The sequence below is a fragment of the Pinus tabuliformis genome, chromosome 4_2 (genome assembly GCF_031772625.1).
Source record: "Pinus tabuliformis cultivar Carrire ecotype Pingquan chromosome 4_2, CPIR1, whole genome shotgun sequence".
NCBI lineage: Eukaryota > Viridiplantae > Streptophyta > Pinopsida > Pinales > Pinaceae > Pinus > Pinus tabuliformis.
Genome location: NC_142304.1, coordinates 166,435,904 through 166,724,261, shown reverse-complemented (window position 1 = coordinate 166,724,261; position 288,358 = coordinate 166,435,904). Strand labels below are relative to the sequence as shown.

The 288,358-nt window shown below is 39.1% G+C and overlaps 3 protein-coding genes across 3 annotated transcripts; 1 reads left to right on the top strand and 2 right to left on the bottom strand.

The window, feature by feature from the left end:
• The first annotated feature begins 65,637 nt into the window (after positions 1-65,637).
• On the top strand, positions 65,638-179,644 carry LOC149168702 (Nucleoside diphosphate kinase family protein). Its single transcript, XM_089428382.1, has 5 exons — positions 65,638-66,017; positions 66,295-66,513; positions 66,965-67,072; positions 143,713-143,822; positions 179,093-179,644. The coding sequence occupies exons 1-5, from the start codon at positions 65,965-65,967 to the stop codon at positions 179,122-179,124; spliced, it is 522 nt and encodes a 173-aa protein (XP_089284508.1). The 5' UTR covers positions 65,638-65,964; the 3' UTR covers positions 179,125-179,644.
• Positions 103,826-105,484, bottom strand: LOC149168704 (uncharacterized). The gene is made up of 2 exons (XM_089426955.1): positions 104,300-105,484; positions 103,826-104,178 (listed from the first exon to the last, which is right to left on the bottom strand). Exons 1-2 carry the CDS (start codon positions 105,395-105,397, stop codon positions 103,975-103,977), a joined length of 1,302 nt encoding a protein of 433 aa, XP_089283081.1. The 5' UTR covers positions 105,398-105,484; the 3' UTR covers positions 103,826-103,974.
• On the bottom strand, positions 128,905-129,729 carry LOC149168703 (uncharacterized). The gene is made up of 2 exons (XM_089426954.1): positions 129,380-129,729; positions 128,905-129,257 (listed from the first exon to the last, which is right to left on the bottom strand). The coding sequence occupies exons 1-2, from the start codon at positions 129,686-129,688 to the stop codon at positions 129,054-129,056; spliced, it is 513 nt and encodes a 170-aa protein (XP_089283080.1). The 5' UTR covers positions 129,689-129,729; the 3' UTR covers positions 128,905-129,053.
• Positions 179,645-288,358: the final 108,714 nt, after the last annotated feature.

Genomic DNA, 288,358 nt, shown 5'->3' with positions numbered 1-288,358 from the left:
CTTAATGCTCCAATACCATTCTTCCTAATTTGGGTGATACATGACACAGGAAGAATATCGGTCCTATGCCAGACCATTCTCCCTAATTCAATTCAATGTACTTAACACATGGAGAAGCTCCCTAACTTAGATCGATGTACTTGACACAAGGTTATTGTGAGTCTATGATGTTATCTCAACAACACTCCCTCTCTATGAGAGACTCATTCTCAACAAGTCCAAGCTTGTCTTTGAAGTGTACAAACTTCACTCAAGGTAGAAGCTTTTTTAGAATATCAACACTCTGCTCATCGGTAGAGACATATAGGTGCTTCACCGCTCCCTTTTGCACCATGTCACGAATGAAGTGGTACTTGATCTCAATGTGCTTCAACTTGTCATGGAAAAATGGATTGTATATCAACTTCAAACAACTTTGAAAATCAAAATATATCACGGTCAGCTCAAGCACATGATTAAATAGTATCGCGAGTAAATTTTGAGCCACACTTCTTCACAACTCGCCGAGCTAGCTACAAAATAGAATGCCTCGATAGTGCTAAGTGCAACATATGTCTGTTTCTTGCTCATCCACATAATCGTAGTAGAACCCAAACTGAAGCAACCTCCAGATGTACTATTTATGTATTCAACACTCCCTACACAATCTGCATCTCTTAAACCATAGTCAATTGTATAGACATATCTCAAACCATAGTCAAGCGTACCATGAAAATATATCAATATGAACTTTGCTACAATCTAATGATCATGTCTTGGTTCCACTTGGAATTGGCTCAACATGTTCACTGCAAATAAAATGTCTGGCCTGGTATTAACCAAATACATCAACGAGTCAATCAAATTCCAGTACATGGATGGATCTAAAAAATCAGACTCAGAGTCTCTCATATTTCCTAGATTTGTAGCCATGGGAGTCCACATTGACTTACAGTCCATCATTCCAAACATCTGCAAGATCTTGATAATATATTTTCCTTAACCAAGAAAGATCTTGTGAGTATTCTACCATACTTCTAGCCTCAAATAGTAGTGCATCAAACCAAGATCCTTCATATAAAATTCAAAATCCAACTCCCTCTTACCCTAAATAATAAGATGATCAACTCTTGTAAAAAATAAGTCATCAACATACATAATAGAATCACGGGTCCTTTTTCTCAACCTTGAAGTACAAGTTTGGATCAACATTGCTTTTGTGGAAACCAAGTCTTGTGAGGTAGCTTTCAATTTGTGATTACCATGCTCTTAGTGGTTACTTAATTCCATATAAGGCTTTCTTCAATCCACAAACACGAGGATCTCTTCCATGAACCTCAAAATCTTGAGGTTGTTCAATATACACTTCTTCCTCAATTACGCCATTGAGAAAAGCAGTCTTTACATCCATTTATTGTAAATTCCAACCCATAGAAGAAGAAATATAAATAATAGATCTAGTGGTAGTGTACCTGGAAACCAGAGCAAACGTCTCATCATAATATTCTCCCTTTTTCTAGGAGAACCCACTAGCCACAAATATGGCCTTGTATTTATCAATATTGCCATCGACTACATGCTTGCTCTTATATACCCATTCAAAGGTCACCATTGGATTTATTTCTTGGCACAATCTTCTAACATCATTCTTCATAATCAATTGGTATTCTTCCAACATCACATCCTTATAAACTTGTTGGCTAGTTGCTTTTTTAAAAGTAGAAGGTTCAGAATCAATAATATTAGTCATTAATGTTGCATAACTATATTACCTCTTTGGTCTCTTACTTTCACTGAAGGTGCCACGTGGTGCTAGATGTCCTTATTCTTCCTACAAGGTGGATCTCAACCAAGCTGACCTTTTCTTGATTTCAAGAACAATAAGAAGGTCCACTAGATTGCTCAACTCTTTTTGGCTCTTCTTGATGATCAATGGGATGTTCTAGAGAATTTGATCGACTAGATCTTTCTTCCTTGGGAGCTTCATGTTCTTCATCATCATTGGAATCCATGGGGACTTCCTTAGATTTATGATAAGCCACATTACCATCAAAGGTCACATCCCTACTAACTTCAACCAGATTTTTTCCTAGAAATTATATTCTAATGCCTTTGATGACTCACTATATCCAATGAATATTCCTTTCTTCCCTGAAGTCTCTAACTTCCTTCTCTTATCATTAGGTACACAAATATAAACAAGATAACCAAATATTCTCAAATGATCAACCTAAAGTTTTTGTTCAGTGAATGCTTCTTCAGGAGTCTTTTCTTCTAAAATTCAATGAGGACTTGTAATTTTAACGTAGACAAGTATCACCGATGCTTCACTCCATAGGAACATAGGCAGGTCTTAATGGTGTATCATTGCCTTAACAAATTCTTCGATGGTTATGTTGTTTCTTTTAGCAACTCCATTCTATTATGGATTGTAAGGGACTATAAACTCCTTCTTACTCCTAGCTTCTTTAGAAAAGATAACAATATCCTTCTAGGTATATTCTCCTCCATTATCATATCTTAAAATCTTAATCTTCTTTCCCTTCAAGTTTTCTACTTCAGTCTTGAATTCCTGGAACTTGTCAAAGACTTCATCCTTCGTCTTCATGAATTAAATCCACGTCTTGCAAGATCAATAACCAATAAATATCACATAGTATAAAAATCCTCCAAGAGATTTTATTGGCTTAAAACCACATACATCAAAATGGACTAGATCTAGGATTTCCTTATATCCACTTTCGTTGCTTGGAAAAGGCTTCTTGACATTCTTTCCAAGTGCACATCCTTTGCATACTCCGTCATGTTCTTCTTACAAATCTAGAACACCTAAAACCATTTGTTTTAATGCAGGAAATACTCTATAATGGAGATGAGCATATATTACATGCTAAAGCTCACATGGAATAATGTGATTATGTACAAGTGCCTATGTAGGTTGTTTCAAATGTCTATACAACCTTCCTTCACGAACTCCAGTTACTCTAGTGGGATCTAAACTAGAGCCTTTGGGCCAAAGAAGAATTTTTCCATAAACAAATGCTACTCTATTTCCTTTATCTTCCAAGCATGAAAGAGAAACCAAATTCTTCTTCAAACCTAGAACATATAATATGTTGCTAAGATGAACGTTATCACTTGATTCTAGCTCATTTGATGTCTTCCCAATGCCTTCGACAACATAACTGTTGTTATCTCCAAGTTCCACTTTTTGTGATAATCTTCTTTCCAATAAATTTGTAAGGTTTTCCTAATCTCCCATCATGTGTCATGAGGCACCACTATCTACTAGAAACAAGTCTTCACTATCTACAACAAAACTAGTAAGAGCAGAAAAATTTGGGAATCATTTATTACCATTATTTTCATTCTTAGGTTTATTTGGAAGTTCATCCAAGTCTGTCATGGTAGCATGTTGCTTTCCCTTCCTTTTTCTGTCAATTGATCTTTTAGGAAAATAATTTATAAATGACCAAATTTGATACAATGATAGCATTGAACTTCCAACATATCTCTCTTCCCTTGAGGAGCATGTTTTCTTCCTTCATTTCTTCTTTAGAATCTAGACTCCCCTCTTCCTCTAGCCTTCCTTAAACATGTTGCATATTCTTGCGAATCACCTTCATGAGATATTTGAATCTTTCCTTTTGAGATGAGCCTTGATTCTTCTCGAGTACATGTTACAAACTTTGGGGCTTCCTTTCTAGAACATATGCCTGATGCAAATGAGTTCCATGAATTTGGTAAACCATTGAGTGTTGTAACCATTAGTTCCATTTTAGAAATGATCTCATCAATTGCTTGAAGTTGATCTCTCAATTGAAAAAGTATCATGAAATCTATAGTGTCATACATTTTCATTCTAACATAACGAATCTCATTCTTCAAACTCATCGATTGACTAATATTATATAATCCAATTATGGCATCATACATCTTCTTTGAAGAATTAAGATTTGCTACATATGTGATCAAGGGATCTCTAATGTAATATACAATGACACTTCTAGCTATAATATCATCTTTCTCAAATTTTAATTTCTCTTCATCTTTTTCAGGTTCAGTGACCTTGAAGTTCACAATACCCAAGAAATCATTCTTTGCAAGAAGAAGATAAGTTAATTTTTTCCACGCCCTAAAGTTTGTATCTCCTTCTAATTTGTTTTTTCCCTTCATATGGGAACCCATATTCATAGAAAGTAAATAGATTATAGATATAGGTCTTCCTCATGAGTGATATCTTACCAAAGTTTCTTCAATATTGATCTCAATGTCCTTTTTGTCACCAAACCTCTGATACCGTGTTGATTTTTCAAGTGCAATAGATACAATATATATATATATATATATATATATATATAGATATATGTATATATATATATATTTTCAAATTTTAATTTTTTTTCTTTAATTTTTAATTTTTAATTTTAATTTTAATTTTTTGTTTTATTTTTTTATTTTATTTTTTTCTTGAAATGGTGATAATTACTTCTAATGATATATATATTTATATATATATATATATATATATTTATATATATATATATATATATATATATATATATATATATACTTTTAACAATTCAAGTTTTATCATTAAGCAATTACACTTCAGAAATTCAACTGTAAAAGGATAAGGACTATATAGATCATAATGCACAAAGAGAATACAAGATTTATGCTGAGAAAATCCACTCAGTGGAAAAACCCAACAACCTTTTCCTTATATAAATTCTTCAACTCAACAAGAGATACATCTAATGTTGCCAATCAACTATGGCATCAAATTAATCAACAAACTATGGTCAAATCTAGACAAGCAACCCTCTAGTCAAATCAAGTCAATTCAAACTCTGCCTTACAAGCTTCGACCTTCTCTTGTCTGCCCTATGTCAAATTTCAGCCTCCAGAATATGCCCATAAACTTTGGCCTACACAAAATATGTTGCCCTGAAACACACCTGCGAGCTAGAAGAGAGAGAAATTCACTTGTGAGAATTAGAGAGATCATGTTTGTCCTTTTTTTCATCCTTCTTGTCCTTCGCTCAAATGCCTAGAAGATATATTTCTTGTGTGAGTCGAATGATGCCTTTGTGGAGGAGGTCAAATGCCTTTATATAGTGATCTGCCTGTCCAGAATGGGTGTGTCTCTTCACTAGGAGAACTTGACTTGAATGAGGGTTGACTTGACTAGTTTGGAGCCAAAAATTCAAAATTTGAATTTCAAATTTTAAATTTCGAAATTTTTTATTTTAAATTTGACATGAAGAACATGTCATATATAAATTCTTTTAAGGGCTAAATAATCAAAATGACATGAAGAACATGTCTTACAAATTCTTTAGACATTACAAGGGTTAAAATACAAATTATGAAGACCGGCCATAGCTACAAAATGCAACATAATTATCACTACATTTGGGACCATTAGAAGAAGGAAGTTCAAAGCAATGTTATGCTGCCAAATTGTCTCAAAATTGGCATAACTTTGTGTTCATAGAGTTTACCTTTAAAGCTCTCAAATAATTTCTTAAGCAGAGATAATTCTTGCAAAGAGAGGAAGAAATGGGACCTCCCTTTAGGAGGATTATAGAGTCCATTACCTTATCAATTCCCTTTAGTGTCTCTGGGATAATATTGTAACTCTTTTCATCAAGTAATAAAAGATATTTCTTGCTTCCCTACCTCCATTTTTGTTTTCTTTGTTCTAACATTGTAACTCGTGATCTTGCTTATATATAGTTGCTTTGTTTATTTGTTTGTGTGTTCTTCTTTCTAACCATTTGCTTGTTGTTTCTATGCAGCGAACAATGACCTTGAAATAGTGTGGATTTTCTATTGAAAAAGTTTGTTATTCACGTTAAATACTCCAGAAAACTTGGAATATAAATATCTCCATTGAGATATAAGAATATATATCTATATATATATATATATATATATATATATATATATATATATATATATTAAATGTATGCATAAGATGATGATACAATGAGAGTGAGGGGCCTGCTTATATATTAGGCAGGTGCTTCTTCATGGACAGTCATGTCCCATTTAGACACACCTCCTCAACCTAATTACTAATTAACTAATCATTATTACAATTATCCTCATTACTTATATTTATATATATTTATTCGTAATATTGCCTTCCTCCTCAAAAAAACTTTGTCCTCAAAGTTTGTTGATGCAAAAGGCTTGATCTCTTTTTTCAGTTTCAAATGTATTTTCGTCTCGACACTGTCATCTTCGTTGATACAAGTTGATATGATCTTCTAAGTGACAATCAAAATTGTCGCACTGACAAGGCATCAGACCATCCTATATTAATCTTCTGTAGAATATTCTGAAAACTCAAATTTCTTAATGAATTGTCATTATAGCACTGGATTGAGGTTACATCAATATTGTTTGGAACATCAGTTTGTTTTTTCTGTTCCAAATGGTCCTGATATGTAACTTGGTTGAGTTGTCTACTCTCATGATGTGGGTGTCAATAGGGAACTTTTTTGGTTTTGATTTCCCTTATTAGGTGTGTGGAAATATTTTCATTTCCTTCTAGTACTATGGTTGTTGAATTAGGTACACAATCTTTGTTGGGAATTTTCATCATCCAGATTGTAACATGTGAGCGTGTTTTTCCTTCAACTGATTGATCCTCTTCTTGAGTTCTGTTATTGACTGGTTCAATATTTGTTTCTTTATCTTCAACTAGGCATGTTATGGCTAGTGACTTCGAAACTTCCTCTTCAATACAATGTTCTAATTTGTCTTTTAATGACTTCTTGTCCTTCTTAAGCTTTTTAATTTGTGTTAGTAATTTTTCGCTATGATCCTCAAGTCGCGAAAACTTCTTCATCTCTATCAGCAATGATTTTGTCAATTTTATTTTTCATATTTTGTAGTACTTTTTTACCTTCTTGAAAAAATACTTTTGAAATATCTTGGATGTCTTATGGTGTTACTAAATTTGGCTTCACGGTGACATCTTGTAGTGTTATTTTTGTTCTTTTTGTAAGAAAATGTCAAAAACTTATTTTTCGTATTCAGGATGAAGGAACTAAGGGTTTCCATCCAAGGTGAACCCAAAATAATGTCACCTTGATCGCTCCATAGAACTGAGAAGCGCGATATAAATGTATAATCCTCAATGTTTGACTATAAATTGGTTAGGTCATATTTTTTGTTGCCAAAACATTCTAATTTTTCGATTATATTTGACTCCAGGATCACTAATTGGTTTGCAATTTTAGGCGTTATATAATTTTTATATTTGGCAGATGAGATAGCAATAGTGACATCTTTTCCCGCAATGGATCCTTTAATTCTAAATAGCACTGAAGCATAATTATGTGTAGTTTTCAGAAATCTTCCTTCCTTCAATTCCAAATTAGACTCCATTTTTCTCGACCTTAGGGTTTTAAAAATAACCCTTTTTCTTTTATAAAAATATGTGGTCACTTTTTTTATTAAATAATTTAATACACTCTTTTATATATTATTTTGTCAAGAATATACTTCTTAAAACCAATAATTTTTATAATTACCTCCTTCTTCATTTTTAAACTTTTGAAACTTCTTTATTGCTTCAAAATTTATTGACTTTTCATATCCCTAAATAAGCACTTTCACAACAATTAATTATGGATAATTTAAACAATAGGTGTACATTGAATCGATGCGACCAGGTAGATTGGGGTATGTTGATTCGACTGGTGACTTGAATGGTTGTTGATCAAATTCTACACTCACCGCAGATTTCTGTAAAATCACAAGAACATAACAATCCAAAATTTTGAGGATTGTGTGTTTTGTAATATGTATGAATTCCTTGCCATGTACGAATTTAAAAAATGCAGTGACAGGTGTAAGGCTGCGCAGGAAAAAACCCTGTGGATCGGTCGGATGGCTGCGTATGGGTTGTGGCTCGTGCGACTACGACTAATGTGGGAGAGGCAGTTGTAGGTGGTTTGACAACGTATGATAGCTTATTTTTATTTTTTTGAATGTCAGAATTTGTTTGTATTGTAGTGGATACGTGGGAGTGTATAAGGATGTTAGATGATGGGGAAAAAACAATTCCAGGCAATGGTTGTTAGTCGTGGTGTGGACGAGGGGCAGAGGTAGATGAAGAAAATCCAAGGATGGTTTGGCGGCAAGGTGTATTTCAAACTAGGTGGCGGAAAGGTAATGGGGACATATGTGGTGTGTGAAAGTTAGCGAGAGGCTACAGATTGTGATGCGTTGTTAGATGTCCACGACTTAGAATAGGCAGACCTCAATGTTACGATACAGTGGTGTGAATGGTGTCATTTATGGCTGCCTGTCCCTGTAGTAATGTTGATAGAGTGGATGTTCATGACAGCAGAAGGCTTGACGGCAATAGGGACGGAGGGATCATGGACAACAGATGGTGGATCTCGGTGTAACGACTGTAGCGATAGCGGACATGGTGCATTGGACAACGGTGGTGGCTTGGGCTGCTGAAAAATGGCGTAGAGGGGGGTTGCTCGGGCTGCTAAACAATGGTGTAGGCAGGGGTTGCTCAGGCTATTTGTAATATATGATTTATATACCTCCTCTTTTTCGATTTTTTATTAAATTTTTCTTTAATCCTTTTATTTATCTATTTATCTATTTTTTTAATACTATTAATTTTTTTCTTTAAATGGCCAAGGGCCTGATAGAGAAAATGGAGACCCTCCAAAATCTTGTAGAGAAACGCTCCAACGACAACAAGGTTGACGAATTTCAATGGCCAGGGACCGAATCAGACTGGCTCTGTGCAGTGGTTGAGCAGCCAGATGATCAAACAACTCTGATACCAAATGAAGCGAACAAAGTTCGTTCTTCAGGTTAAATACTCCATAAAATTTGGAATATAAAGATCTCCAGTGAGATACAAGAATATATATATTAAATGTATGAATAAGATAACGATACAATGAGAGTGAGGGGCGTGCTTATATATTAATTAGGTGCCTCTTCATGGAGAGTCATGTCCCATTTAGACATGCCTCTTCAACCTAATTACTAATTACCTAATCATTATTACAATTATGCTCATTACTTATATTTATATGATTTTATATATATTTTATTTGTAACAAACATCCTTGTTCCAAAAGCCACACAACATGATGTCTATATTAATAAATGCAATTGAATTTAAAGAAATCAAATTTTATCATTACCAAAATAATGTAATTAATCTTGAAATAAATCAAATGATATAGTAAATAACATTAAAATCTTTTGATTTTAATCATACTACAACATCACACACTCAACGAAGTTAACAATATTGCATTATTTAATACATATTATAATAATACTAGCATGTATATATGTGTAGTTGGCACATACATAGCTTGTGAATGTACTAAAGATAACAAGTATCACATATAATGTTTATTTTTCGTATGCTCAAAAGAACCCTGTAATAAATCAATTAATAATCTATACTAACATGCATGACGTGCATGGTGTAATGGTAGGGGCGGAGGCTGTCACTCCCCCCACCCAGGTTCGAGTCCTGCAGAGGCAGGTGATTGATGTAAAAGGTTGTAAAATGTTGTAAAAAAGTTGTAAAAATGAAAAGGGTCCCGCCGAAGCTTACAAAAAAAAAAAAAAAAAATCTATACTAACATAAAAATAAAAAATAAAAATAAAAAATAAAAAATTCATCAATCAATACAATTTAACTGAATTTGAACATTGCACTAAGATCGTTGTAATTGTATTAAGAAAGAATTGAATACACAATAAAAGCAAAGCTATAAGTTCACATTACTAATTCCCAACAACACTCTCAACTACATTGAAACACCCTTCCTCCTTTACCTACTTTCATTTTCCACATCCTATCATTTCCCATATTGGATGATTTTAAAGAATTGACTATATTGACCAAGCAAAAGTGTTAATTACCTTGACCAAGCTTCCAAGTAGGTCACTCGTAGTCACCATCACATTTCTATGGGAGCATGGATTAAAAAAACTCTTCAAAAAATATAGGTTTTAAAGGAATTAAGGTGGGAAATATTGTTGTATATATCCGAATGCGTTTTTTGTATGCATCTCAACAACAAAGGGGTTGGGGGAAAAACCCCTCCAAAAAAAGTCTTTTTTTGTGTGTCCATTTTTTTTTTTTTTCTCGGCAAGATTAACTACTTTTCTATTAATATATACAGATAACTTTACATTCAAAGAAACTGGCTGCCCAAGGCCATCTGCGGCTCATGGGCTGCATATTCAGACTTGTTCCATTGCCGCGCAGGGCTATAAGATCAGAGAGATCAAAATTTAAAATGCTAAGCGTTTCCAAAATGGCTCCATAACAACCCACGCAGGGGCAATTCCACAGAGACCTACAACCCAGACAGACTATGGAAACCGGATTCATAACTATGGACATACAAAAAACCAGGCAATCATCAAGGATTTGCGCCCAACAAGAGACATCGTCCCCACTGCAAAGGTGGAGACTGCATACAGTAACTAGCCACAAAAAACACAGACGACCAAGTAAAAACAGGAAATTGAAATTGTTCCTACCCCGAAACCCGAGATGAGAGAGGAAGGCAAAAAACACAGGACCACCTCCAGAGCTAATCCTCTGGCTCTTCTTCCATCGCCGTCGGAGTGTGCTCTGGTTCTGGATGCGCGGGAGCTTGATGTTGGTTGGGGAATTGAGAGCGGTCTGTCCCGGAATTGCTCTCCTCACTCGCCGGTTCCTCCACTGGGAGCTTCCCGCGACCACTTGCAGAGCCTTCTGCTTCAATTGACGTCTCCCCCATTGGGAGCTTACCCTTACCTCGTGCATTGTTGTCTTCCGCCAGGACCAGAGATGATTCTTCTGCGTTCTCCTCCTGAATTTGGGTGAAAAGCACAGAGATGTGTGCGTTGATGCCTGGATTATCCCCAGAGCCTCCCAGAGTGAATATAACAGAACCGAATGCAGGTAGCTTGGGCTCCCCTCCACTAGAGCTGCCCACTTCCATGACTTGACAGGCCGGGATAGGGGTGGCTCCCATCCTTCGGTAACAATAACAACAACAACAGTGATGATGAATATCTGCAGCTGGGGGGCGAGAGGATTCTCCACGCCCTGGTCCTCTGCGACAAGGCATCCTCTCACGCACCATAATAGCCACCAAACCTTTGTTTCGTTCCCCTGCAGATGAGGTTCGGCACTGTATCTGCGCCCTCCCCACAACGTGCAATCCCCAATTGGAGACAGAGCAAAGTATAAATAGACGAATAACCATTCCAGGGAACGCAGGTGTGTTATAAACCTCCGCCCTTCTCTCAACCTCCAGCTCACAGCAAAATCGCTCAACGCTCTGTGAATTCCCCTCGCCAGAATGAGCTCCCTTCCCCAAGCAAACCACATACTTAAACCGCATAGCATGTCCAATGAGATGACCAGCATTGAATGCCCCTCGCATGACAGCCATTCCTTCCCTCGGCTCCATTAAGGATGCTCAGAGGCCGCTTCCGTTGTGAAGTTTCGGCGGCTTGCAGCATTTAAGGTTGAAGCGCCATCACGTGGCAGCCCATGCCCAGCATGTGGCTTGCCATTAAATATCTCAATGCCACCCGCATCCGGGGTGTGTGTCCATTTTTGTTGATATTCAAGCATGGTTTTCATTTTTAGTGGTTTTATGGAACATGGTGGTTTAGCCCATGGTTTTTTAAATTTTGGTTAAGGAACGACAGCTGTATTCTAAATTAGGGTTAATGAATTGGGGATTTGTGGATGCCATTGGATATACATATTGAATTGTAACATTGTAAAGAGACAATGTACTGAAACTATTTATAGTTTTCTCCTTTTGAATTTCTAAGGTAAAATCTTTGTGTTAAATGTGTGTGCATGTGCCATTGCATCTTTTCTATTTTTATTAAGAATATGTTTGCAACAGTTAGTTGTACATGTTTAAAACCGACATTTGGTGTTAGAGTAGTTTGGGTTCCATGGTATATTAGGTTAAGGAATTATGATTGTATTCTAAATTAGGGTAATTGGAGTGGGGATTTGTGGATGCCATGAGATATAAATATTGAATTATAATATTATGAAGACATAATATACTAAAAATATTTCTAGTTTTCTCATTTTGTGTTTCAAAGTCAAAATCTTCGTGTTAAATGTATGTGTGTGTGTGCCATTGCATCTTTTATATTTTTATTAAGAATCAATTTGCAACAACTAATTTTACATGTTTAAAACCAACATTTGGTGTAAGAGTAGTTTGGGCTCCATGGGATGCCCTTGTGGATAAGGGTTTTGGCTCGAATTTGTGGAGAACCTTATTATAGTGGGAAAACTATGCTATCAATCCTTATGGTGGAAGGAAATGGTGAGTAGTTCAAAGATAGAGATAGAAAAATTCAAGGGGAAGGTAGTTCAAAATGGAATATCTTTTGATGGATAAAGATCAATCAATCATTGTGGATATGGTATTTGCACTAATGGGATGTCAAATGAAGACTAGACTAAGTTGGATTGGAAGGTAACTAACCTAGATCCGTATTAACTTCGGATCTACCGTAATGTCCCTTCCTAAATTATTTTGTCACATGTTTAATATCCCATAATTTTAGATAATTTTTGGTGACTTTGGAACCCATCCAGTTTCGACTTAGGGACTTAGGAGAAAAAGAGGCCAAATTATTTTGTTAGTGGAATGTGGGGACCACACACATGGGAAAAATGCACTTGGCCAAGTATGGAATTTGAATGGCCATGGAGGTGAAATCGAAAGGCTAGGAAGAGCGGCCAACATGGGGGAGGAAGGCCCATGAAATTATAAATAGGAGGAGCTCATCTACTCAAAGGCTCTTTTGTCTATCAAACTCATTTTGTTGCTTGCGCTGCTTAGCCAGGTTACTAGCTGTTTAGCACGGAGTTATCAAAGCAGGAAACTCAACCTTTCTTCTGGGGACTTCGAGTGCCAACCTAAGAAGGAAAATCGTACCACCTTGGAGGAGAGATGGAGGAATTTCAGAGCGCATAATTTAACCTTTGGTCAAGCTAGTGACTGTTTCTGGAGGATGCAGGGATTGTTTTAGGGATATTCCAGGCAGCTTTTTCTGGGAGAATTTTGGTATTGGCGCTTCAATGGAGGATCATCATTTTGGGAAAGTTTCAGAGTAGGAGATTGCTGCTATTGGGCAGTTCGATTTGCAACTTCCTAGGCCTCCACAAAGAGTTTTCATTGGGCACATGTGGGAGCTTGGGGGTGGAGTTAGAGAGTTGGAGATTGTCGGGAGAAGCAAGGTAAACCTTAGAGGGGAGCATCTCAACCTTTGGGAGTGATTTGGAGGGATTTTCTAGCAAGCTATAGGCAGGCAATATTTCCCAGCACTTGGAGGAGGACGTGGTTTTTGGAGGCCGAATTTTGAGGGTCAGAATTAGGCCAAACCCTTTCTGGGTTTTGGGTAAGGAGCTTGAGGCTAATTTTACATCATTTTCTAAGCACCGGAGGTGGGGTTTCCAACAGTTCCTTTCTAGCAGACAGTGTAAATTTCTGGGTAGTGCAGAGCATCTTTGGAGCAACAGTTGTGTAGCATTTGGGCTGTTGTTTGATCACCTGGGTTTTGTCATGCTTGTCATATAGGCAAGCCTAGATGCACTTCTCCAACACTATTTTACTTGCTCCAAGAAAATTAATAAAATGGCTCAACTAGTTCTTATTTATGGTGTTTATATGGGTGTTTGTTGATTGTTCCAATTTTCTAATGTTGAATTTGTTTATTGTTTTGCATATCACTATTTTTTCCTAGTTAGGAACATTATAGTGGTATCAGAGCCCAAATATCGGCTCAGTCATGGGGGATTTTCTTATGAGTGAGGAGGACCGACAAAATATTACTTACAGGAGGCAGAGGTACCAGAGTAGAGAGAGTGAGCTGGAGATCATTCTAGACACAAAGGACCATGGGAAGGCAGTGGTAACAGAAAACATGGGGGAGCCTAAGAGCAGAGAGGATATTTCCCTTTATAGCCTCTTGAAGGAAATGAGCAATTTGGAAAAGGGGCAGAAGGGTATTTTAGATGATCTCAAAATAAAAAACCAGGAGTGAAACAATCACCAGGAGTTTCTATTTGGAGAGACTTCAGGGGCCTCACAATAGTTCGACCATCTTTCACCCACTGCGTAAACTCCATCCTCTAGTGGACCAACTTGAGCCACACTACCTTCTTTCTTACCTTTAGCGCAAGGTGAACCAAGAGGAGTTGAGGATAATTCACCTATGGGAGAGCATTTCAGGGAGTGGTAGTCCATGGGAGTAGATTTTAGAGAGGAACTATCTTTCAGAGACTTTTTCCAACTCAAGAAAAATGAGAAGGGAAAAAATTATGGAGGCCAGGGCACACAAAACTATGAGTTGCAACGTACTATTGGGAGGATGTACTTCCCTACATATGATGGCACTACCAAGTGCACAAATCGAGCCTGGGTGGAGAAGTTAGACACTTATTTCCAACTCAACAGGATGATGGAGGTGGAAGCCATCAAAATGGCTACACTACACTTGGAGGGGGAGGCACACGATTGGTGGTTTCATGGCTTGTCTACTCTGGGGCATGCCAATGTGACTTCCTATGAGGATTTCACTAGGATAGTGGTGTACCATTTTGATCAGAGGGATCCCGAGGCTCACTTCAAGGAGCTGAACCAACTCAGATAATCGGGTAATCCAGAGCAGTACATATCAGAGTTTCTGAGAGTCTCATTCATGGTGCCAGATTTATCATATGCCAGGAGGGTGTAGACATTTATAGAGGGGTTTATCGAGCCACTACGTGGACTGGTGAAGTCATGCAAGCCCTCTACGCTACATGAGGTTATGACATGTGCTAGAAACCTGCAGGGGGCCATCCCAAACATAGGAGCACCTTTTCCTACCCGCACTCCCTACCATCAGAAGGGGAGTGATACTAGACCACCACCATAGAGAGAAACCCAGGGATGTGGGAAGGTGGATGATGAGACCAGGAGGAACCTCAGGATGAGAAAATTGTACTTTATTTTTTGGGAGCCCTAGGCACCAGGCCATTGGTGCACTATTGGTAAATCCCATTATATTGAGGTCTTTTTGAATAATGATCAGGAGGACGATGTGGAGTTGGAGTGTAGTGTGGGAGTCAGTAAGAGTCCAATAGAGAGGGGGCCACCACCACCACCACCACATGGGGGAGCATCTTTTTCACCATCCAGGGGAGTCATTGCTTCTTTATGTAGGGTCCCAAAATTTTTGACGATAAGGATTAGAGGCACAATACATGGGCATCGTATCTTACTCCTTGTTGACAGTGGGGCTACCCACAACTTCATTGATTCTTAGATGGTTCACAGGAAGGGTATCACTACGACACAGTTTGAGGGTTTTTTAGTTCTGGTGCTGAGAGACTGGACTATGTAGTGTTGGTATGTTCCAACCTTGACAATGACCATGGGGAACTACTTGATGACAAACAATTTCATTATCGTGGACGTACCAGACACCAATGTAGTGATGGGTGTCCAGTGGTTATACTCCCTTCGCCAAGTCACCACCGATTAGAGGAAGCTGGTGATGGAGTTCAACGGGTTGGATGACAAGCTGGTGGTCCTTAGAGGCATGCATTTGTACCCTTCACAGACAATTTTGGCACATCGGATGGAGGCAGATTTGAGGCATGGAGACATAGCATGGGTAATAGAGATGAGGATTTTAGAGGCTGGGGGACCCAATCACCACACCCAACATATAGGCACTATTAGAAAGATACACGGTGGTATATGGGGATATTCCACCAGGGCAGCCACTAGACAAGGGATTTGAGCACACCATTGAGTTGGAGTAGGTTGTGTAGGTAGTGATTACAACCCCTTATAGGCACCCCAAGGCCTATAAGGATGAGATTGAGCGGGCCATCAAGGAGTTGTTGGCACTGGGCCACATCAGGCCGAGTTCCAGTCCCTTTGCTTCTTCAGTGGTGCTAGTGAAGAAGAAGGATGGAACCTTACGCATGTGCATTGATTACAGAGTGCTCAACAAGAAGACGTTGAAGAACCGATACCCCATACCACACATCGATGAGTTGATGGATGAGCTTAGAGGAGCCAAGTACTTCTCTAAGATAGATTTGCGCTTGGGGTACCATCAGATTAGGGTGAGGGATCAGGACATCCCTAAGACGACCTTTAGATGTCATTATGGGAATTTCAAGTTTTTGGTCATGCCCTTTGGGTTGACCAACACACCTGCCACCTTTTAGTCATGTATGAACCATGTGTTCCAAGTGCAGTTGAAGATATTTGTATTGATGTTTTTTATGACATTTTGATCTCTAGCATGACTTGGGAGGAGCACCTATAACACCTAGAGGTGGTGTTGCGTATTTTGGAGGAACAATAGTTTTATGCCAAACTGTCCAAATGTGAGTTTGGCGTGAATGAGATGATCTACTTGGGGCACATCATTGGTGCAGATGGGGTGAAGGTGCATGAGGAGAAGATACGAGCTATCTGCAATTGGTCGATGCCTAGAGATGTGATAACCTTGACGGGGTTCTTGGGCATATGCAACTATTATCGAAGTTTGTCAAGGGATTTTCATAGTTGGTAGAACCCCTCAGGGAATTGAACAAGAAGGGGGATTTTTCATGGATTGATGGAGCACAGTCATCTTTTGATCGCCTCAAGGAGGTGATGAATAGTTTTCTAGTATTGACACTCCCAGATTTTCTGTAGCCATTCACTGTGCAGTGTGATGCATCAGGAGAGGGGATTGAGGCAATATTATCCCATGAAGGACATCCCATTTCTTTCGAGTGTCAGAAGCTCCTATCCCATGAGAAGTCATATTCAATATACGAAAAAGAGATGTTGGCCATCATGCATGAATTAGAAAAATTTCGATAGTACTTAGTGGGTAATCGATTCCGGGTGAAGATAGATCACAATAGTCTTCGTCACTTCATGGGGTAGTAAGGCCTCAATGATAGACAACATAGATGGGTCAACAAGGTGCAGGCCTATGATTTTAATATTGATTGTGTGCGAGGGAAAGCACAATGAGTGGCTGATGCATTATCCAAGAGGCCCGCGGGCCTCTCACTCATGAGCATTTTCCATGATTGGAAGGCCCAGTTGTTGGTAGAATATTCTAAAGACCAGCGAGCATGTGGGATGTTGGAGGGGACACACACAGATGAGCGCTATCGCATGATGGACGAGGTCATATACTACAAGGGCCACATATTTTTGGTACCAGGCTCGCAGTTGAGGGAGAGGGTACTCCATGTAGCACACGACTCGCCATTATTAAGGCATAATGGGTTCAGGAAGACGTACATGGAAGTTAGAGGGTGTTTCACCTGGAAGAGTCTCAAGGGGGATGTGTTGAGGTACGTACAAGAGTGTGATGTGTGCTAGAGGAATAAAGGGCAGTTGATCCATCCAGCGGGATTGTTGCAGCTACTTCCCATTCCTGAGGGGAAATGGGAGAGTATCTCCATGGATTTCATCACAAGGATTCCTACAGGGCAGGGAAAGGATTGCGTCTATGTGGTAGTTGATCAGCTAACCAAATATGCCCATTTCTTCACCATTCTGACCTGATATTTAGCCTCATAGGTTGGAAAGATGTTCTTCAGAGAGATTTTCCGTTTGCACGGACTCCCTAAGAACATAGTGAGCGATAAAGATAACAGGTTTATGGGAGGGTTCTGGTAGGAGCTCTTCATATTAGTGGGTATTGAGCTCACCCTGAGCATGAGCTACCACCCTCAGACAGATGGCCAGACCGAGCGGGTTAACCAGTGGTTGGAGGGGTATCTCAGGAACTACGTGACCAGGCAGCAGAGGGCATGGATTCGATGGCTGCACTTGGGCGAATATTGCTACAACACCACCCATCACATGTCCATTGGTATGTCACCTTTCCGTGCTTTATATGGTTATGATGCATTATCTTTCGTTGACATTGTTTTTGGAGACAGTTGGGCCCCAAAGGCCAAAGATTGGATCCTAGAGAGCCAAGACATTCTCAAGGCTCTCAAGGACAACTTAGTGACAACACAGAATCAACAAAAGATGTATGTTGATAGGCATCAGACTGAGAGGCATTTTGAGGAGGGGGACTTGGTGTATCTTTGATTACAACCATATAGACAGTCTACCTTGAAGCAGAAAGGTGTCGAGAAGCTACAACCACATTTCTATGGGTCGTACAGGGTGGTTAGGAGAGTTGGAGAGGTGGCGTACGAGTTGGAGCTTCCCCAAGGGAGAAAGATTCACAACATCTTCCATGTTTCATGCCTAAAGAAGGTGTTGGGACAACAAGTGGCAACAACTGTAGAGTTACCCCTGCTAGATGATGAGAGGCATGTAGTTTTGGAACTAGAGGCCATTTTGGAGGCTTGGGAGAGGAAGCTAAGGAGCAAGACAATCAGGGGGTTTTTGGTGCATTAGAATATCTTTCCAGATGAGGATGCCACTTGGGAAGGTGAGCACATTTTGGAGCATCCAGCATTGAAGTTGCTTGAGGGCAAGCAACATTTGGGAGGGGAGGAATGTAATGTCCCTTACTAAATTATTTTGTCACAAGGTTAATCTCCCACAATTTAGATAATTTTTGGTGACTTTGAAACCCATCCGATTTCGACTTAGGGACTTAGGAGAAAAAGAGGCTGAATTATTTTGTTAGTGGAATGTGGGGGCCACCCACATGGGAAAAACGCACTTGTTCAAGTGTGAAATTCAAATGGACTTGGAGGGGAAATCAAAAGGCCAGGAAGAGGGGCCCACATAGGGTAGGAAGGTCCACAAAATTATAAATAGGAGGAGCTCATCTACTCAAAGGCTCTTTTGTCTATCAAACTCATTTCGTTGCTCGAGCTGCTTAGCCAGGTTACTATTTGTTTAGCATAGAGGTTTCCAATCATGAAACTAAACCTTTCTTTGGGGGACTTCGAGTGCCACCCTAGGAAGGAAAATTGTACCACCTTGGAGGAGAGCTGGAGGAATTTCAGAGCACATCATTCAACCTTTGGCCCAGCTAGTGCGTGTTTTTGGAGGACGCATGAAGGGAGCACACGGGGATTGTTTTGGGGATATTCTAGGTAGCATTTTCTAGGAGAATTTTGTTATTGGAGCTTCAGTGGAGGATCAACCTTTTGGGATAGTTTCATAGCAAGAGATTGCTGCTATTGGGCAGTTCGATTTGCAGCTTTTTCGGTCTGCGCAAAGAGCTTTCTTTGGGCACACGTGGGAGCTTGGGGATGGAGTTAGAGAGTTGGAGATTACCGCGAGAAGCAAGGGAAACCTTAGAGGGGAGCATCTCAGCCTTTGGGAGTGATTTGGAGGGCTTTTCCAACAAGCTATAGGCAAGTCGTATTTCCCAACACTTGGAGGAGGACGTGGTATTTGGAGGCCGAATTTCGGGGGTCAGAATTAGGCCAAACCCTTTCTGGGTTTTGGTTGAGGAGATTGAGGTTAATTTTACAGCATTTTCTAAGCACTGAAGGTGGGGTTTCCAACATCTCCTTTCCAGTAGACAGTGCAGATTTCGGGGCAGCGTAGAGCATCTTTGGAGCAACAATTGTGTATCATTTGGGCTATTATTTGATCACCTGGGTTTTTTCATGCTTGCCATTTAGGCAAGCCCAGGTGCACTTCTCCAACACTATTGTACTTGCTCCAAGAAAATTAATAAAATGGCTCAGTTGGTTCTTATTTATGGTGTTTATATGGGTGTTTGCTGATTGTTCCAATTTTCTGGTGTTAAATTTGTTTATTGCTTTGCATATCATTGTTTTTACTAGTTAGGAACATTACATCTACCAAGCATTGAGGGGGATCAAATCTCTTTTCACTCTAAAAGAGGTTTACATCTCAAGAGATTTGATCCCTCTAGGCACTTGGTAGATCTAGAGTTAAGATGGATCTAGTTTGGTTTAATTTCTTCCTTTAAATAGGCCACATTCCACATGAATACCATGGGTTTTCATAAACTTGGAGCTAAAAAACAAGTAATAATCTATAATAATTCATAAAAATAATAATTTATATATTTTCACTTGTTTTGACCGAGTTAAAATATTTAAATGACATTGCATTATAACATCTCTACCATATTGGGATGGAGAGCCCCTCTCGACACAAATAACACAATACAATTGTGCCTCTCGAATTTAGTATTATTGAACTTCTGGGAAAATCTTCAGTGAAGGCGAAATACATTAGGGGCTTTGCAGTCAAAGTCCCTCGTGAACAAATTGTTCTTGCCTAAGAAGCTATATAACATGAGGATGAAGGATGAAGACTCAATGATAGAGCATCTGAACACCTTCAATACTATGGTAAGTTAGCTATTATAAAGTGATATTAAGGTTTTAGATGAAGATAAGTGTATCAATTTGTTGTGTTCATTATCGGACTTGTGGAATTATTTAGTTGTTGCCATAGGTAGTAATGCAACTACTTTACATATTAATGAAATAATCACATCCTTGTTATCGAAGAGACAAAAACACATGGAAAGTTAGAATGCGTATGACTTCTCTATAAGAGAATGCTCTCATGATAGAAATAAAAATAAGTCCTGGAGTGGGAAATCTAAATTTGGAGGAAGCCCAATGAAGAAAGGACAACCACACAGAAAAGTATTGAGTTGAAAATTTCATTTATTTAGATACAATTTACCTATGGAAATTTAGATCTCTTATGAAAAATATTTAATGATTGTATATGGAATTTGTCATAACACATATGATCTATTGGTTTTCTAATGTAGGTTAGAAGGAACGTTGTAAGTTTGGAAGCAACTAGGTTGTGTGTCTAGAACTCAGATTGAGATGAAATTTATATCTTTGGAAAGCTCTTGACAAGCATAAGACAATGATGATCTTATAAATAAGTTTTAGGGTGATTGAAGAAAATAAGAATTTTACAACCCCACTTCATTAAGGTGGTGTAGGAGGTCAAATCTAGATACTTTGTTTCCTTAACCAAGCATTACATGCTCCCAATTAAACTACAATATCAAAAATAAAAATGGACAGCATAGATGTGTTGGAATTTTTAGCAATATTGAAAGGGAGTTCAATCAATATTAACATTTTTTAACTTCAAAAACTTGTAAATGCATCCACATATATAAAGCAAAGCACATAAATATATATAGCAAATACATTTTTATGTGGAACACCAAAGAAGGAGAAAACCACATAATATTCTTCTTAATATATATAAAGAGTACATTCAAATTTATCATCACCAACTCCCTTGTTTATCAACACCAACTCCCTAGCTTATTAGCACCAACTAAAAGGAAGCACCAAATCCCTTATTTATCAACACCAAAGCTTGTACAAGATTCAATATTAGTCAAATAAAGTCTTCCTTCATGGTAGTTGTTCCTTTGTCCTCCATACAAACACTTGGTTTCCCACAAATGACCTTCTTAGCAACAAAACTTCACTAAAAAAATGGTCCTTGAACTCAACCCCTTTATCAGTAGAACTCGGCCTCAACACGCCCTAAACTAGGACTGAAACTTGGAATTTAATGCACCTTCAAACACAATAGGTTTTGGCCCTCAAAAGAGGCTTGTGTTTGGACTTATTTGTACCAAAACTTTGGTCCTGAAATTTGGCCTCAACAGGGATAGGTCACTACTCTCAGGACAAGCCTGAAACGCGACCTTCCCCACTAGAATTTGGCCCTCTACATAGATATGAAATTTGTCCTTCAAAGGGGACACAATTCAACCCTCAAGAATAGTTTTGAAATCAACCTTCTAACCAAGACCGTAAGGCTTCAAAATGTGTGCCAAAAATCCTTTAAAAATAAGGCAAAAATCCTTTTCAGAATAAGCCAAAAACCCTTAAAAATGTGCTAAAAATCCTTCCCTAGAAAGTCTCTCCAAATCAACTTTTCTTCACTTATGGTTCATGAGGTATGAACCTCATAATTGCTTATTTTCTTTTCATGTTTGAATAAATCCAAACTTTATTAAGAGAGTGACTTGAAATGCTCCTTCTCGCACCTATTTATAGTGCATTTAGGGTCTAGATTGGGCAAACTTTTCCACTGGTTGGACTAGTTTGTGCAACTAGTATAATTTATAGTGAATATTCACAAAATCATTTCTCCTCAACTGTAAGGAGTTATAGGGAGTTCCATATACCATTGGAAAGGTCCCGGAATAAGATTTCAAAACATATATGTTGTGATTCCGTTTGAGCTTGGTAAACAAAGGAAAAATGTATTAAAATATAGGGTATCCAAATGGGGCATCAAAAAACCAAAGGCAATATTTCGAAACATGCTATTTGAATATGTAATTTTCTCTTTCATTTGGACAACCTTTGAAATCAATGACAACTTCTTTCAAAAATATCCCCCATTTTCATTGATGGAAACAATCATACTCCCTTGTTATCAAGCTCCCCCTATGTACATGCTTCTTGATCTTTCTCCCCCCCTTTTGACTTAAATGACAAAGTATAACCCCCCTGACATTGTCTCTCTCCTTGTATTTCTTTGTTGGAGATTGTGCAAATCAATTTGGAGTATAAATTACTCCCAATTTCTATTTAAGTTACTCAAATGTTTCTCTTGAAAGTAGTTTGGTGAAGATGTCTACAATCTGTTACTTCGTCCCAACACACTCTAGCTTGATATTCTTTTATGTGAATTTTTCCCTTAGAAAGTGAAACTTGATAGGAATATTCCTGGTCTTGGAATGCATCATTCGATTCTTAGAGATGTTTATTGCACTGGTGTTGTCACATAGTATTAGAATAGGCTCATAATATTTTACTTGTATATCTTAGAAGGTTTGCTTCATCCAAAGGACTTCAGTCAAACGTGTTTTTGTTGTAATATATTATGCTTCTGTTGTATACAAGGATACCAAAGATTGCTTTTGCTGAACAAGGATACTAAATAATATCCCAAGTAGAAGTTTTTTCCACTTGTAATTCTTTTTTCATCTATACTTCTTGTCCAATTTGCATCTATGTAAACTACTAGTTTCAATTCCTTTCCTTCTAGGTACCAAAACCCAAAATCTATTGTTCCTTTGAGATATATGAAGATCCTTTTCACTGATTAACATGAGTTTCCTTTAGTGTTGCTTGAAATCTTGAAACTTGGCCAACTTCTTACATTACATCTAGTCTTGAATCTATCACATAAAGTAGACTACTAATCGTTGATCTATAGCTTATAGGTTTGTAGCCTTCCATTTTGAACTTCTTCAACATTTCTTTGATGTACTTGGTTTAAGAGATGAAAATGACTCCATCTAGCTGAGATATCTGGAGTCCCAAAAACAAAGTCAACTCCCCAAGCAAAGGCATTTCAAATTCATTCTGCATATCTTTTACAAAGTTCTAATTAAATATATCATTATCACTTCCAAAGATGATGCCATCAATGTATACTTAAATGATGATCATATTGTCTTGAAATACCTTTATGTAGAGTCTGTATTTGCCTTTATGAATCCTTGTTGCTGCAAATACCTGTCCAATATTGAGTACCAAGCTCTAGGGGTTTGCATAAGTCCATACAGGGATTTATTCAATCTAAAAACATAATCTTCATCTTTTGATAATAGGAATCCTTCTAGTTGTTATATGTAGACTTATTTTTCTAGTCCCCCATTAAGAAAGGTTGATTTTACATCCATATGATACACTTCAATACTTTTGGAGCATGCATAGGCTAGGAGCATTATGATTGCTTCCATTCTGGCTACTAGAACAAATTTTTCTTCAAAGTATATCCCTTCAACTTGGGCATATCCTTTGAGCACTACCCTTGCTTTGTTTCTTGTCACCTTTCCATTTTCATTTAGTTTGTTTTTGAAGACCCATTTTGTACCATTCACATTTTTGTTCTTGGGCCTTAGAACAAGTTCATATGTCTCATTCTTCTTAATTTCATTTAGTTCTTCTTCCATGGCCTTGATCCAATGTTCATCATTTCTAGCTTCCCCAATGTTGCTTGGTTCAATTGAGGACAATAGTGATAGATGCCCTTGCTCCAATGTTTGTGCTTGTTTTCTTCTTCTAGTTTCTACTCCTACATTCTTCTCCCCAGTGATTTGTTCTAGTGGATGATTCTTAAGATACCAACGTTTAGGTATCCTGGAAGGTGTCTGCAAATATTGCTAATTATCTACTTCTTCTTGTTCTGCCTCCAGTTGCTTCTCTTCTTGGTGTTCCTCTTCTCCTTTTTCTTCCTCTTGCTTTGATTCTTACTCTTCCTGTTCTTCAAAGATGTGTGGACTTTTGCTTTCCTTCTTAGTATTTAATAAGTTTATTTCATCAATTTTTACATTGATACTTTCTATTATCATATTGAGTCTAATATTATAGCACTTGTATGCTTTGCTTTTGCATGAGTACCCAACAAGTATGCCTTCATCTAGCCATCTCTCTTTATGTAACATTTGTTTCTAGATATTATGAAATGCATGGCACTATTTAGTCCCCCCTTCCACTTTTCAATGATGACTGTATATGTGATCTTCTCTCCCAATCCTCTCATAATATTCATGATCTCGTCAACTTGGAGAAAGTAAGTTGCAATGTCCTGGTCTTCCTTCATCTTTAGGCGTTCAGATTGTCCTCTATAAGTTTGAAGCTTGGCCCCTTTGACCTTTTCATCTCCTTCATACACATTCTTGAGATTGTCCCAAATTTCCTTTGTTGATTCACAATGCATAACCTTAACAAATTTTGATCCTTCCAAACCCTCCTAGAACAACATACATGGTATGTAAATTACTTTCATAGAGTCTTCTTCCAATCAAATATGTTGTAGTAGAGGTTGGTACCTTATATTAATTTAGAACAACTTTCCAAACATCAATTCCTTGTGCTTGTAAGAACAATCTCATCCTTATGCTCCAAAAGGCATAATTTTTTCCATCAAACAATGGCAGATCATATTTGGTGTAATATGCTTGATTTTCCATGAGTCTTACTAAGATATACTTTCCAATGGTCAAATTGTTTCTGAGGTAACCTACTCTGACACCAATTGATGGAATATTCAACAATACTGAGAGATGGGGTGAATCAATATTAACAATTTTTAACTTCAAAATCTTGCAAACACATCCACATATATAAACAAAGCACATAAATATACAGAGCACATAGATTTTAACGGGGAAGCCCAAAGTGATAGAAAACCACTGAATTCTTTTCTTAATATATATAAAGATTAAATTCAAATTTGTTAGCACCAATTGAAAGGAAGCACCAAATCCCTAGTTTATTATCACCAACTCAAAGGAAGCACCACCTCCATGATTTATCAGCATCAAGGTTTGTACGAGAGTCAATATTAGTCAAAGAAAGTGTTCCCTCCTAGGAACTTCTCCTCTATCCTTCACACAAGCACTCGGTTTCCCAAACATAACCTTCTTAGAAACATAACTTCCCTCAACAAATGGTCCTTGAACTCGGCCTAAACAGACCCCAAACCAAGATTGAAACTTGGACTTTAATGCACCTTCATACACATCATGATTTGTTCTTCAAAACAGACCTGAGTTCAACCTTCTTTGTACTATAACTTCAGTCCTAAAAGTTGGCTTCAACTGGGACAAGTCGCTGCTCTCAAGCAGGCCTAAAACTTGACCTTCCACAGTATAATTTGGTCCTCTACGCATACCTAAAATTTGACCTTCAAAGGGGACAAAATGCAGTCCTCAAGAATAGGTTTACAATAAGGCTTCTAACCAGGACCACGTTGATTTTCCAAGTGCAATATAGATTAACACAATATTTTTGAAATTTCGTTAATTGCTTTAGATGTATATCTTCTTTTAAATTATTCAAGTATATTATTAAGTAATTATGATTCATAAATTCAACCATAAATAATAGCTTAACATTAGAGATCACAATGCACAAAATAAGAAAAGATTTAGCTTGGGAAAACCTACCAAGGGGAAAAACCCAACAACCTTTTCAATAGAGAAATTATTCTTATTCAACGAGAGACACACATAGACCATGGTAAAACTAGGCCTTCTTCTCCAAGCAAGCCTCCCAATATGATCCAACAATTCTCTTTACCTGTGTTGACCCAAAGTTTCTGCCCTCCTACAAGTTCTAATCACCTAAGTAATTCCGGCCCTTACAGTTGCCCCAAATTCCCCCCTTATAAAAGATGCCCAGAAAAACTGTGAACCAGAAAGAGAAGAGTCTATCAACACGTGCAAGTTGCGTGAGAGAGAAGAGAGAGTCAATTTTTCCTTCTATTCATCCTATTCATCCTTCTTTTCCTTCGCTTGCTTGCCTAAAACTTGTCTTGTGTGAGAGAATGTGAATGCCCAAGTGGAGGAGGTTGAATTGAATTTATATAGTAGTCTTTCTTGGCCTAATGGGTGTGCCTTTAGTCAGGATTGACTTGACTTGGAGGGAGGCTGACATGACAAATTTTAGAGAAAAAAATTACATTTCAAAAATTCAATTTTTCTTCCTTAAAAAGTCACAATGGTACTTTGACTCAATTATTATTATTATTATTATTTATTTTAATTATATATATATATATATATATCTATATATATATATATATATATATATATATATATATATATATATATATATATATATATATATATATGTTAACTCTAACATTTAAAATATGCTTTGCAATGATAAATACAAATACATCAAGTGTCCAAATATACATTATGAAGGTCGACCATAGTTACAAATTCAACACTCCTTAACTTGGGAACTATTCATAATCACTGTCATCGATGTTCTAAAGTTGGCAAATTTCTCTAAACAAAGGGTTATATATCATCGCCAACATCATCATCAAACATAAACATCTACTAGTGGCCATATCTAGGGTGATACCGAACCCATGGAAATGTCATCAACATATCAGGACTCATTTCTCTAGAGTGACTGGTCCTCAAATCTCATGGTCTCTCCCTAGGACAAAATGATGAGACCCTCAAATAGAAAGCACTCATTCACCCTTTTTGGTGAGCACTCTAAGCCAATACCTCACTCAATCCATCTCTAGTTGGTGATTAGTTTCTAGATGTTGAAAGGACCTCACAACACCCTGCCTAGTGTGTGATCAAGGTCTAGGATCTCAATACACCATTCTGTGGTGCGTGATGAGATCAAGATGTTGAAGGACCTCACTCCACCCTTCCTGGTGTGTGATCAGGGTCCAAGACCTCACTCCACCCTTCCTGGTGTGTGATTAGGTTCCATTACCTCACTCCACCCTTCTTGGTGTTTGATCAAGGTCCAAATACCGACAAACCTAAATACATCCTTTCCTAGTGTGTGATTGGGTTTCCTCCAATAGGCACTCACTCAAACCTGCTTGATGAGAACTCTGGGCCTCTCGAACCAATTTTCCCTACTAGGATAATTTCCATCCATGTTGTAGACATATCAACACTACATCTCAATGAGAGGGGTAATCTATATGAGCCCCAACTTGTCTCTGAAGTACACGAACTTGTCCCTAAACAACGAATTCGTTAGAACATTAGCTGGCTGATGATCTGCGAAGATGTAATCAAGCCTAATTTCTCTCCTATGCAACATGTCATGGATGTAGTGGTACTTAATTTCAAAATGCTTCGACCTGTCATGGAACACAAGATTCTTTGAAAGCTTCACATAGCTTTGATAATCACAGTGTATCACTGTCAATTCCAATTATTAGTCGAACAATCCTGCAAACAACTTCCGAAGCCACACTGCTTTTGTCTATGCTTCATTTACTGCAATATAATTTTCTTCTGTTGTGTTGAGTGCAACTGATATCTGCTTCCTTCACATTCGAGATATCATAGCAGAGCCCAAGCTGGAGCATACTCTTGAAGTGCTCTTTCTGTCAACAAAACTTCTAGCCCAATCAACATTTGTATATACCTGAAGTTGCACATCCTTGTTTGTAGCATATCTTAGATCAAAGTTCACAAAACTATGCAAATATCTCAGAATATTCTTTGTTGCAATCCAATGCTTGTGTCTCGGTTCTACCAGGAACTGACTCAAATTGTACACAACAAAGCATATGCCTATCCTAGTTTTAACCAAATACATCAGCGAACCAATCAACTGTCGGTACATAGGTGGATCTAACAATATGGAGTCAGAGCCTCTTAACTTCTTCAAGTTAGTCACCATGGGTGTTGCCATGGATTTGCAGTCCATCATTGCCAATCTGAAGGATCTCAATCACATACTTTCCTTGAATAAGGAATACTTCACCAGGTTGTTTCCATACTTCTAATCCAAAGTAATAATGCATCATCCCAAGATCCTTCACATTGAACTTAGCAACCAACTACTTCTTGCATTGAATATTAAGTGTCTCAACACCTATAAAAACAAGTCATCAACATATAACAATAATATCATAGGTGCATTCTTTACAACCTTAAAACAAAGGTTTGGATCGATATTGCTCTTGGTAAATCCCAGTCTCGTCAAATAGTTGTCAATACAAGCATATGGAGCTCTAGGTGCTCGCTTAAGTCCATACAAGGCCTTCTTCAACCTGTAAACATGAGATTCCTTTCCATGTACCTCAAAGCCTCAAGGTTGCCCTATGTACACCTCTTCCTCAATCACACCATTGAGGAAAGCAATTTTCACATCCACCTGGTGCAATTTCCATCACAATAAAGCAGCAAGAGAACTAATGGATCTAATGGAGGTGTACCTAGCCACAAACCATGCTTTGTATTTTTCAATACTACCATCTGCAACATGCTTGATCCTATATATCCATTTGGAAGTCACCACTGAATTCCCTTCAAGCATTGTCACATTCTCCCACACATGATTCATCATAATAGATTAGTACTATTCATTCACTACTTCCTTCCACACTCGTTGGCTAGTTTCTTCTTCATAAGTGGAAGGTTTTGCATTAATAATATTTTTCATGAAAGTTGCATAGCTATAAAACGTCTTGAGTTTCTTGACTTGTTAGGCCCCTATAATACTAGTGATTCCCCCATTACTATTGTCATTGTATCCCTTATTGTTATTATTGTGCCCCTATTGTCCCCATATTGTTATTAGTATGCCTCATAGAATCCCACTATTGTTATTTTTGTGCCCTTATGTTATTACTGATATGTCAGCTTGATTATATTGTGACCCCTTAGACTCATATATATAGAAGGGAGGTTTAGCCATTTGTATCATGGAAGTATTGTTCATTTGTGTAATGTAAAGGAGATTTCCCCCTCGAAGAGGCTGAATTCTAAGGCATTGATCTATATTTTCTATCTTTTTGTGAGCTGGTTTCCTAACATTTGGTATCACAGCTTTGGATTCTAGGGTTTCGCTGCTCTAAACAGGTCATCGTGGAATTTTAGCTATAACTTCTTCTTTTTTCTACGACGTTTCAGAACCTACAAAAAACCCTATTTGAGCTGAAATCGTTCTAAACTTCAGGTCTGAATTTCAGAGCTTGTCTCGCTATATTTGCAAAGATATGATCTGAGGAAGTTAGGGTTTTTGCAGACTCCCGAATTACATTCCAAATAGGTGACCTAGGGAAAATCATCATAACTTTTGTTTTGAGCATCACATTCAAATTTGGTAAGATGTTTCAGAAAGAGGACGGCCTATAGTGTTTGTGTATCAGTTTCAGGTACTAAGGTCGAAACAGTGACATGTGGCACGTTGTACAAGTTTGCTCTACTAAACTAGTCTATAATCAGGTCACCGTGGGAGATTTGGCATAACTCTTCCTTGGAGAATCCAATCTTGATCAGACTTGTGGGGTTAGAAAGAGAACTCAAAGGGCTACCGCAGGACGAGATTTCAGATATTCAAGATCCGCAGTTACAGAGATACAACAGATTCAATATCGAGCTCTTACAAAGTGAAAAAAAGTGTGTAGTTTTTTTTTTTTTTTTTTTTTTTTTTTTTTTTTTTTTTTTTTTTTTTTTTTTTTTTTTTTTTTTTTTTTTTAAATTTGCATAAGATTGGTTTGAAAAATTAGTTTGAAGGAATTCAAAGGGAATAGTGAAGAATTATTAGCATTAATTAATGCCTCGAAGAAAGAAAATGGAAACACCTAGTAAGCAACCTGAAATCTCTAGCATGATTCGTGAAGAAGAGGAAGAAATGCAACATGATATATCAAAATTACAAGACCAAGTACAACAAATTTCACTCTCACTAAAAGTAAATGAATCCAAGATGAATGGCGTGGAAGCTAATATGAATGGCATGCAAGTTAATATGGATGGCCTGGAAGCTAAGATGGATGGCATGGAAGCTAAGATGAATGGCGTGGACGCTAAGGTAAATGGCATGGACGATAAGATGGAAGAATTGAAGATAAATTTGAATAATTTGCTACAATAAATGGTCACTAATGGTGAAAGGGTAGTAAAGGAAACTCATGATGAGAACAAAAGAAATGTTAATCATGATTTCATAGACTCTAATGTTGGATTGAAGCCCCACCATGTTCCGAAAATCGATATGAGGAAGTTTGATGGCAAGGATCCCGGAACATGGTTACTAAAGATGGAGCACTTTTTTGATATCCATAATGTGCAAAACACACAAAAGGTACGTATTGCAACTTTATATTTGGAACCAAATTAGTTTGTATGGTATCGATGGCTTTTCTCTCTTAAACAAATTGTCACTTGCACAATTTTTACGGAAGAAATGATAGCACATTATGAGGATACAAAAAGCAACACCTTTTTTAGCCAATTGATAAATCTCAAACAAAAGGCTTCAATGATGGAGCACATTGAGGACTTCCAAAAATTGAACATAAGGGTAAAAGATATTCCAGAGGAGCATAGGATTGATGTGTTCATAGGGACTTTAAAGGATAATATCCAACATGAGGTTCGCCTTTGGGAACCTGATTCATTGGAGAAGGCATTCAGGTTAGCAAGAAAAATGGAAAGAAAAATTATGGAAATCAGGAAGCCTACCACTCACCACTATAAATATGGAAGTGTTGTTTCCCCTAGCCTTCCACAACCTACAAGGTTGACACCACAACAATTGGAAGAAAAAAGAGCAAAAGGGCTTTGTTACAGTTGTGATAGCAAATACACTAAAGGTCATAAGTGTGCCGAGAAGTAATTATTCTACATAGATTGTGAAGAGGAGGAAGAAAAGTAACAAGAAATGTCAAAAGAAGAGGATATACTCCAGGAACAAACCCTAGATAAAGAAGAAATGAATCCGACCATATCTCATAATGCATTGGCTGGAATTACCACTCCTCAAACTATCAAGATGGAAGGATATATCAAGAAGAAAAAGGTAATAGTGTTGATTGATCCAGGAAGTACCCATAATTTTATTCATTGTAAGATAGCAAAGGAATTGAATTTCTTCCTATATCCAGCACCAGAGCGTCAAGTGATGGTTGCAAGTGGAGGAACCATAAATTACTCTAGAAAGTCCCATAATATCAAGCTATCCATGGGAGAATATGTATTGAATATCCCAATGCTTTCCATTTCAATGGATGGTGCTCATGTTGTACTAGGAGTCTAATAGCTACAATCCTTGGGTACAATAGCTTTTAATTTTCATGAAATTTTGTGTGGAAGGAAAGGAAGTTGACTTAAGGGTTATTGCAAGGAAATCGGGAAAGATAATCAGCTCTAACGGTATGACAATACTTCTAAAGAAGGAACAACGAGGTGTAATTGCACAATTATGTTCGCTAGAGGTTCCCACATCGAAATTATCTATTTCTCAAGATCTCCAAAAAGCCTTGGACAATCATTCCAAGGTATTTGAGACTCCCAAAGGTCTCCCACCTATTCGTGATCATGATCATGCTATTCATTTGATTCTAGGAAGTGTTCCTGCAAACATCAGGCCATACAAATATCCATATGCCCAAAAGAGTGAAATTGAATGTATGGTTGTAGAAATGCTAGAGGCTGGTATAATTCAACCTAGTCAAAGTTCTTTCTCTGCTCTAGTAGTACTGGTGCACAGGAAGGATGGATCATGGCGCATGTGTCCGGATTATAGGGAGCTCAACAAGCTCACTATTAGAGATAAATTTCCCATTCCTGTCATTGATGAATTATTGGATGAATTGCATGGATCAATTTACTTCACCAAGTTGGATCTTCGTTCAGGATATCATCAAATCAGAATGAAGACTGAAGGCATTCCGAAAACAACATTTAGAACTCATGAGGGTCATTATGAATTTTTGGTCATGCCTTTTGGCCTTACCAATGCACCTTCTACATTTCAAGGCTTGATGAATTCCATTTTCAAACCCTTCCTTAGAAAATTTGTGTTAGTATTTTTTGATGATATACTAATCTACAACAAGTCTTGGAAGGATCATGTTGAACATGTTGACAGGGTGCTCAAACTATTGGAGGAGAAACAATTATATGAAAAAAGATCCAAATTTTTCTTTGGAGTACAAGAGGTGGCATATCTGGGTCATATTGTATCTCATGAAGGTGTTAAGGTAAGCCCTAACAAAATTAAATCCATTACGGAATGGAAAATCCCCACATCCATAAAGCATATGCGAGATTTCTCGGGTTGACAGGGTATTATCGCAAGTTTGTTAAGAATTACGGGAGAATAGCAACACCTCTAACAACATTATTGAAGAAAGATGCGTTTTCATGGACTCCAAAAGCAACAAAGGCCTTCGAACATCTTAAAGATGCAATGTGCCAAGCACTGGTCTTAGCTACGCCGGACATCACAAAAACCTTTATTGTGGAATGTGATGCTTCAGGAAATGGAATTGGTGTTGTTTTAATGCAAGATGAAAGACCCATTGCTTTCAAAAGTAGTCCAATCAAGGGAAATTATTTACACAAAGCTATATATGAAAAGGAAATGTTAGCAATACGACATGCACTTAAGAAATGGCGACCCTACCTAATGGGAAGACACTTCAAGGTAAAAACGGATCATGATAGTCTTAAATACTTTTTAGAACAAAGATTATCCTCTGAAGAGCAACAAAAATAGGTCACAAAGATGTTGGGTTATGACTTTGAAATCATCTACAAAAAAGGGAAGCGAAATGTTGTGGCAAATGCACTCTCAAGAAAGGATGAGGATGTGGAAGCATTGTTGTGTGCCATTTCTATTATCTAACCAGATTTGATAAACGAAGCAAGGGAGGAATGGAAGAATAACGAAGAAGTGTGGGCACTCATTCGAAAATTACAACAAGATCCCAGTACATCTAATACATTTAGCTAGAAAAATGATTTGTTATGGTACAAAGATTGCTTATACCTATGTAAGAATTCCCAACTCAAACAAAAGATTCTTATGGAATTGCACACTTCTCCCTTAGGAGGGAACTCAGGATTTTTAGAAGCTTACTGCAGGGTTAAGAAGGAATTTTTTTGGGATGGCCTTATATCGGATATTCAAAAGTTTGTGGCGGAATGTTTGGTTTGCTAACAAAATAAAGTTGAAACAATTAATACCCCAGGTCTATTACAACCTTTATCCATTCCAAGCCAATGTTGGGAGAAGGTTACAATGGATTTTATCACAGGTTTACCCAAGTCCAAAGGAAAGAGTGTCATCATGGTGGTAGTTTACAAATTTACTAAGTATGCACACTTTTGTGCATTATCACATCCATTTAAAGCCAATACAATTTCTACTGCATTTATGGAAACAATTCAAAAGCTACATGGAAACCCAAAGATTATTGTAAGCGACAGAGATCCCATTTTCACTGGAAATTTTTGGACAGAATTATTTTCTTGTCTCGGTACTCAGTTAGCTCATAGCTCATCTTATCATCCTCAATCTGATGGGCAAATTGACATAGTAAACAAATGTTTGGAAGGATATCTTTGTTGCTTTGTATCTGATAAACAAACACAATGGGTCAAATGGTTGCCTCTAGCTGAATGGTGGTATAACACTTCCTTCCATACTGCAGCAAAAATGACCCCATTTATGGCACTTTATGGATATCATCCACCATCCATCACATCATATTTAAGAGAAACTTCTAAGGTTCAAGCAGTGGAACATCACATCTAGCATCATCAACAAGTTCTCCAACTCTTAAAGGATAACCTCACTTTGGCGCATGATAGAATAAAACAACAAGCAGATCAACATCGTAGCGAAAGAAGTTTTGATGTAGGTGACTGGGTATTCCTACGGCTACAACCATATAAACAAATGTCCCTCAAGCAAGCTAAGAAGGATAAGAAACTATCACCAAAGTATTATGGTCCGTACAAGGTGTTGCAAAAGATTGGTACTATGGCATACAAATTGGAGCTTCCTGCAGCTTCCCGAGTGCACCTAGTTTTCCATGTTTCATGTTTAAAGAAAGTTATAGGTGACAAGTTCCTAGTTCAAACAATATTGCCAGAACTTGACGAGGAAGGAAAAATCATATTGGAACCGGAAGCAGTCACAAAAACAAGAACTCGACAACTATGAAATCGATCAATTTCGGAGTATCTCATCAAGTGGAATAACTTATCCGCTGAAGATTCCACATGGGAGGATGAGAATTTTATACAGAAGCATCTAGAACTACTCAAGCGTTAAGGACAACGCTTTTCGGAAGGAGAGGAGCATGTTAGGCCCCTATAATACTAGTGATTCCCCCATTACTATTTTCATTATATCCCTTATTGTTATTATTGTGCCCATATTGTCCCCATATTGTTATTAGTATGCCCCATAGAAATCCACTATTGTTATTTTTGTGCCCTTAAGTTATTACTGTTATGTCGACTTGATTATATTGTGACCCCTTAGACTCCTATATATAGAAGGAAGGTTTAGTGATTTGTATCATCCAAGAATTGTTCATTTGTCTAATGTAAAGGAGGTTGCCCCCTCGAAGAGGCTGAATTCTAAGGCATTGATCTATCTTTTCTATCTTTTTGTACGCTGGTTTCATAACATAACTTCTCTGGATGTGCCATCAGGAGTTACATGTCCTTCTGCCTCTTCCAATGTAAATCTAAGCAATATTGGTCTATTCTCGATGTTTGGGATAACAACGGGTTCCACCGGATAACAAGGTCCTTCTAGCCTTTGGGGACATTTTGTAGAACCCAAATGCTCTTCCTTTCAAGCCTCCTTCTTAACCTCATCCACAAAATCCATGGACACTTCCTTAGACTTCCAATATGAAACTTTCTCATTGAAGGTGATGTCCCAACCAACTTCAATCTGGTTCTTCTCTGGAATGTATATTCTATAGGTATTTTATGGTTCCCTATAACCAACAAATATGCCTTTCTTCCCTGAAGGCTCAAGTGTATTCCTCTTATCCTTAGGAGAATGAATGTAGACTGGACAACCAAAGATTCTCATATGACCATCCTATGGCTCCCTTCTAAAGAATTCTTCTTTAGAAATCATACCTTCCAAAAATTTATGAGGGCTTCTATTTTGAATGGACACTACTGTTTGTGATGCCTCACCCCATAAGAACAAAGACAAGTCCAAATCATGCATAATGGCCTTGGAAGATTCTTCAATGCACCTGTTCTTTCATTTTTCTACACCATTCTATGTTGGATTATAGGGGACAATCAACTCCCTCTTAATCCTAGATTTCTTGCAAAAAGAAACAAGCTCCTTCGAGGTGTGTTCTCCTCCATTGTCAGATCTCAAGATCTTGATCTTCCTGCCTTTCAAGTTTTCCACTTCAGCTTTGAATTCTTGGAACATGTTAAAGAATTCATCCTTAGTCTTCAAGAGATAAATTTCACAAAGTACAATGAACCACCAACCGATTTCATAGGCATCATACCACATACATTAGAAAGTTTCCTTAGATCTATTATCATTGTTCAAAAATGGTTCCTTAATGTTCTTTCTAAGAGCATAGCCTTTACATACACCATCATTCTTAATCTGCAATTTAGGAACCCCTAAAACTGTTTGACTCAATTCAAGCAATGCTCTATAATGAATATGTCCATACCTTCTATTCCATAGCTCACTTAGATTGAGTTAATCATGTACTAGTGCTTGAATTAGTTGACTCGCAATTCTATACAATCTCCCATCATGAATCCCAATAACCCTAGCATCATTTATACTAAATCCCTTGGACCAAACAAGTACGTTGCCATCCACAACAACTACTTTATCTACTTTATCTTTCAAACAAGAAATAGACAAGATTCTTTTTCCAACATGGTACATAAAGAACATTTCTTATATGCACATTGTTGCCATATTCCAGCTCTATGGATCCTTTTCCAAATCCTTTGATTGCATAGCTATGATTGTCTCCAAGCTCAACCCTTTGGGACAACCTCTTTTCCATCATGCTATAAATATTTTCATGTTCTCTGGTCATGTGCCTTGATGCTCCACCATATACCAACCACATGTCATCATTGTTTGCAATGGAACCTGTTGGAGCATAAAAGTAAAAGAAATCTTTGTCACCTTTGGGCTTCTTTAGGTTCTCATCTCCAACATCTGCTGAGGAAGCATGTTATTTTCCCTTTCTCTTCTTGTTATTATCCATGTTAGGACAATATCTCTTGAATTTTCCAAATTATAGACAACAATAGCATTGAATCTTTGATAACTCTCTCTTCCTTTGAGAGGTGGAAGAGGATCCCTTTCGTGATTTCTTGTGTTGAGGATCAAACTTCTTCTTTCCCTTGTTCTTGAAACGAGTTGAGAAACCTTGAGCTTCACCTTCTTGATGATCTTTTGTCATCAACCTTTATTTTTCTTGAGAAAAAAATTCACATAGTTGTTCAAATGAAGGGGCTTCCTTCCAATTGCTTATACATGTTGCAAAAGCATCCCATGATCTAGGAAGACCATTGAGTGTTGAGGTCACAAGTTCTTTATCAGGAATGGATTTTCCAATTGCTTGAATTTGATATGTTATTTGCGAAATCCTCACGAAGTATGAAGCCATAGTGTCATCATTAGCCATTCTTGTATTTCAAAGCTCGTTCTTCAAATTCATGGATTGACCAACATTCTTAATAGTGTAGAGATTTGTTAGGAAATGGTACATCTTTTTTGAAGTATCATATTTTGCAATGTAGGGAATCGAAATATCTCTAATGGAGTCCACTATAAGACTCATAGTAGTGATGTCATCCTCTTTGAACTTTTCCTTCCTTGCCGCATCAACTGGTTCAACAAAATTTCCTTTCACAATGTCCAAAAATTGTTCTTGGTAAGAATAAGATCTATTCTAAGTTTCCACGCTTTGGAGTTTGATGCTCCTTCTAACTTGTTTTCGGATTTCATAGAAGAAGCCATAGATTCCAATCTACAAGAATGACTTCAATAAAATTGTCTCTAGGGTTTTTATAAGGGTGATCTCAATGTTCCTTCCTTCCTTCACCAAAGCTTTGATACCATGTTGATTTTCTAAGCGCAATGGAGATTAGCACAATATTTATGAAATTCTGATAATTACTTTTGATGTATTTCTTCTTTGAAATTATTCCAATATCATTTAAAATTATACTTCATAAATTCAACCATAAAGAACAATAATAAGAGATCACAATGCACAAAAGAAGACAAGATTTACCTTTGAGAAAACTCATAAAGGGGAAAAACCTGACAAGCTTTTCAATAGATAAATTCTTCTTGTTCAATGAGAGACACAACTAGACCTATGGTCAAACCTGGTCTTCCCCTCTAAGTCAAGCCTCCCAGTATGATCCAATAATTCGCTCTGCCTATCCTGACCCAGAATTTCAACCCTCCTACAATTTCCAACCACCCTAGAAATTTTGACCCTTGCAGTTGCCCAGAATTTCGGTCGCCTGCAATAAAATGCCTAGAAAAACTCTGAACCAAAGAGAGAAGAGTATATCCACACATGTGAATTGCAAGAGAGATAAGAGAGAGAGTCAATTTATTCTTTTATTCATCCTATTTTTCCTTCTTGTCCTTCACTTGCTTGCCTAGAATTTGTCTCGTGTGAAAGAATGTGAATTCCAGAGTGGAGGAGGTCAAACTGCCTTTATATAGTAGTATTTCTTGGGTGAGTGGGTGTATCTTTAGCCAGGGTCAGGTTGAGTTGGAGGGAGACCGACTTGACAACTTTTGCAACCAAAAATTACATTTCAAAAGTTTAAATTTTCTTCTTTAAAAAGTTGCAACGGGAGTTTGACACAAAATTAATTTACTTTTGACTCTAGCATTTAAAATATGCTTTATAATGATAAATACAAATACATCAAGTGACCACATATACATTATGAAAACCGACTATAGTGACAAATTCAACAGACCATAAAACTTTAAAGAGTGTGGCAAAAATTCTTCCAAATAAGCCAAGAAACCTTTCCAAGATAAGCCAAAAACCTTTAAAAAATGTGACCAAAATCCTTCCCTAGAGAGTCTCTCCAAATAATCTCATATTTACTTTTGATTCACGAGGCATGAACCTCAAAATTCTTATTTGAATAGATCCAAACTTGCTCAAGAGAATGACTTGAAATGCTCCTTCTTGCGCCTATCGATAGTGCATTCAGTGTCTAGACTATTTCCACTGGCATGAATGGTTTGTGCAATTGGTAGAATGTATAATGAATATTTGAAAAATCATTTCTCCAAAATCACGAAGAGTTAGAGAGAGTGTAATATGCTATTGGAAAGGTCTCAAAATAAGATTTCAAACCATAGATGTTATGTTTCTATTTGCACAAGGTAAATGGAATAAACAACCATTCAAAGATAGGGTATCCAAACGGGTCATAAAAAATTTAAAAACAATATTTCAAAATGAATTATTTGAATATGTAACTTCCTCTTTCATTTGGATAGTCTCTGACATTAATGATACAGTTTTTCAACAAGATGTGAAAACTAAGGATTTGGAACATTTCACCATCAAAACATGCATAAAAAAACTTCCAACTTAAATATGTGAAATTGAACCTTCAAAATTTTGGAGTTGCAAGTTTTACTTTATATTTCTAATTTCAAAATTCTAACTTTTTTTTAACAAAAATGAGTACTTATTCTATTAAGTCAATGCCCAGACGCAACAAAATACTCGGGAGATGATTAAAATTATTTTCCATACAACTATTTCTTCAAATAAATACTAGGAGCTAGATCCAAAATTTATGTCTTCAAACCTACTATGTAGATGAACTACATACTACATAAAATCGACAAGCATATAGATTGCAAAATTTGCCTAACAGAAGGATATATTTACAAGAGGAGTTCATGGACTAAAGGGAGAGAAATCAACATCTAGGGGCCTATTAATATCAATTTTGCCATGAGTCTGATTAGGAACATTAATTGTAGAACTGTGATTTTCCTTTATTGCCATCTTCATGTGCAGGTGATTGATTTGCCTATGTAAGGCATCCATTTCATCATCCTGTCATTGCACTTTGACATTTAGAGACTAAATTTCTTCTGCGAGGAAGACAATTCTATTTGATTGCTGGTGTATTTTCCATTTTAATTACATAATTTCAAGGTGTAAGTCTTCTAGACTCTACAGAATCTTACTTCGAATGTTTTTTCCACCTACAACAGTTGGTGATTCTTTTCTAAGTGCCATTGTACATTTACCAAAATGGGGGAACCAACTAGTAGTGAGTACCAGGTGATGAGTAGATGAGGGGTCAACAAATGGGTGATAGAGAGAGGCTGAAGGTCTAGTGACAGAGAGTGTTTCCAGGTGGCCTGATATGGGCAACTAAGAGGACCAGGGAGAGACGGGGGAGAACCAAAGAACCCCCTGCTCTGAATACATAAAGAGAATGTTTCCAAGTTGTCAGATAGAAACTCAAAATGCAGAAGGCTACAATGGGAAAAGAGGAAATCAACTTTGAAGATAGAGGGATACCTGGAAGCTGGAGACAACTCAAAGCGTCTATGAAGCGTTTCGTAACAGTGAGCTCTAATATTGGTTTCTTCTCCATGATCAGGAGAAATTGCTACCTTCCATAGTAGTAGCTTGACATTTGATGTCCTAAAGAAGGCAAATGTAGTTTTTTGAACCAAATTGGAGGGAGTAGCAGGGTAGAAGTAGAAATTCACCCCACTTAAAAAGGGAAGCTCACAACACCCCGTATTTAACAAAAATGCTCAAGCCTCCTAGCACAAACCACCTCCAACATTGCCATTTACTGAGAAATTATTCCAAGATTTTCCTATTCACCATAGAGAACACTGTAAGTTGCAGAAATAATCTTCCAACTCAAGAAAATTTTTCAACACCATAACAAACTCAAACTCTGTGGAGGCCATATACAGAGTAACCAAGTGTTGCCTATACATTTAATCCTAGGGTCGAGGAATTCACATGTAGAATATATCTTGTCATCATTAAATTTTATGATCAACCACCACTTTGATGCCATAAAGACGGCAAGTGGAAAATCCTAGTTTAGGTTACGACGTTGTCAAGCCTGAGCTCCTGGTGCATGCAAGGTCTTATGACAAAGAGACTCAGCATGATGTGCATGCTTTCCAACCACCACCTTACCCTTTAAGATACACTCAATGGGGAATTCACAAATGATATTAATGGAGTTAATATATGGGAGGGGGGTCTATAAGAGATATCAACATTATTCTTTGCATACTTTTCAATTAAGGCTAGAAGAGTTGCTATAGATTTTTTTAAGAAGACCATGTATGAAAAGAATTGATTCACGGGATGTTTCGCCATTCCAACATATTCTTGATGTAGAATTATGCTGATAGAATTGTGGTTGCTCAAGAACTTTGATCTACAATCATGAGACACAATTCTATTCTACTGCTCTACGAAAATTAATTGACAATTTAGAACAACATTCACAAACATGCAATAATAAAAAACCACACATGCACAATATTTTTATAGAGGAAAGCAACTGTTAAAAACCCCTTAAGCATGCTTGCATTAATCAGATGAATAAAGAATGCATTACAATTACTTGCTCGCTCTGAGCACAACCTGCAAGTGAATAACCAATCTCTTTGTTCAATGAGAAGCTATGACCCAGACTTAGTCAATTTTTGCCTCAAATTGAGCCCCTATTTCCTTGCGCAAATCCTAATGAATTAGGCCCCTATTATTTAGTAATTTTCCTCCAATTGATTGCACAATTCCCAAGGTTGATCATCTGGTTGCACGCAGCACATGTACACTTCAGAATAGTCTATAACTGATGTTACACTACCTTGGAATCTCCACGATAGCTAGGGAACTCAAAGTCTCTACATGCATTAGCTATTTTGAGTTGATTGATAAGTTAACTAGATTATCACTGAGTTATACTATTGTCCCACCGCACAATTGACCTTCCACTAGTTCTTTCAATAGTTAGAACTAGTTTAACTAAATACAACTGGAAAAAACTAACCTTGATTGCTACAACTTAGCAATCACACATGCTTAACTAAAATCCAAGCCCTCTAACTCAAATTTACTGAGTTAACTGAGTGACAAGATCCATGTCACACAAGTTAACTGCCTCCAAGTTGTCTGCTGATGTTGAAATTTGATTTTCCTCAATTTGACCAAGGCAAAGTCAAATTGAGACTTTCTTGCTACACTTCTCAACACTCCCTCTTAGCAAGAAAGGGATTTTCAACCACCCCTATCCTGCATTTGTGGAATTCAAACTTCCCTCTTGACAAATCCTTTGTCGAGATGTCAACATCTTGTTCCTCTATCGGATTTTTATTGTAGCAACATTATCCGCCTCTACACACAGTCCAGTAAATGATGATACTTGATATCTATATGCTTAGATCAATCGTGAAATACTATATTCTAAAAGACACTAATGAAACCCTGGTTATCACAATAGATCATGGTTGGATCCATCATCCGACCAAATAGTTCCACAAGTATCTTTCTCATCCAGATTGCATCACATGTTTCTTAACTTGCAACCATGTATTCAGCTTCTGCCGGTCTGCGTGCCACAAATCTCTGCTTCCTGCTATACCAAGAAACAGTTGTAGACCCAACATTGAAAATTCCACTTGAAGTAATCTTTCAGTCGAATGGACTCCTTGCCCAATCTGCATCTGGAAAGCCACACAACTATACTCCCTTTGTTTGTTTGTACCATAATCCATACTGGGTATTGCCTTTGAGATACCGTAAAACATGCTTCACTACCTTCCAATTCAATTTGGTTAACCTAACCATAGCTTGGCTCAACTCGTTGACTTTCATAGCACATATCTAGCTGTGTGTTCACAAGATACACCAGTCAACCCACTAGCTTCAGGTAAATGGTAGCATCGACCTCTTCACCTGAAGTGGCATCCTCCTTTTTCTAGTTGGTTGCTAGAGGTGTCTCCATGGGCTTACAACTCTCCATGCGAATATCTGCAGTATCTCAGTGGCATAATTGCCTTGAGACACAAACAATTCCCCATCACCTTTCTGTACTTCCAACTTGAGGAAGTAGTGCATGAGACCAATGTCTTTCATCTCAAATTCCCTTGCAAGGTCCTCCTTGCAAGAGCTGATCAGTTTCTCATCACCTGTTAATATTAAATCATCAACATATAAAACAATGATAAACAATTTACCTTCTACCAAAATATGATAGAGGTTCGCATCCGCTTCACTTTTTGTGAAGCCCAATCCAGTGAGATAACTATCGATCCTAGTGTACCAAGCTTGGGGTGTGTGTTTGAGACCATACAATGCTTGCCAAAGTCTGCACACATGAGACTCCTGATCAAATGTTTCACAACCTTTTGGTTTCTCAATGTACACTCCCTCCTCAATAACACCATTGAGAAATATTGTTTTTACATCCATCTGGTGGATCTTCCACCCCATCTATGCAGCCAATGCAATAATTGATCTAATGGATAATACCTTGCTATGGGAGAAAATGTTCCGTCATAATCAATTCCCTCAACTTGAGAGAATCTTTTGGCCACAAATATGGCCTTATACTTCTATATGCTTCTGTCTGCTGCATGCTTAACCTTGAAGATCCATATCAAACCCACAACTGATTTATCTTCCAGTCTTGGGACCACTTCCCAAACACCGTTCTTCATGATGGATTTGTTTTCTTGCACCATTGCATCAACCCAAATTGGTTGCTCAACTGCTTCCTCAAAAGAGGATGGCTCAGTCTCTACAAGCTTAGTCATTAGATCCATGTAGCTAGTGTACCTCTCAAGTGACCTCCTTTTCCTGCACAAATTTGAAGGAGCTCCCACATTCTCCCTCGCATCCTGCACCAATCTATCAACTTCCTTGGTTCTTTTTCTCCCTTCTTTGGATGGTTCTGCTTGAGTGGATGTCTCCACTCTGCCTCCTCTTTGATCCTCCATTTGTGGCTACTCCACAACTTCCCGAGGCTCCTCCTTTGGAGCTAAAAGATCCCATTCTAGTGGGCTATGAAGCTCCCTCTCAAGAGGGCATCTCATTGCTTTCTCTTCATCAAACTTTACACCCCTTCATGCAACTTTCATTCAGAGGGAAGGTAAGTACACCCAGTAATTGTGTGGAGTTTTGGTGTAAACCACCAAAACTCCCAACTATGTTGTTAGCTCAAGCTTCTTCCTCAGATCTTTGGAGACATGGAAATAAACATAGGCTCCAAAAATTCTAAAGTGAGACACATCCGAATTTATCCCCGAGAAAGCATCCTCTGGTGTAATCATATCAAGAATCTGATGAGGACTCCAGTACTGCGAGTAGACTGTTGTGTTACATGCCTCTTTCCACAAATGCAGTGGTATGCCTTTGTCATGTAGCATAGCTCTCACAACTCCCACAATGCTCTGGTTCTTCCTCTCAATGGGGTGTTGTGATCTCTCTTCGAATGCCTTCTTTCACACATAAATCCTTGAAGTCATTCGAAACTTATTCACCTCCATTGTCACTCCTGAGAGCCTTCACCTTCTTACCGGTCTCTTTCTCAACTAGTGACTTGAACTCTTAAAAATTTGAGAATGTCTCATCCTTCTTTCACATGAAGAAGATCTAACACTTTCTTGAGAAATCATAAAAAAAACTAACATAGTATTTGTGTATGGCAGTAGACGGCTATCGAGAAGGGTCCACAAACATCAAAGTGGACTCTCTCCAAGACTGCATGTGCTTTATTGTCTTGATCATGGAATGTGGATTTCACATACTTCCACAAGGTACAAACCTTGCAAACATCCTACTACTCAAGTGATCCTTTAGGAAGGCCAATGGTTATTTACTGCATAATTTTTAAGGTGACATGATGCAAATGGCCCAATATCCTGTGCCAGAGCTCACCGCCATTGTGACTCTCCACTTTCTCTGCCTTACTGCTTAATGCAACACAATCTTCCATATCCAACTTGTACATGTTCTTCACACGAACCCCGATCTGATTCACTTGTCTAGTGTCTATGTGTCTCAGAAAGGATTTACCTTTGCTGAAGATCACATCATAACCACGGTCTTCCAAAACTACTACAAAGATGAGATTCTTCTTCAGGACTGGAACATGTTGTAACATGCTTTATTTTTGATAAGTTAGTTTTTATTTACAAAAGAGGGTATAAAAAAATAAAGAATAAAAATGGAAATATGAAAAAATAGAAAATAAAAAGGAGATGAAATAAAACCCCATCAAAAGAAAAATCAAAATTTGTATAAGTGAGCCTGTCTAAGTGCCACTTCACAGAAATAAAATTCCATTGTAATAAATTAAGGCTTGGAGTGGAGCTTGTTTAAATGCCACAACCTTTGGTTGATTTGATTCATATTGTTTAATCATGATCAAATCATTTAATTTTTTTTTTTATTTTTATATTAGTGAATAAGTTCACCAAATTGTTTAATATTGGTCGAACACTAGAAGATAGGATAGAATAGAATAAATTAATGGCCTAATATGCTCAACGTTTGGCTAAAGTTGTATTAAATTAGGATTACAAGTGAATTAGGCAATTAATGGTTGCTAGTCTAAATGCGGTAAAGTTAGATTAAGTTTCAATTAGGACTTAATTACCTTTAAAAACGGTGATTAATTTTTGTGTAAATAAACATTCAAATGCTTTTTCGTCAAATCCATAAACGACAAAAGTGATTTTGTCATGAAGCGCTAAAGATCAAACACAAATGGACGGTGATCCGCTTCCCCGCCCAGATATATGGCGGGGAAGCCATTTCGCACCCCCTCACTATGATACACGATAACGACAAGGGGAGGGGGTGTGAAAAGCAGTTTTATCTGCGCGGGGCCCCCGCTACGTGTCACCTCCTCCACATTTCCCACCCCCCCTCACTCATTACCACTTACCCCCCCCCCCCCCCCCCCCCCTCCAAAATCTGCTTATTTTTTTTCCCGCCCCTCCTGATACCGCGTCAATGGTAATATCCTTCTTATGCCTTCTGCTTCCAGCCATTGCATGCCATGTGCCCCTATCTGTTGTCGTTGATTCGTTATCCACTATCCATTTCCTCCTATTATTGTTCTTCCCTCTGCATTAATGCCCATTTTCCTGATCAGTAATGACTTTCCCATAATGGTAAACATATCTCGATTATAAATAATTCCCTCGCCCCATTACGCCATTTTTCCTAATTGCTCTTTTCACTGTTTAATTTAGTTCATTGTTCCTGTTTTAAATTCTACACCATTGCCAAGCGTACAACTAGAGCACATCACATTAAGGTATTTGTGCTCCTATTTTCTGTTATCTTTCATTAGAATTTTGTAGTCATGGCTCCGAAGAGAAAAATCAGTCATCTGCCAGTTCTTCTTCATTACAGGAAAACCCAAAAACCTCTGATGCCTTAGACCTGGATCAAATTCCTTTGGCTGACCAGTTCTTCAAAATCACAAACACTGAGTGTGAATTTGACATGTTCAAATTACATAATTGGCTTAAACAAACCTATATTGACTCTGAAGACGAAATAAATATATGGGAATCCCTTTTACCCCTGTACATGTTTCCTCAAACCCGTTCTTTTCCTGATCTAGTCATGTGGTGCCAAGCTAAGTATAACCCTTTGCAGAGAACCGTGGTAGCTCAAAATGGAGACATTCTTATATTTATCACCCCAGAAATCATCAACAAGATGCTTCTGATCCCTGAAAATAATTCCCTTAGCTTTTTCTCCATAATTGTTTTAATGGACCTATATCGCAAGCTCACCTTCCCTCAAAGAGCTTAGATATTTGAGATCTTTCTCCCAGAAGATGCTGAACTTCCTAAAAAGAATCCTTGTTATCCAACATCCATGTTCCCTAAGAGAGCTAAACATATCATTTCCCTAGTGTCTTGATTATTAGGCTACCAATCAGATCAATGGGTAGATGAATCTATCTTAGGTTATCTATCCATTTTCTCTAAAGAAAACAAACCCTCCTTCATGTATAATTACAGTCAATTCTTGGCTGAAACTATGCATGAGCAATTGATGAATATTACTACTGAAGGAGTGTTTAAATACTCCTCTGTGCTAGTACATATGATTATTTTTTAGCAGGGAGACATGTTACCTATTGTTCTACACAAGCAGGATGATCAACAAGTGAATCAAGCAGTCACACAGTGGACCTCATTGATTAGGAAGAACTCAACTGAGTTCAAATTTTCAGACTTCATTAATTGTTTCATTCACCCAGTTGCACAACTTCTCAGCAACCAGAGTGAACCTAGGATCAATCCAGAAATCAAAAGGATCTCGAACCTCAGTGATCAAGTTAGAATAGGAGACTGGTATCTTTACCAGAATTATATAGAGATTAGAGTATATGGCTGCGAATTGGCTCCATATAAATTGCCCAAATATGTTCCAATGAGAATTTTCTCTCTGGAATATATTAGGAAAATGATTAATATGGATGAACTTCATTTTATTTCAGGGAAGAGGAAATCTCAGTTTAAGATAAAGTCACAGGTAGGATCATTCATTTGTAATACTAGATCAGCAGGTTTAGAAGCAGATGCAATCCTCAAACAGATGGGTTTCCAACCAAGCTTCACCTGGTCTTATGACCCATTCAATATTATTTCAAACTTAAGGGTGGAACTCAAAACCACACCTTACAATCATACACCAAGACCAGAGATTGAGAAGTATAGAAATCAAGAACAATGGGAGGAGAATACACTTCAAGAAGCAGAAGAACAGATTTTACCTCCTTCTACTCTTCAGACTCCTACTTCTCAAACCAAGCAGGACAAGAGGCCCAGAGAAGGATCTTCATCATCAACAATTGGAGAAAAGGAATTCATTCATTATCAGAAGAAATCAAGGATTGACTCCAAAGGCACTACTACTACTCAAGGTCAGAAGGAGCCTATAATCATCAATTTGGATGATTCACAGGTTTCTATAGGGACAGAAGAAGTTGTAATCACTACTCCATCTTCTTCTTCAGCTTCACAGAATTTGTTAGAAATCACCCAATTTGCAGGAGAAAGTGAAACAGAGGAGCCAAACATCTTCACTAATTTCCTTGAAATTAAGGAGAAGAATGAATTTTTAAAGACAAATGTTTATGCACATGTTTGGAAGCAGACTTCTACTTCACATCACAGGTTGTTGACAACTTTTGTCAGCAAAAAGGGTAGAATCCAAATGGCATTTCTAAAAGTTCAAGTGCCTTTTCCCAAGGCTTATTCTAATTACAAGAAGAATGTATTTTCTTTTGATGCTAATCAGATACACCCAATTGATCAAATGGACATGCATAGGAATTCTAGTGAGATGCTTTTCTCTACCATGACTAATACTACTATGGCATTGTCCAAATGCAGAACTGCTTTGTCAAATGTGCAGTCATAATTGAAGATTGAAAAGATATCAGCTTTAGCAAAGGATAATAGGGTAAAATCATTAGAAGACTTAGTGATTAAAATTGGATATGACCCTACTGATGTTAAATATGCAGAAGATATTATCAAAAAGAAAAATGCAAACATTACAACATTGAGGAAGCGACTCAAATTGCCTTCTATAGAGGACCCTCAGACCAAGGAGATAACAGAAAGTGAACATCATAAGGAAGAAATGCTTAAGATGATCATTGAGCAGAATGTACAGATAAAGAAAAATGCAGACATTACAACATTGAGGAAGCCGCTCAAATTTCCTTCTACAGAGGACCATCAGACCAAGGAGATAGGAGAAAGTGAACATCATAAGGAAGAAATGCTCAAGCTGATCATTGAGCAGAATGTATAGATAAAGACCATGGAAGAGCAAATTGAGGAATTGCTTAAGGAAAAAGAGCAATCTACTCAGTTATCTATAACTCCCATTACAACTATTCCTATTACAGTGTCCATAATAGCATGGAAATCGACATCAACAACGATAGAATCTACATCAACAACAGGAGATTTGAACAAAGTCTTACATGAGTTGACTCACTAGAAACAAGATAATAAAAGGCTTCACAAGAAATTTAAGAATATGAAGGTTCAGAAGATAAAAAATGACACTTTGTATGTTGAAGAAATGCATAAGACCCACAGGTTGACCAGAAGGATAGAAGAGTTTCAAAGTGAGTCATTAATGGCTCAAACCTTGGCCCAAGCCAAGGAAAACATTTGGGAAGATATTAGTCAGGCCATAACTGAAGTATGGCCCTCCATACATATCATTTTTTAGCAAGAGGAACTTATAAACAAATGTCAGACATGGAAAATTTTAGGGGCTAATATTCGTAGGTGGGCTAATTTTCCATGGTTTTTCTAAAAAAGATTCCCCAAATTTCCATTTTTTTCTAAAAATAATTCGCCCAAGTTTTATAATATAAAATTATTTTACCTTAAATATCGCGAAAATCATATAGATAGTATATATAAAAACATAATAAATTTTACAAATATATCACCAAATATTCTATAGTTTTCATATTAGAGACTAGCAAGATTCGCTAAGGTTTCTAAACTTTAAGATAAATTTCTATCCTTAAAATTTTCCCTGATGTCAGATATCTATTGAATAAATTAAACAACTTCTTAAAGACAAACCGAGTGAATTTACAGACATGACTAGAGTTCTTAATTCAAAAACCAGGGCCGAGTTGGAGCAGATTCAGATTCAGGACAAATTAGAAACCATTCTGGAGATTAAGAAGGTTTTGTAGAAAAGGAACCTCATGACTCGGTTGGAGACCAAGTGCCAAGCCTTGAAGACTGTTGTTCAAAGGTTTCATTTTAAATCAACTTACTTAATGAGAGAGGACTACCAAGATTAGTGGCACCAAATGACAGGTTGATCAGTTTGAAAGAATATTGTCAAGGCTTTATACAATAGCAACTGATAAAGCTAGTTTTTCAGGTGTAAAGGGTAATCTTACCGGGACACAAATGTTAGAGGCTTTAGATTTTGATTTGACAATTAAGCATGAGATTAAACACAGTTTTGTAAATAAGCCCACTTTTGAAAAGTACACCGAGGTTGATGAAGTTTATAGGAAATTGGTAAATCTTTCTATACCAAGTCAAGACAGATGGGATCACTTATGTGAAACTATCAAGTAACTTTCATTATCAACTGACAGACAGCTGGGCAACACTTTTTGGGGACCAAATCATCAACAAATTCCTGAAAGATAGTGCCAACACTTAGCAGTTTTAAAATTCCTATAGTTTTGTACTATTTTGTACTTTTGTTTTAGAAATATCTAGAAGAACTTTTTGTATAAATAAATCCTCCTTCGAGTTATTAAGGGTTGAACCCTTGGATGAGCTTTCAGAGCAGAATTGTAATCGAGCTAGAGATTTGCTTCAAGTTAATGAAAGGATTCTGAAATTTCCTTCTATAGTTTGTCTCCTAGTAAGTTTTTCTTATGTGCTTATTTCATTATGTCTTTCTTCATGTATTTAAGACTTTATGTAGAAATTTGGGTAAGATCATACTGAGTATTAGTCAATCTTAAATCCCCTGTGAAGTTATAAACAATAATTAGGGACTAGTTTATAAAACTATCTGTTATTATAAACTCCTCTATATCAATTAATTGTCACACCCATCAACATTAGATTAAATATATTTTGTTCTACAGGAAACATTGTTTGCCTGTATTATTTTCGTATAACCAATCAAATATTTTATCTGATATTTAGCAAGTTATATTTCATAAAGACTCTGCTATTCACCCATTTTAAATCAATGAACTATTTTATACAAATAGACAACCCTTTCATCCAACCTAGCAACTGTTAAGGCTTAAGCACCTGTTTTCAAATTGTTCATAACTTTGGTCATCCAAAAAAAAAAAAGCAAAACAAAACATTTTAGATGCTCTGGCATGATTAATTGACCTAGGGTCATCTCAGAGGACAACATCAAACTGGCGCCATTGCTGAGGAGCGAAAATTGAAGTATTTTCCATGTGATAACGATTAAGACTTTTTTCTTTAAGGTGAATAAATAAATTGTAGGTTAAAATATTTCACCTGGCGACTCCACAAGACCAGGCTAACTCCTTCAAAACATCCGATATCTCACTCTGATTCTCAAATTATTTCTCCTTTATCTGATCCAGAGAGACTGGTGAGAGAAGCCTCGTCTAGAAGGAGACTTGAAGCTTCTGCTTCTTCCTCTGTACCACTACATCCTAAAGATATCTCAACCTCTTATCCCTTTAGCACTGTTCCATCTCAATTAGATTTGGATGATCTAATACTTATGGTTTTATAACTATTATCTAAAGGAGTTGATCTCCAGTCAGCTCTCTTAGTCTAATCTTTGGAATCATATAAACTCCCTGAAACATTTTCAGATTCACCCAAGTCAGCGGAAGAACTAGATGTACATTTACCGGAGCTAAAACCTACTGATCTTATCTCCCCCATTCATTATAAATTTCCATCTACTTTTGCCCAACCTGAAGAAACTTTTTTTGTATATTCAAACCCTTTGTTTGAAAATATAGAACAAGTTGGAACAAATGTCCATAAGCTAGTTATTAAAACACCTTTTAAGACTTTTAGGGATCCTCCACTTTCCCGTCCTCCTCCTCCAACTATTACACCCACAACTTCACCATATTCCTCCTCATCCTCCACTACATCATCTCCTACCTCTTCTATTGAATCATCTTCATCTTTATCTTCAAATATGGCCTTTCAACCTATTATTCAAGCTAGGTATGTTGCCTTACATCTTCCCAAGCAGCTCAATAATTTCCCTGATGGGTATTTGAAACACCTACCAAGGTTTAATGGGGAAACTGTATTGTCTACAGAAGATCATATAGTTTCCTTTTGTTGTTGTTGTTGTTGTTATTGATAATATTAACATAGAACATGAGGATGTATATATGCGATTATTTGTTCAATATTTAGAGGGAAATGTTAGGATTTGGTTTAGACAACTAGGAGCTTATTTAATTCATTCTTGGAATGAATTAACTACCATATTCAAGAATCAATGGGGTGTTAAAAAGGATCTAGTTTACTATCTTACAGAATTTGAAGAGCTTAAAAGAAACCATGGTGAACCAGTGGCAGATTTCATTAAATGATTCAATAAACTCTACCATAAGATGCCTCCTGACTGTAAACCTCCAGTTACAACAACAAAAGTTAGGTTTTCCAAATCTGTTGATGATGACTTTGCAGTCATGCTTAGGGAAAGGACATCCCCTACCTTACAGGACATGCAAACTAACACTATAGAAGTTGAGGCTAATAGGTCAGCATCATCCAAACTCAAAGCCAAGGCTGAAAAAGTGGAAAGAAAAATGAAAGCTAAGGAAGAAGGGTCTTCCTCAAAAACTAAAAACGATGATCAAAAGATAGATGAGATAACATCATTACTTAGAAACCTTTCTAATAGGATTTCTAAGATAGAAACTTAGCCTAGAACGATACAACAAACTGTTGCTAGACCTCAAACTCAATTTAGAAGAGCCCCCCAAACTCAAATTTTGCAGAGACCGAATACTGATCAACAGATCCAACCCCCATTGATGATTGATGACCAACAACTAAATGACATTGGACCTTTAATTTATGAAGATATAAATAATATGGATCATTCATCTGTACATAATGCTATTGTTTCTCACTCTTTAAATCCATCTTCTCAAGATCAGGAAGACTCTCAAATTTCTAAATATCAGGCCTTTTCTAAATTTTTAATTGCAGAATTGAATAGGAGATATGATTTAAGACCTAGGTCAGGGCCTAGTAGACCTCCAAAAAGTCCCACTATAAATGAACCTCAAATCAAATATGCTGAAACCCAGACAACAATCATTCAACCATTGAATCAAACAGCTGAAACAAGCCTAATTGATAAAACTGTTTTGACAACTTTCAATGTTGAAAGAGAACTAGAAAGAGTTAAAATACCAATTCCCCTATCTGAACTGTCAAAAAACCCAGGGTATAAAAACCAAGTTTCTAAATGGATTCAATCATCCAGTGTTGATGCTGAAGGGGATGTGATAAGCCTGCAAGACGAAAAACCCTCAGTAGTCTTTACTCCTAGCTCAGACATGATTGATGAGAATGTACCACTTTTTTATGTGACTATGAAAATTCATGATTTCTTGTTATATATTTGTACGTTAGATTCCGGGGCTTCCCATAATCTGATGCCAAAGGTAATCATGGACCAACTGCAATTAGAAGTCACTAGAACTTATCATGATATTGACACTTTTGACTCCAAGAAAGTACCTTGTCTTGGCCTTATTAGAGATCTGGTAGTTACTTTAGCTTAGGTTCATGTCAAAATTGTGGTTTTAGACATTGTAGTCACTGACATCCCTCCCAAATTTAGCATGTTGTTATCAAGGTCTTGGTGTGCCAAATTAGGAGGAAGGCTACAAATGGACATGCCTTATGCCACTGTTTCGATATATGGGGGTGAGCATCTTAGATTATATAGAGAAGTTAGATTTATAAATACTGTTTGTAAATCTGATCAATATAGGAATCATCCTATTTATGTGGTTAACTAAGACTTTGGGTGTTTTGACTTATCAGCTAATAATTCACAAAATACTCAGCTGACTATTGAAAACATTTTTGATAAGCCTAAAACCGTTAAGATTGATATTTGGAAATTATACTTTGATGGTTCTTTCTCAAAGGAAGGAGCAAGAGCTGGAATTGTATAAATTTCAACAGATAAAGAAAATATTACCCAATCATTTAAGCTTGAATTCAATGTAACTAATAATGTAGCAAAGTATGAAGCTTTTCTGCTAGGATTAGAGTTAATAAGAAGTCTTAAGGTGCAAAATTTAAGTGTATACAATGATTATGAACTCATTGTCAAACAAGTTAGGAATCAGTGTCAAACTAAGAACTCGAGACTAAGATCTTATAGGAATTAGATTTGGGATTCAATTGAAAAATTCTTTTCATCTTTCAATATCACCGCTATTCCCAGAGATCAAAATATACATGCAGATTCCTTGGCTATTCTGCTAGTTCTTTTAAAGTTCTTGATCAAATGCTTGTCCAATATCAAATTCAAGTGAAGTATAGACCATCTATTCTTGACAATCTTAACCATTGGTAAGTATTTGATGATGACAAGCAGTTAAAATCTTTTTTGCAAGTCATTGATGAATTCTCAAACCTGCAAGTTGAGGAAGAACAACTTGATAATATTGAAGTTTACAATGAAAATCAAACACCACAATTTGACTCTAAAATTGTTGATCATAACATTATTCAATTATCTAACAATTTTATTCCAAAAGGGTTAATCCCTCTTGAGAAGCTCTTTGATCATAATGATGTTCCCAAAAATCCGCTATCAAATTCACATGAGGAAAATATTGAAATTTATAACATTGGAAGTTCTGAAGAAATCATAAATGTTAAAATTTCTGCATCCCTGTCAATGGAAGCCAAAGACAAATATTTAGCCCTCCTTAAAGCCTACAAATATGTTTTTGCCTGGTCTTATAATGAATTAAAAACATATGATACATCTCTTATTGAACATAAAATTCCATTAAAACCAGAGGCAAAACCTTTCAAGAAAAAATTGAGGAGAATTAATCATGTCCTTCTTCCTATTATTGAAAAAGAACTCAAGAAGCTACTTGATGCTAAAATAATAGTTCCATTAAGATATTCTGATTGGGTAGCCAATCTAGTTCCAGTGAGAAAAAATAATGGTGAAATTAGATTATGTGTGGATTTTAGGAATTTGAATAAATCTTCTTTGAAAGATAATTATCCATTACCTAAGATGGATCAATTACTTCAGAAAGTTTCAGGAGCTAATAGAATTTCCATGTTAGATGGTTTTTCTGGATATAATCAGATTATGGTTAGTCTAGAGGATAGAGAAAAGATTGCATTCACAACTCCTTGGGGCACATTCATGTATGCCCAGATGCCTTTTGGGTTAACTAACGTTGGAGCTACATTTCAATGAGCTATGGACTTAGCATTTGTGGGTAAGACCAACAAATTTGTTGTTATTTATTTAGATGATTTGACTGTTTTTTCCAATTCTGACCAAAAGCATTTAAAGCATTTGAGAAAGGTTTTTGACAGGTGTAGAAAATTTTGGATTTCCCTTAATCCCAAGAAGTCTTTGTTTGCACTCCAAGAAGGAAAACTGCTCAGCCACATCATTTCTAAATAAGGAGTATTCATTGATCTTAAAGAGTCTTAGCAATTCAGGTACTTATATTACTAAGGAATAAGAAGGAGATTCAAGCTTTCCTTGGGAAAATTATTTTTTAAGAAGGTTTATCCCTAGTTATGTTGAAATAGTTAACGATATAACTGTTATGATGAAAAAGAACCATGAAGTTAAATGGACTATTCCTGCAAGGTATGCATTTGATCATATTAAAAAGGCCATTGCAGAAGCCCCCATTTTAGTCAGTCCAGATTACTTTGAACCATTTAGTATCTTTTCTTTTGCCTCTGAAACTAACTTAGCTTCCTTTCTTTTGCAAAAGAATAAATATGGAGATGACGAACCCATAGATTTTTTAACAAAGTCATGAGAGATGCTGAGCTAAAGTATGACATCATTGAAAAACAGCCTATTCTTTAGTTCAAGCTCTGAAATCCTTTAGAGTCTATCTCCTCCACTCTTCTATTATTGCCTATGTACCCAATAGTGTTGTCAAAACTGTCTTAACTCAGCCTGATACTGATGGAAGGAGAGGGAGATGGATAACTAAGATTTTAGAGTATGATCTCATCATCAAGACTACCAAGTTGGTAAAAGGTCAAGGCCTGGCTCAGCTCCTTTCTAAGTCCAATTGTAAGATTTTAGGAATAAATTATGTTTTGAAATACCAACTAAGAAGAATCCACAAGAACCTTATGCAACCCCCACACAGGAGAATCCACAAGAACCTTCTGAAAGCCCAATTGAGAAGAATCCAAAAGAACCTTCTGAAATCCCAACACGGGAGAATCCACAAGAATCTTTTGCATCAGATCAACCAATTCTGATTCACATTGATGAAATTTTATTATTATTAGATTGGTACTATGATATTGTGAATTTTCTTAGATAATTTGAATATCCATCTGAATTTACCAAGAACCAATGTAAAACATTGAAGTTGAAGGCTATAAAATATTGTACTGTAAATGCAAATATGTATTGGAAGGATCCTCTTAACATCCTTTTACTTTTCTTAACAAAAACTGAGACAAAAGGGATCATTGATCAATTTCATGCAAGTATTTGTGGAGGGCACTATGCTTGGAGGGCTACAAAATACAAGATTTTAAGGGCAGGGTTTTATTGGCCTAATCTGTTTGTACAAGTGGGAGAAAAGGTTAGAAGCTGTACACAGTGTCAAATGCTTGCTGGAAATCAGAGATTAGCAACGCTTCCATTGGTTCCAGTACTAGTCCAAGCACCTTTCCTTCAATGGGGATTTGATTTCATTAGTGAAATTCATCCTCCATCAAGTAGTTAGCACAGATGGATATTGACTACTACAAATTACTTTACCAAATGGTGAGAGGCTATTCCAGTCAGAAATGCAACTGATACTGTTGTTATCAAATTTATTGAAGAAAACATGTTGTCTAGATTTTGATGCAAATAGTGACAGACAATGCAACAACATTCAACAATATCAAGATGATTGAGTTATGTCAGAAATATCAAATTTTGTTGCATCATTCTACTTTGTACTATCCACAAGGAAATGGAATGGCAGATTCCTTGAATAAAAGTTTGGTTAAAGTTATAAAGAAAACATTGGAGGATCATAAAAGGAGTTGGGACAGTCATATCATTTATGCACTTTGGGCAAACAAGATTTCACCAAAAATATCGACATGTAAATCCCCTTTTCAGCTTGTTTATGGTAAAGAAGCTATATTTCCCACACATTTAGCTTTTCCTGTCATGAAGTTTTTACAAGAGTCAAATGAAGAGCCTGATGATTTCTCTTGAAGAATAAATCAGATCATAGAACTAAATGAGGATAGAGATGAAGTTCATTACAAGCTTAAGAAATATCAAAATAAAATGAAAAGCTTGTTTGATAGGAAATCTAGGGAAAGAGATTTTAGGGAAGGTGATTTGGTACTGAGATAGGATGCTAGAAGAGAAGACAAAGGAAAACATAACAAGTCTGACAACCTCTGGTTGGGACCTTTTAGCATTGCTAAGGTTAAGGGTAATAACACTTTCATCCTACAGAATTTGGAGGGACAATATTCCTCATTGCCTATCAATGGGAAATACTTGAAGCACTACATTCAGTATTGAGAGGTTTCCATTCATTCATCATTGTATAATACCAAAGATTTTATTTTACATGCAATGTGTATTTGTTTCAACAAAGACCCAATTAGCCCAAGGAGAAGGCACATGGATCTGCAAATTCTCTGCAACCTGCAAGAGGAAGCAGTCCCCAGTTGGAGCCAATGTTGTAACATGCTTTATTTTTGATAAGTTAGTTTTTATTTATAAAAGAGGGTATAAAAAATAAAGAATAAAAATGGAAATATGAAAAAATAGAAAATAAAAAAGAGATGAAATAAAACCCCATCAAAAGAAAAATCAAAATTTGTATAAGTGAGCCTGTTTAAGTGCCACTTCACATAAATAAAATTCCATTGTAATAAATTAAGGCTTGGTGTGCATCTTGTTTAAATGCCACAACCTTTGGTTGATTTGATTCATATTGTTTAATCATGGTCAAATCATTTAAATTTTGTTTTAGATTAGTGAATAAGTTCACCAAATTGTTTAATCTTGGTCGAACACTAGAAGATAGGATAGAATAGAATAAATTAATGGCCTAATATGCTCAAAGTTTGGCCAAAGTTGTATTAGATTAGGATTACAAGTGAATTAGGCAAATAATGGCTGCTAGTCTAAATGCGCCAAAGTTAGATTAAGTTTTAATTAGGACTTAATTACCTTTAAAAACGGTGATTAATTTTTGTGTAAATAAACATTGAAATTCTTTTTAGTCAAAGTCATAAACGACAAAAGCGATTTTGTCGTGAAGCACTAAAGGTCAAACACAAATGGATGGTGATCTGCTTCCCCACCCAGATCAACGACGGGGAAGCCATTTCACACCCCCTCGCTATGATATGTGATAAAGGCAAGTTGGGGGCGGGGGTGCGAAGAACAATTTTATCTGCATGACACCCCCACTACATGTCACCTCCTCCACATTTCGCACCCCCCTCACTCATTACCACTTACCACCACCCCCCTCCAAAATCCACCTATTTGTTTTCCCACGCCTCCCGATACCACGTTAATGGTAATATCCTTCTTGCGCCTTCCGCTTCCAACCATTGCATGCCGCGTGTCCCTATCCATTTCCACCGATCTGTTATCTATTATCTGTTTCCTCCTGTTACTGTTCTTCTATTTAATGCCCATTTTCTCGATCAGTAACGACTTTTGTGTAACGGTAAACTTATCTCAATTATAAATAATACCCTCGCCCTGTTATTCCATTTTTCCTAATTTCTCTTTTCACTATTTGATTGAGTTCACTATTCCTACTTTAAATTCTACACCACTACCGAGCTTACAACTATAACACATCACCTTAAGGTATTTGTGCTCCTATTTTCTGTTATCTTCAATTACAATTATGTAATCATGGCTCTCAAGAGAAAAGATCATCCATCTGTTAGTTCTTCTTCATTACAGGAAAACCAAAAATCTCTGATGCCTTAGACCTGGATCACATTCCTTTGGCTGACCAGTTCTTCAAAATCACAAACATCGAGTGTGAATTCAACATGTTCAAATTACACAATTGGCTTAAACATACCTATATTGACTCTGAAGACGAAATACATCTATGGGAATCCCTTTTTCCCCTGTGCATGTTTCCTCAAACCCATTCTTTTCCTAATCTAGTCATGTGGTGCCAAGTTAAGTATAACCCTTTGAAGAGAACTGTGGTAGCTCAAAATGGATACATTCTGATATCTATCACCCCATAAATTATCAACAAGATGCTTTTGATCCCTGAAATAATTCCCTTAGCTTTTTCTCCAATGTTGTTTTAATGGACATATATCACAAGCTCACCTTCCCTCAAAGAGCTAAGATCTTTGAGATCTTTTTCCCAAAAGATGTTGAAATTCCTAAAAATAATCCTCCCTATCCAGCATTTATGTTCCCTGGGAGAGCTAAACATATCATTTCCCTAGTGTCTTGCTTATTAGGCTACCAATCAGATCAATGGGTAGATGAATCTATCTTAGGTTATCTATCCATTTTCTCTAAAGAAAACACACCTGCCTTCATGTATAATTACAATCAATTCTTGGCTAAAACTATTCATGAGCAATTGATGAATATTACTACTGAAGGAGTGTTTAAATACTCCTTTGTGCTAGTACACATGATTATTTTTAGTGGGCTTCCAGGTTACATATTGTTCTACACAAGCATGATGATCAATAAGTGAATCAAGCAATCATAGAGTGGACCTCATTGATTATGAAGAACTCAACTAAGTTCAAATTTTCAGATTTCATTAATTGTTTCATTCACCCAGTTGCACAGCTTCTCAGCGGATAGAGTGAACCTAGGATCAGTCCAGAAATCAAAAGGATCTTGCACCTCAGTGATTAAGTTAGAATAGGAGACTGGTATCTTTACCATAATTATATAGAGATTAGAGTATATGGCTGCGAATTGGATCCATATAAATTGCCCAAATATGTTCTAATGATAATTTTCTCTTTGGAATATATTAGGAAAATGATTAATATGAATTAAATTCATTTTATTTCAGGGAAGAAGAAATATCAATTTAAGATAAAGTCATAGGTAGGATCATTCATTTGTAATACTAGATCAACAGGTTTAGAAGCAGATGCAATCCTCAAACAGATGCCTTTCCAGTCAAGCTTCACCTGGTCTTATGACCCATTCATTATTATTTCAAACTTAAGGGTGGAACTCAAAACCACACCTTACAATCATACACCAAGACCAAAGATTTAGAAGTATAGAAATCAAGAATAGAGGGAGGAGAATACACTTCAAGAAGCAGAAGAACAAATTTTACCTCCTTCTACTCTTCAGACTCCTACTTCTCAAACCAAGCAGGATAAGAGACCCAAAGAAGGATCTTCATCATCAACAGTTGGAGAAAAGGAATTAATTCATTATCAGAACAAATCAAGGATTGACTCCAAAGGCACTACCACTACTCAAGGTCAAAAGGAGCCTATAATCATCAATTTGGATGATTCATAGGTTTCTCTGGGGACAGAAGAAGTTGTAATCACTACTCCATATTCTTCTCCAACTTCACAAAATTTGTTAGAAATCACCCAATCTGTAGGAGCAAGTGAATAAGAGGATCCAAACATCTTCACTAATTTCCTTGAAATTAAGCAGAATAATGAATCTTTAATGGAAAATGTTTATGCACAATTTTGGAAGCAGACTTCTACTTCACAACATAGGTTGTTGACAACTTTTGACACCGAAAAGGGTAGAATGCAAATGGAATTTCTATAGGCTTAAGTGCCTTTTACCAAGGCTTCTTCTAATTACAAGAAGAGTGTATTTTCTTTTGATGCTAATCAGATACACCCAATTGATCAAATGGACATGCATAGGCAGTCTAGTGAGATTCTTTTCTCTACCATGACCAATACTGCTATGGCATTCTCAAAACTTAGAACTTCTATGTCAAATGTGCAGTCACAATTGAAGATTGAAAAGATATCATCTTTAGCAAAGGATAACATGGTCAAGTCATTAGAAGACTTAGTTATTAAAATTGAATACGACCCTACTAATGTTAAAGCCACAAAAGATATTATCAAAAAGATAAATGCAAACATTACAGCATTGAGGAAGCAACTCAAATTGCCTTCTACAGAGGACCCTCAGACAAAGGAGATAGCATAAAGTGAACAACACAGGGAAGAAATGCTCAAGCTGATCATTGAGAAGAATGTAAAGATAAAGACCATGGAAGATCAAATTGAGAATTTGCTTAAGGAAAAAGAGCAATCTACTCAGTTAGCTATAGCTCCTATTACAACTATTCCTATTACAGTGTCTAGAACAGTAGGGGAATCAACATCAGCGACAACAGAATCTACATCAACAACAAGAGATTTGAACAAAGTCTTACAGGAGCTGACTCACCAGAAACAAGAAAATGAAAGGCTTCACAAGAAATTTAAGAATATGGAGGTTCATAAGATAAAAAATGACACTCTGTATGTTGAAGAAATGCAGAAGACCCACAGGTTGACCATAAGTATAGAAGAGTTGCAAAATGAGTCATTAACGGCTCAAACCTTGGCCCAAGCTAAGGAAAACATTTTGGCAGATATTGGTTAGGCCATAACCGAAGTATGGCCCTCCATATAGATCATTTTTTAGCAAGAGGAACTTATAAACAAATGCCAGATAGCTATTGAAGAAGTTAAATAACTTCTTAAAGACAAACCGAGTGAAGCTACAAACATGATCATAGTTCTTAATTCAAAAACTAGGGTCGAGTTGGAGCAGATTCAGATTTTGGACATAACATAAACCATTCTGGAGATTAAGAAGGTTTTGCAGAAAAAGAATCTCATGACTCAATTGGAGACCAAGTGCCAAGCCTTGAAGGCTATTGTTCAAAGGTTTCATTTTAAATTCAACTTACTTAATCAAAGAGAACTGCTAGGATTAGTGGCACCAAATGACAGGTTGATCAGTTTGGAAGAATATTGTCAGAAGCTTTATACAATAGCAACTGATAAAGCTAGTTCTGCAGGTGTAAAGGGTAATCTTACCAGGGAACAAATGTTAGAGGCTTTAGATTTTGATTTGACAATTAAGCATGAGATTAAACACAGTTTTGTAAATAAGCCCACTTTTGAAAAGTACACCGAGGTTGATGAAGTTTATAGGAAATTGCTAAATCTTTCTATACCAAGTCAAGACAGATGTGATCACTTATGTGAAACTATCGAGTAACTTTCATTATCAACCGACAGACAACTGGGTAACACTTTTTGGGGACCAAATCATCAACAAATTCCTGAAAGATAATGCCAACGCTTAACAATTTTAAATTTCCTATAATTTTGTACTATTTTGTATTTTTGTTTTAAAAATATCTAGAACAAATTTTTGTATAAATAACTCCTCCTTCGAGTTATTAAGGGTTGAACCCTTGGATGAGCTTTCAGAGAAGAATTGTAATCGCGCTGGAGATTTGCTTCAAGTTAATGAAAGGATTATGAATTTGCCTTCTATAGTTTGTCTCCTAGTAAGTTTTTCTTATGTTCTTATTTCATTATGTCTTTCTTCATGTATTTAAGCCTTTATGCAGAAATCTGGGTAAGATCATACTAAGTATTAGTCAGTCTTAAATCCCTGTGAAGTTATAAACAATAATTAGGGACTAGTTTATAAAACTATTTGTTATTATAAAATCCTCTGTCAATTAATTGTCACACCCATTTGCATTAGATTAAATATATTTTGTTCTATAGGAAACGTTGTTTGCCTGTATTCTTTTCTTATAACCAATCAAATATTCTGTCTGAATATTTAGCAAGTTATATTTCATCAAGACTCTGTTATTCACCCATTTTAAATCAATTAACTATTTTAGACAAATAGACAACCCTTTCATCCAACTTAGCAATTATTAAGGTTTAAGCACCTGTTTTCAAATTGTTCATAATATTGGTCATCCAAAAGCTTAAAAAAACAAACAAAACATTTAAGATGCTCTGGCATGATTAACTGACCTAGAGTCATCTCAGAGGACAACAGAACAAACATGACATCTTTGAGACAAAGAGGAGTTCTTGACTCCCTCTTAAATGTTATTGTAGCAATCCTGGTAGCATTGTACCTTCTGTCTTCCCTAAGCTCAATATGCATCTCAAGATATTTTTCCTCCAGGTCATTGAAATACTCTCTACACCCTGTCATGTGGAACGAGGCACCTGAATCCAAGTGTCACACACTCCCCATCACAGTGCTGGCAATGCATGCGATTAGGGTGAAGTCTAGCTTGAACTATGAAGCCAATGCTTCACCTGCTGCTCCTCCTGAGTTCTTCTTGCTATACATTTTCTCTAGAAATTTTGTAGCCTAGTGCCCAAATTGATGACAGTTGAAGCATTTTATTTCAGACAAATCTTTATTCTTACCCCCTTAGATGGATTTTGGTTTGACTTCTTCCCTTTGCCTTTCTTTCCCTTACCAACCAATGAAATTTTTTCTTCATCCTATAATTTGGATGAGGTTCCATCCCGGTTACTTCTCTTGAACTCTTCTTGAACCAAATCGAACCACATCCTTTCCCAATTTGGTAAATTTTCCCTTCCATTCACTGAGTCGCGGTAGGTGTGCCATTGTTTTGGAAGGCTTAGAAGAGCTAGGCTCACCAGATATTCGTTTGCAATGGTCACACTAACACCTCCAAGCTCATCCCGAACTTGTGTAAATATGGTGAGATAATGTGGAACAATGTCATTCTTCTCCATCTTAATTTTTTGAAGTTTGTCTTTGAGGGCCAGTTTCCTATGGCCACTGCTATTCTCGAATGTTGATTTGTGTAGCTTGGGAGGTACTCCAAGCCCCAAGGTTCAGGGTTTGGAGGAAAAAATGCAACAAGGGAAACTTGTGGGCTTGGAACACAAGTATGGGGTTGTGGCACCCATCGTGATTTGGGACAAAACATTGATGGATTTACGACATGTGATGGATGAGGATGATAGTGCCTGGAAAGACGATTCCAACGAAAATCGTTCAAATCCGTTAGAGAGATATGAATTTTTGAGGTTGACTAGTAATTATTGGTTGTCAAGAAGGCCGAATTGAGAGCCAATGGATGTGTCACTTCAAATGTGACGTTGAGTCCTTCTCTATGGTATATATAGAAGGTGATACGAGGGTGATAAAGGCATCCATTTGAGTGACAATACATCTCCAAGAGACCTTTCAAATCTGTGTGGAAAAGAAGGCTTGGAACAACATCTAGGAGTCTGCCCTAGATAGCATGGAAGGGCTATAAGGACAACATATTTCTGAGGAAGGTTTAGGGACTAGACAGATCCGTTTAGGGCTGTTTCAAGTACAAATGTGGTGAAGGATTGAAGGAGCCTTAGCCATAGCAAAAGGGAGCACAAGACAACACAGAGGAGCCTGAAATCGGTGTGGTATTTTTGTGATAAAGCCACATTGCTGTAGGTGATAGCGAGGGCCTATTTCAGGTCTATTTGGGCATGATAAGACTATTCTTGAGCTCGGTTTGTAGGGCAAGAGAATCCGCATAAAATAGGAGCAAGGAACTGTTGTTTAAGGGCTGATTAGGGAACTGAGTGAAGGGACCGAAGTTACAGTCCACTACTGGGCTAGGCCGCAGGCCATAGCCAGTAGTTGGAGAACTTTAGGAGTTAGGTTCAGGGACGATAACATCCCTACAAGGCAGCATATGTATGGAGGGTCTCTTCTAGGATGAACCGCAGTCTTTGGAGGTTGTCTTGTTGAGCTGTGTGGAGGTTGAGGGCAACGTGGTGTGCCCTAACCAGTGGTACAATATTACAGTAGTGCAACAAGGTGTAAACATCAGTGTTTTGGAGAAGTGTATTGGGTCAAAGGAGTTGACCAATTTGGATAAGAATTGGAGCAAAATGTGGGAGCCAATTGAGAGGCTTATCTTGGTGATTGAGAGCCTCTTCTTGGAGCAAATCTTATAGTGGCGAAATTGGGTTTCATAGAGCTGGTTGGAGGGAAGCGAGTTGGCTAACCAAAGTAGTCCTAGACGAGCTATCTTGAAGGAAGAACAAAAGCTGAAGGTTGGGTGAAGATCGGTGCCGAAGTGCAACACTTTGATGCACAAAAGTTGTTGTTAGCCTGACAAATTGGAGCTCGAGAATTAGGCCTACCTAGAGAGCAGGTGATGAGCCCATATTCATTGTAACAGACGTGACTTGCAATAGTGATAGGAGGCATCCCTCTTGGTGGCTCGATGTGTAGATGCCTTTATAAACTAAGGAACTACTAGTGAGCAATACGGAAGTGAAGGACCGACATGATGAGATAGGACATAGAAGCTGCCACGAAGTTTGCCATTGTATCTTGTATACCATAGATTGTTGTATTATTTAGAATTTGGTTTAATATAACGAAGACTGGATTGTACATAAAGTACAATTTTGTTGAAAAATTTGTATATTATGCATATATGATCTGCTCCTTTATATTTCCGATGTGCAAAGAAGTTTATGGTTGAGATTATTGGTTTGGTAGCGTCAGTGATTTTAAGACTCTAACCTAGACCCAAGGTCGTGGAAATTCAACATCGAATAGCTCTGTTAGTTCCTTCCACATTGTGAAAGGAGCTTCTTTCCCATGAATATTTGAGACAATGTGGTCTCGCACTCCCTCCAAGATAATTCTCCTCGCCTTGGCTACATCTTTCTTCCATTAACAAAGAAAAATTTGGATCGATGCGATATGTTGTAGCCGGAATCATTTTAGGTGCACTACACACACTTGTCTTTATGCACCTCCTTTAAAAAATGCTATGTACTTTATGTATTATATGAATCAACACTTTGGTGTGGTTCACTATGTTGTAGAGATAAAAAGTTTGAGGAGATGTGATATATTGCAAGGGAGATTTTATAGAAATTTTCCCTTTGTTGTAATAAATACAAGTTTGAGAAAGAAAATTGTGTTGCACTGAAAAATAATTTGATATGATGCAATATGTTGTGAGAAAGGAAAGTTTTGAGAGATTTGACATGTTATGATGTTGCGCGATATGAAACTTATACACAATGTGCTATGCCACACAAATAAAGCTTTTATACAGACAAAGTTTCTAGCCATGAACAATGTCAAGATGAAAGAAAATTTATTTTTATATGTGACATATTTTACCAAAACTTTAAATACATAAAGAGATAAACAAAATTTCATAATTTAAAATGACAAAATCTTATTGAATCAACATGTCTTAGACAATCACCATTTTAAATTACTCAATCAATTTTAAAAATAAATTTTTTCAAACTCTTACATTTTATAACCATGTAAATTTACACCTTCCCAAATAATAACTAATTACAATTTTAAAAATAAACATTCCCAAACTTTTACATCTTATAGCCATGTAAATTTACACCTTCCCAAATAATTACTAATTACTTTATCCACATCTGAAAAAAATAATTAATAACCCCTCCGACACATTAATAGAAACACGGTAATGAAAAGGGAGAAAAACAAAAAGAACATGACATTCCTGAAATCCAAATACACCTCCAACAAAAAAAGAAGCAGCACCACGCTCCTGAAATCCAAACTGAAGTCCAAATACGCCCAAAGAAAATAAAAGAGAGCACCACGCTCCTGAAATCCAAACTCTTGGCATAGCTTCAAATAAAAGTATATTTGAAATTTGATTTAGAGGCAAGGGAATTAGAGTAAATGAAGGCAGTAGTTCCGTAAGTGAAGTGCAGCTGATTACGAGGCACCCGCAGACAAGACTGAAATTTTGACTACCCCGTAGCATATTGTCTTCGTTCTGGGTTCTGTCAAGTTGCTTGTCGGAGGGTTCCATTCGATGGGGACGGCACTAATGGCGTTCTTAATTTATATACTCTCTCTCTTTCAAAGGTAACAAACATACTTATTATATGAGAATGTATGAAATTAATGCTGCTGCCTCTACTAGGCTGTTTTAATGTACGTGGGTTCTTATTTTCACAGTGTATTTCATGTTGGAAGGACACAAGGACACAGTATTTACATGTAGTTAACTATGATGATGAATTGCTTTTCCACATTCATGGCATAGCGATGTTGGGTTTGGCATCCAAGCTTTTATTTTGAATGAAATAGCAATGTACACAATGTATTATTATTGCATATGGGTTTCATGTGGCCTTTGCAGATCGCTTTGCCATGCACAAGTGGAGAGAACCATGGCAATGGTGAAGCCAGATGGGTTGATTGGCAACTACACCGAAGAGATTAAGAGGGTGATAGCAGCCACCGGATTTGTTATAGCCGCAGAGAAAGTCGTTCAGCTTGATGAGGCTGCTGTGAGAATTTTTTATGCAGAACATTCTCAAAGAGAATTCTTCCCCAGTCTTGTGAAATTTATGACCAGGTACAGTGTACGAATTCCATTTCTAATTTCCATCATGATCATGGGTGAAATACTTGGCATGTGCGATCGATGAATTGGTTGCTGGTCATCAAATCAATCCCCACATGCCCTGCCCTGTTTATACTTATTCTGCAGTTTCAACCAAGGTTTCATTCACCCAGGGAAACTTCCCTTCGGCGGTTCTCTTTTAATTTAAATTCCTTTCCAGCAATCAAGAATAAGTATATCGTTGATGTTTCATCCAGTCCACCTTACCTCGAAAGATAGGGACGCCTAGTTACAGAAGTTCCCTCAATATTTGAGGTGTAGGGATGATGGAGGGGCCCACATAGTGTTGATTCAGGGGGAATTCATGATGTGAGAATGGAATACTAACAAACAACTGAACCTCTAGATCAAACCCTCTTTGTCTGCAAATATTTTTCATTCCATTCAAATTATTGGATTGCAGTGGTCCCGTTCTTGCAATGGTACTTGAGAAAGAGGATGCCGTTGCTCAGTGGCGTGCATTGATTGGGCCAACTGATGCGAAAAAAGCGAAGATATCACACCCAAAAAGGTTTTTCTCTGAATCCCTTTTCTTTCCTTTTTCTATATTTAATCACTATGATATTGGCTCAGTACAGGCTTTTTCTATTTTACATAAATATTCTATCTTGCACACTGTGGTAACATGCAAAGATGGGTTGGTTTTAGTTCTTGTCAAGAGTACTGGATTTGTGGGGCATCTGTGAACTTCGGAGATTCAAATAGATTCAAGTTTTAGAGGTTTGAGTTTAGGATAGCGAAAAGGTTGAAGAGACTCTTTACACTTGAGCCAAGCATGAGAAGCATCAGTGGGTTCAAGATATAGAAGCTTCAGTTCATATCAGTTAAAATAAATGACTTAATTTTAGCAATGACACGTAGATGAAATTGCACAAGGTTCTAGCTTCACAATAATTTCTCTGGTAGAGCATGGCTTTTATGAATGAAAGTGCTGGAATGTTGAGAAGAGCATTCAAAGTTAACTAGAATATAATGCGATTGAACTTGTTCATTCATTGCTAGAGTCTGTATGTACCTAATGAAGGGAAATTATGATCGATAATGCTAATAATGGCAATGGCAATAATAATTAATAATGTATGATAATACACTTTAATTGGTATTGAATGGTTCTAACCCTTGAAGAAACACAAATAATAAATATTCTTCTCCTCGCCATTATAACAATAGCAAAGCTGTCATTTCAAACATTTTGCCTATCTATCCGCAAAAATTGTTTATACCTTTCCTTCTATTACAATTTTCACTACTAATAAAGAAAAAAAGCTGCATTTTGGATAAGTAATGGGTCCGATTGTTGCATTTGATGTACTAGACTAAGAGAATGGGATGCATGGGGGGAGAAAATGGCATGGGGATTTGAGGGTAGTTGCATAGGGGTTGAGGTTGGTTAAGAGCTCAGGCCCATGTACAACATATCTAGCTGCACCCAATCATCTTCAAGGGGTGGTCGAGCTCGATCTCTTCTTGGATCTGTTTCAGCAGTTGCAAGAGGTCGGTCTCTAGCTTCAGATGTGGATGAATGAGTTTAATTGAGGAATTATGGAGGATTCCAGCCAAGAATTCCCGGATGATTTATCCATCAGCTTTTCTCAATTAAGTTGCTGTAAAATTTCAGCAATGGTTTTTAGTGTGCAGATCTGCAATAATAATCAATTTTACGGCAAGGTATTTAATAGAGAGTAATTAGCCAGTAGTTTGGGTTACAAAAGTTAACCTGGTATCAAAGCTTCTTCTCTGAGGGAATCCAATCTAAAGTATTGCACATAGGCACAGAAGCTAGTCTATGTTGCAGTGGTATTGTGCAGAGGGAAGATGTAAAGATTGTACGAGTTCAAGCGTGGGAGGGAGCGACTATACACATCGAAGAGCAACATGACGTGAGTGCAGGCTAAGAGTGACTGTTGTAGCGAGGTATATAGATACTAAGCCGTACATGCAGGTATAGAAGTGATGCAGCCATTTAGGAAAAATTGGTGCCTGATTTGCAGGCCATATGTGGTCACATGGTGTTGTGTGTGGGAAGTGACCCAGGAACAAGGTTTGTATGAGCAACAGATGGCACAAAAAACTGGTGCAAGATATGGGCATAGAGAAGTCGGGTCGTACGACATAACAGTAGCCACCAAGGTAGCAGCTGTACATGTTACGAAGTATGCAACACAGATGCACATGTAGAAAAAAGGATACACGGTTGTGAAGGGTACAAAGCAGCCACCGTAGTCAACAACATGGCTGTACATGCATGAGAACACAAAAGTTACACAGAGTGTCGTACAAGTGCCGTAGTGGCCATACGAGTGGTGCAAGATAGCGGGTATGATTTGTGACAGGAGCATATAGCAGGGCACATGGGTACAATGGTCCGTAAAGTTGCAGATTTGCCAAATCAGTGAGCAGATTGGTTGAGATCATCCTTTAAAGGGAGAGAGGGATACTGTACCAGTCAAGGGTTTGGCAAAAAATAAATTTTGTGTGTGTTTTAAAGGACCAAAACATAGATTCACAAGGACGTCTTAGTGAATCTATATACCAGCAGCATTTTTATTCTTGTGGGTGCTAGAAGGAGTTCAGACAAGGAAGAAAAATTATCAGATCTAGTAATGGAAGCAACCAGTCTTAGGTTTAAAGATTGGTTGGATAGAGCATCAAGTTCCTGCCCTGGAAGGTAAGTGTTACCTTGTTGCTGAAAGAAAATGACCTTTGGGACATTGTTGATAAGGAAATTCAACCACCAACAGATGCAACACAGTTGGCGGCCCATTAAAACGACATTAAAGCTTAGCGGGTCATCATGGATGCCATGAAGGATCACTTGATCCCTCGCTTGGCAGAGAAGAAGACAGCCAGGGAGATGTTCAAGGCTCTAGTGGACTTGTTCCAAAATTACAACATGAACAGGAAGATGATTTTGAGAAACAAGCTCAAACCCATCCAAATTGTTGTTGAAAATTAACTAGGTTCGGTCTTCATAATTATCATTGTACTTGTATCAGTATATATTTCAAATTTTCATGTGAAAACAGAAGAAAAATAAATTATTGTCATGATAATTTTTACTTCAAGTCAAAAGCATGTTCTTCATGCTTATAAGTTTATTGAGTCAAAAGAAAAATTATTATGTGTCAAAGAAATATAGTTGAGTCAAAGTCCCATTTGGACTTTTTTATAAGAAAGAAAAAGAATTTTCAAAAGATGTAATTTGGGTCAAATTCACCTCAAGAAGCCAAGTCGGCCTTCCTATCAAGTTTGCTCTACTCAGGAAAAGACACCTATGCTAACCCCTCTAGACAAAGGTCAAGTTGAGCTCATTTGGAGAACAATTTGTAGCATCTCATCATCTATTCTTCTGCAGTAGAGTGAGAAAAGGAGCGAAGGAAAGAAAGAAGAGGCCGAAATATATAGAAATTCTTGAGCTCGCATGTGTGGAAATTCTGAAGTTTGATCTTGTTGCTGGTCTTGTTGATAGAAGGATATCTTGAAGGAGGGTTTGACTTGGCATCTTGAAGATTGGAGTCTTGTCTTGGTCTTGAGTCTTGGATATCTCACTTTGATATTGTTAAAATTGGCAACTAGGGCCAAACTCCATGTGGATCATCTTATTAATGGAAGCTGATATTTTTCTTGGATCCCTCTCATCGAGAGGTGTAGGATTGATTTAAAGATCATCCGATTCCGATAAGTATTCATGGAGATATGAATTTATTTGTGTTATGGGACAATTCGTCAAGGTCAGCCAACAACCAAATAAACCTCACTTGTGCTCAACGTTTTAGTATAAATAGAGGTGGCCTTCAAGTCATTTTCAACACGCTTGGGATCTCTTTCTCTCTACTTGTCTTTGGGTTTTAGTAGGAAGAGAGATCCTAAGGGATAACGCTGCCTTAATCTAGAGGGTAGAAGCCGGAACTGCCGGAATAGCCGGAATTGTTGTGAATAGCAGGAATTGCCGGAACTGTCGGGAATAGTAGGAATTGCTGGAATTGTCAGGAACCGGCGGAATTGCCGGGAATAGCCAGAATTGCCGGAATTGCCAGGAACCGGCGGAATTGCCGGGAATAGCCAGAATTGCCGGAACTGCCGGGAATAGTCGGAATTGCTGGGAATAGCTGGAACTGCCGGGAATAGTCGGAACTGCTGGGAATAACCGGAATTGTCGGAACTGCCAAGAACTGTCGGGAATTGTCGGGAACTGCCGGGAAAAGCCAAAACTGTCGGGAATAGCCGGAATTGCTGGAACTATCAGAACTACCGGGAATAGCCGGAACTGCTGGGAACAGCTGGAACTGCCGGAACAGTCAGGAAAGTTGACGCAGAGGGCAGAAGCCAGAACTGCTGGAATTGTCAGGAAAAGCCGGAATTGCCAAGAATAGCCAGAATTGCCGGAACTGCTAGAACTGCCAGGAATTGCTGAAATTGCCGAAACTGTCGGAACAGCTAGAGCATCTGTCTCCGAAGTAGAGCAGCATGCAAGGGACAACTAACTAACATTGGGACAATTGTATGGTACTTAGCAGCAAATACACCAAGCATGCAATGTTACAACCAGCATGCAAGGGACAACTAGCATGCAACAACAAGCATGCAAAGGACAACAAGCAAGCTAGGGACAACAAGCAAGCAAGATGCAACCAACACATAGGTCAGTATGGCAACATGGTGCAGCAATGGCACATAATTCAGTACAGTGATGGGTACAGTCATGATTAATGAAGCATGATGAGATGCAACATAGTGATGATGGGTGCAACATGGTGCAACACGGTGAGGTGCAACATGATGACGAAATGTAGCACAATGATAGGTGAAGGAGTCACCTTGGAGAATCGGTTGAAGTAGCTTGTTTTCAACTGATCTCATGTATCATCTTCTTAGAGATGATCTATGCTCTTATCTAGATAAGTCAAAGTGTTGACTTCTGTTGGAATGGTACTATCTCTCTCTCTCTGCTGAACTATTGAAGAACATATAAGAAGAATTGATCAAGGGTTTCCCCACATTGGGGTTTGTCCCTGGCTAGCGCCACATTTTGTGTCCTCTTTTCTTGGCTTGTCTTCTGCGATTTATGTTTATGTTCTATCCGCAGTTTACTTTAATGCTGATGTGATTGTTAATCTGGAAAAGATATTGAGCTAACTGTGAAAATTGAAATAAATTGCTCTAAGCATAGAACATACCTAAAATTAACATGGTATCAGAGTTGAGGTGAAGACAATACCCAAGCAAGAGTGAAAGAGCAATCACCGAAGACAGTTGGGAAAGGAAAAAAGGATCAATCGATTCCTCATCCCTCTTCAAATTCACCAAGGGTGAAGTCGAAGCAGAGAATATTATCAGAATGGCGCAACAGAAGTTTCTGATGGCCTACTTAAAGATCACTTCATTGCGAAGTCCGGATCTAAGGATGGAAGGAAAGGCAGATGCCTTGGTTGCAATAAGTTCGGCCATTATGCGAAGGAGTGTCCGAATGGCAGAGACACATCTCTTGATGAAGATAACAATCATTCCAGGGACATCTTCAATGATCAAAGGAATGACAGGTAATGCGGGTCATCAAGGAAATGGCCGACTCTTCAAAGAAAGCAAGGAACCCCAGGTATGAAGAATCAAATGTTGTTTTTGATAAGATAAAGAAGCGTTATCTTGTATTGGCCCTCTCCTTCAGATTCTTTGGGAATCTGGCTTATTGATTGTAGTGCTTCAAGGCACTTCATCGGATAGAAGGGTGCACTCTCTAATTTGGTAGAGATGGAAACAACCGTGGGATTATACTTGGAGTCGATGCCACCTATCCCAGAAAGGGTGTAGGGAATGTTACCCCTCAATTGAATGAGGGTAACTCGATTCATTTACAGAATCTCTTTTATGTACCTGATCGCAAGAACCTAGTGTCCATTTCAGCAATGGAAGTCAAAGGTTACGAGGTGGCACTTATCGATGGAAAGGTACGTGTTAAAAAATAGAATTTTCAAAGATGCTTTTTCTCATGGGTTCAGGGTTGGCAATTTGTATCAAGTTGCAGGATGGTCCATTGGGGATCGTTTCAATTGACATATTGCATCTATAACACCGGAGGTCTACCTATGGGGCCCTAGCCGATGCGAGTCAGATGGTGATAGGGATGCTTGAATTCAAGAAGAGCATGAAGGTACTTGTCTGAGATGTACCGAAGGAAAATCTTACAAGGGGACCATTCCCCTCATGTAGCAGGTCCACAGGTTTGGAACAACCCGAGGGGTGTGAGATTGATGATCAGGAATCTCACGTATGCAGGTGGAAGAAAGCCCTCTATGGCTTGAAGCAAAATTCCCCGGGTGTAGTATGAGAGGGTTGATAGCTGTCAGATGAAGCTGAGATTCACTAAGAGTGAAGCCGATCCAAACCATTGTTTGAAGGTTGTGGATGATAGACCTCTCATACCAGCACCTTATGAGGACGACCTATTTCAAACAGGTGCAAACCCTCTCACTTGCAGAAGTAAGAGGGAGTTGGATTCCGGATGTGGAATGATAAATTGCAAGCCCGTGACTATCTCGAGGATCTTAACTTTTAGAAGTTATGTGGTAGTGATGTCGGACCAGATTTGGAAAATGCCTCTGAGTTTCATAAACTCATTCACGTTGATGTTCTTGGTGAACTTCCGTCCGCATATATGTTTTGCAGTTAGCATGGTGAGCTCATATTTGGTTGAGCCTCACTGGATTGTTGCCAAGAATCTTATGAGATATCTTCGGGGCACAATCTCTCATGGATTGAGATACATTGCCAGAAATATGAAACTGCATGATTATTTGAATGTTGACTGGGCAGACAGTGTGTAGGATCACTAGAGCACTTCTTAGTGCTGGTTCTCTTTGGATTCTGCTTCGATATCATGGATGAGTAGGAAGCAGAAGTTGGTTGCTATAAGCACCGCCGAGACCGAATACATAGCTACGAGTATGATCTCATGTGAAGCTGCATGGTTGCAGAAGCTCTTAAGTGAGCTGTTTGTACACATGATGAATACCACTATGATTCTCTGTGACAACCAGAGGGGGGATTCGATTATTGAGGAATCCCGTATTCGATGATTGCTCCAGCAGATAGACATCAGATATTGCCTTATCCCCAGGATATGGTAAGTCGATGAGCGAGGAGGCTCCATTGCATTGAGACTGATGTACAGGTCATAGACATTTTGTCAAAGCCCTGGGGAAAGGTCAAATCTATGACTTTCCCGAATGACTTGGAGTCGTTGAGAGACCTTCTTATAAGGTCTTGTATGTTGCATGCATTGAGCTTTGGGAGTTTTGGGGGGCTTGGGGTACTTACTGGAGCAACATACGACCACAGGGCGACTCACCCTCCCCTGGTGGTGCGCTATGTACAAGATAACAGGTTCAACCTTCCCCTGTGATACCCCGTGGTGACTGTGGAACAAGATGATTAGTTCTCCTGTGGGCCAGGATGATTAGTTCTCTCGTGGCAACTATGGAACAGGATGATTAGTTCTCCTGTGGGCCAGGATGATTAGTTCTCTCGTGGCAACTGAGGAACAAGAGGATTAGTTCTCCTGTGGGCCGGGATGATTAGTTCTCCCGAGGCAACTGTGGAACATGATGATTAGTTCTCTTGTGGGCCAGGATGATTAGTTCTCCCGTGGCAACTGTGAAATAGGATGATTAGTTCTCTCGTGGCAACTGTGGGGCAGGATGATTAGTTCTGCTATCGAGGCATCCTACCCATGTAGTCTGGGACTCATGGGAAGTACCTCTCATTTGATCAATGAGCAGGGAAATGGGGTTAGGGACCATAGTAGTATTATCGATGGACACATGGTTGTATCTATCGTACTCCCTATGCTAGGATGACCTCCATTGATCTGGGATCAGTGAAACTGATCTAGGATCAGTATGAGTGGTTTGAGACACTCTCTTGTGATATTGATCTGGGATCAATAAAACTAACTTCGGGTCAGTAGAGAATGGTATGAGACATTCTCGATCAATTCTTCTTCTTCATGGTTTAGCAGAGGAGAGTAGTGCAGGGCATTGATGGCAGAGATAGTACAGTCAGACATATGGATCAACGGATGGAGTTCTCCCTAGTTGAGAGGGAGTGTTAAAATTGGCAACTAGGGCCAAACTCCATGTGGGTCATCTTATTAATGGAAGCTGATATTTTTCTTGGATCCCTCTCATCGAGAGGTGTAGGATTGATCTAAAGATTATCCGATTCCGATAAGTATTCATGGAGATATGAATTTATTTGTGTTATGGGACAATTCGTCAAGGTCGGCCAGCAACCAAATAAACCCCACTTGTGCTCAACGTTTTAGTATAAACAGAGGTGGCCTTCAAGTCATTTTCAACACACTTGGGATCTCTTCGTCTCTACTTGTCTTTGGGTTTTAGTAGGAGGAGATATCTTAAGGGATAACGCTGCCCTAATCCAAAGGGCAGAAGCCGGAACTGCCGAGAATAGCCGTAATTTCCAGGAACTGTCGGGAATAGCCAGAACTGCGTCGGAATTGCCGGGAATAGCTGGAATTGTCGGGACTGCCGAAACTGCTTGGAATAGCCAGAATTGCCGGAACTGCTTGGAATAGCCAAAATTGCCGGGAATAGTTGGAATTGCCGGAACTGCCGGGATAGCCGGAATTGTCGGGAACTGCCGGGAAAAGCCGGAACTGCCTGGAATAGCAGGAATTGTCGGAATTGCCGGGAATAGCCGGAACTGCCGGGAACAACCAGAACTACTGGGAAAACTGACACAGATGGCAGAAGCTGGAACTGTCGGGAAAAGCCGGAATTGCCGGGAATAGCCGGAACTGCCAGGAACAGTCGAAATTGCTGAAACTGCCGGAACAACCAGAGCATTTGTCTCCGAAGGAGAGCAACATGCAAGGGACAACTAACTAACATTGGGACAATTGTATGGTACTTAGTAGCAAATACACCAAGCACGCAATGTTATAGCTAGCATGCAAGGGACAGTGAGCATGCAAAGGACAACAAGCAAGCAAGATACAGCCAGCACATAGGTCAGTATGGCAACATGGTGCAACAATGGCACATAATGCAGTACAGTGATGGGTACAGTCATGATTAATGAAGCATGATGAGATGCAGCATAGTGATGATGGGTGCAACACGGTGAGGTGCAGCATGATGACGAAATGCAGCACAACAATAGGTGAAGGAGTAACCTTGGAGAATAAATTGAAGCAACATGTCTTCAACTGATCTCATGTATCATCTTCTTAGAGATGATCTATGCTCTTATCTAAATATGTCAAAGTGTTGACTTCTGTTGTAAACGTACTATTTCTCTCTCTCCGTTGAACTTTTGAAGAACATATAAGAAGAATTGATCAAGGGTTTTCCCACATTGGGGTTTGTCCCTGGCTAGTGCCACATCTTGTGTCCTCTTGTCTTGGCTTGTCTTTTGCGATTTATATTTATGTTCTATCTGCAATTTACTTTAATGCTGATGTGATTGCTAATCTGGAAAATATATTGAGCTAATTGTGAAAATTGAAATAAATTGCTCTAAGCATAGAACATACCTAAAATTAACAAATATGATTCTATAAGAAGAGGATTTTTGGGTTTTCCCCCTTGTGAGGTTTTTGCCCTGGCTTGCAGCCTATATATTTGTGTTCTTTGTTTCTTTGTGATCTTGATGTTTTATATATTTTGGTAATTGCTTGATGAAGAAAAAATAATAAAAAAATAAGAGGACAACAAACATTAGTAATTATCAAGAGAAATCACCCTTATCTACAATTATCCTGATTGCACAACAATTGTAAGGTTTGATAACATTACTAGCTACTTCATGAGGATGACACATTTATGGGATCAACTTGCAGCCAGTGGGTAGAAAGTGGATGAGACAAAACTCATCAACGAGGTACTAAATGGGTTCACCAAGCCATGGGAACCGTTTGTCAAGGGAGTCTGCACTCGAGAGAAACTTTCCAAATGGGAGAGGCTTTGGGATGATTGCATCCAGGAAGGGGCTCGAGAGGAGTTTTAGGGCCAGTAAGCAGTGGGATGGAGAGGAGAACCTGGCCCTGGCCAGTATGTGGACAAGAAGGGGCATAGGGAATGCTTCCAAGGGTAATGAAGAAGGATCACAATCAAGGAAGAAGGACCCGAGTAAGCTCAAACACTTCATTTGCCACAAGAATGGGCACTATGCATCATAGTGTTCGGAGAAGAAGAAGGGGAAGGGGAAGTTGCAACAAATAGTAGCATCAACGAAGGGTACAACTTGATGAGTTTGCAGCAAAGTTCGAGAAGGACTGTTAAAGTTAGCTAGGATAAGTGTCTTCCACATTGGCTTGGGGCTATCATGTGGGAGAATATCCTAAAGTGACTTGGGAAATAAATTAACTTTATGAGATATAAAGTTATGAGATAAAGTGCACTTTAAGTGAAGTCAATGAAAGATTAAAACACAGTTGTTGGATCATGAGGGGCTAAGATAAAATCTCAACCATTGATCTTGGAGGCTAGCTAGAAGGTCAAGAGATACACCCATTTGGCTTCTTAAGTGGCACAAATCCCAAGGAGAGCTCATTCTTCAATTGTGTGAGAGACACAAGAGACCAAGAGGAGAGGTTGAGCTGAGGAGAAGGTGAAGATAGCAAGAGGTAGACATTCCAAGGCAACTGAGCACTAATTTCCAAGCAGAAGAGGTGGCATGCAAATCAAGGAGGAGGTACCATCCTGAGAGAAAAGTACAACAACATTAAATCAGAGTGTACAATGCATTCATTGCAGCTTGTACAATCAATTTTGTCTGCTGTTCATGCACATAAATTGAGGCAAATTTCTAAGTTGGCTTGGCATGCATTGAGGCAAATTTGAGCTATTTTTCTGGGCACAAAATTTGAGGAGCTACTGCATTCAATGTTGTAGTAGGCTGTACATCTGTACGAATTTCTAGGCAGAGTTTAGAACAAAATTCAAGGAGAATTTGTGGCACGAATTTCAAGAAAAGGGGCTGTTAATTGGTTGAGACATGCTAAATTCTATTGAATTTCTCTGCTGTAAAGAATATTTTGAGAGCTAAAAGAATAATAAAATCTCTCTCGTCTTGGTTTTCTCTTTGGGGTTTTTCTAGGCGCAGTTTGTCCAAAATTTTTGAGTTTTGTTGATGAGTTTGTTGTTCATAATTTGCTAATTTCAAGTTCAGATTTGTCTTCTGTGTTGCTGTTAATTAAAAATCAGACCTTTGTTTGCTGAGTTGTATGCAAATTTTCTGAGTAAATCTTATTGGAACAATTACCTGTGTGTAGACAACATGTTTGACGAAATTCCTACGGGAGATTTCTGAATTGTAGGTTAATATGTGAGTGTATTTTCTCACGAGGACTTCTCATTGGTCTTTTGTCTATCTACTAGCACCAAAAATAGGGGTGCGTGGTACTTGGACAGTGGTGCATCATGCCATATGACAATAGCATGGTAGCTGTTTAATACTCTGATGGAGAAAGACTCAGGGATTCATGTGAAGGTTGGTGATGATGCCAAGTATGTAGTGAAGGAAGAGGTAACTATCTTGTTCTAACTCGAGTCAGGTGGATTGTTGGAAGCCAAGGATGTGTTATATATACCAGGGCTAAAGAAGAATTTGCTCTCAGTATCAGTCATGTTCAGGAATGGGTAGGTGCTCAGAGGATTCTAGCCCAGAAACAATGGTTAGAGAGGGCAACTTATATAGGTTAAGGGAAAACCTGTTCTGGCCTTGGTACATAGTAGTGACAACTTGTGCAAGCTGTGGCATAGGAGGATAGGACAATTGCACTATAGGGCATTGTTGAACATGAAGGAGATTGTCATTGGTCTCTTGGATTTCAGTGTTGAACATCAGGGCATGTGTAGAGGGTGTGCACTTGGAAAGAATGCCAAGGATGTTTTTCCAAGCAACGAGAGTAGGTTCAAGGGGATCTTGGATCTCATTCATTTATATGTGTGTGGATTGATGCCAGTGGCATCAATGCAGGGAGCACTGTATTATGTGACGTTCATTGATGACTATTCTAGGTAAACTTGGATCTTCCTTATGAGGACCAAGGGTGAGGTCTTCAGTCGGTTCCCAGTGTTCAAGGCCTAGGTGGAGAATTAGATAGAGAAGAGGATCAAGGTCTTGAGGTCAGATAATGGGGGTGAGTACACCTCCAATGACTTCATGGATTTTTGCAATGAGGCAAGGATCAAGAGGGAGATGAAAGTGTCGTATAACCCTTAGCATAATGGGGTTGTAGAGAGATAGAATTGGTCCATTATCGGTTCTGTGAAGGCTATGCTACATGACCAAGAGATGCCTATGTTTATTTGGGCGGAGGTGTGTAACACAACAACATATATCCAGAACAAGAGTCCTCATAGGATATTGGTGGACAAGACCCCAAAGGAGGCATTCATTGGGGTGAAGCCAGAGATAGGATATTTGAAGATCTTTACTTGTCAAGTATATATCCATGTGCCTGTGAAGAAGAGGATGAAGCAAGAACCTTCATGATAGAAGGGGATATTTTTTGGATATAACGAGACCTCAAAAGCTTATAGGATCTTCATACTAGCATAGAGGAAGGCACTTGTGAGTAGAAATGTTAAGTTTAGGGAGAACTTGGTATCTGGGAAGTCTCATGAGTTGCCAGGATGAGGAGTAGGAGGTTTTGAAGGGAGAGCAACATGCAAAGACTTCTAGTTCAGGGAGTCAACCCCTAGGTTGGGAGGAGTTAGTAGCTTCTTCCAATTCTATCATGTTAAAATTGGAAACCAGGGCAAAACTTCATGTGGGTCTTCTTATTCATGGCTGATAATATTTTTATTAGATTCCTCTCGTCGAGAGGTGTAGGATTGATATAAAGATTATCCGATTCCGATAAGTATTCATGGAGATATGAATTTATTTTGATTATGGTATTATTATCAAGCCGACCTACAACTCGTGTAGGCTCAGAAGCCCAACAGTCGCATCTATTCAAACACCAACGTTGTGTATACATATAAGAGGACTTTTCCTCATTTGCACTCACTCTTCTCATCACATCTCTCTCTCTCTACTGCGCAGAAATGAGTCTCTTCTCTACTGCGCAGAAATGGGTCTCTCTCTCACACGTGAAGCCGGAAGCTGTTGAACCTGAAGCTGCAACTGCAGATCCAAATATTGACTTGCGTGGCCTAGAAGATCTCCTCTTTGGAACTGCGCTGTAGGTTCATCTGAACTTCCTCTGAAAGCCGCAACTTTTGGTGGTGGAATGAAGTCAATCCGACGAACGGTTTGCAAGATATCGACTGCCCTAGTTTGAAGCCAGAAACTGCTGAAACTGAAGCTGCAACTGCAGAAGTAAAGATTGACCTGCGTGGCCTAGAAGATCTCCTCATCTGAACTGCACTGTAGGTTGATCTAAACCTCCTTTGAAAGCCGCAACTTTTGGTGGTGGAATGAAGTCAATCCGACGAACGGTTTGCAAGATATTGACTGCTCTAGTTTGAAGCCGGAAACTGCTGAAACTGAAGCTGCAACTGCAGAAGTAAAGATTGACCTACGTGGCCTAGAATATCTCCTCATCTGAACTGCGCTGTAGGTTCATCTGAACCTCCTTTGGAAGCTGCAACTTTTGGTGGTGGAATGAAGTTAATCTGACGGTCGGTTTGTGAGATATCGTCTGCCCTAGTTTGATAATGAAGTCGCTAATGCTGATGCTTCTGATCTAGGGTTTGCTACTGCTGATATGAATCAGATTTATTGTACTATTTCTCTCTGCTGAATTATTGAAGATAAAAGAAGATTTGATCAAAGGGTTTCCCCACACACTGTGGGGTTTGTCCCTGGCTAGCCGCCACATCTTGTGTCTCTTGTCTTGGCTTGTTTTCTGTCGCTCGTTTAATGTTCTATCTGCACTTTACTTTATGTACATGTGATTGCTAATCTGTAGAATATAATAAGAAAAAGAAGTAAACTGTTATAAGCATAGAACATACCATAACTTAACATGGTATCAGAGCTAAGGTGAAGACAAAGCCCGAGCAAGAGCAAGAGCAATCACCGAAGAGAAGATTGGCAAGGCTATCCTAAAAGAACTATGGGGTCCTCAACACTCTTTCCTGCCGAAGACAAGCTCCGTGAGAAAGATGACTATCACGCATGGAAGATGTTTATCGATCTAACCCTAGAAGATCCAGGAGAGCTGGACCATGTAAGAGGCAATATTGTTGAGCCGCCATCAAATGCATCCGCTGCTGCATGGAACAAATGGAAAACCGAAGAAGTCAAATTAGAAGATCGTCCGGGACTCTATCGACAAGCACTTGGTGGCCTACATCTCTGAACTGGACACCTCCAAGGAAATCTATGATAGACTCGGAAATGGCACTCACGACTCTTGGAGGATTACCATTCGAATGGTACGTGTTCAAGACTACTCTTTTGAACTATAATGTAATTCTTGGTTTCGAGGAATTAATGGCTAGATGCATTCAAGAAGAAACAAGGGAAGAAGAGCAAGAAATGCCCATGCCTAAATCCTCCTGCTGCCTTTTTTCTCATGCTAAGAAAAGAAATAATTCCGGGACTAAATCAAAAGGAAAGGCTGGACCTAAGGGTGGAAGAAAAGGACGATGTTACATCTGCGATAAAGCAGGTCACTATGCAAGGGAGTGCCCTAATAGAAAGGACTCATAGCGGGATGATGATCAAAATCCCTCTAATGGCAAATCAAAGGAATGACAAATTGAACAGCAAAGGTAAGAGGAGAGCTGGGGATCGAGGAAGAGGACAACCATTCAAGAAGGCTAGAAAGTCCAGGATGTATTAAATGCACCTGACCTCAAAAAGAACCTAGTGTCCATCTCGACAATGGAAGACAAAGGCTACAAGGTAACCTTCAGCAATGTCAAGGTATGTATATGGAAAAATAATGTTAAAGATGCCTTTACTCTTGGGTTTAGTGTTGATTCATTATATTAGGTCAATGGAAGTCCGCTAGGTGTCATGTCTTGTGACACAACTCTTCAGTCTGAACGTTGGCATTGGAGGTTTGCCCACCTTCATTACAAAGCTCTACCCGATGTAAGACAGATGGTAACAGGGATGCCCGAATTCCAAGTAGAGAAAGAAGGTGTATGTTTGGGATGTGCTGAAGGAAAGCTCAAAAGGGGACCATTCCCCTCAAGCCAAAGCAAGACCTTCGATATATTACAGTTGGTTCACTCAGGCATATCTGAGGCTGGCATTAAGAGGGAGACTACTACACCACATACTCCTGAGCAAAATGGTGTGGCGGGAAGGAAGAACCGCACGATTGTGGAAGCTGTCTGGGCCATGCTACATGATCAAAGACTTCCAAAGTTTCTATGGGCTGAAACTACAAACACTGCCGTATATGTACAAAATCGATGCCCTCATCAAGCATTGGGTTCCAAGACTCCTGAAGAAAAGTTCACCGGTAAGAAACCTGATGTTTCTCATTTTAGAATTTTTGGAAGCCCTGTATATTTTCATGTGCCGAAAGAGAAAAGAAATAAATTGGGTGCATCTGGAAAGAAGGAAATTTTCGTGGGCTATGGTGAAAATACTAAAGGCTATAGAATCCATGTAGCCGATCAAAGGGAAGTCGTAATTAGTCATGATGTCACCTTTGATGAAGATATGGCTCTCAGCAAGGTGAACAATCTTTCGACTCTGAGGAGCTCTCAAGAAGCCAACACCAGGGAACTGAAAGAAAAGGATGATGAATCAATGCCTGATGTAGAAGAACCCATGGATCCAATTGATCCTCCTCCACATGAGCCTTCCTCTTCTAGGAAGAGGCCTCCATGGCTTAGGGGGCTACTTGATGATGCTGAAGGACATGCTGCACCCCGAGGAACCTTTCGTGAAAGTAAGAAACCTAATAGGTATCAGGGATACTTGACCATCATGAGCATGATCATACAAAATAAGCCTTCATCATTCTTAGACACCGTCAAGCATCAAGTATGGAAGGATGCTATGACCGAAGAATATGAGTCTATCATGAAGAATGATGTCTGGGAAGTAGTTCCTAGACACCAGGACAAGACAATAGCTACTTCCAAATGGCTTTACAAGATAAAGCATGCAGCAGATGGAAGTACGGAAAAGTATAAGGCTCGTTTTGTTGCTCGTGGTTTCTCCAAGAAGGAAGGTATAGACTATGATGTGATATTTGCACCTGTTGCCAGATATACGACTATCCGCTCGATCATAGCCCTTGCCGCTTCACAAGGATGGAACCTACATAAGATGGATGTCAAGACTGCGTTCTTACATGGCTCGATCAAAGAAGAGGTCTACGTGGAGCAACCCGAAGGATTTGAAATTTATGATCGAAAATCTCATGTATGCAGGTTGAAGAAGGCTCTCTATGGGCTGAAGCAAGCACCGCGAGCATGGTATGAGAGGATCGACAACTACTTGATGAAGTTGGGATTCACTAGGAGTGAAGCCGACCCTAACCTTTACTTTAAGGTTGAAGATGACAAGCCTCTCATACTGGTGTTGTATGTGGATGACCTCTTTTTAACAGGTGCAAACCCTCTCATTCACAAATGTAAGAGGGAGTTGGCTTCTAAATTTGAAATGAAGGACCAAGGATTTGAAGTATGGCAGAAGCCAAGGGAAATTTTCCTATATCAAGGAAAATATGTGGTAAATATATTGGAAAGATTTGGTATGATGGACTGCAAGCCTGTGACTACCTCGAGGATCTTAACTTTTAGAGGTTATATGGTAGTGATGTCGGACTAGATTTGGGAAATGCCTTTGAGTTTCAAAAACTCATTCGCGTTGATGTTCTTGGTGAACCTCCGTCCGAACATATGTTTTGCAGTTAGCACTGTGAGCTCATATTTGGTTGAGCCTCACTGCATTGATGCCAAGAATCTTCTAAGATATCTTCATGGCACAATTACTAATGGATTGAGATACACTACCGGAAATATGAAACTACATGATTATTCGAATGCTGATTAGGTAGGTAGTGTGGAGGATCACTGGAGCACTTTTTAGTGTTGTTTCTCTTTAGATTCTACTTCGATATAATGGATGAGCAGGAAGCGGAAGTCAGTTGCCATAAGCACCACCGAGACCGGATACATATCTACGAGTATGATCTCGTATGAAGCTGCCTGGTTGGGGAAGCTCTTCAGTGAGTTGTTTGAACACATACCATTGTGATTCTCTGTAATAACCAGAGGTGGGATAAGATTATTGAGGAATCCCGTATTTGTCGATTGCTTCAGCAGATAGACATCATCTGGGATATGGTAAGTCGATGAGCAAGGAGGCTCCATCGCATTAAGATGATGTACTGGTCGATACACCTTGTCAAAGCCCCGAGGAAAGATCTAATCTGTGATTTTCCCAAACGACTTGGAGTCGTCAAGAAACCCTTGTACAAGGGTCTTGCATGTTGCATACATTGAGCTCTGAGAGCTCTGAGGGCTTGCGGTTCTTACTGGAGCAACATACGACCATAGGGTGACTCACCCTCCCCTGGTGGTGCGCACTGGAACAAGATGACTCACTCTCTTGTGGGACAAGATGATTCGCTCTCTTGTGGAATAGGATGATTCGCTCTCCTGTGAGGCCTTGATTGATGTGTTCTCCTGTGAGGCCTGGATTGATGTGTTCTCCATGGCGATTGTAGCAGGATTGATGTGTTCTCCTGTGAAACCTGGATTGATGTGTTCTCCATGGCGGCCTGGATTGATGTGTTCTCCATGGCGATTGTAGCAGGATTGATGTGTTCTCCTGTGAGGGCAGGATTGATTAGTTCTCTTGTCGAGGCATCGTACCCATGCAGTCTGGGACTTATGGGAAGTACCTCTCATCTAATCAATGAGCAGGGAAATGAAGTTAGGGACCATAGTAGTACCGATGGACGCATCATTGTATCTACCGTACTCCCTACGCTAGGATGACCTCCATTGATCTGGGATCAATGATACTGGTCTGGGACTAGTGGTAGGAGTTGTACCATACTATGACGCTGACATCGGGTCGGTTGAGACTGGTCTGGGACCAGTGGTACATACTCCGAGACTGACTTTGTGTTAGTGCAGTACTGGTCTGGGACCAGTGAGAGTGGTACATACTATGACGCTGACTTCGGGTCGGTTGAGACTGGTCTGGGACCAGTGGTACACTCTCTGAGACTGCAATACTGCTCTGGGACCAACGGTAGGAGTTGTACCATACTATGACGCTGACTTCGGGTCGGTTGAGACTGGTCTGGGACCAGTGGTACATACTCCGACACTGACTTCGTGTCAATGCAGTGAGAGTTGTACATACTATGACGCTGACTTCGGGTCGGTTGGGACTGGTCTAGGACCAGTGGTACACTCTTTGATACTGCGATACTGGTCTGGGACCAGTGGTAGGAGTGGTACTTACTATGAAGCTGACTTCGAGTCGGCTGAGACTGGTCTGGGACCAGTGGTATGCACTCTGAGAAGTCAGTGGAGGATGATACTGGTCTAGGACCAGTAGAGTTGTACTCACTATGACGCTGACTTCGGGTTGGTTGAGACTAGTTTGGGACCAGTGGTACATACTCTGAGACTGACTTTGAGTTAGTATGATACATCCTCGATCATTTCTTATTCTTCATAATTCGGACAAAAGCAGAGCAGAACAAAGCAAAACAGTATCGATCAGTACAAGGCAGAACAAGACAAAGCAGAACAGGCAGAATAGAGCAGAGCAGGGCAAGGGTCAGGCTGTACAGGGCAGTGCATTTGATGGATGAATAGTAACGACTGATAGACAGATTGCAGATGAAGTTCTCCCTGGTTGAGAGGGAGTGTTAAAATTGGCAACCAGGGCAAAACTTCATGTGGGTCATCTTATTCATGGCTGATAATATTTTTATTAGATTCCTCTCGTCGAGAGGTGTAGGATTGATATAAAGATCATCCGATTCCGATAAGTATTCATGGAGATATGAATTTATTTTGATTATGGAATTATTATCAAGCCGACCTACAACTCATGTAGGCTCAGAAGCCCAATAGTCGCATCTATTCAAACACCAACGTTGTGTATAAATATAAGAGGACTTTTCCTCATTTGCACTCACTCTTCTCATCACATCTCTCTCTCTCTACTGCGCAGAAATGAGTCTCTTCTCTACTGCGCAGAAATGGGTCTCTCTCTCACACATGTGAAGCTGGAAGCTGTTGAACTTGAAGTTGCAACTGCAGATCCAAAGATTGACCTGCGTGGCCTAGAAGATCTCTTTGGAACTGCGCTGTAGGTTCATTTGAACCTCCTCTGAAAGCCGCAACTTTTGGTGGTGGAATGAAGTCAATTCGACGAACGGTTTGCAAGATATCAACTGCCCTAGTTTGAAGTCGGAAACTGCTGAAACTGAAGCTGCAATTGCAGAAGTAAAGATTGACCTGCGTGGCCTAGAAGATCTCCTCTTCTGAACTGTACTGTAGGTTCATCTGAACCTCCTCTGAAAGCCGCAAATTTTGGTGGTGGAATGAAGTCAATCCGATGAATGGTTTGCAAGATATCGACTGCCCTAGTTTGAAGCCGGAAACTGCTGAAACTGAAGCTGCAACTGCAGAAGTAAATATTGACCTGTGTGGCCTAGAAGATCTCCTCATCTGAACTGCGCTATAGGTTCATCTAAACCTCCTCTGGAAGCCGCAACTTTTGGTGGTGGAATGAAGTCAATCTGACGATCGGTTTGTGAGATATCGTTTGCCCTAGTTTGATAATGAAGCCGCTAATGCTGATGCTACTGATCTAGGGTTTGCTACTGCTGGTATGAATCAGATTTATTGTACTATTTCTCTCTGCTGAATTATTGAAGATAAAAGAAGATTTGATCAAAGGGTTTCCCCACACACTTTGGGGTTTGTCCCTGGCTAGCCGCCACATCTTGTGTCTCTTGTATTGGCTTGTTTTCTGTCGATCGTTTAATGTTCTATCTGCACTTTACTTTATGTACATGTGATTGCTAATCTCTGGAATATAATAAGAAAAAGAAGTAAACTGTTATAAGCATAGAACATACCATAACATATCAGGAGACCCACATGGCTTGAGCACACATTCAGGGATGCTGAGGAGCATGTGGAGGATCCTAGGAGCACATTTAGGCAAAGTAGGCCTCCGAAGAAGTTTATGAACTACATGGCATTGATGAATAGTGTCATTGAAGAGGCAACAAATTAGAAGGTTTGGAGGAAAGCCATGGTGAAGGATGATGCATGGGATATTGTGCCAAGACCATAGGGTAAGTTAGTTCTAGGTGGCTCTTCTACAAGTACCTTCCTTGCTAAGAGGGAGTGTTGATGATAGTAGCATTGGACAGGTACTTCCACACAAGTCTAAGTGTCTACAGGCGTGGAAGTCATTCAGTGGATCCTTAACCTTAACACTTACTTTAATTAATGGAATTATTAAGTAATTGAATTTTATACGAAATTTGCATTAGTGAATTAAATAAATCTCAATTGTTGATCTCAAGTGATGTTGAGATTTAATCTCAATCGTCAATTGCATTGGAGATCATGGTTTTGCATTAGAGAAGTAGATGAATCTCAATCGTTGATCTCAAGTGATGTTGAGATTTAATCTCAACCATCAATTACATTAGAGATCATGGTTGTGGACTCGGTCAATAACTCAAACTTATAAAAGGAAGGCTAAGCTAAGGGAGAAGACATGTCTAGTGAGCACAAGATAGTGAGATCTTAGTGATTAGGTGGAGGACATTTATCCATGTGTGTAGAGTATGAGGAAGAGTGCAAGGGGCAACAAGGGAGGAGGACTTGGATCAACCAGCAAGATCGAAGGACAAATGTGCAAAGGGTTTGATTAATTCGAATTTCTCCAGGTTTTGTTGTATTTGTATTCTTCTTCAGAGGGCCATTTTCTTAGTAAAGGAGTCCTTGTATGTTGAAGGTATTTATTAATGAAACAATAGATTTGAAGGGTAGAAATCGATGTGTGCATGTGTTTGACACTGGTATATTATTTTGCTTCCATTGTTATGTTTTATTTATGTGTTAAAATCTTAGTCATGCTTTGTATTCAGTACATCTGCAACAATAATTAATTTTACAACAATGCATTTACTAGAGAGTAATTAGCCAATAGCTAGGATTAGAAAAATTGACATCCCTTTCCAAGAATGTGCCAATCAAATGTGTATGCAAGACCCTCGTCAAGAAACCAAGCACTCCTCAAACTCAATATGTATTATGTAATCGAATAGATATGAAATGAAGGTGCCAAAAAGGTGGTAATCCATGGTCAACATGCATCAAAGATGCAAAATTATGTTCCTTAAGTCAAGATCCTCCAAACACAGCCTACTTGGGCAATGTCTTCAACCTGGGACAATCCTTATGCTATATAAGCAGTAAAAGGAAGATGGTGGAGAGGACAAAAATAGACTTTATTATTTTTGCAGCCTTAAATCTCAGACAAACCTTTACATTATGACTCATTATAGTACCCCAAATTGGTTATGGTGGTTGAACCTAAATACCAAAATGTTATATTGGTGAACATTGGTCACATGTTACGTATATAGTGACCATTATGCAAAGAATTCTTAATCCTAAATCGGGTGGAAGTTTTAATACTCCAACCTTACTAAGCCTAGTTGCAATTAGGATTGAGCAGTTCCTTTGTTCCAAGGAAGTTAAATGAGTAATGTTGAAACTTGATGTTCTATGCTGTAACAATTACTTAAAAAAATGAAACTCCTTCAAGTTGCAATATCAGTTAAGCAATTGTAGATAGAACATACACCATATAAACCATATGCAAAATAGAAGACAACCAAGAACACAATGAGACACAGAGAATTTAGGTCCAATGACCAGGGAAAAACCCACAAGGGGAAAACCCAACTAGATTCTTCTTCTATTAGAAATCAATTGTTCAACAAAGAAACAAAATACAATGAGAGAATGAAGAAGTTCACCCAAATCTGAAGAAGATCTCTGATAGCAGCAGTTGATGCAAACATTGAATCACTTTGGCTCACCAAGTTCTGCTCTTACTCTCCAAGTCTCTCTCTCACTCTCTCAATCCTTCTCTAGTCTCTCCAACTCTCTCTTTCACAAGTTCGAAGTCTCCTTTCACAATGCACAAGTGAGTAAGAGTGAAGATGAGAGACACACATATATAGGAGGAGCAAGGAGTTTGAGCCATGAAGGAGTAACTTGCATGCCTTGAGGGAGAGTTACATATGCCATTTAGGGAGGTATGCATGCCTTTGTAACTCATGCCATAAAGGAGGTACACTTGCCTTTGTAACTCATGCCATAAAGAGGAGTACACATGCCTTGAAGGAGACATTGTAACATATGCATTAAAGGGTGGTAAGAGGAACCTTTTATGACGAGTCTTTAATGTGTGTAAGAGGAGTGCTATGATGAGTCATTAATGTGCATAAGAGAGAGTAAGAGGAGGGGATTGAATCCATTAAGAGAGAGAGAGGGGTTATGAGTGCCATCAAGGAGAGAGAGAGATGTGAAGTGGCATGATTGAATGCTAAGAAGGAAAGGTGACATGTAATTCCCTTTTAATAATAATATCATAGTATCATAATGATAATACTAATAATAATAATAATAATATTGATGATTGAGTAAAAATTGAATAATTAAGATTGATTAATGATAAGTAAGTGAATTTCCATCATTATACTTGATTACCAATTGAAGCAAGGTGATTTACTATTTTTGGAAAGTCATGCTTGAAATGATAAACACAAATTTCTATTTTTAGAAAGTCACTCTAGAATAGTTAGAAATGAGATTTTATTCAAGGAAATTCATCCGTCAGCTGCCAATTTTCAACACTCCCTCTCAGCTAAGGAGGAATTTTTGAAACAATCATATCTGCTTTGGAACAATGATGTTACAACCTAATGAAGAAGAATCGTCACAAGGGAGACTCATTCATCACCCTATATTCACTTGGGGGGATTACCACTTGCCAACACATGACAAGGATCTCTCACAACCAAGTCTAATCTCTGCTTGGGGGGATTATCACTTGTCAAGAATCATGCACTACTTGGGGAGATTACCACTTGTCAAGAATCATGCACAACCAAGTATCCGCTTGGGGGGATTACCACTTGAAAAGGATCACACACAATCGAGTCTCATCTTTGCTTGCGGGGATTACCACTTGTCAAGGATCACGCACCACCAAGTCTCTGCTTGGGGGGATTACCACTTGACAAGGATCACACACAACCAATTCTCATCTCTACTTGGGGGTGACCACTTGTCAAGGATCACGCACAACCAACTCTCTACTTGTGGGGATTACCACTTGACAAGGATCACGCACAACCAAGTCTCATCTTTGTTATCCATGACTACTCCCTTCATGGAGGGTCACATTCGTCAGTCCAAGTTGCTCTCTGAAAGCCAAAAACTTCCCTTTCGGCAAAGGCTTGGTAAGCATGTCAACTATTTGATCATCAACCACAATATGATGGGGTCTCATTGCTCCGCTCAGCACCATATCCCAAATATAGTGATACTTGATCTCAATGTGCTTGGACTTGTCATGGAACACAAGATTTTCAGCAAGTTGAATCCCACTCTTATTGTCACAGTAAATTACTGTCGTATCCAATACATGCTCAAACAACTCTCCAAAGAGCTTCCTTAGCCATACTACCTCACAGCTAGCCATGCTAGCAACAATGTATTCAGCTTCAACTGTGCTAAGGGCTACAAACTTTTGTTTTCTGCTCATCCAAGATATCATGGCAAATCCTAGGCTGAAGCAACACCCAGATGTGCTCTTTCTATTAGTAGAGTTACCAGCCCAATCAACATCAAAGTACCCATGTAGTCTTACATCTTCGACAATATATTTCAATCCAAGATTGATGGTCCCATGTAGGTATCTCAACACATGCTTTGCAACAATCCAGTGTGCATGTGATGGCTTAATCATATATTGGCTTAGAGTATTGACCGCAAAACATATGTCCGGTCTAGTGTTCACTAAGAACATTGTGCCCCAATCAGTTGTCGATACTCGGAAGGATTAGCCAAATCAGGTCCTGCAACTTCACCACATAGCTTTTTGAAATTCATCTCCATTGGAGTATTCATGGACTTACATTTTGTCATGCCAAATCTTTCTAGTAGTTTGACAACATATTTTCCTTGAGAAAGGAAAATCTCACCAGGTCTTTGCCATACTTCTAGACCTAGAAAGTAGTGCATCAAATGAAGATATTTCATTTCAAAATAAGAAGCTAACTTTCGCTTACACTGGAGGATAAGAGGTTCACCACTGGTCAAAATTAAATCATCAACATATAATACCAAAATCAATGGCATACCTTGGATTGTTTGGTGTGAAAAGTTCATCTATTGTAGCAATCAGAAATTATTCTTCTAATTGTTAATTTAATTTAACAATTTATTTGCCCATACAAACAACGAATAATTCTCTATTGCAATTTTCACAAATAAACTGCGGAAAAAAGTAGCGCTGGAAACTGAGAAAATTCTAGCGCACACAATAAAAAGTGACAATTGTTTTTGGACAATTGTCCTCAGGAAAACCCAACTTGGGAAAACCGGTGCAGCAAATGAGGGTTTTATTATTATGCATTAGTGAATTCTGATTACAATATATGGATGCCCAACTGGCAATCCAAATAACAAGAAAATATGGCCAAAATTATATAAGGGAATTACCTTTCTTCCACAAGCAACCTTGACACAACTTTCCTTCAGAAACTTGTCCTCCTGGACCCTTTGCGTCAACCTCTGCACAGTGCTTGCGTAGGCCCTATGACGTCTAGCCTCTGAACTGCCTCTGATGAAGTCATTCTGCTTGTTCTGTTGAGGAAACTGACTCTCCGACCCTCTGGAAGACTTTTTGTGGCCTCTGGAAACTGAATCGATTTTTCCTCCAGCCAAATCGAATTGCTCTTTTGAAGCAATTGCGCAGTCTTCTGTTCCGCCACACTGGGAATAATTCAGCCTCCTTACTGCTCCCTCTCTGGATCTGGAAAACTTCCTTCGGATCATTGTCCCTTCCCCTCACTGTCTCTGCTTCAATCTCTAGCTCTCTGGCAACTACTGCTGCTCTTTGGAAATCGATCTGCCAAGGAAATTGAACTCCAGAAGTGTAATCTTTATCACCACATCGATCCCTTCTTATATCATCCTGTTGGGACTCCAACGACCAAGATTAAATTTTAATTGGTGGCTCAGATCATTTTTGGATTGATCCGTGTGAGTTTCTAGACTATTCTCCCCTTGAATTAATTAATTTTGATTAATTAACCAATTTTCCTAAGTTTAGACTTACGAAACATTAAAAAAATAGGTTAATAATCTAATTAAGTCATCTTTAGGTGGAATTTCTAGAAATGATTTCTGGGTTTTGGAGATTTCATGCATTCTAGCCTCTCCACCAAATTTCGTGGCTAGAACACATTCGATGCTACATAAACTAACATTTTGAAGTAAAGATTTTGATCAACATTGCTTCTAGTAAAATGAAGCTTCATCAAGAAGCTATCAATGCGAGCATACCAAACTCTCGGAGTTTTTTTCAAACCATAGAAGGCTTTCTTCAGTCTACATACATGAGTTTTCCTGTCATGTACTTCAAAACCTTGTGGTTGTTCCACAAATACTTCTTCTTTGAGGAAGCCATGCAAAAAAACAATCTTCACATCCATTTGGTGAAGAGTCCATCCTTGACTAGTAGTTAGAGCCACAATAGATCGGATGGTGGTGTATCAGGGAACAAGTGCAAAAATCTCATCATAGTCTATTCTCTCTTTCTGAGAGAAACCTTTGGCCACAAATCCAACTTTGTATTTTTCAATACAACCATCAACATCATGCTTAATGTTATACAACGATTTAGAAGACACAATTGACTTACCTTGGGGTCTTGGAACTACTTCCCATACATCATTATGAATGATGGACTCATATTCTTTAGCCATTGCATCTTTCCATACTTGATCTTTCACAACTTCTTCAAAAGTGCATGGTTCTGCTTGAATAATGTTGCTCATGGCTACAACATATCCCTGGAACCGACATGGTTTCTTGCTTTCTCTGAAGGTTCCTTTGGGGGCAACATGTTTATCAGCTTCTTGAAGAGTGTCACGAAGCCATAATGGTCTTTTTCTAGCAGGAGGATCACATGGAGGAGGATCCAAGGGGTCCATGGGCTCCTTGGGTTCATCAACAAGATCAAATTCAGCCTCAGGATCTTCTTGTATTTCAATTACATCATCTTGTCTATCAACATTAGTAGGAGGAAAAGGAGCGTCTCTGGCCTTTTGTTGATGTTGCTGGACTCGCCAACATTCAGGGGATCACCCCGGTATGAAGTCCCAACTAGACCTCACACCGTTTGGTGTGGGAGTCCCATCTGGTATGATGTCCCATTTGCCATTGTCTTAAGGATTTGCCTCAACTCTTGCTTGTCAACACAGGAGAGTGGTTTGCTTCGTCTTCGAGAAGTGAGGTTTGCGTGCCTGGTGATTGCTAGTGTTACTTGTGTCAATGGTTCTTTCACTGTATAGGGAGAGGGTGAGAATGAGTCCCAAGTCAGTTGGGAGGAAGCTCCAATTCTGTTAGGAACACACAACACAATAGGATGTGCACAGCTTCCGGAGGAGCAGTCCACACGGATGTGACAGTCACAACACATAAGGGAAGATAACACGTACAACACTCAGTGGATGAGTCCGCACGAGTGCAACAGTTGTTACAACAAGTTTTATGTGAAAGGTTTGTCTGATGTCTGGGGAGGTAGCCACCACGGGCGAGACAATGTTAACAACATATACAACACATTTTCATTAACAGATTATGTATTACAACAAGTGAAATAAGTTCAAGTGTTCAACACAAGTTAAAGCAACATGCATTACAAGTGTTCAAGATTAGTCTTACAATAGTTACAATACATGTGTGAAAATGTGCTGGCTTGTTAGTAGGCTTTTGAATTAAGCGAAAGTTCCAAGACACATCATTACACCATACATCACTAACCCTGTGCGCGGGGCGTTGGAGCCACTACTTACTCCTCAAAGAAAAGATTACAGACTCTCTTGGCTATGTGGGAGGAGTTGAGGTGAAAATTCGTTTCATGTACAAATGAGGGGGTATTTATAGTTAAGGATGAAATTGACCCTTGTGGCTGTTCGAATACCCTCATGACTGTTTGACTTCCGTGACTTTTTGACTTTACATGACTCTTTGTACAACAAGTGGGTCTCTTGGACTTCCACGCTACATTACATTCATTGACAACACAACCTACAGTAGAGATGTGGACGACATGACCCATGACACAATTCGACATGACAATGCTAGTACATTCGTGCTGCTGTTGGAGTGCATGTCGAGCTGTAGTGCTGCTGGGTGATGGATGTCTTCATGGTGTGTCACAGCGTCACCTCCACATGGCAAAGTGTGCGGAGTCTTCGATGGTCGTTGGTTTGCTTAATGTTGCTTTGGCATGTTGCTCCTTGCTTGTATGTTGAAAGGCTTGACATGCTCATTTGTTCGCGAAAGGTGCATGTTCGTTTGTTCGTCCGTCCGTGAGCACATCTTGCATGTTTGCTCGTCCGTTCGTCCGTCCGTGAGCACATCTTGCATGTTTGCTCGTCCGTTCGTCCGTCCGTGAGCACATCTTGCATGTTTGCTCATCCGTTCGTCCGTGAACACATCTTTGCATGATCATCCGTTCGCGAGCACATCTCTTCGCATGCATCGTTCGTTCGTCCGTTGGGAAACCTACCCTTTTACATGTGCTCCCTCCATTCAACCCATTCGTCGTTGCGTCATGTTTGTTGGTGTACCTATACCTGCAGTGACTTATGACGAGACGACATCAAATCCAAAAACCTCCTAGTCTACCATGACACATGATTATTTCGGATACAGGTGACCGGGAGAGGCAACAAGGTTGCGAGGCGGGATGATGGCTCCGGCAATTGCTGATGAAAACAAGGGTCACTAGGTGATGAAGATGGGCAATCCGAGACGACAGTGACTATCCGCGAGGTCCGACTCGACTGGAAGGCAAAATTTCGCAAATTTTGGGAGGGACAGTTCGGGCTGCGAGAAGGCATGGCAGACAAAATCTGTGCATTTTTCGGAACGACCGGGCAGCAGGGGCTTGACAACACATTTGCGCAATTTCTTGGAGGAATAGGCCAGGATGCAGGGAGGATTGGCAGATAGGATTTGTGCAGTTTTTTGGAGGAACTGGCCGGGGGCTTGGCCGCCAAATTTGCGCAATTTCTCGAGGGAATTGGCAACTCGCTGTTGGGTCACTGGCAGCAGAAACTACACAATTCCTTAGGGGAACTGCAGCGGCTAGGAGCTTGGCAGTAGAAACTGCGCAATTCCTGGAGGGAAGTGGCAGTCTGCTGTTGGCAAGAGAAATTACACTAATGTAGGGAAGCCGACCTGCTGATCATCTCTGCGCAATTTTTGAGCTGAGCGGGCTGCTGGGCAGTAGAGGACCTATTCATGAAAACTACGCAATTCTCTGGATGGGCAGCCGGTTGACTGTTGGGAGGGCTGGCTGGAAAAATTGCGTAATTTCCTGAGAGAGGCAGGGACGTACATTGGGTGTTTGTCTGCCTGTTTGCGCAATTTCCTCTGTCAGCAGAGCGGGCAAGGTCAGTAGCCTCTGCACAATTTTTGAGGGGAGTCAGTCTCGGGGTGGCTGCTGGGTCTAACTCTCCGGGTGGCAAGCATGAAGGTTGATTGAATTGCTTGCGGGCAACGCAACTTGAAATGACTTGCTTGGAGCTTTTGCGCTGTTCTGGGCGACAGTCGATCGAGTCGATGGTGGGGTGATGGTCTCGCTGTCAGAGGGGAGTCTGGTTGTCAGAACTTCAGCAAAATGATTGTGTGTGTGAACGAGTGAAAGATGCAATTGTGATCTTACAAACACACACCCACATGACTTGACGACGAGATGACCCAAACCATCCAGACACACATGTACAACATGACTTACCGACGGTGTAGGCGGCAAGCGCGACACTTGTGATTGATCGTTGATCGACCGTGACGACGCTTGCGCGACAGTGAATGTGACTCTGTGTGTGGGTGCAACAGATGTTTTCATAGCGAACATAACATGTACACACAAAACAAAGACCTTGAGCATGAACAAGGTCGCAAGCATGACATTGACATCAACATGCGAGAATTGATGAAATGAGCAAGCAAGGCGAATGCGAAGACTCACGGGGCTCACGGAGTGAACTCGAGTGTGTGCAATCATCAAGTGAAACGCTCAAGGGAGGCTCTGAAATTGGGTGCAGGCCAAAATTTTGGAAGGTGGTTGTAGCCGCTACAACACTTGGCGACACAATGGTAGAATTTCAGCTTCTCTGTTTTGGTTCATTGATAGCACAGGTCCTTGTGCTTTCGGGGAGTATTAAATCATTGTGTGGGTTACTTCGGCTTCCCCGCTTACCCCATGGATATACATGGTTCACCTTTTTCCAACTTAGTCAACCACAATCAAAAGTTCAGCTTGATCATAGTGTTTCGAATCTGGGAAGGGTAGTTTAGCTCGCGAGTTGAAGATTTTCAGAGTATAAGTTTTCATCTCTGGTGTTGCTCCGCTGCCAGCAAGCCTAGACAGTACCCCGACAAAGTCACACAGGAACACTCACATTGCTCCATTCTCAGCAAGCCTAGTCGGTACCCCGGTGGAGTTGCATGCTTTATCTCTCCGTGCATGAAGGCTTTCTCTTCTTTCACCTTTGTATTTTTCAAGAGGACTATGCATAGGCACTTATTTATTTTTGGGGCGGAAGAGGGATCCCGACTTATTGAGAGCAGAAGAGGTTGTTCCTTCAGAGAAGCATGTAAGACCTCTCACTTGTTTAGATTTTCCCCTTCTTCGTTTCTACTAGTTGGATGAGCTTGAACACACAGAGCAGAAGGCTGAGTATAGGCATGAGGCTTCCTAGTGTGGACACAGGTTCATGGTTGGACCAAAACTTCCCTTGCAGACAGTTCGTTTTTTCCGTCAGGACTTCATCAGTCGAAGGTCATAACCAAGCACAGAGAAGACGGACACAAGACTGGCCAAGTGCTGCAGTGTCACAGGTCTCTTCAAATTTCAACCACATACTCTATTCAAAAGCCAAAACGTAGCAGTTGGCAGCACTTATTTCCGGAAACAAAAATAGTAATATACCAAGCAAACAAAACAAACTAAGCAAAGCAAACAAGTTGAAAACAACAAGCAGCGAGCAGACAATGTACATGGCACGGGCGCGGCCCGACCTACTGAAAGTAATGCTTGAGATCTTGGCTGTTGACAGGAAGGTTGTCAATCCTCTCGTCAAGTGATTGTAGATGATACGTGTATCTGCCAAGCTTCTCGTGGACTCTATATGGACCAATCCACAAGGACTGGAACTTCGTATGTTTGCCTTTGTCTTCATGGGGCTTATCCCATTTCAGAATTAAGTCACCAACACTGAAGTTAGCATTCCCAGCAGGCTTCTTATAGAACCATATCTTGATACGGTTTTGGTGGAGTGTGAATTTTTCTTTTGCTTTCATCCTTTCTTCCTGAAGCTTATGGAGAGCATCCATCCTACGTTGTACTAGCTGGCAAGGCTTGCCTTGGGATTCTTGGGAAAGCTGAAGTGCAAGCAAGTAGATATTTGGCGAAAGGATGGCTTCTTTACCATAAACTAGGAAGTATGGTGAGGTATTCAGAGAGGGCTTGGGTGTTACACGGTCAACCCATAATGCATTCGTCAGGGCAGTATGCCAGTTACGCTGCTAAGAGAAAACAATCTTCTTGATTATGCGAATGAGGTTTTTATTTGTGGATTCTGCGAGACCGTTTCCTTGCGAGTAATAGTTAGATGAATGCTTTAGCACAATACCATTCTGTAATGCAAAATCATAGAGTTTCAAAGACGAGAAGTACGTTGCATTATCAAAAACAAGTGATACTGGAACGCTGAAGCGTGAGATGATGTTCTGCTGGAGGAAGCTGATGACCTCCTAGTCGTTCACTTGTTTGAGCGGAATTGCTTTTGTCCACCGCGTGAAGTAGTCAGTTGCTGTTAGGATGTAGCGGTGTTGCTTTGACGAATGTGGGAAGATTTCCCCAATGATGTCCAGGCCCCATTGTTGGAATGGTTTGGTCACTGCAATAGGGTGCAGTGGGGCTGCTGATCTTCGTGTTCTGCCGGCGCATCGCTTGATAGACTGGGCACTTGCGAGCATAAGCATGTGCATCCTTGAATAATGTGGGCCAGTAGAAACCAACCTGCATAACTTTGTGCGCAGTGGTGTTTCCCACAAAATGACCCTCGGCGGGTCCGTCATGCAGATCTCGAACTACCTTCCCTGATTCATGTGCCTCCAGGCACCTGAAAAAAACTCCATTACTGTGCTTTCTGTAAAGCACTCTGTGCACCGACTGATATGCTAAGGCTTTAATGCGTAATGCCCTCTTCTATTTGATGGAAAAGTGAGAGGGTATGGTGTCGTGCTCAAGGTACTGGCGCACATCTACGTACCAAGAGGTTTCGTCTTCAGTGGGTGTTGCTCGCCTTATATCATACATCTCAATTTCCTACTCCCAGCTGGCGAGCTCTTCTTCGCTCTTCGGTGCGTGTACTGCTTCAGCTGCAAGTCTGCAGAGCCCATGTCCTTTGATCGTGTGAACTGGCTTGATTTCAAGATCATACTCTTGCAAGCCTGTCATCCAGTTCTTGTTGTACAAGCAATGTGCGGACTGTTGGGTGAGGGACGAAGACTATGCAGTGGTTCTTTAGCAAGTAGGGCTTGAAGTGTTTCACCACCTTGTAAACTGCATAAGCTTGCTTGTCAATGGTGGGGTAGTTGAGTTCTAGTCCCTGCATGCTTGCGCTCATGAAGGAGATTGGGTGTTCATCGTTCATCTCATCCTTCTGAGTGAGTACTGCAGCTAGTGAATTATCGGAGGCAAAGGTGTATAGCAGGAAATCCTTCTTGAAGTCTGGGCTGTAGAGTGTAGGCGCTTTTGCAATGGCCTGCTTGATCTGGGCGAATGCATACTTTTCCCTCTTGCCCCAGCTGTAGACTGTGTCTTTCTTGATCATGTCTTGCATGGGCTTGACTATCTGCGCATAATCTGAGATGAACTTCCGGAGGAAGTTTATCTTGCCCAAGAAGGATTGCATGGCTTTCTTGTTGGCTGGGTAAGGGATCTGTGTAATAGTCTGGACCCGGTTTGGATCCACCTTGATCCCACTTTTGGCAACAATGTGTCCGAGGAGGTTCCCCTCCGACACTGCGAATACGCTCTTTTTGGGATTCAAGGAAATCCTGTATCTCTTGCATCGCTAATTTTTTTTCTTTCAGATGGCGTACGTGGTCTTATCGTCTTCTTGAGAACACAATCACATCATCGAGGTATACCACTACGCTCTGTCCGATGAGTCTGTGAAAAGCGATGTCCATGGCGCGCTGAAATGTTGCGCCTACGTTTACAAGCCCAAACGACATTCGTCTGTAAGTGAACGTACCCCACTTGGTACAGAAAGTAGTTTTGAGTCTGTCAGGTTCTACTACTAGAACCTAATTGTATCCTGAGAAACCGTCAAGAAGAGAAAACATCTGTGCCCCAGATACTGTTTGCAAAATGTGGTCCATAGACGACACGGGGTAGTTGTCTTTGTCCAAGGCGCAGTTTATGTTCCGGAAATCGACACACAAGTGGATTTCCCCAGACTTCTTACATACAGGAACAAGATTTGAAACCCATGTGGAATGACGAACTTTGTATATGATCCGTGCATCCAACAACTTAGTAAGCTCTTTTTGTATGAGGGGTTCAAGCGATGGATGTACTTTCCTCAACTTCTGTTGATATGGCTTGACCCCTTCTTTGATCGAGATGATGTGTTGGATGATCCGTGTGTCATAAGTTTTCAGATCATCATACGTCCACGCAAACACATCTCGGTACTGTTTGAACAAACGGATAAAGGCTTTCCGCTCTTGCTGTGTGCAACATGTACCAAGATTGACGAACTTCAAATCCTTTTCTGTTCCTAGGTTGATCAATTCGTGCCTCATGGTGGAGCTGTGGGTCTTACTGTTCCTCGGCTCTTGGAAACATTTGTGCAATTCATAAAGCTTTTCCAATGTTTCCACACCTTTTGTAATAAGGTGGCCTTTCCTGTTACCAGCTTCTGCTTGCAGAGAGCGCTCGTGCTCGTCATCATCTATCGCTGCATCTTTGAAGACGTCAGTGTTGGCCATGAAATGCAGTATCTGTTGATCATCATTAAACACGCGTAAGTTAGTTATGTTGTCCGGGATAGATGGTTTGTAAAAAATTCAATAGTAAATCTATCCCTAATCGGTGACATTCTCGAAGCTGCATTTGCTAGTGCATTGGCAACTGCATTACGCGTACGTGGTACAACAATGATGTTAAATGCTTGGAAGTTTGAGATTAGTCGCCATACCTCTTGTTGGTAACTTTTGAGATGCGGTGACAAACAGTGAATGGTGTTACGTACCTGTTGTACCACTATCTCTGAATCACCTACCACTTTGAGCGCAACCACGTTGAGGCTGATGGATTTTTGCAAGCCTAACACGAGTGCTTCATACTCAACAACGTTGTTCATGCACTCGAACTCCAAGTGACTTGAAACCAGATGCTTCCTGTTGTAAGGGTCGATCAAGACACACCTGGCTCCTGAGCCGTCCTGTGTCTTTGATTCGTCAAAGTACATGGTCCACAACTTGTCTGTACACGGACCACTTGATGTGCTAGTACTACTGCTACTACTGTTGCTACTACTACTGCTACTATTGGTACAATGTATTGTACAAGTTTCATTACCATCAGTTGGGCAAGGAAGGAGTCCCAACTGCGTGTCTGGTGGGGTTGGAGCTGGCCGTGCAGGATAACACCCCAATGCTGTTTCAAGGAGGCAGTTGCCAAACATGAGTTCTGCGAAGGCCAACGGTTCATTCTCACTGTTAAGGGGAGTGACATTATGCTTCATGTACCTCTCGGACAACACCTAGATTTGGTTGCACTTGCCCTTGTATAGAAGCCACATGTGAGACCAGTTTGTAGCAAAATATCCGTCTAGCTTGCTGGACCAGTCTCTGCTGAGTAGTAGACCGTATGCTTTTGGTATGTCCACAACCACTATGTTGATGCATTGATGGACTCGACCATCATGAGATAGTTGGATGATCAAATCTCTTAGTTCACCAATGGTTGGTACCGATGTTCGATCAAGTTGGATGATTCGCGCGGATGTCTCGCTCCATTGTGCATTGATCTTTTTTGCAATGGAGAGCGGCATGATGTTGGCTGCCGCGCTGGAATCAACCAAGCAGTTGTGGACATTGCAGTTGAAAACTTCAAAAGATAGCAGGAATGGAGGGAAACCTAAGTTCGCTTCTTCCATCTAGAGTGTATTGAGCACAGTGGAAAGTGATCCGGGAGGTGTTCTTGCTCCCTTGTTGGTAGAGGTTGCGCTGTCTGTTGTTGTTTGTCCCAATGCGCGCAATAGGATATGTCGCTGACTTTGGATCTTAGCTAACTCTAACAAACTGATGTTCGCTCGAGTTTTCTTCATGTCATCAACAATGTTATAGTCCAGAGGTGGTAGACTTGCCGAGATGTCTGGGGTAGAACGAATGTTCGTGTTGTCCGGTGGAGTGTTTTGCAGCTTGCTGCTCATGGATGTACTCTTGTTCGCCGCTGTCTAGTGTTTTCTGCTTTAGGGTGGCCTTCCTCATCAACAGTCTCATCTTCTCTTGCATTTCCCCAAGTGTGGGGGGAGCCCCTTTACTCCTAAGATTGTAACGGTCAGTTTGCTTTTGGGGCTGCTTCTCGGTATTCGTCTTTGACATCGTTCGCGAGCACTGATAAGCGTTCACCACATGCCCAGAGCTTGATGGTTCATCAGGTTCAACCTCTTCGTCATCATTAGTGTCTTTCGGTTGCTCCTGCATATTGCTTTCTGCATCGAGTGTATGATTGTAGAAAGAGCTTGCGACTCGCTTCCAGTCCAAACAAGAGTTCTCGGGGTGATGTTCTTCGTGGAAAGAACAGAACTTAGGATCCACGCACTGTTCGACCTGGAACACAGGTTTCTGCGCAGTTTTTGGAGTGAACCGGTTGCTGCTTGATGAGATGCTTGCCTGTCTTTGTCTGGGCGGATGGCTGCTTGCAAATGTGTCCGTTTTCCGTTGTTTGAGCTCGGACACTTCTGTAGTCAAGTTCTTGACAAGGTGAGTGAGGGCCTCAATATTAGTTGCTTCCTTGTCTATACCCTTGCTTGGGACTTCCTGCTCGCATCCTTGGAGTCCTTTGCTGATTTGTCGTCCTTGATGACTCCAATTGCGCATAGGTATTTCTCAATAGCAATAGCCTCTTCGCAGTTTTCTAAGAGTGTTGGTTTCGCAGCTCGCTTGACGAATTGCACAATGCTGGTCGGCAGTGTGGACGTGTAGTAATCAACAGTGATGGAGTCACAAGGTTTAATGTCTGCTACAAACTTGTTCAATATGCGTGTAAACCTCTGATAGAAGTCTTTTACTTTCTCTTTTCCCTCCATCTTGAGGCTTCCCAATTCTTTGAGTAGCATGGTTGCGGTCTTGTCATCAACAAACCTTTCAAGGAACATGCGTTTGAATGCACCCCAGTTTTGTATAGAGTTTGGTGGAACGTTGCGATACCATGCAGTTGCGCGACTATCCAAGGTACATGGGAACAATCAACACGCTACGTCGTCATACCATACCTCAAGGGTCTGCAGTTGTAGGTAGAAGTTGTCCAAGTGGTCTTCTGCCTTCACCATGCTGTTAGGGTTGAACTTGATGTTCATTCTCTCCGCTTGCTTCAGCATCTTGTGCAGAACAGCCAGGAGAGCCAATGGTCCCTGAGTCATCCATTCAAGATTTGGGTCAACCATTTCTTCTTCTTTGTCCTCCTCCTCTCTTTAAGAATCCGATGGTTCCGGCTCTGAGTCCGTTGGTTCGTCTCTGCCTCCTCCGCTGCCTTACCCTCCGCCTCCTGTACCGGAGTTCGATCCCAAGATCACAAGAGTGTCTTGTTCGCCTTGTTGGAAGACGGGAGGTTTCTCTCTGTCTTCAATAGCTTGTGCCAGACCTTCAAGTGTGGCAAGGACTGCTTCTTCCACCGATGATACAACAACTCCTGTAGGAGTGGCTTTTGGCTTTCTTGATGCGTATGGAAGATGTTGTATGCCTGGGATCAGTCCGACTGCTTTCGCAAACTGGCGAGTGATGGGACGGACGGAGCAAAGGTGTTGATACAGAATCTCGTGTTCAATCCTGGGAGGTGAGGAGTAACCAACTGCAGAGTCGCGTGTAGGTGAGAGGGAGTGCGAGTTACTGCCTTGACCAGATGGTTGATGAATGAGTGTGAGAGGATGTTTAGCCATATACAATTGGCTACCCTCCTTCTAGCGCTAGAAATGTTGACGGTGCTGGACCCGCCAACATTCAGGGGATCACCCTGGTATGAAGTCCCAACTAGACCTCACACCATTTGGTATGGGAGTCCCATCCAGTATGATGGCCCGGTTGCCATTGTCTTAAGGATTTGCCTCAACTCTTGCTTGTCAGCACATGAGAGTGGTCTGCTTCATCTTCGAGAAGTGAGGTTCGCGTGCCTGGTGATTGCTAGTGTTACTTGTGTCAATGGTTCTTTCACTGTAGAGGGAGAGGGTGAGAGTGAGTCCCAAGTCGGTTGGGAGGAATCTCCAACTCTGCTAGGAACACACAACACAACAGGACGTGCACAGCTTCCGGAGGAGCAGTCCACACGGATGCGACAATCCAATGTTGCACGAAGCGGGAGCGAAGCAGAAGCGTCATTTTCCAAAAATCTAGGAAGCGAAGCGTCCGCGGAAGCGTCTGCTATATATATATATATTTTTATATTTTTTGCATTTATACTCAAAACAAACATCCCAAATACCAAATTAATTGTAGAAGACATGAAAACATGCATATTTTTGCATAAATCAAGATAGATATGGCATCCATGATTCCATTGTAGTTACTAGTATGTACAACAATCATCTATATTCTAGCTATTACAAACATACATCAAATTTTTAAGCATATTATAAAACATAAAACATTTAAGCATATTATAAAACATAAAACATAGAGCATATTATGATTTATCTAGCAAGTGAGCAACTGTCAACATTTGTCATGTCCAAAATTCAAATAATAATGTTTACAAAATATGTCACTTGGTCACCGCCAAGCCAAAAAGGTTCAAAATTCAAATTCACAAGTCTACAAGTCTAATGAGTAATCTATGACAAAAAGAAGTAGATTGTGAATATATCTACTAATCTCTCCTCCTTCCACCACGAATAGAACGTGATGGCGGGCCTCCACGTGGTGGCAATGAAGAAGATGGTCCCTGTGTAAGTCGTGGCACTGGAACTGATGAAGAAGAACCCCCTGCCGTTGGTGTTGAACCATGGAACCTAGAAACCAAGGGACCAGATGGGGGTGGGGGTTGTGGCATATCAACACCCGTGTCATCATCCTAGAATCGCTCAAAAAATTCATGCAAAAAAAAAAACACTAGTTAACAAAAAATTAAAAACATGAATTAGAGAAATGCTTTATAAGGGAAAATTGGAAAATTCATACCACAATGGACATACCTGGATAAGAGAATCCTCTAATTGCTCTAGTCGCAACACTCCATCCTCCAAATTGGGCTCCTCTGGATTCTTGTCCCAAGTCAACAAGTCTTTATTAGACTTTGCATCTTCACAGTAATGGGACAACAATCGCAAGTTGTAATGAACATAAACCAAGCTCTCTGCCCGGTCTAAATTCAACCTGTTCCTTTTAACACTGTGGATGAAAGAATAAGAGCTCCAACACCTCTCTGCAGAAGAAGTGTTTACCACCTGTGATAGCACCCGCAATGCCAAACTCTGTAGAAGTGGAGTAGGCCCTCCATGCATGTTCCACCACTCAAGAGCAGAAAAATGCTCTCGATCTTCAATTGCATGCATGCTCCCAAATGGACCAGTGTTGCTCGTATAGTTGCTCACCTGTCTCCGTACCAATGCAGCCTCCTCATTATCAGGGATTAATCTACTCAATGCAGCCATATATTTTTCGTGAACCTCTTTATCTTGGTGTGGTTTTTTCCTGACTCCCCCCCCAGGTGCTGGTTTTGAAAGCCATGATGGATGATAGTATTTAGGTGTCAAAACATATGCTAATGCATGCAATGGAACATTTAGCATATCCCATCGTTTTTCCACCTCTTCACGAATATAATTGTACAAGGTGGTATCTCTAGGCTCAACAATGTCTTTAATCTGCCCCAACATGCTATCCATTTGCTCATACACCTCCCCAATTACTGGTCGATCTGAATCTGCAAACTTGATCATGTAATAAATTGGTTTGGTGAATTGCAAAACATATTTAACCTGTGACCAAAAGTAACTGTCAAGAACAGTGTCCTTGACTTCATTAGCACCATCTGTGTCAGTGTTAATTTCATCCCATGTTTCAGCACACACCAGATTAGTTAAAGCTTGTCTCACCCTCACTAGCCGCCTAAAGGTGAGGTAATAACTAGCAAATCTTGTCTTTGCAATTTTAAGCAATTGCAACTTGGAGTAAGTGCCATAGAAGTAGTTTACCCTTGTATGCCCTGTGATGAATTTAATGAGCTGCTTCCCTTTCCTGTAAACCTCAGCAATCCACCCACAATCTTTGTGTTTCACAATATCATGCATCAAAAGGTTCAATGTGTGAACCAGGCACCCAGACCAAAAGATGTGTGGATGAGTACGCTCAATAATTTTTCCTGCTAACTTACAATTTGCTGCATTATCTGTGATCACTTGAACCACATTATTCGGACCAACATCTTTGATTGATTTCAATAGGAGATCTGCAATGTTTGGTGCAGTTGCACTGATGGAGGAGGAGTCATGAGATGCAATAAATACTGCACCACTAGAAGAAACACCAAGAACATTTATCAAATGTTGGTTTCTAATATTTGTCCACCCATCTGATACAATGGATACCCCAGAATCCACCCACTCATGTGTAAAACGTGTCAAAGCTCTTTGAACCTTAGCTTTTTCTCTTTCTAATAACACTGTTCTAGCTTTCTCATAGTTGGGGGCCTTGTATCCTTTTGGGGCTTCATTGATGGCCTTTACCATTTCATGCCAATAGGGAGAGCGAAGCACATTGAATGGTACACCGCAAGCACAAAGAAAACGGACTATCTTTCCATCCACATCATCCCTCCCAGCAACATTAAGGAAATCCCCTATTGTTTTTCTACCTCCAGAGGTTGCAAAAGTACCATGAGGAGATGGGCAACTACCAAATTTAGAGGTTGCACTTGATTCAGAATGAGTTTTTTGTTTCTTGTTTTTTCGTTGTGCAGCCATCTCAATTTGGATGTATTTTTCTCTTTGTTCACTTGAAATGTTTGGGCAAATGGTTACCCCCACAGAACCCTTTTTTTCATCACTGTCCAGCACCCCACAAAGATGCCTCCTCAGACGGGTATATGAACCCGTATATGGTTTTCCTCCATGACAACCATGAGGGCACAAAAATTTGTAAGATCCACCACCCTTTCCCCCTTCAAGTTTGGTCACATAGTTCCACAAGGGATTTGATGTACCTTTCCCATCTTGTGCTTCAGTGTCCCCTTCAAGTTCATCCCCTTCCTCTTCAAACCCTTCCTCCTCATCATACATTGGGTCACCAAGTTCATCCCCTTCCTCTTCCCCTCTATTCCTCACCCTTGCCATCATTAAAACCAAGAGTGGAATGATACATAGAAGCCAAAAGAACACCATCTTGGAATATGGATATAGGTGGTGGACAACCTGTAAATAAAGGAGCAAGTAGAAACAATGGGAAAGAGTAGGAGAGGGAGGAGAAAAATACAATTTTTTTTTCAAAAAAACAAGGGAGTTTGGGGTTTGAACTTACCTCTTTAGCTCTTGTAGATGAAGTCCTCCAAGCTCTTGCTCCAAGCTCCTCCTCCTTCTCCTAGCTCCTCCTTCTTCACTCCTCCAAGCTCTCCTCTCTTCTCCTCTCCTTTCCTCTCTTCTCTTCTCCTCTCCTCTCTTCTCTTCTCCAACTCTCATAAACTCAAAGTGAGAAAATGAGAAGAGAATGGGGGCTTTATTCTTTTCTAAACTCACCCTAAAGTGACCCTAACCCACCCCTAACCCACCCCCTCATGCTTAGTTAAGTTAGATTTTAAATGAAATTAAAAAAAAAATTTGATATCCGCGGGTTGCGTGCGGGTTGCGCCCGGGTGGCGTGCGCTTCCGGGCAGGTTGCGTGGCGCCACCTCATGCCCGAACCGCATGCCGAAGCGCGATTCCGGGGGGCCGCAACCTCATTTGGCAGGAGTCGTTTCAAAAATGCGGAAGCGCGCAACCTAAAAATCGGAATCGCGATTCCTCTGTCGATTCCGGAACGCTTCCGCACGGGTCGCGGTTCCGGGTTAGGATCCGCGGGGGGGGGGGCGATTCCTGCAACCCTGCGACAATCACAACACACAAGGGAAGATAACATGTACAACACTCAGCGGATGAGTCTGCATGAGTGCAATGGTTGTTACAACAAGTTTTATGTGAAAGGTTTGTCTGATGTCCAGGGAGGTAGCCACCACAGGCGAGACAACGTTAACATCATATACAACACATTTTCATTAACAAATTATGTATTACAACAAGTGAAATAAGTTCAAGTGTTCAACACAAGTTAAAGCAACATGCATTACAAGTGTTCAAGATTAGTCTTACAACAATTACAATACATGTGTGAAAACGTGCTGGCCTGTTAGCAGGCTTCTGAATTAAGCGAAAGTTCCAAGACACATCGTTACACCATACATCACTAACCTCGTGCGCGGGGCGTTGGAGCCACTACTTACTTCTCAAAGAAAAAATTATAGACTGTCTTGGCTATGTGGGAGGAGCTGAGGTGAAAAGTCTTTTTATGTAAAAATGAGGGGTTATTTATAGTTAAGGGTGAAACTAGCCCTTGTGGCTGTTTGACTACCCTCATGACTGTTTGACTTCCGTGACTTTTCGACTTTACATGACTCTTTGTACAACAAGTGGGTCTCTTGGACTTCCACGTTACATTACATTGATTGACAACATGGCCCACAGTAGAGATGTGGACGACATGACTCATGACACAACTCGACATGATAGTGCTGGTACATTCGTGCTGCTGCTGGAGTGCATGTCGAGCTGTAGTGTTGCTGGGTGATGGATGTCTTCATGGTGTGTCACAGCTTCACCTCCACATGGCAAAGTGCATGGAGTCTTTGATGGTCGTTGGTTCACTTGATGTTGCTTTCTCACGTTGCTCCTTGCTTGTATGTTGGAAGGCTTGACAGGCTCATCTGTTCGCGAAAGGAGCATGTTCATCTTTTCGTCCATCTGTGAGCACATCTTGCATGTTTGCTCGTTTGTCCGTCTGCGAACACATCTTTGCATGATCATCCGTTTGTGAGCACATCCCTTTGCATGCATCGTTCGTTCGTCTTTCGGGGAACTTACCCTTCTGCATGTGCTCCCTTCGTTCATCCCATTTGTTGTCGCGTCATGTTTGTTGGTGTACCTGTACCTGCAGTCAATCATGACGAGACGACATCAAATCCAAAAACCTCCTAGTCTACCATAACACATGATTATTTCAGATGCAGGTGACCGGGAGAGGCAACAAGGTTGCGAGGCGGGATGATGGCTCCGGGCACTGCTGATGAAAACTATGTAAGGGTCATTGGGTGATGAAGATGGGTAATCCGAGACGACAGTGACTCTCCATGAGGTCTGGCTCGGTTGGAAGGCAAAACTCTGCAAATTTTGGGAGGGACAGTCCGTGCTGCGGGAAGGCAAGGCAAACAAAATCTGTGCATTTTTTGGAACGAGTGGGTAGTAGGGGCTTGAGAGCTAAACTTGCGCAATTTCTTGGAGGAACAAGCCGGGATGCATGGAGGATTGGCAGACAGGGTTTGTGCTGTTTTTTAGAGGAACTGGCTGGGAGCCTGGCAGCCAAATCTGCGCAATTCCTGGAGGAACTGGCAGCTGGTTGTTGGGTCATTGATAGCAGAAACTGCGCAATTCCTGAGGGGAACTGGTAGTCAGCTGCTGGGAGCTTGGTAGCAGAAACTGCACAATTCCTGGAGGGAACTGACAGTCTGCTGTTGGGAGCTGCTGGTGAGAGAAATTGCACTGATGATGGGAAGCCACCTGCTAATCATCTCTGCGCAATTTCTGAGCTGAGCGGACTGTTGGGCAGCAGAGCCCCTGCTCATGAAAATTGCACAATTTTTGGATGGGCAGCCTGTCGAGTGTCGGGAGGGTTGGCTGGAAAAATTACGCAATTTCCTGAGAGAGGCAGGGACAGGCACTGGGTGTCTGTCCGGCTTGTCTGCACAATTTCCTCAGTCAACAGAGTGGGCAAGGTCAACAACCTCTGCGCAATTTTTGAGGGGAGTCAGTCTCGGGGTGGTTGCTGGGTCCAACTCTCTGGGTGGCCAACATGAAGGTTGATTGAATTGCTTGCGGGCAGCGCAGCTTGAAATGACTTGCTTGGTGCTTCTGCGCTGTTCTGGGTGACAGTCGATCGAGTCGATGGCAGGGTGATGGTCCGACTGTTAGAGGGGAGTCTGGTCGTCAGAACTTTAGCAAAATGACTAAGTGTGTGAACGAGTGAAAGATGCAAATGTGATCTTACAAACACACACCCACATGACTTGACGATGAGACGACTCAAACCATCTAGACACACATGTACAACATGACTGACCGACGGTGTAGGCGACAAGCGCGACACTTGTGATTGATCGTTGATCAACCGTGACGACGCTTGCGTGACAGTGAATGTGACTCTGTGTGTGAGTGCGACAGATGTTTTCATAGCGAACATAACATGTACACACGAAGCGAAGACCTTGAGCATGACCAGAACATGGTCGCAAGCATGACATTGACATCAACATGCAAGACTTGGTGAAATGAACAAGCAAGGCGAATGCGAAGACTCACACGAGCTCACAGAGTGAACCCGAGTGTGTGCAGTCATCAAGTGAAACGCTCAAGGGAGGCTTCGAAATTGGGTGCTGGCCAAAATTTTGGAGGGTGGTTGTAGCCGCTATAACACCTTTTCAAGAGCTGCATCTTCATCAAAAGTTACATCCCTGCTAAACTCTATATTTCTTTGACCATTTACGTGTATTCTGTAACCTTTAGAATTTTCACAATAACCAACAAATGTACCTTTCTTACTCGAAGCTTCCAGCTTGTTCATCTTTTCTTTTGGCACATGGAAGTAGACAGAACAACCAAAGTCCTCAAGTGCCCCACTTTGGGATTTTCACCAGTGAAGACTTCTTTAGGAGTCTTGTTGTTTAGGGTATGGTGAGGGGATCTATTTTGGACATAGACAACTGTGTTAGCAACTTCTCCCCAAAGGAACTTTGGTAATTTCTGATCATGCAACATAGCTTTGACTACTTCCATGATAGTTCTATTTTTTCTTTTGGCCACACCATTTTGTTCTGGGTTATATGGTATGGTGGTCTCTTTCCCGATTCTAGCTTCTTTGCAGAAGTCAATAAAATCATTGGAAGTGAACTCTTCTTCATTGTCAGATTTGAAGATTTTGATCTGCTTTGTAGTTGTTGGAAACACTGAGAGGGGGGTGAATCAATATTTCTTAACAATTAGCACTTTTTAATCCTTTTTAGAGCATTAGTTATTCTTCAATTATTATTAATGTTTTTCTTCAACAATTTTAAACAATAATCAACAGTAGACAACACCATACAACAATGCAGAAAGATAAACAGAGGACACAAAGATTTTTAGGTGGAAAACCCCCTCTGGGTCAAAAACCACCAAATGCTTCTTTAGTAATTGTTTTCTGCCCGTTAAAAAAAATTGATTACATCAAGATTTCAGCTACAATTGAGGGAGGTGCCAACCCCCTAATTCGCAAGCTACAACCTGTAGGACGCTACTAGACCTTAATATCCTGTTGCAACCAGAAGGACGCCCCAACACCCTGTAGATCAGGCTACAACCTGATGAGTGCCCCAACACTCTGTTTACCAACCGCTGTCGGAAAGGATGCTTCACTGCTCTGTTAGTTTATCAACCGCAACTGAATGGACGCCACAACGCCCTGTGCAAGCCACAAATTGCCCTAGCACCACCCTGCCACCTTGAAGTGTTCTTAGGCCACAACTTGAAGGTGACTAAATCACCCAGAAGAGTCGGTAGATCACGTTTCACAATTTTCACACTTGATCCCCTGTACTCTGAATCAACGTAGAATAGCTGTAAGAAAGATGTAGACTAAATGTCGAATCCTGGTAGCCACTGATCACTGCTCCCATAAACTGATTACTGCACAATGCTATACATCAAGCTATCACTGTTCAACTGCACATCACTGTCGCTGCACTCTTTATATCACTGTCATTACAAATCACAGGAATGAATAGTCATCAACGCACAATCACTGTCATTGCACACATAGATCACTGCACATACTGGTTGCCACTTCACTGAGCTGCTTACGAATGAATAAGCATCAAGACTCAATATATCATGCTTCCAGAATCCACACTATATTAAGTCGCACACGATGCTGCAACCATCTGGCACTGCTATCAAATAATGGCACAAACCAAGGTGTCTCAGGTCATCCCTATGACCTGCCTCTAATGCTCTCAAATTCTGCCCTCAGAGAGCTACCAACATACGTGTAAACACTGTTATTCAGATAGTCAACGCCATGGAGCCATTATCACCCACTTCAATCACTGCCCAAGCAGTCTGTCACAAACCCATTGTAACATTGTTACATAAATGCTGTCATATCAGTGCTTTCAAACTAGGCCCAAGGAGGGCTACAAGCATATGTCTTCTAACTTCTACTACTGATCACAAATCATATACTGTTGTCCATGTCCCATTTCAATAAGTTGTACAACAAGGTTATTATCACTTGTCAAGAGTCATGCCAATGTGTGTTAAGTCTATGTGTCAATTTACTAAATATGTCAAGTCAATAACAAGTGTATAAGTCAATGTCAAAATAAAATTACTTTAATCTATAGGTGAGGTCTTAAAGGTCAAGATTATATGTTACATGTCATAGCTAGCCAAAATAATTGATGTCATTGTGGGTACAATAACACAGTCAATGCATAATCATTGTCATACCACTGAAGGCTGCATCACCTAGTCAAGTCACTAATAGGCATATAAATCTAACTATAAGATTAACCAACATCTTTGTGACAGGTATATAGATCTGAGTATAAAATCACTGTCAAGAGTCATGTCACTGTTTATGTGTCACAGTCCATATCTCAAATTTTATCACTGTTACTAAGGATTACAACTATCATAAGGTCAAGTGAAGTCAAGTCAAATCTCTTGTCAAGTTAAGGATCAAACACCAAATTAATTCAAATCAAAAGTCAATACTGTCATCACAGTCTTATTTCGTAGCAGACTTTTGCTACATTCAACTTTGCCACATCAAGTCAAGGATTACTAATTCAATAGGCAACCATAAGTATTACTATAGTCACATTGCATATGAATACATCAAACCATAGTCACATGTATAGGGAATACCTGCAGGTCTTCAAATTACTGTTAAACATTATATCATTTTTTGCAAGGTCACATAAAATACGGTGTTCTAAGGTCATGTCACTGTTTGGTATAGTAAGTGTTACAGTCACTCAAGTCAGGTTTATATGTTGAGTCTATGTGTCAATTCAGTATGTCAAGACTGTGTCAGGTCAATATGTCAAGTCAATTCTTGAGGTCATGGTTAAGTCTAAATGTCAAGTCAATACAGTTGTATGTCAAGTCACTATCAAGTATATATAAAACCAAATCATACAAAAGTCAATGATTGGCTTAGTGCATGACACTGATACTCAAACAATGAACCTCTTACAACCACTGTCTTATGGTGAGAAACATTGTCATATATTGACAACTGTCAGTGAAGAAAGTTCAAATCACACTTTGCAGTAGGTAATGAACCTCCCTATCTTTTTTTCAAGTTGCAAACTTCTGAAATCAAGCCACAATACTTGTTGTCATTCTAAATATTGTTGATTTCTGGTAGCATCAGATGTGCTCTAAGTCTCAAATTTTGCGGGGAGCCTTGGGCACATGTATTTCAAAGAACCCAGAAAGTGTTTTGGGAAATTTGACTTGCAGACAGTTTTATTAAAATAATTAATTATTTTTAATGGGACCCTAAGTCTAAACTTAGGAAATTAAAATAATTAATGGGTATTAATCTAATTGTGGGTGTAACTTCTAAAAGAAGACGAGGACCAAGCAGAAATGATCTTAGCCATTGATTAGCTTCTAATCTGGGTCGGCAAATGTCAACAAGGAGATTATTTAAGGAGGCTTGAGGGTCATTTGGAAGACACACAGAGAGTTGATCAGTCAGATCGAATCACTGAAGCTAGAGGCAGTGCAGTGATTTGTAGTGATCATGAAGTGAGGGACAGAGGGAGTTTTGGCTAGAGGATCTTCTTCAGAGCCAAGGATACTCAACAGAGAGGCAAAGAGACAGACAAAGGAGGTAGCGCAGAGGGTAAAGAGGGTGACGTAGAGCCAGGATGGGCTCACGTAGGGCCCACATAGAGCAGCGCAGAGCCTCCTTTGCAGAAGTTCAAAATTGGTTGGGGAGCTGGATATTATGAGTCGAGAGGGTTAGAATCAGTGCCAGAGGGCAAATCGATCTCTAGTGGAGCTGACTCGGGGCCTTAGAGGCTGAAGTAGGGCCCACACAGGGGCAGTGCAGAAGTAGCCGGGGACTCGTTGGTTCAACTGCCAGATCAGTGGGGACTTGTAGTGTAGAGTGAGATAATCTCACTAATTTTCTCTGCTGAGTGATATTCTTTGTAGCTGGATTGCCAGGAAGGCATCTAGTAGTTGTATTCAGAAATAGTTCAGCTTAATAATAAAAACTCTCAGATCTGTTGCATCAATTTTCCCACATTGGCTTTTTCCGGGGACGTTTGTCCAAAAATAACTATCATTTGTGTTGTATCTTTCTCTATTGTTTAGTTTCTTGTTTCGACATATTATTTAAATTGTGTAGGCTGTAGTGTATGTATTTCACTGTTTGTCGTAGGAAAGTATAAATAACTTGTTCATTTAAATCTAACAAGTATGAGAAATATCATCAGTTGCTGCAGTAGGGATTCCGGTTTAGGAATTTTCACATGGTATCAGAGCAATGCTGGTGAAGCAAGAAGAATAGTGCCAGAGAACCCAACGCTGAGCAGAAAAGGAGGTCGAAAAAGCTGCAGGAGGCAACAGTTCGAATCCCGAGAGGGGTTTGCATAGTCTTAGCCAGAGGGCTGAATTTCGAGGCAATCTCCCTCTGAGTGAGTCGACAGAGAGAACGGCTTACGTGGCATAGGAAGCAGCGCCGAGCCTCAGCGTGAGGAAGAGAACGACTTACTGTGGCAGAGGAAGCAGCGCCGAGCCTCAGCGTGAGGAAGAGAACGGCTTATTGTGGCAGAGGAAGCAGCGCCGAGCCTCAGCGTGAGGAAGAGTTGGTGGGACGCAATTTTTCTGTAGGCTGTTTTTGTTGGGTAGAAAGACATCAGAAGATAGGAGAAGCACAATGAGGGAATTTTTCCTCAGTAGACTTCCTGCCAAGAACTCTGTTTTCCTATTGGTTGAGCAACAACAGTAGGAAGCAGAGAGGAGCAGTTCGACATTTTCAAGGCAGAGATGTCGACTAGTGTGCTGAGAGATCAGGATAGGTTGGATGGGGCATCCAACTACGTCATCTGGAAGGCAAGGATGTCATGCCTTCTAGATGAGCATGCTCTCAAGACCTATGTCGACAACGTGGTGGCTGAGCCTGTAGATCTAGATCCGCTAAAAAAGTACTGAGCTGAAATGGCGAAGGCCAAGAGCATGATCCTTGATGGAGTAAAGGATCATGTACTCTGTCACATCGCTAGCAGAGGGATTGCTAAGGAGATGTGGGATGCGTTGTCTTTGTTGTATCAGGGATTTTTCGAGCAGCGGAAGATGTACTTAGAACAGAAATTGAGATTTGCACAGATGCAAAAGGGGGAGCGCATAGGTCTGTTCCTCACGAAGCTTCAGGAGACCCGTGATGAGTTAGTAGCTGTGGGGTCTACACCTCAAGGGTCCGAGTTGGTTAGACTGGCCCTCAATTCTGTCTCAGATGAGTGGCAAGTCTTTGTCCAGAGTATCCTGGGCAGGGTGACTTTGCCGAATTGGGATGAGATGTGGGCAACTTTCAAGCAAGAGGAGCTAAGGAGGGACTTGGTCAAGTGTAAGCTTGATGAAAGCAGTGACAGTGGGTCGAAGCCCAAGGAGGAGGATGAGAATCCAACCCTTGCATCCAAGGGGCAACACGAGCAACGAAAGCGAAAAAAGGACGTCTTGAAGGTTAAGTGCTTCAGGTGTGGTGAGATGGGTCACTACGCGAAACAGTGTCCTCTCAGGAAGAAGGACAAAGATGAGAAGCACGATCTGAAGGTTGCACTTGTGAAGATCGAGGAGGAGGAGTTCGCCATGACAGTCGTGATACCTCTAGGAGGGAGGTTGGCTGATTTGGAGCTGTAGTTCAAAAGAGCTACAGATGGGTAGGATCCTTGAGGAGCCCACCTCTCGGATCAGTTCATTGCTACGGGAGCCCAAATTAGTAGTTGCAGGATGAGCGAAGTGTTAGATGATGCAGAGGAGTGTTGGAGCAACAGATGCAGTGGCTAGAACGCCAAGTCTGAGCAGCGTAGTGCAGAGTTGCAATAGTGCAGGGAGGCATAATGCAGTAGCAGTAGTAGCGCAATGGTTTCAGAGGGATAACGTGGGACTAGCAGCAGTCAGATCTTCAACATCGAGATGCATCTATACTGAACACTTGTTCAGTAATTTGGGATTTTTTTTGTTGCTGATGCAGTAGCAACAACAATTTGTAGTGCAGGGACAGTTGGCAGTGGCATTGCCAGCAGCAACACGGATGCAAAAATTCAGAGGGAGCTATAGTACGGATGCAGTGTTGACAGTGGCAGTGTCAACAACAATACGATTGTCGCAGCAACGTAATAGTTGGTGGACAACATGTCAGACATCAGCAACGCAGAGGAGGATGTTATGAAGTCAGGGTGATTGTTCAGTGGGATGCATTGCTAGAGCACATTCCTCGCTAAGAGGGAGTGTTGATTTCTGGTAGCATCGAATGTGCTCTAAGTCTCAAATTTTGCAGGGAGGCTTGGGCACATGTATTCCAAAGAACCCAGAAAGCGTTTTGGGAAATTCGAACTGCAGACAGTTTTATTAAAATAATTAATGATTTTTAATGGGCCCTAAGTCTAAACTTAGGAAATTAAAATAATTAATGGGTATTAATCTAACTGTGTGTGTAACTTCTAGAAGAAGACGAGGATCAAGCATAAATGATCTTAGCCATAGATTAGCTTCTAATCTGGGCCGTTGAATGTGAATGAGGAAATTATTTAAGCTTGAGGGTCATTTGGAAGACACACACAGAGCTTATCAGTGAGATCGAATTGCTGAAGCTAGAGGCAGTGCATTGATTTGTAGTGATCGAGTAGTGAGGGGTAGAGGGAGTTTTGGTTGGAGGATCTTCTCCAGAGCCAAGGATACTCAGCAGAGAGACACACAAAGGAGGCAACGTAGAGGCCAGAGAGGGTGACGCAAAGCCAGGAAGGGCTCACGCAGGGCCCACGCAGAGCCTCCTATGCAAAAGTTCGAAATTTGTTGGGGAGATGGATATTCTGAGCTAGGAGGGTTGGAATCAACTCCAAAGGGCAAATCGATCTCCAACAGAGCTGCTTCACGACCTTAGAGGCTGATGTAGGGCCCACGCAGGGGCGACGCAGAAGTAGTCGTGGACTTGTTGGTTCAGCTACCGGATCAGTCGAGACTTGTAGTGTAGAGTGAGGTAATCTCATAAATTTCTTTTGCCGAGTGATATTCTCTGTAAGTGGTTTGCCAGGAAGGCATCCAGTAGTTGTATTTAGAAATACTTCAACTTAATAATAAAAACCCTAAGATTTGTTGCACCGATTTTCCCACATTGGGTTTTTCCGGGGACGTTTGTCCAAAAATAACTGTGTCATTTGTGTTGTATCTTTCTCTATTGTTCAGTTTCTTGTTTCAGCATATTATTTAAATCGTGCAGGTTGCAATGTATGTATTTCAATGTTTTTCGTAGGAAATTGCAAATAACTTGTTCATGTAAATCTAACAAGTAGGATAAATATCATCAGTTGCTGCAGTAGGGATTCTGGTTTAGGAATTTTCACAAATATCACATCGGTGTCCTTGCCTAGCTGTTGTAGAAATGATGTTTTATATTGGTGAATCACTATGCTATAGTGATTTATTTGCTTGTGAGGACTACAATGGATCTATTGTCTAAAGCCAAGGTCCACGAGTATTTGAAACCCAAACTACCTATACGTTTAAACACTAATTGGTGTCCTGGAGTAGATTCTTGTTGGGAGACCGAGGAGGGTATTAGGCCTGCGGAAACCCTAGGTTGAATGCACAAGCCTAAGTATTCAGACCTGTAGAGTATGTGCCCTAATATGGCTGGAAATCTAAGGCACTTAGTCAAGAGATAAGGCCTCAAAAACACACTCAAAACACTCCCTTTTTATACCCACAAACCACCCAAATTAGACAGAAATAAAGTGCCAAATAAACTTGTTCTTTCTTACCTCAAGAAGTCGAAAAACACAGGTCTTAGATGATTCCGAGTTGCTGTTCATGAAGTGTGGCTTGGATTGCTTTCATAAATGTTGCAAATCATCCATAGAGTTAGTTAATACAAGACCACACTTTGGAGAAGTGGTTCTGTGTTCAATTTTGTGTATGCCCTAACTGATAGGATTGCCAGAAACCTTCGCTGTCTTGTGATTTCTTCAGCGGTCCGAAGATTTTAGAGAGAAACCAAAATAAATCATTGAGATATAATATGTCTTGAGAGTGAATAGGTCTTCTTTTATAGAGTTCAGAGGGGTTCCAAACTAAATAATTGTTGTATATGAAGGGGCTTCATAAAAATTTAATTAATTTATATCTTGTGAGATAAGTAAGAGAGCCGCTGCCTTATGTGAGTTATTTAAGGTTTCTAATGTAAATATTAGAGTATACTTAGGCACAAAGATTAAACGTTAAAAATAGAGGGTTTCAACAACTTATACATTAGAGGAAAATAAGCATAATTAAATGATAGCTTAAGTCGTAAGTGAGAAGGTTGTTTGCCTTATGGAGGAAAGGTAAGACTATTTAATTAATGGGGGACCCTTCTTGTGAGTACATGCCTATCCTAGAAGATCATTTCTTCATGAAAGATGATGTGGAACCCTCAACTTTAGTTTTATATGCCCTTAATCAATAAAAGTATGTCAAGTCACACCCCTTGGGGTTTTAGCCCAGAAACTAGGGTTACCAAATTCAAAGGTGAATTTCTCTCAAACCAAGAGGAACCACGTGGCGTTCCACATATCATTGGAAACATATTTTCTAGGAAAATCCAATGACATGGATCTCCAAGTCAAACCCAATAGTTTGGCCCTTCAAAAACCCTCGACAAAGTCGGCGTACATTCTCAGTCTATGGAACCCAAACCCTAGGACTTGGGTTTTCAATTATCCAATAATATAGCTACTATATTGATGTAATCCGACAATTGCTAGGAAACGTTCATTAACCATTTGACATCAATGACTGGTGTTTTTGGTCAAAGTCAAACCCAGTCAACTCCATGGGTTGACATCAATGACAACACCATCCAACAATCTCCCCCTTTGTCATTGATGGAAATACACGTACTCCTCTTGCGAGTACAACTACCCCTGACATCATGCTTCACCTCCTTCTCGAGATTTCAATCTCCTTCTCAAGTTTTTCTCTCCCCCTTTGACATCAATGGAAAAGGGTTACTCCCCTTGAGAATTTGCTTGCTTCATGTGGACTTGTTATCTGCCTGTGCTCCCCCTGACGAGAAGCCTTCTTGTAATAGTTTGTCAATGACGATCCCTATGGACCTGTGTCCTGTATGTGCTTCCCTTGAAGAGAAACCTTCCTTTGTGAACCTGTAATCCTTCAATTGTTTTGCTCCCCCTGAACCTGTAATGAAACTGCCATCTTGTTGAAACTATATGTCTGTCAATCGTAGACTTGTGCCATATACTACTGCATAGACTCCTCCTTTTCAAATTTCAAGGAGTTGATGAGCTAAATTGTTCAGAATAGTGAGTCATCTAACAGACCATTTTGACTCGAGTGATTAACAAAAGCAACTGCTGATTTCTTATGACTTGTTATGAATGCTGAAAGCATAACTGCTGAGACCTTCTTGCTTTCTTGCTTTTCTTGCTCATCTTGTACGTGTTCATCCCGTACCTGTTTTCTTTTCCAAACTTTCTTATTATCGTCGTCAAGCTTTTCATTCATGGTTGATTCCATCTTGTACCTGCAATGATGAGCTATGTGTCCATAGTTATGACATTTGTTACATTCAATGTTATTCATAAAAGATTCTGTTTGGTGTCTGTCTCGTGATCCTGCAAACTTTCTTTTAGGGTTTTGCCGATAATAGTTTTACCTGCCAGAAACTTCACAAACCATAGCCATATGTCCATAGTTAGCACATAAAAAGCAATAACCATTAAATAAATGTGCGTACCTAAATGGTTCATTCGAATGCAATGGTCCTTGATAATTGTACATGTCAACAACTTTACAATCCCTGGCCTTATGTCCATAGTTAGCACACAAAAAACAATAACCATTAAATAGACGAACATAGCTGGAAGATTTATCATTCTTCTTTGGAGATGGTGTTGTAGTCTCTTGTCGTCCTTTGCTCTTGACTGCGTTGGTCTTGTTCTTTAGAGTTGCAACATTCTTCTTTGGATTTTTACTTAGATCAACTTCCTTCTTAGAATCATCCTGCGACGATTTGGAGCTTGTACCTTCATCAACTGGAGCTTTACCAACTTTAATTGCTTTCATTTTTGCTTTATCTATCTTATCTTGCAAGTGTTCTTTTTGCGATCCCTTGAGTTTGTTGATCTCATCACGGGTTTGATCAAGTTCTTCTTGCTTTTGAGCAAGATCTTCTTGAAACCATCTTTTCAACATCTCCCTTCCTTTTTCTGCCTCCTCAACCTGTAGCATGAGAAGAGTGGTCTTCTCTACTTCTCTGTTGAGAACCTGTATATGTTCCTTCCGCTCCTCATTTTGAATACTGAGCTTGCTTAGTTCAACTAAATAGGTTTCCAATTCCCTTTTCTTCTGGTCAACTGCGGATATGTATCTTTGATCAGATTCTTTCCTTTCAATTTCTGCTTCCTGCATCTGTTGTTTGACCCTACTAATCTCTGCAAAGGCTGTGTCGAGTTCTTGTTACTTTTGTTGGATTTCTCTCTTGAGTTCTTGTGTCTCTGTATTCTTGACGTCTTCCATTTGAGTTCTAAAACTGCTAATCATCTTCTCAGACTCATTATTTTCCTTGATGAGTTCTTTTGCTGTCTTCAATTCTGCTTACAAAAGTCTTGTCTTTTCCTTTCGACTTTTGAGTTCCTTTATCACCTTGGCCACTTGATTTTGAAACTTTGTCTTACTCATTTCTCCAATTTCTTCATCATAATCAGAAGGATCCGAATTTTCATTAACATCTTGACCTGATTGCTTTGTTGAATAGAGATTATGAAGCTTTTCTCAAAGAACTTTCGCTGTTGAACATTGACCAACTTCTGTTTTCACGGAATTTGGCAAAACATTCAAAATTACATTCATGGCCTTTGAATTGTACCTTTTAGCTTCGAAGGTAGATGTGTTTCCAGAAACACTTGATTCCCATACTCTATGTGCCTGCAAATGTACTTCCATCCTGGATTCCCATATGCAGTAATTATCCGCATCAAAGTTAGGGGTTGGTACACAATACTCACTTTCTTCAGATTTTGTTGTACATGTATCTTCTTTTGAAATCCTTACAACCTGCTTCTTTGACTTCCCCATCTCTATGCCCTGAAAACTACCTTCTAGCTGTTAAGTTGTTACTAAAGGAACGAAGCTTCGATTCCAATTGTGGGAAATACTGAGAGGGGGGTGAATCAATATTTCATAGCAATTAGCACTTTTTAATAATTTTCAGAGCATTAGTTATTCTTCAGTTATTATTAATGTTCTTCTTCAACAATTTTAAATGATAATCAACAATAGACAACACCATACAACAATGTAGAACGATAAAACAGAGGACACTGATTTTTAGGTGGAAAACCCCTCCGGGTCAAAAACCACCAAATGCTTCTTTAGTAATTGTCTTCTCCCTGGTAAAAGAAAATTGATTACATCAAGATTTCAGATACAACTGAGGGAGGTATTAACCCCCTAATTCATAGGCTACAACTTGTAGGACACTATTAAACCCTAATATCCTGTTGCAACCAGAAGGACACCCCAACACCGTATAGATCAGGCCACAACCTGATGAGTGCCCCAACACTTTGTTTACTAGCTGCTATCGGAAAGGATGCTTCGCTGCCCTGTTAGTTTGGACGCCACAATGCCCTGTACAAGCCACAACTTGCCCTAGCACCACCCTGCCACCATGAAGTGTTCTCAAGCCACAACCTGAAGGTAACTCCAATCACCTAGAAGAGTCGGTAGATCACGTTTCACAATTTTCTCACTGGATCCCCTATACTCTGAATCAATGTAAAATAGTTGTAAGAAAGATGTAGACTAAATGTTGAATCCTGGTAGCCATTGATCACTGTTCCCATAAATTGATTACTGCACAATGCTACACATCAAGCTATCACTGTTCAACTGCACATCACTATCACTGCACTCTGTATATCACTGTCACTACAAATCGCTGCACAATTGTTGGCTGTCATTGCATGTCATTGCTCATGAAAGAATAGCCATCGATGCACAACCACTGTCATCGCACACATATATCACTGCCCATCTGCTGGCTGCCACTGCACTGAGCTGCTCACGAATGAATAAGCATCAAGACTCAACATATCATGCTGCCACACTGTATCAAGTTGCAGAAGATGCTGCAATCGTCTGGCACTACTATCAAATGATGACACAAACCAAGGTGCCTCAGGTCATCCCCATGCCCTGCCTCTAATTCGCTCAAATTCTGCCCTCGGAGAGCTACCAGCATACGTGTAAACACTGTTATTGAGATAGTCAATGCCCTGGAGCCATCATCACCCACTTCAATCACTGCCCAAGAAGTCTGTCGCAAACCCACTATAACATTCTTACATAAATGCTGTCACATCAGTGCTTTCAAACTAGGCCCAAGGAGGGCTACAAGCACATGTCTTCTCACTTCTACTACTGATCACAAATCATATACTGCTGTCCATGTCCCATATCAATAAGTTGTATAACAAGGTTATTATCATTTGTCAAGAGTCATGCTAATGTGTGTTAAGTCTGTGTCAATTTACTAAATATGTCAAGTCAATAACAAGTGTAAAAGTCAATGTCAAAATAAAATTACTGTAATCTTTAGGTGAGGTCTTAAATGTCAAGATTATATGTTACATATCATAGCTAGCCAAAATAATTGCTGTCATTGTGGGTAGAATAACACAGTCAATGCATAATCATGTCATATCATTGAAGGTTGCATCACCTAGTCAAGTCACTAATAGGCATGTAAATCTAAGTATAAGATTAACCAACATCTTGTGACAGGTATATAGATCTGAGTGTAAAATCACTGTCAAGAGTCATGTCACTGTTTATGTGTCGCAGTCCATATCTCACATTTTATCACTGTTACTAAGGATTACAACTATCATAAGGTCAAGTCTGGTCAAGTCAATTCAAGTCAAATATCTTGTCAAGTGAAGGATCAAACACCAAATTAATTCAAATTAAAAGTCAAAATTTGTCATCACAGTCTTATTTGCTTGCAGACTTTTGCTACATTCATCTTTGCCACATCAAGTCAAGGGTTACTAATTCAATAGGCAACCATAAGTATTACTATAGTCACATTGCATATGAATCCATCAAACCATGGTCTTCAAATTACTGCTAAACATTATATCATTGTTTTGCAAGGTCACATAAGGTACGGTGTTCTAAGGTAATGTCACTGTTTGGTATAGTAAGTGTTACTGTCAATCAAGTCAGGTTTATATGGTGAGTCTATGTGTCGATTCAGTATGTCAAGATTGTGTCAGGTCAATATGTCAAGTCTATTCTTGAGGTCATTGTTAAGTCTAAATGTCAAGTAAATAGAGTTGTATGTCAAGTCACTATCAAGTATATATAAAACCAAATCATACAAAAGTCAATGATTGACTTAGTGCATGATACTGATACTCAAACGATGAAACTCTTACAACCATTGTCTTATGGTGAGAAACATTGTCATATATTGAGAACTGTCGTGAAGAAAGTTCAAATCACACTTTGCAGTAGGTAATAAACCTCCCTATCTTTTTTTCAAGATGCACACTTCTGAAATCAAGCCACAATACTTGTTGTCATGCCAAATATCACATCGCTGTCCTTGTCTAGCTGTTGTAGAAATGATGCTTTATCTTGATGAATCACTATGCTGTAGTAATTTATTTGCTTGTGAGGACTACTATGGATCTATTGTCTACAGCCAAGGTCCAGGAGTATTTGAAACCCAAACTGCCTATATCTTTAAACACTAATCGCTGTCCTAGAGTAGATTCTTGTTGGGAGGCCGAGGAGGGTATTAGGGCTGTGGAAACCCTAGGTAGAATGCACAAGTCTAAGTATTCAGACCTGTAGAGTATGTGCCCTAATAGGGCCTGAAATCTAAGGCACTTACTCAAGAGGTAAGGCCTCAAAAACGTACTCAAAACACTCCCTTTTATGCCAACAAACCACCCAAATCAGACAGAAATAAAGTGCCAAAAAAAATTGTTCGTTTTTACCTCAGGAAGCCGAAAAACACAGGTCTTAGATGATGCCGAGTTGCTGTTCAGGAAGTGTGGCTTGGATTGCTTTCATAAACGTTGCAAATTATCCATAGAGTTAGTTAATACAAGACCACACTTTGGAGAAGTGGTTCTGTGTTCAAGTTTGTGTATACCCTAACTGATATGATTACCAAGAACCTTTGCTGTCCTGTTATTTCTTCAGTGGTCTGAAGATTTCAGAGAGACACCAAAATAAATCGTTGAGATATAATATGTCTTGAGAGTGAATAGGTCTTCTTTTATAGAGTTGAGAGGGATCCGAAACTAAATAATCGTTGGATATGAAGGGGCTTCATGAAAATTTAATTAATTTATATCTTGTGGGATAAGTAAGAGAGTCGCTGCCTGTATGTGAGTAGATTTAAGATTAGGTTTTGTATTTTAGGAAGAGGTTCCTAATGTAAATATTGGAGTATACTTGGGCACAAAGCTTAAACGTTGGAAATAGAGGGTTTCAACAACTTGGACATTGGAGGAAAATAAGCATAGTTAAATGATAGCTTAAGTTGTAAGTGAGAAGGTTGTTTGCCTTGTGGAGGAAAGGTAAGACTATTTAATCAATGGGGGACCCTTCTTGTGAGTACATGCCTATCCTAGAAGATCATTTCTTCATGAAAGATGATGTGGAACCCTCAACCTTAGTTTTATATGCCCTTAACCAATAAAAGCATTGTTAAATTTGGACAACTAGGTCCAAACTCCATGTTCTGATGCTCAGATTAAGAGGCTAATATTTTTGTTGGATTCCTCTTTCTGAGAGGTGTAAAATCCATATAAAAATAGTCTTAATCCGATGAGCAGAACTTATATTTTGAATTTATTATTCTTAATAAATTATATGTGCAAAGGTCAGCCAGTTTTGTAATGTAGGCTCACATGCCCAACAGATGTGTCACACACCCTCATTGATGGATATATATATACAGGAAAAGTTGGAGAGAATTGGATCACAAAAACAACTCACATCTTCCTCTCTCATCCTAAAAGTACGAGCTACCTGGAGGACAAATTTCAGCCACACGTGGGAAGGACGAAGAGGATTTTTCTGCTGCTAGGGTTTCGCAGAAGTTTGACCAGCGTTGACTTTGGTCAACGCTTGGTCCAAACAAGCTGAAAACTTGTGGGAGGTTCGATTTTTGAAGGCCATACTACCTGGCACAAAAATCGAGGTCAAAAGGTTGACCGTTTTGCTGCTGCGTTGACTTTTAGCTTGGTTCCCCTGCGTTGACTTTTCAGGACAGCGTTGACTTTTGTAGAACTGACTTGGGTTGACTCATCTACTGGTTGGAGGGTTGTTGTGACACATGCTGGGCTGGCTGACCAAAGGAGACTTTGCTGGTTGAAGCATCCTGTTGACCGCCGAAACAAACACATACATTTTTCTTGTTTCTGATTTGTCTTCTGTAAGATCTGCTTATATGTTCTATCTGCATTTTGCTTATCTACTTGTATGATTGCTGTGAGAAAAGTGAAATTGCTCTTAGCATAGAACATCTACAAAACTTTACAAGCATGCCAAGTCACACCCTTGAGTTTTAGCGCAGAAACTGGGGTTACCAACTTCAAAGGTGAATATCTCTCAAACCAGGAGGAACCACGTGGCATGCCACATATCATCGGAAGCATCTTTTCAAGGAGAATCCAATGACATGGATCTCCAAGTCAAAGTCAATATTTTGACCCTTCAAAAGCCCTCGACAAAGTCGGGGTACATTCTTAGTCCAGGGAACCCAAACCCTAGGACTTGGGGTTTTCAATCATCCAACAGTATAGTTGCTATCTTGATGTAATCCGACAATTACTAAGAAGTGTTCATTAACCATTTGACATCAATGGCTGGTGTTTTTGGTCAAAGTCAAACCCAGTCAACTCCATGGGTTGACATCAATGACAACACCATCCAACAATCTCCCCCTTTGTCATTGATGGCAATACACGTACTCCTCCTACGAGTACAACTCCCCTTGACATCATGCTTCACCTCCTTCTCGAGATTTGAATCTTCTTCTCAAGTTTTTCTCTCCCCCTTTGACATCAATGGCAAAGGGTTATTTCCCCTGAGAATTTGCTTGCTTCATGTGGACTTGTTATCTGCCTGTGCTCCCCCTGACAAGAAGCCTTCTTGTAATAGTCTGTCAATGACGATCCTTGTGGACTTGTGTCTTGTATGTGCTTCCCTGGAAGAGAAACCTTCCTTTGTGCCCCTGTAATCCCTCAACTGTTCTGCTCCCCCCGAACCTGTAATGAAATTGCCATCTTGTTCAAACTATCTGTCTATCAATCATAGACTTGTGCCATATACTACTGCATAGACTCCTCCTCTTCAAATTTCAAGGAGTCGATGAGCTGAATTGTTCAGAATAGTGAGTCATCTAATGGACCATCTTGACTTGAGTCATTAATTGAAGCAACTGCTGATTCCTTACGACCTGTTACGAATCCTGAAAGCATAACTGTTGAGACCTTCTTGCCTTCTTGCTTTTCTTTCTCATCTTGTACTTGTTCATCCTATACCTGTTTTCTTTTCCAAACCTTCTTATTCTCATCGTCAAGCTTTTCATTCATGGTTGATTCCATCTTGTACCTGTAGTGACGAGCTATGTGTCCATAGTTATGACATTTGTAACATTCAATGTCATTCATAGAAGATTTCGTTTGGTGTCTGTCTCGTGATCCTGCAAACTTGCTTCTAGGGTTTTGCCGATAATAGTTGTACCTGCCAGAAACTTCACAATCCCTAGCCATATGTCCATAGTTAGCACATAAAAAGCAATAACCATTAAATAAATGTGCGTACCTGAATGGTTCATTCAGATGCAATGGTCCTTGATAATTGTACTTGTCAACAACTTTACAATCCCTGGCCATATGTCCATAGTTAGCACACGAAAAACAATAACCATTAAATAAATGAACATACCTGGAAGATTTATCATTCTTCTTTGGAGGCGATGCTGTAGTTTGTTGTTGTCCTTTTCTCTTGACTGTGTTGGTCTTGTTCTTTGGAGTTGCAACATTCTTCTTTGGCTTTTCACTTAGATCAACTTCCTTCTTAGAATCATCCTGCGAAGATGTGGAGCTTGTACCTTCATCAACTGGAGCTTTACCAACTTTAATTGCCTTCATTTTTGCTTCATCTATCTTATCTTGCAAGTGTTCTTTTTGTGATCCCTTGAGTTTGTTGATCTCATCACGGGTTGCATCAAGTTCTTCTTGCTTTTGAGCAAGATCTTCTTGAAACCATCTTTTCAAGATCTCCCTTCTTTTTTCTGCCTCCTCAACCTGTAGCTTGAGAAGAGTGGTCTTCTCTAATTCTCTATTGAGAAACTGTATATGTTCCTTCTCCTCCTCATTTTCAATCCTGAGCCTGCTTTGTTCAATTGAATATGTTTCCAATTCCTTTTGCTTTTGGTCAACTGCGAATATGTATCTTTGATCAAATTCCTTCCTTTCAATTTCTGCTTCTTGTATCTGTTGTTTGGCCCTACTAATCTCTGCAAAGGCTGTGTCAAGTTCTTGTTGCTTTTGTTGGATTTCTCTCTTGAGTTCTTGTGTTTCTGCATTCTTGACTTCTTCCAATTGAGTTCTAAGGCTGCTAATCATCTTCTTAGACTCTTCATTTTCCTTGATGAATTCTTTTGTTGTCTTCAATTCTGCTTCCAAAAGTCTTGTCTTTTCCTTTTGACTTTTGAGTTCCTTTATCACCTTGATCACTTGATTTTGAAACTTTGTCTTACTCATTTCTCCAATTTCTTCATCATAATCAAAAGGATCCGAATTTTCAGTAACATCTCGACGTGATTGCTTTGTTGAATAGAGATTATGAAGCTTTTCCCGAAGAATTTTAGCTGTTGAACATTGACAAACTTTTGTTTTCACAGAATTAGGAAGAACATTCAAAATTACATTCATGGCCTTTGAATTGTACCTATTAGCTTCATCGGTAGATGTGTTTCTAGAAACAATTGATTCTGTCATGTCCCTTCTCAAACACATTTGTAACAGGGTGTTTCCACACATTTTTGCACAATTTTGGCTAAGGGAAAGAACCCAACATTTTCGACTTAGGGACTTAGGAGGAAATTCGACTTAATTTGGTTGCTAGTGGAAGGTGGGGGCCACCCACGTGGGAATTCGAACTAGGCCATTCAAATGGTTTGGAGGGAATTCGAAGTGCTGGATGGAGGGGCCCACATGAGGCAAGGAAGGCCCACAAAGATAAAAGGAGGAGAGAGCTCTCATTTGGATTCATTCTTACACCTTGCAATCAAAATTACTTGACTGTTCGCTCTGCTATTTAGCTGAGTCAACCGACTGTTTAGCCACGAATCTCTCAAGCGGGAGATTCAACCTCTACTTTGGGGGACCATCCGTGCCCGCCCTAGAGAGGCAGTTCCATAAGTATTTCAGGAGTTCCGGGAGTGTGTACAACACTACCATTCAGCCACAACAAGGAGTGTGTATTTCTAGCTAGCTGGAGAATATGCAGGGGGAGTTTGGAGCTATCAGTGATCAAGCATTTGCCAGGAGAGTTAGAGGATTGGGAGAGCAACAAAGGGTCAACCTTTCTTGTGAGTTTTGAAGCCAACAAAGCCAGGATCCCAGCTGTTCGATTTACAGTTACCTGGGGTCTGCGCAAAGAGCCACCACTAGGCTCTTGTGGGAGTTGGAGGAAGGAATTGTAGAGTTGGAGCTGGCCGAGAGAAGTAGGAGATCACTTGGAGGGCCATTTGAGGAGGATTTCTGGAGTTGGGAGAGCAGAAATTGACAGGATTAGTCACAACCAATGTTGCACGAAGCGGGAGCGAAGCGGAAGCGCGGAGCGCGGAAGCGTCATTTTCCAAAAATCTAGGAAGCGAAGCGTCCGCGGAAGCGTCTGCTATATATATATATATTTTTATATTTTTTTGCATTTATACTCAAAACAAACATCCCAAATACCAAATTAATTGTAGAAGACATGAAACATGCATATTTTTGCATAAATCAAGATAGATATGGCATCCATGATTCCATTGTAGTTACTAGTATGTACAACAATCATCTATATTCTAGCTATTACAAACATACATCAAATTTTTAAGCATATTATAAAACATAAAACATTTAAGCATATTATAAAACATAAAACATAGAGCATATTATGATTTATCTAGCAAGTGAGCAACTGTCAACATTTGTCATGTCCAAAATTCAAATAATAATGTTTACAAAATATGTCACTTGGTCACCGCCAAGCCAAAAAGGTTCAAAATTCAAATTCACAAGTCTACAAGTCTAATGAGTAATCTATGACAAAAAGAAGTAGATTGTGAATATATCTACTAATCTCTCCTCCTTCCACCACGAATAGAACGTGATGGCGGGCCTCCACGTGGTGGCAATGAAGAAGATGGTCCCTGTGTAAGTCGTGGCACTGGAACTGATGAAGAAGAACCCCCTGCCGTTGGTGTTGAACCATGGAACCTAGAAACCAAGGGACCAGATGGGGGTGGGGGTTGTGGCATATCAACACCCGTGTCATCATCCTAGAATCGCTCAAAAAATTCATGCAAAAAAAAAAACACTAGTTAACAAAAAAATTAAAAACATGAATTAGAGAAATGCTTTATAAGGGAAAATTGGAAAATTCATACCACAATGGACATACCTGGATAAGAGAATCCTCTAATTGCTCTAGTCGCAACACTCCATCCTCCAAATTGGGCTCCTCTGGATTCTTGTCCCAAGTCAACAAGTCTTTATTAGACTTTGCATCTTCACAGTAATGGGACAACAATCGCAAGTTGTAATGAACATAAACCAAGCTCTCTGCCCGGTCTAAATTCAACCTGTTCCTTTTAACACTGTGGATGAAAGAATAAGAGCTCCAACACCTCTCTGCAGAAGAAGTGTTTACCACCTGTGATAGCACCCGCAATGCCAAACTCTGTAGAAGTGGAGTAGGCCCTCCATGCATGTTCCACCACTCAAGAGCAGAAAAATGCTCTCGATCTTCAATTGCATGCATGCTCCCAAATGGACCAGTGTTGCTCGTATAGTTGCTCACCTGTCTCCGTACCAATGCAACCTCCTCATTATCAGGGATTAATCTACTCAATGCAGCCATATATTTTTCGTGAACCTCTTTATCTTGGTGTGGTTTTTTCCTGACTCCCCCCCAGGTGCTCGTTTTGAAAGCCATGATGGATGATAGTATTTAGGTGTCAAAACATATGCTAATGCATGCAATGGAACATTTAGCATATCCCATCGTTTTTCCACCTCTTCACGAATATAATTGTACAAGGTGGTATCTCTAGGCTCAACAATGTCTTTAATCTGCCCCAACATGCTATCCATTTGCTCATACACCTCCCCAATTACTGGTCGATCTGAATCTGCAAACTTGATCATGTAATAAATTGGTTTGGTGAATTGCAAAACATATTTAACCTGTGACCAGAAGTAACTGTCAAGAACAGTGTCCTTGACTTCATTAGCACCATCTGTGTCAGTGTTAATTTCATCCCATGTTTCAGCACACACCAGATTAGTTAAAGCTTGTCTCACCCTCGCTAGCCGCCTAAAGGTGAGGTAATAACTAGCAAATCTTGTCTTTGCAATTTTAAGCAATTGCAACTTGGAGTAAGTGCCATAGAAGTAGTTTACCCTTGTATGCCCTGTGATGAATTTAATGAGCTGCTTCCCTTTCCTGTAAACCTCAGCAATCCACCCACAATCTTTGTGTTTCACAATATCATGCATCAAAAGGTTCAATGTGTGAACCAGGCACCCAGACCAAAAGATGTGTGGATGAGTACGCTCAATAATTTTTCCTGCTAACTTACAATTTGCTGCATTATCTGTGATCACTTGAACCACATTATTCGGACCAACATCTTTGATTGATTTCAATAGGAGATCTGCAATGTTTGGTGCAGTTGCACTGATGGAGGAGGAGTCGAGATGCAATAAATACTGCACCACTAGAAGAAACACCAAGAACATTTATCAAATGTTGGTTTCTAATATTTGTCCACCCATCTGATACAATGGATACCCCAGAATCCACCCACTCATGTGTAAAACGTGTCAAAGCTCTTTGAACCTTAGCTTTTTCTCTTTCTAATAACACTGTTCTAGCTTTCTCATAGTTGGGGGCCTTGTATCCTTTTGGGGCTTCATTGATGGCCTTTACCATTTCATGCCAATAGGGAGAGCGAAGCACATTGAATGGTACACCGCAAGCACAAAGAAAACGGACTATCTTTCCATCCACATCATCCCTCCCAGCAACATTAAGGAAATCCCCTATTGTTTTTCTACCTCCAGAGGTTGCAAAAGTACCATGAGGAGATGGGCAACTACCAAATTTAGAGGTTGCACTTGATTCAGAATGAGTTTTTTGTTTCTTGTTTTTTCGTTGTGCAGCCATCTCAATTTGGATGTATTTTTCTCTTTGTTCACTTGAAATGTTTGGGCAAATGGTTACCCCCACAGAACCCTTTTTTTCATCACTGTCCAGCACCCCACAAAGATGCCTCCTCAGACGGGTATATGAACCCGTATATGGTTTTCCTCCATGACAACCATGAGGGCACAAAAATTTGTAAGATCCACCACCCTTTCCCCCTTCAAGTTTGGTCACATAGTTCCACAAGGGATTTGATGTACCTTTCCCATCTTGTGCTTCAGTGTCCCCTTCAAGTTCATCCCCTTCCTCTTCAAACCCTTCCTCCTCATCATACATTGGGTCACCAAGTTCATCCCCTTCCTCTTCCCCTCTATTCCTCACCCTTGCCATCATTAAAACCAAGAGTGGAATGATACATAGAAGCCAAAAGAACACCATCTTGGAATATGGATATAGGTGGTGGACAACCTGTAAATAAAGGAGCAAGTAGAAACAATGGGAAAGAGTAGGAGAGGGAGGAGAAAAATACAATTTTTTTTTCAAAAAAACAAGGGAGTTTGGGGTTTGAACTTACCTCTTTAGCTCTTGTAGATGAAGTCCTCCAAGCTCTTGCTCCAAGCTCCTCCTCCTTCTCCTAGCTCCTCCTTCTTCACTCCTCCAAGCTCTCCTCTCTTCTCCTCTCCTTTCCTCTCTTCTCTTCTCCTCTCCTCTCTTCTCTTCTCCAACTCTCATAAACTCAAAGTGAGAAAATGAGAAGAGAATGGGGGCTTTATTCTTTTCTAAACTCACCCTAAAGTGACCCTAACCCACCCCTAACCCACCCCCTCATGCTTAGTTAAGTTAGATTTTAAATGAAATTAAAAAAAAAATTTGATATCCGCGGGTTGCGTGCGGGTTGCGCCCGGGTGGCGTGCGGGTGGCGTGCGCTTCCGGGCAGGTTGCGTGGCGCCACCTCATGCCCGAACCGCATGCCGAAGCGCGATTCCGGGGGGCCGCAACCTCATTTGGCAGGAGTCGTTTCAAAAATGCGGAAGCGCGCAACCTAAAAATCGGAATCGCGATTCCTCTGTCGATTCCGGAACGCTTCCGCACGGGTCGCGGTTCCAGGTTAGGATCCGGGGGGGGGGGGGGGCGATTCCTGCAACCCTGGTCACAACAACAAAATTCGAAATTAGAGGAGGGCCAAGCTGTGAAAGGTCAATTTTTGAAGGTTGGAACGAAGGGAAATCCTTGCTAGGTTTTTTCTGGGTTTTGGGCAAGGATCACACTCCTGATTTTATAGAATTTTCTGGGCAGATATAAGGGGTCAAACAGGGGTCCCAACTCAGCCAACAACTAGAGGAGCTAAGGGGAATTTGGGCCAAAATTCCAAGGTCAACATTTGGCGAATTCCTTTGTGGGTTTTTATGGGTTTAGGCCAAGGAGCTGAAATCTCACAATTTTCTTTGCATGGGAAGCAGTGATTCCAGCCCTTTGAAGTCAACACACAGAGCAGTTTTCTGGGACAACGCAGTTTAGTTTGGTGCAATAGTTGTAGCAGCCTTCAATTCAACATTTTCTCACGTGGGTTTTGTCAAGCTTGTCCATTGAGACAAGCCCAGGTGCACCATTCTATTTTACTGTTGTATTTTGCTCCTATAGAAGTAATAAAATGGCTTACCAGTTCACTATTTCCAGTGTTTCCATGGGTGCTTAATTTATATTTCGTTTTTCTAATTGCTGGATTGTTTGCATGCTTTGTATATCACTTACATTCCTGTTTAGGATCATTACAGATTCCCACACTCCATGTGCCTGCAAATGTACTTCCATCCTGGATTCCCATATCCTATAATTATCTCCATCAAAGTCAGGGGTTGGTACACAATGTAATGACCCATTTTCGATTTATAGGCAAAAATGTATTAGCATGTATACAATGTATGCATATGATAGCTACATATGCATACATTGCATACCTTGCACTAATATACTTATTAAATAATTACGAAAAATGTTTAAATAAATAATAAAAGGTTTGAGTACCTAAAATAATTAAGAAAGGAGATAATACCTAAAAATTGACACTTAGAATATGCATAATAAATATTTCATAAGTATAAGATTAATGAATAAAATTAATATTCTCCACCATAGTAATATTAAAATTATAAATTAATAATTATAAGATATATATAAATTCTATTTTATTCAAATATTACAATCAAAGTTTATAAAGTTAATTTTAGATTAAAAACATTATAACCATATATACGTATAATTAAAATTCAAAAAAATAAAAATCAAACATAATAATAATATCTATGATTATTAATTGTTCGTACCCTTCCAGCAACACATAATATTATGACTCCCCAAATCTAATTTGTTAAGAGCGGTGGCAGAAGGTGGTGACTACCTGGAAAAACTATTTATGCACGTAAATGGAGAACTGGAAGGGGGGAAGGGAAGACTGAAATTCTGAACTGAAGATCTGAATTCGAAGTTGAAGGATTGGAATTCAGAATTGGAGATTTGAGCAATTATTCTTGAAGCTTTTGGGCACGGGGGCGAAATTACTTTGAATTTAAAGTATTTTGGGATCTGGGTACCAAGATTGTGCCTAGTTTGGCTGGGAGGTTTTTGTCTTTTGGTAACAGGAGCAAACTGGGAAACGTCTCCAAGCTAATTTCTAGGTATTCCTCTGCACTTAATTTTCAAATTCAATGTCCGGTTAATGATAAATTTAGGGTAAATTATGGATTCTGGCATAATTGTTAGGTTAGATTTTGTATTCTGGTAACATTAACTATATGATATATATATTATGTAAAATAGGACCTCACACACAATACTTACTTTCTTCAGATTTTCTTGTATCTGTACTTTCCTTTGAAATCCTTGCACCCTGCTTCTTTGACTTTCCCATCTCCATGCTCTGAAAACTGCCTTCCAACGGTTAAGCTGTTACTGAAGGAACCAAGTTCCGATTCCAATTATTGGAAATACTGAGAGGGGGGTGAATCAATATTTCTTAGCAATTAACACTTTTTAATAATTTTCAGAGCATATGTTATTCTTCAGTTATTATTAATGTTCTTCAACAATTTTAAACAATAATCAACAATAGACAACACCATACAACAATGTAGGAAGATAAAATAGAGGACATGAATTTTTAGGTGGAAAACCCCCTCTGAGTCAAAAACCACCGAACGCTTCTTTAGTAATTGTCTTCTCCCCGTTAAAAGAAAATTGATTACATCAAGATTTCAACTACAATTGAGAGAGGTGTGAACTCCCTAATTCACAGATTACAACTTGTAGGACGCTACTAGACCCTAATATCCTGTTGCAACTAGACGGACGCCCCAACGCCCTGTAGATTAGGCCACAACTTGATGAGTGCCCCAACACTCTGTTTACCAGCTACTGTCGGAAAGGATGCTTTGCTGCCTTGTTAGTTTTTCAGCGACAACTGAATGGACGCCACAACTTGCCCTAGCACCACCTTGCCACCATGAAGTGTTCTCAGGGCACAACCTAAAGGTGACTCCAATCACCTAGAAAAGTCGGCAGATCACCTTTCACAATTTTCAAACTGGATCCCATGTACTCTGAATCAATGTAGAATAGTTGTAAGAAAGATGTAGACTAAATGTCGAATCTTGGTAGCCACTGATCACTGTTCCCATAAACTGATAACAGTACAATGCTACACATCAAGCTATCACCATTCCCTGCACATCACTGTCACTGCAATCTGTATATCACTGTCACTACAAATCACTGCACAATTGTTGGTTATCACTGCATGTCATTGCTCATGAATGAATAGTCATCAATGCACAACCACTGTCATCGCACACATAGATCACTGCACATCTATTGGCTGCCACTGCACTGAGCTTCTCATGAATGAATAAGCATCAAGACTCAATAGATCATGCTGCCACACTGTATCAAGTTGTACACGATGGTGCCACCATCTGGTACTGCTATCAAATGATGGCACAAACCAAGGTGCCTCAGGTCATCCCTATGACCTGCCTCTAATGCTCTCAAATTCTGCCCTCGGATTGCTACCAACATACGTGTAAACATTGTTATTCAGATAGTCAATGCCCTGGAGCCATCATCACCCACTTCAATCACTGCCCAAGAAGTCTGTCACAAACCCACTGTAACCTTGTTACATAAATGCTATCACACTAGTGCCTTCAAACTAGGCCCAAGGAGGGCTACAAGCATTTGTCTTCTCACTTCTACTACTGATCACAAATCATATACTGCTGTCCATGTCCCATGTCAATAAGTTGTACATCAAGGTTACTATCACTTGTCAATAGTCATGCCAATATGTGTTAAGTCTATGTGTCAATTTACTAAATGTGTCAAGTCAATAACAAGTGTATAAGTCAATGTCAAAATAAGATTACTGTAATCTATAGGCAAGGTCTTAAAGGTCAAGATTATATGTTACATGTGATAGGTAGCCAAAATAATTGATGCCATTGTGGATACAATAACACAGTCAATGCATAATCATTGTCATATCATTGAAGGTTGCATCACCTAGTTAAGTCCCTAATAGGCATGCAAATCTAAGTATAAGATTAACCAATATCTTTGTGACAGGTATATATCTGAGTATAAAATCACTGTCAAGAGTCATGTCACTGTTTATGTGTCACAGTCCATATCTCAAATTTTATCACTGTTACTAAGGATTACAACTATCATAAGGTCAAGTGAAGTCAAGTCAAATCTCTTGTCAAGTTAAGGATCAAACACCAAATTAATTCAAATCAAAAGTCAATACTGTCATCACATTCTTATTTCGTTGCAGACTTCTGCTGCATTCATCTTTGCCACATCAAGTCAAGGATTACTAATTCAATAGGCAACGATAAGTATTACTATAGTCACGTTGCCATATGAATCCATCAAACCATAGTCACATGTATAGGGAATACCTGCAGGTCTTCAAATTACTGTTAAACATTATATCATTGTTTTGCAAGGTCACATAAGGTACGGTGTTCTAAGGTCATGTCACTGTTTGGTATAATAAGTGTTACTGTCAATCAAGTCAGGTTTATATGTTGAGTCTATGTGTCAATTCAGTATGTCAAGACCGTGTCAGGTCAATATGTCAAGTCTATTCTTGAGGTCATTGTTAAGTCTAAATGTCAAGTCAATACAATTGTATGTCAAGTCACTATCAAGTATATATAAAACCAAATCATACAAAAGTCAATGATTGGCTTAGTGCATGATACTAATACTCAAACGATGAACCTCTTACAACCACTGCCTTATGGTGAGAAACATTGTCATATATTGACAATTGTCCGTGAAGAAAGTGTGATAATAAACCTCCCTATATTTTTTTCAAGATGCACACTTCTGAAATCAAGCCACAATACTTGTTGTCATGCCAAATATCACATCGCTGTCCGTGTCTAGCTGTATTAGAAATGATGCTTTATTTTGATGAATCACTATGTTGTAGTAATTTATTTGCTTGTGAGGACTACAATAGATCTATTGTCTAAAGCCAAGGTCCAGGATGATTTGAAACTCAAACTGCCTATACCTTTAAACACTAATCACTGTCTTGGAGTAGATTCTTGTTGGGAGGCTGAGGAGGGTATTAGGCTTGCGGAAATCCTAGGTTGAATGCACAAGCCTAAGTATTCAGACTTGTAGAGTACGTGCCCTAATAGGGCTGGAAATCTAAGGCACTTAGTCAGGAGATAATGCCTCAAAAACGTACTCAAAACACTCCTTTTTTATGCCAACAAACCACCCAAATAAGACAGAAATAAAGTGCCAAAAAAAACTTTTCTTGCTTACCTCAGGAGCCGAAAAACACAGGTCTTAGATGATGCTGAGTTGTTGTTCAGGAAGTGTGGCTTGGATTGTGTTCATAAACATTGCAAATCATCCATAGAGTTAGTTAATACAAGACCGCTCTTTGGAGAAGTGGTTCTGTGTTCAAGTTTGTGTATGCCCTAATTGATATGATTACCAAAAACCTTCGTTGTCCTGTGATTTCTTCAGTGGTCCGAAGATTTCAGAGAGACCAAAATAAATTGTTGAGATATAATATGTCTTGAGAGTGAATAGATCTTCTTTTATAGAGTTGAGAGGGGTTCCAAACTAAATAATCATTGGCTTTGAAGGGTCTTCATAAAAATTTAATTAATTTATATCTTGTGAGATAAGTAAGAGAGCCACTGCCTGTATGTGAGTAGATTTAAGATTAGGTTTTGTATTTTAGGAAGAGGTTCCTAATGTAAATATTGGAGTATAACTAGGCACAAAGCTTAAACATTGGAAATAGAGGGTTTCAACAAGTTAGACGTTGGAGGAAAATAAGCATAATTAAATGATAGCTTAAGTCGTAAGTGAGAACTTTGTTAGCCTTATGGAGGAAAAGTAAGACTATTTAATTAATGGGGGGCCCTTCTTGTGAGTACATGCCTATCCTGGAAGATCATTTCTTCATGAAAGATGATGTGGAACCCTCAACCTTAGTTTTATATGCCCTTAACCAATAAGAGTATGCCAAGTCACACCCCTTGAGTTTTTAGCCCAAAAACTGGGGTTACCAACTTCAAAGGTGAATATCTCTCAAACCAAGAGGAACCAAGTTGCTTGCCACATATCACTGGAAACATCTTTTCGAGGAGAATCCAATGACATGGATCTCCTAGTCAAACTCAATATTTTGACCCTTCAAAAATCCTCAACAAAGTCGGGGTACATCCTTAGTCCAGGGAACCCAAACCTTAGGACTTGGGGTTTTCAATCATTCAACAGTATAACTGCTATCTTGGTGTAATCCGACAATTACTAAGAAGCCTTCATTAACCATTTGACATCAATGACTGGTGCTTTTGGTCAAAGTCAAACCCAGTCACCTCCATGGGTTGACATCAATGACAACACCATCCAACAATAGTCTTTAAACATGTTAAATGCTTGGCTTTTATTTTTCAAAAAATAAATCCATGTCTTGCGAGAAGAATCATCCACAAAGATTATATAAGACAAGTAGCCACCAAGAGAAGTTACAAGCATAGGTCCACATAAGTCAGAATGTACAAGGTGAAGTACTTGACTGGTTCTGCTTTTGCTCGAAGGAAATGGTCCCTTTACTTGCTTTCCACTTGCGCACCTTTGGCAAACTCCATCATGATCTTGTCTAATCTCCGGCATTCTAGAAACCATATTTCTCACATGAGGTAATGCTTTATAGTGCGAATGAGTGAACCTTCGGTGCCGAAGTTCAATTTGATGATTGGTGTCATGGACCAATGCATGAATTGGTCTTCCATTGACTTTGTACAGATCTTCACATCTTGATCCCAGAGTGAAGGTATCTCTCATGCTAGATCTCATCGGCCAAGTGAGAACTTTACCATTTATGAAAGCAACTTTCATTCCCTTATCTTCTAAAGCAGATATGGATACAAGATTCTTTTTCAAACCAGGTACATACAAAACTTCTTGAAGTGAAATAGTTTTACCTTGATCCAGATGGAAAGAAACAAAACCAGATCCCTTTATAGGATATGTAGAGTTGTCTCCAAGAATGATTTTCAAATCTGTCTCCCTCTCAACCAGATTTGAGAGCACTTCTTTATAACCAGTAAAGTGCCTTGAGGCACCACTATCAACCAACCAACTGTCACAAGAATCTGCAGGAGAGGAACTAGAAAGAGCAAAGACAAGAAATTATCTTGATTGTGTTTCAGCTGCATTGTTGTCATTACCTTGGGTCCTTGAAGAACGATAGCTTTCTTTATGACCAGAAGGAACTTCCCTTCTTCTTCTATAATCAAATTTGTTGGTACAGTTGTTGTAGTTGGATCTCGATGCTTTTTTGTTTTCTGGATAGTCATGGGCATAGTGACCATGTTTATGGCAATTGTAGCATTGAACTTTTGATAAGTCTCTGTTCCATTTGAAGGAACTGTTGGTTGGGGAGTAGGCTTTCTCGAACAGTGACAACCTCTTCTTCCTTTCTTCTTCTTGCCTTCGACAACAAAGGCATGAGGTTCTCCCTCCTCATGCTTGGGAATTCTTCCTCTGGAAATCATTCAGGCCTCTTCTTGACTACACTTTCCCAAGAGCTCATCAAATGTAGGAAACTTGTCATTGTTGCTGATGGTGGTAATAAAAGTTTCCCAAGATGGAGAAAGACCTCCAAGTGTAATTAGCACAAACTCCTTATTAAATACAATTTCACCAACTGTAGACAATTGATCTTTAATTTTAGAGATCCTCATGAAGTATGCTTGAATGGTCTCTCCTCTGTTCATCTTAATATCCTTGAGTTGATTCTTCAAAGCAAGAATTTGGCTCAAGTTATTCACTTGATACATTCCAATCAACTTATCATACATTTCTTTGGATTTCTTCAAGTTGGAGACATAGGTGATGAGATGGTCTCCAAGAGAATCAAGGATAATCTTTTTAGCCTTGACTTCTCCTTTCTTGTATCTAGCCTTGATAGCAACATTAGAGTTTTCTGCTAGTTTTGCTACCTCTCCTTCAACATACTCAAGTACATCATGTTCCTCAAGAGTAATATCCAATCTAGCCTTCCAAGGGAAGAAATTTGAAGCATCAATTAACTTCTCTTTATTCTTGAAGTAAGAAGACATCTTGATCAAGTCAAATAAATTTCAACAAGAAGTAGGAGTAGTAGGTAATATTTCAGTAGCAAATAAGAAGGGACAACAAATGATATTTCAGCAGAAAATGAGCAGCAAATAGAAGGGACAACAAGAGATATTTCAACAGAAAATGAGCTTCAAATAGAAGGGACAATGAGAGATACTTCAACAGAAAATGAGCTAGGGCAGCAAGTGATATTTCTGCAGAAAATGAGAAGAGAGAAACTCTTGACTTCTTGGACTTGTCTTCACCAAAGTTCTGATATCATGTTGAATTTTGATATTTTATGCTGTAACAATTACTTAAAAACATGAAACTCCTTCAAGCTGCAATATCAGTTAAACAGTTGTAGATAGAACATAGACAACCAAGAAACAATGAGACATAGAGAATTTAGGTCAAATGACCAGGGAAAAACCCACAAGGGGAAAACTCAACCAAATTCTTCTTCTATTAGAAATCAATTGTTCAAGAGGGAAACAAAATACAATGAGAGAATGAAGAAGTTCACCAAAATCTGAAGAAGATCTTTGATAGTAGCAGCGGATGCAAACTTTGAATCACTTTGGCTCACCAAGTTCTGCTCTCACTCTCTCAATCCTTCTCTAGTCTCTCCAACTCTCTCTTTCACAAGTTCGAAGTCTCCTTTCACAATTCACAAGTGAGTAAGAGTGAGGATGAGATACACATATATATAGGAGGAGCAAGGAGTTTGAGCCATGAAGGAGGAGTAACTCGCATGCCTTGAGGGAGAGTTACATATGCCATTTAGGGAGGTACACATACCTTTGCAACTCATGCCATACATGAGGTACACTTGTCTTTGTAACTCATGCCATAAAGAGTATGCATGCCTTAGAGGAGAGACTGTAACATATGCGTTGAAGAGTGCATAAGAGGAATCTTTTATGACGAGTCTTTAATGTGTGTAAGAGGAGTGCTATGACGACTCTTTAATGTGTGTAAGAGAGAGTAAGAGGAGTGTAACGAATCCATTAAGAGAGAGAGAGGGGTACAAGTGCCATCGAGGAGAAAGATAGGTGTGAAGTGGCATGATTGAGTGCCAAGAAGGAAAGGTGTTAATTTTAGGTATGTTCTATGCTTAGAGCAATTTATTTCAATTTTCACAGTTAGCTCAATATCTTTTCCAGAGTAGCAACCACATCAGCATTAAAGTAAACTGCAGATAGAACATAAACATAAATCGTAGAAGACAAGCCAAGACAAGAGGACACAAGATGTGGCGCTAGCCAGGGACAAACCCCAATGTGGGGAAACCCTTGATCAATTCTTCTTATATGTTCTTCAATAGTTCAGCAGAGAGAGAGAGAGAGAGTACATTTACAATAGAAGTCAACACTTTGACTTATCTAGATAAGAGCATAGATCATCTCTAAGAAGATGATACATGAGATTAGTTGAAGACATGCTGCTTCAACTGATGCTCCAAGGTGACTCCTTCACCTATCATTGTGGTGCATCTCGTTATCATGCTGCACCTCATCGTGCTATACCATGCTACACCTTATGCTGCACTGTTGTCCCATGTGCCATTGTTGAACCATGTTGTGATACGACATGTCTCATGTGCTTGCCACAACTATCCATGTTGTCCATGCTTGCCATGCTGCACCATGCTTGCCATGTTGCACCATGATGCACAATGTCATTGTTGTCCCATTGTGCCACTGCTGCACAATGTCATTGCTGTCCCATTGTGCCACTGCCTCATCATTGTGCTGTCCCATTGAACATTGTGGCACAATATCATTGCTGCTAGTACTGCTGTCCCATCACGGCTTGTTATCCCAGCAACCCAACATTGCTGCTGTCCCAACATACTTACGCTGCTCTAAATATGTATGTACCATTGCCTAGCTGTCCTAGTTTTACTGCTGTAACAGCTATACCTAACAATCATGCCCAAAACACTGTTGTTCTGGGCATATGGCAGCCCTTAACACTTCCTTCAGCTCACAGTTCTAGGGTCCTTGACTGCAACAATCTTGGACTGGTTAGGGTACTTCCAACAACCCTTCAATCTGCCCAGAAGTGCCCTCCTTTACTGCGGCTTCCCTTCTAAGAGAGGAGGAGACCCTATACTGCATTTTCTGGGCCGTCTCCTCTTGACTGCGACAGCCCAACACTCTTCCAAATGATCCTAAAACAATCCTTATTGCTGCGGCATAAGGCCTGTGGTTAGGGCACACCTGGACAGTGACTAGGGCACAAACTGAACTGCGGATTTAGCCTCATACATCAACGTTTAGGGCTGTCTTCCACGTATAATTAGGCCTCATCCTTGGCTGTGGCTAGGGCACGTTGAGGCCTCCTTTATACATCATTCATCTGCATCTATAGTGCTGCGTTAGTCCTTCTATTCTCTGCGGCTAGGGCACAACATGACCCTCCTTTCTCTACAGTTAGATGTCTTTTCCTAGGACAATGTTTAGGGCTTTTAAGGACAACTACTTAGGGTCTCTTCTAGACCTGCGTTTAGGGAAGTTAGAACTTCTCCTTGCTGTGCTATAGAAGTCTCCTCCATGACTGCGTTAAGGCTTCTTCATTGACTGCATTAGGGCTTCTTCATTAGGGCAGCGTAGAGCCTAGGGCACTCCCTCTAGATCTCTCCTTCATCAAAACCCAAAATAGAATGAAGAGAGAGATCACAAGAGTGTGAGTGTGTCAAAATGACTTGAAGGCCACCTCTATTTATACTAAAATGTTGAGCACAAGTGGGGGTAGTTTGGTTGCTGGCCGACCTTGTCGAATTGTCTTATAACACAAATAAATTCATAACTCCATGAATACTTATCGGAATCGGATGATCTTTAGATCAATCCTACACCTCTCAATGAGAGGAATCCAAGAAAAATATCAGCTGCCATAAAAAAGATGACCCACTTGGAATTTGGCCCTAATTGCCAATTTTAACAAAAGGTGACATGTAATTCCCTTTTAATAATAATATTATAGTATCGTAAGGATAAATATAATAATAATATTGATGATTGAGTAAAAATTGAGCAATTATGATTGATTAAGGATAAGCTAAGTTATTTTCCATCATCTATACTTGATTACAAATTGAAGCAAGGTGATTTACTATTTTGGAAAGTCATGCTTGAAATGATAGACATGACTTTCTATTTTTAAAAAGTCACTCTAGAATAGTTAGAAATGAGATTTTATTCAAGGAAATTCATCCCTCAGCTGCCCATTTTCAACAAGTAATGAATTGGAAACACATGCACAATTTGGCTTGGAAAGTATGTAGAAATCAATTGGTTGTTTTCCCAAGGTCTAGCAAAACAAATGGTTGCAGTTAGGCTGGCCAATTCACTATTAAGTTTAGCTTCATCCTCTTAGAATCCTCAACAAAACCTTAATAGCATTAAATTGAAATTTTGATATCATGTGGTGGGTGTCAAAATGACATAGGTTCTCAGAAGTCCAAGCCTATTAAATGTTTACACTATCTACTGGGTGCATATTCTTTATGCAATTTGTTGGTAATTTAATTAGACATTGTTGTATTAATAACTTTTAATTTTGGCCAAACGTCAAATCATTTAGATGTAGAAATGTACCAATTTAAAATTTTATATCAAAACGGATGCAGCCCAGGTTGATCTATGCTTGTAAGTTTGAATCTATGTTGGTCAATTTGGAGTGTTAAGGTTGTTTGGAACTTATAAAACATCAAATGTTACAGGAAATTACAAGACGTTTACATTAAACTTGAAAGTAATTAACTTCATTCAACATATTTACATTTTTATATTTAATCTCGAACAAAATATTTCTGACTACACATGTTATAGATATTGTCTTTGAACATTAAATTAAGTTGTTGGGTCCTTTTATTCATGTTCTTTTTGTTTTCATGATCCAATTTTCTGAATTCATATTTACAGCATTAGAGCAATGTGTGGATGTGACTCACAAAACAATTGCGTCCATGGCTCTGATTCACATCAATCTGCTGCTCGAGAGACTGCATTTTTCTTTGGAAACCATAAATCAGGTGAGCTTTTCTCTAGCATCTATGCATTTAGATATGTTCTAAAACGTATGTTAAAATGTAGATTTTCATATGATTAATTGCCTTGCAAATGTTTATTTCCCTGCTACAGCAATATTTTGAGCGTTGCTTTAAAAGTTCAAAATTCTGTGATGCCTAAAAGTTACGAAAAAAAATCATATATTTGGAAAACATTTGGGGACTGCAAAGTGAATGCATTACATTTATATAAAAAGAAAGCAGCGTTTACAAGGCTGATTTACTGTAATAAAGTGGCTCACAAAAGGCTTTGGCAAATAATGTTCCAATTAACTATAATTAGTTGAAAATTGGTGCTTATTGTCTTCCAAAAATGAATTGATGAAGACTCATAAAGCATTCATTTTTCAAATTAAGACTCATAATTGAATGCAATGAATACGTTGCAACCATAATGTGCTGCTTTATCATAATTAGCTCAAAATTGGTGTTTATTACTTTCCAAAAATGAATTGAACAAGAAGACTCATAAAGCCTTCATTAGAAAAAATAAGAAATCAGACTTAAATGCAATGAATATATTGTAATTAAAGTAGTTAGGCTTGGACTTGGTTCGGATTTGGAGGTCTTGTAGTTGATTCATACTTTGCACTTCAACTTGGACTCTGTTACCACACAATCTAGCAGGGGCCCTAGAAGGGGTACCCATTGGACAAATGCTAGACCAAATGGAAACAATGGAACAAGGACCGATTGTTACCTCAGTCAATGTCCCTTGCTCTTTACGGACTTTCACCGATGGGAGGAGACCTAATATGAGGGAAATCACTAGAAGGGATAACTCAATGATAATGGACAATGTGATTTTCAAAACCATTCAAAGGAGAGGCTCAAATAATAGGTTTGGTTGCTTCAAGAGCAAGATAAGGGCTCTCCAAGAAAGGCTTAAAGGGAGACATAGGCCTAGGGAATAGGGATATTCTCTTATGAGGGTATCCTAGACCTAAGACTTTCTAAGAAACAAGGTTCCTCAAGTGGCCTTGTGAGGTAAAGAATAATGAAAATATGGGACCACAAAGGAGCGTTGGCGAGATCCAAGCTTGACCTAGGGTTTGAATGATCCTTAAAAGAGTGTCTAGGTAAAACAAGGATAGGGAAAGGTCACAAGAACAATAAAAAACAATAAAATTCCATTGAGTTTTTGAGTAAGTAGACCTTCAAGATTGCCACTAACCAAAGAAGACCTAATCCAACCAATTTTGGAGCTAGGGCTTGGTATTTCTCACAAACCGACCGTGGGATAGGCTTCAAATTTGGAAGGCTAGTAGAAGACACCCCAACGCAGTTCCTCACCAACTCGCTCTTCAAGAGGATGGCTCAAATGGAATTTGCTTGATGCCCTAGCTAGGCCGTCTAGGGTTAGGGCCAAAATTTTTGGAAGGAGGTAAAGATAAGTTTTAGGGTGATCACCAAGGACAAAGATCAGTGCCTAGCTAATTGGGATGAATGGAGTCAAGATAAGTCTGATTTTTGAGATTTTTGCCCTACCAAGGAGTCCTTGCAGCGTCGCTAGCCTAGAGAGGCACTAGTTAGGTCACAAAAGGAATTTATACTTCGCTTTGCAAAATTTGATGGAGTTTCAAGGTGAAAAGTGCACAACCCACCCTTAGGAATATTCGTTCTTCTTGCCAAGATGAATAACATATGCAATGAGCCAAGATTTCAAGTGTTTCATGAATTCACATTAATTATTAGGGCACAAGTAAAATCATGACAAAATTCCATACATTAGACATGAATCATTAAGAAATTTGCATGAAAAGAGCACTTACATGACAAAAAGAGTATATCCATCCATCACATTTGCAAACATGAAGCTCCAAGATAAGATAACAATAACCCAAACATCAAAATGCATCAAGAATACTCCAATTTGTCCATCAATTGTAGGTCCAAAATATTTTCTCAAGAGAGATACAAATCCATGTGATGATGAATGTTACAATGAGGCTCTGTTGTATTTATATGAGCCTTTGAGGAATTCAAATGGCTTAATTTAGCCTAATGATGCCCCTATAATAGAATAATGTCCAAAATAACATCAGTTTGGTGACAAGCCCACCAAATAGCTCCAAAGATGAATAATAAGACTCTCAAGAGGGCTGAAAATGATAGAACAATTGCTAATAGGGCCGTTGGAAGGCCAAATCAAGTCCCTCGTGTGCCATAATGAATAAAAGGGCTCCAATAACAATGATGAAGGGGGTGGCCCCTTAATCCCCAAGCAAATAACATGTGGTGCTCCCAAGTGGCTATGGGGGCGCAAAGGATGGGTTTCCAATTGAATCAAGCAAGCTCGTGCTCCATCTGTAAGGGTTGGAACAATGATGCAAGCCCTCCCATGTCTCCTTAGGTGAGGCAAAACCCCATTTGAGCCCTAGATCAACTGGCAAGTGTGTGGTGCAAGTGTGTAGCTGGCTAGGCAATGTGGTCTAAGTGCATCATCATCATTGAATAACTGGGACACGAGCAAGCAATAGTTGGTGCGGAAGGATCCCATGGTGTGGTTATCTGCTCTCTATTATAGTGGAGGCCCATGGCTTTCAACGCTCACCCTATAAGTGCCATTATGACCCACTGGAGGGCTTGGATCCTGTATAGGGAGAACAAACCCCAAGTTGAAGACCCACCTGCAATCCTGTATAAGATCCAATGTCTCCTCACCTTCCAGTACAACCATTCAATGGTGCAATTGAGCAAATGAGCTTACAGATTGTGGAACCTAGTGGGCACTTCATAGTGGCATTCTCTTCCATAATGGGCTTTAGAATGTGCACATGTCCCTAAGTTCAAGTGGGAGGTTAATCAAGGACTCTATTAGGTGGTTTTAACCTCTAAGGGAGTGACAGGTCCACGGTACATTCATTAGATGGCAAGTGTCATGTGAAATGATGATGGAATGGAGTGGGGAAACAAGGAAGACTCCAAGGCACATGCCATGGTACAAGGGTAGCTATAATGAGGGAAGCCCACACTTGAGTGTATAGATGAGGGAGGGAGAAATTGTGGTACATGAGTTACCCCGACCTTTGTTTTTCCACCCTTCTTCATATGCCTTTTGCCTTTTATTGATTTTTTTTTTTTTACACTGCTCGGGGCTACAAGAAATGTGAGCATGATGTGAATGATATAGTAGTGGATACCCCCTTAGGGTAGGCTGTTCATCACCCACCAAGGGTTGGGACAATCACAGGTTCCTTAATGATGCAAGGGGCTCACATAAGGGGGCCTTAGGAACTAGGCTGATGGCCATAATGATAGGGGTAGAGGCCATGTTTGGCTTTTGCCCACATGCTAAATTTGTATGTGCCAGCCATCTTTTGCATTTTGTGAATACATTTCCTGTTGAGAGTGGTCAAATTATGCTTTTAACTCTCTTTTTAGCTGCATCAACCTCCGAGGCATCGTTTCAAGCATGACCCAACGTGTGTACAAGGGGAGGGGGAGGCTAACTCCTTGTGGACCTAATGAACAAATGTTGATCTGGATGGGAAATATGTGAAGAGGGGTTATAATCATTGTTTTAAAAAATGGCCAAGTCGACTTTGACTCGACTGAGTCAGACCGAGCTAATGCTTGGCTGGGTCGGCTCGGTGGTCGAAACAGAATGGTTGGCAGGGTTGTTATCGAGCCAGCCATTGACTTGGTCGACTCGGTAACAACTTGGCCGACTCGATAATGATTCGGCCGACTTGGTAACAACTCGGCCCATTGGGCTCTTTGACAAAAATCTCGAAGCACATTTGTCAAAAGTTGTTTCGCCTCCTACATATCAATGGTTGGGTGGTTGTTTATTGCATATTTATAGCCCTAAAGTAATCTATCACTGTGAGAAAGTTTTGAAAATTATAAGGCTGAAGTATGGTTATCCTAGTGGCATGAATTAGAAAACTGAAACAATGCATTGAGCCATACAATGTTTTTAAAAAGGCAAACATTCTGGCAATGGACTAATAAATACATATTTACCTCTGATTGTTCTGGAGCTTGACCAAAATTAAATCAAGGGTTTTGAGACTTCATTAGGGGCAGAGAATTGGTATTATTGTTGTTGTAGTCTAGTGATTGTCCTTAGGCTGAGGCAGAAAAGAATCCTGGCATTGGTGGCTAAGTATGAACTTTGTATTGGACAATGCACTGGGTGCCATTTTGATATAATGGATATATTCATGAGCCTACTTTGATCATATGTTGTCTTCTCTCTATATTCTAAAGCTTTGTGTTTGGAAACATGAATGAAAATCTTTAAAATTATGTTTTTTATAAAAAAATAAATATTTAATGTATTTTTTACAACGACCGAGTCATTGAAATCAAATCGGCCGAGTTGATACCGAGTCAGAGTCGGAGTCGACCCTCGACCGTTTCCGAGTCGGAGTCGGAGTTTTAAAACATTGGTTATAATGAGCGGAGGGGAGTGATATATGTGGTGTCGGGAAGCGGGACCACACAACCAAAATCAGGGTTTCCCATGTAGTGCCACTCCTAAAGCTAGTAGCCAATAGAGGAGATCCCACGGGACTAGGATACAAGATTAACCACCAAGTTGGAAAAGGGGACAAGAGTACAAACCAAGCCCATTCTTTCCACCAAATCCCCCCACTAATCCATGCCCATATGTGTCCATGATATGTAAGCAAAAATACCCAATTACATAATGAAAAACCATACCTTCGAGATTGGAAGGCCCACCTTCAAACATACGATCATGGCATAATGGACGAAGGCACATAATGGCTGGCTCAGGTGGCAGAGATGGTGGCACATTGAGCAATCTGGTGGTTGCAAGGGGCTGTTGCCATGTTGGTTGCCGACTGAAGACAATCTAGCAGAAAATTTCTCCTATGGGTGTAACCCACTAGTGATGGGTAACATCTGGCTCCAAGTGGACATGACCTCTCAGCAGAGTGCACGAACGTGTTCGAATGTGTTCGAACGTGGAGGTCATGAGAACACCAACAATCTCTTGGGACCGCAGACCTGTTACCTGCACATCAAAGACTAAGCACACGGGGTAGCATGTTTTTGTGGCGTCTTATGATTCCCCATGCTTTTGTTATTCCATAAAAATCAACAAGATTTTTTTTAATACTAAATGCAATTCTAATCTAAATGCATCTAATCTAGCATGATAAAAGAATATGATATTAGTTCTAATGCGAAAATTAACATGAAATGCATCCTACTCTAACATGCATATAATACAACATCAAGTGTCAATGAAAGGGGTGATACGACTTAATTTGACTGACTCCGACCAAATTTCATCTTCCAGTCTAGCAATGTAATAATATTCTTCACCGGCCTTACCATGAATCTTGACGGGGATAAGATTTTTGTCAACCAAAACAATGCCCCCAACTTTGAATTCCTTTATAAGTCTCCATTTCATGTTTTGTTTTTGATGTGGCCTTTTAAGGATGTGGACCTCTTGAGAGGGAAGGATAGGAGATGGTTTCTCATCCTTAGGGATCTTGTAATATGGAATAGGACCTGGTTTTACCACATGAATTGGGTATAAAGGCTCCTTATAGAGAATGAAAAGGGTTCCATTGGATTGCGGAATGGTGACATAAGACAAGTCCATTTGAAGTTGACCACCCATAGTAGCACCCCATTTCCTAGACAATAACATTCCCAACACGTCAGGTATATCAATGACCACAACATTCATGAGCAATGATATGTTTGGATTCATAGCTAATGACACCTTGAGATCTTTTATAAGGTCTTCTACTTCAACGGGTTGGGAGTTGAAACCGCACACATTCTTGTATCTATGAGTGATGTTGATATTGAGTTGCTTCATGACTTTCAATGGCATGATATTCGCAGAAGCCCTAGAATCTAATAGGCAATTGTGCAAGTGGAGATCATTGATAACTAAGGTGAGAAAAATGGCTCATGGCTAGGGTTAGTATTGGAAAGGTGTATGTTTTGCAATGTGATTGGTGTGTCCTCTTCTTCAAACCCTAAAGCCTTCTTTGCTTGCCATTTTTGGTGTGGAAGCTTTACTAGCTCCTTTATGGGAACTTGCATAGTCATCTTTCCTATAGCAGTGCCTACATCAATATCAAGTTTGACCTCCTTACCTTTAACTTTGTGTTTAGGTTCCCCCTTTGGAAGATCATTTTTGGCATTGTCTTTCTTGAGAGGATCTTTCTTTGAGGGTTCTTTAGGAGGAGGTTACTTTGGAATATACTGCTTAGGGGTAGATTCTTTCTTGCTAGGTTCTTCGGAGCTAGTGGAGGGGATTTTGTCATTCTTTCCCGAGTATTGGACCTCTTTGAATCTCCCACTATCATCAACATTGAGGATCGACTCATCCTTTTCTTCTTTAAGAGTTACGTCACTAATCAAAGGATGGTTGTATGCACCACCTAACATCATAATGTTGAAGGCATGGGTTTCAACAATATTTGTTTGCTTATCACCCTCTTCATCTTCACTTTCTTCATCATTGTTTTGTTCGTGTTCGGAAGATGATTCTTGTTCCACAATATTAGTTGGAGCTAAAGTGTTAAGAACTTGGGGTGGACCTTGCTTGCCTTCATGATTAGTTTTCTTGGCAAAAGGCTTGTTCTTGGGAATGAAACTCGATTTTTGGGCCTTTTCAAGAGCAGTGGACTTATTTATATATAGCTTATCCCTAGAGTTCGTGTCCTCATATAACTTATCAAGTTTCTTAAGAACCATGACAAGGGTTTCCTCAGCTTGGTCTTCAGATTTATTCTTCTTGGTTTCCACCTTACCTCTAGGATACTTAGACATCTCCATTTTAGAAATGTTCAGGTTTTGCTCAACTTCTGTAACAATTTCTTTGGCCTTAGCAAGACTCTTAGGTTTCTTATCCTTTAATGTGTATGTTAGGTGACCACCTACAACCTTAGTAAATTTGTCAAGAATGATTGCATCAGGATGCCTAAGGTGATTAGGGATGTCCCTAACTACTTTATCAAAATTTTGGATAAATTCTTTAATGTCTTCCCTTCCTGTAATTATGTGGCAAAATTTTTCAATATTGAAAGACCCTTGGGCATCAAACGACCACTTTCTCATAAAAGCATCTTCAAATTGGTCATGGTCACCTATACTACCTGGGTCCTGGAGGGAGGCTAAGATACCTTTCCCTTACTGGTCCCTCAAAAGACAAAGCAATTAACATCATGATCCTATCATCGTCATCAATTACCCTTGGGGCAAGCATCCAATAGAAATCATCAGCATGATCATGGGCATTCTGGGTGGCATCCCCTTTGAACTTGGGCAACCATTCATGATACTTTTTAGGCAAAGGTTTAGGATTGTCACTTAAGTTCAAAGGCCCAAAAACACTAGCAAGGTGCCTCTTGTTTCTTGGGACTTTGGGTTGGTTTTGATTTTGGTTGGTATTGGAAGTTGTTGCCATATTGGGAGTTGAATTACCAACCTTTTCAAACTCAAGGAGAAGATTAGTTCTAACAGGGGATGGAGTTCTTTCTCCCCTTTTTGCAGCAACCCTAGTTATAGGAGGAATGTTGTCTTATTCAAGTAAACTAGGGGATTGGACAATGAATGGAGCCACAAGAGGAATATTTGTAATGTCGTCGATGAATCAATTCTTGAATGATTCACAAGGGAGGTAGATCCGCTTTCTCCTCGGCAATGGTGCCAAAAATGTTACCACACAATGATTCACAAGGGAGGTAGATCCACTTCCTCCTCGGCAATGGTGCCAAAAATGTTACCACACAATCTAGGAGGGGTACCTAAAGGACAACTACTAGACCAAATGGAAACAATGGGACAAGGACCCACTGTCACCTCAGTCAATGTCCCCTTCTCTTTACAGAATTTGAACGATGGGAGGAGTCCCGATATGAGAAAAATCACTAGAAGGGATAAGTCAATGATAATGGACAATGTGATTTCCAAATTCCATTCAAAGGAGAGGCTTAGATAATAGGTTTGGTTGCTTCAAGAGCAAGATAAGGGCTTTCCAAGAAAGGCTTAAAGGGAGACCTAGGCCTACGATATAGGGATATTCTCTTATGAGGGTATCCTAGATCTAAGACTTTCTAAGAAACAAGGTTCCTCAAGTGGCCTTGTGAGGTAAAGAATAATGAAAATATGGGACCACAAAGGGGCCTTGGGGAGTTCCAAGATTGACCTAGGGTTTGAATGATCCTTAAAAGAGTGTCTAGATAAAACAAAGATAGGGAAAAGTCACAAGAATAATAAGCTTCCGTTGAGTTTTTGAGTAAGTAGACCTTCAAGATTGCCACTAACCAAAGAAGACCCAATCCAACCAATTTTGGAGCTAGGGCTTGGTATTACTCACAAACCAAACGTGGGATAGGCTTCAAATTTGGAAGGCTAGTATAAGACACCCCAATGTAGTTCCTCAGCAATTCGCTCTTCAAGAGGATGTCCCAAATGGAATTCGCTTGATACCCTAGCTAGGTCGTCTAGGGTTAGGGCCGAAATTTTGGGAAGGAGGTAAAGATAAGTTTTAGGGTGATCACGAAGGACAAAGATCAGTGCATAGCCAATTGGGATGAATGGAGTCAAGATAAGTTTGATTTTTGAGATTTTTGCCCTACTAAGGAGTCCTTGCTGCTTCGCTAGCCTAGAGAGGCATTAGTTAGGCCACGAGAGGAATTTATACTCTGCTTTGCAAAATTTGATGGAGTTTCAAGGTGAGATGTGCACAATCCACCCCTAGGAATGTTCGTTCTTCTTACCAAGATGAACAACATATGCAAGAAGCCAAGATTTCAAGTGTTTCATGAATTCCCATTAATTTTTAGGGCACAAGTCATGACATCACATTCCATACATTAGAGATGTATCTTTAAGAAATTTGCATGAAAAGACCACTTACATGACAAAAAGAGTATATCCATCCATCACATTTGCAAACATGAAGCTCCAAGATAAGATAGCAATAACCCAAACATCAAATGCATCAAGAATACTCCAATTCGTCCATCGCTTGCAAGTCCAAAATCTTTTCTCAAGGGAGATACAATCCAAGTGATGATGAATGTTACAATGAGGCTCTATTGTATTTATATGAGCCTTTGAGGAATTAGAATGGCCTAACTTAGCCTAATGTTGCCCCGATAATAAAATAATGTGCAAAAAAACATCACTTTGGTGACAAGCCCACCAAATAGCTCCACAATTTGGTGCTAAGAATAATCAGTGGAAGGTTTTGGTATCTCAGTGCTACCCACAGTTTGAAGGCATACCTTTATGAATAAATGGCATGCCACGAAATGTCACAAGGATGTGTTAGCACAATGTTGCACGATATCAAGAATAATCACATCATACATTACAACAATCTCACTTTGGAAGGAGAACACAGTGCCACATCTCAGACGAGCATCATGACAATGCTCCCAAAGTTCTTGATCTCGATATCTTACCCTCACAGTCAAGGGATCAAGTAATCTCAACATATTATAAAATCAACAGTGCTTGATGCTGAACAGTGCAAGAAAGTCTCGAGGGAAGTCTTGGAACTCAGTGGTATTAGGCAGCTCAAGCAAGAATCTCATTGAAGTAGATCATTCAAGAAAGCATCAAGGTGAAGATTTCATCTTCATGTGCCAAGTAAGTATCTTTCATAATACAATTTTGGTTAAATGACTTCGTGTTTGCAAGAAGATCGATATACTGGTTGGATCATCGAAATCCCTTGCATGCGAAAGGAGGATAGATATAGTCCCCGAAAAGAGAAGTCATTGATTTCTACGGTGAAGTCTCTGAAGGTCAAGAATTATTTGAATGCATGGAAAAGGATCAAGGGACTCATAGGATTCTGATAAAATCAGTCATAAGTCCTCTCATCCCTATGTAGCAGGAAAGGAGACATCAAAGAGATATATGAAGTGCTAGAAGATATATTCTTTGGAATTGCAGTAAAGAAGGTCATATCTCCTAGACTTGGGTATCAAAGAACGAAGGATATGTTCATGAGATCTCAATTAGGAGATCTGGGAAAGATGATAAGTAGATAATCATCTTTGCACTAATTGACAAGCAAGGTAACAAATGTCCATGAACAAGAAGGTTACCTCATTCGACAATTTTGGTCTCTATGCTAGATTGAGAAAGACAAGTTGATGGCAAAAGTGTTGAAGGTTAAAAGTTTCAAACATTTGCAGAAAGGAAAGGGAAGTTTGGTCCTCAAACAAGACAGAACAATGCTGTGGAAAGATTATGGAAAGAAAGCTCATATCGATGGAAAGATGGAGGGAGCTCTACTATGAGTGAGATGGTATCCCTCACAAAAGGGTCCTATTGTAAGCTCCTAAATCTTTCGTTATAGATATGACCATGATAATAAGATGCATTGTGGCATCATGGAAGCATTAGAAACAAGAGCTCGTGACATCACCATGGGAATCATGAAGGACAAAATCTATTACAATCAAACATGAAGGATATAGCCCTTGGGAACCTCATTGGACATTGAAGGAAAGAAAGAAGTCATCTAGGACAAGGCTCATCATACAACAAATCAGAAAGGAAGCATCTTCCAGATGGGGATATACAAGATCCTCAGGATTCTCTGATGGAATCCTCATCGGAGGGTTCGCTAATCTAGAGTGGAAGCAAGTGTTTCATCAGAAACTCCAACTTGTGGAATTCATGGATGATGTTATAGTGACATAAGAGAAGAAGCAGATCAAGGGATTGAAGATCTTTTCAATCAAGGAAGCTGCTGGAAGAAGCCTAGATGACCTAAAGGCAAAATGAGGTATGTATGCTTGTATTTAATATTATAATGTCATGTCGTATGGTTGCAGGTAACATGGATCATTACTTCTATCTTGAGAAGCATGATCATGGAAAAAGGATCTCCTCCTCTGAAAGGATGTAGGAAGGCATAAAGTCACACTAGATGAAATCAACATAATATGTCCTCATATGAAGTATTGAATACAATTAAGAAACTCTGATTAAAAGCTCTTGGGAATGGAATGTGTGAGGAAGGAAGAGATTGTGAGATATGCAACCATGATGAAGGCAATCAACATTCAAAAGACAAAGAAGATTTGACTAGGAAATCTATCGGAAGGATATGAAGACTCTGATAAAAGTCTGAAAAGATGAAGACCCTTGACAATGGTTGTCTTTGGGAGATGTGTTGACATGTATGTAGGATGCTGATACCTACAGGAAAATGTCATGATGAAGAGCCATCTCGAAAGGTACAATTTGATTTAATGTTATGTTTTGATTTCTTGAGTAATATTTGGATGAGTTTATGCAGGGCTGCTGGAACGAGAATTGTAAGTACAAGTACAACAAGCATTCATGTGGTGGATGGAAATCCTTGAAAGAAACATGATGAAGAAGTAGCCATATGGCGAAGGTTCCAGATATGTATCAAGAAGGTCACTTTCTATGAAGAAAGTAGTGACATGATGAACCAAGAAGGAAAGTGATGGATGGCTAAAGCCCTACAAGGAAGAAGCTCGACTGATTTTCATGACATCAAGGAAAGAAGTTGATCAAGCAGTTGAACTACCCACGAAGAAGAAGTTGTTGATGTATAGGAGAGTCCCCAGCTAAGAGGGAGCTCTGACAAGTCCCTAATTAAAAGGGAGCTTGGGCAAGTCCCTGGTTCGAGGGAGCTTCGGTACATTCATTTACAGGAATGGGCATATCTTCCCTAGTTGAGAGGGAGAGATAGACACAACATTCTTGTCTTCACTTGGAAGAAAGAATGGAGGATTGGGTAATAATCTGGCATCCGATGCTCTTTGAGGATGTGTAGAGCATCCAAGATAAGAGTAGGCAAGAGGACCGATATTCTTTGAGGGTTGGGAACCTAAGATAAGAAGTCCTAGAAGGTCATACTCAGTGAACATCTGGGTGGGTATGTACCTTGAGAGACAATGATGAAGGTGTCTATAGTCATTGGTCTCGCCAACATTGTGCTCTGATCTGATGAGAGATAGAGCTGTCAGTCAAGGCCTTGCTGTGGAAACAATGTTGGTCACTATGATGCTAAAATAGATGGGTTACCAATCTGACTCTTCTTATGAGATCTCTTTAGTATTGAGAATAACCACGTACCATTTATGAATACCTTCCTAGTTAAGAGGGAGTGTTGAAGAAAGTGTAACTAGGTTCGGTCTTCATTGTGAATTGTAATTATGATTTTATGTAAAGAAAAAACAAATGTATTTATTGTATTCCTTGCATCATGGGTTTCATGAGCAAGAAGTATTTTTCATAGGTCAAAGACTTCTTCTTGATGTCTTTAGGATTTGTTGTCTGGTCATATATATAATAGAGAAGTCATGAAGTCATGTTACACATGTCAAAATTGCACTCCAAGACATTGTCACTATCCCTGTTGCAGTGGGGTAAAAGAAAGGCAATATTCTCCTTAAGGAAATGCCGACTTACCTCTAGGATCTCATGTCGGTCTAACTAGCAAGCAAAAGTCACTCTATACATAGAGTGATCTCACCTCATAAACGACAATCAATCTTAGAAATCTCTGATATAACTCAATAAGGATCTCAGAGTGAAGAACACAAGGGTATCACAGTGAGGAAGGAAGGCTGCTTCTAGTGCAAAGATATCTCAAATACTCTCGGGCTAAGTCTGTCTCATTACTATCATTCTAGCAAAGAATTGAATACTGTCTTAGGACAGTGTCATTACGGTGGGGGACTACATCAAGCATTGAACTGTGATAGAAAAGGACCAAAGGCAGAAAGGCTCTCTTGGATCAAAGAAAGAGATCAGTGGTAGTCGAGGACTAGGTCTAGAACTGCGAAGAAAAGGAGATCGAGACTCTCTAAGAGATAGTGACATAGCAGTACGAAGGAGGAAGACTGAAGTGATAGAGTGCGAAGAAGGAAGACTGTAATGTGAAGGCTGAAGAGTGCATAAGCTAGTGACAAGTGTCTTGGAGGTAAACTTGTGTCAAGTATCTTTGTCAAGTGTCTTGGTATTCGTCAATTAAATATCTATTAGAAGAGATTGAAGGGTTTTCCTCTCAAGAGGAGAGGTTTTGCCCTGGCTTGGAGCCTACATCCTATGTACTTGCATTTTGTCGACCTTCTTGTTTTGATAACCATTTGATGGATGAAGAACACACTAACATAAAGAAGTTAATTCATGTAAGCAAAATACATCACAAACAATTATCATAGAGGGAAGAATCGATAATGTTAAATTGCCCTAGATTCTTCAACAGTTCCAACTTGTGATCAAAAGAGAAGTTGCAACAGTTTTGGAGAAGCTTGACTTGGGTTGACTTTGTGAAAGAGAAGTTCATCTACAAAAAAGTTGACTTGGTCTTGGAGGGGTTTTTGTCTTAGGTCTAAGCTCTTGGAATTCGTCATTTGAAGATTCTATAAGAAGAGAAGAATTCTTGTGGGTTTTCCTCTCTAGGAGAGTTTTTGGCCCTGACTAGCAAGCTATATCTTATGTCCACTTGTTCGATTGATATTCATAGTTTGGTGGTTTTTTGATGATAAGAACACTATAATAATCAAGTAAAGAAGAAGTTCATTACAGGTACTACAAGTTGAAGTAAAAGAACATCACAAGCAATTATCAAGTTAAGAGAAATCACCGTAATCTAGCTACCATTGATTTCTCAACATACCTGACCCAAGGAGAATGACTGTCCTTGATGTTGAAACTTCAACACTCCCTTTCGCTGAGAGAGGCATTCTCAACCACTCCAAGCTTGTCCTTGAAGTATAAAAACTTCATCTTGGGACAAAGGCTTTTTCAACTACCCGCTCGTTTGTAGAATAATATTGGAGCCACATTGCTCCCTTTGTACTATGTCTCATTACTAGATCTCACTGTGCTTTGACCTGTCATAATGGTTGTCTCTTGTACTTGATCAACCAATTCTGCAAATAGCTTCTGAAACCATACCGCTTCACAACTTGCCAACCAAGCTGCAATATACTCAACCTTTGTAGTACTGAGTGCAATGGATGTTTGCATCTTGCTCATCTAAGAAATCATAGCGGAGCAACATCCCGATGTACTCTTTCTATCTTCTGTACTCTTTGCTTAATCTGAATATGTGTATCCCTGCAACTGTAGTTCATTATTTGTGACATAACTCAAACCATAACTGATTGTACCATAACCAACTGTACCATACTGGTACTTCAATGCATGTGAGCCACATGCCTTGGATCAACCATAAACTGATCGACTTCCTTTACTGGAACCATCACCATGGCTACTTTCCAGTCACCTTGACTGGTTTTTTTCTGTGCCCAAGGAGGTAGTTCACCAAGTCTAGGTCCGTCATCTTGAACTCATGGGTCAACTCCCTCTGAAGTTGAAGAGGCTTAACTGCTCCCTCTATTATGTGAGTTCTTCTGCTCTTGTTAGTAACAAGTCATATGATAACAAAATCAACCTTGATCCATTAATACAAGAATACCAAGTCTGAGGTGCTTGTACAAAGCCTTCTTCTGTTTGCAAGCAAGAGACTCCTTCATGTATCTCAAAAACTTGAGGTAGCTCTATGTACGCTTCTTATCTAATTCCTTCATCGAGGAAAACGACCTTTACATTCATCCAATGTAACCTTCAAAAGAAATCATAGGGATAATAATTCTAACAAAAGTGTACCTGGCAATTTGGTGCAAATGTCTGAACATAGTCTTCTCCCTCTTACTAGGAGAATTTTCATGAAACTTGCTTTGTACTTCTCTACGCTTCCATCGCTGCATGCTAGGTCTTGTAGATCCTCTTGGAATTCACCACTTACTTCCCTTCAAGTCTCAACACAATTTCTATACACATCTTTCTTCTAGACTTGTTGGCCTGACTCTCTGCTCCCTTTGAACTGGAAGCTCCTTTGGTCATCTGGCATGGTACTATTTCTAGCTCTTGAACGCAAATTATTCTTGCTAAGACAATCCTCTTGCCATAAACTTTGCTTCATTCTTCCTGATGCTTCCTCCTACTACCAAAGTCTTGGCTTCCTTCACAATGTACTTGTAAATGTCATTAGGAAGCCATGGAAGAACTATTATAACCGAGCAAAAGAAACAAAGACAAGAGGCAAACTAATAGCAAAACAATAATAATCAAGGACGAGAGATATAAAGTACTTATCTTTGAGGATTGAAGGGAATTTATCAGCTCCCTCTTGATCCTTGCTTTTTTTGCAGAAATCATAGAAATCCATTTGCAAACTCATCATCTTTTTCGTCGTCATCAACCATGTTGCCTTTCCTTCCTTGCATGAGCTAGGGTTTCTTCATTAATACTTTGGGTCTAAGGTTTTGTCCATAGACCCTAGGGCTTTCTTAATCACATATTTCAAGATTTACCTAGGGTTTACAAACCCTAGGACTATCAGATTTTCGAAGGTATCACAGCACAAGTATTATGACTGTTCTTCTCAGCTCCAATGTTCCACAAAGTCTTCGGGACGGGAGACGCGGGTGCGGGGAGACGCACAAAGGGGACGTGTGGGAGAACCCTGAAATTTTAGGGAAATTTAGGGGAGACGGGGAGACGTCGAGGTATATATAATATAATTTTTAATTATATATATTATAAATTTATATATATGTATATAATTTTGAATTTTTCATGTTCATATTCATTGTTCAATAATGCTAATTCATCAAGATTCAATACCATAAGATTCAATAATAAAATTCAATATGAAAGTCAAATATTCAAATACAATGTACATTGATCCATATCATTCATCATTCATCAATCATCATTCTATTATTTACATCATTCTATAATTTACATTGAATCATTGATTTAAAAATTAAATTGAAAATTGAAAATTCTGAATTCATCATTCATCATTCTAGTCTTCTAGATTCTAAATTGAACACTAAGTCTTCACATGGTTGAGGATAACAGTGGTCTACTTCTTGCCTCAGGACCGAAGTTGCAGAGATCTGTTCCTTGCCTCAGGGATGAACTGAGGTCTGTAGGCTGTAGCAGACCTTTTCCCAGCGCTGAGACTGAGGTTTGATAAGAGTATGACAGCAGTTCCAAAGTGAAAATACTGCTCCAAAAAACAAACCAGAAATTATGACCAGAAAAGCGCAAGACTTGTGACCAGAGAAGCCCAACGAAAACACCTCAGAGATAGCAAAAAATCCACGAAATTACTTCACAAAATCACCTCAGAAACGAGTTTTTCTTGTTTGAATTCGGTATTCAAATGAAGAGGCCCAGCTTCAATATATTCAAGATTACGCTAAATCGTTGATATGCTGCCACCTGCCGCCTGCGTGGAGCAAGAGGAAGGATGCCACTGCAAGTTTGCAACGACTGCTAACTTATTCGGTAGTCAAATGAAGAGGCCCAGCTTCAATATATTCAAGATTACGCTGAATCGTTGATATGCTGCCGCCTGCCGCCTGCGTGGAGCAAGAGGGAGGATGCCACTGCAAGTTTGGAATGACTGCTAAGTGCTAACAGCAAGTCGCTGCGTGGAGAAGAGTGAGGATGCGCTGAAGCTCTCTTGGGCGCAGTGAGAGCAGATGGAAGAAAAAAATGCGTTGAGGTAAGAGCATAATGAATGGCGGCAGAATGAAAACTTGAAAAGTGGAGTTAACCCTAACTTGTTCATGTAATTTTTTATTTGTAATTGTTAATTTAGTTTATTTTTATTTTTTATGTTTTTTTAATAAATTAATTTTCATTTTTTTTCATTTTTTTTTTGGTTTATAAAGGGTAATTAGACAAAAATGAATGGGGGACACCCAGAAGAACCCCATTTTCGGGGGACGCCCAGAAGTACCCCTTTCGGGGAGTCGAGTCTCCCACATTGGGGAAACGCACCCCCTTGCGTCTCCCCGAGTCTCCCAAAAGGGGGACGTGGGGAAACACACCCCCGAGAGTCTCCCCGTCCCGGGTGCGTGGGGTGCGAGGGGTGCGCGCACCCCACCCTGGGGGACGCGTCCCCGTGGAACACTGCTCAGCTCCCTCCGTTTCTGGAGCAACTTTCTTGAATCAAATCAAATTGATCATTTCTCAAATACTTTGAAGGAAAACTTTGCCATATACTATGTTCTAGCAACGAATTCCGAAGCATATTTCGTCTATCATATTTACAATAGTACAATGCAAGTCATCCTCCTCATCTTTGACAAGAACACTTAGTCATATAGGATATTTCCATAGTGGTACGAGGTATATAGAATTAGAGTCTGCAACACTAAAACAATACTTCTGCTGATGAACACATATCTTAGTCTGATGCAACTCAGGTCCGCACAAAGGCTTCAATCGAAACAATCCCTTTCAGGTCCTAAAGAATGAGAGAGAAAGACATCACATATTTCGTTAAGGATTTTATTTGACCATATTTCCACAAGACTTACGGCAACATTTTCAAATCAGCCTTCTTTTAGCAAATGTCTTGAACTTGACTTTATTAGTAACACTATTCTTGATTCTGCCTCTAGATGGCTTCTTAAACAGGATTCAACATAGTCTTTGGAGACTGTCCAAACAAGCCTAAACAAAAGTCCTTGTCTAGGCTTCAATTCGGCTTCATTCAGTCTTGGTTCCTTTTTCACTGTAAACTTTCAAATGCCCTTGACTTGATCATATCAAATTGAGTATGTCGATCTTGATGTCTCAGGAAACCTTGGAACTTCTTAGAATTTTGATCAGCTTCACCCATGCTACTGATTAGTGGATATATCTTCATTGGTTGTGAGGTAGTGACCTTACAACATCCTTTGTAAGGTTTGAAATCTATCTCTTTCATACATGGCATTCCAACGAACTTGCTTTATGAATCCTCAACATATTGTTTAAGTGTGCTTACATTAATGACAATGATCCCCTTTATTTCTTTGATGTTTAGAGAATAGAATTCAGCAAAGCGTATTGACAGAGTGCTTGGAATGCTAGGATGTGATACTTGAAATGGTTCTTGAAAATACTTCACACGTATCAACCATGAAATGCTATTGCCATCTTGCAAGATTTGACATAAATCTGTATGCTGCTACAGACTTCATAATTTAAGGATCATGCTTCTTAACACCTTTTAGCAGACTTCTTTTTCTGGGCTCTTTATAGGTCTAGTATACCACAGGTCTGATTTCCCATACTTCATCTTTGTCATCAAACATCCCAGCATTGTGGGTGTAACAGTTTGCACGGAAACCTTATATAACAGTGTCCTTCACTGATAGAATGGACTATCAACTTTGAGCTTTATGATATACAGTAGTGACAAATAACATTTACCTGTGGATTGAAATATGAATCTTACTGATGTGACATATAAACTGACTGTGGCACTTTGGACTTCCCCTGACTAAGACATCTCGGACTGAGGTAATTTGGACTGACTGAGGGACTTTCCGAGGCTTTCTTGGCCCCTCCTAGGACAGTGTCCTAGCCATAGAACAGATTAACCTCCTCGACCCTTGCTGTTCACCATATTGAGACCTTTATGGTCCTTCTTTGTAATCATCATAGAGGTCTTTTGGTTCTGTCACAGGCTTAGGTTTGACTTGACTTACTCCTACAACATAGATCATATAGGCACAATAGAACATGGATCTTCTAGGGCACAAAAAAAAGAAATAAATCTTGGCTTCCTTTAGGGATATTCTTCGTCCTCCTTACAAACAGAGTTGGAATAGGGCTAGAAGTTTAGAACAAATCCTGGAGTTTAACTTGAAACAATCTGGCTGCTCTTTCACCCACGCTTTGATAGCATGTTGATTTTTTTCAAGGTCTTCTAATATGATAATTACTTCTAATGATTTCTTAACTTAATCTTTCATGTATTCACATTCATCGTTAAGTAATTACACAAGAGATCTCAACAGTAGAATCTCAACAGTAGAAACAATAATGACAGTAGGATCATAAAGAGAAACCAAACACAAGAGACAAATATTTACCCTGGGAAAACCCACATGGGGAAAAACCCAACGACCTTTTCTTAGAGAAATCATTCAATTCAACAAGGGATATAATCTGACTTTTCAGTCAAACAAAGTCAAACTGACCAGTGACAAAATTCCAGGTCAAACTGTCCACAATTGGCCCCAATCAACAGTGGTCAAACTGTCTAGGAACAAGCCTTTGTTAGTTTTTGTAGCATCGGATGTGTTCTAGCCTTGAAATTTTGTGGAGAGGCGAGAATACATGAGATCTCCAAAACCCAGAAATCGTTTCTAGAAATTCCGCCTAGAAATGACTTAATTAGATTATTAGTCAGTTTTTAAAGATTTCCCAAGTCTAAACTTAGGGAATATGACTAATTAATCAAAATTAATTAATTTATTGTGTGAATGTTCTAGAAACTCACAGAGATCGACTTCAAGTTAATACTTCCCCTTGATTAAGTTCTAATTTTGGCCGTTGAAGTCTCAACAAAGGATTATAAGAAGAAGTCGATGGGGCTTGGAGAAATCACTTGTGCAGTTCGATTTCATGAGCAGATCGATTCCCTGAGTAGCAACGGTTAGTTGCTGGAGGGAGAGCAAGTGAGATCGAAGCAGTGAGAGAGGGGTAGGGATAGTGAAGCCGGAGGAAGGATTCCAGTTCCGGTGAGTGCATTTGCAGAGAGGCAGAGGAGCCATAGTGAGGTTGACACAGAGCAACGCAGTAGCCTCTAGAGGCAATTTCAAATTGCTGGGGAGAAGTAGAGTTTCAATGCTAGAAGCTGGGTAGAGGTTCCAGAGGCTAGGAGAGACATTTTCCCAGACAACAACAAACCAGACGACTTGGGGAGAAGCTGTTTTGAGCTGAGTGCAAAAGCAAATGCGCTAGGGTGATGTAGTGACTGTGCAGAGCCAGTTTGGATGACTCAATTTGAGCTGAGGTCAGAGCCTGAATTTGCTTGTGGAGTGAGGAAATTCCTCACTAGATTTTTGTTGCCAATTTTTCTCTGTAGGATTGTCAGTTTCGGCATCCAGTTGTACTCAGATTATTTCACTGTTGCATAATAATAAAACCCTCAGCTGTTGCACCGGTTTTCCCAAGTTGGGTTTTTCCGGGGACATTGGTCCAAAAATAACTATCATTTTATGTGTGTGTGCTAGCATTTCTTCCAACATTTATTCTTCCGCAATTTTATTTGTGTAGGTTGCAGTGTGAGTTATTTAGTATTTGTTGTAGGAAATAGTAAATAAATTGTTAAATTTAATTAACAATTAGGAGAATATTTTCCAGTTGTTGCAATAGGATTCGAGATTCCGAATTTTCACATGGTATCAGAGCGTAGATGATCAGCCGGAGAGCTTAGTAGCAAAGGAAGAGGGAGTTTCGTTGTTCATTGAGGGGCAGTAGATCGAAACCCCAGAGGCAGCGCAGTCACCTTCGCCAAGAGGTCAAATTTCTTGAGGTGATTCGTTTTTTCTGAGTGTGAGGTAGAAAAATTCGATCTCTCCAGATCAAGGGATTCTAGAGGTAGAGGGAGCAGCCAATATTTTTTCGCAGAGCAGATCTCTCGCTGGACGCAGTAGTTTTGCAACAGCTGCTAGAGAAAAACTAGCGTTGGGTGGAAGAAGAGCACACACTGAGGGAAAATTTTCCTCTTGGAACTTCTAGTCTCAAGAAGTTCGATTTCCCTTGCAGATCAGCAGTCGTTGTGAACAGAGTTTCTCACTCCAGAAGGGAGTGGGAATAGCCTAGTAGCAGTTGAGCAGAATGAAAGAGGAGATTTTCGACATTATTTGAGATGGCCATTGCTGGACTTTGAAATCATGATAGGTTGGATGGAGCTTCAAACTATGTCATTTGGAAGGCAAGGATGTCCTTCCTTTTGGATTAATATGGGCTGAAGCCTTTCATAGATGCAGTGGTTGCTATCCCCACGGATGCAGATCAGTTGAAGGAGTACAAAAAGGAGATGACGCGGTCAAAGAGATTGATCTTAGATGGTGTCCGGGATCATGTTGTATCACACATAGCGGCCAAGGGAACGACCAAAGAGATGTGGGATACACTTTCCATGCTATACCAGGGCACTTCCGAGCAGTGGAAGATGTACTTAGAGGAGAAGCTGAGATGCACCAGGATGCAAAAAGGGGAATGCATAGACCCCTTCCTCACCAGGATTCAGGAGATCTGGGACCAGTTGTCAATTGTTGGGGCAGCGCCTCAACCCACAAATCTAGTGCGATTGGCACTCAACAGTGTCTCAGAGGAGTGGTAGGTATTTGTTCAGAGTATCTTGGGCAGAGAAACCTTGCCTAGGTGGGACAAGATGTGGGCTGATTTGCAGTAGGAGGAGTTGAGACGAGACCTAGTGAAGAACTCCATCAGTGGCAACAACAATGGGTCGAAGCAAGTGAAGGAGGAGGAGAATGTGGCCCTCGCATCAAAGGGTCCCAGTGAGGGACAGGGGGAGTAGCGAAAGAAGAAGAAGGACCTTTCGAAGGTCAAGTGCTTCAGGTGTGGTGAACTTGGTCACTACAGCACCCAATGTCCTCCCATAAAGGACAAGGAAGAGAAGGAAGACCAACAGGCAACATCAACAGAGATCGATAGGTTGTCCTCTAGGCTAGAGGAAGACTTCGCCATGTTTGCTGACATACCCCCAAGAGTGAAGTGGGGTGACTTGGTGCTGTAGCCCCAGAGTGCTACAGATGGTCAAGATTCTTGAGGAGGTCCACCTCTTGAATCAGTTCCTTGCTACGAGAGCCCACAATATTTAGTAGTAGGATGGATCAGTGACAGTAGATGTAGTCAGATGCCAGAGTGACAGATGCAGAGCCTAGTTGCAGTCAGATGCTGGGGAGTGCAGTGTATAGTCAGCAACAGCACAGATGCCTTGGTGACAACGCAGATACTAGTAGCAGCCAGAGACTCGAGAGACAGATGCATCATACTGATCATAGTTGATTCAATATTTAGGATGATTTTCAGTTGCAGATGTTGCAGTTGCAACAACAACAGATGGAGAGGGAGCTGTAGTGTAGATGCAGAGTTGGAAGCAGTTCAGTAGGGTCAGTAGCAGCACATACTTGAGTTTTGCAGTAGTTGGTGGGCAACAACAGCCAGACATCAACAACGTAACAGGAGATGATGCAGAGACAGGGTGTTACTGCAGGGGGCAAAAACTCCAGAACACATTCCTTGCTAAGAGGGAGTGTGAGTTTTTGTAGCATCGGATGTGTCCTAGCCTTGAAATTTTGTGGAGAGACTAGAATACATGAGATCTCAAAAACCCAGAAATCATTTCTAAAAATTCTGCCTAGAAATGACTTAATTAGATTATTAGTAACTTTTTAAATATTTCCTAAGTTTAAACTTAGGGAATATGACTAATTAATAAGAATTAATTAAGTTATTGTGTGGATGTTCTAGAAACTCACACGGATCGACTTCAAGTTAATCCTAGCCATTGATTAAGATCTAATCTTGGTCGTTGAAGTTTCAACAAAGGATTATAAGAAGTCGATGGGTCTTGGAGAAATCACTTGCGCAGTTCGATTTCATGAGCAGATCGATTTCCTGAGTAGCAACTGTTAGTTACTGGAGAGAGAGCTAGTGAGATCTAAACAATGAGAGAGGGGCAGGGATAGTGAAGCCGAAGGAAAGATTCTAGTTCCGGTGAGTGCATTTGTAGAGAGGTAGAGGAGCCACAATGAGGTTCCAGAGGCCAGGAGAGACATTTTCCCAAACAACAATAGACCAGAGGGCTTGAGGAGAAGTTGTTCCATGATGAGTTTAGAAGCAATTGCACTAGGGTGACGCGGTGACTGTGCAGAGCCAGTTTGGATGACTCAATTTGAGATGAGGTCAGAGCCTGGATTTGCCTGTGGAGTGAGGAAATTCCTCACTAGATTTTTCTTGCCAGTTTTTCTCTGTAGTATTGCCAGTTTCGGCATCTGGTTGTACTCAAATTATTTCACTCTGCATAATAATAAAACCCTCAGCTGTTGTACCGATTTTCACAAGTTGGGTTTTTCCGGGGACATTGGTCCAAAAATAACTGTGTAATTTTATGTGTGCGCTAGCATTTCTTCCAGCGTTTATCTTCCGCAGTTTTATTTGTGTAGGTTGTAGTGTGAGTTATTCAGTAATTGCTGTAGGAAACAATAATTAAATTGTTAAATTTAATTAACAATTAGGAGAATATTTTCCAGTTGCTGCAATAGGATTTAGGATTCCGACTTTTCATAGCCTTCTACCCAAAGATTAGGTTTGCCTGAAACGTTTAACCTTTTGCATCAAAGAACAGGTTTGCCTTAGAGATTCAACATTCTATTTGCCTTAGGGATTTGGCCTTCTGCATGCCTCAGAGATTCGGCCTTTTGCTTGCCTTAGAGATTCACAATCTTCCTTGGATGACTTCAGTCTACCCTAGAGGAATCTCATTCTGCTGCATCCCATATGTGAACAAAAAGTATGCAAATGATCCAAAATTGCTTGCCAAGTGATGAAGTCTAATGGGTATATAAAGTGATTGGATGAACTTGAAGTGGTGTGTTTGTAGGGTCAGGGTTGTGAAAATTCCTAGACTCAAAGGAACCCCTACTGCAACAAATCTGAATCTACTTCACCTACTTGATTTTTAAATTACATACATCAAGTTATTCTCCTGAATACTGAAGCAAATTACTTCTACAACCTACACTAATTAAATATTTGATCTCATGAAACAGAAAACAGAGCAAAGAACAAGATACATAGGACACTTATTTTTGGACACAATAGTCCCTGGAAAAACCCAATGCGGGAAAACTAGTGCAACAACTCTGAGGGTTTATTATTATGCAGGTGAAAATTCTGAATACAAATCTAGGATGCTTCAACTAGCAATCCTTTACAAAGAAAATACTGGCGGAAAATCTAAGTGAGTTTACCTCACTTCACGCAGTAGAATTCCGACTGATCCGACACAAGATTGGCTAACCCTGACTATTTCTACGCTGGCTCTGCGTCAGCCCTGCGTCACCTTCTCTACCCTCTATGTCAGCTCTCCCGATTGTTCCAGTAGTTCTGGCTGTTCTGACAGTTTTGGATTCTGCGTGACAGGCAGCTTTTCTGCTTTACGTTGACCCTTCTGGCTCTGCGTCAGGACTGCGTGGGCCCAAACTGGCCCACTTGTCAGCTCCTCCTGCTACTACGCTGCCTCTCTGCAAGCTCTCTCCGCCTCTTTGTCAGTATTCTCCGAAAAGTCCTTCTGGATTCTCACTGCCCCTCAGCTGTAAGATCTCCCCAATCGATTTCCCTCCTGAGAACTTCTCACCTCAGAAAAATGATTTCCTTAATCTCTGTGTGTTTTTCCAAATGAACCCCATGCCACCATTTTATACTTTTCCTGTTGAGTCTTCAACGACCGAGATTAAGTCTCTAATCAATGGCTAAGATTAAAACATGACTTGATCCACCTTGTAGATCATTCTCATCCATATTTTGATTAATACCCATTAATATTTTATTTTTCCTAAGTTTAGACTTAGCAACCCCATTAAAAATATTAATTATTTTAATAAAATACAATCCGAGTGGAATTTCACCAAACGGTTTTTGGGTTATTTAGAACTCATGTGCCTTAGCCTGTCCACCAATTTTCAAGGCTAGAGTACTTCCGATGCTACACAAAACTAACACTCCCTCTTAGTGAGGAAAGTGCTCTTGCAACAATGTCCACCTACATGCTGCTCTGTTTCTGAAGCACCGCCTTTCTGCACTGCTGCTGCCACCAACACTGCACTATTGCTGCTACTGTACTGCTGCCCATGACACTGCCACTGCCATTGCTGCATCTATACTACAACTCCCTCTCAAACGCTGCATCTGCTATGCTGCTAGCTTTGCCACTACTAACATTGCATTCATATTGCAACTTAGTTGCTGAGAGAAGCAACTAAAAAACATCCAAAATTAGCTGAACTTAAATGTGTTCAACATAATGAATGTTGGAGTTTGACTGTTGCTGACTTCTACACTGCTGCCAACCTTGCTCTGCGCTGCTCAATCTCTAGTCCCAGGCCACTGCATATGTCCTCCAAACACTCCACTGCATCATCTGACACTAAGTCCATCTCACTACTGCTGAATCTTGGGCTCCCGTAGCAAGGAATTGATCCAAGAGGTGGACTCCTCAAGGATCCTACCCACATGTAGTCCTCTCGACTACAACTCAATATCGCCCCATCTCCCTCCTGGAGATGCGTGGGCACTCATGGCAAACTCATCCTCGTTAATATTTGCTGAAGCAGCCTTAGGATCATGTTTCTCGTCCTTATCCTTGTTCTTCAAAGGACACTGGGATGCATAGTGGCCCATCTCGCCACAACTGAAACATTTTACCTTCGAAATGTCCTTTCGCTTCGGCTTCTGTTGTCCCTTCGATGCTAGAGTTACATTCTCCTCCTCCTCCTTCATTTTTGTGCCACTCCCACTGCTGCCACTGAGGTTGACCTTCACTAGGTCCCTCCTTTTACTCTTCCTGTTGAAGAGCCGCCCACATCTTCTCCCATGAAGGTAGTTTTTCTCTGCCCAATATGCCTTGGACGAAAAATTCCCATTCATCCGAGACTCCATTCAAGGCTACCCTCACCATCGCGATTGGCTGAGGAGTGGACCCCACTGTAGCACGCTGGTCTCTAGTGTCCTGAAGACGTTGAAGATAGAGGTTCACCCCTTCTCCTTTATGCTTCAATGTCCGTTGCAACTTTTGCTCTAAGTACATCTTTCGCTGTTTGGAAGAGCCTTCATACAGAGAAGACAAGGCTTCCCACATCTCTCGGGTTGTATCCTTGCCCTGCAAGTGTGAGACCACATTATCTCGAACTCCATCAAGGATGAGTCCCTTTTCCTTCCCCTGCTCGACCTTGTACTTCTTCTTTTGATTGTTGTTAGCAGGAACAACTACAACACTATTGACGTATGCCTCGTGATCATATTCCTCCAGAACAATTAAGATTATGGTCTTCCCAATGACATAGTTGGAAGCTCCTTCGAACTTGTCTTGATCTCTGAGCCCATGCGATGCCATTTCACCCAATTGTCCAACTGACTCCTCTAGTTACTGCTTAGCACTGCTCAACTGCTTAGCAAGTGAGAAATTCGAACTTTTTGGAGAAAAGTTCTATGAGGAGAAAATTCCCCTATTACGTGTCTTCATTCTTTTCTAGCGGATTTCTGTCCCGGCAGAAACTGTGCCCTTCAAGCACTGCGCCGAGGCTCTGCTTCACTCCCTCTGCCTCTGTAAACTCACGAACTCGAATTGTACCTCTCTATCGTCTCACTTAGAGAGAGATTTCCTCGGATCTGCTTCGCGGCACAGGCTGCACAATCCCTTCAAGGGGATTTGAATTGCTGCCAAGTGTAGATTTTGGCCTCTCTGCTCAGTGCTGGATCTGCTCTTCCTGTTTCAAAATCAATGGTCTGATACCTTGTGAAAATTCCTAGGCTCGAAGGAACCCCTACTGCAGCAAATTTGAATCTACTTCACCTACTTGATTTTAAATTACATACATCAAGTTATTCTCCTGAATACTGAAGCAAATTACTTCTGCAACCTACACTAATTAAATATTTGATCTCATGAAACAAAAAACAAAGCAAAGAACAAGATACATAGGACACACTTATTGTTGGACACAATAGTGCGCGGAAAAACCCAATGCGGGAAAAATCGGTGCAACAACTTTGAGGGTTTAGTATTATGCAGGAGAAAATTTTGAATACAAATCTAGGATGCTTCAACTAGCAATCCTTTACAGAGAAAACACTGGCGGAAAATCTGAGCGAGGTTCACCTCACTTCACTTGACAAAATTCTGGCTGATCTGGTAGAAGATTGGCTAACCCCAACTATTTCTGCACTGGCTCTGCGTCAGCCTTGCATCACCTTCGCTGTCCTTTGCGTCATCTCTCCCGGTTGTTTCGGCAGTTCTCGACAGTTTCCACTGTTCTGGATTTTGCGTGACAGGCAACTTTTCTGCTCTGCATTGGCCCTTCTAGCTTTGCGTTAGGATTGCGTGGGCGCAGACTGGCCCATTGTCAGCTCTCCTGGCTACTGCGTTGCCTCTTTGCAAGCTCTCTCTGCCTATCTATTAGTATTCTCCGGAAAGTCCTTCCTGATTCTCACTGCCCCTCAGTTGTAAGATCTCCCCAATCGATTTCCCTCCTGAGAACTTCTCATCTCAGAAAATCGATTTCCTCAATCTCTCTGTGTGTTTTTCCAAATGAACCCCAAGCCTCCATTTTATACTTTTTCTGTTGAGTCTTCAACGACTGAGATTAAGTGTCTAATCAACGACTAAGATTAAAACATGGCTTGATCCGCCTCCTAGATCATTTTCACCCATATTTTGATTAATACCTGTTAATATTTTAATTTTCCTAAGTTTAGACTTAGGAACCCCATTAAAAATATTAATTATTTTAATAAAATACAATCCGGGTGGAATTTCACCAAACACTTTTTGGGTTCTTTAGAACTCATGTGCCTTAGCCTCTCCACCAATTTTCAAGGCTATAGCACTTTCGATGCTACCAAAAACTAACACTCCCTCTTAGCGAGGAATGTGCTCTAGCAACAATGTCCACCTGCATGCTGCTCTGTTTCTGAAGTAGCACCTTTCTGCACTGCTGCTACCACCAACACTGTGTTGCTTCTGCTAGTGTATTGCTGCCCATGACATTGCCACTGCCATTGCTGCATCTGTACTATAGCTCCCTCTCAAACACTGCATCTGCTATGCTGCTAGCACTGCCACTGCTAACACTGCATCCGTACTGCAACTCAGTTGTTGAGAGAAGCAACTGAAAAACATCCAAAATTAGTTAAACTTAACTCTGTTCAACATAATATAATGAATGTTGGAGTCTGACTGCTACTGACCCTCTGAATGTTCTGCATTGCTGCTGACTTCTGCACTATGCCATTTGCACTGCTAGCAACCTTGATCTGCGCTGCTCAGTCTCTGGTCCCAAGCCACTGCATCTGTCCTCCAAACACTCCACTGCATCATCTGACACTAAGTCCATCTCACTACTGCTGAATCTTGGGCTCCCGTAGCAAGGAATTGATCCAAGAGGTGGACTCCTCAAGGATCTTGCCCACATGTAGTCCTCCCGACTACAACTCAATATCGCCCCATCTCCCTCCTGGAGATGCGTGGGCACTCATGGAAAACTCATCCTCGTCAATATTTGCTGAAGTAGCCTTAGGATCATGTTTCTCATCCTTATCCTTTTTCTTCAAAGGACACTGGGATGCATAGTGGCCCATCTCGCCACAACTGAAACATTTCACCTTCGAAATGTCCTTTCGCTTTGGCTTTTGTTGTCCCTTCGATGCTAGAGTTGCGTTCTCCTCCTCCTCCTTCGTCTTTGTGCCACTCCCACTGTTGCCATCGAGGTTGACCTCCACTAGGTCCCTCCTTAACTCCTCTTGTTGGAGAGCCGCCCACATCTCCTCCCATGAAAGTAGTTTTTCTCTGCCCAATATGCTTTGGACGAAAACATGCCATTCATCCGAGACTCCATTCAGGGCTATCCTCACCATCGCGGTTGGTTGAGGAGTGGACCCCACTGCAACAAGCTGGTCTCTAGTGTCCTAAAGACGTTGAAAATAGAGGCTCACCCCTTCTTGTTTTTGCATCAAGGTCCGCTGCAACTTCTGCTCTAAGTACGTCTTCCACTGTTCGGAAGAGCCTTCATACAGAGAAGACAAGGCTTCCCACATCTCTCGGGCTGTATCCTTGCCCTACAAGTGTGAGACCACATGATCTGTAACTCCATCGAGAATGAGCCTCTTTGCCTTCCCCTGCTCGGCCTTGTATTTCTTCTTTTGATCGTTGTCGCAGGAACAACTACAACGCTATTGGCGTAGGCCTCGAGATAATATTCCTCCAGAACAACTAAGATTTTGGTCTTCCATATGACATAGTTGGAAGCTCCTTCGAACCTGTCTAGATCTCTGAGCCCATGCGATGCCATTTCACCCAAATGTCGAACTGACTCCTCTAGTCACTGCTTAGCAAGTGAGAAATTCGAACTTTCTGGCGGGAAGTTCTTTGAGGAGAAAATTCCCCTTCTACGTGTCTTCGTTCTTTTCCAGCGGATTTCTGCCCCAACAGAAATTGCGACCTTCAAGCACTGCGCTGAGGCGTTGCATCACTCCCTTTGTCTCTGCAAACTCACGAACTGGAAATCGTACCTCTGTTGTCTCACTCAGAGAGAGATTTCCTCGGATCTGCTTCTTGGCATAGGATTGCGCAATCCCTTCAAGGGGATTTGAATTATTGTCAAGTGCAGCTTTTGGCCTCTCTTCTCAGCGCTAGATCTGCTCTTCCTGTTTCAAAATCAATGCTTTGATACCATGTGAAAATCCCTAGACTTGAAGGAACCTCTACTGCAGCAAATCTGAATCTACTTCACCTACTTGATTTTTAAATTACATACTTCAAGTTATTCTCCTGAATACTAAAGCAAATTACTTTTGCAGCCTACACTAATTAAATATTTGATCTCATGAAACAAAAAACAAAGCAAAGAACAAGATACATAGGACACTTTTATTTTTGGACACAATAGTCCCGGAAAAAACCAATGCGGGAAAACTGGTGCAACATCTCTAAGGGTTTATTATTATGCAGGAGAAAATTCTGAATACAAATCTAGGATGCTTCAACTAGCAATCCTTTGCAGAGAAAATACTGGCGGAAAATCTGAGTTTACCTCAGTTCATTTGGCTGATTCGGCACAAGACTGGCTAACCCCGGCTATTTCTACTCTGGCTCTGTGTCAGCCTTGCGTCACCTTCTCTACCCTCTGCGTCAGCTCTCCCGACTGTTTTGACAGTTCCCGACAGTTTTGGCAGTTCCTGACAGTTCTAGATGTTCCGACAGTTCTGGATTCTGCGTGACAAGCAACTTTTCTACTCTGCGCTGGCCCTTTTGGCTCTGCTTCAGGACTGCATGGGCCCATATTGGCCCACCGTCAGCTCTCCTGGCTACTATGCTGCCTCTCTGCAAGCTCTCTCCGTCTGTTTGTCAGTATTCTCCGGAAAGTCCTTCTTCTAGATTCTCACTGCCCCTCAGCTGCAAGATCTCCCCATCGATTTCCCTCCTGAGAACTTCTCACCTCAGAAAATCGATTTCCTTAATCTCTCAGTGTGTTTTTCCAAATGAACCCCAAGCCTCCATTTTATACTTTTCCTGTTGGGTCTTCAATGACCAAGATTAAGTCTCTAATCAACGACTAAGATTAAAATATGACTTGATTCGCCTTCTAGATCATTCTCACCCATATTTTGATTAAGACCCATTAATATTTTATTTTTCCTAAGTTTAGACTTAGGAACCCCATTAAAAATATTAATTATTTTAATAAAATACAATCCGGGTGGAATTTCACCAAACGGTTTCTGGAAACTCATGTGCCTTAGCTTCTCCATCAGTTTTCAAGGCTAGAACATTTCCAATGCTACTTCTGCAACCTACACTAATTAAATATTTGATCTCATGAAACAGAAACAGAGCAAAGAACAAGATACATAGGGCACACTTTTTTTTGGACACAATTGTCCCCGGAAAAACCCAATGCGGGAAAACCGGTGCGGCAGTTTTAAGGGTTTATTATTATGCAAGATAAATATTTGAATGCAAATCTAGGATGCTCAGCTAGCAATCCTTTACAAAGAAAAGTAGTGGCAGAAAATCTGAGTGAGTTTTACCTCAGTTCACTCGACAGAATTTTGGCTGATTCGGCACAAGACTGGCTAGCCCTGACTATTTTTCCGTTGGCCCTGCGTCAACCTTTCAGGCTCTGTGTCAGCCCTGTGTCAGCTTTCCCGGCTGTTCCGACAGTTCCCGACAGTTCCGGTTGTTTCGACAGTTTTGGATTCTGTGTGACAAACAACTTTTCTGCTCTGCGCTTGCTCTTCTGGCTCTACGTCATGACTGCATGGGCGCAGATTCGCCCAATGTCAGCTCTCTCGGCTTCTGTGCTTCCTCTCTGAAAGCTCTCTCCGCCTTTCTGTCAATATTCTTCGGAAAGTCCTCCTCCCAGATTCTCACTGCCCCTCTATTGTTGAATGATCACTTAGTTCGAATTTTTCAGCTTCCTAGACCTAGAAATCGAACTCCAGATCAATTCTATCTCTCTGTGTGTGTTTCCAAATGAACCCCAAGCCTCCATTTTATATTTTTCCTGTTGAGTCTTCAACGACCGAGATTAAGTCTCTAATCAACGGCTAAGATTAAAAAATGACTTGATCCACCTTCTAGATCATTCTCACCCATATTTTGATTATTACCCATTAATATTTTAATTTTTCTAAGTTTAGACTTAGGAACCCCATAAAAATATTAATTATTTTAATAAAATACAATCCAGGTGGAATTTCACCAAACGGTTTATGGGTTCTTTAGAACTCATGTGTCTTAGCCTTTCCTCCAATTTTCAAGGCTAGAGCACTTCCGATGCTACAAAAAACTAACCAGGCTGACTTGATCTTTTGGAGGGTTGACTTGCAAGTTGTGGAGACATAAAATTGAAATTTAAAAAAATGAAATTTTCTTTCTTGAAGGAGTTGGGATCCACATTTGCATTTATCATTTCATGTATATTTGGAGGGATAAATATGAATTATGAAAATCGACCATAGCCACTAAAGTTCAACAGAAATTTGAATACTTTTACAAAAATATTGCCAAGTGGTTTAAATTTTGCATATTAGGGACTGCTAATATTCGCCAAGGTTTTTAAACTTTAAGATAAATTTCATCCTTAAAATTTTCTCTGATAACAAGGCATGGGAGTGAAAAACTTTGTGCGTGATTAGGGGCAATAACAGCATGTCATATGTTGTGAGTTTGGAATTAAAAGGAGAGTTGTGCAAGTAGAAACTATTTTCAATTAATCTAACTTACTATTAAAAAATAAATATAAATTCTTATGCAATTTTTTTCATAATTCGCTCCACTTGCAAGGACATGCTCCCTAAAAGCAGAGACAAGAATGTGTCCCCAAGTGTAGGGGAAACACTTCCTGGCTCCCGAGATGTAGGCACTCCAAAGGGACATTCCTAGACATTCCCTTTTGAGGGGTATGCATATAAACACACAAGGGAAAGCCTCTGCAAAAAGGGGAACATTTCCATCCAAAATTTGGTGCTCCCACAGTCCCCCTACCTGTTGATTAGTTCTTTCTACTTTTCAGTGTTCTACATTATACTTTTGGTTTGTTTTTAACTTTTTGCTTCGATAGACTTAACTCTTTACATCCTCAAGAATTAAAATTTTGAATATTGATATATGTTGTATTACATTGCTTCACAATTTATGTTACTTATTAACTTATCTTAAGACTTAGATCTATATCTTTTGAATATTCAGTTTTCTAATTATTATGAGAAATACAATGGTGTGGTGTATAGATAATTTATGAATTCATTAATTTTATGAATGAATGAATGAAATTTTAACGTCCACGAGACTAGCTATAGTCTATGGGACCACTAGCTTCCCTGCTTTTTGCCTTTTGCAATTCAATCCTCTTATTATTCAAATTAATGATGAGCTGACCCAACCTACTTCCTCTCACTGAAAAGACAATGCCAAGGAATCGATGTTAACATACTGTTGCAACTGTCTCTAATGTTTCTGAAAGCATCACATTCCAAAATGAAATGTTTTTCCGATTCCACTGCCCCATAAGTGCAAAAAGTACACACCTGCTCTTCCCAAGCTTCTTTAGGTCTTTTCCACCGACCTGTTTCGCACCGTAATTGATGCGAGTTAGTTCTTAATTGAGCAATAAGAATCTTTGCTCTCCATGGAATGCTAGCTCCAATGTACTCTTTTTGTTGGAGATCACACGTGGGGTTGAATTTTTGAACATAATACTTCTTCTTTCTACCCAACTCTTTTCCCCATATATGCTTACGAAACTTCTCCATAACATAACTCTTCAAATCCTTGCTATTTGTGGGACATGCATTGGATGTAAATATTCCACTTTTGCATCCATTTGTTGTTTTGTCTCATCAAGATTTCTTTCTTTCACTCATTCCTTCATTGAAGATGACTTTAGGTCATCTACCTTCTCCAATTTGCTCAATTCTTTGAAAGATACCTTAGGAGACGCACCATAGCAATTGCTTCGACAGAAGTTGTTCCTGTTTCACTCAGCATTATCTCATAAGAAACCAAACTTTTTATTTTAAACTTGCTCATGATCAAGCGCTTTTGGATTTTCTCAATTTGCTTCCATTTTGAGACATGGATGCTGCTAGCCTACAATTCACACCCATATAATATCACTAGACAAACTGGGAGCCCAAAAAGCACTTGAATTGTTTTCCAATCCCATAACTCTGCCTCTCTACATCTGTTTTGAAGAGCATATAATGCTTTCCACCCTCCTAAGATTCTCTTCTTCCTGCAGTGCTCCCAATTAAGCTTGTTGTTGAAATCAATCCCGAGGTACTTGTATTCATTTACTTCTTCAAGAATGTTGCCTTCAAAGAAAAATGTATGTTGTCTCTGCTTCTTTTTATTTGAGAAAATCATTACTTTGGTTTTGTTGGTATTGACTTGCATCCCCACTGCTTTACAAAAATGCTTAAGGACATATAGGTGCATCTGCAATCCTTGGGCCGATTTAGCAATCAATACAAGGTCATCCGCATATAAAAGAAGCTTTATCACAAACTCCCCTAACTGAACACCATCCCCACCTTAAAGATTTAGCCACTCTTCCAATTTATCAATATATAAGCCAAAAAGAGTAGGGGATGACAAGCAACCTTGCTAGATTCCGATGTCACTTCTAAAGCTTTCTGAAATGCCTGATGAAGTTCTAATTTTGACTTTCACCTCTTCATAAAACCTTTGGACAACAACTCTATAATGCAAAGGAATTTCTAGTTCTTCCATTCTACTCCACAACTTATCTCTAGGGATCGTGTCAAATGCTTTTTTGAAATCAACAAAGCAGCAAAATATTTCTTCTTTGCCCTCCCAAACTTTTTCAATAGTGTGTCTCAACGTGATATCATGATCTACTGTAGAATGTTTAGGCCTAAAACCTGCTTGCCCTTTTGCTTTCTTTTCTTTGACTTCCGCCCACTTACTGACTCTATTTTCCACCATGCTGCGAAAGAGCTTTGCAAACAAAGGCTTGATCATAATGGTTCTATAGTTGGAAGGATTATTAATGTCTCCATTTTTAAAAAGGTGTATTGTTAGACTACTTGTCCAATCTCTTGGGAATCCTTGCCGAATGACATTGTTGAATATTTCCATGATGTGCTGTGCAAGAATATTCATTCCCCATTTTAGATATTCTGCTTGAAGTTCAACCAAGTCCTTTGCCTTTCCTATTTTCAACTTCTTAATTCCTGTCTCTACTACCTATAATGTGAAAAGCTTTGTGGTTGTGTTGATCCTGGGAGGAGGCTCCTCCTCTGATTCTTTTTCATAGAGTTGTCTTGCATAGCGAAACCATTGATTGAGTGTAATATTATTTTCAATTTGTTTCTTCCTTGGTTGAAGTTCTTGCCAAAAAAGCTTTGGGTGATTCTTGCCTAGATATATTAACTCTTCTCACCTTGTTTGCATGAACTCATTTTTTTTCTTTTTAAAAATCTGCTTATATACTTCTACATTCATCTTCATCTTCTTTTCCTCCTCACCTGTATTTATGTTATATTCTGTTACATTGTTAAATATAATATTATAAAATTTCATATATTGTAATTTTTATTTAATATTTTGGATGGGTCCCTATGTTAAAGACGCTGATGTCCCCTACAATGTTCTTAAAGTCTTGGGGGTACATCCCCCGGATGCTGCTTCCCGCTCTAGCGTTCCCATGTTGCAGAAACTTGGAACATTTCCCAGTAGTTACTGTCTAATCATTTAACATTTATGGTTTATAAGAGCATTGTGAGGGTGATCGATAGTTTCCATCGATCTATCCACTAGTAGAATTATATACATTTACTGATTAACACATGTCACAACTAGAAGCACATATCCCAACAAAATCTTCACTCTGTTTTTAATATTTATTGCTTGTTTTGTGCCGCATTTATCTTAAGATGCGTTGAAATTCAGGCATTTAGAATCTTACAGGAGTAAATGCTGGAGGTATCGGAATCAACATTTGCTTTTGTTCAAACATGCATGTTTAGTTCTTAAATCTGGGCTACACTTGAAGAAAATATTATAATCAGGGAACAACTTAGGATGGAAGAAAGGATTAAATTTTTGTGCTTTTGTCCCTATCTTACGTTATGAAACATTTTGTATGATACAGGAGAAGTTATCGTTGGACACGACGAACTCTAGCTATAAAGTGTGAATTTGCCACTAAGGAACCATGATCATAGTAAAATCGAGACGACTTTATTATTCAAACCATGTTTGCAAACATATTGGAGATGAAATCAAAAGTGCATTAGAAATTTACCATGGGGCCGATGACGAGAAGTAGAGTATATATTTAAGAAGCAGTGCTTTTCAAGTTGCAAGATTAGTCTTTTAACGAGTTGTGATGTTTAACTACTCTCACAAGGAAACAAATTTTCGTTAAGTCACAGTCCAAACTTGTCATTGATTTTTTATTTTATTTTATTTTTTATTTTTTCCTTCCTTCCTTCGTTTATTTTCCTTATTTTCTATAGCTTATATTTTCGAGCTAAGAAGATTAGTTACCAACCAATTATCACGAGAATCAATATATTGTACTCCCTGTGCAGAGTATGGACTTCTTTTAGTGTAATGGTCGTGGACTTGTATGACGGATTCTCTGTATATTCTCGCTTCATTATTCTATCTTGCATTCTAGTCAAATGTATGTTTTTGATGATCATGCCTTTGATATTTGTGAATGACTGCAAATAGTGCCATCGCGATTGCATCTAATTCTAAATTTTGTGTAATTCGCACTTTTAACTAAATTTTAATTTTTGTGTAATTCGCACTTTTGACTAAATTTTGATGTCTTACATTAGATTTTAGAGACATAATTTAGCACATGCTTTGCAAATCATGGATGTAGTTATTTTTCTCAACTTTGTTTATGAGCAAAATGAATGAATGTGTTAACCCATGAGGTGTGGACCAATTGGTTTCTGTGGGTTTAGTCCCTACTAGATCGTTGGTTCAAATTTTATGGGAGAGGTTGATGATGGGAGCCACTCTTGGAGGATTCAAACTATCCCAAGGGGTATCTAATCTCGAATGAGTTTCGCACAATCTTGGTGATAGCATTCTACTGGGGGCATATCATTCTTCCATTCAACATTGGGGCTGCCCTTGGCCTAGGCTCAGCATGGTTTGAAAAAAAAACATAATAAAAGAATAATTAAAAAAAATCAATGAATGTGCCATTGTACAAGAACATCCATTCATTCATTATCATTTATACTTTTACCCTAAGGATTTCAATTCCATCCTACTTATGTTAAATATTTCTTAGGGAATCATTGAATTTGTTCATTATAATTGTATCAAATCCATTTCCAATGAAACTTTCACTATTGTGTGGAGAGGAACAATTATGAATGTATACGGTGATCTAACCCTTTGTTCATGGTCATTTTTATTTAGTTAGCAACCATTTATTCATACGTGATTAAGATTGTGATTCTTATTTTCTTGGTGGAAATCAAGGGTTAGTAAGGTTAGAAAAGAAAGAAAAGGACAAGAGAAGATAAGAAAATCACATATTTCTGTTGATGTCTAATGTTGTTGCTCTGTTACCTGAAAAGAGAAAATGAACACTCCTAGCTCTTAGTGAAGGATCAACAGGATTAGTAAGGTTAGAAATGAAAGAAAAGGACAAGAGAAGATAAGGAAAATCACATATTTCTGTTGATGTCTAATGTTGTTGCTCTGTTACCTGAAAAGAGAAAATGAACACTCCTAGCTCTTAGTGAAAGATCAACCTACAATAAATCCTCTGTAAACAGTGTCATCATTACATATATCAATCATATTGGTGCCATTCTAATTTACAAATTATGTTAGTGAACCATTGTAGAACCACCGCTACACACACAAACACATGTTTATGGTAATCTCTTTAGATGTAACCACACATTTGACTACTACCTCAAGGTGACCCCATGGCTCCAAAAAAATCCTAGATGGCATGGAGTGATGAATTTTTCACAGAGCATGGTTCAATTTTCGTAAGGTTTTTTTTTCTAGAGACATGGGGTTACAGTGAGGTAGTGCTCAAATTTGTGGTTGCATCTAGAGGGATTATATTGAATGATCTTAGGACTAGTGCACACGAGTTCTTAGATATTTTGCATATAATTGATTTTTCTCAAGTAATTGTAGTACTATTTCCATATGTTTAAGGTGTTCTTCTCATGATTTTAAATAGGTAATTATATCATCATCACACATTTTCTAATATAAGGTTAGAAAATCTTGTTCAATATGTTTTGAAAAGTAGGATGATTAGTGAACAAAGCAAAACCAAGGACTCATCCTGCCCTCCTATGTTATTAAATCTATTTTGGGAATGTCTTCTTCTTTCAATCTAATTTGATGGTATCCTAGTTTAAGATATAAGTTTGCAAAGTAAGCTACACCATGAAGCTTATCTAATAGCTCATACGTATTTAGAATGAAAAATTTATACATAACATTGATTTTGTTATATCTGTATAATTGAGATACATCCTCCAATAGTTGTTCTTCCTCACCATTATTATTGGGGTTGAAAATGAACTCTTGCTTGGTCAAATAGTATATGCATCCAACATCTGTTGTATCATTTTCCAGATCTCATTATTTTCTTGATATGGATATCTATATGGTATTTTATTAGGATATGAATTGCCATGTATGAACTTGATTTGATGTTCATGATCTCTAGATGGAGGTAGCCCTTAGGAAATTTCTTGTTAGACTCCATGATTTATCAAAGCACACTTTAATTATAGTGGAATACTATCATATTCCTACATCATTTCCATAGAATAAATTTGATCAATAATTCTACGTCAACCCTTTTTAAGGACCTTTCCATTATGTGTGAGCAAGTGGAGATTATATACCATTGAGTTCATATCCATTTCCTTCTAATTTGAATCTCATGAATGATTCATTACAGTTTGTAGAAGCTATACCAAAAGTTTTCAATCATTAATCATTGAATTCTTAGAGCTAAATCTACTCCAATAAGAATGATATACACAAGACTTGAAAGTTATAGTCTCCGATACTAAGTTTAATGTTATGGCATTTTCCTTTGCAACCAATACTTCCCCATTAGTAACCAATACGTGAAAATTTTCCACTAGTTACACACAAAGATTGTGATGCTTTTCTAATCTTTTAGCAATGAATTCATGGGTGCTACCTCAATTAATAAACATCATTACTTTTTTATTCTTAATATATCTTGCGATCTTCAAGGCATTACGTGTCAATATACTTGCCAATACATGGATTGATATTTCACACTTGGTATTTCATTTTATACCGTGTAAAATTTCTACATCTTTTCCTATTCTTTTGGGTGCATTTCCTATTCTACATTTGTAGGGGTGTCCCTTCCTCTTTATTATTTCCCAACATAAACAATTTGTTTCTTAACATTCATGCCCCTTGGACCATTTTCTCATACAACCAAATGATAGTGATTTTGCTTATCTTCATTCATTTCCTTTGGTGCTAATCAGTCGGGTTAGAGTTTTGTTGGCCATAAGGAATTGATCTATTTTTACTTCTTATATTTGTTTCCATCATACTTGTATGTAGCAATATTCTTGGCTTAGACAACACAAGAAAATCAAATGGCTTCATCAATATTCTTAGAACTTTTTGCAAAAACTCATGGTTAATGTCTTCTCTTAGTTTAGCAATGTAAGCTTCCAATAGATCTTTGTTGCTTAACATTGTTACTTGATTGGAACCCTCCAAAGTTCCTTTTTTTAGAGGTTACATTTAGTTGTTGTTTTTACCTTGTTTTGAAAAATAATGCTCCTAGATTCACCCCATTTTTTTTGCTAGTTAAGTTACAACATTTTTCAACTATGGCCTTACACCCCATAACGCTCTACCCAAAATTTTAAAATCAATACCCAAAATGAAATATTAGTGCTTCAACACTATTTTTTTAGGTTTAAAATTATAACTTGTTTGAACTTGTGGCCTTAATAATCAATTCTGCTACAATGAAAATCTTAAAATCATTCCCTCAAATTGAAAAGTAGTGCTACCAATTGCACCTTCTTTTTTCTCGGGGTTAAAAATTACAACTAGTTTGAACTCATGGCCTTAACAACCAATGTCATTGTGATAAAAGCTTTAAAGCAACCCTTGAATTGAAAAATATTGCTAAGTAGCATCCCATTTTTTGGAGGAAGGTGGGTTTCAATAACAACTTGTTTGAAACCATGGTCCTAATTCTTTTTTTTTTAAATCGAGTTTCTATTCATTCTTCCAAAAAAGAGTACATCAAAAGTAAAATGCAGGTAGTCTCACCCCGACCAGGTTTGTTGACTACCGCTGACAGCAAATGACAGTGCAACAGAAAAACATCAAGTGACAGAGTCCACAAATTAAATGGCCATAAGCACCAGTAAATAAACAAGATACATAAAACACCTGTAATCATGTTAGTTGTCGGAAGTGATGTAAGCTGGGTTGTCTGGGGTTGTTCTTGGAAGCGGAGGAGGGTAGAAAGAGCATTGAATGTGCTCTTCGAAATGGGCCATCTAGGCCTTCAACTTTTCGACTTTTTAAGATAACATGTTCTGGCCTCGCTAGACGACCACCACACATTCCCAAGTATGGCACTGAAAGTAGTGCATCTTGTTCAATGTTGCAATTAGCTTCGCATGCTCCTCTTGCCTCGCTCTGCAGTAGCCCTTCGGTCTGGAATTGATTGAATGAGGTCTCGACAACGCTCCATGCAACACACCTGATGTTGCCCTCGTTTCACACAACATGCCACCCCCTGACTCTTCATTCTTCTACGACATGCTGACCTGTTGCGATGTTGACTTTGTTGGGAGTGACTCTGTCAACTGTCGATCGAACTTCCCTGGGTGCTCCCACCCCTTGCCTCCGAGCGCCTTTGACGTTTGCCTCCCGTTTTGCCACCTCCGTGGCCCGTTGAGGTTGTCGAGCTCGAGCAAACCCCTCTGGAGCCACCACGACCTGAATGATTGGGGATGGGAACTAGCTCCATCTGGGAGAGGTTCGCACCTCCCTCTGGACTGCTCGAATTGGGCTTCACGTGAGGCGAAGAACGAGACATGTGAGAAGCACGGCGCTTGCTGATCCACCCGATACCACAAAATAATTGCACCGAGGGAAAATTCACCCCTCTTATCGACAAGACCACCTCTTGTCTCTCCAAGACGGACTCCAAGGATCTCAGACTCACCACAACCACAAACAAATCTCCGACGCCCACCCTAAGAAGGTCACCCGCAAGCTAAACAACCACCCAGAGAACAATGCACCCGCTCGACAGACGCCACCAAGCCCGAATGGCCCCGGCGAAAGCACTAGTGGGGGCGACTAAGACCTTATCCATCCAATTCAATGAGAAAATCACTAGACCCCAATTGCGCAGCAGGAGAATCCATAGACCCCTACTGAACCAACACTACTCTAGTAAAACCAATTTTTCCTATTGACTCCTCTGTTCCATAGATTTAACTCGCAAACCAAACTAGCAATTGTCAAAGGTAGACCCCCGTGATTGCAGGAAGGAAGTTTGGCGGCTCAGACGCCACCTCTCCTAAATTAGGTGTCTACGGAAACAACTATTTAGTCGCTCTAAGCTCACATACCAAGTTTCTTGGCATAACCAGACTCCACAACTCTCAATGCTAATTGCACACTATAGCCAAGCATCACCCGAGTGACAACGGGTTGCACCACCGTCCATTAACTCACCACTGACGCCACCACCTGGAGAGTACCATTCGAATAGATGTTTCACACAAGGTTCTTTAAACTCCAGTGTACTCAAGGTGCTTGGAGAGGATTGGGAGGTAGGTCCTCGCACCTGCAACCACGCGCCCTGCATCATATCCCATGCGTTCCTTCGTGGACTGCATTCACTCAGTTCAACACCCCTATCAGGGAGGCCTCTTCTGAGGCCATGATCTTTCTAAATTCTTCTATAATGGCATCTTGAGGAGGTGGGGGCCATCCCCGTATGGATTCCTGACTTTGGTGCCCGCTACCCTAGTTTGCAAGCTTGTTCGCAGCTATGTTGCCCTCCTGGTCTACGTGTTTAGTGATTACATATTCAAAGGAGGAGAGTCTTGACTGGATTTGTTCTCTGATGATATCTAGTTGCCAAATCTTGATCACTTTTTTTGGGGGAGATCCGTTGATTAGTTTCTGCAACATAGATATTACGATTTTAGAATTGCCTGTAACCTGCAGATTTACCACTCCTTGCTCTACTGCAGTTTGTAATCCTTTCTCCAGCAGCAGGAATTCGACCACATTCTTGGTGGTAATGCCACACGAGGCTGCATAGAACTTCACTACTTGCCCCTTGTCATTGCAAATTACTCCCCTGAGTCCTGCGGGTCCCAGGTTGCTCTTGGAGGCACCATCGAAGTTGAGTTTGTGAAATACTTTGGGGTCAAAGGAAAATGTTAGGTGATTGATCTCGCATAGGCTAGATGGTTGTCGACCCTGAAGTAGTGGAATCTTGAGATATTTCCAATGCTATCAGGATTTCTTATTCTCTGCCTTTCGCTTTCCAATCCTCTTTTGACCAACGGCCTATAAAAATGTTCTCTTTGATATTTCGCTTTACCGTTAGCCACACCTGGTCAATTTGTATGCTTTTCGAGTGGAAAATTGCTCGGTTCCTTGATTTCGGATGTTCCAAAGGACAAAACCCTAACAAAGGCACCACACCATGTTGACGATGGGGTTTTTGAAGAGCGTCCATCGCCACACCTCAAGCGATTCGATCAAGCTATTCACCGACTTGTCACATGCCTCGAATAAACATGTAAACCGATTCCAGAGCTCTCGGGCTTTGGATCAGAAGTTCAATAGATGATCAACTATTTCCTCTTCTATATTGCACAAAGGGTACCGAGACAAACCACATAACCCTTTCTTCCTGATTTTATCCCATGTAAGAAGCTTGTTGTGACCAGTTAACCACAAAAAGAATGCTACCTTTGGCCATAGTTTTGAATACCAAATCTGTTTCCATAAGGGGGGCGGATTTTGGTCACCTGAAATAGATAGGATTGCATAAGCTTCTTTAAGAGAAAACATACGTTTTGGCTGATGACCCCAACGTAGTTTGTCGAGTTCCCCATTGTTGAGGAAGGGGCGTTGTTGGAGGATCAGGGAGAGGGCCTCCCAATCCAAGGGTAGATCTCACGTTGGCCAATGTTCTGAAGATTTCCATTCCCTCCATTTTGCAGACGGGCTGGAGACATGCCAAAAGTCTTTTATCTTTTCTGCTCCTAATTGCCTTGTGAAAGCTTTGATCCCTCTAAGACTATCCTCTTGGCTTAATCTAGGGTGTTGCATCCATGACTGGTCCCAAAATTTAGCCTTAACTCCATTTCTAATTTCCTAGAATACATGCTCCTGAATTAGTGCCTAGTTTTCTTTTGCCTGATTCCAGAATGAAGACCCATTTGGCAGGATATGATGATCCATCATAGGGTTCTGCCAGCTCTTTGTGCCGTATTTGCCTGACCATAGCCTCTTCTAGGTCTCTTGACCACCCTGCAACCACCTCCACCAAACTTTGGCCCCAAGAGCCCACGACAATGTTTCAAGATCCTTAAGCCCTAGACCATCGTGGATCTTTGATTCGCATAATTTATCCCATGCTACAAGAGCCCACTTGCGCTTGATCTGCAAGCCCAGCTAGAGGAATTTTCGAAACTAGTTGTTAGGTCTTTGTAGACACTTCGAGGGGACGAGAGGGTCGAGAGCTGATATATTGGGAGGGCTTGAAGAACAACTTTTAAAAGAACAAGTCGTCCTGGGGTGTTCAAGATTCTAAAGGTCCAGTTGGATAGTTTCCGATCAATGCGGGCTAGCATGTCTTTGCAATGCGATACCTTTAGGGAATTTGGAACAAAAGTGACCCTGAGGTACGCGCTGGGTGTTGACGAATCTAGGGAAGTTAGCATTAGTAAGATTCTTCTAGACTTGATAACAAATTGTGAAGTGCTTTTATAATTAATCTTAGCTTGATCTTCTTCTTATTATTAGTGTATATGTTTACTTCATCAAACTGCTACCAAAAACAAAGAGACAAGAACTCAAGAAGTTGGCATTCTGCCAAGGCAAAAACCTTCCCTCTTGGAGAGGAAAACCTGCACGTAATTCTTCTTATAGAGATTCCAATTGACGAACACCAAGACCATGACCCTTGACCTACTAGGTCACTCAAAGACCAAGACACCAATCCTCTTCTTTGTCATTGCTGAGATCATCATCACTGTTGCTTCACTGAGGTCGTCATTACTGTACCTTCACTGAGATATTCATCATAACAGCGAGATCATTGCTGCTGCACCATTGACACACCTTGACTGAGACCTTCACCTTGTAATTCTGTGTCCGTTAGGATCATGACTATACTGAGATCATAATTGTGTTCAGGATGAATGCCGAGATAGAGTGATACTGTGGGATCACCGAGATCCTTGTCATCACTGTTACCCATTTGAATTTATAGTTTTGTACCCATCCCAAATTTAGTCTTGCACCCATATGAAATTACAGTTATGCACCATATGAAATTGCAACCTTGCACCATACGAAATTGCAGCCCTGCACCATACAAAATTACAATCTTGCACCTCATATGAAATTTCAGAGATGTCCGAAATTTTGTTCTTCTGTGGTGACTTCAGCTGCGTATATATAGTAGTTTTGCCTCCATAAATAAGCCGACCTGTCACCATGAACTGTTGTGTCTCCACATATGAGTTGACTTGTCATTTAAATATATTTTGAGGCCGACATTGCTGCCTTCTTCATCGTTTAGCAGGCAGACTTCTTCAAGAGGATTGTGCTTGTCTTGGAGGGTTGTTCTAGACACTAGGTTGACTCATATATATTACATATATCCTCAAGAAGAGCTCTTTACACATGATTTTGACTCTTTGACTTTCCTAGACCTATGGAATGAGCAAGAAACTCATTCATATAATTTATAAAAATAATATTTCTTTTTCTTGACAAGTACAAAGATCAAAATTACATTGATGAATACCGAACCTAGTTACACTTTTCTTCAACACTCCCTCTTAACTAGGGAGGTATTTACAATGGTACTTGGTTATTCTCAATTTGAAGAATTTCTCATAAGAAGAATAGGATTGGTAATCCCATCTATATAACATCATATCAAACAACATTGTCACAGTGCAAGGCCTTGACTAACAACTCCATCTCTCTACAAGACCATGAGCTACAATGTTGGCGAGACCAATGATTTATAGACACCTTCATCATTGTCTCTCAAGGTACATACCCACCCGAGTGTTCACTGAGTATGACCTTTTAGGACTATTCTTATCTTGGGTTCCCAACGCTCAAAGAATATCGGTCCTCTTTCCTATTATCTTGGATGCCCTACACATCCTCAAAGAGTATTAGATGCCAGATGATTACCCAATCCTCCCATTCTTTCTTCCCAAGTGAGGACAAGAATGTTGTGTCTATCATGTGTTTACATTTCCATTCATGGCCTTCATCTAGACTTACGGCTGTTAGTCTTGGTCTAGTGCATGACACATGAAATGGAAAAACACAATTGCCACTCCTTTGTAATCAAGAGTGATCTCATTCAAACTCCCTCTTGATCAGGGACCTATCAGAGCTCCCTCTTAGCTAGGGACTCTTTTATACATCAACAACTTCTTCGTGGGTTCTTCAGCTGCTTGATCAACTTCTCTCCTTGATGTCATGAAATTTAGTTGAGCTTCTTCCTTGTAGGGCAACAACCATTGATCACTTTCCTTCTTATTCTGTCATGTCATTCCTTTCTTCATGGAAAGTGGCCTTCTTGGCATACATCTGGAACTTTCTTCATATGGCTACTTCTTTTCTCTCCATGCTTCTTTCAGGAGTTTCCATCCATCACATGAATGCTGGTTGTACTTGTACTTACAAGTCTTGTTCTAGTAGCCCTACATGAACTCATCCAGATATTATTCAAGAAATCAAAACATCATATTAAATTAAATCATACCTTACGAGATGGCTCTTCATCATGACATCTTCTTGTAGGTATCAGCCTCCTGCATACATGTTGAAACATCTCCCAAAGATATGTATTGTCAAGTGTCTTAATCCTTTTCAGACTTTCATCAGAGTCTTCATATCTTTCTAGGAGATTTCCTAGTCCAATCTTCTTTGTTTTTTGGATGTTGATTGCCTTCATCATGGTTACATATCTCACGATCTCTTCCTTCCTCACACATTCCATTTCTAGGAGCTTTCAATCAGAGTTTCTTCGTCAACTACCTCATACTTCATATGAGGATTTCATCCAGTGTGACTTGTGCCTTCTCACATTCTTTCAATGGAGAAGATCTCTTGATCATGCTTCTCAAGATAGAAGTAATGATTCATGTTACCTGCAACCATATGACATGACATTATAATATACAAGCATACATGCCTCATTTTACCTTTAGGTCATCTAGGCTTCTTCCAACAACTCCCTTGATTGAAAAGATCTTCAATCCCTTGATCTTCTTCATGTCATCACACCATTATCCCATGAATTCCATAAGTTGGAGTTCTTGATGAAACACTTGCTCCTTCTCTAGATTAGTGAACCCTCCGATGAGGATTCCTTCAGGGAATCTTGAGGATCTTGTATATCCCTATCTGGCAGATGTTTCTTTTTTTCTTTAATGTATGATGAGCTTTGCCCAGGATGACATCTTTCTTTCCTTCAATGTTCAATGAGATTGCCAATAGCTATATCCTTCATGTTTGACTGCCATGGATTTTTTTCCTTTTGTCCTTCATGATATTCAGGGTGATGTCACAAGCTCTTGCTTCTAATGCTTTCATGATGCCATGATGCATCTTATTATCGTTTTCATATCTTATAACACAAGATATAAGAACTTACGATAGGATCCTTTTGTGAGGGATACTATCTTACTCATGGGAGAGATTTGATACTCCCTCTTTCCTTGGCCCTTTTCTTTAGCTTCCTCCATCTTTCAGTGATATGAACTTCCAAAATCTTTCTATAGCATTGAATCTTAACTATACTTATTTTTGTCTTTGCTTGAGGACCAACCTTGTCTTTCCTTTCTGCACATGGTTGAATTCTTGTATCCTTTAATACTATAGACTGCAACTTGTATTTCTCTATCTAGCATAGAGACCAAAAATTGACGAGTGAGGTAACCTTCTTTGTTCATTGACATTTGTTATCTTGCTCATCAATGATGACTACCTTCTTATATCTTTCCTAGATCTTCATGAAGTTATTCCTTCATTCTTTGATACCTTTACTATTGTGTAGGTCTAAGTGACCTTTACTTTAATTTCTGAGAGTATATCTAGCATTTCATATATCTCTCTTTATGTCTCCTCTTCTGCTATTTAGGTATGAGAGGACTTTTGAGTGATATCATATGAATCCTATGAATCTCTTGATGGATTTAAACAATGCTTGATCTTCATAGACCTTTTCATAGATATCAATGATTTCTCTTTTCTATGAGGATTATGGCAATCCTCCTTATTTTGTGCAAGAGCTTTTGATTATCTAACTGATTTATAAATCCCCTTTCAATCATGAAATCATTTAACCAAATCTGATTATAAAATTAAAAGATACTTACTTGGCATGTGAAGAGGAGATCTTCACCTTGATGCTTCTTTTGCTTGCGCTGCCCATCATTAGTATCCTTTCATCACAACTTCCTTGGATACGTTTTAGCACCAGGACATTAGTGGTCTTGACATCATCGAAACTGCTTCATGACCTTCCTAATTCATCTTTAAGGTATTTTTGACTTCAACATATTGTTGACTTTCTAGTGATATTATGTTATGATCCGAGCATCATGCTATTGAGATCATATTCATAGACAACATTTGAGACTGTGACAAGTATATTGATATGGTACTCCACTGAGACAGTGATGTCTATGTGCATAGATTTGTGTAGAGATGCAATGTATAGAGAGCCCAAACTGGTTAGTGAATAACATAACTAAAATATGGGTGGCACTGTATAGAGAGACTGTCTCATCACCGAAAATGTCTTGATGTAATAACTATACTGAGATAGTGATGTAATCATGGATTGTGAGAGGTGTTCCTTGGATTACTTCTGCAATATATATCTACACACACACACACACACACCTGAGACTATCTTTTTATGGTATGGAGAAAGTTCAGTGATCAAGAAGTGAGGATCACTGATATACTCCATCAAACTGAGCATGAGTTGAGTGCATGACTGTGATTATTGAAGTTGATACTCCATGATTATTGTAGACCTGCTTTTTGTATACTTGCTCCTTTAATCCTTTCAACTTGCTTTGATGTCCTTGAAGACAAATAATCCTTTCAACTTGCTTTGATGTCCTTGAAGACAGATCCTTGTATGTCTCTTTTGCTGCCCTTCATTTGACTTCAACACCTTAGCTCCGATACCATGTTGAAGAATCTAGGGCAGTTAACATTAGTAAGATTCTGCTAGAATTGATAACAATTTGTGAAGCGCTTTTACAATTTATCTTAGCTTGATCTTCTTCTTATTATTAGTGTATGTGTTAACTTCATCAAACTGCTACTAAAAACAAAGAGACAAGAACTCAAGAAGTTGGCATTCTACGAGGGTCAAAACCTTTCCCTTTTGGAGAGGAAAACCGCACGTAATTCTTCTTATAGAGATTCCAATTGACAAACACCAAGACCATGACCCTTGACCTACTAGGCCACTCCAAGACCAAGACACCAATCCTCTTCTTTGTCACTGCTGAGATCATCATCACTGCTGCTTCACTGAGGTCATCATTACTGTACCTTCACTGAGATATTCATCATAACAACGAGATCATTGCTGCTGCACCATTGCCACACCTTGATTGAGATCTTCACCTTGTAATTCTGTCTCCATCAGGATCATGACTATACTGAGATCATAATTGTGTTCAGGATGAATGCCGAGATAGAGTGTGATACTGTGGGATCACTGAGATCCTTGTCATCACTGCTACCCATCCGAATTTACAGTCCTGTACCCATCCGAAATTCAGTCCTGCACCCATCTGAAATTACAGTCCTGCACCATACAAAATTATAGTCCCACACCATACGAAATTACAATCCTGCACCTCATACGAAATTTCAGAGATGTCTGAAATTATGTTCTTTTGTGGTGACTTCAACTGCGTATATATAGTAGTTTTGCCTCCATAAATAAGCCGACCTGTCACCATGAACTGTTGTGTCTCCACATATGAGCCGACTTGTCATTTAAATATATTTTGAGGTCGACATTGCTGCATTCTTCATCGTTTAGAAGACATACTCTTCAAGAGGATTGTGCTTGTCTTAGAGGGTTGTTCTAGACACTAGGTTGACTCATATATATTACTTATATCCTTAAGAAGAGTTCTTTACACATGATTTTGACTCTTTGAGTTTCCTAGACCTATGGAATGAGCAAGAAACTCATTCATATAATTTATAAAAATAATATTTCTTTCTCTTGACAAGTACACAGATCAAAATCACATTGACGAATATTGAACCTAGTTACACTTTTCTTCAACACTAGGGAGTGCCCTATTCTGAATCCGAGGGTTCGGGCTAGATGGCTCTTCACCCTTGGGTGAGTGTTGAAGAAGAATATATCTGATTTATTGCCATTTACCAAAGTGCCCGACGCTTGCTGAAACTCTTCTAGGATGGAGCCAAATTGCCTGGCCTCCTTCAGAGTTGGTTTACCAAATAACATTTTGTCATCCACGATTTGTTGATGGGTGATTGAAGGGGCATCTTGGGAGAGTTTTAGTCCCGGGAGAGATCGTGAGTCCGCCACATCCTCTGAGTCTACTTACTCCTTCAACAACTATTATGAAGAGAAAGGGGGATATGGGATCCCCTTGTCGCAGACCTCAGGAGCATCAGAAGGGACGAGGGCGCCCCAGTAACCGAGATGGAGTAAAAGGGGGTTACAATCATAGATTTGATCCAACTTATCTAAGTTGGGGAGAAACAAATAGCTTCAACGATCGACAAGAGATAATTCCAATTCAGGCGATCATATGATTTAGAAAGACCAAGTTTGATTAGCATACCTGGGGTTTTGGAGGAGGATAGAGAGTGAACTACTTCATGGGCCACCAATATGTTGTCCAAGATCTATCGAGCTTCCACAAAACCCGACTGCTCTAGCTCGATTATCTCTTTCAGAAGGGGCTTTAACCGCCGGACGATAATACTAGAAAGAATTTTATATATCACGTGCAGAGGGCGATTGGACGAAAGCCACTAGGGTCTACTGCCGCACCTTTCTTTGGAATGAGTGTGAGAAAAGTTGCATTCATCCCCGACCACATTCATTTAGGACGGTGAGAGTCTTCCACTAAAGTGTGGATTTCCTTTCCCAAGAAGTGCCAACCTGCTTTGTAGATTGTGAAGCCATCTAGACCTGGGGCTTTATTCGCAGGAAGAGCTCTAACCACTTCTTCCACTTCTTCATACGAGATCTCCCTCATGAGAGCATTATTCTAGTCCTCCAAAATGATTTTCGGGATACATCGTCTGATGTTGGAGATGGGGTTTCTTCTATCCACCTTTGGTTCCGTGAACAGGGATTGAAAATGCCTGATCAACTCTTCTGTGATGTCCTTGTGCTGCACCAATCGCCGATCATCTGATCTGTTTAGGGATCCGATTAACCTGCCTGTGCTTCAACATGGTTATGTAAAAGAATTTTGTATTGCGTTTTCCCTCTTTAAGCCATTAAATTCTTGATTTTTGTCTCCACAAGTTTTCCTCCTGTTTTCGGTGTTGTTCTAATTCGTTGAGAACTTCCCCCTCTTGCTCAACCAATTCCTCAGTTCTCCCTTCCAGGATGATTCTTTGTTGGATTGCCTTCATTGCTTCTTCCAACCTTCACTTGTCTTGGTGAATGTTCCTTTTCAACTCCTTTAGCTTGAGTTGAAAGGTTTCCATTGAGTTATGACCTGTTACTCTTATTTCTTCCACCATGCTTCTAACTTGGTGACGAAGTCCGACTTCTCCAGCCAGAAGGACTCAAAGTGGAACAGACGATTTTGTGGAGCCATCCTCAGGTCCATTGCAAGGCTTATCGACCAATGATTTGATCCGAGGCAGGGGAGGATCGTGGCTTGGGGGTAAAGATCCTGCTAGAGGATGTCATCGGAAATGAGAAGGCAATCCAATCGCGATGCTATCTGGTGTTTCCCTCCTCGTCTGTTATTCCATGTGAAGGAGCCATTCACAAACTCAATATATTCAACTTCCAGGGCTTGGATGGTCTCTTGGAAGGACGTTGAGATTGGGTCCAGTCTTTTGATATCTCCCTTCTTCTCGCCCAGGTCCTTGACCATATTGAAGTCCCCTGCCAGGATCCAGCTAGAATTCCCTAGCAGGTCTTTTAGATACCTTAGATTCCTTAAAAGACCATTCTCGGCCCTTGACATCGTAGGGCCATACACTCCCATGAGCTAGACTTTCTCTATGGAGCCGATGTACTAGAACTCACTCGAGAGGGTGTTAGAGGAGGCAATCCAGTTCTGGAAGGAGATAGATATGGGATCCTAGAGGATTCCCATCCCACCCGCACAACCCCTTGTGTCCAGCGCCATGCATTCCGCTGTTGGCCAACTTCTACCCATAATATCACTAAGATTTTCATCATTACTTTGTTTCTTGGAGGACTATAGTACCTGATTTCTCTTTCTGACTTCATTTTTTTAGGTACCTCAACTTTCCCTTGGAGTTGAGGCCTCTTATATTCCATGATACCAACTTCATTGGGGAGGGGATGGGAGAGAGCGTTGGTAGTACTTCGTCAAGGCATTGGTCTGTCCCGAGTTAACTAAGATTTCCCCTGCCTCTCGAATCACTTCACTGGTGGGTCTCCTACCTTTTTTTCTTGTACTTGAGTTGGTTTCCATCCTCTTACTAGGCATTTCCCCTTCTTGTATAGCGAGTGCCATCTGAAGCAGTGGTTATGTTGATGCTTTTCATTGTTCCCATTCTTTGTAGATTTGATGAAATTGGTCTAACTGGTCCTGAGGAATTTTAGTCGATCCGTCTTTGGCCCAACTGCGCAAGTAAGCGACCATTAGGCTTTCATCGGAGTTTAGTTGTTCCAATTTGACATCATGTTCGAGAGCTTGTCGGACTTGGGTGAGGACTTGTTGAATTTCCTTTCTAGTTGGTTGCACATCCGGTGACTTGCATTCTCTAGGCTGCTTGTTCTTAGGGTTTTTTGGATTGGTCTCTACTTCCATAGCTTCTTGGGATGAAGGTGCCACAATGGGCATTGTTGATTGATTGATCTCACTCGGCTTCGCCTGGAGGTTGATACGATTGTTATAGGGGCGACTATAGGCCGCCGGAGGGGGTCCAAGCAGAGTCGAAGGAGGACCAGGCAGGGCTTGGGGAGGAGAAATTTTGCTGGATTGAGGGTGTCGCCTTGACACTTCTTGAAAGATGTTCGAAGAGGAGTTTGGGGAGGGGGCAATAACTTGTTAAGGGTAGTCCCAGAACATGTGTCCATACTCATGGAAAAGCTTGCATTTGAAGGGAACGTGTTCATAATCCAACGATTGCCACCAAATCTCGTCCTGGTATTCAATTTCCACGGACTCTATGAGGGGTTAGGATATGTTCATGTAGACACAGATCCAAGCATAGGAGGAGAACTGACAATACCTTGTGATTTCCGAGACTTGGATAAAGTCCCCGATAGAGTTTCCTATCGACTCCAGGATATCCATTTCCAAAAAGTCTTCTGGCAAGGAGTATAGTCGAACGCAAATGGGGGCTGCAAGGAACTATTCCTTCTTCGGATTGTAACAGGGTTCCCAATGTCTCATGAAGAGGCTTGCGTTGTTCATGAAATAAGGCCCATTTTCTAGGATACGTTTGCGATCCTCTAGATCTTCAAAAATCACTTTGAAAAAACCTTTTGCTTGGAGGCGGAGGTCAAATGGTGCTTTCGGCTGCCATTTTAGTTGGATCCATCTGAGAATGTCGGATTCCTTGGGCCAAATGCCCATGAATTTACAAATTATGGCATGATCCTACATAAATTGTCGGGATTGCTCCAGACGGTGGCTGGGTATCACCACTCTGGGGTCTTTTGCAGCTTTGGGCAGACACCCACCTCGTATTCGAGATTGCCATTGTGCTCCTAGAGCAGGTGACTCTGGTGGGTTTCCTTTGAGCTGACCTGAACTGGACGGGTTGCCGGAAGGACGATGCGAGCCTGTCAAAACTGCTTTGAAGGAGGAGGTCGGTCCATGGTGTGGTCGAGTAAGAAAGAAGTTGTTGCACACTGTAAGGGATCCGAAACCCTCGTGAAACTATAGCGCTCCTAGTAACAAACACTGCATGAATATCGAAACCATGGTCCTAATAATTAATATTGTGTCAACCAAACAAATGAAAATCAAACCATGAATCGAAATAGACTTTATCAATATCACCTCCTTATATTGGGGGTTAAAATTGCAACTTTTTTGGAACTTTTTTTTAAAACACTAATAATGTTGCCAATAACCTCATGAAAATAACAAAAGTAGAGGGAAAAAATAAAAAATAGAAGGGGGAAATTTTCATGTAATGCCATTATGGGATGTTAACCTAATACAAAACACATTGCTTACTAAAATGCATAATAAATTTCAGTTGTTCTTTTTGTCACATATTTAGTTCAACTTTCTCCAAGATGATCCTTTGGAAATATACACTAAGCTATATGAATTACAGTTACAAGAATCTTATTGATCGACCATTGCACCATATCCTTAGGGTATACTTTTTCCCATACAATCCATAGTTACAATGAGTTCTATGAAAAGAGTACAAAAACTAACATGTAGAATGCATGGCTCCTTGACAACATTTGAGGTGTCCCACATCCGTACTAACACATTCATGAGACCAAACTCACAACTATATCACCATGAAAAAATTGAGCATTAGTGTTGGGTCCCTATAATACTAGTGATTACCCCATTACTATTGTAGTTATACCCCTTATTTATATTGTTGTGCCCCTATTACCCCCATGTTGTTATTTCTGTGCCCCATAGAATCCCTCTATTGTTATTTTTGTGGCTTTATATTATTATTGTTAGGTCGGCTGGATTATATTGTGACTCCTTAGACTCCTATATATAGAAAGGAGGTTTTGTCATTTGTATCATCCAAGAATTGTTCATTTATGTAATGTAAAGGAGGTTGCCCCCTCGAAGAGGCTGAATTCTAAGGCGTTGATCTATCTTTTCTATCTTTTCTTGAGCTGGTTTCATAACATTTGGTATTAGAGCTTTGGATTCTAGGGTTTCGCTGCTCCAAACAGATCATCGTGGCATTTTCGCTATAACTTTTTTTCTGTGACGTTTCAGAAGTCGCAAAAAAAACCCATTTGAGAAGAAATCGCGCTGAACCTTGGGTCCGAATTTCAGAGCTTTTCGCGCAATATTTGCGGAGATATGATCTGAGGAAGTTGGTCTTTTTGCAGATTCCTGAATTACATTCAAAACAGGTGACCTGGGGAAAATCGTCATAACTTTCTCTCTGGGGATTGGATTGAAATTTCATAAGAAGGTACAGAAAGAGGACGGACTGTAGTTTCTTGTATGTGTGTTTCAGATCTAAAGGTTGAAACAGTGACTGGTGACACGTCGTACAAGTTCGCTCTACTGAACTAGTCTAAAAGAAAGTCACTGTGGGAGATTCCACATAACTCTTCCTTGGAGAATCCAATTTGGGTCAGACTTGTGGCATTGGAAAGAGGACGCAGAAGGCTACTACAGGTCACAATTTTAGAACTGGATGATCCGAAATTACAGAGATACATCAGATTCAATATCAGGCTTCTATAAAGTGAAAAAAGGTGTGTAGTTTTTTTTTAAATTTTTGTGTAAGCTTGGTTTAAAGGAATTCAAATGGCATAGTAAAGCATTATTATCGGTAACTGATGCCCCGAGGAAAGAAAATGCAAACACCTAGTAAGGAACCTGAAAGCTCTAGCATGACTCATGAAGAAGAGGAAGAAATGCTACATGATATATCAAAATTACAAGAACAAGTGCAACAAATGTCACGCTCAAAAAAGCTAACAGAAGCTAAGATAAATGGCGTGGAATCTAAGATAAATAGCGTGGAAGCTAAGAAGGATAATAAATTATCACCAAAGTATTATGGTCCGTACAAGGTGTTGCAAAAGATTGGTACTATGGCATACAAATTGGAGCTTCCTGCAACTTCTCGATTGCACCCAGTTTTCCATGTTTCATGTTTAAAGAAGGTTATAGGCGACAAGCTCCCAGTTCAAACAATATTGCCAGAACTCGACGAGGAAGAAAAAATTATATTGGAACCGGAAGCAGTCACAGAAACAAGAACATGACAGCTACGAAATCGATCAATTTCAGAGTATCTTATCAAGTGAAAGAACTTATCCGTTGAAGATTCCACATGGGAGGATGAGAATTTTATGCAGAAGTATCCAGAACTACTCAAGCGTTGAGGACAACACTTTTTTGAAGGAGAGGGGCATGTTGGGTCCCTATAATACTATTGATTACCCCATTACTATTGTAGTTATACCCCTTATTTATATTGTTGTGCCCCTATTACCCCCATGTTGTTATTTTTGTGCCCCATAGAATCCCTCTATTGTTATTTTGTGGCTTTATATTATTATTGTTAGGTCGGCTGGATTATATTGTGACTCCTTAGACTCCTATATATAGAAAGGAGGTTTTGTCATTTGTATCATCCAAGAATTGTTCATTTATGTAATGTAAAGGAAGTTGCCCCCTCGAAGAGGCTGAATTCTAAGGCGTTGATCTATCTTTTCTATCTTTTCTTGAGCTGGTTTCATAACAATTAGGACATCCATCTAGCATTAGGTTGCAAACGTTGAGCTCTCAAGTTGAACCCTCACTTCTTATATAAACTTTGACGCTTATGATACTTGTCATTTTCATGCAAAATGTTAATTATTTAATTATGAAATACTTAATATTCACCACATACACAACCTCTATGTACAATTAGTAATTTAAAAAATATATAAGTAGATATTATTCACCACATCCAAACTATATTTCTTATTTTTACTCCAATATTCTTATTTTTTTCCTAATTAATTTGGACCACGTTAACTCAGTCTTCAAGTAATTAATACTAAGAGCTATAGATGATCACTATAAGTACTCTACACCAAGACCTATACATAACCTCTACAATTGTTTATGATCATGATACTAGGGGTGACATTGAGTTAGCTGAAAGCCTTCAAGTGCCCATTTTCATGGCGTGGAATGTGTCTTGGTTGGGACCTAGTTATCCCATCCCACTTACCTTTGGTGTGAGACTAATGATCACTAAGGAATAAGGATTAACACCTTATTGCATGTCTTTCAATAGATTCTTGTGAGTGATGAATCCATGACCTACTTCAACAACGATGTGTAACTTTCTTGGCAAAAAAGCATGTTTGTCAACCTATTACAAGGCATGGAAGCTAGTAATTAGGAATACATAATACTTCGTATATTCAAATACTTGATGAGGAAAATAAATAAATTGGTTTTAAAATAATAAATATTATTAATTAAAGTAATAAGGATAGTAATAAATAATAATAACATGATAGTAGTCATAATAAATAACTAATTTATTATAGGGGAAGGAAATGTATAAATGAGAGAAACTACTAAAATGAAATTGAGATAAAAGTTAAACAAAGAAAATATTAAAAGTTGCATGATAGAGAGTGGATGGTTTGAAGAGAAGAGGAGCCCATGCATGGTTTTTTTTACATGGATGGATATGAAAAATAACTATTTATTGAATATGGGGGTATGTTGTGAGAAAGCTTTTTGCATGGGCAACCTTGATATAGAAGGAATAGAAGTTGACCTAGGTAGTTGATTGAGGGTTTAGAGTCTCTTAGTTGTGTTGATTGAGAGATTGGTCGGGAGGAGATTTGTCTCCCATGCTTGGTTGCAATTAGTTGAGAAAGAGGTTATATCTCAATGGTTCTATGTTCCCTAGAATTGTATGTTACTTCTCCTTGAAATTTTCAAGTATGTCTCTTGTAAGTCGTTACTTTATATTGATTATGCAATATTTAAATTTTATTTTTTAATTGTATGAAAATGGTTATGAGATTTATTCATGTTAGTGTTGAGTATTACATATGGTATTTGAGCACAGTTGCAACCTTTGAGGCCTTTGTGCAAATTATATGCATTGAATATCATGGCGTGTGCATGGATTTGGGTTGCTTGATACAAATCTCTAATTGTGAGCATGTTATGGTGAATGAATAACCGATAGTGAAAAGAAACAATACTAATAACGTAGCTTTGTATAGTTGTAAATCACTAAAATTTATATTTTCAAGTTTATAATTAATATTTACAATATCTCAAACATAAATAAATAAATGATGATTTTCATGATGCTCTTGTTGTTGGGATTTGAACTTAGGTTACTTGGGTGAAAACCAAGTATCCTAATTGCATACTTGCTGCCAAAGTATTAGAGTGTACTCCATGTTGTTGGACATAAGACTATTTCCATAAATCTGTTGAAAAGAAACTCCAACAATATTATATACGGTTGGGATGTTTACCTAGGAAACAAATATTGATTCATATTGAAGAGGCAATTTCATTCAACGAAAATTATAATTAAAAAAGATTTTTTAGAAAAGCCAATGTGATCTTAGAAGTAAATTCTTGTTAATAGTGAAGACAATCCAAATCCATTCATTATTTAAAATAGACTCCATTAGATTGTTAGCAACATCTAAGAATAACTTTGTCACCGTGATGATAATAACTAGTTGCATGAAGAGCAAAGTGGTGGCTTCTCTTTCTTACAATTGACTACTAGTCATATGATTATTGAAGTAAAAGAAACTTTATCACTGGAAGTAGGTTCATCTATGTCTACAAAAATCGAGGTTGAAATGAGGCAAAAAGGTGAGCTAATTATAATATTAATCTTACAATATCTAAGAGTTCAAATTTAAATCAGTTTTTTTGTTTTTTAAATAATATAATCTAAGTCTAAGTCCTCATATGCCCATTATTCATTGTTCAAACAATGTACAAAACTCAATCCATAGCTCATTCTCAATTGTTATCAATGTAATCAACTTCATAAATAAGGGATTAATTCCATTTCAAGCAGAATAAAATAAATTTCCATTGTGTTTGGTAATATTGATCATTGTAGAATTAAGAAAAACCTTATTTATAGTCTCAACATTCTTAACTTAGGAAATATTTGAATCATATTGCCTTCTGTCACGTGTAAAATGAGGATTAACATATACCCATTCTCCTTGTTCATTTTGCCAGGAAATATAATTACTCCACATACAAAACATTCGAGCCAATTAGACTAGTTTTCCACCTATTAATATTGCATTCTGGTTGCCCAAGGTGTTGGATCTAGTGGTGGAAAGGAGGGGTTTTTCACCATTGGGCAAGGTTCAATTCCCATGAGGGCTTGTTAGGAAACCAGCTCACAAAAAGATAGAAAAGATAGATCAACGCCTTAGAATTCAGCCTCTTCGAGGGGGCAACCTCCTTTACATTACACAAATGAACAATTCTTGGATGATACGAATGACTAAACCTCCCTTCTATATATAAGAGTCTAAGGGGTCATAATATAATCAATCCGACCTAACAGTAATAACATAAGGGCACAACAATAACAATAGTGGGTTTCTATGGGGCACACTAATAACAATATGGGGACAATAGGGGCACAATAATAATAATAAGGGATACAATGACAATAGTAATGGGGGAATCACTAGTATTATAGGGATCTAACAGGGCCTAGCTTGAAGCCATAAGGGCACTTTGAGGTAGTGGTTGAATGCGTGGTTGCACCTAGAGAGATTATATTAAATGGTCTCATGATTCGTGCACACATAACTGGATCAAAGCTCATCCCCATGTTTTTCAATTTTAAATTTAAATACCACTTGTGTGATTGGATTTCAAGGGTTTCATTCTATAAGGCGGTCAATGTTCTAAACTCACAATAGTTGGGAGGAGACACCAAAAACAATCTAGCCAATGTAAGGGGTGGTGTGGCCATGATTGGATGTGATCCTCTAGTGATTTTGATCGCATAGATGTCCTTAGGTAAGAGTTTTTTAGACCACAAGCTAGTCCCACAAATCATAGAAACATTAGCAAATAATGGAGTCAAATTATAATAACAATGGAGTCAAACTATAACACACACACACACACACACACACACACACACACACACACACACACATTATAGCTTGAATCCATTTTTACTAAAGCCTTGCTAGCAATATGCTTTAAAGTTTCCACTACTCTTGCTATTTCACTAGTTGCATTTGTAGATGCCATGACACTTTTCCCTTACAATGCCATGGCAACATTGTAAGGGTTCCTACTTCATATTTTAAATCATTTTAACCACCTTTATTAGAGAAAATTTGAAGTTATAATGCTTTCGTTCTCACGTCTTATTTCATCCAAATATCCTGACCTTGAAGGAGAGGAGACTTGAGAGTCTTAGAAACAATTCCAAGATGCACACAATAATCATATTTGACTTTAACTACACATGCGTACAAAGCTTATATCTACCTGTGAACCATAGAATCACACACCTTGCACAACCCATTAGGGAGCGGGGAAGGGAAACTAAGGAAGTTGATATAATTAATGTCTCTTTGACAAATTTCGTCAATATCATATGTAAAAACTACTCAACTTGACCTTGTTAGACCATAAAATTTCAATTTTTAATGATATTTACAAATAGAGTGATGTTAATAACAAAATTTTTAAACATCTAATGACCTAATCATCTCACTAAATTCTTGAGGGTTGTTCCTAGACTCAATACTAGACTTTGATTAGGGATTCCAAATTATTAAACTTAGGTCAATGTAAAGAGGGTTTCAAAGGCATACCCAACATCATAAATTTCCGCATCCTTTGAAGCTAGTGTCATATATCCATTGGAGATTAGGGATTCTTAGGGAAATTTCATATAAACCAAACTCATTTCCATGGTTTAATAGAAATAAATTTTTTTGTTTTGTTTAAGCAACTAGGGGATAAGATTTTTACTTCCAATCTTCTATCAACATTACACACAACAGAAGATTAGAAAATATCCATATTAGGTGCATATTTTAGTTTTAGAATTCTACGTAATATTGGCATAAATAGAGAAAAATTTCAACTTTGTATGTAATTTATGTATATATTTCAATTTTGTAACTTTGTAAATTTATAAATTCCTAATGAAATTAATTAGTGATACTCTATCAAGTCTCCAATGAGAAGGTTTATTAGTTTTATTGGGATGAGCGATATTGTGTTTAGGGCATGTTGAGGCTATACTTCAAAATAATTAATAGAAATATTCATTTAAGAATGACACCTTCAATAACAATGTGTCAAATAATATATTTGATTTGTGGTTTTATCATTTCATTAGAATTTATGGTGCCATAAATAAATCTAAAATAAAAATATATTTCCAAAGAAATTCACCATTTTATTTGCATGTGTACATAATTGCTTAACCAAATAGAATGATTTTCCATGAACTCTCAATCATTCATTCTTAGAAACTTGCCTTTGTAGGGGAAGATATCAATTACTTTGACGTTCTTTATTATATTACTCATGTAGTGCTTACGATATGAAAATGGTAAGTTTTGGTATCTGAAGGGAATATTTTGTAATATATAGTGTTACTAAGTATGATCATTTTTTGTAGGATTTAAGTAGTGGTGTAATTAGTGTAGCAAAAAACAAAATCATCACATTTTGGATCTCTATTAAGTTCCATCTAGTTTTATTTGTCATCTACATGCACTATCAATGTCAAGGGAAACAACATCCTCGATGATATCCCATCGTATCATCTAGAATGTAAGATCATGCATTCATAGTATTCTAGAGCATTTGTGGAGCCATCTCAGGGAGATGATATATTTTGGAATTTGATTAGTGGCAGTTATAAATAGATTGGAGTCCAGTTTGGAGTCATGAGATATTAAGTGAATCTTTCCAATACTTATACCACTTGTCATTTGGGTGTAATTAAGAGAGTTACCAGAAGCATTGAGGACATCTTGATGGATATTTTGGTTGCAATAGCTACACATGAGGAAGGATGATTTGACACTTATCTCCATGGACCTCCATAAGATGTGTCTTCTCTTCTTCTCCCCTTATTTGTTTTCATCTTAGTGTTAGGAAATGAATTAGCTTATGCATACACACCCATGTGGTTGATATTTAATGTGCGTAATACCATAAGACCTTATATATTGGTTGTAAAATACCAAAACTCATTCCATAGGATTAGCAATTTCGAGACATATGCGATAGGCAAATACATGTCACATAAACACATTGATAATACGAGAATAATAACAATTTTGATTTCTTACTTTACTGTTGGAAAAATAATACAAAGCTTTATCTATTAAATCTAAAACATGGAACTAAGAATTTGTCTTTGAAACTTTTAGGAGTACCTATGGTCCCTAAATGCTTAAGACTAGAACCTTGATCGAGCATGCCATACTACATTCCTTAAGAGAAATGACCAACATCTTTAAAAGTTGGGTTGTCATACAAGGTCAAAATCCAAACATAAATTAGGTTCAAAAGAAGGATTTGGTGATGTAAACAAAGATAATTTCAAGACCTTTTGTCCAATACCAATAAGAGAAAATTGCTCCTAAATATTATGAAAGTGGTTCAAAAATCCAAATTACCAGAGTTCACAGTTCAAGATGGGGTCAAGCAGTAAAAGATTGGGTGATATGAGTTGAGAGCAATCAATTTTAAGATATACATGACTATGGAAAAGGCAAAAATATAAATGAGTCTCCTTGAAGGGGAAGCTCTTTTATGGTGGGTAAAGGAAGAGACTAACTTTTTAAGTCAACCCTTTTCTAGTGACTTGAGAGATGTTTGTGGAAACATTTAGGATTTGGTATATTTTAGATGAGTACAAACACCAACAAGTAGGTGCATTGAATGCAATTAGAAAAAATGAAATACTTGTAAAACCTTATGAAATACAATTCTTTTCATTAGTTCCTGTGTGGTCTATATGGTAGACGATAAATGACTAGTTGAAAGATTCCTTCAGGGGATTGATCCCATAGTTTGAGTGGAAGTTACTATTTGGAAATCCACCACCATAGTAGCAACGAGGAGTTTCGCCTGGTAGGCCCAACAAATGATTGATATGAAAGGACAATCTATGAGTTTTGAGTTCTTTAAAGAACCCTCTTGAGATAGGGTCATCAAAGTTGGTGGGTGTAGATATGGATTCCATCGAAGACAAGAAAACCTACATACAATTGTGACGCAAGTAAAAATAACATCTAACCATAGGGTCTTCAAAAACACACATGAAACTGAATTGAAACTCACGCCAAGCATATACACATAAAAATCATCAACAAATGATTAATTAATAAAGAAAATATTTACAGGAGAAATCATGGCCAAATGATTGGCCTCTCATTCCTCACACTCACTCACACACTTCTACATACATACATGCCTCATGGCTCACCTCAATTTATACAAATGGATTAGAACCCAAGGTAGGTTCTAGATCCCTAAACTAACTCCCATACTCTCGAATCTTCTCCTATTTACAAGAATTATCATTCTCTCCTAAAAACTATAGGAAAATACATTAATTAATTAATCCTGTCTTTCTAAACTAACTCCCTAAGTAAACACTTAACCTAGGTTAGATGCACCTGCATCAGATTCCCCAGGTAAAAGAAAATCATGGTATCCCGAGCATTAGTCTTCATAAGATGATAAAAATCCTCCTGAATCCCAAACTTTAGTTTGTTGTTGATCAATTGCTTTGTTATGTTGTCAATGTTCTGTGGCTGTCCTTTTGTGTTTTCCAGGTTTCCAAACTTTATGTTGTAATTCTCCCTTATCCTCGCTGATGTATGCTTTTTTTGTTGTCATCAACAAGCTTCTGCCATCTTCTTTCCTTCCTGCAATATGTCTCCTTTGGGACACTTTCACCATCAATCTTCTAATCTCTTCAATTGTCATGTCCAACTTGTCTTCTTGCTAGTAAAAATCAACCATTCTTTGTTGAAAATGACTATTGTCTTCCATGAATTCACTAGGATACCACTCATCTTCTATCATTCTTTGCTTCTTCTCCTGGAAGTCGTCCTTATTGCTGCCACTTTGCTGTTGCATTTTTTTCATTAAAACCTCATCTTCATTCTCTATGAAATTATTGCAGTCCATCATCATTTCATTTTCTTCACAATTGTTCTTTTGATTGTTCAACCAATCCTCTAAAAAATCTACTTTTGCATCAACAACCTCCATATCTATGCCTTTGTAGAATTGCATAGTTTCCTCCAATGGTTCTTGAGCTTCCCTAATTTCTAGTTTATTCTCGGTTTCTTGTGATTCTCCACTACCTGCAAACATAAAATAAGTATCAGTTTCAAAATCATGAGACTTGGAGGTCTCTCTTATGACTTCCTGCATCCCTTCCTTATGTAGCATACAATCCTTCAAGATGTCCATTGACTCTTCCTCATCTTCTTCAATTTGCTTATTGGTGTCCATATCCATACATTCATCATCCTTGTCACCAAGCAATGATCCTTTCTCTGGTTCACAAATGTATATATTTGTCTAGAGTTTCTCTGCTTCTAAAACTTTCAGTTTGTGCTTCAATCTTCTTTCCATCAACTGTTTAATTGGCCATTTAACTGTTCTCTTTATTACCCATCCATGTCTCTGTCTTTGTAATAGCTCTAGCAACACGTCAAGTCGTACCTTTAATTCAACAATCTCTTTCTCGTCATCACCAATGCCAATTGCTATGGCATCATTGTTGTGACTTTTCTCTCGATCCATCTTCATCTTATTTTGTGAACTTCACCTTGTTCATCTGCAATCGAACTAACACTTTACCAAGTTATCTCCTCTAAACTTGGCCAATGGTTCACTTCACTTGAATCTTCTTTCTAAGCACTTTTTCTCCTCTGCTTCCTTTTGTTGCAATCAACTGCAATATCTCTTCAAATTGTCTTTTACAATGCCCAGACTTTGGGTGTTGGGCTTCGTCGATCATGCACCCATTACATTCAAAGACTCAAACTTAAACATACTTTTGACTTGACTTTATATTTCCTTTTGACTCCAGACTTCTAATTTAACGTCAACTTTTTAATGGACATCGAATGTCAGTTATAACCTTAGAAGCACCCTTTTGTACAATAACTCAAACTTTAACTTAATGTGAAAATTAATTCACTTACATGTAATTCCTTCCCCACAATTTCCTTAATGACTCAATAACCTTATTTCAACATGGTATCACCCTTTACAAAAATACTTAAAACAAATAACATAATTCCTTTACAAAGTCTTATATAAATTCCTCATACCTCTCAACTTCATTTTTATGATATATATTTATCCTTATACCTCTTTCCTTTATAATCCACGTATATGCAATATGGAATTATGATTTTGAATATAAAACACCACCATATATAAAAATAATGCACTTATTCTCTCCTCCACTTATTTTCTCTCATGAGCATTTTATTAAACCTTCCCATATATTCACGTAATGTGAAAATTAATTCACTTACATGTAATTCCTTCCCCACATTCAAAATTAAATGATATTTACGTTGTTTCCAATCAGGCAATCTCCACGTACAACATGTATTATTCTACTAGATTAGATCTTGAAAAGATAGTTCGCATTGATGCACGAGTACGATCGGACAAAAATGTTGCGGCTAAAAATGCAAACTCTTATCTTGAGCATGGAGCAAACAATTACCTGGTACAAGCGTAGGTAGCCGCGGAGGAGAGCTTCTACTTACAACCCTTTTTTGAATTCTTCCACAGAAGAGGTCCTTATAGATAGGAAAAACACAATTGATGATCTGCTTCAGAGGTAGGGATTTCGGCCGAAAATCACAATGGTTGATAATTTTTGCAAAATCGAAATCCGACTATGCCAGGGATTTCGCCAGAAAAGTCCAACTTTGCTATGGTCCTTCTTTCTAATACCCTGTAACTCCTAAAAAGATATTTCAATTTTTACACCACGGTTGAAGCTTTGGCAAGTGTGCATGCACCAGAATTAACATTTCAATTGCATATGAGTTGTTTCAACGTAACAACAGTTGTTTGTTCAAATGCCGTGGATGGAAAGGAAGTCCTGAATCAGCGAAGTTGTGGCCTTGAACTAATAATTAATAACATTTACATGAAAGAAAATAATTTTCAAAAAAGAAAAGAAAAAAGGAAGGATCTGATGCTAAAAATATGATGCAAGTACAAATAACATCTAACCATAGGTCTTCACAAACACACATAAAACTGAATCGAAACTCACACCAAGCATATACACATAAAAATCCTCAACAAATAATTAATTAATAAAGAAAATATTTATAGGAGAAATCATGGCTAAATGATTGGCCTCTCATTCCTCACACTTACTCACACACTTCTACATACATACATGCCTCATGGCTCACCTCAATTTATACAAATGGATTAGAACCCAAGGTAGGTTCTAGATCCCTAAACTAACTCCCAAAATATCTCTTTTGATCCCTAAAATCTCTCATCCAATCCCTTATCCCTAGATAAGAGCTAACTAATCCATAATCTTCTCAAACCTTCCCCAATACTCTCGAATCTTCTCCTATTTACAAGAATTATCATTCTCTCCTAAAAACTATAGGAAAAATACATTAATTAATTAAATCCTAGCTTTCTAAACTAACTCCCTAAGTAAACACTTAACCTAGGTTAGATGCACCTGCATCAAATTGCTAGCATAACATTTGGGTTACCTTTGGGAGGATGAAGGGGTCATCCTTGCTTAAAAGGAATAACTGATAGATAGCGTATGTGGTGGATGACAAGTGAAGGTCATATATAAGTTGGGAATATATAGTAAGTTGGGAATATGGGGTTCCCCATTATACAAGGAAATTCTCAAAGTATCAATTTGCATTGGGTAATTAGAGGGTAAATAAAAATGGGAAAAACCATAATCCTGACATCATATTCATGTAGTTATAAACTATCACTAGGCCAAGCATTGAGTCACAATGGGTGGAGTCTACTGGTATGATTAAAAACATGATTTTTTTTATATGTTGATGTATTCGAGTTTCAATGATAGTATTATTTGCCCTTATATAATAATTAGATGTGGATTATAGACTAGATTGAATCATATTGAGCCTAGGTGGATTATGACAAAAAAAAGCTTATGCTTGTAGTGATTCATGAGGTTAAGCAAGAAGTTACTTTATGCTTCATCTCAACCAAGAAGGTTAAAAAGTGTATGTGGAAGTGGTGTATGATTTATGCAATTGAGGTGATTAATGAGGATTAAAACCCTTTTTCTAAGTCACATTTGACACTCTTTGAATTTGAGGATGTGTTTCCCCTAGACTTGCCCCCTATGCAAGAATTTTATTTCTCCATTTCAATGCAACCATATACATAACCCATATCTGAAACACCATACTGGATGATTGTATTGAAACTTAATGACCTAAGCGTTCTATCCATGAAACTTATCGAACAAGGATTATTCGGGCCTAGTGCACCTCGGGAAATGCTAATAATGCTTATAAAGAAGAAGAACAAAACCCATAGGATATGCATTAATTACCACAATTTGAGCAAATCTTCCATTAGAAATAAGTGTCCCATGCCTCACAATGATGAATCTATGATCAACTAAGGGGAGCTTTAGTTTTTTCCAATATTTACTTGTGGTTAGAATACCATCAACTAAGATTTGAGGAAGATATACTAAAAAATGCATTCAGAGCAAGGTTTGATCACTATGATTTTATCATAGTACCATTTGGGTTAAACAATGGTCCAACAACATTTATGAGATTGATAAATAATGTATTATGATAATACATGGAATGAGCTAAAGCATCAAGGGCACCTAAGATTGTTACTGCAATGTCTTAGAAAACATAAGTGGCATGTAAAACTATCTAAATAGTATTTCTTTTAGACAAATCATTTATGGAGAATGTACTACGATAAGATATAGTCAATTCAAAACAATGATTGGCTAGTCCACTCCTAAGAATGCTAAAGGAATATGTAGTTTTATAGGATTGGTAAGATATTATAGAAGGGTTGTAGAAGTATCCTCTCAAGTTGCAAATCCCATCACAACCCTACAAAATAAATGAGTTAAGTTTGAATGGAAAAATGAATGTGAGGAAGCATTTCTAGAGCTAAAACAATGGTTGACAATTTCCCTATCTTAAGTGTTTGACATGGACAAAGATTTTTGCATATGCACATATGCGCTGGAGCAAGGTCTAGGTGTAGTTCTAATGAAATAAGGATGAGATATTACTCATTATTCACATAAACTCATAGACCATGAAGTCAATTATGCCACTCATGATTCCCTAAATTTAAAATTGTCAACCGGAGTTCATAATCTTTGAGTTACAAGGCATTATGGTTTAGATCTAGACTTACCCTATGAAAACTTAGTACAAATTTAAGTGCAGAATAACCAAACTTCGTTCCTAATAATCACACCAAGATTTGCCGAAGTGAAGAAACCTATTTTGCTACATGATCCAAATTACTAATTTATCCTCAATTATGGTGAAACTAACTTAAAAACTCTCCCATAAATAAGATTAAAAATCATCACAACCCATGTTCTTAAATCAATCTAACAATTCATTCTATTAAGAAACCATTTTACAAAACTAATCCCCAGGTTTCTAAAAATCGAAAGTGAACTCAGCAATGTCCTAAAAAATAATTCATATTGTTTCCTATTTAACAATCCATTCAAAATTAACTAAGCATATGAATTCACAACATATGGCTTTCCAACTTGAAATTAACTGAGTAATTGAATAACGCACAATTTTCTAATTATTTGAGCAAGTAAGCAAAAGACTTACAAATTCTAAATCGATAAATCTAACTCAAGTCTAACTACAAAATCAAATGAATGACATACCGCTCATCAAATGATTAATACACAAAAAATCAAATAATCATCACATTGTAAATCAAATAATCAACACATTGTAAATCAAATAATCAACACATTGTAAATGGTATGTTATTCTCCAAATGTTAACACACACTATTTCAAAAATGAATGGCACACTATTCCTAATCAATCCTCACAAAAATTCAGACTGAACATAAGCTACAAGAATTTCTTTCCAAAAGTATATAGATCCACATATGATCAAGTCACTTCATTCATAACAGAGGATTCAACCCAAAATTACAAGAATTTGTTCCTTAGAAATCCGTCCCAAACTAAAACCTTCCTCTTCAGTGCTCACAGAATCTTAAGAGCAATCAAAGAGGTCAATAGATGCAGAGTATACCTATGACAATGATCCTCAATCTTGCAAAAACTCAATAAACATTTCACTAGTTATCACAACTTTCAGATCTATGATAAATTCAAATGAAATTTAAGTACGATTCTAAGTATGGAAATTCTGGAAATCACCAACGAAAGAAAATGAATATTCAAGTACAATTATGCTAAATGAATTCAAAACACACCTTCTACTTAATGAAAATTGTTACAAAACTTTGTCAAGGTTTGTCTTGGGCCCTTGGCACAACATATAACAAGTCTAACATAACTCAATAATTCACATATCAAGAAGACATAAATTCACGGATATATATAGAAGGTGAAACGATTATATTAAAAACCTTCAATAGAACATAAGTCCAAGAGTTTCAATCTTAAACAAAACAGAGTCAAATGATGTTTAGTCACAATCTCCTTGTCACTGGTTCATTCTATGTGTGTAACCTTCCATACAAACACTGGGCCTTTTTAAAGAATTCAGGCCTAAAAATGGTTACAACAAAATGACCAAGGAAAGCAAATACATCTCTGTTCTCAACTGATTTAAGCTAAGCTAATTCCCTAGAATCACTTCACCCATATTATAACTGAACTGTTCCATTTGTGACACTATCTTTGGATTAAGAAAACTAACACCATGCTCACGAACAAGAGAAGCTATCTTCGGGATGTCGACAGTTGACTGGTTGCCTAGTACTGAACCTGAAATAGAGTATTGAATTGAGTTCCAAATTAAGTACAAAATGGTTGCTTGATGTATTCGTTAAACTGGGTGTTGGACCTCCGATGACCTGTCCACGTACTCAAGTGTCTTCCCTATATTTAAGAGTCCCATCTATAGATCAATCAATTAAGTCAATAAATATAAATTCATTTAACACCTACTTAAACTAAGAAAAGATATATGAAAGCAATCCTTATTAGTGATTCTTACCTCCACTGTAAAATAACACAGTTTAGCCAATGTAGAGTGATTTTACGGTGTCAAAAAGGGTAAAGTAGGATAGGTTATGGTAAAAATAGTAGGATGGGGCATGAAAAGGGGTAAAAATAGTAGGGCCCAACATCACCCCCATGCTAGAGGGAATGCATGTCCTCATGCAACTGTCCCCTTCAAAATTGACCAGTCATCAAAATTTGGGCTATCCTATCCTTTAGATTCCCGCCGCACTAACTAGAACTTCTAATCCATGATTCTTTTGAATTGGTTGTAGCAGAAACCTTAGGGCTCGTTCATGGGCACTAAGTCTCTTGATGGGCTTCAATTGCTTCACCTTCCAACTAATGAGTTGCTTCACCTTCCAACTAATGAGTCGCTTATTCCTCAAGACTAGCGAATCGTTCTTAGATACTTGAGCCAGATTCTAGTTTCGATACATATCATTAATCGACCGAACATAACGAAACACCATTTTATACGTATGAGAACTTTCCCTAATTTTCTCGTTTTTCTTCTGCAGCTTGGCTATTTGCAGTTGCAAATCTTCTTCACCGTGAGCCGAGGTATCCTTAGTAGGCATGGTTTGCTGCCGCGAACTGCTCTGTTTCTGAGTCAACCTTTTATGTGTATGGATTTTCATAGTTTTAGTTGCATGTTTCCTTGTGACTGGTCCCATTTCAAATTGGTCATGCTGCAATGAACTAATTTAAAGATCCTAAAAGTTATCAACCATCCCATCTTCCTCAGGCGAAATATCTTCCACTTTCTTTGTTTCTTCGAATGCCCAAGAGGGGATTTTTACTTCATGTTTTGGAGAAGACAAAATAGTGACAGGTTCAAGGGTTTGAGTACTGGAAGTTGGATATTGTTGTCTAGACATACCCCTGGTGTGTCATTGACCCTGTGACGAGGTCAGAATCTCAAATGCTTTTGTTTGCTGTAATGGTGAAGTCAGCACTGGTGTCGCTTCCTCCTCTTCTCGGAAGAGCTTCCTCTTTCTTTTCTTAGGAGTCACATTAGCTATTTTATACTATTGTTATGTTGGTGAGGCAATTGGCTTCATAACCTCCACTCGAGGCCTCTTTTGTTTACTCTACTAGGGCTCTTGGGCTACTACATCCTTTTTTATAGGTTCCTTCTTCTGCACACTACTTACTTTTCATTTCTTTCCATTTGAGACTAGGGCTCGTTTATTTATAGAATATTTGGGGTTTACAAGTCTAGGCTTCTTCAGGGGTTTCGCGAAACTACCCTTACTTTTTTTTGATACAGGGGTTCCATCAGGGCCTTGGTCTTGTTTAGAAACAGAGTCAGGAGGGGCCTCGGTCCCTTGATCTAGTTTCTTTGAATGGGGGCTAATAATCCTCTGGTGGCCCTTGATTTGATTTTCCTCACCAGGAAAAATTTCAGTCAAAAACTCTTCCCATGACTTTTTACACCGACCCAACTCATAAACAACTAGCATTTTGATAAGACTATGGTGGCATAGGCTAGTTTCAACATTTTTAGTAGTGGACTAAATGCCCTGAGCAACTTTATACAAACTTCTATGGATGAAAAATGGAAAATTTACCTCACGCCCATCCGTAAAGTGTAGGAGAAGCCTAATGTGATAAAGAAAAATAACTGCATACCTCCCCTCGCAGGTGACAAACCTTTGCAATGCGGTGATAAGTGGCCACCATTCCTCCTCTATACAGCTTCACAAAACTCCTTTCATTCAGTTGATAGTCTTGTATGCAAGCTTAAGAAACTTGGCACAATTGTCCCATTCGAGAAACCCTCCTTTAAAGTATCTTTCACCGGTCAATGGCAATCTTGTTGCCTTACTTATCAGCTTTTCTATAACCTTAATTATCAAGTTCCCGAATTTTGCAATATTTCATTCGAAGCTCTACGCGAATGCCATGGATACCCTGTCATTATAACCCTGAAACTTTTGAAGGAAACCCATCCATCCTTTCTCCTCAAATTTCCCCTTACAGACTGCATATTTTGGGCTAGTGCAAAATTGGACAGATGTAGGTTCATGGACGTTGGCCCCCATGTTGAAGGTGAAACAATGTTGAAGGCAAGGAGGAAAATGTAAGGTTCACAGGTCGTTTAACTACTGGACTTAGCAAAGGAGACATGCAATCTTTGTTTTCAGGGTTTCAAATAGACTTAAGTTTATTCGAAAAGGCAGCTATGTGTTTCCTAATTATGTCATGGATTGGTTGCTTGTAATGATGGAGTAGGTACTTGACACATGTATCACACGAATAAGAATGAGTGGAATGAGTAATTGGATAGGATGGTCTAGTATTAGTTGGATTTCTATATTATATGGAAAATACATGCATATCACTGAAACAGAAGGAGGAAGATCACCATTAAGTTCTATTATTCATATTCTCTAAATTAGTCTAAGTAAATGAAAATTCATTCATATCTTGATTTCAATGTATGATGATATTCGGGAGTTCAAAAATAATTACAATGGGGACAACTTGATCCTTAACTGGTGCCTTTGTCATTCATTAAGTACATTATCAAAGATTGTTGTTTTAATAATGAATAAACCAAGAGCTTGTAATTGTTACCTCCATCGATTCCAATGCTACTGAGCCAAAGTTGATACCATCTATCATTTTTCTTGACTTGAAATTCATACTATAGAGATTATTCAGTACTTAATTTCGAGTCTGTGATAAGTACTAATTTAAGTACAAAACCTCTAAATTCACTTCATCAAGTCATGGAAACTAGTGAATCAATTGTAACTGCTGAAAAGTAAATAGAAGGCTTCCTTGATGAGCTTGAAACTTAGTATGAGCCAACTTTAGGAACTATGACTGAAATCTGACTGTTGTTTTTTGTAAAACAATATTGGTGCCACCAATCCATGGATTTTGACTAGGCTTGGAATGGTCATTGCCTGAGGCATTTCAATTTTTGAGAGTCTGAAATGCACAAAAGAAAACTCCAAGGGGATTATTTCCCATAATTATTCTGCTGAGCCCAAGAAATAATAATTATGTGCTCAACATAGACCCATATACTACCTTCTCATAATTTTAATGAGCCTGAGTTAGCTAATACTCGAGGTATTCAATTTTAGAGAGTCTGAAAAACCCAAAGTAGACTCCAAAAACTTTATTTTCTTAATTATTCTGCCAAGCCTAGAAAAGAATAATTTTATACTTGGAAGATCTCTAGCTACTATTGTCCCATCAATATTAACAATCCTGGGTTAGTCAATGCTTGAAACATTCAATTTTAGGGAGTCTAAAATGTTCACAGTAAACTCGAAGATATCCTTTTCCGTAAATAATCTGTCAAGTCCAGATAAAGGAATAAACCTAACCTTGACAAATTTCCTCTTTATTCTATGAGCTGTGGAGGAAAATAAAAGCCAACCCATTGTTATTTATACTATGTACACACACACAAACACACACACACACACATATAATAATAATAATAATAAGAAATCAATTTGAAGAACCAGCAGGAGCTGGATCCCCCTTTTGAGCCAACTCCATTTCTAAATCCTGCATCAGATTTTGCAGAACTTCATGTCAGGAGAGTGGGAGGTGGTAGATTTTCAGTTTGTGGCCATTGACCATAAATGATGTCTGGTCATCATCAGTGGTTTTAATCTCGAATGATCCATTATCGAAAACTTCCTCCACTTCATAGGGTCCCAGCCATCTGGTTGAAAATTTCCCTTTGAAATGTTTAAATTTGCTATCATACAGTAGTGGCCAGTCTCCGGGTTGGACGACTTTCTACTTGATATACTTATCATGCCACCAAGCTCTTTGGTCTTGTACCAACATAGTCCTTTGGAAGGAATCTTGTATAATTTTGTCAAGTTCGTTCAACTGAAGTATTCTTTGTTTCTGAGCTTCATTTAGATCCATTCCCAATTGAGTAGCAGTCCAAAATGTTTTTACCTGAAATTCAATGGGGAGAAACACCTGCTTCCCATATACTAACTCATAGGGAGTATATCCCGTCACATTTCTCCATGTTATTCGATAAGCCCATAATTCTTCTGGCAACCTATCAACTTAGTCCCCATGGTGTAGCTAAATTATTTTAGTGAGAATGGACTCCAAGACTTTGTTAGTAGATTCAACTTGCCCATTTTCCTGAGGGTGGTATGGGGTAGATTTCTGGTGCTTAATCTAGTACTGTTCAGTGATAACCTTTACTAGTTTGGAAGTGAATTGTGTCCCTTGATCAGTGAAAATTTCTCTAGGCACCCCAAATCGAGTGAAGATGTCTTCAAAGAGGAAATCTACAACAAACTTTTGTGGTAGAATATAAAACCTTAACTTCCGCCCACTTTGTTACATAATCAGTACAAACTAATATGTACCTCTTCTTCCTGGACAGAGGAGAGATAGATCCCACAAAATCTAACACCCACTTTTCAAAAGACTCTATTGATATTTGAGTTTGAAGAGGAATCTCATCACTTTGAACAAGCCTCCCCATTCTTCGGCAAGCATCACAACTAGAGACAAACTTCTTGGCATCCTTAAAAAGGGTAGGCTAGTAATAACCTACATGTAGGACCTTATAAGTTTTTCTTTTGTCTACAAAGTTCCCACCATAGGGTTCACTATTGCAAGCTCTCAAGACATCATACATTTCATCTTCTAGTACACATCTACTCGTGATTAGACCAGGCCAGGTGCGAAACATGTCTCCCTCTATCCAAGAATAGTTGGCACTCTACTGCACAATGTTGTGTCTCTCCCTGGTGAACAAATTCTATGACAACTTGCCTGATACCAAATAGTTAGCTAGATCAACAAACCAAGGAGTATATGTTGAAATAGAAAACAAGTTCTCATCAAGAAAGTCACCTGGAACTAGAATTGGTGCAATGTCTTGTGAAACATTCATTCGGGACAAGAAATATGTAACTGAATTCTCTCGTCCAGGCTTGTCAATCATAGTAATATTAAATTCATGGAGTAAGAGTAACCATCTAGTAATTCTTCCATTAGTAATTGGTTTATTCATAAGGAATCTAATAGCGGAGTGATCATTATGGACAAAAGTTTCGTAACCAATAATATAGTGCCTAAATTTGTTGATAGCATGGACTACTGCTAGTATTTATTTTTTGGTAACGATGTAATTTAATTATGCATGTGAGAGATTTTTGCTAACAAAAGAAATAGAATAAGGAATGTGATACTCCCTTTGTCCTAGCATAATTCCAAGGGATGTATCTGATGCATCGATACAAATGTGAAAAGGGAGAGACCAGTTAGGTCCTCTCAATACTGGAGCAGTTTACAATTTGTCTTTCAGTACCTGAAAATCATTTTGACAATCAATATCCCATAGAAAATCAACATCTTTTGTGAGCAGTTTAAACATAGGTGCAAAAATTTAGTAAATTCTTCAATAAATCTCTTATAATACCTTTCATTTCCAAAAAATATTCTTACCTCATTTTGCAATGTTGGGACTCAAATGTGTGAAATTACCTCAATTTTTGCAGGGTCAACTTTTATCCTTGTTTGTGACACATGGTGACCCAAAACAATCCCCTCAGTTTGCATCATTTTTCCTTTTTCATTACTGAGAGTCAGATGAGTTTCTTGACAACGAATCAACACTTTTTCCAAGTTCTCCAGAGCTTGCTAGAAGTCATTGCCATACACTGTGAAGTCATCCATATAGACTTCCACACAGTCATGTATAAGATCAACAAAAATAGCTAGGACAACCCTCTGAAAAGTAGTTGGAGCATTGCATAGGCCAAATAGAAGAACTTTGTAAGCATAGGTGCCCCATGGGTAGGTAAAAGTAGTCTTCTCTTGGTCTTCCGGAGATATTTGGATATGATTGTAGCCGCTATACCCATCCAAGAAGGAGAAATACCTTTTCCCTGATAGAGTATCAAGCACCTGATCAATAAAAGGTAGAGGGAAGTAATCCCTCAAGGTGGCTTTGTTCAGCTCCCTGTAGTCAACGCAAATTCTCCATTTCCCATTTTTCTTGGGAACCACGACCAAAGGAGATATCCATTTACTGTTAGAGATGGGGTATATAAAATTTTCACTCAAAAGTTTTTGCAATTCATCTTTGGAAACTTCTTTGAGGGTTGGATTCATTCGTTTTTGTGGCTGACTTACGGGCCTGATTTATTCATTAGTATAAATTTTGTGTGTGAAAGTATCAGAGTGGATTCCTTTCATATCTAGATAATCCCAAGCAAATGCCCAAGACTATTTTTGAATCATGTTTATTACCTGTTGTCTTTGTTCTATACATAAATTTGTACCAACATATAGTTTTTTTCCAGCACTGATTTCAATAGGTTGGGAACTTACTTCTCTGTTATCTTCCAAGGCTACAATAATAAATGATGCAAACACAACATGATAACAAGTTTCCTTAAATTCATTATTGAAAACATGATGGTAGCCACTAAAAGAAACAAGATAATCTATACAACTTATATCAAATAAGAATAGTTGCAAAACATGTTCTTCTGACTCTTTCTTGAAGCCCACTTGATTGTTCTAAAGTCAACAAGGGAAGCATGCAACCTTCTTCCCCATAAGGATTTTCCAACCAAAGAGGCACTTCAACAACTAATTGGGCAGGTGGAAAAATAGCCAGTCTTTGAATTTGTGACCCATTAGAGATAGTCATTTCCCCATTTCTGCACCCAATAACAACATCAACAATGGCCAACCAAGGCTGTCATAGAACTATTGGGTGTCCAGGTTTAGTAGTTTTTGGATAAATTACTATAAAATCAATCAGATACTCCCAGGAAGCTATTGTTACTACCACGTCTTCTAGGACCGCAATAGCTTTAACAATCGACTTATTTTCTAGTTCCAACACAATGGGTGTGGCTCTTATGTATTTTAATTTCAATAATGTCATAGTATCAACAATCATTGCGTTGATGGCTACCCCCAAATCTAATAGAGTATTAGGCAGAAAAGCTCCATTGATTTATATGGTTACCACTGGGTTCCCCGGGCCATCATATTTTGGTGGTAATCCGGATATCATTTTTGACATTTGGCTGATTACTTTAATAGACTGATTATTATTCCTCTTCCTTCCTGGTTTTTTAATGCAAAGATCCCTAATAACCTTGGTATAAATAGGAATGTATTTAATGGAGTGTAACAAAGGGATATTTATGCATACATTTCTCAACTTAGACTCCAATTCATATTTTATGGAAGTTTCGGTTTTCTTTAGAAGCAATATTTCCAGAAAAGGAGGTTCCTTGGGTTCTAAGAGCTCTTTTTGTTCTTTTACTTCATTGTTTTTTTCATTTTCTATTTGTTCAATGGTTTTATCTTCGAATTCTACATGAGGATCCTCCTCTTGGATAACTACTGCTGATTTATTTTTGTTAATAATTTTCCCATGCCTTAGTTGAATTTAATTTAAGGGAAAGGAAGTGATAACATAAGTGGGAAAATGTTGTAGTTCAATATTCTAGATAGGTTGAGGAGTTTTATTATTTGGATTAGAAATCGGTTGTGCAGGCAACTGTGTTGGTCGAGGAGGGTTAAATGATTGTTGCATATGTTGTGAAGATGGATTGGTGTTTTGAGGTAGGGGTAAGGGTTGTTGTACTGAAGGTGGTAATTGTAATGAAGGTTGTTGAGGGTAAGGTGGGTTATACCCTTATTGGAATTGAGGCATATTTGATGCATAAGGAATTTAGGGTGGACATTGATACTGAGGGTACGAAGGTTCTTGGGTTTGAGGTTGAAATGTGCTTCCATAAGGATTCCCTCTGCATCCTTGGTTCCAAGGCGAAATTTGAGGTGGATGTATAGGCCATGACGAATAAAATGGTTGAGAGTTCCATGGTTGATATTGAGGAAGACCCTGCATAGTAGGGCCTTGATAAGTATTATTGGTTGGCATCCTCCATGATGGTTTCCTAGATGATTGAGGAAGCTCAATTGTTTCAGCCACCCCTTTGTAAATAGCTTGTAATCCCAGAAGGGAGGGGCACTAGTCAGTGGGGTGATAATGTGTGTAGATTCCACAAATTTCTACCACATTAATGGGACATTCCCTCTCATCATCTTTTCATTTGCACGTAGGAAAAAAATAGCCAAAGGAGGATTTTTATCTTCCTCTTGTTTTCTCTTAATTTTCAGAGTATCCAACTGATCACTAATGGTATTTAAGATGTTTGTTTTAAAATTTTCCAGGAGTTTCCTTAGTTCAACTCGAGTGACGCCACCCTGCACTGGTTTAGAATTCCTAGACACATAATCCCTTGGATTGTCCTGAATCCTATTGCCCACCTTAGCTTGACTTCTAGAATAAGTTCTGCATAGTTCGACTATTTCAACAAAGGGCTTCTTATAGATATCACTGGAACTCAAGAGATTTAGTGTTTCAATGCATTCTTCCCTTAACCCTTTTAGAAAAACAATCCTAAAGGTTCTCTCATCCAAATTACCTATTCAATATTTGTGATAGTTATAAAGAAACCTTTCAAGGTATTCCTCCAAACTATCATCTTCCATCTGTTGCATCCTAAAAATATCATTAACATCTATGATTTTACAGTAATCCTGATATTTTTTAAGAAAAACAGACTTCATATCATCCCATGAGTAAATAATATGTTCTCCCAAGCTCATAAACCATCTTAGGGCTGAATATTTTAAGGTAGCAGGAAATAGCTTAAGTTTATGTGCATCATCATAGTAATTGTAACTTCTGCAAAGAATATCAAATTCGAACAGAAAAGATTCAGGGTCTTCAGAGGATGTACCATGGAAAAGTGGAAGAGATGCCAAAGGTATATTCTTCATAGTAATGTTTCTGGTGATATCTAGAATTGGAAATCTGAAGGTAGTCTCTGAATCCTCCTCATTTTCCTCAGGCCCCCCTCTTGGCCCATCTCTCCAGTCATTATTCCCATTAAGTAAAGTATTGATTCTATCATTATCCCCAATGTTGGCCCCACCATTATTTTTGTCATTTTTTTGGTCACCATTTATGTTCTCCTCACCTTCTCCTCTGTTAGTCATCTTTGTTACAGGTTCAGAAGTAATCCCATGTATAGTATTCCAGCTAGAAGAATATTCAACTAGATTAGGGCTAATGCACCAAGGTCCCAAATCCCTTTGAGGTCCTTTTACTGCTGACTTTACTTGTGAGATTACCACAAGTTTCATACGTACAACAATTGCTAAGATAGTTTGTTCTTGTTGTGGTATACCTTGAAGTTGTGTTGCCTCCTCTTGATGTAATATTTCCTTTCCTAAGGCATGTTTTGTGGTAGAGATTTCTCTCTCCTCTCTCATACCTGCATAATAATTAGTAGGCTTAGCTGGGGGTGTTTTTGTAGGACCAAATAATTATGAAAGTGATTTCGTATTTTGAATAAATATCCCCTTACTATCTCTAGGTATACCTCTACTTTTTCACATAAGAAAGAGAAAAATAAAACACTACAAAATTTTACTAAAGAAAACCAGAATTTGGAGCAACCCCACCATAGTGGACGTGTGACTCTTCATTCACGTATTACCGTACACTCTTCGCCCTTTGATTTCCCTGCAAAATCCTTACCACACATATAAATCTTAGAAAAATATTACCTGGACCATTTGCAACTCCTCGGCAATGACACCAAAAATGTTAGGGTTTTTATATGTCGTTGGATTCCCTAAATTTAAAATTGTCAACCGAAGTTTGTAAACTTTGAGTTACAAGGCATTACGGTTCAGATCTAGATCTACCCTATGCAAAGTTAGTACAAATTTAAGTGCATAATAACCAAACTTTGTTCCTAATAATCACACCAGAATTTGCTGAAGTGAAGAAACCTATTTCTCTATACAATCTAAATTACTAATTAAGAAACCTATTACACTTACGATCCAAATTACTAATTTATCCTCAATTATGGTGCATCTAAATTAAAAAATCTACTAGAAATATGATTAGCAATTATCACAAACCATGTTCTTAAATCAATCTAACAATTCATTCTATTTAGAAACCATTTTACAAAACTAATCCCCAGGTTGCTAAAAATCAAAAGTGAACTCAACAATGTCTTGAAAAATAATTCATATTGTTTCCTATTTAACAATTCATTCAAAATTAACCAAGCATTTGAATGCAGAACATATGGCTTTCTAATTCGAAATTCACTGAGTAATTGAATACTACACAATTTTCTAATTATTTGAGCAAGTAAACAAAAGACTTACAAATTATAAATCGATAAATCTAACTCAAGAATAACTATGAAGTCAAATGAATGACAGACCGCTCATCAAATGAGTAATACACTACAAATCAAATAATCAACACACTGTAAATGGTACACTATTCTCCAAATGCTAAAACACACAATTTCAAAAATGAATGTCATGCTATTCCTAAACAATCTCACAAGAATTCAAATTGAACACAAGCTACAAGAATTTCTTGCCAAAAGTATATAGATCCACATATGATCAAGTCACTTCATTCATAACAGAAGATTCAACCTAAAATTACAAGAATTATTCGATGGAAATCCAACCCAAACTGAAACCTTCTTCTTTAGTGCTCACAAAATTGTAAGATCAATCAAAGAGGTCAATAGATGCAGAGTATACCTATGACAATGATCCTCAAGCTCACAAAAACTCAATAAAACTTTCACTAGCTATCACAACTTTCATATCTACGAGAGATTCAAATGAAATTAAAGTACAATTCTAAGTACGGAAATTCTGGAAATCACCAGCGAAAGAAAATGAATATTCTAGTACGGTTCTATTAAATGAATCTAAAACACACCTTCTACTTAACAAAAATTGTTACAGAGCTTGGTCAAGGTTTATGGTGGGCCCTTGCCCCAATATGGAATAACTCTAACTTAACTCAATAACTCACAGATCAAGAAGACATAAATTCATGGATATATATAGAAGCCAAAACAATTATATTAAAAACCTTCAATAGAACATAAGTCTAAGAGTTTCAATCTTAAACAAAATAGAGTCAAATGATGTTTAGTCACAATATCCTTGTCACTAGTTCATTCTATGTGTGTAACCTTCGATATAAACACTAGGCCTTTTTAAAGAATTCAGGCATAAAAATGGTTACAACAAAATGACCGAGGAAAACAAATACATACGTGATTTGGACTAATTTAAGCTAAGCTAAATCCCCAGGATCACTTCACCCACATCATAACTGAATTGTTCCATTTGTGACACTATCTTTGGATTAAGAAAACTAACACCATGCTCACGAACAAGATAAGCTATCTCTGGGATGCCGACACTTGAGTGGTTTCCTGGTACCGAACCTGAAATAGAGTACCGAATTGAGTGCCAAACTAAGTACAGAATGGCTACTACAAAATGGTTGCTTGATGTATGCGTTAAACTGGGTGTTGGACCTCCAATGACCTGTCCACGTACTCAAGTGTCTTCCCTATATTTAAGATTCCCATCTATAGATCAATCAATTAATTCAAGAAATATATATTCATTTAACACCTACTTAAACTAAGCAAAGATATGTGAAAATAGTACTTATTAGTGATTCTTACCTCCACTGTAAAATAACATAGTTTAGCCAGTGTAGAGTGATTTTATAGTGTAAAAAAGGGTAAAGTAGGACAGGTTATGGTAAAAATAGTAGGATGGGGTGTGAAAAGAGGTAACAATAGTAGGGCCCAACACTTCATTCTAGCTAAAATCACCTTTGATGCACCAACTATTACGCATGTTTTCCTAAAAGAGATAATTCACTTGCATGGAGTGCCTCAAAAAAACATATTAGACAAATATTTGTGTTTCGCTTCTAGGTTTTTGAAAATCCTCGTTATTGTGATGATACTTAGCTCAACTTTTGTATTAGATATCATCTTGAGATGGATGAGAAAATAGAGAGTTAATCAAGTATTGGATTGATAATGTATGTCACGGGCCAAAAAAAACTAGTGGAAGAAGTATCTTCCCTTAGTGGAATTTGCGTACAACAATAATTATCATAGTTCCATTCATGTAATTCCATATGAATTCCTATATGGAATATGCTATCAAACACATTTGAGTTGATACTGATTAATGGATTGAATCATATTGCAACCTGACATGCTTCAAGAAATGGAAGAATAATGTTAGAAATTAAATAACAGAACAATGGAACACATAAAATATTGCATAAAAAAAATACAAAAAAGCATAAATAAGATATACATAGATATACTTGGTTCTCCCAATCTGGGATACGCCCATGGAGAAATAACTATTCGTTCCTTTTATATTATCCAACAAAATGAAGGGATACAACCTATAACAAATCCACTGTAACTTCCTATTTTCTCTCACACAGTCTCCTCTCTTCTTCTCACACACAAAATAATACACAACCATAATAAAATTCATTCACATAAACCGAGGGTTTCCTTTTAGGGAAAAAACCCATAAATTAACATAACTTCTACCGTCAAATCTTCTGCCCAATGAACAACCTAGATTGACTATCAAATTACAATATTTTACAAGGAAAATTTTCTCTATTTTTTTGCTTCGGGGACGCTGCCCCACAACCCCTGCTGGGGCAGGGGCAGGGGGAGGGGGGGCGCTAGGTGGTTACCGCCACCCTCCCAATGGAAATATATGGGAGGAATCCCCCCCACACCCCTCCGTCAAGAACTAGGATCCAACCATGGTTGAAACAAAAAAACTTTGAACAATCAGGAAGATAATCAGGATCCACACCCAACAATCTCCCACTTGGAGACTGATTATATCAACTCCATCACTGCTTCACTTACTGGACAATGCTTCCACTTGGACCTGCCTATTTCTCATCTTCACCATCATACTTGAAGACAAATTGAAATTGAGTAGAAACTCAATTTCTCCCTGGTTACAACCTTTGTTAACATATTTGCAGGATTTTGGCTAGTGTGTATCTTTTCCAGCTTCAAATGTCCATCTTCCAAAACTAACCATATGAAATTGTACCTGAGTTTTATATTTTTAGTCTTGGAATGAAATGTTGAGTTCTTTGCAAGATGAATGACACTCTACTCGTCACTGTATAATCTGCCAATCTCCTCTTCTTTTCCAATTAATCCATAGACCTTTGTGACCAAATCATTTCTTTACTAGCCTCTTTAGGAGAAACATACTCTACTTCCATTGTTGAAAGTACAACAATGTTTTTCATTTTTGAAACCCAACTGACAACTATTCCACCTACAGTAAACACATACCTTGTGGTGCTCCACCTGTTATATCTGTCACCTACCATATTTGCATCGGCATATCCCTATAGAATAATGTTTGATCCTCCAAAATATAATTCTTAATTAGTGTTACCTCTCAAATACTCGAGAATCCACTTCATTGCTATCCAATGCTCTTTTCCTGGATTGTTAATATACCTACTCATAACTCCCACTGCATATGCAATATTAGACCTTGTGCACACCATTGCATCCATTAAGCTTCCAACTGCTGATGTGTATGGAAATTTAGTCTTCAATAACGTGGACCCCCTGGACCCCCCTAATGGCAATAGTGGGGGGGAAAGCCCCCCACACCCCCTCGCCAGGGACTGGGATCCAACCACGACTAAAACAAAAAACCTCTGAACAATCAGGAAGATAATGAGGCTCCACACCCAACAAATAGATGGCTATAATTAAGAAAAGGCTTAAGGAATGTAGGGATTGACATGAACATTATGTAGATGCTAAGATAATTGATAAAAGCTATAAGGAAGGTAACATTGTTTTTGTTAGAGTCAGAACCTCTAAGAGTTCCTTCAAATTTGGTAAGGTAATAAAATTTCCCCTTAGATTTGTTAGGCAATTTAAGATATTTGAGAGGATTGGACTGGTTGCTTATAAGCATAACACATTTCATGTTTATGTACTTAGGAATTATGTTCATGATCCATCCCATGTATTTAAATTTGATGGATTATAGATTTCTAAGAAGGGAGCTATCCATATCAAACCATTCTCTATATAACACCATAAGGTTGGTCATCTTAGGAGTTGATAAATGGAGTAATGAAAGGTCTTATGAGACCTGTTGGGAATCATGATTGTCGTTAGACCAAATCCCACAGGTGTTAGTCAATGATCGTATTGCCAGAGATAAGGATCCACAATAGGCGGTTAGTCCATGTCGCGAAACAGACGGACAACATTGGTTTATCCAATGTCCAACAATCTCCCCCCAACACGAATTAAGTGTGTATCAAACTCCTGACCTACACTTTGATACCACTGGTTGGGAATCATGATTTCCATTAGACCAAAACCCATAGGTGTTAGTCAACGATCACATCGCCAGAGATAAGGATTCACGAGAGGCGATTAATACATGTCACAAAACATATAGGGAGCATTGGTTTATCCAATGTCCAACAAGACCAACCTATGATTTTCTAAATGGGAGAATGCAAAAACTATGTTTTGTGACTTTCCTTATTTGTCTAATTAAATTTCTTTTATGAGTCAAATTAGATTGACTAAATTAATTAGGAGAGATTCATGTCCTAGATTGGGGGTTTTTGATGATCAATTATTTGACATTTTTATGCATGAGTAATTGTTGGTTAAAATAAATACTATAACTTGAGTTCATTTTTCTACACATGCTATGTGATTACTCTACTCATGAGGTTTTGCTATCTTAAAAGAACCTACGGTATTTTTATATGATGTTATGCTAACACGTGGTTCCATTTATTTATGTTGATGAAATTCTATATCTTTGATAAACATATGTTAAAGTTATATCTATTATGATAGTATGTGATAGTATGATGTCATCATATGTAGTTTTTATGAAAGATGTTTTATGTTTGCATGCATAAGCATGTAGTGCCTTACTATTCAAAATTTGTGATGACAATGTGGTTGTGTTATAAAGATGACATGCAACAATTAGCATGTGGATTCTTATGTATGAGATGATGATGTTATATTTATAATTAATACATTGGTTGCATGTTGTGAGGTGAGGATTGATTGGAAATCCATAAGTGATTTGAGGGGGCCAATTCATTCAATCATCTTATGGAATCACATACTTATAAATCTACAAAGTAACAACTTATGGGATGTGAACAAACTCCATCAATGAATATATTCCAATTTTTCTTTTGCCATATATAATTCTCTATAGAACATGGTACCACTTTCAGAAGGATAGAGTACTTGGTATTGGATTTGTGATGTTGAAGTTCAGATAAGGCCTAGAGTAGTACTCATCAATGGTGTTGTGTAGTTGGAATTCAATGATTAGATTTGAGTATCTTGTAGGAGTTGGAGACGATGTTTAGGTCATCATTTTAAGATGCCTAAGGTATAAAAGTTGTTGTACTAGACTAGATGTTTTCTTGGGTCACTTTGGTGTATCTTATACTACTTATAGTGTAGGGCGATGTAGACTTTTGATGTCTCATAGGGTCACTCGGGTGGATATTATACTAGTTATACAAAAGGTTAATGTGGAAGATACATGAAGTTAAAAGAAAGAAAAACTTATAAGTAACATAATTAAAATTAACTTCAATATTAACTTTATTCAAGGGGGAAGTATGTAATGCCTCATATTTTAAAATTTTCTTAAACTTGAACTAGAGGAAAATAAATAATTGGTCTTAAAATAATGATAAGTAACAACAATTAAAATAATACAAATATCAATAAATAATAATAACATGATAGTATTCATAATAAATAACTAATTATATTATAAAGGAAGAAAATTAAAAGAAGAGAGAAACTACTAAAACATAATTTAACAAAAAACCAAAAAAAAGAAGATTAGAAGTTGCAGGATTAAGAGTTAATGGTTTGATGACAAGAGGAGCACATCCATGCAGTGAATAAATATTTAATGATTTTGGGGGAAGTAGTGAGAAGTATTTTTTCTTGAATAATATTTGATATTGAAGGAATAGAAGATGACATAGGTAGTTAATTAAGGGCTCAAAGTCTCTTAGTTGTGTTGACTGAGAGACTAGTTGGGGAGAGATTCATCCCCCACACCCGGTTGCAGTTGAATGGAGAAAGAGGCTAGAGATAAATGTTTTAGAGTCAACTATATTGTAAGTTAGTTCTCTATGAAAATTTTAAATATGACTCATAATTTCCTACCTCGTGTTGATTATGAAATAATATAATATAATAATATTTGTTTTTAATATATTAATAAATTAATCTCATAATTTAAATATTATTGTTCAAATATAGTTGTTACTTGATATTTTGGTCTCTACCTTGCTCTCTATTTAAGCCTTTTCCATGGTCTGCCTCTTCATCTGGTCCTTATGATGAACCACACTTGTTGGTTTAGAACGCGCCGGCCAAAAATTTCTCTTATATGATTTCTACCGAAAGACTTTTCTTATTTTATTATGGATTACAGAAGCCTAAATACATAAATCATATTTACTTTTAATTGTTTAAAGGTATGTAGTTGTTTTATATTTTTATTCACGTTAGTTTTGAGTATTACATTATAGGAAACATAGACCTCCTCTCCCTAATAATACTCATGTCACAATTGTTCATACAACCCATTTCCCATGTGTAAGCTTAATTGGAAATTATTATTCTCATCTTTGCACACATATGAAGTGTAGGTTGTGGAGTCTGATTATCTTCCCAATTCAAAGGTCTTGTTTTTGGCTGTGATTGGACCCCAATTCCTAATGGGATGTATAGGGGGGCTTGTACCCCTACTAATATCACTAGGGGATTCCAGGGGGAACATTGACAATTTTTTGGAAGCCCCACTTCCAAGTGGAGGTTCGGGGGCAGTTCCCTCGAAGAGAAATTTTTGAAAAATTTTCCTTGTAAAATATTATAATTTCATAGTCAATTTGGATAATTCATGATTTGGTCACAGATCTAACGATATATGTTATGTTAAGGTTTTTTCCTTAGAAGGAAACCCTATTTTTTATGAGAGAATTGTATTGTGACTATGTATTGTTGAGATGACATTGTAATTGAGAGAGAGAGAGACGAGGAGGTTGCATCGAATGTGTTATGGTTGTAATCCCTCATTTTGTTGGATGAAATGAAAGAAAGGACCGAATATATCTTCATGGATGTAGCCCAAATAAGGTAAACCACATATATTGGTGTCTCCTTTGCGTTATTATATTTTATTTCCATATTCATTTTTATTTTTATTGCTATGTTATTGTATTCATAACAACTGTTCTTAGAGTCGAAGGTTCATTTGGCTAAGAAAACTCATATAAAGGAGGATTCCTGGTTCGAGTGGGAGTAATGGTGGAAGAAGGTTTTAGGGCTGAGAATTTTAACAACCAAAAATACTAGCTATGGAAGATTGTCTATATAAGAAAAATATTTTTCTATCATTCGATAGAATAGCAAAGAAGCTAGTGAATATGAGAGATGAAGAATGTGATATTCTTGATAGAAATGCACTAGGAACAATATGAGTGTGACTAGCAACATTGGTGGCTTTCAACATTTCAAAAGAAAAGACAACAAAGGGTTTGATGTCAACAATAGCTAAAATGTTATGCAACCAACTCATAAAATAGAAGGAAGAGATAGATCAACGACTTCAAAAGTAGTCTCTTCGAGGGGGCAACCTCGTTTACATTACACAAATGAACAATTCTTAGATGATACAAATGACAAGACCTCCTTTCTATATATAGGATTCTAAGGGGTCACAATATAATCAGAGCTAACATAACAATAATAATGTAAGGGCACAACAATAACAATAGTGGTCTTCTATGGGGCACAATAATAACAATATAGGGACAACATGGGCACAACAATAACAATAGGGGGCTACAATGACAATAATAATAAGGGAATACACTAGTATTATAGGGACCTAACATGCCCCTCTCCTTCAAAAAAGTGTGTCCTTAACGCTTGAGTAGTTATGGATGTTTCTGTACAAAATTCTCATCCTCCCATGTGGAATCTTCAACGGGTAAGTTCTTCCACTTGATGAGATTCTCTGAAATTGATCGATTTCCTAGTTGTCGAGTTCTTGTTTCTATGACTGCTTCAACTTCCAATGTAATTTTTCCTTTCTCATCAAGTTTTGGCAATATTGTTTGAACTAGGAGATTGTCACCTATAACCTTCTTTAAGCATGAAACATGGAAAACTAGGTGTACTCGGGAAGATGCAGGAAGTTCCAATTTGTATGCCATAGTACCAATCTTTTGCAACGCCTTGTATGAACCATAATACTTTGATTATAATTTATTATCCTTCTTAGCTTGCTTGAGAGACATTTGTTTGTATGGTTATAGTCATAGAAATACCTAGTCACCTACATCAAAACTTCTTTCGCTGTGATGTTGATATGCTTGTTGTTTCATTCTATTCTACGCCAAAGTGAGGTTATCCTTTATTGGATAACTTGTTTTTGATGCTCGATGTGATCTTCCACTGCTTGAAACTTATAATTTTCTCTTAAATATGATGTGATGGATGGTGGATGATATCCATAAAGTGCCATAAATGGGGTCATTTTTGCTGTAGTATGGAAGGAAGTGTTATACCACCATTCAACCAGAGGAAACCATTTGACCCATTATGTCTATTTATCATATACAAAGCAATGAAGATATCCTTCCAAACATTTGTTCACTATCTCAATTTTCCCATCATATTGAGGATGATAAAATGAGCTATGAGCTAACTGAGTACCTAGACAAGAAAATAACTCTATCCAAAAATTTCCAGTGAAAATAGGATCTCTGTCACTTATAATAATCTTTGGGTTTCCATGTAGCTTTTGCATTGTTTCCATAAATTTAGTAGCAATTGTACTGGCTTTAAATGGATGAGATAATGCACAAAAGTGTGCATACTTGGTAAGTCTATCAACTACCACCATGATGACACTCTTTCCTTTGGACTTGGGTAAACCTGTGATAAAATCCATTGAAACCTCCTCCCAACGTTGACTTGGAATGGATAAAGGTTGTAATAGACATAGGGTATTAATTGTCACAACTTTATTTTGTTGGCAAACCAAACATTCTGCCACAAAATTTTGAATATTAGATTTAAGGTCATCGCAAAAAATATTATTCTTAACCCTGTGGTAAGTTTTTAAAATTCCTGAATGCCTTCCTAAGGGAGAGGTGTGCAATTCCAAAAGAATCTTTTGTTTGAGTTGGGAATTCTTACAAAGGTATAAGTGATATTTGGACCATAGCGAATCATTTTTCCAACTAAATGTATCATATGTACTGGGAGCTTGCTGCAGCTTTTGAATGAGTGCCAACACTTCTTCGTCATTCTTCCATTCATCCCTTGCTTCGTTTATCCAATCTGGTTGGATAATAGAAATAGAAAAAAGAAATGCTTCTACATCCTCATCCTTTCTTGAGAGTGTATTTGCAGCAACATTTTGCTTCCCTTTTTTGTAGATGATTTGAAAGTCATAACCCAACATCTTTGCGACCCATGTTTTATGCTCTTATGAAGATAATCTTTGTTCTAAAAAGTATGTAAGACTATCATGATATGTTTTTGTCTTTAAGTGTCTTCCCATTAGGTAAGGTCACCATTTCTTAAGTGCATGTAGTATTGCCAACATTTCCTTCTCATAAATAGATTTGTGTAAATAATTTCCTTTGATTGGATGACTTTCGAAAGCAATGGGTATTTCTTCTTGCATTAAAACAAAACCAATTCCATTTCCTGGGGCATCACATTCCAACATAAAAGTTTTTGTGAAGTATGGCGTAGCTAAGACCAGTAATTGTCACATTGTCTCTTTAAGATGTTCAAAGACCTTCATAGCTTCTGGAGTCCAAGAAAATGCATCTTTCTTCAGTAATGTTGTTAGAGGTGCTGCTATTCGCCCATAATTCTTAACAAACTTGTGATAATACCTTGTCAACCTGAGAAATGCTTGCATATGCTTTATGAATGTGGGGATTTTCCATTCCTTAATGGATTTAATTTTTCTAGGGTCTACCTTAACATCTTAATGAGATACAATATGACCCAAATATTCCACCTCTTATACTCCAAAGAAACATTTGGAGGTTTTTTCATATAATTGTTTCTCCTCCAATAGTTTGAGCACTCTGTAAACATGTTGAACATGGTCCTTCCAAGACTTGTTGTAGATTAGTATATCATCAAAAAATACTAACACAAACTTTCTAAGGGTTTGAAAATGGAATTCATCAAACCTTGAAATGTAGAAGTTACATTGGTAAGGCCAAAAGGCATGACCAAAAATTCATAATGACCCTCATGAGTTCTAAATGTTGTTTTCAGAATGTCTTCAATTTTCATTCTTATTTGATGATATCCTAAATGAAGGTCCAACTTGGTGAAGCAAATTTCTCCATGCATTTCATCCAATAATTCATCAATGGCAGGAATGGGAAATTTATCTTTAATAGTGATCTTGTTGAGCTCCCTATAATCCAGACACATGCGCCATGATCCATCCTTCTTGTGCAGAGCAGAGAAATAAATTTGACTAGGTTGAATTATACTAGCCTCTAGCATTTCTGCAACCATACATTCAATTTCACTCTTTTGGGCATAGGGATATCTGTAAGGCCTGATGTTTGGAGGAACACTTCATGGAATGAAATGAATAACATGATCATGATAACAAATAGTTGGGAGGCCTTTGGGAGTCTCAAATACCTTGGAATGATTGTCCAAGACTTTTTGGAGATCTGGAGAAATAGATGATTTCGATGTGGGAACCTCTAGCGAACATAATTGTGCAATTACACCTTGTTGTTCTTTATTTAGAAGATTTTTCATGCCATTAGAGATGATTATCTTTCCCGGTTTCCTTGAGATACCCCTTAATTCAATTTCCTTTCCTTCCGAAAAAAATTTCAAGAAAAGTTCTTGAAAATTAAAAGCTATCGTACCCAAAGATTGTAGCCATTAGACTCCTACTACAACATCAGCACCACCCATTGGAATGGAAAGCATTGGACTATTCAACACATATTCTCCCATGGATAGCTTCATATTATGGCACTTTCTAGAGCAATTTATGGTTCCTCCATTTGCAACCATCACTTGACACTCTAATGCTAGATATAGGAAGCAATTCAATTCCTTGGCTATCTTACAATGAATAAAATTATGGGTACTTCCCGAATCAATCAACACGATTACCTTTTTCTTCTTGATATGTCCTTTTATCTTGATAGTTTTAGGAGTGGTAATTCCAGCCAATGCATTACAAGATATGGTCAGATTCATTTCTTCTTTATCTAGATTTTGTTCCTGGTGTGTATCCTCTTCTTTTGATGTTTCTTGTTCCTTTTCTTCCTCCTCTTCACAATCTATGTAAAACAATTTCTTCTCAGCACACTTATGACCTTTAGTGTATTTTCTATCACAACTGTAACAAATCCATTTTTCTCTTTTTTCTTCCAATTGTTGTGGTGTCAAACTTGTAGGTTGTGGAAGGCTAGGAGCAAAAACACTTCCATTTTTATAGTAGTGAGTGGTAGGCTTCCTTGTTGCCATAATTTTGCTTTCAATTTTTTTTCCAACCTGGATGCCTTCTCCAATGAATCAGGTTCTAAAAGAAAAACCTCATGTTGGATGTTATCCTTTAAAGTCCCTATGAACACATCAATTCTATGCTCATTTGGAATATTTTTTTACCCTTATATTCAATTTTTGGAAGTCCTCAATGTGCTCCACCATTGAACCCTTTTGTTTGAGATTTATCAATTGGCGAAAAAAAATGTTTCTTTTTTTGTATCCTCATAATGTGCTATCATTTCTTCCATAAAAATTTTCCAAGTGAAAATTTGTTTATGAGAGCAAAGCCATTGATACCATACAAACTGATTGGGTTCCAAATATAAAGTTTCAATGCATACCTTTTGTGTGTTTTGCACATTATGGAGATCGAAATATTGCTCCATCTGTAGTATCCATGTTACGAATCCTTGCCATCAAACTTCCTCGTATCAATCTTTGGAACATGGTGGGTCTTCAATCCAACATTAGATTCTATGAAATCATGACTAACATTTCTTTTGTTCTCATCATGAGTTTCCTTTACTACCCTTTCGCCATTAGTAAGCATTTATTGTAGCAACTTTGTCAAATCTATCTTCAAATCTTCCATGTTGCCTTTACATTTTGCTTCTATACCATCCATCTTAGCTTCCATTCCATCCATTTCAGCTTCAATTCCATTCTTTAAATCATCCATCTTAGCTTCAATTACTTTTTGTGAGAGCGAAATTTGTTGCACTTGGTCTTGTAATTTTGATATATCATGTTGCATTTCCTCCTCTTGTTCATGTGTCATAGTAGAGATTTCAGGTTGCTTACTAGGTGTTTCCATTTTCTTTCTTTGGGTCATCAATGAATGATAATTATGCTTCACAATTCCCTTTGAATCACTTCAAACTACTTTCTCAAACAAAGCTTATGCAAAATTTTAAAAAAAACTACACACCTTTTTTTTGTTTTTTCCGCTTTGTATGTGCTTAATCTTGAAATGGCTGTAACTCTTAATTTAGGATACCCAAGTTCTGAAATTGTGGCAGGTGATATCCCTCAGAGTCCTCTTTCCAATTCCACAAGTATTATCGCGATTGGATTCTTCAAGAACTAGTTATGTCTAATATCCCGCGATGACCTTGTCACACGGAATAAGTCGATCTTGCGGACAAGATAAACCTTCCTAGAATCTAAAGAAGACCTAATGACAAGAAAACCAACCAGACACTATCTTTCTCTAAATATGCTTTAATAAACAAAGGCAAACAAGTGTTTTTAGGGCCTACCTTAGGTCCAATGCAAGTTTGTGGATGCCCTCGCTCCTTCGATCCAAATGAGCTCCTTTGTCGCGAATCTGCAAACACAAACAAGCAAACAAATTAAATAGCACCTGAAAAGCCAATATCATAAAACATATTTAATATGAAAGTCAAGAAGTTCATGAAACAAATAACATGAGATACTTGTTGAGAAAAATGAGTTTGATTGTATTAATTCAAAAGAAGAAGAAATTTACAACCTGTGCCTTGACGCTGTACAAGCTCCTCCCAGGGTCCAGCAAGAAGTCTCCTCTGCTTTGACAAGTTTCACTCACTTCCTAATGAAGCCAAAAAGGTATGTGATCTCTCCTCTTAAGCTCAACTAGGAAGTCTTAATTTCACCAGCATTTACCCTAAAATATATTCAGATTCTAACCTCTCTAGCAACCAGCCCAATGCCTGAATTTATAGTGCAATGGAGGGAGGTTACTAGTTCCTCCTTCAAAGGGATAAAGCCCTCCTTCAAAGGGATAGCTCCTCTCATCAAGGGATTAGCTCCTTCTCTTTTGGGATGCATGAACCACCTAAGAGCGGCAAATCCACGTCAAAATTCCTTCTAGAATCATCTAGAATTAACCCAAAGTGAGTTTTTTAGAATAAACTTGCGCCTTTTTGACTTTCACAGGGGTCCGCACCCACACCTTTAGGGACAGAGCGGGCAGGTCCGCAGTTTTTATAAACAGAAGGTGCAGGACCGCAGGTAACAGTGAGAGAAAGTGCGGAACCAGAGTTTCATTGATTTTTAATGTCTTTCTCTTATTTTCAAAGCTTGACTTGAAGAGCTGAGGTCTAAGATTTGCTTAGGAGGACAGTACAAGTGATGATAGACCCATACTGACTGCAAATAATCATGGTGACGATATTTTGTGTAACAGATTTCCCCCTAAAGTGCGAAGTCTGTAGTAGATGAGGATTTCATTTATCATTTAGGAAGAGTGAAGTACTTTATCATTTCGAGGATCATCTTGTGGAGAGCCCGGTTGGAACGTGTAAAAACATTCAATCCAAGATATATATATGAGATCATATCATTGCTGAGGTAGGCATTCCCATACTCAGATCAAAACTAACTTAGAAAACTAACTACTGCTCTGATATAGGAATGATCTTGTAAAACATCACAAGTATAGACTCATGTGGACACAATATGGACACAACCATCTGTTTATGAATAGTCCATTATATAATGAATACAAAATTCCTCGCAGCCTGGATTGTGGAAACTAGATCCAGGGTCTTCATTTCTACTTCCCGAAACAGTATTCTATCCATGCAAATGAATGTGTTGATGTCAAACATGGTAGAAACCACTTGATTACCTGTCAATGATGTAAACTGTTAACAAGTGTGAAAGAAACCACCAGTGATGTCAATGGCTCTCAAAGTACCCAGTACAATCCATGAGATGCGAATAAATGTGTTGATGTCGAACATGTCACGGAATCCTTTGATCGAAGGTCAATGATGCAACCTGTTGTCAAAGGCGAGAAACCTGCCATTGAGGCATGCAGATCTCAAGGTACTGACAATTTCTAGATCATCTTTCTAGATAATGAGCTGAAGTCGATAGAAAGCGATCCGTCGCAGGCAAGCCCACAACACGAAATCATAGATCAAGTTGAAGAAATTTAGTTGCAAGGACTGACTCAGGGATGGTCAAGATGAATGACATATATTTTGCAGATGAATGGCTTATTGGCAGTGACCTCTTGAACACATAACGACAAGACAGATGGCTTGGTGACAATTGACCAAAAGTTAATACCCAGAAACCGGCTGAAGACTTTCAATGTGGTTTGATCAACTGTTAGGCAAAGGATTTCCCAACCCAGGTGAATAAAAGTGTCGTGTTCAAGAGTGGTTACAAAGTATGACAAACAGGCTCATTTTTCTCTCTTTTCCCCCACCATTTCTGGCAAGTACCTCTTTATTTTTGACAAGCTTGAGGAGGATAACATTTGCTTGATTATAAGCTCATCCTTCGGATGAGTCCAACTTAGTTTAAATTCAAACCCTAAGAAGGAGTGGTTCATTCCTGTTTGTAATTGAACAGGTCCTTTACTGTGAAATTTTAACGAGTCCAGTATAGGAGAAACTCGGCGTTTTTCAATTTTAGAGAGTCTGAAAAAACTTAAGAAAACTCCAGGGTTGACCTTTTTCGTAAATTTGTGTCTCCCAAGCTCGAAAAAGTATAAAATAATACTTGAGAGAACCGCTTGATCTTTTACGACCAAGGAGTACTTTTCGTCATTAGTGCCTTTGACCCGAAAAAGTAAAAAAGCGATCAACGACACGTCGTTTTATAACCAATATCGAATTTGAAACGACAAAAATCCGGCAATCTTTTCATGTTTTTACGGTCAGAAAAGAGCTGTAAGTGGACCGTCTTTTAATTCCGTTTTAACGAGTTTAAAAGAAAAACTCGGCAATCTTTTCATGTTTCAGGAGTCAGAAAAGAGCTTAAAGGTGACTCTAAATGTTTTTTCGTTGAAAATGATAGATTTCGCCTGAATAATCCGTTATCCTGAACAAAACGCAAACATTACTCATACCTGTTTGAAATGGATAAAAATGTCGCAAAAATACCTTTTCAAAGTGAAACATAAACAAATTTGCAATTTATTTACTCAAAAAACTTATAAAAGGGCCTTTGTCAATTCATTTTTACCGTTTGAGTTTTTGGTGAGAAAATAGTGCTTTTGTTCAGAAAACTTCCTGTGAAGATTGCGGAAAATCCAACCGTCAGAATTGAACGCCATCTTCTCCAGGTAATCCACATCATCCTACTCTTCATTTTTAACCATTTCATTTTTTGTTTTAGTCATTCATTTCATTTTTTGGAGGGTTCTTAGGCTTAAAACCCGCGTGCGGGGGCCCGCAGGTGTACCACTGCTGGCCTGCGGACCTCGACTTTTTCTCCATTGGGAAAAAGTCAGGGGCCCGCACCTTCCATGTAGACAAGGTGTGGTCCCACGCACTGTGTCTAACCTGGAGGGTGTGGTTCCCGCCGCAAGGGTTTTTAACCCAAAAATTCTCAAAATTGGACCAAACAAAATAATTTTTAGCATTTTAATTTATCTTTATACTTGATGCAGAGAGTACATCATGCTAAATTGGCGTGAACGAGAGCATGAGGACGTGGATGCTGCCGCATGGAACCATCCACCCTCACTTGATGCTTTGAGGGCGTGCGGCTTGTACAAATTCTGGGCCATTCCTGGCATGAGGGCTCAGGTGGATTTCTTACAGTGGCTGGTTGACAGATGGAGCATACAGGACCAGTGCTTCTTCATTGGTGGCCACCAGCTCGAAATCGAGCTGGCAGACATATATTTCTTGACTAGTTTGCCTAAGAGAGGCGAAGACTTGACTCTGTTTGGGGCTAGGCCAGGTGGCCAGTCTGTCGATAGCCTCTGGCTAGAGTTTTGAAACAGCCAGGCTAGAGACAAAGGGATAGACATAAAGACCATATCTCGTCCTGAACTCATGGTGATTGCATTCACTGTCACCAGACTTTGCGGGAGTGCCGCATTACATATTGCCACCGGATCCTAGATGCGTATGGCAGTTGATTGCTTTCGAGGCACCATCTTCAACTGGTGCGATGCTGTGTTGGCCAATGTGAAAGGGCAACTGACCAGGGCCAAGAACGGACAACTAAAGACCTTTGGTTATGGGGCTTTGGTTGTGAGTTTTGGTCTGGAGAGGGTTCCCATGTTGATCCCACAGCACCTTACTGTTGGAGCTGGGCTTCCTCGAGAGCCCAAACTGATGCGATGGGTCACAGTTAGGGCCCATCACCCAGACGAGAGGACAGAGGTTGCTCGATTCAAACTTGAGTATTTCCAATGGTTGGAAACCAGGTATTTTCTATTCAGGACTTCCCTTACGCTGGGGTAGATTTTCGTGGTGACCCAGACATGGCTCTTCCACCAGGAGAGCAGTGGGATGACTTAGGTAAAATCATTTTCAACATTTTTCCTATTTTAATCTTTTTTATTAATTTTCCATCGTCTCAAAACTGATAGCAAAAGTTTCAAATGCAGATGTGGGTCCACAGCGACCAGCCGCTCTCCGGCCTTATGAGAGGAAACAACCAGTTGCCGCCGCGCTAGCCCCACAGGACGAATCAGCAGAGGTTTTGGCTGAGTTGGAGGGTCATCTGGAGCGCTTGACAGGAGATATTCCAGAGACCACTATAGATGACATTCCTCGTCGACTTCAGCGCTATGTGATTGGGGTCCCAGGACCTTTTACGAGGTTCCTTTGCAAGGTGGCTCGTGCAGTGGTTTCTTATCGAGATCATCACCAGTGATAGGATGATCGCCTATTGTGGGCACATATGACATTTTTGTTTTTTGTACTTATCATTTTTGCCGATCATAAGGTGTTTTTCAACCTATGATCGAGGACGATATATTTTTTGACACACTCCTATATATATATCACTATTACCGGCTTACCTTGTAAATCATGTTACGGAATGGTTTTATATTTACATGTATGATTATTGCAAATGTCTATTTAACATTCGAGAAGCAATTGCATCTGCTAATGTATTTAAAGATCTTGGAATATGCTGATATTCAATATAATCAAATTCACGTTCCAAGAGACGCACTCTCAAAAATAATCTTAATAACACTGGATTTCTAATGGCATACACTCTATTAAGCTATAATACAACGAGTTCAGAATCTAACCTCACTATCAAACTTCGAATCCCAAATGAAATAGATTCAGATAATAACTCAATCACTGCACTATACTCGACAATGTTGTTCGTTGTTTGACCGAGGCTTACCCCATGCATAGATACTAACTCGTCAGAGGGCGAATAGATAACCCAAGCTGCAGAAGAAATGTTCCGTGTATTACGACAAGCACCATCAGCAAAACCAATATATGTTTGGAGAGGCATCGACATCTGCAATATCAAGAGTAAAACCAAGATAAGCAGGAATAATGACGAAAAAACACTCTCTAAGCTAAGCACACTGTTTAAACTAAAACACACCAGCTAGAAAGAAAAACTATCCTAACTAAAAATCTCCATACCCATTCTTCAAGCATAATACCTCTTCAAGTAAAGACCATTTCTGGGTTTACCCAAAGAGTCCCCATCAAAGTCTACCAATTCATAGGCCCCTTTTGCTAGCTTTCGCTTGAAAACATAGGGACCATGCCACATAGGAACGAATTTTCGAGCGCCTAATTTATCATTAGCTTGATCGTAAACTAAGACAAGATCTCCTTCCGAAAAATTTTGAGGGGTCACATTTCGATCATACTGAGCTTTCATACGTTTTGCGTGAGTCTCGATCGCCAATGCAGCATCACATCGATTCTCATCTAATTGAGCCAAGTATAACAAATGCTTTTCCTCTTCGGAAGTGGCTGGAAGTAACTCGATGGCCATTTGCAGTGACGGGATTTCGCATTCAATGGGTAACACAGCTTCCAAACCATAGACTAGTTGGAAAGGAGTGAACCCTGTTGATGTTTTTACTGAAGTTCGGTACGCCCAAAGCGCTGAAAATAGCATGTTATGCCAATTCGACTGATGAATCCCAATTATTCGTTGGATCATGATGACTAAAACTTTGTTGATGGATTCAACCAAACCATTAGCTTGTGGATAATAAGGGGTTGAACTATCGTGACGCAAACCAAGCTGGCCTATAAGTTCGATCATCATAATGTTTCGAAAATGACGCCCATGATCAGTGATTATTGCTTGCGGGACACCAAACCTAGCAATTATATGATTGAACACGAAAATTGCAGCTGTCTTGCCGTCTGCCTCAAATGTAGGCATCGCCTCAGCCCACTTGGTAAAATAATCTACCGCAAGGATGATATACGCATGCCCCCCGGCCGAGTGAGGATGATATACGCATGCCCCCCGGCGCGCATCTTACGATAAAAAATTTGGCAGTTGTGGCATTTTCGGACCGCAGTAATACAATCTTTAAACAATGACGGCCAGAAGTAGCCAGCGCGCAATATCTTTTGGGCTGTGGCATACCCAGACATATGACCGCCACACGCTCCAGAGTGACAGTCATTTAGAACCCTTTCAGCTTCCTCGTGAGTTATGCAACGTCGAAAAACAGAGTCCACCCCACGGCGATAAAGAGTATCTCCAATAATCCTATATTGTTGGGACTGGAATCGAATTTTCCGACGTTCTGACCTTGAAATTTCTGGGCGAAAGGATTGGGTCTGGAGATAAACGATGATATCCCCATACCACGAATCTAAAGTACTGATTAGAAACAAGGATTCGTCCGCAATGGGCTCCTCCGCCACAGTTTCCGTATCAGTACGCGGGAAATCACACATTAACTCCGCAAAGACTAAAGATTTCTTAGACTTAGATTTCTCAAATTCCAAGTCGAACTCTTGTAGGATAAAAATCCATTTAGAGTACTTGCCCCCTAACAATTTCTTGGTCAAAATGTAGATCATAGGGTTGCAATCCGAAATTACGGTAGTTTTACGTAGTAAAATGTAGTGATGAAAACGTTGGACAGCTTGAACAACTGCCAATGCCAATTTCTCCACATGTGAGTATTTTAGGTCAGTTGGATTTAAAGTTCAACTAAGGTAATATATTACATTCTCAGTTCCGAATTCATCTTCCTGGACTAAGACCATTCCAATGGTGGAATGAGAGGCGGCGAGATACAAGAAGTAATCTTGGTTGTAGTTGGGAGGATGCAGTAACGGTGCATGGGTCAACGCGTGTTTGAGTGCATCAAGAGATTTCTGAGCTATCTCGTCCCAATAGAATGGAGTATTCTGTTTCAACAACCGGGTAAAACCCTTTGTAACCTCGGCGTAGTTAGGAATAAATCGTCGTAAAAAGTTTGCTTTCCCTTGCAAACTTTGGAGTTGGCGAAGACTCGAAGAAGGAGGCAATTTGATGATAGATTCGTCCTTCGAGGGATCGACGCGAATGCCGGATTTTGAAACTACAAACCCCAGCAATCGAACCGTTTCTATACAGAAGACACATTTGTGTGGATTCAACCGAATCTGATAATGCCTACACCTCATAAAGATTGCTCGTAAATGGACGAGGTGATCAACTCGATGTAATGAATGAGCAGGCAAGTCATCGAGATAAGGTTGCACAATGTGCTTGATGTCATGAAACGCATAAGACATGGCCCTTTGAAAAGTTGCTCCGGCATTCTTGAGCCCAAAAGGTAACTTGCAATAAGAAAATGTCCCCCATGGACAAATGAAAGCTGTTTTTGGTTGATCAGCAGGTAGAATATTGATTTGATTGTATCCGGAAAAACCATCCATGAAAGAGAATATTTCGCTGTCGGCACAATCATCAATGATTTGATCGATATAGGGAGTTGGGTAATTGTCCTTTGGACAGGCTCGATTAATGTCCCTATAATCGATGCATATTCTTATTGCTCCCTGCTTTTTATTAACCGGAACAATATTCGATACCCAATCCGTTAATGGGATCAGATAAATGAAACCTGCTTTGAGTAATTTTTCAACTTCTGCTTTAATTGCAGCAGCTTTTCTTGGGTGAATCTGACGCAAACGTTGCCCGACGGGTTTAGCGTCCGGGTAAGTCTTGATCTCATGAACAACAATCGCGGGATCAATTCCTGGCATTTCCTCATAGGACCATGCAAACACGTCTCGAAATTCTTGAAATAAGGCCTTATATATTTGAATTTCGTCATTTGTACACGTGGCACCTATATGAATGTTCTCAACAATTCCAGGCTTAACCGAAATGTCAATAGGAAAAGTTCGAGAGATGTTTCCCAAATTTAACTCTGAATCGGGATGTTTCATTGGATTCTGAGGTTCCTTGACATATTCAGTCGTAAAAATTGATGAGAAATCATTTTCAAAACGATCATTCTCGGGTAAAAACGAAGATCTGTGATGGAGATCTTCCCATGGTAAATCATCTACACATAGGATTTCACGAATTTTCTCATCAGAGTGAACAAGTTCAGAAAACGTGATTAAATCCGAGCTTGATGTGAAAAGTGATTCCTCACAGACCACATTCATGAAGTCATTTTCGGTTGAAAATGGGTCGGTAAACGATTGCATGGCCTCATACGCAATTTCATATGGACTCAAAGGCATGACATTACCAAATGAGTCTATCTCAGATTCAGAAGGAATGATCCAAGGATCATCATAAACAATGGTGTCTGATGTAATCATATGAATTGTTGCAAATGAAGACGATGTGTTGATCGGAGGAAAAGGAAAAGTTCCCAGTAAACCGGCATCTTTAACTAGTCCTACTCCAACATCCTTATATGGGATAGTCATTTTACCGACATGCTGAATACTTTCAGAAGAGGCTGGGTCAGATGAAAAGTAAGCCAGCTAGTCTATTGTTATGATCTTTACATTATGAGGAAACTTTATAAGCCGAAAGACCGATGAAACGACCGCTGTCATAGCGTAAGACCAACTTCGACCCAAGAGAAGGTTGTAATCTAGAGGGGCATCAACCACCTCCACATCTAGGTTAACGGTTTTTCCTTCAACCCCTATAGAAAAATCCTATAGAATGCCAAAAGGATGAAACCCACAGCCATCAAAGGCCTTTAGAATCGTCGGGGATTGATTTAGCGAAGGAGAACCAAGCGATCTCCAACACTGTATCGACATAATACACATTGAGGCTCTCTCATCAATCACAGTCTGATGAATAGGCCTGTTTTTGACTATCACTGGGATCTGGAAAGCCATTTGGTGAGGCAAACGCGGTGTACTGTTTTCTAGATCGAAAATTATTAGGTTCGAGTCCTGAATGTCAACAGCTCCTATAGCCGACAAAAGTAATTTACGCTGTGCTGGGCAAGATTGCAGCATCTCCAAAGCCGACATTGCTGAGGGTGAAACAGCTAAATCCTCAACAATGTTATAGTTCTGAGCCGCTCTCGCATGTGGATTGAAAGCTGACTTTCGAAGTATATCCTTGGCGGGCGGTTTGATTACCAAGTTTGGATTAGGTTTCTCGATTTGTAGTGGATCGGAACCGGGAGCTGAGGTTGATGGATTAGAATGAGAAGATTCTGCTTCTTTACCATCAACAAGACTTTTACTACCATAATCTTGCGATCGAGTCGCAATCCTAACATGGGACATCATCAGTATGGGTTCTTCATTGGCACTTGAGGAAGAACCTATCATCTTACTGTCTTGAGCTAGAAAAGGATCCTTCAAAACAGCAGGAGTTTGGGAACCTTTGACAATCTTCGCAACCTTTGCACGATGAGGGCAGTCTCTTGTAAAATGTTCATCGTCACAAATGAGACAAGGATAACGATGTTTGCGATTTTCATCATTGGATTCCAATTTTTCAGGTTTCTCCTTTGAATTTTTGTCCGTTTTATTCTTCTTCTTTCCTTTCTTCTTCCCACGGGATTTTGATTTCGCTGTAGATGACTCTACAATGTGAATATCGGCGGAAATTTCTGCAGAAGAATCTCCTGTTGGGGAATCAGGCAAGGTTATGATAGGAGAAGAATTCTTGGAAGACTTCTTCTTACTTTTAGTGTTAACCGTACCGATCATACCATCGACGGCATGAGATCCCGAAGGAGCTGCAGTGATTTGATTTTGCTTGGGAAGATCGAGGATTTTCTCGTGTAACATACTTGACTGAGTATAGACCAAGTCAAGGTACTGTGCTTGAGAAATTACTTGCTCCTCAGTAACAACTCCGGCTTTAGCTACATCTTCAGTGATCTTTGGCAACAAAGATTTTACAAACCACTCGGCCAAGATCTGATCTGGAATAAAAACCTTCACTAAACACTGTCGACGTCTCCACTCATGAATATGATCTGAAATGTAAGTGGATGTCGATTGTTTTAACGAAGTTAACAATTCCGTGCCATTGTCATATCGGACTGGCAATTGAAAATGAGTTAAAAACGAGGTAGCTAACTGACTAAAATTATAAAAAGTGCCTCGCAGTAACTCATTATACCACTTGGCCGCGAGACAAATTAGAGTGCGTTGGAAAAGTCTAAGACGGATTGAATCATCTGTAATGGAGTTAGACGCACACCAGAGGTGGTAAGTCATCACATGGTTCGACGGGTCCTCTCCTGATTTACCTTCGAACTTAGGAATGTCACTAGGCAACTTATTCGGCATTGGCGGCCAAAACGGAAGATAATTAATGGGATTGTTCGTTAGGCGCGATAAGTCAAGTAAGTCCAAAGTTGCGATAAACGGTAAATGATGATTAGGGTCCCTAAAACTCTGGGTCATGAGACCAGCCCCAGGAGGAGGATATCCAGGATAACTAGGAATAGGAATTGCATTTGGGATATTGTATCCTCCCGGAAAACTAGGATTAACCAGATCGTACTGGGGTTGTTGAGGTTGTTGATAAGTGTACCTAGGGTACGGTTGATACTGATAGACTGGCTGCTGCATAGCAGGACCGAATTGGTACTGTCCCTAGTACGGTTGATAAGTAAATTGTGGTTGACTTATGACAACCGTACTTGAACCAGGTTGTCCTACAGGCATCTGAACCGAAGTTTGAATCGTAGATCCAGACGGTGGTAAAGATGTATGAGGAGTAGATACAGGAATAATAGAAACCGAAGCTGTCGATACTCTAGAAGTAGGTTGGGCAGATTGAACAGATGTTGCGACAGTTGTAGCAGTCGTTTGAGGCGGAGTACGAGGCTTACTAGGCCCAGGCTGAGAAACTACCGAAGGTACAAAAGTTTGAATGTTAGACTGGACTGGTTGTTGGGGTGTACCAGAAACTAAGGGTTGTCCAGTTTGAGATGACAACTGTACATTTGGCTGCAACACATGTTGAGTTTGCGATGGATCCCACACTATATTCATTCCGGGGTACGGACCCATAACAGGTTGAGAATATTGAGGACCATAACCGGGTTGAGGTTAGGATTGATAATTTAAAGGTACATTTCCCTTTCCTTGAACATACGTTTGACCAGAGGGTGGTTGGAAACCTTGGTTCGAGTACTGACCTTGGGGTTGATACCCTTGAGGCACGTACTGATATTGGGGATGACCTTGAGGTATAAATTGATACTGGGGTTGACCTTGGGGTACATATTGAGTCTGGGGTTGACCTTGAGGAACATACTGTCCCGTAGGTATGTATTGTCCTTGAGGTTGCCCCCCAGATGCAAATTGGGTACCTTGAGGTTGCCCCCCAGGCGATAATTGAGGCTGCCCCCCAGGCGGTAACTAGCCACCTTGAGGTTGAGGATTGGGAATAGAACCTGACATCATGAGAATGTCTTCTACGCTCAACGGCTTAGTACCATTTCTTCCAGTTAATAACCCTTGCTCAATGGGTTGAGGAGATGCTCCCAAAAAAGTACCAGAAAGTGACTGATACCCAGAGGGAACAGAAGGACCGCCGTACAATAAGGATTCGGCCGATTGAGTAAACATGGATGACTGCCTTGACATATTTAACAGAGGATAATAACCTCTAGGTGTTGGGTGATAAGGAACGCGAGGTGGTGAAAAACTTAACCTTGGGTTTTCTAAGAAATTAGTCAAAGAAAGATACCAAGTACTGCTCCTAGGTGGACTGTAAAAAATTGATTCACGCTCCCTTAGTTCAATAACAAGTTGATTTTTAGGGATAGGGATGCTTGCTTCTTCTTCTGGAGTAGCAAGTTCTTCAATAGCAATAAGTCCAGAAGGAAGATCTTGGGTGATTACTCTTTCTACCCTAGGTGAACCAGGACCACTAGAAGCTGGAGAAGCAAAACCCGATGTCGGAGTAGTAGCAAATTCACTTTCAGGCTTAGATATTTCAGGTTCCTCACCTATATCACTAGTAGATGAAAATCTACCAGTAACTTCAGAAACAGACACTGACTGTGGATTATAATCTGCTACTAACGCTTGAAAATCAGGATGTACTATCAAAGAAGATTCTCCTTCTTCAGGTGACCCAACTCTATTGTCTCTAGGAGTTACGAGGACTTTCAAGCCTTCAAGCTGGCTCGGTGAAAACTCAGGAGGTTGGCCCCGAAGTCTACGGGACTTCCTCGGTAATTCAGCCACGGTTAAAAACTTTTAACTACTTCACACGCAAACAAAGTAAAATCTCAATGAAAACCACCTAAAGCCTCTAAAGAACCAAACAAATTTGAATCACACGCCTAAAGAATCTAGGAGATCAAACACACACAAACAGTAACTTTCCGTATTGAAAAACACTAGTTGGTGATGAAATCCAACGTCGCAGAGTTCAATACAGAAATGGCGGTTGGAACAGTTACCCCGACAACCTGCTTAATGAATAGACTGGCACAAGTTCCTCGACTTAACCGTCTCGAGTGAAGAGAACCCCCCAGAAAATCCAAGTGAGTCTAGCCGACGTCTGCTCCAGGTACAGTGGGATCTTCCCACCACTGTCACCTTAGGAAGAATCCTAAAGAATATGGCCACTAAGGTTACCAACTGAAACAAATATACCTGGGGGAACAGTCTACGATCCGATACGCACGCAAGGGCAGAGTAGCAAGCTCAATCCCCTTGAAGGCTCCTTGACATAATCCAAGGTTTACCAACAAGTGACCCCAGGTTCCTCGACAATGGTTAATCCGAGGTTTACCGTTTTTAATACGTGAATATCTGGCATCGTTCCCAATGAGGAAGGATTGATTCCCACACTGGTTCGGACACGATCTCGTGCTTCTCCTTTAAGAGGAGCTTTCCCAGAGCATAAATGCAACAATTGGATTTCTTCCCTACCACAAGATACAACTACTTGTTCGTTTTTACTGTCTTGGAGAGTTAATTACTCTCCTACTCCAAGACACTAGCCTAAGCTAAGTTGGTGTATCAGAGCCCTAGAAATAAAAATGTTACTAGATGAATTTTACTTTAAGCGTTATTTTTTATTGGTTTTTGTTTAAGTCAAAAGGTGCGGAGATGAAACTCGTGGTATGAAGACTCGACTCAAAATCACTAAAAATGCACCTAAGATGATTTAAACAATATTTTTCTCTTCGATGAACTTCTAAACTAAGAAAGAGTTTGAGAATGCAAATGCTTTGTAAACACAAATCCTTCTTAAGAAACAAATTAAAAGAAGAGCTTTTGTCCTTTCCCATGCACTCAAAACGAGACAACTAGTTATTTCACAAAAATTTCCCTTTTTCGTTTCAAAGCACTCAACCACTAGAAAAACAAACTTTTTTCCAAAAGAGATTTTTTTATTTTTTATAAAACACTCAAAACTATGGAAATGACTAACTTTGAGATCTATAAACTATAAAAACCTATTTGAAGTCAAAGCCTACAAGATGTCTTTTTTAAGGATGTTTTACTTAGCTAGATGTAAGCTAAGGACCAATTTATGCAGAATCACAAATCAGTCAAGAACAAGCAATTTTGTTTTCTTTTTGAAAATGAAAATCCAAACTTTTAAACACAAGCTTTTCGAAGTTTTGTAAAGAGAAAACTCAAAGCGGATTCCTCAACAAGGGGAGATTTCATAAATGGTCAGACTCATAAGAAGGCTGGTAGACACCAAGGTGATCTAAAGTCCCTACAGCTTCTAAGCTCAGAGCCACTACACAACCAAAATGAAAAACAAGCCCAACAAGCAAAACTCCTAGGAATTTCACCTAAAACCCTAACACTAATGAAATCAACCTAAGGAAAGCTTCTGATAAGTTATATGCAGGTCTGGGCAGTGGATAACGATTTCTAAACAAAAACTAAGCTGACTAACAGAGGAAATCTTAGGTTTTTCAAAATTTTGACAGGGTCCGCAAGCCCACAGTTAACACAGGTGCGGTCCCGCTCTGTGCTAAAAGCAAAGGTGCGGATAGGTACGCACTGTGTCAAAAGGCTAGGGTGTGGTCCTCTCCCAAAGCTATGAAAAATGAAAAATAACCCTGGATCTACAAACTCTACCCAATTTTACACAGAACAAGCCAAAAACAGAAACAAAAACACAGTTTCTCAGGTCAAAGTAAAAACACGCAAAACAATCAAGTCCCTAGCGGAGTCGCCATTTTGTCACATGGAATAAGTCGATCTTGTGGACAAGATAGACCTTCCTAGAATCTAAAGAAGACCTAATGACAAGCAAACCAACCAGACACTATCTTTCTCTAAATATGCTTTAATAAACAAAGGCAAACAAGTTTTTTTAGGGCCTACCTTAGGTCCAATGCAAGTTTGTGGATGCCCTCGCTCCTTCGATCCAAATGAGCTCCTTTGTCGCGAATCTGCAAACACAAACAAGCAAACAAATTAAATAGCACCTGAAAAGCTAATATCATAAAACATATTTAACATGAAAGTCAAGGAGTTCATGAAACAAATAACATGAGATACTTGTTGAGAAAAATGAGTTTGATTGTATTAATTCAAAAGAAGAAGAACTTTACAACCTATGCCTTGACGTTGTACAAGCTCCTCCCAGGGTCTAGCAAGAAGTCTCCTCTACTTTGACAAGTTTCACTCACTTCCCAATGAAGCCAAAAAGGTATGTGATCTCTCCTCTTAAGCTCAACTAGGAAGTCTTAATTTCACCAGCATTTACCCTAAAAAATATTCAGCTTCTAACCTCTCCAGCAACCAGCCCAATGCCTGAATTTATAGTGCAATGGAGGGAGGTTACTAGGTCCTCCTTCAAAGGGATAAAGCCCTCCTTCAAAGGGATAGCTCCTCTCATCAAGGGATTAGCTCCTTCTCTTTTGGGATGCATGAACCACCTAAGAGCGGCAAATCCACGTCAAAATTCCTTCTAGAATCATCTAGAATTAACCCAAAGTGAGTTTTTTAGAATAAACTTGTGCCTTTTTGACTTACACAGGGGTCCGCACCCACACCTTTAGGGACAGAGCGGGCAGGTCCACAGTTTTTATAAACAGAAGGTGCAAGACCGCAGGTAACAGTGAGAGAAAGTGCGGAACCAGAGTTTCATTGATTTTTAATGTCTTTCTCTTATTTTCAAAGCTTGACTTGAAGAGCTGAGGTCTGAGATTTGCTTAGGAGGACAGTACAAGTGATGATAGACCCATACTGACTGCAAATAATCATGGTGACGATATTTTTGTGTAACAGACCTAATTATAGACTAGTTCAGTAGAGCGAACTTGTATGGCGTGTCGTGTGTCATTGTTTTGACCTTCGACTCTAAAAACGATATCCAACAAACTACAGTCTGTCCTCTTTCTGTCATGTTTTACGAAATTTGAATCCAATGCTCAGAGAGAAATTTATGACAATTTTCCCAAGGTGAGATGTTTGCAATAGAATTTGGGAGCCTTCAAAAACCCTAATTTCCTTAGTTCATATCTCTGAAATATAGTGAGACAAGATCTAGAATTCGGTCATGTGTTTCATCACGATTTCAGATCAAATGGGTTTTAATTTCACCTTATGAAGCTTCGTAGAAAAAAATATAGCAAAAATTCCACGATGACCTATTTGAAGCAGCAAAACCCTAGAATCCAAAGTTCTGATACCAATTGTCATGCAACCAGCTCACAAAATAGAAGAAAGAGATAGATCAATGACTTCAAAATTAGCCTCTTCGAGGGGGCAACCTCCTTTACATTAAAAAAATGAACAATGTTTGGATGATACAAATGACAAGACCTCCTTTCTATATATAAGAGTGTAAGGGGTCACAATATAATCAAAGCCGACATAACAATAACAATTTAAGGGCACAACAATAAAAATAGTGGGATTCTATGAGGCACAATAATAACAATACGAGGACAACATGGGCACAAAAATAGCAATAAGGGGCTACAATGAAAATAATAATAAGGGAATACAATAGTATTATAGGGACCTAACATAAATGTACAAAATCTACTGAACATCCAACTAGCCATTTATTATGAAGCTTGTGTGGGCCTAATGGTTAAGATCATGTGTTTCCTTCTAAGAGGTCACATGTTCAAATCTAGAGGGGGGTAGAGTATGTATGCCTGCGTAGAATTTAGCAGTTAAATAATTGCATAGAGGTGGTTCCATTGTCACACAAAAGAGGGGATCTCATACACCAATTTGGAGTCCGGCTTGGCTATGACCTTAAAATTAGATTATTATTATTTTGTATGAATATGTCAAAGGTGGTGTTGACTGCTACAATTTCTTGCTTGAGGCAACTATAACACTTTGCGTTGACTTTGTTAAACTAGGGATTGTCTTACTATTTCAAGGTTGTTTGCAAAGTATATGCATGTGAGGGATGCTTTCTAATGTCGGTTGTTCAATGTTCATGTAGTTAAGAAATCACACACAAGTCCAATCACAAGGAAGCAATTAAAAGAAAGAACTTGAAATAAATAATGCAACACCCAAATTAACCACAAACTTCACGCTGAGGAAGTAACAACAAAATCATCATACAAGGATTCAAGTCCTATCTTGACAAGCCAATCTTCCACAAGTAAAAACTACAACGATTATCAACCATTCTATGAGTAACAAGAGTGCATTATTAATACTAACTCAATCATTCATGATAAGAAACAAATCTTCAATAAAATAGAGGCTAATATTGAGTTACAAGTACTGAGAAACAACATCAAGAGGAATAAAGAATAAGCCCAATTATACTACAAATATCATCTCACACCATTCCAAGAGTTCACAATCTCCTCCAAAAAATAATTGCATACATGAACTGATGTAAATGGAAATGGTTATATAATAAAAATATAAACGCACTCACATATATCCAATTAATCTAAATATTAACAAAAGTGTAGCCCCTGATCAGTGAAGGGGTTCCTTCCTTCACCAATCAGGGTTGAAAAAATTACTCACACAAATAAAGCTTCAGAAAGAAAGAATTTTATATATAAAAAATGGTACAATAGTTTGTAACATAGTCCCTTGTTCTGGAAAATATTCAACAACCATGATAGCCTTGAAGGAGATTGAATTTATAAAAAGTATATGAGTAATAGGCCCACCAAGAGTCAAAGTTAATCAATACATATTGAGACAATAGTTTGTTACAAATTTATGTTGTTACATTCATAACTCAAAAAGGAATTTGTTACAATATACTCCAGATGTCATAGCGGATTCAAATCTTATGTTGAGGCCTTTGTCACTTTTCCACTTAAGCATCGGTCAAAGACTAGATTATGAAGCTCCAATAGCATAAGATACAAACGATATCATTGTATTGACAAGTAACAACATACCAAAAATCATGCACTCTTTGAGAATCTGCAACCAATCAAACATACATCTCCAAGCCAACACATAAGAAACCCAAAACTAAGCAGATACTACTTAACAATATAAATTATCACTTGAATAAAATGGTTTTATAAGTGATGCCAATCCTGAATCAAAATGAGATAATGAATAGGATATGGTCACAAAAAGGAATAACATAAATTAATCAAAGTAGTAATAAAAGGAACAATTTGAGGGCTCAACATCTCCCACCAACTTACTGTATTGCATGTCCTAATGCAACCAATCTTCAGTTGAGGACCTTGTTTTCCCAGGAATAGGTCTCATGTAGTGTGATGATTTTATAAAATTCCTTTGTCACTTCCCCAGGGGCCATAAATCCAACTACCACCCTAACTTTTTCTACCTAGAACTATTACACCTCTGTTAACTCATACATTGGATTATATCTATCAAAAGGTAACCAAATCAAAGGAAATAAGAACTTCAAACCTATCTAGTGAGCTCCCTTGATCTAGGAGGATCCAAAAGTACAAGTTGCCTTTAAAATAGCTCAAAAATCATATTTATCAGATGGGAGGGAAACTAGGACTAGATCATAGTGCTCGTCGCCTTGATTCCAATGGTGTGAACACCACTCAAATATGAGTTCGTATGGTCGAGTTATGGCTAGTCAAAGTTTTGGTAAAAGTTGGACAAGTGGCGGGATTAAGGAGGTAACAAATTGGCAGAGACCCAACGCATGGAATCTAGCCACCAGAATGGGAGAATTTTTCGAATAGTTAATGTTCCCAGCGACCCTTATTTTTGACAAAGTAAAAAATGATCAGTTTGTTAAATAAATAAATAAATAAATAAATAAATAAATATATATATATATATATATATATATATATATATATATATATATATATATATATATATATATATATATATATAATAGGGGTGGTGGGTTACCACCCCCGTCAGAGGTTAATTGTATTATATATAACAAAACCCAAAAAAGGGTCAGCGGGTCACCATCCTCGCTGAACCCTTCCATATATCACATATAATAATGGGTGGGCTGTCCACCAATGAACCCAATCCCCACACTCAACGTGCCATCTGTCATAAATTTGAGGGTTGTGGGGCTCAAACCTGACTGGCTTCCAGTTGACCCACCTCTTGAGCACCCTCAAAACTAAAAAAACATTATATTAAACCTGTGGTTCAAATGAAACTCCAAAAATAGCCAGGCGAGGGTTTGGAACCTAGACCTTTCCCCCATGAAAATAAGAACCTTAACCAATGCGCCCAACGATGCCCTTGTTAACTTTTCCCCCCATACATATATAAAAACCTCTCATTTAGTCAATTGGGGTAGCGAAGCATAGGTAGAGGTAGGAACCAGGAGGTGCAGAACCAGGAGTAGGTCCAAGGGTTGGAATATTGAGCAATGGCACCATAAAGATTCAATGAAGGTTCCCCTAGGGAGCTAGAGGTGACAGTGTCAGAATTGGGCAAGATTATAGTTGATTTTTCACGTTTTCACGCCAGGAATTCGGTGGTGACATTCGTTTCCCCATCTGAGCTCTCTACTTTAAGGCCATCATCCATATTAGAGGTATAAGTGTCATTTTTATAAAGTTGCTTGTAACTGATTTCTTTGATGCTACTTAATAAGAGAAGGCCTCCCCACTATTGAGAAGGGCCCGGAGACGTAGCCCACATTGGGTGAACTATTTAATCTAATCGATGTGTCTTTGATCTCATGATTGCTTATGTTTTATTGCTTCTTTTTCATGTGGTTTAATTTACCTAGTTAACATGCTTTGTTATATGTAATTATAAATGCATCCTTGAAGTTAAAAGATCTAGATCAAGTTTGGTATCAGAGAAGGTCTTCTTGATGTGAGTTGCATGAGTGAATGCTCAACAGGAACAAGCTCCAAAGAGGTGAAGAAAAACTTAAGTCCTTTGATCTTGAAGTAGGGCGTGCACCGCAAAGACAGAACATGGCAGATGAGGAAGCTCAATGGGAATAAGAGTGAAACTATCGCAAGGTTTTCTACAACATGGCAGAGAAAGTTAACAAGCTATTTGCAGAGTATGAGAAGACAATCAAGCCTGAGAAGAAAGAGTCAGATAACTATGCATCTGTAAATCATGGAGGCGGTGGAGAAGAGCCTCCTCCCTCTCCATCATCTAGTTACAATTATTATTCTTCTTCTTCTCATCACTCTAATAAGCATCAGAGGAATGCATCTAAAAATCCCTTTTTCAAGCTAGATGACAAATTTGATTTCCCTGTTTTTAATGGAGAATATAATGCAGAAAATCTAGATAATTGGATAAGACAAGTTGAAGTGTATTGCCGCATACAACAATTCAAAGAGGATGAAGTCAAGTTCTAGCTAGAATCCCTTCGATTGAGTGGAACCACTCTCGTCTGGTGGGAAGGAAAACTGCAACAAGGTGGTAAGAGTAGTCATAAACTTATTTCATCTTGGTATGAGTTCATTTATGCTTTAAGAGGGTAGTTTTATCCATTGGGTTACAGATAGAAGGCCATGATGGAATGGAAACATTTGAAGCAAAGAAAATTTCAAATTGTTCATAATTTTATATAGGAGTTTAGAAAATAAGCATTAGCATTGAATGTTCCACTAGAAACTTTTGAGACATTGATGAAATATATTGGCTCTTTGCATAGTTATTTGTGTCATTCATTGTTATTATTTGAACCAAAGTCTCTTGATGAAGCTAGTGTGAAGGTTGTACATCTTGAAAGAAAGAAGAAGCATGAATAAGATGACCGCCCAAAGAGGGCAATGACAGCTAAGAGAATAGGATCAAATCCCTCTTCTACTCATTGTGAGAAAGAAGGGAATGATGAGGAGAATTGTTGGAAACTACATCCAGAATTGAGACCTAAGAGGAATGATAGAAAAGGGAAGCAAAAGATAGTTGCAACCATGCAACACGACCAATAATATGAATTTGAGGATTATGAGAAGATCACAACTGCAAGATTTGTAGGTGGTGGACCAATTGATGTGGGATAAGACTTAGGTGATGAAATGAAGATCATAGCTCTTGGGATCCCAACAGATGGACCCATCGACTTGGGTTCTAATTCGGGCGATGAGACAAAGATTTTAGTAGATGTTGTACCAAAGATGAAAAGGGAACCCAATGCGGCATGGCTCCATGAACTCGAATAAATCAACCAAAGAATTCAGGCAGAGAATGTTGAACTAAGGAGACTCCTACAAGAAGCAAACAAGGAGAAACAAGGGTTGTACCATCAGTTACAAGCCAAGGAGGAGGCCTTAGAAAAGTTGCAGCATAACAATCCTGAGGTAAGAAGTGATTCTTCAATTTCATGTAATTTTTATGATGATGATTTCGCTGCTTTTGAGAGACATACTATAGGAATTGGATCAAAATTATTGAAGAAAATGGGGTATCAAGGAAAGGGCCTTGACATTAATGGACAAGGCATTGTGAACCTCATCAAAGTGCAATAATTTCCTTGTTATGCATGACTTGGATATGTCAGAAATGAATTTGGGCAATGATCCAAGACAACTAGTAACCAACCAATGACAGGGGATGAGAGCACTTCATCACATTCCAGTGATGGTGAGGGTTCCACGAGCACTTATCAGAGGCGCATAAGGAGAAAGCATTCTACGATGATCCATAAAGTTTGGAGGAAAAAGAATCATTGTAGTTACTGCAACAAGGATGGACACCAAAAAGCTATGTGTCAGACACTCTAGGCCCAGAAAGCACCCATGAAGAAACCAGTTGGCGAATATTTTCAACAAACGATCCACCACATTCATGGTGGTCTTCTTTATTGAGTAAGAGATGGTTTTGCTAGGTATAGTAGCTTGTCATGGCCACAGTTTGTAAATAATGTCTTGCGAATAATTGTAAAATTGATGATGTGTTTTCCATTGCTTATTAAAGCAACAATGATGTCTGTGGCCTTTTGTTAGTAGCTGGGGTAATGTTTTATATTATGTAAAACTTGACCAAAGAGTGTGTTATAAACTCTTGGAAAGTATGGGTTTTTTTGAGTCATGTGTGGTTTTGTATGTGATTGAAAATAATGTACCAGATTTGCATGCAATGCAGATGTTGAAAGTGTGGTTTGATGAAGATGCAGGGAATGTGTAGGATGTGGTCATGATTTTGGAGGGCCAAAATATCCTGAGTGGGAGGAATGATCCAGGAGGATGTAGAAGTACAAGTGGCTTTGAAAATAACTCAAAAATAAAAGTTATCATATGGGAGCGAAACTAGGACTAGATAGTAGTTTTTGTCGCCCTTATTCCAACGGTGCGAATGAAACTCAAATATGATTTCATATGGTTGATTTATGACTGGTCAAAGTTGGACAAGTGATAGGCTTAACGAGGCAAAAATTGGCAGAGACCTGGCACACGGAATCTGGCCATTGGAACGTGCAAACTTTTTGAATAGTTAATTTCCCAGTGACCCTTATTTTCGACAAAGTAAAAAATGATTAATGTGTTATGAAAACGAATATATATATATATATATATATATATATATATATATATATATATAAAATAGGGGTGGCAGGGGTGGTAGCTGGAGGTTAATTGTATTATATGTAAAAAACCTAAAAGAGGGTCGATGGGTCACCACCCTTGCTGAACCCCACCATATATCATATATAATAACGAGCAGGCCGCCCGCTGGTGGACCCGACCCCCACTCTCAATGTGCCATCTATCATAAATATGAGAGTGGCGGGACTTGAACCCGCCCGACCTCCATCCGCCTCGCCTCTCGGGCATCCTCACAATTAGAAAAACATTATATTAAACTGTTGGTTCAAACAACGCTCCAAAAATGGTCGGAAGGGGTGTTGAAACCTCCAACCTCCCACCCCACCAAACTAAGAACCTTAACCAATGCGCCTAACGTCGCCCTTGTTAACTTCGCCCTCCATACATGTATAAAAACCTCTCATTTAGTTGACCGGGACAACGAAGTGGAGGCAGAGGTTGGAACCAGGAGCAGGTATAGGAATTGGAATCTTGAGTGAGGGCACCAGAAAGATTCCTTGAAGATTCCCTTAGGAGGCCAGAGGTGATAGTGTTAAAATTGGGCAAGTTTATAGTCAATTTTTCACATTTTCATGCTAGGAATTCAGTGGTGACGTTTGTTTCTCCAGCTAAGCTCTCCATTTTTAGGCCATCATCTAGATTGGAGGTATAAGGGTAATTTTTATAAAGTTTCTTGTCATTGATTTCTCTGATGCCACTTAATAAAAGAAGGTCTCCCCACTGTTGAGTAGGGCTCGAAGATGTAGCCCACATTGGGTGAACTCCGTAACCAAATCGATGTGTCTTTGATTTCATGATTTCTTATGTTTTTCCTCTTCTTTTTCATGTGGTTTAATTTATCTGGTTAACATGATCTGTTATATGTAATTATAAATGCATCCTTGAAGTTAAAAGATCTGGATCATCCCTTTTGCTTAATACATTGTAGATACCTGTTCAATCGCCCCATGGCCCTAAGAAAATTTGGGTATCCAAAACGTTCTCTAATCTTGATAGGCAAGGTGGACAGTTCCCATATCTTGTTGGAGTCCTTCAAAGCATCAGTAGCTAAATCATCAATAAGTTTTACCCATTGCTCTATTATCTGTGCCTGAAGTCTGACAACTATATTTTCAACCCCAGGTCTCCTGGAAATAGAATTATGGGTTTGAATACATTCATATACACTGGATAGTTTTGCCCTAATTATGAGTTCACATGTAGCTTGGGCATGTTCCAAATTCTATTGGGATATCTTCCATTTGACTTGATGCACAAGATGAGATACAAAGGATTGTAGTTGAAGATCTCCTATATATAGTGTAGGATTAAACTTCCTCTCATGGGGCAAAATAAAATCATGTAAGTAGAATTCACATAGAGCATATTGAGTGGCAGTATTGAATTCATAAAAATATTTCCAAAAGGCCTTTGCATATGGAAATTGATAAGGCTTATCTTCAATTATTGTTGTAATTTTAAAAGAAATAAATTTTCCTTGTAGGAATAAAGCATACACTGGTGATGGTGGTCAACATTCCAACAATTCTTGAATGAGTGCTCCTATCTTCTACTTCTCCCCTTTTAAATTTTATACTTGCGCCTGTGGACTCTGAAATTTTTCCTTATCTTCCTCCCACTTTCTTTTTTTCATCTGATAAAAATTAAAAACATCTACTTTTCTTTCTTCAAATTCTCTAACAATTTTCTAATATATTTCCAAACGAACAATTTACTCTTGATGGGCCATAAATCACATTCTTCTTGTAACATTACAAGGGAATGAGAATCGTAGGTTCCTATTGCTTCTGTTTATGTAGAGTGTTCCTTGTACAATACAACTTGCGACTTCCTCCCTACAAAACAATGTTTCTTCTTTATTTTCATTTCATACCTTGAGTATTTAGTTTCATTGATCTCAGTCGAATTTTTAATACCCTAATTAATTGTCTTATTCTATGATTCTCTTTCTTCAATCTTACTACCTATCTGACTAAGGTAGTGGGTTTCTTCCCACTTGTCATAATATTCTCTAAATTAATATTTTCCTCTTTATTTCACATAGTATCCTGAACACTCACTAGTTTTTCCATAGCTGACCCCATTTTTATAACCAAAGTATCAAATTCCTCACTCCCATCAAGGTTTTGGTCTACTGGCATGTCATCCTCCCCTATGACTAGTTCTTATGTATCGGGAATAGTACCAATATACTCAATTATGCCAAGTTCGGATGCTTCAACCGTTGCTTCTTCAAGTGGAATAACCTCAACATCAATTTCTTCATTTTTTGGGGTTGCAATATCAAATCCTTCTCTCATTCCATGATCTTCTGTATCTGACAATCCTTTTAATTCTTCTCCTACAAATGGTTCTTGTGTGGCAACTGCAACGTTGAATTCCTTAGTTGTGCCAAGTTCTTATGTAACTGATACTTCCTTTTCTTCTTCCGCAATTGATTCTTGTGTATTAGCTATGATGCCCATCTCTTCATCTGTGTCGGGTTCTTGCATGTTTGACACTTCCCTTATTACTTCTTCTGCAACTAGTTCTTGTGTATCGGATGCAAGCTCACATTCTTCAATTGTGTCAGGTTCTTGTGTGAATGATACTGCTTCTACTTCTTCCACTACAGTTGGTTCTTGTGTGACAACTATGGGCTCAACCTCATGTTCCTTTTTCACTTCCTAGACACTCTCCTTGCTAATTGAACTTTCCATGGTTGGTTCTTTTGTAACAGGTTCAACGCCCTATTTTCTTAGCATTGGCTATGTAACTAAAGGTGCTCCATCAAATCCCATTGGCCTCACTCTTCTCCTTGGTAAGAAATCCACAAACTCTTGGCGGGCCTATTTCTTTTTCTAGAAGGGGCCAATGATTCAACTAATGATCTTTTAGTCGCAAGCGGTCGACATTCCTCCAAATTATTGGGATTATATTCCTCAACCTCATTCATGTCATACTCCTCTCCAACTTCAACCTCCTCAAGTTCATCATCCTGATCATAAAACCGTTCATTATTTTGCACATGCTCAGTAGATTCCCTTATTTCCTCTGCACTTTGTTATGCTATTATTGGTTCACCCTAAAATCCCAAGAACTGTTCCCACGTTTGCTTAGTTTCTTTTAAAGTTTCAAGTACAAAGAGTTTCACTAATCCATGGTTTGTTACTATCTTTGTAGGGTGCTTCAATCCTCTCGCAGCATGAGCCATGTGTTGTAATTTTCTCAACATAAAATATGAAATGTTTATCAATTTATTATGACGAAGATGTGACAACAACTTCAAATGGTAAGCAAAAATTACATTGTATCTTCCTTCACAGGTAAAATACTTCTATATAAAGAAATATACATACTTCCATAGGCTTGACAAAGAGTCATGACATACATTAGGGGAATTTTGAGGTCTAAAATGGGCCTCCTAAGGAAGTTATAAAATAATAGTGGAAATAATAAAATAATATTAGATTACATCATCAAATTTTAGAGGGAAAAAAGAAAGAAATATTCAACTTGTATTTTCAACTTATCTCATTATGGGTTTACTCAAATTTTGAGTGGCAACACTCGTTGAACGCAGAATTTGATTCATCATCCAAGGAGTACCCATGTTGCATACTTTCGATGGACACTGGTACAGAAAAAATGAGAAATACAAATGTGATTGCAATCATGTTTCTTCATGTATTTCTCATTTTTGTAGTAGGATCCATTGAAAGTATGAAACATGGGTACTCCTTGGATGAGGAATTAAATTTTTCACCCAACAAGTACTCCTGCTCGAAATTTGAGTAAAACCTTAGGGAGATAAGTTTAAAATATGAGTTGAAAAATTTGTTTTATTATTTTATTATTTTTACCTTTTTACTCCAAAAATGGTGAATCATCCCCCATGGTTGACATCATCATCTTGAATCCTATTGGTTCTTATAAAGTTTATTTTGGTTGTACATTTTTCTTAGGAGGCACACTTTAGACCTGAAAATTCCCCTAATGACCCTTTCCATGTGGCTGGAGACATTACTTCCTCTTGACAAACTCTTTTTCCACTTCAACCGACGATGTTCTCCTCACAAACCAACATTCCCCCTATTGATCAACCTTGTGACTTTTGCCACCATTTCTTCTATAACCATAAGTTCCACTCCTTTAACCATATTCTTTTTATTTTCTAGATTCTAAGTGAACTCCACTATGACCTCCTTATCGAAAACATGTAATTTTTCAAAATATACTTTCCATCCTGCATTTTGGAATACTTGATAAACAACCCATTTTTTCTACAAGTGTCCCACATCCTCGGTCTCATGGTGAACTGTAGATCCTCCCATTCTACAAATAATTCCCAACAACTAAATTTTGACACGGCTCTCGACTTTGCATGCAAAGGATGGGGGGATGATGCTATGAGTTTTCCCAATTTGGTAAGTTTCACATTTAAATTGGCAAGTAAAGTTTAATGCAATTAGGTGTGGGTAGTACAGTTAGACATGATTGGATATGATAACGGGTTGTGTGGGGTTCAATCGTCGAGTTTGGCGGCACCACTCCCCAACTTAAATGTGTGAACGCCCTCGTTCATGGGAGAAGGAGGTGGTGGTGGATATTAAACCACATTAATTCAAAATAATAAAAAGATGTTAAGGAGTTCGTATCTGATTTGATCTTACCGTATGCGAGGTGAAAGTCAAATGATTGATGGTGGATGAGGCAACAATTCACAATAATTATCACGCATGTGATGCACAGTGCCACCAAATCAATTGGAAAAGATAGTAGGAGACTTGATAAAATAACATATATCAGTGATAAATACTTTGTAATGACAAATAGAGATAGTATAAAATGCAATAATTTTGAGTGAAACTGATGCCAGAAGAGTAGAAGATTGTTTACATACAATAAAAGTCAGTTGCTACTAAGGAAGTATCAACAGACTGTGACTTGACGAGTAATAGAAAGTTGTTATAAACAAGTATAAACATTTTTATATGCAACAAAAAGATAGCAAGTAACACCAATTTATATAAAAAAGGGAATTACATTATTGTATCTTTTAGGAAAATAGTAAAATATATAGAAAAGGAAATGTGTGTGTATACCTTTTTTTAAAAATCAGTTTCCAAGTTCTAGCAAGATGGCTTTCACCTATCAGCTACTCCAATTTCACTCCTAAGAGTTTTCATAGTTGAAGATAAATATTACAGTTTTTTTTAATCAATTGGTAAGTGGCAACAACCTGGTTTTCACTTGTCAACTGCCCCAACTGCGCTCTTGATAGTTTTCACATCTTAAGATTATTTATTATTTATTTTTTAATCAAATTGGAGACGTGGAGATAGTTTTGGAGGGATGCTTTTATTTAGGCATGATTTCTACTTGAAGACTAGCAGCAACCTATTTAACAAAGGAATCCCTTGAAGTTGGATGATGATATAGATGGATTCGATGTCCATTATAAATCAAAGGTGTTTTCTATGCATCAATAGTTACTAGCTTGGTGTTTCCATTATCAAAGACAGTATCTATTTCATAGGGGCCTAACCATCTAGTATGTAATTTCCCCTTAAAAACGTTGAATCAAGAATCATATAACAATGCACAATATCCAAGTTTGAACAACTTCTTTTTAATTAACTGATCATGCAGTTTGGCCCTCTTTTGTTGTATAAGATCTGTATATTTTAATGTGGCCAAACATATTTCATCCAGCTCATGTAGTTTCTCCAGCCGATGTTTTTATGCTTCTAAGAAATCCAAATTGAATTCCACTGCAATCATGAGTGTGATGATTTCAAATTGTATTGGGAATATGGGATATTTCCCATATACCAACTCAAATGGGGAAAATCCTTTTGTATTTCTCCAAGTTTTTCTATAAGCCCATAAAGCTTCAGGTGGATGATCAACCCAATTGCGAAGATGGTTGGCCACTGTTTTAGTGAGAATATTTTTTCTGATACTTTATTGGTGCTTTCGACTTTCCTATTTGCTTATGGATGATATGGAGAAGTGACCTGATGTCGAACTTTATTTTTTTCAAGAAGCGCTCTAATCCTATTGGATATGAACCGAGCTCCACCATCTGTGACTATTTCTCTTGGTATCCCTTATCAGACAATTTTTTTTCATTCAAAATGTCGATAACAACTTGTTGTGTGGCTTGTGACACAACTCTTGCTTCAATCCATTTGGTCATGTAGTCATTGAAAACCAAGATGTAATATTTATGGTGCGATGGAGGGTTGATTGGGTTGATGAAATCCAGGACCCATCTCGTGAATAGCTTTATCACCAGTTGTGTCTGTAATGCCATCTCAGTAGATTGGACCTGTTGGCCCATCCTTTGGCAGTCGTCACATCCTTTTACATATTTCTTAGCATCTTGAAATATGGTGGGCCAATAATAACCCATGCATAACACCTTATGACAAGTCTGTCTATCTGCAAAATGACCACCGCAGGGGCCATCATTATAGGCTTTGAGGATACCCTGAATTTCATCTTCCCTAACACACCTTTTCATCATATGATCGACTCTTGTGTAGAAGATATAACCATGTATCCATGAAAACCTGGTACTCTACTGAATAATCCTTCTTCTTTCCCGTGGAGACACATGATTTGGAAATTTCCCTGCAACAATGTAGTTTTCAGTTTCTGCATACCATGGTGTATGAACAAGCACTGCAAACAAATATTCATCTAAAAAACTATCTTCTACAGGAAAATTGTCAGCAGTTATAATTAACCAATCTAGATAAAAGATCTGCAACTACGTTATCTTTACTAGGTTTATCAATACTTGTAATGTCAAATTCTTGCATAAGTAGAAACCACCTAATAACTCACACACTAGTAACAAGTTTGTTAGGTAAATACTTGATGACCGAATGGTCCATTTGCACAAAAGTGGGGTAGCCAGCTATATAATGCCGAGATTTGTAAATTTTGCAAATATGACCATAAGAAATTCATTCTTAGTTACCGTATAATTCAATTTTGCTGGTGATAGGTTCTTGCTGCCATAAATGGAATAAGAAAATGGTCTTTTTTTGTTTCTTTGTTCAATTCACAATAACCTACATAGATACTCAACTTACCATTATTCTTTGTGACAATCACAAGAGTGGAAACCCTCTTACTATCAGATATAGGACAGATAAAATTTGCATCCAACAACTTCTAGAGTTTTTGTTTAACAATGTCCCTCAAACTAGGATTCATTCTCCTTTGCGGCTTTCGGATGAGAATACAATCCTTTTGAATATAAATATGATGTTTACAAAGACCTGAATGTATACCATTCATATCTTTGTAGTCCCAAGCGAAGGCTTCCTTTTGGCATTTTAAAACTTGTAACAACTTCTCATTCCGCTCAAGGGTTAAGTTTGGATTGATCTTTAATGCTTTCCTTGGTTCACTTTCAATGGGGACACTATTGTGGATGACTGTAGTTGTCATTCAAGGAAAATTTTAAGGAAACTTTTATTAATGTTTAGAAACATTTGCGAATCTTACTAGTCCCTAATATGCAAAGTGTAAAATGTTTGGGTATATTTTTCTAAAAATATTCAAATTGATAATGATTTAATATCATTCTTTATAAAATTTTAGCAATTTTTAAGGTCAAATAATTTTATACTATAAAATGTGGGAGAATAAATTTTAGAGAAATTGGAAATTTGGCGAATCATTGATCCGGATTTAAACAGGAATGCAACAAATTACAGATATAACCATAAATACAAAGATGCAATAGAAATAACACTTCATTTCATTAATATCAAATATTGAAATATGCTTGTAAACAGAATGGAAATAAGACTATCTCAGACAATGGTAGCTTATCTCTAAGAAGAGATGTGGTGGCTACATGCCTTTGAACTATGTTACAATGAGGCTCAAAGGCCTACTTATTATTGAGAAACAATGGAAAATCCTAAACATCCAAAAACCTAACCCTAGGAGATGAAGCGCCAAACTATGGGCCTTGTTTGGGTAAATTGGTACATCAAATTCTTGGGGTCGTAACTTTGGCATACGATCTCCATTTGATGCGCACAATACCTCATTTAGGGCCTTAAAATGGATCTAGAAGTTCAGGACCCGAAAAACCGCCAAAACAGTAAATTGTGCTACAAATAAGGAAACTGAAAAACTGAAAGAAACAACAGTGTGGGTCTAAGTGGAATAGGTGGGTGGCCAACAATATCCATCTTGATCATTCCTTCCCGCTTAGGAAGAAATGGTCCCCATTGCATTGAGTTCCTCCATGAGATAATGAAACTTTTGCTGAACTTGGTCCCTAGCGAGCCACTTGCCTTGGTGAAGGAGTTGGCATGCTTTGACAACTCGATATTGTTGGATACCTTGTTGTTGGGCGTTCTTTATCTGCGTGTCGATGATTTGATTAGTTGTGGCTTGTTCCATGCAATTTGGATTTAACTCTATAGGTGTGAGTTGTTCTGCAATGTCTGATGTGTCCAACAATGGTGGGAAGTATGGTCGAAGGTGGTCCACATTGAACACTGGGTGCAGGCCAAGGAATGGGGGAATGCTGAGCTCAAATGCATTGTCTCCCACAGCCTTGGTAATGGTGTAAGGACCATATCGGAGTGGTATGATTTTCTGATACGCTCCGGTAGGGCGTTCCTTCTGCAAATGCAACCAGACTTTGTTGCCCACTTGAAACTTGTGTGGCACCCGATGTTGATCATGTTGCTGTTTGTACTTGGGATTTGATTTCTCTAGAATGTCTTTGAACTGTTGGCAGATATGTTGGATGTGCTCAATGAAGTTGTTTCCTTATTAGCTTCGGACTAGACATGAGCCAAATCTGCTTGAGTAGCTGAAAATGGTATGGCCACATCAATGGAACATAATGGCTAGAATCCCAAGCCCGCCTGAAAAGGGTTGTGGCTAGTTGAGCTGTGGAGAGCCCGGTTATAGCTGTGCTAGACATAGGGGAGGCTCTCATCCCATTTGTGTGGATGCTTTGAGTTGTACATGTGCATAATGTGTACGATCATCCTGTTGACAACCTTTGTCTGACCATTAGTTTGGGGATGGAAAGCTGTGGACTTAGTGAACTTTGTGTCCAACATCGACCAGATATTGGACCAAAATGTACTAAGGAACCTGTTGTCCTGAATTGAGATGATAGAATGTGGGATCCCAAAGTGTACCCACACTCATTCAAAGAATATTTTAGCAGTGGCTTCTATTGTGATATTCTTCTTGTAGGCCACCATAATGGCCATCTTCGAGAATCTGTTGATGACCACAAAAACACAATCATTTCCATGCTTAGTAGAAGGAAGGTCCAACATGTAATCCATGGAGATGGATTCCCAAGGTCGACTAGGGGTAGGTTGTACAGTATAGAGGCCTTTCTTCTTGATGGTCGGTTTGGCAATGGCACAGGCAATGCAATATATAATTTACTTCCCGACATCCAGTCGAATATTCAGCCAATAGAAATATTTCTGCAGTACTGCCATCATTTTCTTGACCTCAACATGCCTAGCGACCCGACTGTAGTGCGCTTACCAAATCATCTTGGCATGCTCACTTGAAGGAACACAAAGGTGTCCCAGGTGGCAAAACAGGGCATCCTGGAGGTGAAAATTTGGAACTTGCTAACCCTCCAAGAGTGTCTATTATGTGTGGCTTAATTCTGGGTTGCTTTTGTGGAGAACTGGCCAATCAGAAATCTCGTGCCCACAAGAGTTGAGAACGGTGGTTAACGCCATGATCGGTGGTCGGCTGAGGCAGTCTGCAACGTTATTAGTGCTGCCCTTCTTATACTTGATATTCAAATGGAATTGTTGTAGGTATGTGGACCACTTCTGATGGCGATCATTCTGTGACTTCCCTTGTGTTTGTATGAACTACAGGGGTTAGTGGTCTATGTGGATGACTGTTTCCTTACACAAAATTTAATGCTTCCATTGTCAGCAGGCCTGCACAATTGAATGTATCTCTTTGCCATAAGTGGGATATTTACGGACTGTGTTTGAAAGTGTCTCATTGTGATATGCCAATGGATGCCCTTGTTGAGTAAGGACTGTCCCAATAGCATAGTCAGAGGCATCTATCTCGATTTTCAAATGCTTGTTGCAAGTCCGGTAAAGCAAGCACTGGTGCAAATTAGAGGCGATGTTTCAACTCTTCGAATGCCTTCTGTTGAGATTCAGACGAAAATAATTTTGCTTTTGCTCCTCCCATGGTGACTTGAATCAAGGGCTAAGTGATATGAGAGAATCCCAACATGAACCTGCGGTAGAAATAGGCAAGACCCAGAAAGCTGCAGAGGTCTATCAGAGTCGTTGAGGTTGGCCAATATTGAATGACTTGGATCTTGGTTGGATCCACATGCACCCCCCGTTCATCAATAATGTATCCCAGATACTGAACTTGGGTCATGCCAAAAGTGCATTTCTCCAATTTCAACAAAATTTTCCTCATAGCTCCCGACAGGGTAGTATTGCTCCTTGATGGCATCCCGGAATGAATTACAAGTGGGTGTGACTGAAAAAAGTGAGGTCATACTTTCATCATTCTGCTCACAGTAGGTTTCCCACCAGTCCTTGAAGTGGGTAGCGGCTTTGAGAAGAGCAAAAGTAATCTTTTCTCGGCTGGAAAAATCATGAACAAAAAAAATCATTCTAGCAGATTTAACCATTTATCTACGACATTTGCATCTATTTGGCCCTCAAATATGGGAATGTAAAAGTTTACTTGTACCTTAAAAGGTGTGGAGCCTCCAGAGTGGCTGCTGGATATGGATGCGCTGATGGTGGGAAACTGTTGAAGGATCTGGGCAAAGTTATCCATCATCGTGTTCCTTTGTTTCTCGAGCGCCTCCTCGAGCAATATTTTAATAGGATCTCCTGCCTCCTCGTCTTTCTTTTCTTCCCCCATGGGCGACCGTCAGGGTTTTCGAGGTTGATCTTGCAAAGGTTCAACCAGATCGAGCCCTAACTCCTTATATCCCGACCTCATTGGGGACATGCAAAGAGAAACAGAGAAAGAGAAGATTACTTTGATACCACTGATCCGGATTTAAACAAGCACACAACGAATATATAACCATAAATACAAAGATGCAGTAGAAATAACACTTCATTTCATTAATATCAAATACTAATAACACTTCATTTCATTAATATCAAATACTGAAATATGCTTACAAATAGAATGGAAATAATACTATCTTGGGTGATGGTAGCTTATCTTTGAGAAGAGATGTGGCGGCTACATGCCTCTGAGCTATGTTACAATGAGGCTTAAAGGCCTACTTATTATTGAGAAACAATGGAAAACCCTAAATCCAAAAACCTAACCCTAGTAGATGAAGTGCCAAACTATGGTCCCTGTTTGGGTAAATTGGTACATCAACTTCCCGGGGTCGTAACTTTGGCATACAATCTCCGTTTGATGCGCACAATACCTCGTTAGAAATATGTATCTGAGGATTAAAATTTTTGAATGTCCAACATTGTTACACAACCCATATTGGTCCCAGTTTTCCTAAAAAACGTCGTTTAAGACCTTAAAATGGCTCTGGAGGTTCAGGACTCGAAAAACTGCCAAGAATAGTAAATTGTGCTACAAATAAGGAAACTAAAAAACTGAAAGAAACAATAGTGGGGGTCAAAGTGGAATAGGTTGGTGGCCAAAAATATCCACCTGGATCATTCCTCCCCCCTTAGGAAGCAATGGTCCCCATTCCATTGAGTTCCTCCATGAGATGAGGAAACTTCTACTGAACTTGGTCCCTGGTGAGCCATTTGCCCTAGTGAAGGAGTTTGCCTTCTTTGACAAGTCGATATAGTTGGAAACTTTGTTTTTGGGTGTTCTTGATCTGTGTGTCCATGATCTAATTATTTGTGGCTCATTCCATGCAATTTGGATTTAACTCTGTAGGTGTGAGTTGTTCTGCAATGTCTGATGTGTCTAGCGATGGTGGGAAGTATGGCCGAAGGCAGTCCACATTGAACACTGGGTGCAGGCCAAGGAATGGGGGAATGCTGGATCAAATGCATTCTCCCACAACCTTGGTAATGGTGTAAGTACCATATCAGAGTGGTCTGAGTTTCCAAGAGGCTCTAGTAAGGTGTTCCTTCTGCAAATGAAACCAAACTTTGTCACCCACCTGAAACTTGTGTGGCACTCGATGTTAATCATGTCGCTTCTTGTACTTGGCATTGGATTTCTCCAGAATGTCATGGACCTGCTAGCGGATATGTTGGATGTGCTCAATGAAGTTGTTTTCCTTATCAGCTTCGGACTGGACATGAGCCAAATCTTCCTGAGTAGCTGCAAATGGTATGGCCACATCAATGGGACATAATGGATGGAATCCCAAGCCCAACTGAAAAGGGTTGTGGCCAGTCGAGATGTGGAAAGCCCGGTTATAGCTGTGCTGGACATAGGCGGGGATTTCATCCCATGTGCGTGGATGCTTTGAGTTGTACATGCATAGAATGTGTACAATCATCCTGTTGATGACCTCTGTCTGACCATCAGTTTGGGGATGGAAAGCTTAGGACTTAGTGAGCTTGGTGTCTAGCATCGACCAGAGACTGGACCAAAATGTACTGAGGAACTTGCTGTCTAGATTTGAGATGATAGACTGTGGGATCCCAAATTGTACTCACACTCGTTCAAAGAAGAGTTTAGCAGTGGCTTCTGCTGTGATATTCTTCTTGCAGACTGCCATAATGGCCATCTTTGAGAATTTTTCGACAACCACAAAAACACAGCCATTTCCATGATTAGTAGAAGGAAGGCCCAACATGTAATCCGTGGAGATGGATTCCCAAGGTCAACTAGTGGTAGGTAGCAGAGTATAGAGGCCTTGCTTCTTGATGGTTGGTTTGGCAATGGCGTAGGTAGTGCAGGATCTGATGTACTTCCCGACATCTTGTTGAATATTTGGCCAATAGAAATACTTCTATAGTACTACCACAATTTTCTCGACCCCAAAATTCCCAGCGGCCCGACTGTAGTGCGCTTCCCAAATCATCTTGGCACGCTCGCTTGAAGGAACACAAAGGTGTCCCAGGTGTTATAACAGGGCATCCTAGAGGTGAAAATATGGAACTTGTTGACCCTCTAAGAGAATTGGGAATGGTGGCCGAATTCTAGGTTGCGTTTGTAGAGAAGTGTCCAATCAAAAGTCTCGTGCCCATAAGAGTTGAGCATGGTGGTTAACGCCATGATTGGTGGTCAGTTGAGGCAGTCTACAACATTATTGGTGCTGCCCTTCTTATACTTGATATTCAAATGGAATTGTTGCAGGTATGTGGACCACTTCCGATGGCGATCATTCTGCAACTTCCCTTGCGTCTGTATGAATTGCAGGGGTCGGTAGTCTGTGTGGATGACCATTTCCTTACCCAAAATGTAATGCTTCGATTATCGGTAGGCCTGCACAATGGAATACATCTCTTTGTCATAAGTGGGATACTTCCAGACTGTGTCTAAAAGTGTCTCATTGTGATACGCCATTGGATGCCCTTGTTGTGTAAGGACTGCCCCAATAGCATAGTCAGAGGCATATATCTCGATCTCAAATGGTTGTTGCAAGTCTGGTAAAGTGAGCACTGGTGCAGATTAGTGGTGATGTTTCAACTCTGCGAATGCCTTCTGTTGAGATTCATACCAAAATAATTTTGCTTTCGCTCCTCTCGTCGTGACTTGACTCAAGGGCCAAGTGACATGAGAGAATCCCAACACAAACCTGCGGTAGAAATTGGCAAGACCCAAAAAGTTGTGGAGATCTATCAGAGTGGTTGGGGCTGACCAATCCCGAATGAATTGGATCTTGGTTGGATCCACATGAACCCCCCATTCACAATAATGTATCCCAGATACTGAACCTAGGTCATGCCAAAAGTGCATTTCTCCAAGTTGAGCTGAAGTTTCCTCATGGTTCCTGACAGGGTAGTATTGCTCCTTGATGGCATCCTAGAATGAATTCCAAGTGGGTGCAGCTAAAAAACGTGAGGTCATACTTTCATCCTTCTTCTCATAGTAGGTTTCTCACTAGTCCTTGACGTGGGGGGCGGCTTTGAGAAGATCAAAATTAATCTTTTCTCGGCTAGCAAAATCATGAACATAAAAATATCCTTCTAGAAGATTTAATCATTTATCTACGACGTTTGCATATATTTGGCCCTCAAATATGGGAATGTCAAAGTTTACTTGTACCTTAAAAGGAGTGGAGCCTCCATAGTGGCTGTTAGATGTGGATGCGCCGCTGGTGGGCAACCGTTGAAGGATTTGGGCAAAGTTATCCATCATCACATTCCTTTGTTTCTCAAGGGCCTCCTCAAGCAATATTTTGATAGGATCTCCTGCCCCCTCGTCTTTCTTTTCTTCCCCCATGGGTGGCCGTCGATGTTTGTGAGGCTGATCTTGCAAAGGTTCAACCAGATCGAGCCCTAACTCCTTATATTCCGACCTCGTTGGGGACATGTAAAGAAAAACAGAGAACGAGCAGACTTCTCTGATACCACTGATCTAGATTTAAACAGGAACACAACGAATTACATATATAACCATAAACACAAAGATGCAGTATAAATAACACTTCATTTCATTAATATCAAATACTAAAATATGCTTACAAACAGAATGGAAATAAGATTAGTTCAGGCGATGGTAGCTTATCTTTGAGAAGAGATGTGGTGGCTACTGTTGTAGGGAAAAGTATCCGACTCGGATGACCCTATCCCACTCTAAGGGTGATAGTACCTTAGCAACAACTGTAAAACAAACTACTTAAGGTTTACTTCTTTATGAAAGCAAAAGAGAATGGAGAAATGCACTAACCGTTGCCTTGCGCTTAATGTCGAATCCAAACTCTTCTCTTTGGCTGCTTGCTCCCAGCTCCTTGCTCTTTTGCTGGCCCAGCTACAATGAGATCCTGCAAAATAACAAAGAAGGAAACTACAAGAAGCATGCAATCATAACTGGTTCAAGGATTAGTGTAAACCAAACATGCAACTATCACAATATATTATTGAAACAAGAGCACATAGAAGAACCTCAATAGCTTTTATTAATGAAGAAGTAAAGGTTCTGAGAGTATTACAACCATTGAAGGCTCCAATCCAGCAACACCTCCCAGCAGAAAGAATTTCTCCTCTTCACCTCTCTCAAACAATCACCCAATAGCTCTATAGTGAAACCAACAGCATATCATTACTTTGCACCAAATTCCAGCCTCCTGAGCTCATAGGAGAGAGCTCAATATATAGATGAATTGAGAAAGGATGAGTCAGCTTGCAACTGATGTGTAGCTGCCTTGTGTCCTCTCTCTCTTCAGTTAATATTTAGTTGATCTTCAGTTCTTGAGTCCACTTGGAGAACCTTGCTTCCACTTGGAGAAACAGAGCCTCTGACTCATCACAAGGCGAAATCCCTGATCCAAGTGTCATTTTTGGAAGATTCCAGAGCAATGACTCATTGTGCCACTTGTCCCATCTCGCTCAGCGCAGGTGGCCTTTGTCCCACTTGCTTTGCAACGCAGGTACACCATGGAGCAACTGAGTTTCAGCGCAGAAACCTAGTGGAGCACCTGCTTTGATTTCAGGATTGCTTGTTTTTGAGTATTTTCAGGTGGAGAACTGATCTGAGAGCTGTTGGTTTGCTGACCTTGTTCCTCTAGCGGTAGGAACATCATGTTTAGGGAACTTTGGATCCCTTGGATTATTGACAATTCATGTCTGTTGCTGTAAGGCACAAAATTGTCTATAACAGCTACATGCCTCTAAATTGTGTTACAATGAGGCTCAAAGGCATACTTATTATTGAGAAACAATGGAAAACCCTAAAAATCCAAAAACCTAACCCTAGGAGATGAAGTGCCGAAGTATGGGCCCCGTTTGGGTAAATTGGCACATCAGCTTCCTGGGGTCGTAACATTGGCATACGATCTCCATTTGACGTGCACAATACCTAGTTAGAAAGATATACTGGAGGACTACAAATTTTGATTGACCAATATTAGTTAACAACCCATGTTGGTCCCAGTTTTCCCAAAAAACGTCGTTTATGGCCTTAAAATGGCTCTGGAAGTTTAGGACCCGAAAAACTGCCAAAAATAGTAAATTGTGCTACAAATAAGGAAATTGAAAAACTGAAAGAAACAATAGTGGGGGTCCAAGTGGAATAGGCGGGTTTCCACCAATATCCACCTGGATCAATCATTTTTTTGGAAAAAGCATGGAAAATTAGCCCACCTGCAAATATTAGCCCCTAACATGTTTCCATGTTGGTATTCCCTCTTCTTTTTTTTATAAATTAGAATCATATGCAACATTATCTTCCATGGTTTTTTCTATTAATTGCTGAACATGCCATAAAATAGAGGAAGGGTTACTAATAAAAGTACTGATAGTATCATCCTCTATTTCAATTTTAAATGCTAAGGATTTTTCAATAGTTAAGACCAATTGAGTAAGATCACATTCAGGTTCAAGATTGACCCATATAGAATCTTCACTTATTGGGGTTGGTTTTGCTGGGGGATAAAGAGCTATATTTTTTATAAACTCCCCATGAGATATCATCATATTCCCTTCTTTGCATCCTATATAGGCATTGGCCATAGCCAACCATGGTCTCCCTAAAACCAAAGGATGACCAACAAGACTAGAGTTTGCATGAAGAACAATGAAATATACTAGGTAGGCCAAAGAATCCATAGAGATAACCACATCTTCGAGAACCCCCTTAGGTTGGATGGTGGACTAGTCAAAAGATTCAAATGATAGTGGGTGTGGGTCTAAGAGGTGGATCTCCTACTATCTCCCAAGCTTCGTTGGTCATGATGTTAATGGCTACACCTAGATTGATCAATACATTTGGGAATATTGTCTTTTGAATTTGAAACATAATAGTTGGAGTTCCAAGATCATCATACTTAACAGGTATATCTTCTCCTAGAATTAAACTGGACAATCTCCCTAGAACATGAATTGTGGGTGGATCTGTAGGTTTTTCTTCCATGTTTATGGAGGCATAAGTCTCAGGAAATCTTAACTTAGATCAATACGTCCCTTATTACTTGAAGCAATGGAATCTTAACATACAAGTTTTGTAGTTCTCCTAACAAATCAAATTCAGTTTTTGGGGTTTGTTTTACTATTGCTACTCATTGAAGATATGGGGGAGTAACAATTGAAGTATCAACTGGATTAGAAGAAATGACTTGAGTTGTTGTTTCTGATATTAATCTCAGGTCTTCTGTATATTGGGGGTTTCCTTCTTCATCAAAACTCTTCCTTGTTCCTTGATGTAAATGTTCATCTTCCACTTGTTTTAGAACAATTGGTGGATTTTTCGAGTGGGGTGTTTTCCCAGACCTAACTTATATATCAATGCACACAACAAGACTAATACCACAAGCCAAGAAATTAGTTTTTTCAACCTGCTGCACTATTTTATTATTTGGATTTGGTTCAACTTGGATAGGAAATTGGGGTTGAACAACAAGACCACTTGTTGGAGGGTTGACTGGAGGGTTCATAGGATGTTGTAAGTGAGCTTGTCAGGGAGTCAATGAAGGTAATTTTGGTTGTCACATTGGGAATTTTGGTCTAGGGAAAAGAGAAGTTCACCAATTCAATGAATAGGATTGGTTTTGCACTAGTTAGACCAACCAATGTCCTTGGTGGAGAATATTGGAACTATTGGGGATTCTACCACTGATGAGAAAATGACCAAGTCTATGGTAAATTATATTGATTAGACAAGTATTGAAAAATGCAGAAGGGTCATAATTCATACTTGGATGTTGTGGTTTCCATGGATTTTTTGATACTAGGAAGCACACCAATTCAACTTCTTCACTGTTATCAGGAAATCTAGTGTCCACTCGGATCTGCTAGTCCCACTAAGACTGGTAGCTATCTTAGAAACAAACAAACTAAAACCACTTTCGTTTTCCTTTATGAGAAGTAGATAAGAGTGGAATGAAGGACACCAACCTCAGTCTTGCGCTTGGTTCCTTGCTTGATTCCTCTCCTTTCTGACAGATCCTTGCCGCTTCTCCTTCGTCTACCCAGCTTCAAAGAGCACCTGTGGGATCAAAGCAGCATAATACTATCGAAGAACAGAGATCTACAATCATAAACAATATAGGACCAGATGTATATTGACCACACAAATGCATATATCATCAAACATACAAGAATGTGGAGGAAAAATTGAATAGATTTATTAATAATCAAGAATAGCAAAGAGGATTACAACCAATTGTTCTGACCCAGCGTCATCCTCCAGCATGAAAGCCCTTCTTTCACCTCATGAAAAGCTTAAATCACCCAACACTATGATATTCCAACAAGAAACCAACAACACTTCCTTACAAGATACAAAATTCCAGCCTCTGGATCTCTGGGATGAGGGATCCATATATAGATGATTGCAGGGGTGAGTCAGCTTTTGGGATTCTGATTAGTGTCCTCTCTCTGATAGTTCTTGATTCCACTTGGAGATTGATGATCTCTTACTCATCCCTGGGCGAATTCAGCGAGGCAAGTGTCACAGGAGAAGTTTATGGAAGACTCCATGATCATCCACCTCGCATACTGCCTCTGCCATTTGTCCACTCTCGCCCATCGCACCCCATAGAAGGGCTTTTCAGTATGCATCGCACCTCCCATGTGCATTAGGTGGGATGCATCGCACTTTGACCATGGAGCAGGTGAGATGGTCCAGTTTTGACCAGTTTTGAGCAGTTTTTCATGGAGAACTTCTGGGAGATGATGTAATCAGTTGACCTTGTTCTTTTAGGGTATGGAACAACACTTTTACGGACTTAGGAGCCCTTGGTTTATGGACATGTCTGATTGGGGTTACAGTGCCCAAAAATGTCTATAACAGTTTCCCCCTAAAGCATGAGGTCGTTAATCTTTTGATGTCGGGTGAAATGATTTATCATGAGGATATGAAGTTTTTTTGAGCTTGAAGGTGACCTGTAATAAGATACAATACAATACATGATCTTCATAATATTTTTCATGATCTAGCTGAGGCAGGCATTCCCATGCTCAGCTTTATAAATTCATTTTCATGTACATAAGACAGACAACCGTCTGTGCGGGAGACTAATGATTCTAATAGAGTCATCATCCTTTGATTTGGATGATCATCTGTGCAGCATCAATGTACATTTGATGTCTTTATTTTCCTAAATATATCGCAGCCCGGATGGATGAAAATAGATCTGGGGTCTTCAAACTCGTTCAATATTCACTCGGAGTACAAGTCGATCCATGTGAAAGATGTTCTAGGGTCGAACATGGAAAGACATCGCCTGATTACCAGCCAATGATGTAAGCTATTAATAGGCGTGAGAGGAATCACTGATAATGATGATGACCCTCAAGGTACTATAGTACAATTCGTGTGGTGTGAATAAGGGACTTGGCATCGAACACCACGCAAAATCTTTCGGTCGAAGGCCATTGATGTAAACCTATCACCGGAAGTGAGAAACTTGCCATTGAGGCATGCAAACTTCAAAGTACTGAAGGGGTTGTTCCTAAGTCGACTTCTTGGATAATGAGCTGATGTCGACAAGAAGTGACTCACCGTAGGAGGGCCTTAATGAATCCCACATCTACGACACAGAACAGAGTAAATGATTTTGGAGGTGAAAACGGTTTGATGATACAGGGTTCAGGGTGGTGGTCATGAAAGAATGGAGCGTGAATGTATTGCAGCGGATGAGACACATGTGAATTCTATGAGTGACTTCTCTTGAACATACTGGCGACACTGACATGATGGATTGGTAGCGTTAACCCCAAATGTGGATGGTGTGATGGACCAATGGTGATATGACCAGTGAACGGAAAAACCCAACCCGACTCGGATGCGGAGTGAAAGTGTCATGTTCAAGAGCGACTTGCTACCAATAAAGTTTCTTCAAGTTTTCTTCCCAATTTTTCCCCAGTCATTGCTGACCAGTACCTCTTTATTTTTTTCAAGCTTGAGGAGGATAACATATGCTTGTTCTATAATTTTCCCTTCGTGCAAACCCGTCGCTATATTTTAACGAGCTTAGCGACAGTGAAACTCGTTCTTGTCTGTATGGACAAGTTTGTCGCTATTCGGTTTTAACGAGTTTAATGACAAAGATAACTCGGTCCTTTTCAATTTTATAGAGTCTGAAAAGGGACGTAAAGGAAACTCCAATAATCCTTTTTCGTCATGTAATCCCTTAAGTCCGAAAAAGTATAAAATAATATGAAAGGGATGAATTTTTGGTAATTTTAACGAGCCGAACGAGACAAGTGCTCGATCTTTTTGTGTAATAATCCCTCAAGTCCAAAAAGATTAAAATATAGAAGAGGGATAGCACTTCCGGTCACTTTAACGAGCTGGAGAGGCCAATCGTTCGGCAACCTTTTCATATTTTACGAGTCAGGTGAAAAGAGCTTTAAGGAGACTCTTTTTTGAGGAACCAGTGATAATTTCAGGTAGCAACTAATTCCAGGTAAGGTTTGGAATTTTCCAATCACGGCAGTGTCACAAGGATGGCTAATAGGATCACTCTTCGTAGCTATTCCTCAAAAGGGGTAAATAATCAAATGGAGGTGAATGATCGGCTAAAGCAGAGTGGAGGTGATGAAGGGAACACGACCAAGGCTCAAAAGCTGATGATAATGCATTCACAATGGTTATTTATCGGATATTGGTTCATTTTTTAATGAGCTTAAACTCCGGGGAATGTTTGATCATTGCTTATGTTTAATTTTTAACGAGCTTGAACTCCACATAAAAACTGCTTGTGCCAGTCGTATAATAAGGTTGTCTCATCTAAGATGCCATTTTTTATGGAGCTTGTAGCTTTCAAAGCTTTGCCCCGGATCCTTTCTTTATGCAAGTTAGGAACGACCAATCCAACGAGTTTAAAGGGTTGAGAAACTACAAACTAAGAAAATAAATGGTCGCTCTTCGCTTGCATGCCAAAAGGTTTGCATGCCCCCAGGTATAGGGAAAAATTCCAGGTTACCATATGAAAGCTCTCCATCCACGTTGTAGACAAAATGCTTCCTTGGCGATGTCTACCGAAATAGACAAAGGCGAGTGGCGTAGTCGCCTCCACTCACATAACTTTGACGAGGGAATCTTATTCCAGTCTAATCCCATTTTCTTAAACGGACGGGTGTGTCAGACTAGTCATATATCCTCCGCGGAAACCTACCCTATACCCAAGGTTTTCCTGCAGAAACAGACCAGGGTGCATGCCCCCTGGGTTTCAGTCACGTCCTCCCGAATCACTCGCGCTCATCAGGTGGACGGACTGGAGATTGATGAGACATTCCTTGCATGAAAAGACCATTTAGGGATGGTATTTGACTATTTGCTATGTGTGAGCCGGGAAACGACAGCTGGTCTACGAGCTTGACCACTCTGCCTTCATGCGGAAAACACGTTACTCTAAAGAGTGAGGAGACAATGGCTCCCATGAAATAAATATAGTCACGCCCAAGGAGTAGATTATAATCCAGATGTCCTTGGACTACCATTACGTTCATGTGAACAGTTTTACTTCTCAATGTTATCGACACATGAGGAAGGATCCCTAACGGTCGGCTGGTTCCTTTGTCAAAGTCTGTCAGATTTCTCATCTCAGGCAGAAGCGATGGAGAACCGAGCACTTTCCAAGCAGTTGAGGAAAGGATACTCATAGAAGCCCCTTCATCTACAATGGTACCGGCCATGACCATTCTATATATTTGTGTAATGATTCGGAATGGTACACTAGCCGGTAAACGGGGTCTGCCTAGTAGGTTCCAATCGAAGGAAACAATTAGGTTGCTTGGAGGTGGGACCGAATAGACGACCAGATATGACTTTGACGAACTTCCTTCCTGCGGTAAAGGAATGGGTAGATTGCCCTCATGTTCATCGGAGTCTGTGTTTACGAAAAGAATTTGGACGGTGTCGTTCTCATTCTCTTCGGTGATTGTGTCATTTGAAGATGGACCTTCCGAAGACAAGACTGGGTCGGCTGCTGCCTCAACCTTTTGACTTTCGTCTGGTGTAGGTTCGGCGGGTTTATCTTCAATGACAGATGCTTCGACCGAACATAATGGCGTGTCAGTCGGATTTTCAACCAGTGATGGACTTGGCAAGAGTTTCTTATATCCAGGAGGAAGCCGTAATGGTGAAACCAGACGGTCATCCAAAACTCTTTTAGCTTTGTCCAGGAAGGGACAACGGTGGAGGGCATGATTGCCTTCACATAGTCTACAAGGAAATTTACATTTTCCTTTTTGTCCAGGTGCTTCACTTTCACTAGTTGATGGTGTACTTTCAACATGGTCCTCAGAGGTTGATGACACCGGGTTATGCAAATGAGGAGACCAGTCCCTTAAGATTCGAGGGATGCAGGGACAATCTCGGTGGTAGTGGTCTCCTTTGCAAATGACACATGGCGATTTAGGCCTGGACGGTGCAGTGTGTGGATTTTCGCTAGACGATGCATGGTTGCCCCCTTTCGTCTTTGGCTCCTTCTTCTTCTCCTTCTTCTTCTTAGTTACTTGGTTTTGGGCCTTACCGGCTTTATCAAGCGAAGAGGAAGGAGGAGAGGGAGAATCAGATGAAGTAGAAGGTTGGGGGGTAACTTTAGTATCATCTAGTTGCTGACTTGATTGTTCAGGAATTACGGTGTTCTGAACAACGGAGGTCGAGAAGAGCCATATGGGCAAGCCAATCGTCAATCCTGGAAGTGACAATGTGGCCATATGAGGTGCACCAACATCTCCCCAAGAGGAGAAAGGACTAGGATTTCCTCCAAGGGGAATTCCTTGGTTGGTGGACTCCATTTTCCTCAACCTAAGACCAACGCGGGAATAGTGATATTATTCTGATTAAAATAAATTTTAGACGCTTTGACACAACTTGTTTTTTCAATTTTTAAGAGTCAAGAAAAAACAAAAGATGACTCTAGTCGCCTTCGATTTTTAATGAGCCTGAAGTGACAAGTGCTCAGATGGACCTTTTCCTTTAAGGAGTCTGAAAAGGAATGAAAGAGACTACTCTGGAAATCTAGACAGAGGGATTACCAAACCAATTGCAAAACTACATAATACTTTTTACGGTACGGAAGTCAATCTTCCCGAATGCTGTGTTCAGTGCATTGCGATCGATATGGCGGCAGACACAACTTCCTATGGATAAAGGATATAGCCTATTGTGGTCTCCCAATATATACTTGATGGTACGTGGGAGCACAAGTCTGTACTGGCACTTGTCGTCTCAAAGAGGAGGAATCACCCAACCAACAGTGAAAGCGATAGTTACCAGGCTTTACGATGCCGGAATACGTCTCTAGCCTAGACTCTAGATGTTGTGCGTTAGGTTCCAAAGCATTTTTAGGTTCATTAAATTTATGTTACAGTTGGTCTTTCTTAAGAAATTTTCCTTTCAGGTTCACCACGTGATGTAGATGTACAATTCCTAAAATGCAGTCTAAGATGATAAACAATCATTTAATCTTCTTTTTGCAATGAAAATCCTAGCTACTAAAGAAAGAGAGACGATATTCTTTCAACATAGAGCAGAGAGCACACACTAGATGCACTGTCCTAAATCAAACCAACAAGCAGTCTAAATGCAAATGCACATGCATGTATTTGTTTTCAGCTTTCTTAATGTGTGAATGACAAGAAGAATGCTAAGTACAAATCTGAATTATTTTTCAAAGTGACAATACTAACAAATTTCTCTTCAAAAACGAAAGGAAGATAATGACGACACTTTACTATTTTGAATTGAAAACTGCTTTTGACACTTGAAAAACTACTAATTCAAATCAAATACAAGAGTAATTGTATAATCAACCATCAAGAACAATAGAATTCCTTTCTTTGACTGAAAACGACACTTGCGACACTTTCAAATCAAAAGACGACAGTTCGAATATGCTACTACTTTGTAAAAGAGAACTTAAAATAGTGGAAAATACATAAAAACATTCACAGTTATTTGCACAATGGAGGTGGAATGATGGAAAGGAAGGGGGTTTCCATAGTGGTATACTGATCACAGACAACGAAACTCCAGAATAGAGCTGAAAAGAGTGAAGAAAAACCAAGACCTGGAGGCAAAATTAGCCCTTTCTGATCATCAAACCTGTAACATAGGGAAACAGGGATGCATCCCACCTACTGCACACAGGAGGTGCGATGCATCCAGATTTCCTTGAAGAGAGGGTGCGATGGTACCAGGACGAGAATTTACTTGGCTCTTAGTCACAGTTTGCAACTCAGTTCAGGGATTTAGGCCGAGCAAATGATGTATAGTAAATAGAAATCACAGGGGCTGATCTAATGAGGTTACTAGAAACACCACTAGGGCAATTAGAAAGTTTGTAAATTGATTGTTCAGTTTATAAACAAAACCCAGAGATAGATTGGAGCAACATTGATCTACTTTGCACTTGCATAGCAAATGCAGTTCGAAGGCTAGCTGGCTTGACTTCAGGCTCCGTCTGTAAGTTTATAAAACAAACAAATATAGACAAACAAACAATCTATTTGCTCCCCAGCGGAGTCACCATTTTTTTATCGGGAAATCTAGTGTCCACTCAGATCTACTAGTCCCACTAAGACTGGTAGCTATCTTAGAAACAAACAAACTAAAACCACTTTCGTTTTCCTTTATGAGAATTAGATAAGAGTGGAATGAAGGACACCAACTTCAGTCTTGCGCTTGGTTCCTTGCTTGATTCCTCTCCTTTCTGACAGATCCTTACCGCTTCTCCTTCGTCTACCCAGCTTCAAAGAGCACCTGTGGGATCAAAGCAACATAATACTATCGAAAAATAGAGATCTACAATCATAAACAATATAGGACCAGATGTATATTGACCACACAAATGCATATATCATCAAACATACAAGAATGTGGAGGAAAACTTGAATAGCTTTATTAATAATCAAGAATAGCAAAGAGGATTACACCTAATTGTTTTGACCCAGTGTCATCCTCCAGCATGAAAGCCATTCTTTCACCTCATGAAAAGCTTAGATCACCCAACACTATGATATTCCAACAAGAAACCAACAACACTTCCTTACAAGATACAAAATTCCAGCCTCTGGATCTCTGGGATGAGGGATCCATATATAGATGATTGCGGGGGGTGAGTCAGCTTCTGGGATTCTGATTAGTGTCCTCTCTGATAGTTCTTGATTCCGCTTGGAGATTGATGATCTCTTACTCATCCCTGGGCGAATTGAGAGAGACAAGTGTCACAGGAGAAGTTTATGGAAGATTCCATGATCATCCACCTCGCATACTACCTCTGCCATTTGTCCACTCTCGCCCATCGCACCCCATAGAAGGGATTTTTAGTATGCATCACACCTCCTGTGTGCATTAGGTGGGATGCATCGCACTTTGACCATGGAGAAGGTGAGATGGTCCAATTTTGACGAGTTCTGAGCAGTTTTCCATTGATAACTTCTGGGAGATGATGTAATCAACTGACCTTGTTCTTTTAGGGTATGGAACAACACTTTTAGGGACTTAGGAGCCCTTGGTTTATGGACATGTCTGATTGGGGTTGCAGTGCCCAAAAATGTCTATAACATTCACTAGTGCCCTAATAATCTGATTTCAATCCAAGAAAGGATGGGCAAGTTTTTGTAGGATGTTCCTCGTCACATATCCCACATATTTCCACAACCTTGATTGGGTATTCTCTGGAAGAATGTTTTGTTGAGCATCTTGGGAAAATTATAGAAAGTGATTTCTCGACTTCTAATTGTTTCTGTTTGGATTGAAACAAATCCAACTAATAAGTCAATGTTCCGATAATATTATTCTTAAAGTCTTCCAATAGATTACCAATATCTACATGAGTTAATCCTCCAGTGGTTGACTTTGTGACCTTAGAAAGGTCTCTAATTCCTACTCTACTCCTGGTTGATCCTCGTGAGAAACTTATGCATCAATGACATATATTATTATAGGTTTGATTAGAAATGTCTCCTATTTTTCCCATTACATTGATTAAATCCAACCATTCAACATGTATTCTCTTAACTAAAATTGTTTTTAAATTCTCTCCTCCTAATGAAGCATATGGGGAACTCTGCACATTATACTAAAATTGATCCACGAAGTCTTCCAAATTTTCTTCTTCCTTCTGTCCTATCTTGAAGAAATATTCCTTAAGCCCTTGAGTTCTACAACATTCCTAATAATTTTCAAGGAATTGCTTCTTCATTCTATCCCAAATGGTTATAATATAGCCACCTAGACCCATAAGCCACCCCATAGTTCCCCCCTTCAAGGTTGTTGGCAATAGTTTAATCTTCTACAAATCATTAGTATAGTCGTAGCTTCGACATAATACTTCAAATTCAAATAAGAAAGCATATGGGTATTTTGTGGTGATTCCATAAAAAATTGGAAGAGATACCAAAGAAATCTATTTCATAGGGGCTTTTCCCTGAGTATCAACACTAAGGAACTCAATTGTGGAAGTAGTATTGGACGTATCTTCCCAGATCCTCCAATATCCTTTTGGAATTCCAAAATCAGGAGGAACTCACTGCGATGATTTGGGAGAGCTCACCTCTGGTTCCATATGTTTAATAAAGCTACCTTGATTGAGATGAAGGGTTTCAACGGAAGTCCCTTGGACTGAACTACAAGAATTTGATACAGAATCCCCTATTTCCCCCCGCCTTTTGACTAGGTCTGAATGTACACTCTTTGGCCTTTCTCTTAGTAGGTTGTTCAGATTTTTCCACCTCTGAAAATCTTCATTGATACCTTAGTTTCCTATTGGGTCTAGCTTCTACAGTCTCAATGGAATAACTACTTAAGGTGGTCATATGATTGGGTCCTATAGTGTAACAGGACTCTACTTCCACTTTTGAAATGATGTCATGCATATATGTCTTCCTCCCCAAGTCCTATTGATTCTAACCTTTCTTACCTTTAAGCTTATTAATTTTCTACTGATTTTTCTTACCTCTAGGCATACACTCTCATATTATTCACTTCATGCAATCTTATTATTCTGTCACTAGTGGAATAAGAGGCTACAATATTATTTCCCTGTAGGGATATGGGTGGTTAGATGCATAGGTTGATTCCCCTCCTATCTATAAAACTTAGGCCCTAGTAGTACCGAGAATGAGGCATATATCCCACACTAGATCACTTCTTTGCGCATTTACAACCTCCCTGGCAACGGTGCAAAAATTTTTGATTGCTACAATTGTATGCTTTTGGAAAGCATAACACTTCACATTTACTGTGCCAATCCAAGGATTTTCTTGCTATTTCAAGGTCGTGTCCAAAGTATATGCATGCAAGGGATGCTTTCTAATGTTGGTTGCTCAATGGTCATGTATTTAAGAAATCACACACAAATCCAATCACACGGAAGTAATTAAAATAAAGAACCTGAAATAACTAATGCAACACTAAAATCATCCAAAAACTTCACGCTAAGGAAGTAACAACAAAATCACCACACAAGGATTCAAGTCCTATCTTGACAAGCCAATATTCTGCAAGTAACATATACAATGATTTTCAACCATTCTATGAGTAACAAGAGTGTATAATTAATACTAACTAAATCATTCATAACATGAAGAAAATAGTCAATAAACTAAAGGCTAATATTGAGTTACAAGTAATGAGAAACAACATCAAGATGAATAAATAATAAGCCTAGTTATACTACAAATATCAACTCATACCATTCCAAGAGTTCACAATCTCCTCCAAACAATAAGCGCATACACCAACTATTGTAAATGGAAACTGTTATATAATCAAAATATAAACACACTCACATATATCCAATTAATCTAACTATTACCAAAAGTGCAGCACCTGGTCAGTGAAGGGGGGCCTTCTTTCACTAATGAGGGCTGAATAAATTACTCGTATGGCTAAAGCTTCAGAAAGAAAGAAGTTGCATAATATATTATATAAAAAATGGTACAACAATCTTTGACATGGTACCTTGTTTTGCAAAATGTTCAATAACCATGGAAGCATCAAAGGCGCTTGAATTATACATTGGATGAATAACGAATCCATCAAGAATCATAGCCAATCAATACATATTGAGACAAGAATTCGTTACATATTTATGTTGTTACATTCATAACTCAAAAAGAGAATTTGTTACGATATACTCCAATTATCATAGCGTCTTTAGATCTTACGTTGAGCCAACCTTTGTCACTTTTCCACTTGAGCATCAACCAACTACTAGATGCTCAAGCTATAATAGAGTAAGTGAAGAACAATATCATGTTATTTACAAATAAAAACTTACCAAAAATCATGCGCTCTTTGAGAATTTACAACCAATCAAACTTATGTCTCGAAGCCAACACATAAGCAACCCAAAACTAGGCAGAGACTACTTAAAATTCTAAATGATCACTTTAATAACATGGTTTTATAATTGTTTCCAATCCTTAATCAAAATGTGATAATGAATAGGATATGGTCACAAAAATGGATAACATAAAGTAATCAAAGTAGTCTGAGGTTTGGGAAAAAGGAGTAATAAAAGGAACAATTTGAGGGCTCGACAAGTGGGTTTGTTGTTGATCATTTAAATGAATTTAACATGGTCACTATTAAATTAAGTTTTGTAGGAGTAAACTTTGATTATGAGGTTGGTCTCTTTTGATTTTGTCCTTATTGTTAGACAGCTGGAATGGATTGGTCATGGTTGTGATTAATTCTCTCTCTGGTTCAAACACTTTAAAGTTTGATGATGTTGTTGGTATTATCCATAGTGAGGAAATGTGACAAAAAATAATAGTGAGACATTAGGTAATGTTTTGAATGTAAAGAACAGGGGAAGCCAAAAGGAGAGAGGAAAGAGCCTAGGGAATCATGGAAAGTATAAGAATCATAGATTCAAATCTAGAGGGAGGTTGGAATGTTGACATTGTGGGAAAAAAGGAAACAAGAAGAAAAACTATTGGTCTCTAAAAGAAAAAAGGAAATGAAAAATAGGAGAATAATAAGGAAACAAATGTAGCAGGTGATGTGTTACAAGATGCTTTAATCCTTTCAATATATAACATTGTTGATTCTTGGGTGATAGACTTAGGGGCTTCATTTCATGCCACACGACATAAAAATATTATGTTTAGGGTGATTTTGGATAGGTTTATTACGGTGATGATGAACCAAGTAAAACTATGGGAAAGGGAAAGGTATGGATAATATTATAGAATGGAAACTAATGGTTTTTGAAAGAGGTAAGGCATGCTCTTGATTTAAGAAGAAATCTAATTATATGGGCCAATTGAGAAGTGAAGGTTATACAATTACATTTAAGGAAATTTTTCGAAGGTCACTAGAGGATCTCTAATATTTTCAAAAGGAGAGAAGGTACGTACGTTGTAATTATGTAATTGTGACGATGACATTTCTATTTCTTTAGCCTCTATATGTGCATATACAACATTGTGGCATCACAAGCTCAGACAAGTGGGTGAGAAGGGGATGAAGATTCTCTACTAAAGGAAATTATTGCCATATTTGAAGAAGGTTTATTTAGAATTTTGTGAGCATTGTATTTATGGAAAACAAAAAAGATTTAGATTCTCAAAGTTCAAAAGGAAAAGAAGACTGAAAAATTAGAGCTTGGGAAGATAGATGTATGGGGCTAGCTCAGATATCATCTCTTGGTGTGTCTTATTATTATGTCATTTTTATTGATGATGCAACTAGGAAAACTTGGGTTTATTGCATTATAAAAAAATCCAATGTATTTGATACTTTTAAGAAATGGAAAGCTTTGGTTGAGAATGAGACAAGAAATATTTGAAGTGTTTCAGATCAGATAATGGAGGCAAATATTGTAGCAACGAGTTTGATATTTAATGTTCATACCATGGGATTCATAGAAAGAATGCATTTCCAGGAACATCACAAAAAAATGGTGTGTCGAAAAGGATGAGTAGGACACTCATGTAGCGTGCAAGGAGTATGAGGTTGTAGGCATGATTTCCCTTATAGTTTTGGGTCAATGCTATTGAGACTATTATTTACTTAATAAATATAGGGCCTTAAAGTTCCTTCGATGGTGTCATTTCAAAGGAGGCATGAATAGTTAAACATGTAACCTACTCGTTTATGAAGTTTTGAAGCATTTTTCCATATTAATAGAGAAAATAGAAGAAAGCTTGACGTAAAATCCAAGAAGTAAACTCTTATTGGATTTGGAGTCAATGATTTTGGATATTGCTTATGGAGTTATTAAAATTAAAAAATCATTAGGAGTGTATATGTGATATTTAACGAGAAGGTGATATATAAAGATTAGTTACAAAGAAAGAAACAAGAAAAAGAAAACATTGAATACACAGTGCTTGATGAAATCTTAGAAAAATAAATTCCAAAGGAGCTAGAAAAAAAAATATTCAACAAATGATCTGGATCTTTTAAGTGATTTGGTTTGTACAAATGTTTAGGTGTATATGATTAAACTAAATTATCTTAACAATTAAACCAAGCATGAAGAATTTAATGAAGTTGCAGTTAAAATAAATGTATACTATTGAGAAGAGAAGATAATAAAAACGACAACCTATTGATAACAAATTTCATCTAGTGTAGAGTACGTCTTCGGGTCTTGCTCCAAGGGAGTGGCCTCTTTTATTAACCAGATGCTAAGTATTTAATTTCTCTCTTACATCAAAAAAATTCCTTCAATTTGCTACAAAAATCCTCTAAAAGTATTGCTAAAGTAGTGACATTCATAAACCACTTTCCTCCTTCTTGTTGCTAAAATGAGGTTCAAATCATTCTGTCTACAAATTGAATTCAAATTACATGAGAAGCCTTCAAAACCTACAATAAAAATTAGTTCTCTGCTACAAGGAAGTGGTTTCAAAATACCACTAAAAACCTCCTTCGTTTGCTGAAAATTCAAGTTCCATACCTTTATTTTACAACAATAACATAGGATTAAAATGTTGTTCATAAGCTCTCGACACCGATAAAAATTTAATTCTCAGCAGTGTCATGTTAGCGCCACCTTTCCTGCCACATCATCATATGCATGCCACGTGTCAAATTATGGTCCCACCAATCAGTGTATGGATGCCACACATCCTTGCCATGCCATCTGTATGAATGCCATGTGTTGTTGTAGGTCCTACAACGTGGAGTTGTACAGATGTGCAATGTGGTACTCCTGTCTAATTTTTTTTATGTTTGGTGTAAACTTCAAAACTCCATAAATTTTTCATATGAGCTG

Coding starts and splice junctions, on each gene's coding strand:
- LOC149168702 (XM_089428382.1), top strand. CDS start 65,965: ATGGGGACGGCACTAATGGCGTTCTTAATTTATATACTCTCTCTCTTT. Junction 66,018..66,294: donor ATACTCTCTCTCTTTCAAAG/GTAACAAACATA, acceptor TGGCCTTTGCAG/ATCGCTTTGCCATGCACAAG. Junction 143,823..179,092: donor CTTTGGAAACCATAAATCAG/GTGAGCTTTTCT, acceptor TGTATGATACAG/GAGAAGTTATCGTTGGACAC.
- LOC149168704 (XM_089426955.1), bottom strand. CDS start 105,397: ATGCATGATATTGTGAAACACAAAGATTGTGGGTGGATTGCTGAGGTT. Junction 104,179..104,299: donor TAGAGGATTCTCTTATCCAG/GTATGTCCATTG, acceptor GAGCGATTCTAG/GATGATGACACGGGTGTTGA.
- LOC149168703 (XM_089426954.1), bottom strand. CDS start 129,688: ATGCATGGAGGGCCTACTCCACTTCTACAGAGTTTGGCATTGCGGGTG. Junction 129,258..129,379: donor TAGAGGATTCTCTTATCCAG/GTATGTCCATTG, acceptor GAGCGATTCTAG/GATGATGACACGGGTGTTGA.